The 220,662-nt window shown below is 38.4% G+C and overlaps 8 protein-coding genes and 4 non-coding genes across 23 annotated transcripts; 7 read left to right on the top strand and 5 right to left on the bottom strand.

Moving 5' to 3' along the window:
- Positions 1–24,615: 24,615 nt before the first annotated feature.
- Trnae-cuc (transfer RNA glutamic acid (anticodon CUC)) lies at positions 24,616–24,687 on the top strand. Its single transcript has one exon. It is a non-coding gene; the product is annotated as a tRNA-Glu (tRNA).
- A 1,007-nt stretch (positions 24,688–25,694) lies between these two features.
- On the top strand, positions 25,695–25,766 carry Trnae-uuc (transfer RNA glutamic acid (anticodon UUC)). Its single transcript has one exon. It is a non-coding gene; the product is annotated as a tRNA-Glu (tRNA).
- Positions 25,767–31,579: 5,813 nt separating this feature from the next.
- LOC131683403 (glycine--tRNA ligase) lies at positions 31,580–34,333 on the top strand. 6 transcript variants are annotated; one of them, XM_058965350.1, is made up of 5 exons: positions 31,580–31,725; positions 31,780–32,071; positions 32,131–33,811; positions 33,875–34,062; positions 34,133–34,333. In XM_058965350.1, exons 2-5 carry the CDS (start codon positions 32,009–32,011, stop codon positions 34,241–34,243), a joined length of 2,043 nt encoding a protein of 680 aa, XP_058821333.1. In that variant the 5' UTR covers positions 31,580–31,725; positions 31,780–32,008; the 3' UTR covers positions 34,244–34,333. The 6 variants fall into 6 exon arrangements, with proteins under 6 accessions (XP_058821333.1, XP_058821334.1, XP_058821336.1 ...); XM_058965351.1 differs by having other exon boundaries at positions 31,581–31,725; positions 31,783–32,071; XM_058965353.1 differs by having other exon boundaries at positions 31,581–31,733; positions 31,843–32,071.
- Positions 34,334–34,548: 215 nt separating this feature from the next.
- Positions 34,549–34,620, bottom strand: Trnae-cuc (transfer RNA glutamic acid (anticodon CUC)). The gene has a single exon. It is a non-coding gene; the product is annotated as a tRNA-Glu (tRNA).
- A 472-nt stretch (positions 34,621–35,092) lies between these two features.
- Positions 35,093–36,668, bottom strand: LOC131683404 (short-chain specific acyl-CoA dehydrogenase, mitochondrial-like). Its single transcript, XM_058965355.1, has 2 exons — positions 36,440–36,668; positions 35,093–36,368 (listed from the first exon to the last, which is right to left on the bottom strand). The coding sequence occupies exons 1-2, from the start codon at positions 36,465–36,467 to the stop codon at positions 35,191–35,193; spliced, it is 1,206 nt and encodes a 401-aa protein (XP_058821338.1). The 5' UTR covers positions 36,468–36,668; the 3' UTR covers positions 35,093–35,190.
- Positions 36,669–45,883: 9,215 nt separating this feature from the next.
- Positions 45,884–48,183, top strand: LOC131683402 (probable ATP-dependent RNA helicase pitchoune). The gene is made up of 5 exons (XM_058965347.1): positions 45,884–46,119; positions 46,229–46,333; positions 46,393–47,058; positions 47,121–47,422; positions 47,477–48,183. Exons 1-5 carry the CDS (start codon positions 46,050–46,052, stop codon positions 48,125–48,127), a joined length of 1,794 nt encoding a protein of 597 aa, XP_058821330.1. The 5' UTR covers positions 45,884–46,049; the 3' UTR covers positions 48,128–48,183.
- Positions 48,184–60,801: 12,618 nt separating this feature from the next.
- LOC131683399 (toll-like receptor 7) lies at positions 60,802–81,087 on the top strand. The gene is made up of 6 exons (XM_058965344.1): positions 60,802–61,153; positions 69,930–70,069; positions 70,125–70,428; positions 70,648–71,174; positions 71,461–71,573; positions 80,374–81,087. Exons 1-6 carry the CDS (start codon positions 60,846–60,848, stop codon positions 80,902–80,904), a joined length of 1,923 nt encoding a protein of 640 aa, XP_058821327.1. The 5' UTR covers positions 60,802–60,845; the 3' UTR covers positions 80,905–81,087.
- Positions 81,088–81,089: 2 nt separating this feature from the next.
- LOC131683401 (COP9 signalosome complex subunit 2) lies at positions 81,090–83,048 on the bottom strand. Of its 2 annotated transcripts, XM_058965346.1 has the most exons (5): positions 82,870–83,048; positions 82,549–82,743; positions 82,362–82,487; positions 81,490–82,304; positions 81,090–81,424 (listed from the first exon to the last, which is right to left on the bottom strand). In XM_058965346.1, the coding sequence occupies exons 1-5, from the start codon at positions 82,921–82,923 to the stop codon at positions 81,280–81,282; spliced, it is 1,335 nt and encodes a 444-aa protein (XP_058821329.1). In that variant the 5' UTR covers positions 82,924–83,048; the 3' UTR covers positions 81,090–81,279. The 2 variants fall into 2 exon arrangements, with proteins under 2 accessions (XP_058821329.1, XP_058821328.1); XM_058965345.1 differs by having other exon boundaries at positions 81,490–82,487.
- An 11,944-nt stretch (positions 83,049–94,992) lies between these two features.
- LOC131683388 (BLOC-1-related complex subunit 8 homolog) lies at positions 94,993–96,201 on the top strand. 2 transcript variants are annotated; one of them, XM_058965322.1, is made up of 4 exons: positions 94,993–95,115; positions 95,206–95,313; positions 95,373–95,550; positions 95,615–96,201. In XM_058965322.1, exons 2-4 carry the CDS (start codon positions 95,268–95,270, stop codon positions 95,925–95,927), a joined length of 537 nt encoding a protein of 178 aa, XP_058821305.1. In that variant the 5' UTR covers positions 94,993–95,115; positions 95,206–95,267; the 3' UTR covers positions 95,928–96,201. The 2 variants fall into 2 exon arrangements, with proteins under 2 accessions (XP_058821305.1, XP_058821304.1); XM_058965321.1 differs by having other exon boundaries at positions 95,001–95,313.
- A 980-nt stretch (positions 96,202–97,181) lies between these two features.
- Positions 97,182–219,735, top strand: LOC131683386 (very long-chain-fatty-acid--CoA ligase bubblegum). Of its 5 annotated transcripts, none has more exons than XM_058965318.1 (10): positions 97,182–97,319; positions 159,981–160,326; positions 177,818–177,952; positions 178,108–178,318; positions 202,877–202,978; positions 203,043–203,443; positions 203,503–203,953; positions 204,009–204,278; positions 204,340–204,460; positions 219,130–219,735. In XM_058965318.1, the coding sequence occupies exons 2-10, from the start codon at positions 160,088–160,090 to the stop codon at positions 219,201–219,203; spliced, it is 2,004 nt and encodes a 667-aa protein (XP_058821301.1). In that variant the 5' UTR covers positions 97,182–97,319; positions 159,981–160,087; the 3' UTR covers positions 219,204–219,735. The 5 variants fall into 5 exon arrangements, with proteins under 5 accessions (XP_058821301.1, XP_058821302.1, XP_058821300.1 ...); XM_058965319.1 differs by lacking the exon at positions 97,182–97,319 and adding an exon at positions 97,435–97,459; XM_058965317.1 differs by lacking the exon at positions 97,182–97,319 and adding an exon at positions 97,456–97,528.
- Positions 131,230–132,391, bottom strand: LOC131683387 (uncharacterized). Its single transcript, XM_058965320.1, has 2 exons — positions 131,909–132,391; positions 131,230–131,853 (listed from the first exon to the last, which is right to left on the bottom strand). The coding sequence occupies exons 1-2, from the start codon at positions 132,175–132,177 to the stop codon at positions 131,466–131,468; spliced, it is 657 nt and encodes a 218-aa protein (XP_058821303.1). The 5' UTR covers positions 132,178–132,391; the 3' UTR covers positions 131,230–131,465.
- On the bottom strand, positions 160,397–160,469 carry Trnaa-agc (transfer RNA alanine (anticodon AGC)). Its single transcript has one exon. It is a non-coding gene; the product is annotated as a tRNA-Ala (tRNA).
- Positions 219,736–220,662: the final 927 nt, after the last annotated feature.

Raw genomic sequence — 220,662 nt, 5'->3', positions numbered from 1 at the left:
CTTTCGTGATTTTTGTACAGGGAAGAAAAGGTGTTAGCTATTTAAAAATGTATGTATATTTGTAAACACATTTGAAAAGCTAAAAGAAAAAAAATGCTTGAAAAACTTCATAGAATGGCGGAGTTAAGGACTATTTCGTTACTGTATACTGAATTGTCGTTAAGAATGCAGTTCGTAATTCTGCTTGAAATGATTGAAACAACAAAGATTTGATTTTCCGTAACTTTTTCCGTGGTTTTCTAAAAAAATATGTACTTTTGGTATGAGTTTTAGATTTTAACGTTCTATGGCTTGTTTTTTCCCCTTTTATTAACGACTTATAGTGAGTCAGTCTTTTTTTTATATTGTAACGACATATAATTAGCAAGGGACTGGAAGGTGAAGTATTTTTCAAATATTAAGAGCCATAGTACTCAAGGAAAAGCAAGGATTTGAAGTAAGAAAGTTTAGAAAAGCGTGGAGTAGGGTCGATGAACAAGCTTAGAGTTTCCTGGCTACTTAACTCTTTGTCTTCTGCAACGCAGGAGTCAGGATCTTTTGGCATTAAATGCGAGTCACCTGAGTCTGCACCATGTCCGGACAAGCGTAAAGTCAATTTAATGACTTATGCTGTCGGAACCGACATTACGCTTGTCCGGACATGCCGCAGACTCAGGTGATTCGCATTTAATGCCAAAAGATCCTGACTCCTGCGTTGCAGAAGACAAAGAGTTAAGTAGCCAGGAAACTCTAAGCTTGTTCGTTGACCCTACTTCACGCTTTTCTAAACTTTCTTACTTCAAATCCATGCTCTTCCTTGAGTACGATGGCTCTTAATATTTGAAAAATACTTCACCTTCCAGTCCCTTGCTAATTATATGTCGTTACAATACAAAAAAGTTCTATGGCATGTATAATGGTTAAAACCGGTTTTCTGGTAATATTGTTTGTTAGAATCTTGAAAAGGCTATTTGAAAGATTGTTGTGATATATTCTTCAATTTATCTATTGTGATATAAGCAAAAAATACGAATTTTTCAATCTTGTTAGCAAGAGCGAACCAAGAAAAAAAATCGATTTCGAAATTTCGACTTTAAAATGAACATTGTACAACACGTAATAAGTAAAAACCTCATTCAATGAAAATCAGCATTGGTGGTCTAAGAAGTTCGGCCCAACAGCACCCTCCCCCTGGATCCGCCACTGCTTGAGGGTTACTCTTCAGGGTTTGTATATGTAGCGGATCTACAAAGATTAGTTCACTTTCTCTAACCCAAATTTGCAAAATTTTATTAAGGGGCTATGCAAGATGGTAATATTGAGTATTGGTTTCATACATAACCTACCTAGCAGACTTCGTCAGACAAAAGTTTTTATATTGTATGGAAAGCAAAACATTAGTACTTTCAATTGTAATCAGACAGCTGCGAATTTTTGCGATTAAGGAAGTTGCTTATGTTGCTCCAAAAATATTCGCAAATTGGCAACTTTTTTGTTTCAAGAGCTACAGGTTCACCGTCTTAACCAAAAAAGTGTACTTTATCGCTCTGAATAACTTTGTAGAAGACCCTTTTAATATTAAAAATAATCGTAAGAAGTTATATCGCAAGTAACCCTCCATATCTTACTACCCTTGCTCATTTTCTAGAACTTTGCAAAAGACAGCAAGCTTCTATCTAAATTATTTGGGGAAATACATTTTCTATCTCACTTTTAGATGAATTAATCACTTAACTCATTATGTCAAAAGATGCGTCAATTTACATTCAGAAACTTTTTCGAAGAAAAAGTCTCCAATTCCAACGTTTCAGGAGTTATTGAATTTTGATCGCGAAAACAGCGTTTTGAAACACTGTGCACTGTGGAGCACGAAAAAATGTAAAAATGAATCGAGTACCCGCGAAATAGGATTAATAATACAAGTTCTGGTGTACAATTCATAAAATTATCAATTATTTCAACACAAGATGACTGTTGGACAGTATTTTCCCGCAAGCGAGTTCTTTTGGAAAGGGTCCATGGCCGGCAATCTATCGCCCGTAACCTCTCGCCTAGAGCCAAAAACAAAAGTTTTTTGATTAGAACGATAGAAAGCAACGTACGTAGGATTTTAAAGATATTTAGATTTTCCACGAAATGACACATTTTTAATAGAAAAACGTTGAAAATAGCATATAAATCGACACAAAAAATCCTGCGCCCGTCGCTGCACAGTGGGGCAGGAACGAAAATTAGCAAAACAAAACCTCTAGTGCTGTAGGGCTGAATTTTTTTAGTAGCTAAGCAAAGAATCTTGGTTTTATCTGCACCTTATTATGATAATGTAAATTAGTTTGGATTTTCACCGCATAGGGGGTGCTGGAATGTTATCTTTTTATTTCGCATCCTAGAGATTTTGTGATTTTATAACTATCGCTATAACTTTGTTACTTGAAGACATAGAGCTTAACTATCTTCGACAACTTGTCGTAGTTTTGAACGTTTTACAACTTTGCCGAAGACGCCAAACCTCTGGGATGCGAAATGAAAAAGTTAACATTGCAGTGCCACCTGTGCGGTGAAAACCCAAACAAATTTACATTATCATAACAAGGCGCAGATAAAACCAAGACATTTTTCTGGTCACTACGACTCGTTTTTATAGTTACTATAACTATAAAAACGAGAGAAAGCAATTTTGAATACACTGTGAAAATTTCAGAACGATAGAAAATCGTTTGTTCGAGTTATATTACCGGCTACCGCAAAAAAAATGTAGCTTCGAGAAAAAAGCAGTTAAAGTATTCAGTACACTCAGTAAATGTGACGGTAAAATTCCTAAAAAATCATCTATTGAGAGCTTTAGGTTGGTTTTTTGGCATTAGGATTAGCAATAATAATCCAAATCAAAATCCTTTGTTCAATCACTAGCTGAGTCCAGCGGTATCCGAAATATGTTGCTCACTGCGAGGTCACTTTTGGAAAAAGTCAGAATCGAAATAATCGCATTGAAGTAGCATGTTATCAAGGGTTGCAATTTTAGTTCTAGTTCTCAGATCGCCATTAAAATTTTAATAAGGGCTATTAGGGATATATACTTGAAATATACGCAATGTTTTTATTTTTTATTTTTTTGCCTAGCACAACATAAAATATATTCCATTGACAATACATTAAATGAAGAAATTAAATATTTTATTCACAAAGCATTCCACCTATGTTAATTTTGGGGCTTTACTTTTGATTTTTCCCATGCTAATTTGATCGTTACAATGCCCGAAAATAGTGGAAAGAGTTATAAGAAATATCTCATCACACTGTTAGGTGGATTAAAAGCGTTTTTAATTCCATTTGGGTCCCAAATGACTGCAACTTGCGTGCTTAATTACTTTTCGGTTTTCCGCATCGAGTTCGAGATTTGTATGAAAATAAGTGTCGAGGTCCAGAATGTAGCGACCAACGGATGACGCATAATGCTTTTTGAGTCATTTGAGCCCGTTCAAATATTTCAACAAAAAAATATTATTGAATGAAAGCAAAACCCTGGGCTTTAAAACAATGGTTGAAATGATTGAACATTTTGTAACATTATTTTTGTTTGGCTTGAGCCGAGTATCCTCCAAACCATTACTTTATATCTAAAGTAACAATTTTAGTATAATTGACAGAAATCAAATTAAATTAATAGGTGAATAAATAAAAAATAAATAAATAAATAAATAAATAAATAAATAAACAAATAAATAAATAAATGAATAAATGAATGAATAAATAAATAAATATAGAAATGAATCAACAAATAAATAAATAAATAATACATGAAAACAATTACATACAAACTAATTCGCAATTCTAAAACTAATCGTAACCTTGAGATTTCAAATCACTTTGAACTCTCCTTTGAAGGATTTGGATTAGAGATAATTTTTAGAATGGGAAGTGAAGTTTGGACAGCTAGATTGTTTATGAGACTAAGAACTGCCCGTCGAATCGAAAAAAAGAAAATTTTAAATTATGTCAAGTTAGTGGCTATTCATCGTGCATATTTGAGTTCGGAATTCAATGTTGTAATGCACACAATTTAGAAACCCTCAACTTTAGATTTTTAGTATTTTCGAAGGATCTGATAAAATAATGTTAGTGATTAATCCTCCTAGAAGTAATTATGAAAAATTTACTCTTCAAATAAATTAATTTCGAGACCTGATGAGCTAGCAAAGTTTTCGAGAATACTGTTACAAACAACTTCAAGATATGAATGCTCCATGTATTCATGCTATTGAGATATAATAGGCTATTTGAGTAAGAAAACCTTCAAAACAAGCTTTTCTGATATTACTGTGTATAATAAATCTTTTCTGTTGAGTTTTTAGATCAAATAAATCAGGCACGTAGCCAGAGGGCCGGGATAATTTTTCAAAAAATATTTAAGAAAAAACATGTTGATGATTCTTAACGAATTTGTATCTTGTTTGGTTTAAACAAATCAATAATGAGGAAGTTTGCTATTTCGAGCCACCAAAGGCACCGGTCACGATACCTACTCGGTATCCTGCATGTGACAAAAATAGTTCCTTTCATATTGTGTGACTCGTCAGAAGGACAAAAGAAACTGTTACTTTAATTCTTGCTGTGATGATCAGTCGAGATGAGTGAGTCGTAGGAGTAAGAAGTGGTGTTCTAGCCAAATAAGGAGGTTATTAACATCCGGCCTTTTTGCATAAGACGCATAAGGTATTCATGATGTGAAACATTTGCTGAAGGTGAAAATAAAGGTTATGTTGACGGAAGCCGTCTTTTTCGAGTTCTACCATGTCACATGTCAGGAATTCAGTGCTGATAGCGGTCAATAAATTAGCCCCGGCAAAACCAGTCATTTCGCATAATAACTTGTAGCACGTGGTTTCTGTGACGCCGATATAATCAAGATCCTCATTTATATACACTTTCTTGCACCGGGAGCATTAAAAGATTCATATTACATTTGGAAGGAATTGGAATTCATTATTAATTTAGGAAGTAATTCCCCGTATTTCAAACGGTGTTTTAGTGGTGAGAATCTAGGTGGACCGACGCATTTCCTCCTACCTGACCCTACACGCACAAAACATAATGCGATAGTATCACCACACACATTGCATCTTTCCATATCCATAGTCTTCAATACCATTACCTGATCCATAAACAATTGCCAGCTGTTCAGGTAATATTGATGACAAAAACTGCGTCAAGTATCTCAACATTAACAGCCAGAACAATATTTAAAGAAGTCCACACTCGTGACCCGTTAGGGTACGAAACAATCATGAAATCAAACATGGCAGTATCACGATCATGACATGGAAATATACGAGGTAAACAGAAACGACCACTAAGACGCTGTTGGTATGAAAAAATATTTCCCAGCCAAGTAAACAGGTATCCACGCGCAATTGCTAGTCGCTCGCACGAGATCTGTTGGACAACCATTATCGTTTTATCATTTTTATTATTTACATCATGGAAATATACAAAAAACCCGCAGCTCCGTTTAGCTAACGCATTGGACCGAATTGAATAAACGAATTGTATAATAAATAAGTTTTAAAGAAAATTGAGCATAAAAACTAAAAGAAGCACTTTATCACAAGTGATTGCTACGTTTAACAAAACTCAGATGCTAGATATGGGCCAGAATAAAGTTAGTTAAATTATACGCAAATTGAATATCTGTGATACATTAGTGCACTGCACACTTAGTAAACACCTGACATCTCACTCAACCGTCTTTATGCTATTGTCAGTTAGAAGTCGTTTAGTGTGTTCCCAAGTAGTGTTTCCAATTTTGGACTTAGCGTCAGCCCGGTGCATGGGTCAAATGCTGTGGTTCTGAAGAGACGAAGTCGAAACACAAACACCTGGACTAATTATAGCTAGATTTTATGCCCTTCATTCATAGGGACGGTTTTAAACCAATTTTCTCCATACGGAGAAATATAGCATTTTTTTTAATGTAAAAGTAAACAGGACAAAAAGTAAGCGCGGTTATACTGAAACGTTCATAGACACGCGAATTATATACACTCGTATACTACTAACCTCGCTGATATGCAGAAAGCTACACAGTAAGCGTAGGACTAACTTTCGTGATTTTATCTTTACTTTTCATCGGATGTCATTTGATACTAAACTACATATTAGTCAATCAATCATAATAAAGTCAATGTTGCAACCAGCAGCAACATTTTAGTCGCTTTCGATGGTTTCTAATTAATGTCTATGTAAGTTTCAAGCGACGTGACAATACATCATTAGGCTATCACGGAGAGCAACATGCTGTGCCTAGTTGAATCGATAAGTCAATAAGTTGGGATTATTGTTTCGATTTCATGTTTACATAATGTAACAGTCTTTCATTTTATTTTTGTTCGCTATGGAATAAAATGAGATAGATGATCAAAAATCACGAAAAATCAAAAATCAGAGAGAAGAAAGACTCAATCAATTGAAATTGACTTAAGATCACTTTTTATATCTTTTCTTTACACTTAACGCGAGTGCTTTCGGAATTGCGCTCTGATCCTCTCATTTACGACAGACGCTTACGTTTTCGCTATCCGTAGGACTTTGATGCGTTAGGTGCAACAGCTTTAATTGAAACTGTTTCTCAAATGATGATAAAATAAACCTGTAATCAAACAGACACTACAGCTTTGTTCAAATAGTCGAACATCAGAGAGCGTCTACCCTACCATGAAATTTGTTTATTTGTTTTTGTTTAAAACACAACAGTGAAAAGACTACTATGGCACTATATATCAATCAGAATGAATTGTTGCAATTTCTATCAGTTTAATTTATAGTTGTTTTGAAAACAACATTACCAGTTCTAATGCAGCTAGGTATATCAATGCAAAAAAGTTGCAATTAGTTCGTAATCAGAACTACTTTTCGTTACAGTGATGGAAATACAGTTCAAATAACAAGCAAATAACATCCAGACCCTTAGACAGTCATGTCATATTTAATGTGTTTTAAATAATAGGTAATAAAAATTTCCAATGTTTTTCATAGTTTTATATGTGTAGTAAAACTAGTATTAAATATATGAAATGAAAATCGGAAGAAAATATTTTTTTGTAGTGAAACAGTCTACAGTTCATCCTGCAAGGGTTAGGTAGCTCACAGTATGAGATAGGGTTTGAGTTCGAACTTTAATTGCGGAAGAAGCGCTTTGAATTAATTGGCTCATTCCAATCGAAGCGTTTCAATGTTTACGCAAGGACTCATCAAGATGGCAAATAAAGGAAGCTGATGCCACGGTGACGAGACGCTGCCGGACCGGATGGCGCGGCTGATAAGACATTCAGTAGGCAGCGTCGTTGGTGTCGATTTCCGACTGTAAACATAATTCACAGTGAGAATGTGACTGCTGCCTTCAAGCGGAATTGAAACGGCACTAGCGTTAAGTGATTCTCAAGAAAAATTGAACCTGCCGTGTCGTCGAAGTGAAAAACCTATTCACGGTTAAATATAGCTAGCTTGATGCTCTGTTCTCCCCTTTCAGTCGATACCGGTTTTGACAGCTAAGAGGGAAAATTTATGAGAACCTGGAAAACTGAATGCTGGATCAGCTACTGAGGATCGTAAATTATAACATTTTTCATAAGAGTTCTCTCGAGGGAGACGAAACTTTTTATTTATGAAAACCAATTACCGCGACAGTCATTTAACCCTTCTGCGCACCATCAGCTCGTTCTGTTGAAAATTCGTGATACGAATGATGCCTGTATACTACCTGTGGAAACTTTGTTTTAAAATAAGCATGAATGATAACAATGTTTTGAATAAGTAAATTACAATAACTTATACAAAATGTTCAGTAAGATTGTAGATACTTTGTTGAAGTTACTTGCTTAAGGTTTTCAAAATTTGTGGATAATTAGGAATGCAATTAGGTATCTCTTTTTCCTGTGGCTCCAGTTCAAAAAGTATATCAAGAATATTGCGAAAGGCTTCATGTTTTTAAAGTAAACTGCAATCAAACAACAGCTTATAAACTGCCAATTCGTTACCTGTCGCAGAAACAGTGAAACCAACCATTTTCGTCAACAATTTTCCGTAAATGATTAAAATTTTATAACTTCAAATATTTACGAAACCTGCGCCATTGAGTATCACAAATCATCTTTTTTATTTCGCTGAAGCTGATTCGGGGCTATTCGACTCACTTATAATTATCACGCTTGAAATGCCATAACTCTTCGAAGCTATAAAACATCAAGCGCGGGTGGGTATCTATTTACAAAATCGTCGGGTGACTGGAATACCGTGAAAATTGTTTACACTGAACTCGGTCGCCGTTGGAAAGATGGAGAATGACCACAGTTGGAATATTTATTATCGGGTAATATACCAAGCCAGATCTATGTTTGAACATGTGCAGTCCGAGTGGAATATCATTGCGCACTGAGTTTGAAGAATAATGGCGCTGTGGGGTTGAATTTACATATTTTTGAGATTAATTGCTTACCGCGTGTCCTAGAGCTTTTGATTAATCTTTTTACAGGAATAGAATAATGCAGAAGCAGAACATACACACGCGTTAACAACAATATTTAATGTAATAAATTTAACCCGCATCTCCATCAGTGCCACCACATTGGTTCTCTTCGAATTGAGATTCCAAATATTTTGAAAATGCAAAACATTGTAGGTAATTTATGTAATTTATATTATGCATCGTTAAAAATGCTAACAAATGGGTATATACTTAGACTATACCTGAACTTCATATTAGATACTCATGTCCGATTAGGTTCTGGCTCTTCAAAATCGGGTTCAAGTCGAACCGAATCCTGAATGAATTAGCTGGGTTAGGATCGAGTTCGAAAAAATGACACAACATAAGAGTCCCATTTCGATTTTTGTCGAAAATGCGTTATCTGTTGAATTGTATTCTGTACCACCACTGAATCACAATGCACAAACAAGATTACCAGGTGCCAAACATGGTTGTCCTATCCACTAAGGCTCAATGCAAATGTAAATCTTGAACAGCGTTTTTCTCGGCTTGCTGTTTTTCAATATGTTTTTCAATATGGTACTCTTAAGCTTTAATGGACAGTAGAGAGATTGTGCGACCACTCCCTGTTTGTTACTCCATTATAGTGGATGGATAATAGACTGTTTCAATTTTCGACTTTTAGCTCCACCAGGCTCTATTGATTCCTTTTATGACCCTTAGTAATTGTGCAAATTTTTGGTACCGATCGGTTGTGTCTACGGACCCTCCAAAAATTTCAAAGTTTATATGGAAGTTTGTATGGAAAATCGGTTAATATTGAAAATAAATTCTTACAAATTCACCTCATCAATCAATTAATCAGAACACTATTTATTTCTAAAGGTATTCTTCTACTTAACACATTCGGCGAACATTTTAAGTTTATTAAAATTCACTGAAAGAAGTTAATGACTAAAGAATCAGCATGACTTTAAAACAAGTGGATTTTATTATCAATCATAGCAACCCTGTTTCAAGCATAAGTTCAAGTAATATGTTTCACTTGCGATTATTGAATATTTCATAACACATATAGTGGGATTAAAATATATTCGTCTAGCTGCATATTTTTAGAAATAGGCCAGTTTAAAGCGTGCCTTGCACAAATAAAGCAAATTAATACTACGTTCACACTACAGAGTAAAAACACGTTATAATAATTAGCAACAAGAAAAATGTCATCAAGATAGTGTTAAAACATGTTTTAACTCGTAGTGTGAACGTAGTATAAGGGATAAATCGGATAACTCGTATCTAATCATCAGCAGAAAATTATTATATCAGCATCCAATAAACCAACAACAACTCCTTCACTAAATGCAACAACCAGAAAACGAACCAAAGAGCACACGCTAGTGTACACTTAAGTGTACTCTGGAGCACGTGCCGTTGTGAATATATTAGAACTCGCCTGACGCCACACATAATTAAAAGAGCAAGAGAGCGTGGTTCTCTCACACCGAGCTACCTCATCGCCAGCGCACACTTGGAATCCGTTTGTTCAGTTCCGAAAGAAAGAGCGTTCCTGTGGTGTGTGCCTACGACGTCAGAACACAACCTGACAGATTCCAAATATTTTGCAGATTGTTATTGCTTTCACAAAATCCATAATTGCCTTAATTTTTAGTAATTGTGCATTCTACAAAATTATATATTAAATTGTTCTGCGCATTTCCAATTAGATAGCGCAAAAATATTTTTGACGTAGGACTACGTCTTTGTTTTCGATATAGAGGTGCACGTTGAAAATTCTACAAAAATGGTATGTAACGAAAAGTGGTCCAATTTTAAACGCATATAATTCAGCCATACTTAGAAATACTTCTAAGAATAGATTCCAATAGATAAACCCAAAGATTTTTGATATCATAGCATTAAAAAATTAAATAATATACAACCTTGTCAAAATATCGCGCATTAACACACAGAAGATAGCGCTTCCCAAGCCCTGTACGACAGATTGGTGTACCTAGCGCGCTATGTTTCCATGAATGACGTCATCATCGACTATTTAAAGAACGGACTTGGCCAGACACGTTCAGTTCCCTGTTGAACGGCTGGCGAAGCAGATCACTGCGCTGTGTTTTTTACAGCCAGTGTAGCTGAGTTAGAAGTCCGTTACACTGGCTGTGGAGGGACGCTACCCTGTGTCGTCCAACAGGCAACCACTCCAACTGCTTCCTAAATGCCGCTGTAATGTTGCCAGTAAATTTTTGGTTCAACTAGCACATGTATTTGCTATTTGCGCTTGAAATTAAGTAATGTAGTGGTAGTAGTAAGCTTCCCATTTTGGTTTAAACGCAAGGACAGTTTTTAAAACAGGATTTGATTAATTAGTTTAGCTCATCTAAGCAATTTTATCAATTCTGTAATTTAAAAGGAATTTTACGGAACTTGGTGAATTTGGCCCCACTTGCAACTGGTATAATCAACCTGCACAAAGTGTTGCATAACGCAGGGCTGTTTTTTGGAACAAAATGTGTTATCATTCAGCCCTTCGCTATGCAAAATCACGATATTATGACAGATGGGCTAAGCGCGGCCGTTCCTTTCAATCGGGAAAGGCCGCGTGGAATTTTGGTGAAATGCGCTAATAGTGTCGTGGTGGTACTAGTTGTCTCTTTCGCTCTACCCATCATCATCAGCGTTGACTCATTTTGCATTGTGCGCTTGGGTTCAATGTTTCAGGCGAATGTGTTAGTAGGTAGGGGACCTGGCGGTAAAATGAACACGTTAAGCAGAGTCATTATTTTCTAACTAATAAGTGAATGAGATATTACACCTTATGTTTCTTGTTAGACATGTTTTGTACATATCTGGTAAAAATACTTCGTCATAAACACATTTTTTCAAACATGATTCTTGATTTCTAAACATGTCCAAAACTGAGACATGTTTATAGCGAGTGGGTAAAATGAACATGTGGCGGTGGTAAAATGAACAGCTTCTGGTGACCTGCAAAATGTCCTGTATGTATGCAATGCGCAGCGTTGGAAAGCATTTTCCGATCAATGCAACAAATCATGAGCTTTGCATACACACAGGGCATTTTGCAGGCAAAAAAATTGTCACGGAAGAATTGAATTTTCATTACGTAATATTAACCATTTTACAATCCTGTGGCATCGAAACACATCTACAAACTTGGGGCTATCCATGGGTGTTTGAACTTTTAGGATCTGTTTGAGAGCAACTAGAAATCTTGGTCTATACATGAGATGTGATTATATTGTCTAAAACATGATTTTTCTTCACCGGTCCGGGTGTTTTTTCCCACACACTATGTACCAAGAAAATAAATATTTTACATTAAGTAGTATAGTCCTACGTCTACAGTTCGTGCAACCCCATAGGGCTGCCCCTTGTAGTTTTTTATTCTGTACAATGCATTGTAGATATTCACGTTGAAAAAATCGGCTAAAATTCCGGTCAAAAATTTTGAAACGTGGCTCCTATATTGAAATTTTTGAGCGGTAAAGAATTAACTGAACTGAAACCTTAATTTATTAGTATCCGAACTACTAGAAGGACATTCAAGTGGGTTATTCACGAAGAGATAGGAAGAATGATCAGAATTAATTTACCAATTTAGTACAAAAAGAATAGAACGTCTAAAAGATGAAGCAAATGAAGTATAGACAGTTCTGGTTTTGTCGCTTCTAACAACAAGGACAGACAGTTCTGGTTTGTCGCTTCTTACAACAAGGAAGCAGGAGAAATTAATTTGATAAAACAACAATGTACAAAAACCATAAATTGCAGAAGATGCAAGAAATACAGAAGGGACTCCTGCTTTTGTCGGTTTTAAACACAAAAAACAAACAATAATATTACTCTGCTCATGATGAAATATTGTTTACATGGCAATTAGCCGCTTTATGCCCATGTTGTTTATAAACAAAAACGTGTTTAAACAGCTATAACTTTTGGTTTAGGCAAGATTTGCTCACAAAAACAAGTAAGGTTAATAAATGTTCATTTGAGCACTAGTAGTTACAGTTATTAGCCCCATAACTGAAGTTATTGCAATCAGTCTGGCTGGATTCCGAGAGAGGCAGACTTCCAACGACAGTTTACGTTGATGACGAAAAATTAATTTTTTAATGTAGAATACATTTAAGGTTTCAATATAGGGGTCCCGTTTCAAAATATCGGCTGCGGCGCCGCGTCAGATTTTGAACGTTAATAACTTTTATCATACTTAACAGAATGATTTGATTTTTAGACCAATTTGTTGCAAATATGTTCCTCTATGCTGTATTAAAATTTGAAGTATGTATAACATGTACTAATAACAAAAAAAAATGTGTTTTGAAAAATCTTTCGAAAACGACTCGGAAAAGTGAAAATTTTCAGCCCATCCCGCACAGAGCCGTCGTTATGGTAGACCAACCGAACATAAAATAATGAAAAGTTTATATATATAGGTCCATTACATGTTTGTTCGTATGGTTATTCGCATTGGGTTGCTTGACGAGAGCACTTGGTGGGGGAAAGACGGCATATTCCTTTGGTTAGGCCATTAGAAGCCGGACGGAAAGGAAAGGCTCATGCACGGCACGAGAACGAGCGAGAAAGCGATAGTAGTGCATATTAGCGCGATTATATAAATATCTGTCGGTCGGTTTTTCTCATCATTCGTATTCGTTCAAGCACTAGCAAGCAGCCAGTCCACCGAAGAAAAGCAGTCGGCGATGACGACGGCGGAAAAAGTGCCCCAGCTACTGGTGACTCATCGCAACCCGATCAGGAACTGTCGCCCTGCAAGAATTTCGCCCCAACTAAAGGGCAACAGAGTAGGCTATCGTTCCAGCGTCTGGGTCGTGAGATTGTGCAGGACTGCAAAGTCGAGCTACGCTTACAAAGCTCAGTCGTAATGATGCCCCGAGAAGCCAACGATGCCTACTTGGTCGGTTTGTTCGAGAATGCAAAATAGTGCTTTCTAGCTCACCGTGTCCGCGGGGAGTGCGTCTGAATTATGCTCCCGCAATAAAACAATAAACGGTTCTTTACAGGACCAATTAATTGTGTTCTAATAAGAGTTAAACTGAAATTTACATTTTATGGTGTATAACAAATAATTTTCAGAAAGCAATATAAGAAATACGATGTGTGGAAAGAAAGAAAGAGAATTTAAATTATCCTCTCGCTCGTTTTCGTGCACTGCTTTTCCATTCCTTTCTGCTGCTACTACCATCATAACTAAAACGAATGTGCGTGTTCCCCCACCATCTCATGACCAGTGTTGCCACAATTGCATGTCGCTATTACAATTTGAATTATTTTATTGATCCTCTCTAGTATTGATAAAATATAGAACGTGCAAAGTACACTAGTCGCATGCTTTTATTCGAACTTTTTGGCAGCCTCCGTTGATTAACTGCATAAATCGATTTGTTTGTGCAGCTCCTTGCTAGTAGCAAACTAAATAGCCTTTATCAGCGCTAACAAATAACACGAAAGAATTTAAATTTGTGAAAATCTTTTCCTTCCTTCTTTTCAAATCTGCAACATTCTTTGAAAATATTGTTTGAATGTTGTTATTGAAAAACTGAACATACAAGTTTGCTAGCATTGGCCACTAGATTGAAGGCGATGGAAAGACAGAATATTCGTTTTGGTTATGCTAGTATTGGTAGCCGAATGGAAAGGAAAGGCGCAGGAATGGCACGAAAACGAGCGAGAGAGCGATAGTAGTGCTTTCTCGTATATGAATATTGGTCGTTCGGTTTTTCTCATCATTCGTATTCGTTCAAGCACTAGCAAGCAGCCAGTCCACCGAAGGAAAGCAGTTGGCAATAGCGACGGACGGAAAAAGTGCCCCAGCTACTGGTGACTCATCGGAACTGTCGCCCTGCAAGAATTTCGCCCCAACTAAAGGGCAACAGAGTAGGCTATCGTTCCAGCGTCTGGGTCGTGAGATTGTGCAGGACTGCAAAGTCGAGCTACGCTTACAAAGCTCAGTCGTAATGATGCCCCGAGAAGCCAACGATGCCTACTTGGTCGGTTTGTTCGAGAATGCAAAATAGTGCTTTCTAGCTCACCGTGTCCGCGGGGAGTGCGTCTGAATTATGCTCCCGCAATAAAACAATAAACGGTTCTTTACAGGACCAATTAATTGTGTTCTAATAAGAGTTAAACTGAAATTTACATTTTATGGTGTATAACAAATAATTTTCAGAAAGCAATATAAGAAATACGATGTGTGGAAAGAAAGAAAGAGAATTTAAATTATCTTCTCTCGCTCGTTTTCGTGCACTGCTTTTCCATTCCTTTCTGCTGCTACTACCATCATAACTAAAACGAATGTGCGTGTTCCCCCACCATCTCATGGCCAGTGTTGCCACAATTGCATGTCGCTATAACAATTTGAATTATTTTATTGATCCTCTCTAGTATTGATAAAATATAGAACATGCAAAGTACACTAGTCGCATGCTTTTCTTCGAACTTTTTGGCAGCCTCCGTTGATTAACTGCATAAATCGATTTGTTTGTGCAGCTCCTTGCTAGTAGCAAACTAAATAGCCTTTATCAGCGCTAACAAATAAAACAAAAGAATTTAAATTTGTGAAAATCTTCTCTTTCCTTCTTTTCAAATCTGCAACATTCTTTGAAAATATTGTTGGAATGTTGTTATTGAAAAACTGAACATGCAAGTTTGCTAGCACTGGCCACTAGATTGAAGGCGATGCAAAGACAGAATATTCGTTTTGGTTATGCTAGTATTGGTAGCCGAACGGAAAGGAAAGGCACAGGAATGGCACGAAAACGAGCGGGAGAGCGATAGTAGTGCTTTCTTGTGTTTTCATATATGAATATTGGTCGGTCGGTTTTTCTCATCATTCGTATTCGTTCAAGCACTAGCAAGCAGCCAGTCCACCGGAGGAAAGCAGTTGGCGATGATGACGGTCCGCAAAAGTGCCCCAGCTACTGGTGGCCCATCGCAACCAACTACCGATCAGGAACTGTCGCCATGCTAGTATTTCGCCCCAACTAAAGGGCAACGGAGCAACTAATCCGCTGGCTAACATTCCAGCGTCTGGTTCGTAAGGTTGTGTATTACTTCAAAGTCGAGCTACGCTTACAAAACTCAGCCGTAATGAAGCCACTGATGCCTACTTGGTCGGTTTGTGGGAGTGGGCGTAAATTACAATAAAAGCAACGGTTCTTTTCAGGACCAATCAATTGTGTTCTAGTGAGAGTTAAACTGAAACTTTTATTTTAAGGTGTGTAGCAAATTTTCAACAAGCAACATAATACGTTGGGTGGAAAGAAGTAGCTTGCACACGGAACAAAAATTTAAATTATCCTCTCGCTCGTTTCGTGCACTGCTTTTCCATTCCTTTCTACTGTTATTATCAGTATTACCAAAACGAATGTGTTGTTGCATGTGTTTAAGAGAAACGTTGAAGTCGCATGCTTCTATTCAAGCTTTTTGGCAGCCCCCGTGAACTAACTGCATTAAATGATTTTTTGTGCAGCTCCGTGCTAGTAGCAAACAAAATGGCCCTACCAGTGTCTGATTCGTGAGATTGTGCAGGATTTCAAAGTCGAGCTAAGCTTATAAAGTTCAGCCGTAATGGTACCCGAAGAAGCCAGTCTTGTCGTTTTGTTCGAGGCTACAAAACAGTTCGCCAGGCACGTAACTATCATGCCAAAAATATCCAACGATCCAGCGCATCACCATCAACACCAACGCCGATACCAAAGGTTCTTTTCAGAACCACCATTATTACCATAGAGAATTATTTGAAAATTTCCCATTCAAACGTGATTCTGTTGAATATTATTAGATTTAAATTAACGTCTCGAATTGAAATCACGACGCTCCGGTTATGTGACAGACATTACCCACCCATCTTTTAATGTAGAATACATTTAAGGTTTCAATATAGGGGTCCCGTTTCAAAATATCGGCTGCGGCGCCGCGTCAGATTTTGAACGTTAATAACTTTTATCATACTTAACAGAATGATTTGATTTTTAGACCAATTTGTTGCAAATATGTTCCTCTATGCTGTATTAAAATTTGAAGTATGTATAACATGTACTAATAACAAAAAAAAATGTGTTTTGAAAAATCTTTCGAAAACGACTCGGAAAAGTGAAAATTTTCAGCCCATCCCGCACAGAGCCGTCGTTATGGTAGACCAACCGAACATAAAATAATGAAAAGTTTATATATAGGTCCATTACATGTTTGTTCGTATGGTTATTCGCATTGGGTTGCTTGACGAGAGCACTTGGTGGGGGAAAGACGGCATATTCCTTTGGTTAGGCCATTAGAAGCCGGACGGAAAGGAAAGGCTCATGCACGGCACGAGAACGAGCGAGAAAGCGATAGTAGTGCATATTAGCGCGATTATATAAATATCTGTCGGTCGGTTTTTCTCATCATTCGTATTCGTTCAAGCACTAGCAAGCAGCCAGTCCACCGAAGAAAAGCAGTCGGCGATGACGACGGCGGAAAAAGTGCCCCAGCTACTGGTGACTCATCGCAACCCGATCAGGAACTGTCGCCCTGCAAGAATTTCGCCCCAACTAAAGGGCAACAGAGTAGGCTATCGTTCCAGCGTCTGGGTCGTGAGATTGTGCAGGACTGCAAAGTCGAGCTACGCTTACAAAGCTCAGTCGTAATGATGCCCCGAGAAGCCAACGATGCCTACTTGGTCGGTTTGTTCGAGAATGCAAAATAGTGCTTTCTAGCTCACCGTGTCCGCGGGGAGTGCGTCTGAATTATGCTCCCGCAATAAAACAATAAACGGTTCTTTACAGGACCAATTAATTGTGTTCTAATAAGAGTTAAACTGAAATTTACATTTTATGGTGTATAACAAATAATTTTCAGAAAGCAATATAAGAAATACGATGTGTGGAAAGAAAGAAAGAGAATTTAAATTATCCTCTCGCTCGTTTTCGTGCACTGCTTTTCCATTCCTTTCTGCTGCTACTACCATCATAACTAAAACGAATGTGCGTGTTCCCCCACCATCTCATGACCAGTGTTGCCACAATTGCATGTCGCTATTACAATTTGAATTATTTTATTGATCCTCTCTAGTATTGATAAAATATAGAACGTGCAAAGTACACTAGTCGCATGCTTTTATTCGAACTTTTTGGCAGCCTCCGTTGATTAACTGCATAAATCGATTTGTTTGTGCAGCTCCTTGCTAGTAGCAAACTAAATAGCCTTTATCAGCGCTAACAAATAACACGAAAGAATTTAAATTTGTGAAAATCTTTTCCTTCCTTCTTTTCAAATCTGCAACATTCTTTGAAAATATTGTTTGAATGTTGTTATTGAAAAACTGAACATACAAGTTTGCTAGCATTGGCCACTAGATTGAAGGCGATGGAAAGACAGAATATTCGTTTTGGTTATGCTAGTATTGGTAGCCGAATGGAAAGGAAAGGCGCAGGAATGGCACGAAAACGAGCGAGAGAGCGATAGTAGTGCTTTCTCGTATATGAATATTGGTCGTTCGGTTTTTCTCATCATTCGTATTCGTTCAAGCACTAGCAAGCAGCCAGTCCACCGAAGGAAAGCAGTTGGCAATAGCGACGGACGGAAAAAGTGCCCCAGCTACTGGTGACTCATCGGAACTGTCGCCCTGCAAGAATTTCGCCCCAACTAAAGGGCAACAGAGTAGGCTATCGTTCCAGCGTCTGGGTCGTGAGATTGTGCAGGACTGCAAAGTCGAGCTACGCTTACAAAGCTCAGTCGTAATGATGCCCCGAGAAGCCAACGATGCCTACTTGGTCGGTTTGTTCGAGAATGCAAAATAGTGCTTTCTAGCTCACCGTGTCCGCGGGGAGTGCGTCTGAATTATGCTCCCGCAATAAAACAATAAACGGTTCTTTACAGGACCAATTAATTGTGTTCTAATAAGAGTTAAACTGAAATTTACATTTTATGGTGTATAACAAATAATTTTCAGAAAGCAATATAAGAAATACGATGTGTGGAAAGAAAGAAAGAGAATTTAAATTATCTTCTCTCGCTCGTTTTCGTGCACTGCTTTTCCATTCCTTTCTGCTGCTACTACCATCATAACTAAAACGAATGTGCGTGTTCCCCCACCATCTCATGGCCAGTGTTGCCACAATTGCATGTCGCTATAACAATTTGAATTATTTTATTGATCCTCTCTAGTATTGATAAAATATAGAACATGCAAAGTACACTAGTCGCATGCTTTTCTTCGAACTTTTTGGCAGCCTCCGTTGATTAACTGCATAAATCGATTTGTTTGTGCAGCTCCTTGCTAGTAGCAAACTAAATAGCCTTTATCAGCGCTAACAAATAAAACAAAAGAATTTAAATTTGTGAAAATCTTCTCTTTCCTTCTTTTCAAATCTGCAACATTCTTTGAAAATATTGTTGGAATGTTGTTATTGAAAAACTGAACATGCAAGTTTGCTAGCACTGGCCACTAGATTGAAGGCGATGCAAAGACAGAATATTCGTTTTGGTTATGCTAGTATTGGTAGCCGAACGGAAAGGAAAGGCACAGGAATGGCACGAAAACGAGCGGGAGAGCGATAGTAGTGCTTTCTTGTGTTTTCATATATGAATATTGGTCGGTCGGTTTTTCTCATCATTCGTATTCGTTCAAGCACTAGCAAGCAGCCAGTCCACCGGAGGAAAGCAGTTGGCGATGATGACGGTCCGCAAAAGTGCCCCAGCTACTGGTGGCCCATCGCAACCAACTACCGATCAGGAACTGTCGCCATGCTAGTATTTCGCCCCAACTAAAGGGCAACGGAGCAACTAATCCGCTGGCTAACATTCCAGCGTCTGGTTCGTAAGGTTGTGTATTACTTCAAAGTCGAGCTACGCTTACAAAACTCAGCCGTAATGAAGCCACTGATGCCTACTTGGTCGGTTTGTGGGAGTGGGCGTAAATTACAATAAAAGCAACGGTTCTTTTCAGGACCAATCAATTGTGTTCTAGTGAGAGTTAAACTGAAACTTTTATTTTAAGGTGTGTAGCAAATTTTCAACAAGCAACATAATACGTTGGGTGGAAAGAAGTAGCTTGCACACGGAACAAAAATTTAAATTATCCTCTCGCTCGTTTCGTGCACTGCTTTTCCATTCCTTTCTACTGTTATTATCAGTATTACCAAAACGAATGTGTTGTTGCATGTGTTTAAGAGAAACGTTGAAGTCGCATGCTTCTATTCAAGCTTTTTGGCAGCCCCCGTGAACTAACTGCATTAAATGATTTTTTGTGCAGCTCCGTGCTAGTAGCAAACAAAATGGCCCTACCAGTGTCTGATTCGTGAGATTGTGCAGGATTTCAAAGTCGAGCTAAGCTTATAAAGTTCAGCCGTAATGGTACCCGAAGAAGCCAGTCTTGTCGTTTTGTTCGAGGCTACAAAACAGTTCGCCAGGCACGTAACTATCATGCCAAAAATATCCAACGATCCAGCGCATCACCATCAACACCAACGCCGATACCAAAGGTTCTTTTCAGAACCACCATTATTACCATAGAGAATTATTTGAAAATTTCCCATTCAAACGTGATTCTGTTGAATATTATTAGATTTAAATTAACGTCTCGAATTGAAATCACGACGCTCCGGTTATGTGACAGACATTACCCACCCATCTTTTTTTATTGTGACCACGACACCCCATTTCAATATTTCTGAATGAACAGAAGGTCGAGTTTGGAAAGTTTGTAACTTTCATTGTACTTAACCAAATTACACAATGTTCGCACTAATGATTCAGAAATATGATCAGGAATCTTCTGTTAGATTTGTAAGTATGTATAATTTACATGAATAAAGAAAAATTGATTTTCAGGAATCAATTATTATCTGTTCTTCCATTGGCCAGTACTACGCGACTTCCTCATGCTAACAATTAATTTCATCGTTAGCCATCTCCCTCACCAAGGCCAACAACGCCAACAAAACCGGTCCTTTTCAGGACCACCATCATTTTTGTAAAGAATAATTTGAAATATTCCTCGCCCAAATCACCTTTTGTCCGAAAATTCCAATGAGTATCAACATATTTGAAGAACGTGTTCCTTATGTATTCTACATCTCTCCGGTTATGTCGCAGACATTACCCACCCATCTTTTTTTATTGTGACCACGACACCCCATTTCAATATTTCTGAATGAACAGAAGGTCGAGTTTGGAAAGTTTGTAACTTTCATTGTACTTAACCAAATTACACAATGTTCGCACTAATGATTCAGAAATATGATCAGGAATCTTCTGTTAGATTTGTAAGTATGTATAATTTACATGAATAAAGAAAAATTGATTTTCAGGAATCAATTATTATCTGTTCTTCCATTGGCCAGTACTACGCGACTTCCTCATGCTAACAATTAATTTCATCGTTAGCCATCTCCCTCACCAAGGCCAACAACGCCAACAAAACCGGTCCTTTTCAGGACCACCATCATTTTTGTAAAGAATAATTTGAAATATTCCTCGCCCAAATCACCTTTTGTCCGAAAATTCCAATGAGTATCAACATATTTGAAGAACGTGTTCCTTATGTATTCTACATCTCTCCGGTTATGTCGCAGACATTACCCACCCATCTTTTTTTGTATATCTTCGATATTTTGCAATATTATGGAAAACTGATAAAACCTATCAACTTAGTCCGTCTTCGACTACGTTCTTCACATAAATGGAGTGCTTTTAGTTCATTAAATCGTGTTTATATTATTATATTAACCCATTCCTGCCCATGTTGTTTGTGGACAACAACGTTTTTAAACAGCTATAACTTTTGATTGAGGCATGATTGGCATGCAAAAGCAAGTAAGGCTTTTAATTTGAGTACTAGCAGTTACAAGGATCAGCTCTAGAACTAAAGTTATTGCAGTTAGTCTGATTGGATTCCAATGGAGCAGTGCTGCCAGGAACAGTTGAAGTTGACGACGGTAAATGATTTGTTGATATATCTTCGTTATGTTGCAATATTAATGAAAACTTATAAAACTTATCAATTTAGAGTACCTTTGGCTACGTTTTCCACGCATGTGGACTATTGTAAAAATTCTAGGATAATCGTATTGAGTATTAGAAGGTAAAAATTGAGCAGCTTCTAGCTCTGCGAGGGAAGCTCCTATCATTATGAAAAATGGCTTTTCATGTTTTTGGGCCCACTGCTTTCAAGAAAAAATCGTTTTGAAATTCTACACGCACTAGAAAAAAGTTGGGCATGAAAGGGTTAAGTAGTGCATGCACTATATTATTAACCCGTTCATGCTCACCTTTTTTGAAATAGTTGCTGGCAAGCGGCAGGCTATTGAAACATTATACTAGGCTACCCACCGTAACATGCCCGGTTCACCAGAAAAATAGTGTGGGGACATTTCGCTAGAAATATCGAAAACCAATTATCAATTTTTTTCAGTAATATCAGCACTATGAACAAATCTGTTGTCATGTTCAAGAATAATAATTCTTGAAATACCAATTCGGCATTCATATTTCCACTGGAGGTCGCACTCCTGAAAACATTGATCTAAAATGAAAAGAAAAAGCGCGTGAGTACTTAGCTAAATCACAATGTCTACCAAGATATATCCTGATTCATTTCCCCACCTACTAACACCAATCCTATCCTGCGACACTTGTGGATGATGCAGAAAATTCCTCGGTCATAATAGTCACAAGTGTCGAACTAACATTCCTTCCCATCCCAAAATTGACCTGCATGCGCGTGGCCATCTACGTTATTGATCTTACTATAATCTTAGTCTCTTTAGGTTGCCCGTTGAGTATGATGTACTACTCCCAAGTTCCATACAATTGATTTAATATGCAATTTCAACAGGCTTTGATCAATCGCAGGAAACTCACGGGCGCTCAATTAGACTAAGCTAGCTTTCTCCATGCATTTTTTTCAAAAAACCCATACAAACTTGGAACACGTTAGTCCGGTAGCTAGATTTGATCGATTTGGCTTAAATTTGGAGCAGAAATCAACTCAGAGGGGAGCGCCACGATTTCCAAAAAATCGTATCTTTCTGGGCAGGCTAATATGTCCCTAGCGAACACACACGTAAACTGAGGTATGTCAAATATTGTGAGTTATAATAAGTTATTTGATTTTAAAATGATATATGCGCTTTTCGTTGTATTATCGCCATAACTGAAGAACACCAGGGAGTCCGTATTTACCAGTGATCGGAATTGGCCTATTTTCAATTATTATAATAATACATAAAATCATATCGGATCTTTTTATCATGCTCCATAATCATATCTTCTGCATTTTACTCTATGTCTTTAATTAATTAATTAGTTTTCAGACAGGATCAAAAGCTTTTGCAAACCTTGACTTTATTTCTTTTTCAAGATGAGTTTCGAATCACTTTCATTTTAATGGGACTGAACGTTCCTATGGAAGCCTTTCGCCCAATTTGGTGAACTTATGATGTAAGCCTTCATTCGAAATACTGTGGTTCTGGAACAGTTGATAATTTAGTCACCATCTCCAAAGGGGACTTGTGGGCGTGGAACAACAGAATAGTTGTAGTTTTATCATGAATGTTGCTGGAAACCTACTAACAAATCGCGTATACTAAATTCATAGTATAATTTGTAAATATCAGATGACACTTGATTGAAAAGGTTTTGTTTCTACGGTAATGTTAGTAAGAATCTCGAAAATTTGCTGCCACATCCAAATGTCTCGAAGGTTGGAGACCGTTGTTGTTATGAAATTAGCATACACAGCATCCTGAAAATTTGGGAAGAGTTTCAGATAGTGAAACATAATTCATTTTCCGTGAAGCAAAATGAGACATTGTTCCAAAACAGTACATAAAATACTGATTTTATTTCTTACGGGATAAATGACATGAAGTGTGATGCAATTTTGTATAAAAAATTATTGTAAATAAAACATACGAAAATTTGAAACCAAATTGAGTTAACGTAAATAAAAAGCGCACATTAAACTTGGGTAATACACATTTTTCGACGTTTTTCAGCATTTATTATCAAATGCGCCAGTTCAATACGTTGCCTCAAAATGATTGAATGGCTCGTTTCCAATGAAACGTACAATACCATTCGAGCCGAGCCGTTGAACAAAGATCCCTCTAAGAACGGTTGGTTTCAAAATCGTCCAATGAAGGACGTTCGTTGGACCAATTTGGACAACGTCCAAATAACCGTTCAACGAACGTCCATCGTTGGACCCGTGTTGAACGATTTTGAAACAATTTTTTGGACGTCTCACTGGGATAGCAGACGCTACTCTATCCAACCGTTTCAAATGAGTGGGGTGATAATAGAACCACGGCGAAAATAGGCGCAAAACCCTAGTTTATATCATACTACAAAAATAATTGATGATGAGTTCGCAAAATATTTACATATGGTCGGTATTAAGTCAGACCGGACTAAGTCGCAAAACATCAAAAAATGAGATAATGATAGCGCTGGATAAAGAATTTCTTCAGCTACATTCGACTTTTGCCAAATATGGAATATGTAACAATAACCAAGAATTATAGCAAAAATAAATTTATAATTATAACGTAAAGGATGCTTCGGTTCAAACTTTAAATTCGTTTTTCTCGAAATCAATATATTGTCACTTAGTCCGGTCTGACTTAACACCGACCATATGTGATTGTTTAAGCCTCTACTCCGAGGAGTATTAAGGCCAAAAATCAGCAATCCCCAAATGACAAATGCTCACGGTATGCTTATTGTAGTACACCCAAGCGTCGCCGAAGAATTAGGCAATCCATTGGACGTTTGTTTGACAATTCAGCGGTGGGTTCTGTCAACAGGTCTACTCCTGCGAACAGAAAAACTCGTCCGACAAACATCTTTCGTTAGTCCGATTCGGTTGATGTTGGATCGAATCAACGATATTTTTGGACGTCGCACCCCTCGGAGTAACGTCAGAAGAAATAAACAAGAAATATTCAGCTTATTAGAAACGTCTCATGGATTGCCTAATTGTGCTGATTCAGTGTGAGATACTGGTGATTACACCCACGTCTCTAGTAATTATTTTTTTTTGTGATGGAAAAAAGTAGAACAATACATAAATAATTTCTATACGACCACTTTCTAACAGAACACCTTCCCATCGTAAGTCCCATATTGTCTAGTGGTTAGGATATCCGGCTCTCACCCGGAAGGCCCGGGTTCGATTCCCGGTATGGGAATTTTTTTCTCATATTTTGTTTATATTTTATGGAACCAAACCACAGGACTATTACCTCAGCACGAAATGACAAATATGAAATAAATCGCGTTACGCATTTATTTGTAATTATGAAGCCTATTATGGTTCATTTTTCACCTTCGCTTAACTTTTAAACCAGATTTACCGCGGTTTGTTAAACCGGACTTAAACGTTTAGCGAGGATGAAGAAATCAATCCTTAGTCGTTTAGCTCAATAGGGTCAATAATAAAACACAAATATTCGCAACATATACTCCTAGTAGTAGTTTTCAAGAAAAACCGAAACTGCGAGAGGTAGAACATAATTGCAATAAGCCAAAACGTTCTCTCATTCTAGTCTTGTCTGTACCTGCTTCCGTTTTGGGTCATTTGAAAAAATAAACGAATACTTTGCTCCAAGCAAAAATGATCTTAACAAACAGGAAAGTAAGATGAACTTTTGTAGCAAAAAGATATTCTAACTTAAAGGCCTGTTTCACACTAAGATGATGCAGAACGAAGCATGTTTGCCCTGATTTGCACATTATCGCGTAACTTATAAACCCTGGCTTGGCGACGTTGTTTACGTTAAAAACTTCTATACAATAGTACCCTTGTTCTTTTGGAGTGCATTGATCAGTGATAAGAAAAACTGGTATTGTGTATGGGGTAGCCGTATCCAGCCCCGCGCGCACATTCATTTTAATGACCTGATTATTAACGACGATTCTGTGTAATATGATTCCTTAAAGGGAGCATGTGGAGGTTTGTTTTATTACTTCATTAGAAGTAGTCATGGCGACATTTTTTCACACTATTAACAAACTGCCGTTCCCGACGGGAAGAACGATTTATGTTATACCTACCACCGCAAGCACCGGTTTTGCGGCGTCCAACGAGCACATCAATGATTTGAATTGGACCAACGGGATTGATGGTGTACGAAATTTCAACTCGAACTTTCTATTGGCAGTCTTGGACAAATCTCTACAATAAGGATACTCGTTATCCCATATGGTCTAGTGGCTAGGATATCTGGCTTTCACCCAGAAGGCCCGGGTTCGATTCCCGGTATGGGAATATTTTTTTGGGGAGAGATGCTACAGTATATATTAATGTTTAGATGTTTCACACAATTTGATTGTTAATGAAATTTGTTGGTTCTTTGGCGTTAATTAATTGTTATTTGTTCTGAAATAATTTCCAATGCGACCTAAGTAACGATGAGTTTCTTTGTGTGAAAAATATGTTAATACATTTGCACTCAGCTGAGCATTGCGGTGTATTTTATAATCTATGCCGCGTGAGAACCTACCTATCAAAACTATCAAATCATTTCGCTATCCAAATCAGTTGCAATGCAAGATTAAACAAATCAACAAACACTACAAAGTGACATGTCACATATGTATTGGAAGTGGATTAGCTGACTCTCATACAGAAAAATCAACTTCCTCCCCTGTCCAACCCTTCAGAATGTACACCAGGAAGCAAGTGTGATCGATTTAGTAAACATGCCAAAAAGTTTACTAAACAGAGTAGTAAATGTTTACCAAACAGCAATTTGAAGAATAGAAATGCAATGACAAAATCAGCGACTTCTGTATCTCGTGTCGTTATATGCTGGCGCTGGGGAAATGTCATAAAAAATTACCGAAGCAAATACCAGCAAAGAGGCTGATTCGTAGATTTGAATGTTTTCCGTTTTACATAGGGTAGACAAGCCCTTATTCATCTCATTAGTCAGAATATCACACTATTTTGATTGTAACTCGGTTTACAGTGATTGGATTGCGCTAAAATAGGAATCAGCAGCCTTGCTTCGTTTCTAAGAAACAGTCTGGTTTGAAAAATGAAAAAGTCTAGCGTTTGAGCCAAACAAAAACTCGAGTACAACGCATCCTTATGCATCTTACCATTTGACCTAATGCGTTGAATAGAGAGAGCAGACACTGCTCTAACACAGACTAGCAGGCATAACACTCGAAAATAATACTTCTTCCTCTTTAACGGTCATTTTAAATATATTTGTAGTTGGGACTGTGGCCGCTTTAGAAATTTTGGCGCCACTGACATATGAACAAGCATATGGGGGATATACCACTAGTGAAAAATTGTTCCCAAGCCTGAGGGTCAACCCACCAGCAAACAAGTGTTTGGGACCGTGAATAAAAGGTAGAGCTAGTGTTCTGGGAAAATTGCTGGATCGATATTTTTAAAGGGAATCCCCTCATAGTGTTATATCTGTTAGTCTGTGGCTCTAACTAATGCATTTAAATGGGTGGGATGAAAACAGGAGCTAAGATGAAGTAGGGGACAGTAGGGTAGAAGGGTATAATACGCCCCATCGGGGCAAAATGCCGCTCTTAAATTCCCAGGATTCCTGAATTATCTAAAAAATAAAAATGACTGATAGTAGTATCGTTTTATGAAATCAACGTACTATTGTCGTTTTCTTGACAGTGCACTACACGTGTAGCACCAGGTAAAAACGAAAACGCCATAAGTTAGTGTGGTATTTTTAATATTTTGCGAAACAACAATATACACAAAAGTTTCAAAAGAGCTACTTTGATGTAAGCTCCCACTTTTTCCAATAATATTACAACTAATTAGAAACAGTCGGATTTTATAGAACTATTTCAAGTAGGTTACTAGAATATTATAGTTACTATCTTAGTTTTTAGCTTGGCTTTAAACTATGTGTGTGTGTAGAATTATTCATGTATTCACAACAGCTCATCACCGACCAAAACGCCCCACCCATTGTTGTGGGGCACACTCACCGATTGCTGTGGGGCATGTCATCCTCTTGTTGTGGGGCATATTACACTTTAACCGGGAGCATTTTACCCTAGGTGAAAGAAGAAACTAGAATTTAGGCATCTTTGAAAAATGTTTAATAATACTTGTATCAGGATGTTTTTAATGAAAACTGAAACGGGTACTAATTTCTAACTAATATAACAATAAATTAGAGTAGTTGGTGCGGAGATCATAGTGTCGAATGGTGAAATATAGCTATTTTTGCTTAAGGGGGCGTATTAGACCTGTTTACCCTAACTCTATTGCGCGTGGCAATAAAAATTGGATTCGAACCGCACTGTGCACCCACAGTTTGTAGAGAACAGATACGCAAAGAATGTAGACACAGTTTATAGAGAACAGTTGCGCAAAGAGTGGAGTCAAAAAAAGGTCTACATATCGAGCACAATTGGAATCCATTTCTGATACCTCTGCAGCAAAGTTGGATTCTAATTTTGCTCGTGACGTACACGCAGAATTTTATTTATGCATCGATAGCATACTTTTCTATCTGCCTCTCGTTTCTTCTGCTGTACGTTTTATGTAGGGTTACCAACCGTCCTTATTTTAAAGGACATGTCCTTATTTTCGAGGTTTTTGGAAAGCGTCCTTATTTTACTTCAAATGTCCTTAATTTTAGTCGCAAATCTTGGCATATACAGGGTGGTTCAACGTGAAGTTTTTAAACAGAGCATTTTCTAGTAGTTAACGGGTACTAACTGCAAACTGTCATGCTATTGTAGTTTAGTACTGTTTGCCATTTCATAATGGAACGACTTACACTGGCTCACCATCTTCAAATTATTCAACTATATTTCGAAAATCAGCGACCTGTGGGAAATGTGTTTAGTGAACTTCAACCATAATATGGTCGACATCATCGGCCAACTGACTCAACTATTCGCCATACAACCAAAAAGTAAGCGTTGTAGTTCTTGTTATTGGATGATTAGCGTACAAATCCACCACATCCAGCACACAGTGAAGAAAACAGCGGCCAACATTACTCGAGTAATTAGCCAGATACCACTTGAAATACTCGAATCCGTCATCAAAAATTGGACCAGTCGAATGGACTACCTGAAGCGCCAACATGTTCAATATTTAAAAGAAATTGTTTTCAAACAATAAATGGCAAAAAAATGTTCTTTCGATTGACAAATAAACAACTCGCGATTTACTCCATTTTTCAATTTTTTTACCAGATTAAAAAAAAAACGTCATGACGAATCACCCTGTATTAAATTATTCAGATCTACTTTTATCCAAGAGAAATAATTTCAATTCCTTCCAGCGATTTTTTTGCTAATGCATACTTTTTGCTACTCATGGCAACCAAAATTTGTTTTACTCAGAAGTAACCAAAATTTGTTGGATAGCTCAATATGAGGTTTGGCCAAAGTGGTATGTATCTTCGTTTGGTATTGGCACTACATCATTCTAATTTGTCTCGATTGAGACATCCCAGTTCAACCGCTGGAAAATTAGTTAGAACTCAGAATTTTTTTCAGAATTCTGGCTCAAGTGACATAACTGGCATAACATTTGGCAGGGATGTCCTTAATTTGCTCTCAGTCCATTTGGTAACCCTATTTTATGCATTAGACATATTCGGTCTATCCACTCATTGAATGCTTACAAGAAGTATATGCTAGAAAATGCATAAAAATCACCCAATTTTTTTAATTTTTCCTCCACTTTTTTATTAGAAATGTGATATATGCGTGAGTAATAAAGTGTAAGTATTGCCAATATGTGATTTTTGTAACTCCATCATCTAGTGAGGGGAAAAGAGTTCGAAAGCGTAGTGTTATAAACAAGAGTATTTTATACTACAGGATTATTTTTTGATAAGTATATTTCCAATAATCCATACGCACATCATTGCAACCTTCAGTGTCATTTTATTTCATAAGAGAAGATTTGCAAGCTTCTGCTAATGAGATTCATTCACTTATAAGTGACACACACTTCTTAGTAAAACTACCTTTTCCAGATTTTGATTTTTCGGGACTCTGATCATCAACGATCTACCGGGATATACAAAAGATTATTGTCTCACTGTGATATAGTTCATCTATGACAAACCAAGCGAACACTAGACACTAGAAATTCGGTTTGATGAGATTTTGCAGAAATAGGAAAAGCTTCGATAGAATCTGATAAGAAAAATTCCAATTTTTGATTTTTAAAGAGACTTATAAGAAATAAAAACAATAAAAGTATTTCTGTGTATATCTGCGCTATAGTGTGCTAATAGTGTAATTGAAGTGTCGCAGACCCCCAGCTTTTATTTATTGGATCGCAAGTAAACACAACTATCTTAACAGCGTGTCGGTTTTACCCTAACTGAAGGGTTTTACCCCAACAGCGAACATTTTTTAAGAAAGCAATAAAAAACATTGAATTTCTCAAACTCGTCTTCAATGCACCCAGTTGATCATAGGAAAGGCCGATAATATACGAATTCATGCAAAATCGAACGGAATATAACAACTATTCTGAAGTAAGTTCCCCTCGGTTCTTCTAATAAATTCTTCTCATAGACTGGTTGGGTCGACTGGTCTATCTATGAGAATACCATCTCTATCACTTGAAATACATGTGCTTAGATCACAGTTTTCAATTCAGTAACAAGCAGCTGGATTATTCGCACTTTGAAAGTGTGGAGTCCAGGTGAATGGGAAGTGCGCAATACAGCTTTTGCATAGACTTTTCTACGGCTCATGTACGTACACGTCACATGACACAAATATCACTAGCTGGTGGAAAATAATAAATAAAGACGGCAAAAACAAATGGGATTTGTTTTCAACCATGAAACTGCAATAGTGTTCGTGAGACCGACCGAAAAGAACTCAATTATTGCTGACAATTTAGATACTGAGATCAGATACTGGTAAACAGATACATATGTCAGAGCATTCAAAAAAAATCAGAGTATTCTTTTCGCATAATTGCTCAGTTCACTAAAAAACATGACAACAGTAGCGCACCTGGATATCCCACCCAACTACCTTCGAAACCGTTAGGGATTTTTACACAAGTTGAATAATTAAGATGGACGTCTGTTCTCTGTGCTTCAACTTTATTAAGAATAATTGCTACAAAGCCGTAAGTCGAGTTATTAAAGTAAGACAGAGAAAGTTAGGGAGAATATAAAAAATAAAGTGAGTCGAAAAAGTAGTCTACAGAACGGCGACAAGATTAGGCTCGCAACCTAAAAATCGAGCATTTGGACTGCATCGTCTCAGCTACAGTTCGATGGACCCGGGTGATCCCCTTGATTTTTAGACCAAATTCATAATAAGTTCCCGTCCGTTTGCTTTGTAATTTTTCTTAGGATACCACAATAATTCTGAAAAGCAAATTCAGAAAACAAGAGATTCCACCTCAATACTGAGAAGTATTCCATCATAATATAAATCCTTCAAAATCGTAAACACATACATGAATTGACTCTATTTCGAAACACGAAAAATATTAATTGGTAATTAACACACTTCATTCCTTAGGAATCGATTTACGAGTACCAGAATCGTGAAACCTGCCATGGTATCTAACTAGAATCTGGTATTTCTCCATTTGATTTTGCGAACAAGTTGGACTATGAACAAATATGCAGTACTCCTCCGTAATGAAAAAAAAATTGGTTAAAACCTGAGACGAGACATGTAAATAGCAAAAATCGAACGTCAAATGCAGCCAGGGGGTACTGTCAAATGCAGCTAGTCCTTTTTAACTATATGAGGCAAACAGAAAGGCTATGCGAGACGAACGATAGTGCTGGGTGGGACGTGAGTGCGGATACGAAGTAAAACTTAACATCTACTGCAGCCCGGGGTAGCTGTAAAATGTAGCTATAGTCCATTTAAAATACGAAAGGCAGAAAGCGTGGCTCTGCGAGACGAAACAAAAAGAAAAAAAAAGAAAGCATCTATCCGCAGCTCCTGTCCCCGTTGCTCACAGATTGGAAATTTTATTTTTTCCGTGTATACTATCTCGTACGCTAATTTGCGCCACCTATATGCCAACTTTAAAAGCTACGATTTGCGTTTCACCATTCATACTATTTTTCATACGCACATGTGCGATCATGCGAAAATAAAATTCCAAACACGTCCGTGGTGTGTGAAATCTGTCACAAAAATTAATTCGAATCGTCGGCATCAGACGAGCGAACGGAATAAGCAAAAGTGCTGACGTGAATGTGCTGGCCAGATTTGTGAATCTAGTAAAAAGGTTGTAATTTCTGTTAAATGCAACAATCACTTTCAGCTTTTCTTAGTAGGATAGTACAGTTTCGTACCGGTTGTGCTGTGACCTTAAAGCAGGCCTCATTTTTCTGCAGCTCGACGCTATTAGGTCAGAAATTTCATCATTCTGCTCAGCCGAATCAATACTGTCTGCAGCACCGAAAGTACCTTAGTCATCAAGCCGCTGAAGCAAGCCGTAAGAACTGGGGTTCTAACAAGAAACATCGGGATTTAAAGTTGAAACAACAGCTGTTGGAGAATATGTCGCTTGATCCGAAGATTGAGGAAATATTGGCTCCGCTGCGGCAAGCCGTTAAGAAACAGGTGAGATATTCTCAGGTTGTGCTAATTAAGGAATTAACTATTTTGTGTTCATTGTGCAGGGAGACCTGGTCCGCAAACTGAAAAGCGAAAACGCTCCTGAAATCGATGTAAAGAAAGCGGTCAATGAACTGAAAGTTCAGAAGAAGATTTTGGAGGAGAAGGAACTCAGCTTGGCCCCCGCTGTTGCCACTTTTGATCGCGCTCGAATGGAAGATCTCTTAAAGCGTAGATTTTTCTACGATCAAAGTTTTGCCATTTATGGCGGAATTACCGGTCAGTATGATTTTGGACCGATGGGATGCGCACTGAAGTCCAACATGATTAACACTTGGCGGCAGTTTTTTGTTCTGGAGGAACAAATGCTGGAAGTCGATTGTTCGATTCTGACTCCGGAACCTGTACTGAAAGCTTCTGGGCACGTTGATCGATTTGCGGATTTGATGGTCAAAGACGTTAAGAACGGGGAATGTTTCCGTTTGGATCACTTGATTAAGAATCATCTGGAGAAAATCTCATCGGCGAAAGATGCGACTGCGGAGTTGAAGGACGAGTGTACAGATATCGTTATAAAGTTGGATGGCATGAACAAGGCCGAAATGGCTGCGATCTTGGAAAAGTTTTCGATGAAAAGTCCAATCACTGGTAATGATCTTACGGAACCGATTGAGTTCAATTTGATGTTCGGAACGCAGATTGGTCCGACTGGACTGGTAAAAGGATTTTTACGGCCGGAAACTGCCCAAGGGATTTTCGTTAATTTCAAGCGATTGTTAGAGTTCAACCAGGGAAAACTTCCATTCGCTGCTGCCCAAATCGGTAACTCTTTCCGTAATGAAATTTCGCCTCGATCGGGGTTGATTAGAGTTCGGGAATTCACCATGTGTGAGATTGAGCATTTCTGCGATCCGCAGCAGAAAGATCATTCGAAGTTTGAGAACGTAAAGGACGTCATGATGACTCTGTACTCGGCTTGTAACCAAATGGATGGAAAAAGTGCACAGCAAATCACGATTGGCGATGCCGTTGCCAGTGGACTTGTTGCTAACCAGACTCTGGGCTATTTCATGGCTCGCATTCAACAGTTTATGCTTAAGATTGGAATTCTGCCGGATCGATTGCGATTCCGTCAGCACATGGGCAATGAAATGGCCCACTATGCGTGCGATTGCTGGGATGCTGAATGTTTAACCAGCTACGGTTGGATTGAGTGCGTTGGCTGTGCCGATCGCTCGGCATACGATCTTACGCAGCACATGAACGCAACTGGAGTCAAGTTGGTGGCGGAGAAAAAACTTCCTGCTCCGAAAACGATTGAAGTTACAGAGGTAGTACCAAATAAAGCAGCTATTGGGAAAGCGTTCAAGAAGGAAGCTAAAAATATAACCGACTTGCTGGCGAAATTGAGCCTGTCGGATGTGGAAACAATTGGTCAAAGTTTGTCCGCTTCTGGCGAGTACAATCTGAATCTAAACGGAACCGACGTGACTCTCAAGAGTGACATGATAGCCGTCAAAACAAACACTAAAACCGTTCACGTCGAAGAGATCATTCCTAGCGTGATCGAACCGTCGTTTGGAGTTGGTAGAATTATGTACTCACTGCTGGAGCACAGCTTCCGAATGCGTGAAGGCGACGAACAACGAAGTTACTTCTCTTTGCCTCCTGTGGTAGCACCACTCAAGTGCTCAGTTCTTCCGTTGAGCAACAATGCAGAATTTGTTCCTTTCGTTAAAAAGATCTGTAAGTTTTCTGTAATGTTATACTAAATTCGTATCAATTTATTTGATAATTGTCGTTTTGCAGCATCTGCACTGACCAGCGTTGACGTCTCCCACAAGGTGGATGATTCTAGCGGATCGATTGGTCGACGATATGCCCGCACGGACGAAATTGCCATTCCATACGGAATTACGATCGATTTTGACACCTTGAATGAACCGAACAGTGTTACACTACGCGAACGAGACTCTATGAAGCAAGTTCGAATCGCGGTAAGTGTTTTAAGATTTACAAACCAATACTGGATAACTCCTAATACCTAATTTACTATCAAAATAACAGCTGGATCAGGTGGCAGAAGTCGTACGTAATCTATCGACCGGAAAACTTAGCTGGGCGGATGTGGAGAATGTGTATCCGAAGTTCGAACAACAGGAAGCAAGTTCTAAATAAAGCTTTTCGATCAGCATAGGCTACTTTTTACGAAAGATTGTTTATGACTTAATACGCATTTCTCCATAAGAAATAAAATTTATTTAACAACCTGTTCCGTTTCTTAATTGCTTGTCAACAAATGTCCGAACTACCAGCCTTATTCTGCATTACGATGGATCGCTTTTTCGAACGAATGCAATTGGCATTCTCAATAACGCTAGCAAATGCAGTCGTAATGCAGAATAAGGTTAGCGAAATATGAAGAAACTATTTTTAGGTTACAATTGGAAAAAATCAATTTACTGAAAAACAAACCAAAAAATTTCCCATACCGGGAATCGAACCCGGGCCTTCCGGGTGAGAGCCGGATATCCTAACCACTAGACAATATGGGACTTATAAGTGAAACAACAGAATGATTAATATAAATGAAGTCTCAGTAAACTTTTCTTCACTTGTGTAGAAGAAACATGTCGAACAGTACCGACCAAAAAACTAGAATCTACATATGAATGAGTTTACATTACAATCTTGAATAAGACCTGGCTAGGGGCTAAAAGTGTTATATTCTGTCTACTGTTCTGACATAGACTAAAAATATAACAAAAACTTAGTCACTAACAAAGCATGTACCCCTTTTGAAGACCTATAAAAACCGTTTATTGCTGTATATGTGTCAGCCAATTAATATTGTCACAACTTTGAAACTTTTCCAATTTGAAAGCCTGACGATATGTGCCAGATCTCAGTAAATTAAATGTCAGATATTTCAATTTTGACAGCTGGAATATCGGCCCTTTTTATAAACGACTCGAGAAATTGATTCAGAAATAGTAAAAATCGGTAAAGAAGGAATTTTCTAAACAATTATGTATAAAGTAAAATATTGTGCAAATATATTGTCTACTCATAACGTGTCCCTGAACCACAATACCAATAACTTCATCGAACAAATCAAAGTTGTGCTACTCGCCCTGCTCTCTTATCACGTTTTCCGCCACGATTGTCTTCTGTACATCAGTCACCCCGCCATAGATCTCCGTTATTCTTGCGTCTCGGTAAAACCGCTCTGCCGGCATATCCTTCACGTAGCCCATACCACCCATTATCTGCTGACAATTATGCGCGGCGTAAGTAGCCGTTTCACCTGCAATCCATTTGGCCATCGCACAAGATTTGGTAGCCTTCATGCCCTGATCGAGTTCGACGGCTGCCTTTCGAACCAACAATCGGGAACTTTCAATTCTTACCGCCATTTCGGCTATTCTGGTCTGAACAGAAGTCCGTTTCAGCAGCGATTGACCAAATGCGATCCTCTGGCCAGCGTATTGAATGGCAGCTTCAAGTGCCGCCTGTGCTATTCCCAAAGCCTGTGAGGCGATGCCTACCCGAGCACGATCAAGCTGTTCCATAGCTAGCCTAAACCCACCGTTATGCGATCCGAGCAAATTTGATTTTGGGATGCGAACATTATCCAAACACAAATCACATGTAGAAGTCGCTCGAATACCAAGCTTATCTTCATTGCGTCCAACGGTTAGTCCATTTGCCTGTTCGAAATCTATCAGAAAGGCGGCAATTCCTTTGTGCTTCAGGCTGGGATCAACAGTCGCAAAGACAATGCCACACTTTGCCTCAGCAGCTGAGGTAACCCATGCCTTAGTACCATGCAGGATCCAGCTATCGCCGTCCTCCACGGCTCTGGTACTTAAAGCCGCCACATCCGAACCTGCGTTCGATTCACTCAACGCAAATGCACCTATGGTACTATTGGAATACTTTCCGAAAAATAACTGTTTCTGCTCCGTAGTCCCCACTCGGTTGAGCAGATTCCCATACAGACAGTTGTGTATCGACACAATCGATCCGGTGCTTCCACATCCCCGGGACAATTCCTCGACGATTAGCGAAAGTGCAAGCATAGTCATTCCGGAACCTCCGTACGCCGAATCCACCGTAACACGCATGAATCCCAAATCGGCTAGCTTCGAAATCTGTTCAAAGGGGAACCGACCGTTCCGATCCAGTTCAGACGCTATGGGTTTTAATTCGCGATCGGCAAAATTGCGGCATGTTTCCTGAATCACTTGCAATTCCTGAGGTAGTTGACATATACTGAAGTGTCGGATCCACGATTTGGGCGCTTTAATTGGAAACAGATTTACAGGATGTCAAATAAGCTGAACACTATTGAAAAAAATTTAAAGCCTTTACCTAACGGCGGCAGTACTTTGAGGAACATATTGCTGGAATGACAGGATATAAGGACGTTAAATGCGCTGTCAGTCTATCATGATAAGTGATGACGACTTTGCATATGATGATATGCTAAATTGCTATCGTTGGACAGCAACATACGATAACAAGCACCAATCGGGTGATGTTCCTGGTATTATTAAACTTTTTTTTTTGATTGATATTAATCTGACGCATACGGCGGTACGAATGAAATCCTGCATTATCGACTTTATGAAGAAAACAAAAGTCCCTACGATTTTTTTCTTGCATGGGTAAAATTTGAAGAATACACAGCAAATCAAAAAATCCCAAACAGGTTTTTTTAGCTTTAACTTAGGTGACCGTACACTGAAAATAATCTTCACAATAAAACCATATAATTAAACATCACTTCCATGTTAAGAAGCAAAAGAAATGATTTACATTTGAATTTCACATGAAAATCCATTAAAAAGCATTTCATGTGGTGTTTCAAATTAAATTCATACAAATTCCACGTGGATACGGCATATTTATCCATTGAATGTTTGCCATGCTATTGAGTCGTAAAGTATGAACTTCCCGAATAGAAATGTACAGTAATAAAACCATAATTTTCACTGTGACAGTACAGTAATTTTACAATAATTTACAGTAAGTTTTAGTGTTATGTTACAATACAAAAACAATAAACTTTAACGTTTTTACAGTAAATTTTAATGTAAAATAGACTTTTACAGTAAAAAAGAGGGGTGGTTATGTATCTTAACATTAAAAAATCGATTTTTCTTCATGCATTTTTTTCTTGAAAACAGTAAAATTTAATGTGAATTTACTGTATCAGTTTTTTGCTGAACAGTAAAATTTATTGTTACATGAAATTTTATTGTGAATCTACTGTGAGAACTTTGTATCGAACAATGTTGAAACAGTAATAACTATAATATTTATTGTTTAATGATTGTTTCTAGGGTAAATGCTATTGTAAAATTCCCATTTTCAGCCTGGAAATGTACTTTAAGTAGCTGCACATTTTTGTATTGTTTCGGAAGGATAAATTTAAACAAATAACATATTGTTGCAAATTTCAGATTGTCAGAATACGCGCAAGCAACAAATAACGAATATAAACTGGGCAATTGGATTATCGCTGTCAATGATTGGAAATATTCAAATTTGTTCTTCATTGTTTGTTATAGCCATTAAAAGGGCTTTTAATTTAACAATAATAACATGCATAATGGAACAATTAGTTAGCTTCAGTGATCAAATGCAGCACTCATCGCAGCGCATTGTCAACAGTACCGATTGCTACTGCTGTTCTTTACGTTCGATGGGTGAATGAAGTCGCTCGAGGAATGATATTCTTAAAATAGTCGAGGATGACGTCATTCATAGAAGCGTAGTGTGCTGGGTGCTCAAATCTGTCGTACGAGACGCTATAGGCACGATGTTATTTGTCTGGCAAAAGAGCAACATTAATTGGGGCAACTGACAGCTGACAAAAATTACCCAAGGGAAACGCAGATTTTTTGTTTTCTTTCATAAAAACGCTTTTAATCCACCTAACAGTGTGATGAGACATTTCTTATAACTCTTATCACTCTCTTCGGATATTATATCGTTTGAGAACATTTAGAACTTGATGCTTCGCGATGTTTTTGATAACACATACTACATGGGATAGTGGCAGGACTCAGAGAATCACTCAAATCAGCATAGGACAACATCAGTGCTAGAAATCTCAAACCAAATCAATGGGAAGGCGAAAAAATGGCCCATAAAATAGACATACAAACGAATTATTGCTAATGCTCTGTTAATAAAATATCTAAATTCCTCAATCAATGCATTGTGGTGGGAAAACTGATTTTTCTAAAGGGGTTATGTATATTGTACTGAGCCAAAAAAAATCGATTTTTTTTTAATCGATTTGAAGTTTATACTTTACTCAAATTTCCAACGCGACTGAGAATCTGAGAATTAAGAAATCAACGCTTTTTCTTTAAAAAACCCACCATTCCACTATGGGTCACAAGGGCGGTTTTTCGGTACAAAAATCAATAACTTCCAAACCGTTCATTTTAGAGAAATTATGTCTGAGAGAATATTTTTGGAAATTAAATTTTCTTACTTTTAAAGCAAAATGTAGCTAGGGTGGTCCTCTCAAACATTATTTTCGAAAAATTATGTTTAGAACTAAATGGTGTAGCAAGGTACTTACTTCAGCAAAGTTGTAGAAAAATGTTTTTCAAGTAACATTTTCAAATGCATCAAAGTTATAGCATTATAGCATTATCGGTTTTCATGTTATAATTATTTTTCTTCTTTATCTTAGGGTGTCATTTTAGTGTTTCTGAAAAAGTCAGTTTTTTAACTATAACTTTTTAAATAGTTAGTCTATCTTCATACTCTCTATGAACCAATTTTAGTACTTTTCATTGCGCATATTTCTGCTGAAGAATGTGAATCGATATCATTTTTCGTTATCGAATTACGATCATTTTTTTAAATAAAAATGATAGTTTTCAATGACCTCTAACTCAGAAGGTTGCAAACACTAGCAGCTAAATTTGTACTCTTTCGAAAGTGCATCAAAAATACTGTAAAATATCTCAAAATCAACTTTTGTTTTTTTGTCATTCAGCGAAAAATGTTGACATCAACATTATGATTAAATGACATCAGCATACGGCTGTTTTTAAGGGTCTGGTCATTGCCATTTAGAACCTGCTTTACTAGATCAAAAAGTCGAGTTGTTAAATGATTTTTTGAGCTTGTCAAATATATGTACACAAATATTGAAAACGTTAGGCTCAGACAGATATTTATTTTACTATTCTACGTAACTACTTTATTATCATCGTCATCCTCATAATTATTATAATCACAATCATCAACATCATCAGCATCGTCGTCGTTATAGTTATCTGAATCGTGTCTCTTTTCTCAAAGTGCTAACTCATTTAATATTGAACTTATTTCAGTGCGTTTACTGTATCGGGATCTTCTAACTGCAAGAACCGGATTAGACGAGTCCATTGCTCTAAAGAAAACATCTTCCATGTTCGCGACTTTTGAACAATTTCTACCGTGACTCAGTCGATCGTTCCGAGCCTCAGCTCCTTGTTCGCTCATGAAACTTGTTGGTAATGGAAGTGTTGACATAATATAAAATGTAGCGCATTTTGCCTTAAAAAGCAAATGAATTAAGGATTACCTTTCATTCTGTTCTAAGTAAGCGACGAATTTCTGTGAATGCTGGTTTGGGAGGAAGTGCAGTTTGAATCTTTTGTAGGAACTGTTAACGGCTTCTCAAAATATTTCGAATTTTTATCGAGCACTTTCGTCTCAATTCGATTACTGTCTTTCCAAAATTGATCAAACCTTTTACATGTTTTAATTGTTACAGCTTTTGCATTCTGAGTGAACTTATTTTTTTCATTTTGTCCCACATCAAATTATCTCATTATTTCCTCAAACACAACTTTTATTTTATTTTTATTTTCACCTTTGGCCACTTTCCAGAGATCGAACAACTTTATTTTATCCATTTTAACAGCACTAATAATACAAAGCACTACACGCGTTGATCAAAGCAGTCGTCGGCTACTGCGATTCGATTCATGAATGAGATTGATACCAATTAAACTGTCACGACTCGTGGTGTTGTTGTTTATATTTGACATCGAAGGGCAAAAATGCTGACTTTGATTTTGAAATATTTTATAGTATTTTTGATGCACCTTCAAAAGAGTACAAATTTAGCTGCTAGTTTTTGCAACCTTCTGAGTTAGAGGACATTGAAAACTATCATTTTTATTTTAAAAAAAAATGATCGTAACTCGATAACGAAAAATGATATCGATTCACATTCTTCAGCAGAAATATGCGCAATGAAAAGTACTAAAATTGCTTCATAGAGAGTATGAAGATAGACTAACTATTTAAAAAGTTATAGTTAAAAAACTGACTTTTTCAGAAACACCCTAAGTTAAAGAATAAAAATAATTATAACATAAAAACCGATAGTGCTATAACTTTAATTCATTTGAAAATGTTAACTGAAAAACATTTTTCTACAACTTTGCTGAAGTAAGTACCTTGCTATACCATTTTGTTCGAAAAATAATTTTTCGAAAAGAATGTTTGAGAGGACCACCCTAGCTACATTTTACTTTAAAAGAAAGCGAATTTAATCCCCAAAAATATTCTCTCAGCATAATTTCTCTAAAATGAACGGTTTGGGAGTTATTGATTTTTGTACCGAAAAATCGCCCTTGTGACTCATAGTGCATTCAAAGAAAATCAACAGTGCATATTTCCAGACTTGGTTTTATTTCCAATTTAGAACTATTGTGTTTTTTACATCCTAGATTGCATGATTCAATGATCGAAACCCAAAACTTCATGAAGTATTTGAAATTATTAAATTAAAATTTGTGTTTGCTATTGAAATTGACAAAATGATTGTATATATAGTATATAGTCCCTTTGGCGATTGTTTACTTTTTCGGTCCCACCTATCAGCATTGAAGTATCGCCCTTACGTTTTTTTACAATACCAATTTTACAATTGGTGGGGGTTTGGTGAAAATCGATCTTAATGTCTAAACGGCATAATTCCGAAACCGTAATTTTTGAAGTTTTAAAATTATGCAGAATTAATTTTTCAGAAAATAGTAACAGAGCAAATAAGTACCAAAGTCCAAAAAAATCAATTTTTGTCAAGCGTTATTTTTTCGAGTTTACATCAAATCTCAATGTTTCATGCATTATAATGTCATTTGGCATCAAAAATACAAATTTGATTTTGAAAATTTTTCATTTCAGTTTATATGGGAATTTGTTGTGTGATTGCACTCTTCAACTCGTAACTCAGGAACCGGAAGTCCAATCAATAAAAAATTCAATAGCAGCCGATGGGAAGATTGTACCTTTCATTTGAGACTAACTTTGTGCAAATCGATCCAGCCATCTCTGATTAACAGAGGTCACATTTTTTTCACATACACACATACACACACATACACACATACATACAGACATACATACACACAGACATTTTCCGATCTCGACGAACTGAGTCGATTAGCATATGACACTCGATCCTCCGGTGAATGAGAAAGGCAAAAACATTTTAAGCAATTGTTGAAATTTATGCATTTTTTGTTGAGCAGTTCTATGTTTCATAGAATTAAATCAATTTTAACTTCGCTTCCTATTAAATAAAGACCCTTATTACAGTACATCTCTACAAAAACGAGATCAATTTGAAAATAAATCTGAGGATTATGATTGATTACAGAACTCTGGAATTTTCTATTGGAATGTTTTCAGACAGGAATTTGATATTGATGCTATTAGACAACTGTGAAATCAAGACCAAGAGATCAGTTACATATCAGGACCCCATTCCGACAATTTATCAAAAGTCCTCATGATGTTTACAAGAACAGGTTATCAATCTACGGATCAGATAATTGTTATTGTAATATTGAATTAAATCAGTCTGCATCAATAAATTTTCAACTTCAATCCAATTTTTTTTGGGTGTTGTGGGGGGGGGGGGGGGTTGTATGGTGTTAAACCCCAAAATCTTCTCTTGGCTACGCCGTTGCTTGGAGTTATTTATTTCGCTTCTCATTTTCCGATATGTTTCAGATCGATCCAATGGTTATAAGTTAGCAAAATTGCAGTCAGAAAGTTCGCACAAATGAACATTTTTGTACTGATAAGTTATCAAGTTCCTTCCAGATAACTTGGAAGTGTTCGGTGATTATTTCTAGCGGTTGTAGATAGTAAAATGAAATACAAAATTCGTTTTATCGAAATAATGTTTGGCTTATTTTAATGGATTATTACTATATTGAACAATAAATAAGCGACAAAGAGTAATCAACAAACAACAAGCCATAGCTTTTAAAGTATTCAAAATAGATATTTGAAGTCTTCAGTAACGTTATTCGCAAAAGTAAGAGCTACAAATTTGCTGAAGGCATCATTTCGATATAATCACTTCCAAAAAAAATTGTGAAAATATCTCACTCGTAGGGGGATTAATCAGCAAAAGCACAATACCAAAAGAAAGGGCATATTACCTCCATTAAATTCTCCGAAGATACTATTGACCTAAAATAAGCCGTTTTGGCGTTAATAATAGATTACATGTTTTTGGTCATATTTCTGGCTATGGGAAATGATAAAAATCTTTTGTCCGCATTTAATGTTAAATATCTCTTTTGATAATAGTACGATTTCAACAATCTATAGCTTGTTCGAAAGGTATTCGTTAAAGCTGTCTAAAAACATATAAATTGTTAATCTACATTGTCAATTTCGGCAGATAATTTAAAAAAACTGCAAAAAACGCCATTTTTGCGCATTCAAACATTCATATCTTGGAAACTAAACATCAGAATCAAAAACAAATTAATAGCGTTCATACTGTTTTTTAGTTCTTTCATTTAAAATTGGTTTGGATAAGATCGGTTCAGCCATTGCTGAGAAACACGAATGAGAATTTGTCCGTTACATACACACACACACAGACACACACACACACACACACACACAGACATTGTCCCAAATCGTCGAGCTGAGTCGATTGGTATATAAGACTCGGCCCTTCGGGCCTCGGAAAAAATCTTGAAAGTTTGAGCGAATTCTATACATTTCTTTTATAAGAAATGTAAAAACAAGCAAAAATATTTTACAATTCACAAAAGTTGGCTGTTTCATTCCAGTTTAAAGTTGTTTTTTTGTGACAAAGTATGTCATTAGTGTTCTTTTTGCCATCAAATATTTTTTGATAAATTCCTTCACATAAAACAGGAAATGGATACACCGTCGGGAAAAAGCCGATAAAGCACAAACATTCTACGTTGCCACTAGCTAAAAAAGATTGGATAATGTGATTGAATACATCAGAGATGACCTTCAAAAGTTACTAAACTAACGTCTCTGCGACACAAACTAATTGATGCTGAATGGACGAAGCGAAATATTTAACGCATTTATTTCACTAAAATCATTCCGAAATATTAATTCAAAAAATAAAATTCCATTGAATTTAAAAGTATGATTTTTTCTGGATCGCCACAGAAATCAACCAATGAACCCCTTGAAATCAATGACATTCAAACGTCAATCAGTTTTTGACTTTCAGTTTTGACATAAGAGTGTCTTTTAGTTGGAGCATGCCCCAACTAGCGAACACCCAACTAACGAACAGCCCAACTAGCGAACACCCAACTAACGAATTTGCGCTGTATAACCATTGCCTAGTATAATATCGAACATACCCATCGTCGTTTTTCCATACTCGATCATACAAACTGTGAGTGGTTAAGAACAGCCAACATATCAAAATATTATTTTTTTCATTTTTTTCGTATAATAACATTCAAGAACTTTATGATGACATGGATATTTTAGAGCTACACTGAGCCAAAAAATCACGTACGTTTCATGTGAAAAAACACCTAAATTTAAAAAACGATTATGCACATCAGATTCATATGCATCAAATAAAACTTATACAATCACCAATGAATTTCAAATACAAAATGAATAACTTTCAAGCGTGCCCCACATACATATTATGTGTCCATCACATACTTCTAGCGTTATGTGTAAAACACATTATTATTACGGGTACATACAATGTGAAAAAATCAGACACATTCAACATGGCGTCAACAAACAGCACGGCGGTGAATACATTGCTCCCGGACTTTTGCTTTTTCTAATTAAATGTGAAGACGTTAGAAATACATATATATCCGCTATCTCTGCTCCAGGTTGAAAATTCCAAGATGGCATGGAGTGCATTACAAATCAATTATCAACACGGACCAGCAAGTCCAGCCGGAAAATGTGCCAAAGTTCTGGCTGGCTCTAGTTAGCACCTGGCTCCAGTGATTGTTTTGTCACTGGAGTCGGTTATTAACTAGAGCCAGTCAGAATACCGGCTCAATTTCCAGCTGAGCTTTACTAGGATTATCCGCGCATTTATTAAACCAAGCTACATTACCTACCAAAGCATTTGAATACTATTATACAAGCAACTAACAATCACATGAATATCAGATACACCCACTTCACGTAACACAATTGCTATTATACATTCAGTTAATAATCATCTGAATATCATATAAAAGGTATATAAGTTTCAAATAGAAAATATGTGGCATTCCGGTGGCAAGTAACTGAACCTCACGTAAGATATATCTGTAATCAATACTGGTTTTTATAGGGCGGAAGAGAGAACAGATTATGTGTGAAAATAATAACATTCATGTGAAAAGTATTATGGAAAATATTTACATGTTTTTGCATATGAAATGTAAGTGATATTTTGGTTGAGTGTAGGGATAAATAAAATATTATGGTGGAGAAAAACAACCATACTATTGGGAATAATTTCTTCCTATTAATAGTTTCAATTCTACCGATTTATTGTCTTATTTTTTGCGCCATCTTCTTAAGAAAATTATGCTGAAGCTAGTGGATTGTCGCTTCATTCAAGTGAGCTATAGCTGAAATATTATAAAACGACAGACAAGACATTGTATGGTACCATTTCATACACGGAAGATATTGGAAATGGCAACTAAAGTGAGTATGGTTGTTAATGGTTAAATTATAATAATTTGAATATTTCAGTAGTATTTCCGATATGGTGAGTATCATATGAATGGTTTGAAAATAGTTCCAATGATATCTAGAATTGAATGTATAAAATTTGGACTACTTCATACCATTTTTCTTCTATTCAATACAAAATCGCAATTTGCGCTGTAACAATACAGTTATTTTGCAGTAATTTACAATGAATGTTAATGATACATTACAACATTGAGCAAATAAACAAATAAACAACAAAAACAAACAATAAACCTTAATGTTTCTAAATAACAGAAAGTAAAATTGACTTTTACAGTGAAAAGCTGGGGATGACACTTACATTAAAAAATTTGTTTTGTAACCATTATTTAATGTACTGTACCATTTTTTATGGACAGCAAAATAAATTGTTACATGAAATAAAATAAATAAATAAAATAAATAAATAAAATAATATCTATTGTTTGTGGCACTAAAAACTGGATTCTAACCACAATGCGCACATACTATTCTTCTATTAAATTCTTCTCATAGACTGGTTAGTTCGACTTGTCTGTCAATGAAAGTACAATCTCTATCACTTGAAATACATGTGTTTTGACAGCTCGCAGTTTTCAGTAGCAGTTTGATCACTCGCACTTTGAAAACGCGGAGTCCAGGTTGGGGGGATGTGCGCAATATTGTTCTATGATTGTTTTTATTGGTATTAATTTCTATTCGGGTATATTTCGGTTAAAAATAAACCTAAACTGGTATTTTTTATAAGCGTGTATTGAATTCTCGAATTTAAAAACCAACACCGCTGGGCACTGAACGCTGCTGTCATCACAATTTAATGTCATAAAAAAATCTTGAAATCAACGAACTGCAATTTCTTCTCGCACGTGTGCTTCAATTGTTTAACTTTTATTGGTTTTCTCAAAAATCACATACCAAAATATAAGGCATATAAGTGTTTATAGTCTAGCTCATCAGTACAATGGGCAAGAAAATTAAGTTGAAAAATAAACGGCAAATACCACCTACGGCCTCTGTTAGTAATGGCAAAGGTGAGTTGAGAGCAACGTGTTTATACATTATTCGCCTCAGTTTATATCGAGAATAATTCTATTAATTAATAATTAATGGTTTATATCTGAATTAATGTTTTATTTTCAGCGTCAGTAGAGGATTTGGAAGAAAACTTTGAATTAGAACCTGAGCAATCAAAGTCGGAGAAAAAGAAAAAGAAACGTTCCAACCATGAAGCTCAGCCGGGAGCATGTGAGTGTTTGGAATAAAATTCGTTTATCTTATTAACAAGCTTTTATTTCCGTTTTCAGTTGTTAAAAGACCTAAGTATTCTGACGACGAGGAAGATGTACAAAACGGCGAAGAAACACTGGAAAACAGCAATCAAGAAACACCGGTAGTTGGAGGAGGCAGCTCATACGAAGTGCTACTTGGAAATCAAGAGTTTGAAACCCTCAAGGGTAAAATCTCGGACAACACGCTGAAGGCAGTTGGGGAGATGGGATTCACGAAAATGACCGAGATTCAGGCGAAATCTATCCCTCCTCTGCTGGAGGGTCGAGATTTGATTGGATCGGCTAAAACTGGAAGCGGCAAAACGTTGGCTTTCCTCATTCCGGCTGTAGAGTTGATCTACAAGCTGCAGTTTAAACCCCGCAATGGTACTGGTGTAATAATTATTTCGCCTACGCGAGAGCTGGCCATGCAAATTTTTGGCGTTTTGAAGGAATTGATGGCACATCATCACCATACCTACGGATTGCTGATGGGAGGAGCCAGTCGGCATACAGAAAATGAAAAACTGGCGAAGGGATTGAACATTATAGTTGCGACTCCTGGTCGCCTGCTGGATCATCTTAAGGGGACGCCAAACTTTTTGTTCAAAAACTTACAGTGCTTGGTGATAGACGAATGCGATCGAATATTGGAAATTGGGTTTGAGGAAGATATGAAACAGATCATTGGAATTCTTCCAAGTGAGTCACGCACATGATTGGTTGATAATTTTTGGTTTTCACGTTATTTTTTGTATTTTCAGAGAAACGTCAAACAATGCTCTTTTCGGCGACGCAAACATCTCGGACGGAAGAACTTGGCAAGTTAGCTCTGAAATCGGAACCTATCTATGTTGGGGTGGACGATAACAAAACGGAAGCCACTGTTAGTGGTTTGGAACAGGGCTATATTGTGTGTCCTTCGGAGAAACGTCTACTTGTTTTATTCACGTTTTTAAAAAAGAACCGCAAGAAGAAGGTGATGGTGTTCTTTTCGTCCTGTTTGTCGGTAAAGTTTCACCACGAGCTGTTTAATTACATCGATTTGCCAGTAAATTCGATTCATGTAAGTACATATAATTACTCCAAGACTAAAAATAAAGAAAGCATTCTTGTACAGGGTAAACAAAAACAAGCGAAACGCACCTCGGTTTTCTTCCAATTCTGCAACGCCGAGTCGGGAATCCTGCTATGCACAGACGTGGCTGCTCGCGGTTTGGATATTCCAGCCGTCGATTGGATTGTGCAGTACGACCCACCCAACGACACAAAGGAGTACATTCATCGAGTCGGGCGAACGGCACGTGGTGAGAACCTTTGCGGACATGCTTTGCTTCTGTTACGTCCGGAAGAAGTTGGCTTTCTGAAGTACCTTAAGCAAGCAAAGGTCCCACTGAATGAGTTTGAATTTTCGTGGAGCAAAATAGCCGACATCCAGTTGCAGCTGGAGAATCTTCTGTCGAAGAATTACTTCTTGAATCAGTCGGGCAAATTGGCATTCAAGTCGTACGTACGCTCGTACGAAGGACACCACATGAAGGACGTTTTTAACGTGGGTAACCTGGACCTGCTGCAGGTGGCGAAAAATTTCGGCTTTACGCAGCCTCCTTACGTGGACTTTGGCAAGAGTTACAAGATCCAAAATTCGGACCGACGGGCGGGTAATCGAGGTCTTGGGCACTTCAAGACGCTTAATAAGGACAAGAAAGGGGAGACGAAGTTTAAGCACATTAAAAATCGGAAAGAGCTGAAGAAGGTTAACTACGAATGATGAATGTTGACGGTGCTTCTATTGGTAATAAAGAGGATACCGATTATGATAGTAAACTTTGTTTTATTTTATTTAAATTGAAATCTCCTTTGTTATGTCTCCACTGTTAGTCAACAGATCGTAAACAGAAATTTGAAGGCGATGATTATTCTAAATGAAAAATTTCCAGTGACAAGTTTTTATTTTAATCACAGTATCCTGCATGTATGCAATGCTCAAGTTCCGCAAAAAATGCAAATCAACACAACGTATTGCATACATACAGGACATTTTGTGGGTAAAAACAAAATTCGTCGCGGGAAAATTGAGTTTTCATGTCGTAATATTAACCGATTATCAAAATTGTAGCATGCGAACACATCTACAAACGATTAATTTTGAGGCTTGGGGTTCCGTGTAACTTTTTGGGCTGTTCAATGGGCAGCAGTATGATATTCTACGGCATTGTCTGGTTTTCTTTCGGGACGTCACATACAACGGGTCAGCTGCAAGAAACGTTAACATTTGTCTTATTTATTTGCGGTAGTGGATGCTGGCTGATATACGAATTTGGCATCCATAAAATTTTACTTGCTGTGCAATTAAAGTAGTTTTCCCAAAGTGGGTGCCGTCATTTTTGTTTTCGTAAAATGACGGCCCTGCACTGGGAATTAAGTCTACTTTACTTTGAAATGGTGCAATGATGTTTTTTGAAGCCATTTTTTTAAATTTAATACGGATTTACTATGTACTAGTTGAACTAAAATAATTATCCGAAGCTTTGTTGCATTCAAATTTAGCGAGAGAAGGAAGTTCTCGATTCCAGTGGATAAACAGCGTAGGAGTCGCCATTTTTGTGTCTTAAAATGGCGATCCTACACTAAGCAGTAAAAAATGAATTCAAATAGTTGATCCGAAAAAATGTAAAACTTTATTGGCCCTGATAGCAGAGAAGAAACTCCGTAACAACGAACTAAAACAATTATCCGAAGCTTTGTTAAATTCATGTATGCACTCGAGCGAACTAAACTCATATAAACATAGGACATATCGAGTCAATCCGCCCTTTTTTAATGTTCATATGGGGGCGGTCCTATCTCGCGCTAGCTGTACTAAAATAGTTATCCGAAGTTTTGTTGCATTCGAATTTTCTTGTGAAAATATACCCAGATACCAAATTTTCGGGCTGCTGTCATCTCTGCCAGATTTCCGTCGGGCCTTGGTTTAGCAGCCCGGCTCCGTGTGCATCCTGTTGGATCAGCTCAACTCTGTTCTGCGCACTGACACCACCTGTGTATTTATCCAAAAGAACCTGCGATTTGGTTTCGCCCATTAATTTAATCGGTTATTTTGTGGATGTGTGAGTGCGTGAACAACTAAACCCTAGAAGCATACCTTTAACTAGTCAAACGGCATTCGTGCTACATATCCAACGCACTGCAGCATGTCGTGTATTATCAGCCTTCTGAGGTCAGCGTTTTTGTAAAGTTGATACAGCTCATGCGTCTGCGCCATTTTGTACTGTGCCGTCGAGTATTGAATTGCATAGTTCTCTCAAATGAATCTAGCATTAGATAGTCTATTTCATTCAACGCACATGCCTCATGAATATGAATAATATGAGCTCGTCGATAACCTCGTGCTGCATCCTATCGATTCCCACCTTGAAACCGGGACGGTTTTTCTAATCTGACCTGTTACCGCGCACTTTGTCTAAGTTAAAAGTCAGCCCGATTCTCGTAGCCTTTTAAAAGGCAAACATGCGTCTTTCACTGCTCTGCGATGAAAACCAATGATGTCGATGACATCTGTGAAATCAAGAAGCATATGAGATCTCGTGATAAAGATTCCGTTCCTTTGCACATCGATTGTCCTTCTCGAAACTTGCTTTGGTGTACGCCGACGAAGAATTCAGCCGACGGGTACAGTTTGCTAAACAGAACACGGAAGAGTACCTTGTAGGCGGTATTGAGGATCGTTATGCCTCCTTAGTTATTATACTGAGCTTATTTCGGTAAAAAATATCGGGGGTCGGGCTACAAAATTTACATATCTATTTTTCAATATTTTACTATTGATTTATTAATTTATTGTATCGTAACCAACAGATCTCTTGATCTTAATTATATTTGAGAATGGACAATATTTTAGCCTTTATCGAATTCTTCGTCAAAAGGAAACAGCAGCAACAGCGCTGTGACGACCATAGTTGTTTCTTCTGAACAGCAATCGCAGGAGGAAGTTATTGCGTAGAGTTCGAACACGGGCTTGAAGACTCAGGCGTTCGAGGGTTATAGAGGAATTCCCCCTGACAATAAGTCCGCTTCATCATCTCATCGGGTGTGCAAAGGACACCGGAGTACGTGGTCTTCGAATGCCTAGGTTTGAAGAAATCCGAAGGGGTATGCCGGGTATGACAGTGGACAATATCGTCGAAAAGATGTGCCACGACGAGCATATCTGGGACGCAGTCAACAGAGTTGTTACGAGTGTACTCTTCGAGCTGCAGACGAAGTGGCGAAGGTACCAACAAAGTAGCATCATTGCCTAGAACGCCACCGTGGAGTTCAGCTGAGTAGTACGCGACGTAGAGCCAGGTTTGGGTCGTCGGTGCGCCAGTGAACCGGACGTGAAGCTCCACCGAAATCGCTGGATTGACCTCGACGCCATACCGGGCAGCTCGTGAGTAGGCTAGATCCATCGCCGGGATTAGACCGAGTAGACCGCGTCGAATAGTTAGCAGTGGGTCGTTGGGGCGCCAGTGAACAGAAAACTGCGCTCCATCCGGAATCTCTGGAAAGACCTCAGCACATACTGGCTGGCTCGTTGAGAAGCCATGTCCACCGCCGGGTACTGGACCGAGTGGGCGGAGCGGGGAGCTAAATGGCTTACAGAAACGAACATCGGCATCGGGAGCAATCTACCGCCAGGGAATTCACAGTAGGGTAGATTCATCGCTGTGGACTACCCGACAGAATCGTGACGAAAAGGGGAGATTATTGGCTCACGAAACAAACACCGGTACCGAGAGAAATTCCGTTGCCAGGGAACACTCAGTCGGAGTAAGTTAATATCCGAGTCAATCTCGATAAAGCTGGGAGCCAAATGGCTCAAGAAAGCGGGTGTCGGTTTCTGAGGAAATTCCTCCGTCGGAGAACTTGAGTTCACCGTTGGGAACTATCCAAGTCGATCGATGAGCTAAATGGCTCAAGGAATCAGCACCTAAACGGCTCATGGGAACGAGAGCTGAACGAAGACGTAATAGTTGGAGACAAGAAGCAAGAGAAGAGTCGAGAGTTAAATCAAAGCTGATAGGTCGAGTCATTCCATGAACCAAGTGAGGCTCCGGGATAGAGCAGAAGAAAGAAATGCGACGAAAGCACAACGAACCCCCCACCTCACCACGAAGTAATACCTTGACTTAGTTACGTGGGGAAGAAGGGCGTAAAAAGTAAGGAGTTTTTAGTGGTTAGGCACGAACGTGAGTTGTGAGTTACACACAGTGCCAATATACTACAGGCCAGGTTTTTGAAGCATTTTAAAGCATATTATAGAAAAAAAAACACAGTAAGTGCGAGACAAACAGGGCTCTCCGGATGCCTAGATTTATTCACTGACAAGTTTTGGTAGCTCGGCGGCTGAAATATGTTTCAGCAAGGAAGATGTTGGAGTGCGAAGTGTATGAACTGGCGTTGAACAGCCTCGACTCTGTCAATGTCGTTCTGATAGTACGGGTTTCAAACAGCAGAACAATATTCTAGTGTTAAGCGAACCAATAGCGATAGATAGCGGTTTTAGAAACTATGCGTCCCAAAAGTTTTTCGTTATTCAGAAGATGAAACCAAGCTGTCTTGATGCTTTACCACGATGTATGAAGATTGTGGTTTGAACGTTAGTGCCGAATCCATGATGATTCCCAGATCCTTCGAGGCTAACAAATGCTAGTTAAACTGAATCGATTGTCATTTCTGCGTGAACGTGACAATTGAACCACCAAATTTAAAATCATTATGTTTAGATCACATCACGTACTAAAGCTCTCCACTACACTGCGAAGAAACTCTGCAGCGGTTTGTCGATTTGCATTTGTGAAAAAAATTCCTGTCATCGACAAAAGAAAAGCGGGGTCCTTTTAATCTCATATTGGCACCATTAAAATAGAGCAGGAATATTGCTTGACCGAGATGGCTTCCTTGCGGAATGTAGGATGTACCACGGAATGGTGCAGATAGACAATCCCTGATGCTGATTTGCAGTTGCCTTCCATCGCGGTAGGATCGCAACCAGCGCAAAAGTTGCCCATGAATACCGAGTTTGTCCAGCTTCGCTATTATGATATCATGGTTGATTTTGTCGAAGATCGCAGATAGCATCGGTTTGCAATTCGTCAGCGAATCCATCGAGTATATATGTTGTGAACGAGAATAATTTGGTTGCCGATCGTTTAGGCACAAAACCTAGGTGGTCGACTGCAATGTAGTGCGAAAGTCAGTGGCGGATCCACGGGGAGGGTCCTAGTTAGAATCGGTTGTGTCACTGAAGCCGGAATAATAACTAGAACCAGCCAGCATACCGGTTCATTTCCGGTTGAACTCGACTGGGAGATAACTCGAAGACTCGTTGAAGGTGTGCAAGAAACCCACTGATGCAGTTTTTGACAAAATTCGAAGGAACGCCATCTGAGCCCGACCAACTAGATGCTATCAGCTTCAAAGCAATCAGTTTCTGTAAATAGACACTTGGTTTAATTTTGTGATTTCTTAATTTTGCAGAGCGTTGGTGAAGAGAGGAAGGGACGTCTGGGCACGTATTCATAGAGAAAGATTTTTCCAAACTTAGTATTTAGCCCTACAGCATTTCGGTGTACCTGAAATTAGTAAAAAAATCAATATTTTCAACTCGCTTGGAATTTGTGGATTGGAAGAGTTCGAATGTTTTTTTTGACTTGGAATAAATCGTTTAAAAAGGTATTTTTTAAAGTTGGTGCAATACACAGCAAGTCTACTATTGTCAGTTAGTTGTAGGCCAAACTTATACAAACGGTTATGTTGAACTACGTTTGTAATAATATTGCCTTATTTAATACAGTCATCATCACTAGAAAGGGATATTGCTGATTATATAATAAAAATGATTAAACACCGCTAAAATATCACCATTTGGCATCCATGCAAAAAATCTTTAACAATTTTTGACATACTCTTAAGTTTGCGACGTTGTACAGTAGGTTGTTAGGTATCTAAAAAGATGGGTGGGTAATGTCTAGGACATAACCGGAGTGTCGTGACTACTCGTTTGACTTGTAATTCAAATCGAATGATACTCAATGAAATATGTGGGAATGTTTCAAGTTATTCTTTATAATAATTATGGTGGTTCTGAAAAGAACCTTTGTTGTTGGCGTCTGCGTTGATAGGGGATGCACTAGATTCTAAGCTCGTTGAGACATTCATTCATGAAATGAACAAATTTCATTTTTTCTTACTTTGAAATATCAATGTTAAAATGACTCGAAACAACCATCGGAATCTTTTTCCTAGCGTACAGAAATGAACACGCTTAGCGAAAAACTAGGGGCGGGTAATGTCCGGGACATAACCGCAATGATATTCTTAAAATTCTGCTTGTATCTCTTTCAAATGGCTAAATTTTACGCATTAAGTTCGATTCACCGGGTTCAGCGAAATTTTCCTGGGGATCCCGTTCGTTAGTCTATTCAGTAAAACAATTTTATTACCGAGTTCTCCGCATTGCATACAGGTCAATAATTTCATATGATTTCAACAAGCAGCCAATGTACTTGTATGAAAGGTGGGAGTATTTTGAAGTGGTTTTAGTGGAGGTAACAACATAAAATCGTGTATTGGATATTTTACAATGATTCTCCTTAACCCCGCAAAACCACGGGGATGGCAGCAGACGGTTAAGTTGTTTGGATGAGATGACAGTTATTATATGATAACTAAAAATATAAAATTGTTCTATAAATTGCAAAGTTATTGCCGTGTTAACCTGAAAATTTGTCATTTCATTCATATAGGAACAATCATTGAAATTATGTCAATTTATGCTTTGCAAGATTTGAAATAACTTCAAAGTGTGGTCACGACACCCCTGTTATATCATGTACATTACCAACCCATCTTTTTCCATTATGCATTCGTCCTAATAAGGACGGTTTGTAGATAACTATGGTTGTTGCGGAGACAACGAAGCTGATCTAAATAAAACAATTTATTCCGTGGTAGAATGCAATTATAAAATTCCTGCAAAATGTAATTTCTAATTCAGTGTTCAATAATTCAACAACTTTTCTACATACTTTTAGCGATCTAGCTTCGGCTAAAATTCTCTGGCAACACTGTCTATTCCAAACGATCGTACCCTCAATGCTTACACTGACCTATGCCAATAATAGCTTTTAGTCAAATGAACGCGGTTATGATCACTACTTCACTGTTTTCGTCTAGCTTATGTTGCTATTTACTAGGTTATTCACTAAGTAGATTTAACAATAGCACTAGCAATAGTAGTAGATTTATAATTTTAACGCAGAAATTCAATTTAGGCAATAGTTTAGTTCACTTTTGATTTTTGTATAGCACTAGAATATAGTATAGAGTAGATTTACGATGGCGATTTGTTTATATTTACGTCCTTCAGGTTGCTCCCGATCCTTTCATCAGGTCGGGTGCGGCGTGCAGTGGCGCAACATTTAGTGGGGGTAACGAAGCGGTAGTTGTTGACGGGGCGTAGTCAACAATGGTGATACTGTTCGGACGTGCCTAATAGCAAAAACAAAATCTCGAAGCAGCTCTTTTTGTACTACGAGTCAGCTCGAAACTATTTTTATTTTAATTACAATTAGTTTTCGTTTCCGGATTTTCTAATGCACTCTACTTACATTTATAGTTTTTACCCTCCTAATGCTATCTCTTCTATTTCAGGTTACCTTTCGCACGCACCTTCCAAACCTACAATTTTTATAACCTTTTTTAAATATATTTATTTTGCTTCAATTCTATTTTCTTCACCTTCTACCAATCGAAAATCCTTCAGTTTTATTTCCTCCGTCGCAATACTAATCAAGTTCACTATTTCCTCCGTTGCACTATTTATTTCTATCAGCTTCCAAAAAACTTTCCCTGCAATTCCTTCAAAATCTATCTATGAATTCTATTCGATCTATACCGGTGTGATGTTTGCTCGATGTCTTGTACGTTGTCATCACACGGGGTGTGTTTGCGGTCGGTTGTACTTGGGCGGTGCGTACACAGCCCCTACCCGTAACTCTGGCGAGGTCTCCTTGTCCGAACCAGATTTACGATCCTGGACTTCGAGCACCGCAAGCTTCGTAACTGGCCGTCTGAACTCACCTCTCGACGTCTTGACCATGGCTTACCTGATTCTACCGTCCGCTCCGCTGTAGACTTCGAGGACGATACCACGAACCCAACTCTTTCGTATCATTTCGTCTGCGATGTACACCAGCTCACCACTCGCCAGTGGATATGTCTCCGTATGCCACTTTGTCCGCTGATTTATCGACGGCAAGTATTCGGAAACCCACCGAGTCCACGGTCTGTCCGACAACAATTGGGACCGCTTGTAACGGTCGCGCAAAGCTGCAGCTTCATTCGTCGGAAGCACGGCATGTTCTACGGAAATTCCGCCAACGCCACGAACGAAATGATTCGGCGTCAGTGCTTCTTCCACTTCTGGTTCCAGGGATCTGTACGTCAGACGGCGCGAATTAATTAGATCCTCAGCTTCTGCGAGTACAGTCAGCAGTATTTCGTCGTTCATTGCTCTTCCATCATCGATCACGGTCAACGCTGTCTTGAGAGAACGTACCAGCCTCTCCCAAGCCCCGCCCATGTGCGGTGCGCTGGGTGGATTAAAATTCCATCGGGTTGTTGAATCTGTGAACGCTTCTGCTCCTTCGGCTCCAATTTGTCTTACGACCTCTTTGCTGGCTGCTTGGAAATTTGTTCCGTTGTCCGAAAAAAAACTCCAGCGGTTTGCCTCTGCGGCACACGAAACGGCGTATGGCCATCAAGCACGCTTGAGTCGTCAGGCTACACCTTATGGCTCTCGTTGTCAGGCAGGTGAACAAAGAGACGTACCTCTTCTCCGATCTACGACCAACGGTTACGGTTAACGGTCCACAAAAATCTACGCCGGTATAACTGAACGGTGGCTGATTTGGCGTGATGCGTGACACTGGTAGTGGTGCCATTCTAGGGTTTAGCGGCTTGCACTTTTTTACTTTGCGTTCTCGTGGCGTGCATAAGCCTTTCCTTTCCGTCCGGCTTCTAATGGCATAACCAAAACTAATATGCCGGCTTTCCCCCACCAACTGATCTCGTCAGGCAACCCAATACGAATAATCATAGGAACAAACATGTAGTGGACCTATATATAAACTTTTCATTATTTTATTGTTCGGTTGGTGCACCATATTGACGGCTCTGTCCGGGATGGGCTGGAAATTTTCACTTTTCCGAGTCGATTTCGAAAGATTTTTCAAAACACTATTTTTCCGTTGATAATGAATGTCCTACATATTCCAAAATTTAATACAACATTGGTACAAATATTTTCGACAAAATGCCGAAGAAATTGATTAAATCCATTCAGTACAACAAAAGATATAAGCGTTCAAAATCTTACATCATTTTTCTTCCGAAATTTTGAAAAGGGGCCCCTATATTGAAAGGTAAGTCGTTAGTCACGACAAAAAATACAAGGAAATAAAAAATCGAAAACAAAATGGTTATTGTGCGACGGCCATCTGGATCTTAATGTGCGATATGTTGATGAGGTAGACCTCTGTTCGCGACGTAAAACTGGAATGGATCTGTGGACTGCATTATCTATGGGTCACTGGTTCTCGGATGGATGAAGGGAGTTTCGAATTGTATTGTCACATTTGGGATTTTCGATTGATTGACACCGGTGTAGTGGATTGCACTGGTTTTGCACTTTCTAGCAGAAGTGTCAATGGAACATACCCAGTTTTCTGCACTTATGCTAGAAAGTGCAAAAACGGTGCAGTTTCAGTGCACTCCGCTACACTGCCCATAAACGCATAAGAGTCCCATGTGGATTTTTGTCGAAAATGAGTTATCCGTTGGATTGTATTCGGTATCACTACTGAATCACACTGCACAAATAAGATTACCGGGTTTGTTCAGAAAATATTAAAAAAATACCAAAACATGGTTGTCCCATCCATTTGGCTCAATGGATGGGACAATCTTGAACAGCGTTTTTCTCGGCTTGCTGTTTTTCAACATGGGACTCTTATGCTGTTATGGGCAGTATACCGGTATCAATCAATCGAAAACCCCAATTGAAACAGCATGTTTTCGGAACACTAACACAGTTTAATTTGTCGGAACAAGCCTCGGGACGTTTTAGGGACCATCCATAAATGACGTAGCATTATATGGGGGAGGGGGGAGTTTTGTATTTTGTGATGATGTGTGACGACAGTGGGGTAGGGGGTCATGTCATACTACATAGCTTTTGTGAAGGGGAATAACTAATTTCGTTCATCATTTTTTTGAAAAAATTACCGTGACAAGGGGGGGGGGTGGAGGATAGTTATCGTCAAGCTACGTAATTACCAGGGCGTATTTAGAGGTTTGTGACGAAATGCTACGATGGGGAGGGGGATGTTACAAATCACTCAAAAAATGCTACGTCATTTATGGATGATCCCTTACACCTTATGACACAATGACGGTTCGAAATTGAAAGAGAACTAAATCTAGCAGTATTGAGCTTTTATAGAATTGAAATACACATTATTTAGTACAATTTGTCTAATATTTTTAGTACGCCCAGGTTTTTTTACGCGGGGATACGTACCGCGTAAAAAATCGTGTAAAAAACCGTATAAAAAACGCGTTAATTAGAAAATCCGCGCAAAAAACCGCGTTTAAACGCGTAAAAAACGCGTTAATTCGGAAATCCGCGTAAAAAACCCTCAGCAAAAGACTTAGAACATTTTTGGAAGTTTTTTTGCACGGATTTCGCAATTAACGCGGTTGTCCTCTTGAATGCAAAAGACTAATAAAGTATATCTTTGGAAAGATAGAAGAGACGGGTCTGGACTCCTTATGGCTCGCACCTCAACAATATGGGTATTTACGGAATGGGCTTGACGAGTAGGGACCAGAAGTTAATTTTTGACGCCATTTTGAAATCCAAGATACTCGAATTTTGGCAATGTATTTAATTTGAATCAATTCAAACCCCCAACTCACACCACATACGTCTCTTTCTTCTCTCACTTCCATTCTCACCGCACACATAAAAATATTTTGCATTTCGATGGTTTATGATTAGATCTTATATTCGAGGATGTTTTTGGATAATCGTCCAGATTTTTCATGCGGGAATTTCGGTGAACCGGAAGTCGCCATCTAGGATTTCAAAATGACGTCAAACATCGACATTTGCCTCCTACTCGTCAAAAGTATTCCGTAAATACACATATTGATTGAGTTGTAGAGAATCTCGTTAAACCGGAAGTCGCCATATTGGATTTCAAAATGGCGTCAAAAATCAATTTCTGGCACCTACTCGTCAAGACCATTCCAAAAATACCCACATTGATTGGGTTATAGCGAATTTCGCTAAACTGGATGTTGCCATCTTGGATTTCAAAATGGCGTCAAAAATCAATTTCTGGCACCTACTGTGGTGTGGGCCATAAGGAGTCTTCCAGACCCGTCTTTTCCATCTTTTCAAAAGTCTTTTGCATTCAAAAAGACTTAGAATATTTTTTTTGCAAAACCGTGTTAATTACAAAATCCGCACAAGAAAAAACTGTAAAAAAAATTGTCAATTGATGTTGTTGTACAAAATTGTAATAAATTGGCTCGGTACACTCAACTGCTTTTCGTACAACCTCTAAAGTAGCAATTCTCGCCCATCTGTCAACGAAGTTCGGCTGACATGCAAAAAGAGGCAGGTTAAACATGTTAAAATGACAATACTTGAAATTTTTATGATAATATAAATTGGAAAACTCTTTCTTACGAGAATAAAAAGCACATTGTGAAGTCTGCTGATTAAGATTAAGATAATGGTATACGAATGGTGAATAATCATTTAACCTGCCTACTACATCGTTTCTGCATTGAGGGGATCCTCTTATATAATTGTGACATAGAGTACCTAATGATTAATAATTTTTTTCGAAGCAGTAAAATGACTTAGACATGTGCTCTATTCTGCAAAATGTTGCGACCTGTAACGTGCCCGCTGATGAGATCGGTTTTCAAAACACCTTTTGCAGGAGCCGCCATTTTGGCGCCATTTTTGACGTAAACGTATTTGAAAACATTCATATATAATAAGTTTGACGATTTCGTACAACCGTTCAAATTTGTAGAAAGATCTTCGAGAAGGATTTAAACACAGATTTCCTAAAATATTATACAACTTTTCCAAACCAAATGAATCGACCCTGATTTGTAGTTTTTGACAAGTCTGGACTCTCATAACGATTATGTTAATTCTGGAATCAGGTGTGTATGTTTCATGTGTTTTTACAAATCAGCCATCCAATTTTCTCACATGTTAACAAATGTTAGACATTAGAATAGGACATTAGTCTCCATCAGTAAATTGATCTGTATATTCTATCATTGCATAAATAATTGTTCCATGCAAATAGAGAATCTAGTGGAACATGGAACTATAATTCGTATAGAAAGTCAATGCTATATATTTTTTTATAAAATAGAATTAATGTAAACATATTGGCGCTGAACAGTGTTAATATTTATATTTCCTAGTGATACAACGCGTTTGGATAAATCAAGCCATTGATATGATAGCAATAAACTTCTTCGAAGATAATTTGGCTTTTTATTACTGGGTAACAAATCCTTATAATTAACAAAATCGTTAGCTGTTACAACTGGTTGGGATATTTTTCAATAATACAATTGATTGAAACAACCATCTTGATTTTTAGTTTCAACACGCACCAATCTTGAAATCAACAATTATATTAGTTGTTACAACTGGTTGGGAATTATTCCAATATTACAATTGACTGAAACAACCATCTCGGTTTTCAGTTTCAACTCGCACCAATCTTGAAATCGACAATTATATTAGTTGTTACAGCTATTTGATGAGCTGATTCGGATGGTGTGTGTCTTTGCTAACTGACAGCATCACATTTTCAACTAGATGATTTCGTTGTTTCAGCAACTGTTTTGTTCATTCAAAAACAAAAATGAAAGTTTAGAAAAATCAACAATCGTTTAGCTGTACCAAATTTTAACCAATCGATTTCAGAAATTCGACTAATATATTAGTTGCTATGCGATCGGGAGCGTTTCCGTGTACTACTAGTCTCAAATGAAAGGATAATATCCATCCTTTCATATTATGAAGAGCAACCAATTTTTTTTCGAAAAAAGTTGTTGGAAAAAGATACCGTGGCTGCCTTTATTTTCCGTTAGTTGCAAAAAATAGAATTTATAGGCTACCACTACTTTGTGAGAGCGTTGTGTGAACAACGGTGAATACCTCTGATAAGACTACTACTGAGTGTATCTTATCTTCGTTACATTACACGGTCGCTGTTGATACAATGCAACGATTGTATTCTCGAAATCGCGAATGGGTTGAACGATGTATGATACATTAGTCTACCCCAAGTAATACGTTGGAAAGCATGAAAAGTGACCTACCTAATTAGTCTCCAAAAATGTTACGTTCAATCTGTTATTATGCGGCTGCATGCTGCATTTTACTCCTAACTCCGTGTGTAACATACGGTCGTGCGGATACGGCACAAATGGTGGAGATTTGCACGCTTTGCCGCTGTCTGGAAGATACCGAGGAATCATCAATCGTCGTAGACTGTCTAGGGAAGAGCTGGGAACATCATCAGCGACCTTCGAATTATTTCGACCTACGCAACATCGTGTGGCCGGTAGGCAAGGATGCCGCCAGCGACAGAGCGCCTAAAGTTCGCGCGTTTTTCAAAGATCTCAATTTTCCGTACCTGCCCAAGTAAGTGATGATGGAGTTGGGATAGATGGCATCTTATATCTTTTATTGTTTTATCATGTGCGTATAGTCTTATTGTTTTAAGCTTTTAATTTTAAGCTTGATCCGTTTAAGTATGCATCATTTGAACAAGTTTCTCTGGTAGTCAAGTAATTTTTCTACTGAACAGTGCATATTTCTTTTGAGTAAGTTAGTCGAAAAAATAAAGGTTTCAAATGATAATTAAATGTTATCGCTTAGAATGAAACACTGATTCCCTAGAAATATAATGATGTAGCCGTTTTGAACTTGATATTGAGGATTGCGTTCTGTGTATGGGTAAATTACTTACCTAGTCACAGGCAGGGCGTTTATCAGCAGAATCAATGATCGCAACCACGGGGGTAGATAACGAGCTGGCGATTTCGAATGAAAGTATATTCAGTAATGTTTGAAAAGCTGAACTAGAGCAACAACCAATGGTGTGTCATTTTCAGTTGGGTAATATTTAATTACCTATGATAGCGAAACTTTAGTTTGACAAGCACCATCACTTTATTTCATCGGTCGCTAGTAAAACGTCGACTGTGCATTTTTATTTTCCGTGTAATAACTATCTTAGATGCCATATAGTTTCAGATAATAGATTCAAATGATAAATGATCCAATACCAATCGCACAAGCTGTGGGGCCATCGGGATAATATGGGTGGAAGAAGAAATGACTGCAAATTGACTGGAATGGATTCATATACTCTATATACAATTCGAGTACAATAACTATTGAAGCATAACGATCCCTAATATGCCGCCTATAAGATACTCTCCCATGTTCTGTTCAGCACTTTTTTGGCGATTGCCTAAGTGTGGTTTGAAAAGGATGATTAACGATGGTCCAGATTTTTACCCATAGTGACAAATCCCGATGCGACGTACGATTCAGTGAACGAAATGAGATGTGACATACAATGCTTAAACATTGCTTACGACAAAACTGATTAATCTATTTCGTCTGACGCTGAACGGGTCATAATCAAGCTTCAAAATAGACGGAGAGCCAACCGACTCGCTTGTGACGTTAGGTAAATTGGAACGGAAAAGGGGCGGATCGAGAAAAAAATTTCGGGAGGGGTCTGACATTTCGATTGTGAAATTGTACATTTCACAATACGTAATAATCTTATTTACTGAAAATCAGCTTTGGTGGTCAGATTTAGCGTGGAATTATTTTGAGTTTGAAACTAATATAAAATTGAAACTAAATTAAAATTTCTCAACAAGTTAAAAAAAATTCGTAGGGGGTCCAGACCCCCGGAACCCTCCTCCTGCATCCGCCACTGGAACGGAACCATCATTACGAGGTCTCCCATGTTTGTTGGCTTCGCGGACTATATCGATATCATTGATGTTGATCGCAGAGCAGTGGAAGAGTAATTTATGCCTATAAAAGGACAATGAGAGAATCGGATTGACTATAAACTCTAACAAGACAGTGTACATTGCAGCTGATAGAGAGCGATACAGTTCGAATGGTAATCGTTCCTAGGTGGACGTTGATGAATTCCTATATCTTGGAATACTATTGACATGTAATAACGATGTTGGCTGGTGACAAGGTATGTTAAGGTTATGAATAGAGCTTTCTATGATCTGCGTAGTCAGCTACGTCGTAGCCTACCGAAGTACACAAAACATGTCCTAAACAATTCGCCGATACTCAGTGTTTCTCTGTACGGCTTTATGATATGGTCGTTGAAGGAAGCAGACTATTAATTGCTCGGAGTATTTAAGAGAAAAATGTCGCGCTCAATACTGGACGGCACTGTAGAAAAAATATAGAATGGAGCAGACACATGAACCACAAGCTGTACAGGTTGTACGTTATCTCCCTTAAAATAGCAAAAATCACAACCACTCCACATACATTTTATTTTGAGAAGACGTGTGTCACATGTAATTTACCGCATTCGTCGCTCGCCAACCGAGCGTGAAGTGTGTGAAAACGAAGACTTTATGGATTTTCGGCATCAATATATAAGCGGCCTTATACAAGAACAGGCATTTCGCATTTTACAATTGCCTTATCTTTGAGATACTAATTTGTTTTCGAAATCAAAAAAAAACATATTTATGAATTAAAATCCTCCAGTTGAAACTTTCGATTACAAACCACTGTGAAAACCTTCAGCGTAATAAACCCGTTTAAAATATGGGTGGGTAATGTGTGTGACATAACCGGAGTGTCGTGACTACTCTTTTGGACGTTAATTCAAATCTAATGATAGTCAACGGAATCGCGTTTGAATGGTTTTTTTTAAATAATTTAAGATAATTAATTAGCCATTTTAACCATCTTCGGATTCATTGTTTCATTCATTAAAACCAACGCCAACATCAAAGTTTCTTTTGAGAACCCTCATAATTATCTTAAAAAATAATTTGAAATGTTAAATTTAACTTTAAAAATATTTTTGATTTTGATAAAAATTTATTTAATTTGAATTAACGTCCCGATGTGTAGCCACGACACTCCATTTATGTCACAGGCATTACCCACCCATCTTTTTTAATTTGGTTTAAGGGGCCTGCTGGCTACGTCTTCGTTTCTCCCATCGAAAACAAAAAAATCCTTATTTAATCAAAATAGTAAATACATTGAATGACTAACTATACTATTTCACTATACTGACCATTATACGATAGATTTTTTCCATTGCAATAAAACTTGTCAAGTACTTAAAATGTACGTTAGTTAGAAAAGGGGAGAAAATCAAATGAACTCTTTATACGAAGAAAAATGTCGCCCAGAAAAGGGCGGGTTTTTCGTTGTATCAGTCAGAAAGGGGCTTTAGGTTGTGGAGGCCTACATCGGCAACAGCAAGGCCTGAATGTTAGGCAACACTCCACCCAGGGCAATGGTCACGCCGGAGAGCAATTTATTTAGCTCTTCGTCATTTCGAATGAGCTGCGGATAACGGGAGATGATACTGGTTTTCTTGTTATCATGGGCAGCGTTTCCTACAAGCTCCAATACTTCGGTGGTAAAATATTCCATCACTGCCACCAGATAGATGGGTGCTCCCGCACCGACACCTTTCTCGGCAAAGGATGGGTTCGGTCGACAGAAAGTTGGAAACCGGCATGAACCCAGCGGAATTTTGGCTTTCACTTCACATTTCCTTCTCTACCGCGTCCAGACATAGTGAGCGTATTTGTGCTATAGTCAGCACGACTGTAACATACGAATGATACCATAATCGCATACGACAACCAAAGAGATGGAGCTTCAAAAGGAAACTGTTCAGGATTTGTTGCTCGATGCATGAAATTATCGGATACCAATCACGAACGAGCTGCAGTTAGATGATTTAAAATCCACTAAAAACACTCATTATTCGTTACTCGCCCTTCTTTCCCACGGAACTACATCAAGGTATCACATCGAGTGGGAGACGGGGAGGGGGTGGGGTTGAATTTGGGGATTTCGTTGTGCTTTCGCCGAACCTCTTTCTTCTGTTCTATCTCGGAGCCACACTTGATCCATGAAATGACGCATCCTTTGAGCTTTGATTTAACTCTCGACTCTTCTCATGCTTTTCGTTTCCATCTGTTACGTCGCCATTTAGCTCAAATTCCAGTAAGCTGTTTAGTTGCTGATTCTATGAACCATTTAACCCCTGTTTCCGTGAGTCATTCTCTGGCGGTGAACAACCTTACTCCGATTGAGAGTTCCCTGGCAGCAGAATTTCTCATGATACCGATGCCTGTTTCGTGAGCCAATTAGCTCCAATTTTCGTCACGATATAGTCGGATTGTTTACGCCGTTGAATCTACACCACTGTGAATTCGCCTGCAGTGGATCTCTCCCAATACCGATGTTCGTTTCCGTGCGGCATTTAGCTCTCCGCTTCGTCCCGTCCCTACTCGATCTAGTCCTCGGCGAAGGACCTATCCTACACAACGGGCCAGCCAATTTGTGGTCTCTGTTGACAGCGTCCTAGAAATAGGGGTGACATGTCCCAACTGATGCAGATACTTCTAGAAGTATTCGTGCCTGGACAAAAACTGCTTCAAATGGAAGTTCACCTCGCCACGCTTCCTATGCATCTACACAATTGAGGTAAGTTGGTGGGTCCTCTTTCATCTCTCCGTGTTGTCCCACTCTTGCTGCCACGTAGCCAACGAGTTCACTTTGACCAGTCTACTTGCGTTTCGTGTATTTCTCCGCTGGTAGCATTCTACGTCCTCAGCCAGAGTGATGCAGATAGGACTCATCCCGGCAATGACGCATACCGCCTCTGACGATAGCGCTCGCGACATGAACAGCCATTAGGCGAAACGTGCTTGTCAACTTCATAAGGTCCCGCTTTGAGTTCAGTACAACAGTCCAAGCCGGTACGCCATACTTCAGTACTTTAGTTGTCCTCGTAGTCTTCTCGCATACAAAGCCGACATGGCAGTTGTAATTTAACTGATTGTAATTTAATTTTGTAATCAACCTCAGCGCAGGCCTCGATGGAATTGAGTGTTCGCCGACGCTGATCACGACACGCTGGATTTTTTTTCTGTTGTTGACCACTGCTACCTACGTCTTGTGGTGGGCCAACTGCGACTTGATATCAACAATCCTGGTTTCCACGATGCCTGTTGTCTCTGCCGTCAACATCTCCACCTCCTCAAGTGTCTCGCTGGTTATTGTTAGGACAACGTCATCTGGACAGTTGCAGTGTTAAGACTCCGTTGTGCATTATGTTCCATCAGAGTGTTGGGTCGAGTATGGAGCTCTGAGGTACTTCCGCCGTGACCCTAATCGACCTCTGCCCTATGCTCGCCTCGTAGACCAGTATTCGGTAGTTTTAAAATCTTGCACAAATAGTTCGGGACCTGCATTATGTGCAGTGCAACGGCGATAACCACCCAGCTGGCGCTGTTGAACGCGTTCTTCACGTCGATCGTAACCACGGCGCAGTAGCGATTACCCCTTCTCCTTTGCTTCAATGCTTTCTTCGTGCTCGCGATGACTGTGCGAATGACATCCACTGTCGAGATCCCTTTCCGGAATCCGAACTGTCTTTGCTATAGACCGTTCTTACTTTTAGCGTAGTTCGTCAGCCTAGTGAAGATAACTCTTTCCAGAAGTTTACCAAGAGTATCCAGCAGGCATATAGGTCGATAAGATACCGGATCTACCGGTGGCTTCCCTGGTTTTGGCAGCAACACCAGCTTCTGGATCGTCCACCTGTCCGGGAAGTAGCCATCTTCCAGGCATTTCTTTCCTGAACATGTCCGGAAATTACAGGATCGCGGTTTTCGGTGCAACGTTAGGGATATCGTCCGGACCGGGAGTTTTTTTCGCTTTCAGCCCTTTCGCCACTATTTGGAGCTCGTTGTTGGAGCCTCGATTTGACACCAGCATTTTCACCGTCTGCATATGTGCAAGGGGGCGAAATTTTTCAGAAATAAATTTAAGAAAAAACACATTTTTCGGTGACTTTCACAAATTTGTATCTTGTTTGGTTTGAACAAATTAATGAGATAATGTTGAGGAAGTTTGCCATTTCGAAAACACCGGTCATAATATCTACTCAGTATGCTGAGTGTAACAAAAACAGTTCCTTTAATCTTGTGTGACTCGTCGGAAGAACTAAAGAATCTATTACTTTTATTCTTGCTGTGGTGATATGACTGAGTCGCAGAATCAAGAGGTGGTGCTCCAGCCAAGGCGGAGGCTATTGACTTTCTGTCTTTTCGCGTGAGACGCATAGCGTATTCATGATATGAAACATTTGCTACAGGTGGAAATGGAGGTTATGCTTACGGAAGTCGCCATTGTCGAGTTCTACCATGTCAGACATTCAGTGCTGATACTGTTTAACAAATTAGCTCAGACGAGTCATTTTGAATAATAACAAATTTGTGGCTTCTGTACAGGTAACATTGACGGCAAAAGTTGCGTCAAATATATCAAAATAAACAACCAGCACCATCATTGAGGAATTGTACAAACGTGACCCGTAAGGGCAAGATACAAGAACCAAATCAGAGATTCGCGAACATGAACATGGCAGTAACCATGATGATGACATGGAAGTGTTCGAGAAAGAAATGAATGACGTTGAAGAGACACTGTTGGTTAGGCAAAATGTTTCCCAGCCTTGTAAACAGGTTTCAACGCGCATTCGCCAATCGCTCGCACAAGATCTGTCGGATAACCATTAACGTTTTATTTTTATTGTTTGCGCCATGGAAATATATGAAAGACCCGCGGTTCCCCATAGCTAACGCACTGAACCGTTTTATAAAAAACTGGGCACAAAACTCTCCTAAAATAAGACTTTATCGCTGGTGATTGCCACGTTTAACAAAACTGAAATATTATGCTAGATAATGGCTAGAATAAAGTTAGTTATTTAGACAAGTTTTTAAATTATACGTAAATTGAATGTCTGTAATAGGTTAGTGCACTGTACGTTTTGTATAAACACCAGAGATCTCACTCAAGCGTTTTTGACAAAAACATTTCAATTTGCTGATTTAAAGAAGAAAACAGTTTTTATTTTGCATTAGTCAATTTAATGCAATGGTATTTTTATATGCAATCAATTTCATTTTATGCGGGGAATGCGTTCCGCACTAAAACACTGTTATTCCGGAGAAACTTTGATATATTTAACAATCGAACAATAAACACGAGAAACGTGTATAAAGAAAACAAACCTAAAAGTGGTAAAACAGCGGTTTTACCAAGATGTTCATATAGCCTCCCAAATTTTCTGATATGAAGACAGTAGTGGTAGGACTAACTGTTGTGATTTCGTCCTTACTTTCCATTGGATGTCAAATGATGCTAAATCACATATTAGTCACCCAATCACAATGAACTTAATGTTGCTACCAGCAGAAGCATTTTTTTTTCGCTTTCTATGGTTTCCAATTAATGTCTATGTTTAAAAACAACTTGACGAATCCGTGAACAGATATAAGTAGATAATCATGGAGAGCGAGTGAAATGTTGTAACTAGTTGAGTCTATAAGTTAATAAGTTTGGATTATTGTTTCGATTTCATGTTTTCAGTGTACCTATGTCTTTCGTTTGATTTTTGTTCGTTATGGAACAAAATGAGAGAAATGGTCAAAAAACACGGAAAAAGAGAGACAAAAGGGTCAATCAATTGAACTCGACTAAAGAGCGCTTCTTATATCTTTTCTATAAACTCAATTCGAGTGCTTTCGGAATTGCACTCTGGTCCTCTCATTTCAGAAAGAGCCTTTCGTCTTCATTATCCATAGGACTTTGATGCGTTAGGTGCAACGGCTTTAATTGAAACAGTTTCATAAATTGTGATAAAATGAACCTGCAATGAAACATACACTACAGCTTCGTTCAAGTAGTCAAATACCTTGCCAGCTTTGTGGTAATTGTAAAATAAATAGAGCAAATTACTTTTATTCAAAAAACAAACCAATTACTGGACAGATTAGAGTCAATATATTTGTTTAACGAAGTGAGGATTTGATTCAGAAAGTGTAACCGAAATCGTCATAGAAAGTCTTCCGCAAAACGGAAGTAAGTGCGATGTATTCCATTTCATGTGTCGAAAGCAAGAGATGCTGAAATTATTGAGCTTATTTATATGTATAGTTTCTAGTTATTTTGGTGGTGTCATCAATGATACAGTAAGCAAATTTTACGTAAATTAGAAGATATTAGTAATCAGTCTTAAGAGATTTTCTTTCGATTTGTGGGCAATTTTCATTATTATATTAAATTCTGGGCAGTTTCCTCTAGTTGATTAAACCATAGAAATATACATTTTGATCCTATTGATCACCCAGAATCCTTCCTGGCTGGGGCTTCTGACCTGCTAGGCCCATGTCAGTCTTGAAAATAGTTTCTTTAATTAGAATATATAAAAAAATGTTGAGGCCATAGAGAAGTCGCCAGATCAAGAAAATAGAAGTTGAGCCGTTTCTACGCGTCTACAAATCGCTTGCTAAATCAGAAGATTTAGTGCAAATTTAGACATTCTCTTCGTTCCAATATTTTATGAAAATTTTTCTAGTCATTTCGCGTTTAAAACCTTGCATTATCTACCACCGTCAAGGATTGTCATATTTGGTTAGCGCATAAACACTTTGAATTCTGGAATATCCATTGTTGTAACGAGAGTAAATTGTAACTTGTAAATTGTAAATTCAACATCAATAATTTGTAGGTATAAATATGTTCTTTGTCACAAGAAAGGCTATATTTCTTGTGACAAAGAACATCTTTTTAGTTTGTATTGTCTTAGATTTGGAATTGTTTCCATTAGGAACTTTTCAACACATCGTTCAGTTTTAGCCACTATTTCAAGTCATCAGAATGAAAAGCTTCATGAAATAATTTTTTAAAGCCCTTCCCGAAACAAAATCTTGGCTGCGGGCCTGGCTATAAAGTAGCTAATCTGTAAACTGAAATGCCAATTCTATTAAATTCAGTAAATTGACAAATTTTTGCACACTATTTTCGGTCGGTGTTAAGTCAGACCGAACTAAGTCGCAAAATCTTAAAAAAATGAGATAATGATAACACTGGACAATGAATTTCTTCAGCTACTTTCGACATTTGAATTATGTTATAATAAGCAGGATTTACGGCAAAAATTAATTTAGAATCATAACGTAAACGATGCTGCGATCCAAACTTTAAGCTCGTTTTGCTCGAAATCAATACAATGTCACTTAGTTCGGTCTGACTTAACAACGCCCATTTAATCTTCAAGCGCGTTACTGATGGCAAAATTATTATTATCTTTTAGGATTCCAACCAGCGTCAACGTGGTGGAGCTGTATTTCCAAAATGATTCCATTCAATCACTCCCGACCGAACCGTTTGGAAATTTCAAGAATTTGGAAACTCTAACTATAACCAACAACAATTTAAATAGTATTGAAAAGGGTACTTACTAGATAAGTTATAAGAATAATTACGAAACTAACTATATTTTTCCCAGATTTCTTCGCCTTAAAGAACAAACTAGTCCACCTGGACTTATCGAACAATTCGCTGACGACAGTGACCGCTCTGGAGCGGGCTTGGTTTGAGTCGCTGGAAGTTATTGATCTATCTTATAACAAACTCATCACTGTTTCAGCTCAGCTGATTCGTTCGCTGCAGAACGCCAGCATCGTACGTTTGGCAGGTTGTGAAATTTACCATTGGAACAGCGAGACGGTTACACGCTGGAAGGTGCTTAATTTAAACTGGAACAAGCTGAGCTCTGTTAGTACCAGTACCTTCGCTGGTTTGGAACAGCTGTAAGTAGTCAATTTGAGTATATATAACGATCTTATATGCAATAATAACAATAATAACATTAAATCGATCACACGATGGATTGCTACCAATAACCGGTCACTCGCAGTTTATTGTTTTAACTTTCTATTGGCTGCTTGAAGCCAAAGTTAAAAAAATGTTTTCTTTGATACTGTATCCTTTATATAAATATATACAGCACTCGATCTCTTCTCTTTCAGAGAAGCCCTTTATCTGTCGCACAACAACATCCGCTCAATCGAATCGCATGCTTTCGAAGGGATGCAACAACTGGAACGATTAGATGTTTCACACAATGAAATTGTAAATCTGGAAGCCAATTTGGTCCTTCCCACGACGCTGGAGATGATCAACGTTGCCTACAATGGTATCGAACGCTGGCCGTTCGCTGAAATCCCTGACAATCTACGAATAATGAATCTACGAAACAACGGATTGTTCGAAATAAACCCGGGTCATTCGGTGAAAGTGGTGATCCTGGAAGCGAGTCACAACCGACTGGAAACATTTCTTGGCGATTCCTTCCCGGAGCTAACGGAATTGGATCTGTCGTTTAACTTGCTAACGGATGTTCCTCGCAACCTGGGTCAAACGTTATCTACATTAATTTTGGATGGTAATCCAATGGAACGAATTTTCTTTGAAAGCAAGACACCGCTGAAGATGCTGTCGTTAAATGCTATGCCAAATTTGGAAGAGCTGGCAGCGTTTGCTTTTTGGAAACTAGGTGAGCCATTTTGTATTAGGTTTTACACCGACCGACGTCACCCCACAAAATGAGCCGGATGAACTTCGTTTGACAATTCTCGGTGGTTTGTTTACATGGAAGTTACGTGAGTTCGAATGTAATAGATGAGCACCCGTTGCACTCGCACTCACGCAACTGACAAGGTAAACAAACCACCGAGAATTGTCAAACATGAACTTTATTCACCATGAGTTCATTCGTGTCGTCATCTTGTAGAACTCAATAGATTGTTGACCACATATTAATTTTCATTCTTTGGACATAGTCGGCGTGGATGATTTAAAAGAGCGGGATTGTGTAGAAGTACGAATCTCGAATTGTCCTAAGCTGCGCCGCATTGATTCAATGGCCTTCGCTGAGGAGAATAATTTGTGCAAGGTAAGTTGGATTGATTGGGCGATTTTAATTATCTAACGAGGATTCTATAATATTTTCCCGAGAATCATTCCTCAGAACATAAAATGCCGAAGTTTTATTGCCAGTAATGCATTTCCTGAAAAACATCAATTTCCATGCAATATTAATTCCCAAAAAGGTTAATTTAATTTAATTTATTAATCGAATTTTAACATTAAGGGCACAAGACCTAACATATATTAATGTAGATTTTGGTGGATTGATCTCGTCAGTAACTAGCTCCAATTTGAGGCCAAGTTAGACGATGTACCCAAACTAGCACTTGTTAGACACTATAATACAAAAAGTCACACGACGCATGTGAACGCCTAAAGCAACTGGCTTGCACCGTGAAACAAAGGCAAAAACTCTGGTTTGCTGTCGAGAAAGCGAAAACGAGCTCTTGTTTTTGGTTAGGAAACCAAACGCTTGTCATTATGAAATATTGATTACCAAAAAGCACAAAAATGATTGAAACAATTTACGCATTAAGGGCACACAGTCTTACTTAAGAGTTCGCATACGCTTTCTCGTCAACAAACTCGAGCTTCTGCTTTTGCTTTCTGGGACATCACTCGGGACAAGTCAGTTGCTTTAGGTTATCCCAGGTGTCGTTCGTGACTATTTGGATTATTATGTCTAACTAGTGCTAAATTGGGTACTGCCGGATGGGGTCCACTAGGAGATTGATAACAATATTTTATCTTTCTCCGGACAATACAAGCCTAGAGGCCGTTTGGGATCCGGAGGATTGAAGTAATTCAATCAAGACTTGATCCACTATGTTCCTGCTCCCATGTAAGAGGTGACTTGAAACAGGAGTTCTCAAGTCACGGAGTATCGTGGGTCTTACCCAGTGGCGGATCCAGGGGAAGGGTCCTGGGGGTCAGGACCCCCCCCCCCCCGAAATTTTTCATCTCATTGAGAAATTTTAAATTTTAAAATAGATTCTATTTTAAATTCGTTCTAAATTCCAAACCATTCCAAACCAGATTCGACAACCGAAGCTGATTTTAATTAAAAGGGGTATTACATATTACGTATTGTACATTGAACATTTCAAAATCGAGCTTTCAACAAAAATGGCATGACAAATCCACGTAAATGCCTCGTGCTTGTATACTTGCGAATAGCCCTATTGACGCATGTATTATATCCGATCTCTCAACTAGCGATATTTGTGCTATCACAGTCAATATGACGGTTGATAACATAAACAAGAAATACGACTGTTGTTCGGAATATTGGCCGTATAATGAACCATGCCCTTCTGATACTTCCAAAAGGGTTGTATCATACTGTGGCAAAATGGGTTTTCTTTCATACACGGCAGTGATGCAAATGCCCATCACATAACTTGGGGCAGCTCAGATATGAATTTGAGAGGCACCGAATTAATTGAATATTTAAGTAGTACAAATCTGCACATTCTGAATGCAGGAAACCGCCCAAAATTTGCAGGAGCTGCTAGAGAATAGGTGTTAGATGTAACTCTCTGCTCTGACAGTATAAGGCATGAATTGGCAAACTGGCTCGTACCAAACGAGCTCAAACCGTCGTTATCTGATCATAAGCACATCGTCTTTGATCATTTGAACGTCTCGCTAGATATCGTCACATATCGTAATCCCAAATCTACGAACTGAGACCTCTACAAAGAGGACTTGGTGGCTAGGTTTCAGGGGTATTTTCTGATGATTGAATGTTCAAGTGAGGTCGTGGATTAAACAAACTCACCTTAGTAGCAGCATTCCAAGAGGCTTTCCCACTTCGAGTTATGCGTGCTTCTAGGGGAACACCTTGGTGGAGTACAGAACTTGTTCGACTCAAAAAATTATGTAGAAGTGCTTAAAATCGCAGAAACAGGGACATGTCGGAGGGATTTAAGTTGGATCGCAAAACATACAGAAATGCTCTTCGATCCTCTGAGCGAAGTGGTTGGAAAAGCCTATGCACAAATGTCTCATGTCTCAACAACACTAGTAGATCGAATAAGTTACTTTCGAAATCGAAAGACTCATGTCAATTCGATTAGAACTGCTAATGTTGAATACTCGTCTGACGAAGATGTAGTACTCAACTGTCTTTTTGACACACACACACTTTACAGGCTGTACGGAGCCATCACTGACGATTGCCCCTGATTCATTTTCAGGTAGTTCTGATTCTTGGGCATTTGTCGTAGAATTGTAACAACCGAATCGATCAAATGGGCATTTGAAAGTCTTGCTTCGTATAAGTGTCCGGGAAATGATGGAATCATTCCAGTGCTGTTACAAAAAGGATATGAATACTTCAAGCACCTTTTCAAAAATGTTCTTACTTGTCGTCTTGCAACAGGTTACACTCCATTCGCGTGGCGGGAAATAACTGCAAAAGTCATTCCCAAAGGTGGCCGTGTCACTTATGAGGAGGCAAAGAGCTTCAGACCGGTCAGTCTGACCTTCTTCTTTTTCAAATCAGTGGAACATTTGACCGACCACTACATTCGGGATGTTAGCTTGGGAGAGCACCCGCTGCATGCAATGCAGCATGCATATCAGCGGGGGAAGGCTACTACCACCCTGTTACACAATGTTGTCAATGTTCTCGTTATTGAAGGTGTTTTTGACAATGTGTCCAGAGCTTAAAAAAATTGACATCGCTGCATGAACTTGACAGAAAACGAAATTCAATTCATGCCCACTGCGATGAATGAAATTTTTGATTCGTTTCCATCGTCATTCGTTCTCCCGACGCAGCGCTTTCAGGTACGGACATGTTCGGTTTCAGAAGCAAAGTGAATTTTATTTCTATGCTAGCTCTGAGAGGGATTATTGATCAAAAGTGCAGCAGGTATAGATTACGCAGTTCACTTATATTCGAAAATGTAGAAGATGCTAACTTCTGCCTTCAAACTGTCAACATAATAACAAATGAATGCTTTGGTTGGTGAGGGAATTTATATTTCCTCTGCACTCAAGCATTCGATTCTGCATGAAATTTCAATCAGTTGGAAAGTGAGTGAATGAGGGAGGCGTTGAATCTGAATGTCCGTTTCGGTAAATACAAGCAGAAATAGGTAACTGATTTTGAAATTTCGTAGCTCTGAATGTGTCTTTCGAATCCATTTTGGGAGCAGCACGAGGTCATGGAGTACCTTCATAAATCACGAAATGGATACACGCAATGCTTAACAACCGACATCTGTGCTCATAGTTACTGAGTGTCTGCGGATGTCCTCAAGATGGTGTTGGCTTGTTGAGGAAACTTAATAAACTTGGATTTCCGACGTATAGTTTCGCCGATCATTATCATATAATTATCACCGGGATTTGAATTAACACACTTTTTAATTTGATGCCTCAAGCCTTATATGTTGTTGTGCAATAGTGTCTTCATGTTGGACTATCAGTTAATCCAAATAAAACATCAATGGTGCTTTTCACGCAACGAAGGATTACAACCGGAGCTCGTCCATTGCAGTTTGTTGGGGCGACTTACCAGAAATTTTCCGGTTCCTTGCTCGAAGGATTTGCTTCCGTCCACAGAAGGACAGCCCAGAACGATCGTCGATGAGCAGGGAAGTTTTACTCACGAAATATCGCACAAATCACTTGTCTTTATCCGTGTCACAGTGTGTCTAAAGCCATTATTAACTAAAAAAAATGACCATAAATTGGGCATACGGCATTCGAAAGATACAGTATCCAAGCATCTTCTCAGTGAATTTCAAAATGATCCATCGAGAGATTCGAGAGAAATGGCGATTTGAAGTTTTATGACACGTTTCATAAGGCTACCAGCAAACACCCACGGGTTCGGTCCTATCATTATAAACAAAAAAATATTTGTCTACTTATTTGGTACTTGGCATTCGAAAGATATAGTGTTGAAGTATATTCGCTGTAAGTTTGAAAATATTTCAATGATGGAATCGAAAGTTATAACGATTTGAATGCGGTATGCGTTCAAAGATGGGTTTTCTACCAGATTTCAAGCATGAAGCCATGTTTGTCCATTGACTATTTAAATCGTTTATATGTGTCGCTGTTTTAAACCTATCAGAGTTAAAGCAGGCAGTTGGCGCCGATCCGCTCAGCTTTCACTCTGACATCATCCATTTGGTTTGCAGGCTTAGGTTAAGGTAATTCATTTATATTTTAATTAATAACTAATACTCCTCAATTCCGGCCACCTTGAAGTAACACGGATACTTCAAATCCACATTTTTATCACCACCATCTTTTACTTTTTATTCTTCGGCTTTTTATTATTTGTCTTCTTATTCCTCGTCTGAACTGAGATTTGATGGTGCTGGCTGCGTTTTCGGTATCGGAAGCAAGGCCAGCTTGACGACTGGACGAACAACTGAATCGGACGGCTGTTTTCATGGTGACGAAGCGAACAACTCCATCCTTGTTCGGGTGCACCTGGGTGATTTTTCCAAGTGGCCGTTGTGTTGGCGGCAGACATTCGTCCTTGATCACCACAACTCGGCCGGGTTCAATGGTGACTGTGGACTGCTGCTTCATGGCTAGTGACTGCAGTTGCTGAAGATACTCTATCCTTTAAACACGCTTCTGCCAATGCGACAGTCGGTACATCGCACAGCGACGGTTCTGGAGCGGCTTGTAGGTTGTCTCCTACCAGGAAATAGCCTGGGGTCAAGGCTTCCAGGTCTGACGGATCGAACGGTATGGCGGTGAGAGCTTAGACACGTCTCGATCTGGGCGAGTATGGTTATCATGTCCTCGTAGCTGACATTCACACTGCCGATCTCCGGCAGTAGATGGTGCTTAGCTGACTTGACGGCTGCTTCCCGCAGACCGCCGAAGTGCGGAGCGCGAGGTGGAATGAATCGCCACGTGATCTAATTCTCGGAACACCAGTCGAGGATCTGCTTTCGTCCGCCCTGATCGGACTTTAGCATCTGGTGGATTCGGTTGAGCTCGTTGGACGCTCCCTTGAATGCGGGGCCGTTGTCGCTCATTCTTCCTTAGCGGGCGTAAAACGGTGGAGGGCATACCGAAAGGCTGGCGTGGATAGGTCAGAGACCAGTGGACAGCGCGAGTGGACAACACACGAAGATTGCGATGTATGCCTTCGTCGGTGCAGGGTTGCGTATCGGTGATTTTATGTAGACAGGCCCACAATAGTCTACACCTCATACGGAAAACGGTCTGGTTGGCGGAACTCACGAGGACGGTAAGTCTGCAATGGTTTGCTGGATCAAACGGCGCTTGCTACATGCGGTGAACCAGGTCGCGTCCTCCAATCTCCCGGAACTTCTGGTGCATCGTGATTAGCGTCAGCTGTAGTCCTGCGTGCAGCAGATTGTAGTGGTAGAGGACAACAACACAGATAGCGGATGCTTCGCAAGCAGCATTGTCGGGTTCTTTCTTCTTTCGAAACTACGGTGTGCTGGAGTCTACCACCGGCTCTAATAACGCCGTCCTTGTACATCGTCGGTTTCAGCCACTTCAACAACGCTGGAAGGAGATTACGTCGGGATATTTAGGACAGCTTCTTGGAGAACATCTTACGTTGGGCAACACGGCGCAAGGCTAGAACGGCCTTGCGTAGATCGGATGTGGAGAGAGACTCAAACGGCTCTGGTTTGGTCTACTGTACGGCAGATCGTAGGGAGCGAAAGCCAGTGGTTCAGCTACCGCTACCGACATCGCGGCGACGTTGTATTTGATCCCTGGCATTGTGGATAAATCGCACGCTGGCAGCACAGTGCTTGGCCAGTGGCGTGATGAAACTCAAGGTTCACGATATCGAGGTTTACGATATCGGTCGGATTGACACCTCTAGATATAAGGTATGCAGAGTTGGATTCTCCGGGAACGTGCTGCCAAGTGCAAGATCCAGCAGTGGATTGGATTGTGGACACTCGTTTTGCCACGAACGTTTTCCAGCGCGACGGGCACAATTGCAGCCAGTTCTTTGACTCTGAAATTATTGTCGCAGATCAAGTTAAGTACGTTGGGGTAATTCTTGACTCGAAACTTAATTGAACAGCTCAAGAAAGCTTGCAGTCTTTGACCAATGTAGACGGTCTTTCGGCAAATCTTGGGGACTCAAACCCCAGTAAATTTAGTGGATCTACACAACAATTCTTAGACCAATACTGGCTTTCGGGTGCCTTGTTTGGTGGCAGAAGATAGAAGCTATGACAATCCAATCAAAGTTAAACCATCTACAGAGGATGGTCTTGATGCCGATAACTGGTGCGTTTTCGACAACAGCTACTGCTGATCTAGAGGCACTCTTGGACATAAAACCACTATATGTGTTTCTGAAACAAGAAGCACTTTCTTGTGCTTACCGTCTTAAGGTTACTGGGCTCTGGAACACTAGATAGATCGTGCGACTAGCAACACAAGACTGTGGCCCCAAATGGTTACTTGGCATAAGTATACACTTGCTACCAGTGACCTTACTTACACTCACGTGTAGTTTTCCTTTTAAAACTTTTAATGTGGAAATTCCTCCTCGCGACGAATGGATGTTGGGTTGGATGGAGCAACAACTTGAAGAATACGTAGTTTGTTTTGCTGACGGTTCTTTGTTGGAGGGCCGAGCTGGTGCTGTTGACTATTGTCGTGAAATGAGACTAAACTAATCTTATTCGCTTGGTAGATACTGTACGTATTTCAAGCTCAAATCTTCAACAGGAAATTTTCGGTAAAAGAATCTAGTTTTGCAGACAGTCAGGCTGCTCTGAAAGCACTTAATTCGGCGGATTCGAGATCGAAATTAGTAATCGCGTGTCAAACTGAAATTGAAGAACTTAGCATTTCAAATGTTTCTACGGGTTCCCGGTCATTCCGGTATTACTGGAAATGAATGGGCGGACGAATTGGCTAGAGCTGGCGCTGCGACTGACTTCGTTGGTCCAAATCCAGTTCTACCACTGTCGATAAGTTGGATAAAGCACTATATTTGCTCTTGGGCTGCATCCGAACATGCCAACCATTGGCGTAGCTTGCAAATTTGCGTTCAAACAAAGACTTTTCTGCCGGATATGAGTCCGAAAATGTCAAAGAATTTGCTGCATTTTTCGAAGCACAATTGTAGTATTCTAGTCAGGGCACTGACTGTACATTTAGGGTTACCAAATGGACTGCGAGCAAATTAAGGACATCCCTGCCAAATCTATTCGGAGTTGGAGCCTGAATCAGTTGTCACTTCATCCAGAATTCCGAAAAAGTCGGGATTCTGGCTTATTTTCCAGCACGTTAAATCTTGATCGAGACAAATTGGAATGGTGTAGTGCCAATATTGAACGAAGATAACCATTTTGGCCAAACCTCATATCGAGCTATCCAACAAATTTTGGTTACTTCGGAGTAAAAGAACTTTTGGTTGGAATGAGTCGCAGAGAGTATGCATTACCAAAAACAATCGCTAGAAGTATTTGAAATTGATTCTCTTGGAATAAAGTTGATCTGAATAATTTAATACAGGGTGATTCAGTATGACGTTTTTTCATCTCGCAAAAATTTTAAAAATGGAGTAAATCGCGAAATGTTTATTTGTCAATCGAAAGAACATTTTTGCCATTTATTGTTTGAAAACAATTTCTTTTAAATGTTGGTCATGTTGGCGCTTGAGGTAATCCATTCGACTGGTCCAATTTTTGATGACGGATTCGAGTATTCCAAGTGGTGTCTGGCCAATTAGTCGAATATGTTGGTTTCCAATGCTTGAGAACTGCAACTTTTACTCTTTGGTTGTATGGCGAATAGTGGAGTCAGTTGGCCGATTATGTCGACTATATTATAGTCGGAGTGCACGAAACACATTAATTTGAAGATGGTGAGCATACTGTGGTGGCAAACAATACTAAACAACAATAACATGACATGCCCTGTTAAAAACCATCATGTTGTACCACCCTGTATATGCCAAGGTTTGAGACTAAAAATAAGGACATTTGAAGTAAAATAAGGACGCTTTCCAAAAACCTCGAAAATAAGGACATGTCCTTTAAAATAAGGACGGTTGGTAACCCTAGTACATTGCAAACTCAATAATCACATGGATACTATTCAGCGCGCTGAGTATTATTCATGTGATCTTTGTGAATCCGATTACGGAACATCATATCATTTGATATGCAACTGCCATACAATTACGTATCCGGATTTTTGTTTCTCCATACAGAAAACTAAAACTCAAGGATATGCTATTGTTTCTAACCCAGTGTGGTAAAGAACTATAGTTTAAGCCGTATTCGAATAAGAATATCTCTTCGGGGGTGTTGTCATTCTGTTATCTCAATATCCCCTTGGGAGTTTTGATATATTCGCTCACTGTTAATAAAATAAAAATTCTAAATTCCTTCGGGGGTTGGAAGCTTGATTCCTGCTGTTGTAGCACCTGCAGATTGGTGCATCCTTCCGGGGGTTTATAACGCTTTGTTTTAATTGTTTTATGTCGTTATGTTCCTTACCCCTAACCTTACCATTTTCCCAATCCTTTCCATCAGGGAGATGATGAAAAGGTAAACTTGGCAAGGCCCAAATCTTCGAACAATATGGGGAACGTGCCATTTGAGCCACACGCTACTGATTCCTGATCAGGTGATGATAAACAACATAAACAGTTCCTTCTCTTAAACATGAGCCAGTCTTCAATGTAAAGGGGAGAAAATCTCAAACCTTACCGAAAAGTGTGATTTTAGTTCAAATTTTTGGTTCTACCTTCTGTGGATAAATCTTCGGCATTTTATTTTGTGGAATATAAGCTTCTTCTGAAAGTCATACAACCATTTAACCAGTAACATTTTCAGCTGGACCTGAGTTACAACCAGCTGACATCGATACCGCAAAATCTGACCGAATGGTATAGCTTATACGGAGGAGTGAATCTTCAAGGAAATCCACTGAACTGCAATTGCTCCGAACAGTGGTTGGTTGATGAAATCCTTCCACTACTATACGAGAAAGATGAGCTTCAGTATTTGTTAGATGATTTGCGTTGTGCCAGTCCAGTTGAACGTCGCGGTAAACGCTTGGTGAAATACCTCAACCATAGGGGTGCATTCTGTGGAGGTCCGAAAATGGAACGGTTGCAAATGGCTCCGGTAAACACTCCGAGGTTGGATAGATCGGACGAAATAGTGCAGGCAGGTTTCGGGAACATTCTCTGCTCCGTAGACGACGATCAATGCCTTCACGCTCACGATGGTTGGGGAATGATAATTGTAGCTGCCGTAGTTACTACCACAACCCTTCTTTCGATCGTAATGATTATTTTTATTGCAATTCGACGAAGGGAGGAACGAAGAAGGGCGGTCGAAAGTGTTTGGTTAATGCGTTAAAAATACTTATTAGATGTATGCTTGGTGTGTTTGCCATCGGGAAATATTATTCATTCTTTCATTGGCTGATCCTTAGCACACACGCGAAAAGTATAATAATAGTTCAAGGCCACTATTTCGATAATACTTGGATGTAAACTGTTTGTAGACTTTAGGAAGTTTCTCGATTATGAAAATAAAAACAATTTATACATAATAGATAATAACAAGCGGCTGTTTTTTCTTTCGTTTTCTTTTTTCCGACGCATTGCTCCACATAGTCTTATCCCGTGACGAAACTACATCCTGAACAAATCAGCTAACATTAGCGCTTTCAAATCGAAATGGTACCTATCCCACATACTGTCTGAGGAATCGACATTATTGCGACATGCTTTACGCCATCTTGTTGATGATGGCAGTTTGTACCGAGTTGATCTGGTTGGACCACTTTTCGATAGCACTGTCTCGAGCCCCGCAGCGTGCCTCCTTGTTCAGTTCCAGCACCTGATTGACCTGATCGATGCGACCCTGGATGGTGCTGGAATTGGAAACGATGTGATAAATTATTACCTACAATACATGAGGCAGATCCGTTTGACTTACCTATCCAGGATGCAGGACACCAGCAAGCTTTCCACTTCAACTGGTTCGATATTCAGTTCGTTCGAAATAAAAGGAATCGTAATCTTGGTATACGGGCGAATCAACTTGATCAGTACCTGGGTACGAATGTTTCGCAGCAAATCTTCAATATGTTCTCGAATGAATGGGTCTGCCATAATATTGTTTCGATTGTTCCGCAGAATTGACTCAAACTCCATGATGTCATTGTTCTGATAACTTACTACCAAATTTGTCATTGCCAGAATTTCCGGATCGTTCTTGTACGGTTTCGCTTCCTGCGAATCGAACGGATTAATGCCCGATTTCATGAGCATGTTGGCTAAAACCAGATACTTTAAGCAAGTTGTGCGCCTCGACGAACCAGATTCGTCGTAATTTTTGAATGCCTCGAAAAAGTCCGTATGAGCTTTCTCAAATTCTCCTTCTCGGAGATGCATCTTACCACCGCACTCTCGGATCACGCCCATAATCAGCGGATGAGGGATTGCGGACTTAATGTGCAGTGATTGCTCATACAAGGCTTTCAATTTTTTGTTGTTCTTTTGTACAGTATACATCTGAATTTCCAGCGCATAGATTTCTAACAACTGAGTGCCTTTTTTAAGATCATCCTCGCCATCATCAGTCTGACAGGATTGATGCAGTTGTTTCAAAATTTTCTGAAGCTTGCCAAAATCATTCCGGTCAAAGTACAACTTTCCCAGCTTGGTGTTGGTCTTGAACCAAAGGCGATCGTTTTTGGCATCCTTCAGGGCTTCGAGAGTGGTTTCGTAGAAATTTTGAAGCAGTTCCATCTGCGAGAAATGTTTATAAAACTTGTGGTACACAAAATTTAAGCAATAGAAACCTACATTCTTTGAAGTAGAGATGTAGTCCAAAATAGAGTTGATCGACTTCTCTGAATGGTTCCTGGTTACTGCACTTTTGATGTAGGTCAGCAATTGCTTATACCGGGTCATCATTTCCTGGTAGTTTTGCTGCAATGGATACAACACTAAACTGCTGTTCTTATACAATCTTGAACAGGCAGAACCTTACCAGTTTAAAGTTAATTTTGATCATCTGTTTAAGGGCCTTAAACCCCCATTCTCCCTTCTCTCCATTCTCCAAGTCAAGAACTTTCTGAAAGGATTTCAGCGCTTCCAAAGGGGCTTCCTCTTTCAATGCTTTACTGTTGTAGTACTGATTCTCCAAGTCCACATCCGGTTCCGAATTACTGTCCTCAGAATATTCCTGTAGTGTGGTAACACCAAAAAATGTAAATAATCACAAAGGTTCATAACCTAACACCCAATGCCTGTGGTGCTCCTAAGGGCCCATTAGAACCGCAACAAGAAAAACTTATTTTCGTTCACTTACCAGGCCATAATCCTCCTCATCTTCGCACATGAAATCATCATCAATGTCGGACATCGTTGATTTAGCAGCCAAATCCAAACAACAAGCTTATGATCAAATACAAAATTATGCAAATTTTTCACTACTGCCGACGAAACAAATTTTTTTGCAGACCGAAATCGCAAGCGGTTATTTACGTTTTGACAGCCGTAAAATCAGCACGGCGAGTTGGAATAAGGAAGTTTTGGGTAAATTTATTGGAGTGGTTAGAATTTGGGGCCGACGATAACTAACGTAATACTTGGATATTTCCGTCACAAAACACAAATTCGATTGCAATAGCTAACTTCCATTCGAAATATCATTAATCAATCATTTATTGATCGTTTGGCATATTGGTCATACGAAATAATGGTCGATAGATATCAATGCAAATGCAGTCTTTATTTGCTGGTCAGCTAGATTTCTGTAAGTCTTGGTTTGACAGCTCTGTCAGATTTCTGCGCGTATCCTGTCGGGTTAGTTGAGCTAGGGTGAACTCGGTTTCGTTCGCGTTTCTGGCAAATTTTGACAGGAACAGAACCAAACCCTGGCATAACTCGGACATAAACTATGCAAAGATCCTGGCAATTCCTACCTGGTAGAACTTAGCACGAATCGAGCAAAACATCTGACAAAGATGTGGCAGGAAGCGTGCAGAGATCTTGGCCGTACATTTCTGGCTCGATTCTGGATAAAAGTGAGCAGCATCGATTGGTTTAACCGCTTCTGTCAGAAACGGTTGTTGCATTTGAGCGAATTCGTTGCCAGAATTCTCGCACAAATCGCGCAAAATGCTCGCAGAAACTCTGCCAACATCAATTTCGCTTTGCTCAACTTTTGCTAATTTTCTGCTTGCTACGCTGACCGGGTTGTTGCTATATGTTTCACACATCGATCGTGAACCGACAAATGGGCCTATATAACAAATGTACACAAACGGAGATTTGAGTAATATCTTAAAGAGGAGTAAAAATACTTCATAATAAATATAAAAACTCATTAATAAATGTTTCACACTTCATGAAAATCAATAAAAAACAAAACGGAGGATACGACTTTCAACTGTAAACAAGCCGCCAGGCGGATTACGCCTCTGCATTTCTAAGGTAGTGTGTACGGGTGAAATTGACAGCAATATTGTTTACAAAGCCCGTAAACAGAGTCGCCCTAAACAAAAACCAATTGCTTGATACGCCCGGGGGAATAACAAATTTTCCCCTACGGCGAGCACGGCGAAACCCACATTTGATTTTTGTTTTCTGGCGAAACTGCAGGGCGAAATTGTGAGCGGTCAAAATAAGAGGGCGAATCAAAAATGGCCTAATTAACATTTCATAACAACACTCGGCGAAATATATTTTTTTCAATTTTATCAACGAAAACGTTATTATATAAAATATTTTAGTAATGCTTCCGAAGACTAGTATTGTTTTGTAGTGTTTCAATACATTTGAAAGCGCAGTATGCAATTACTGTTAAAATACGATTTAAGCTTCTGAAGTGAATTTTCAAAGCTATTTTTCTCGATTCGACATCATTGCGTCTTCGGCCGTTTGGTCGGTTCATGATCGACATGAATACGAACGAAACAAAAATAAACGTCAAATCGTTTTTTCGTTTGCACTAATGCAAAGTGAATAGGCGCGTGATTCGGCGCACGGCTTGGCGGCGCATGGATGATATGTCACGATGTGGATTTTAGAAAAGATTCGCAATACAGAAATCGTCGCTGATCATTATACAAAAGTTTACTTTTTCGTAGACAGCTGTGAACGGTGATGGGCTCGGATAGGTCAATACCAGTTGATCCGGAATTTATCTAATCCTTAGTTACCCGAGAAAAGCATTTTATTTTCATTGCTTGAACTCAAAGATGTGGAAGTGACACTTTCTAGGGGCAGATCACTCTAGGAATGTACAGTCGTGATTCGCTGCTAGCCCAAGTAACTATAGGCACTAATTTAAAACTCTAGATTGACTATAAACAAATACAAATTAAATACGCCAAGGTCCCATACAAAAGGGTAAACATTCCTTAGTTTTCGAAACAAACAAATTACGTTACCCAATTGCTTTGTTTCGCCTTGACAACTAATAGTTACCGAAATATATTAAAACTGGCAACGCTATTTTATGCTATTGATTTTGCAATTTTAGTTTGCTTACAAAATTAAAAATAAAATCTACAGTATAGCTTCGGTTAATACAGCGAGTTCAAAGGATTCAAGTTCCCTTCTGATGATCCGGCTAATTAATAAATGTTTAGCAGGTTCGCCATAATCACGTTTATAACTACAACGGTAAATACGAGTGATTGTGCTTCTGACTGACCTGCAGACAGAGCCAATGTGAATATTGCAGCACCTTATTATACTTGTCAATGAAGTACTTTCTACACCCGGCTCTCGTCTTGAGTTTATGCTTATAGACTTTTCTACGGCTCATGTACGTACACGTGGTATGACACAAATACTACATCACTAGCTGTTGGAAAATAATAAACAAAGACGGCAAAAGCAAATGGGATTCTTTTCAACCAGGAAGCTGTAGAAGTGTTCGTGAGACCGGGCGACAAGAACTCAATTGATGGGTTACATTCCAGGTGAGGTGCTTCCTATGCATGCGGTGAAATCCTGTGCTAATTGATTTCTATGCTAATCTTGCTAATATTGCGCAATAGACCTTTCTCGTCCGACCTAACCCCCTTTTTTCTTATTTTTATTCAAAAGACTACACATTTTTAAGAATATTGCCGTTGAAATGAGACTATTTGGAGCTATCGTGATTTTTTAATGATTTTTTTAAATTTGAAAAATGCAAGAATGTTGAGTATTTTTTTCACCTTTGCAATAATGGTGGGACTCAAAATGTGTGTTTGGGCAACACTGTTTTGTATATTTTTGCTTGAGTTCCTGGCAACGCGGCAAATGAAGTGGTGAGTCGCGGTACAAAGTTCATTGATTATGTAAACAAACTAAAGTGAACCTCTCGGTGGAGAACATTGCATGATAATGTTTAACCTCACTTTTTTGACAGTTCAGAGAGATTGTTTACATAGTCTTGGAATTTTTGTTGATTCGATCATAGTATGAGAATTTTGGTTTGGTTCGCTGCCAAATGTTAACACTTTCCAAACAAGGTCGCTCAGCTGTAATTTTGATTTTTGGTTCATTGAAGAAGTAAGGAATTTCTAGCCAAACATTTGAAAAAGGCCTACTGCCAAATGCAAACAAATCGAATTTTCATGTTCTCTATTAAAATCCTGGGACAAAACCTGTGGATAGATGTTTTCTTTTTCATTTTTTCTGTTCATTTGATCTCTTGTCTTGCATAGCCACTCTTTCTTCCTCACATATTTTAAATGGACTGGCTACATTTGACAGTTCCCCCTCACTGCATTTGACGGTTCCCTTTGGCTGCATTTGACAGCTCCCCCTGGCGGCAATTGACATTAGGTTTTTTCGTATCCACACGTCACGTCCCAGTTAAAAACTATCTATCTGACCATGTGCATAAACATAACGCAACAATGGATTATGAAGAATTTTGATAATGATTTTATAACAAATTATAAAAGGGCCCGGCTGATATAAAAGTCCTAACTAGCAATACACATATTATAAAATGATTATAAAGGATTATTGTAACTGATTCCAAAAGGATTATAAAGGTAGTGAAATACGTACACAATGAATTAAGGGGAGTGTCTGATGTAAACAATAGACCTTTCTCGTCAAAAAATTTTATATGCTAGGATGCTTCCTTTTTTATCCCCGATGCGTTACTGCATATTGCCGCGATGATTTGGTACCTCTAACTATTGAAAAAATCAAAAATTGTGCGAGCTGCTCATTTAACCCCATATTCTGAATACCTATCTTGCCTTGTTTCCCCGTATTTTTACACCATTTGGATGAATTTCCTGTGGGGAATACTAAAACGATGCCAGATCTGCATATATATTAGTAAATCTGCGGATTTTGCAGTTTCGCTGCAGATCTTTTGCAGATTACGAATATTTAGCAGAAAAAAGCCTATGCCAGCTAATTTTAGCCATCCTTCAACGTTTCTGATCATTGAAAATATCAACACACTACATTTCTATGTCAAATTTATTGAAGATTTTTGCGGAAATCTGCAGACTTTTATATTTTTACTGCAAGATATTGTTTAAATAGATCTGGCATCACTGATGCTAAAATAATTCATTCATATACCTGTCAAAAACATAGAACACTACACGAAAGTGTATAACCTAACTTTTCTGACAGTTCAGAGTTTGTTTATATGGACTTGCAAAATTTTGATTCCACTTGAGTGAATACTTTCGATGCTCTTTGAAGAAAATCAACTCAAGAAGGATAAGGATTGGAACATTGGGAACCTGGTTCATACACTGACCAATCGACGCTGGATGGAAACCCCGTTGGCATATGCTGAATCACAAGATCAAGCTTTGGTTTATAAACCGATTGCTTTCTGGATGATGTATAAGGATTTGTACACAGTTATTTGTTCGATCATGGGATAAGTCCTAACAAGATGACCCGATTGATAACTCATTTTTTAGATGAAGTTTACCTGAACTTTATAGGTAACAAGTTCAACACATTATTATTTGTGTTCAAGTTAAGTTTAACCAAAAGTTTCACCGATTATCGCATTGTCGTTGATGTAGCCGGCAAGTGCAAAACAGTGCTCAGTACTGACGATAAGGAGTTTGAAGGATTGATAAGAATGTAGAGGATTGTACATTCCGGAAGAATATTGGGGAGGAGAAATTATTTGTTATATTCCATCCCGAGTTGACATCATTTTGGCACCGCAATAAAGCTATCTGCAATTGTTGTCTTGTTCAAATTGGCAGAGAATAATTAGGCAGCGAATGATAAACTGCATAGTCAAAACGTTTGTTGCTTAGATAGAGTAGATTTTTATTTACTTTTTCGGAAGGATAAGTCATCAGTATATTGTGGATATAAATGTGTCGCCGGTGTCGTGTGTTATGGTGGTGCCGCTCGGAACTGTTGGTCATCAGACCCTCCTTGTCGTACTGGTCATAGATGCGACGATTTTTCTCATCTGATAGCACTTAATATGCTTCGGAGATCTCCTTAAACCGTCGATACGATTCTTCTGGATTTTCATCTGGGTGCCATCGTAGCGCTAGTTTTTGTGTGCCTTTTTGATTTCCGCATCGGTGGTGGTTCTGGTCACGGCCAGCATTTTGTAATAGTCTACCATTGTGAACCAATATTTGTAATAACTTAACACACTCTACTTAGTGCCAGGGTACGCGAAACCGCTACTTTCGAAAGTTAATTACTAGCTGCTGCTACCCTATCAGTCTCTCTCTCTTTCTCGACTGAGGACTTCTATTTCGGTTGACTAAATTATGCAATGAAAATTGTACTTCCTGGGGTTTAATCTAACGAGAGCAATTCATTGTGAGGATGCGTTCCGTTATTGCTTGCCTCTGTAGAGGATGTGTGTCTCTTCACTTCGGCTGTCAGCTCTTACTTTTTGGGTAATTTTGCTATCATATTCTGCGGGATAAATCTGTGTAAAACCGCTACGTTATACTATGGTCACGTTAAAAATACTCTGCTATTTAATCTTATAGCATTGCTTTTAGCTCTCGGGAAATCTTCTTCTCGACGTCGCACTTATTATTGTGATCCAACTTGGTGCGAACGGCAGTGGTTTCGTCGGAATTGCTCACTCGACAAGCTGTAGGTGCAAGGACTCTGCTACTAATGCCTGAGCGACTCGTTGAAACCTTCGCACAGGGTCAAATCGGGCTGTTCTTGTGCACAGGACCGGAACTGCGTGATCTTCCACGAGCATCGTCCTGCCGGAGCGTATTGCTGAACCAAAGCAGTCTGTGCTTCTGTGGCTGCCTCCTGCGAATCGAAACCGCTGAATATTCTGGTTAGGGGAATGTCCGACGGCAAACCGATTGCAGCAACACCACCTGGCGTACCTGATATTTTTTACTTTAATCCAAGTCCCTGGCTGGTGGCTGCCATTGACGTAGCAACAGCCGAGCGTGTCGCAGACTGGACCATCGGTTGACTCGGTGCCGGACGGGACGAAACAACTGCAACTGGAGCGAACCTAGAATGGGTTGTAATGGTCATCAATTACCAAAGATGGTCAAAATGTTTTGTGACTAACGTTGTGATTCAGCAAAAAATCAAACCAAATGAGATTAATCTCAACAACTGAACTAAATTCTATCCCTAAATTTGAAGAGGGTCTAACTACCAAATGTAAACATTGAGAAAAATTTTGGTCAAATTCATTATACAGTCGTGATGTTAAAAACTCTCCAAAGGAGATGTTGGCAGTTTAAATGCATCTATTCACATCTCTAATAATTGTCAGATTGATTGTAAATTTGACATAAGATTTTGACATTCAGATGTTTTTAGTTGGACAATGGTCCAACTAGCGGAGATCCAACTAAAAAGCGGTCCAGTTAAAAAATGTCCAACCAGCGAATCACAACTGTAATATTTAAAAATTTAATACAGTTTTATTTCGTACGATTGCGCATATTGTTTCTACTTGGACACCAAAAGCAAGCTAATTCTTTAAAGGCCTGATATTACACCAAAAGTTAGAATAAAGAAGTTAAATCCTGAGACGTGACTTGCCGATAGATGTTTTCTTTTTTCTGTTCATTCTATAGTTCGTCTCACATAACCTCTCTTTCTGCTTCACATAGTTTAAATAGACTGGCTGCATTTGACAGTACCCCCAGGCTGTATTCGACGTTCGATTTTTTGCTATTTGCATGTCTCGTCTCAGGTTAAATCTAATTTGATGACCAGACTTTAATAGGGATTTTTCACGAAACCGCATTTTTCAAATTGGCAGACGCGATAACTCAGAAACTATTCAGCTGATTGACTTCATATTTTAAAGAGAGTGCATAATATGTGAAGCCAGTCGAAGTGAATATATAAATATAAATCTTACTAAATACTAAATACTAAATACGTACACCGGGTGCGTACACGAGAACGATTCGCACAAGGCAAAAAGAGTCAACGCTAGTTTTGATGAGAGTGAGAATGAGAAATGGTGAGGTTGTACAGGCGAACAAGTGCATGTGTTTTTGTACGAAATACGCTGTTCGGGTTCGCACACAATATGTGGGTTTAATATGAGCACAGAACTAGGGGCAGATCACGCTAGGAATGTATAACAAATTCGCATCAAATTAGAAAAAAATACTTTTAATTTCCATTTTTGCATGAACTATCAACTTGCATTTTGGAGTAAGCCTTTTTCAAATGTTTGGCTAGAAATGGCTCACTTCAACGAATCATGTACAACAAAAGTCGAAATGCTAAATTTAACGGAACATTGCATGATGACGATAAATTACAACTGAGCGAGCTAGTTTACAAGGTGTTAATATTTAGCATCGAACCGAACCAAGTTTCTCATACTATGATCGAATCAACAAAAATTTCAATACCATGTAAACAAGCTCTCTGAACTGTCAAATAGGTGAGGTTAAACATTTTCATGCAATGCTCTACAGCGAAAGGTTCACTTTATTTTGTTTACCTTGCCAATGAATTTTGTACCGCGACTCACCACTTCATTTGCCGCGTTGCCAAGAACTCGAGAAAAAATATACAAACCAGTGCTGCCCAAACACACTTTTTGAGTCTCACCATTCTTGCAAAGGTGAAAAAAATATTCAACATTCTTGCATTTTTCAAACTTTAAAAAATCATTAAAAAATCACGATAGCTCTAAAAAGTCTCATTTTAACGGAAATATTCTTAATGTGTAATCTTTCGATTAAAAATAAGAAAAAAGGGGGTTAGGTCGGACGAGAAAGGTCTATTTGCGCAATCAAACTAAATAAAACAGTATTAAATTTTTAAATAGAATTATAATGAATTCGACCAAAACTTCTTTTACCTTTTTCTCAAGGTATACGTTTGGCAGTGACCCTTTTCAAATGTTTGGGTAGAATTTAGATTATTTTATCGTTGTTGCGATCAATTTCATTTGGTTTGTTTTGTTCACAATGTTAGTCGCAGAGCATTTTGGTGATCTATGGCAATTGATGACCTTTACACCCCATACTAGGTCCGCTCCTGTTGCAGTTGTTTCGCCCCGTCCGGCACCGAGTCAACCGATGTCCAGCCTGCACCGCACTCGTCTGTCGCTATGCCAATGGCAGGTACTTGGATTGAAGGCTAAAATGTCAGCTACGGCTGGTGGTGTTGCTGCAATCGGTTTGCCTTCGGCCACGTTGGACATTCGGCTAACGGGAATATTCAGCGATTCCAATTCGAAGGAAGCAGCGCCAGTAGCAGACTGCTTCGGTTCAACAATACGCTCCGGTATCGGGCGAAGCTAACACTCCGGCAGGACGAAGGTTTCAATGAGGGGCTCAGGCATAAGTAGCAGAGTCCTTGCACTTACTGCTTGTCGAGTGAACAATTCCGACGAAACCACTGCCGCTCTCGCCAAGTTTGATCACCGTGATTAGTGCGACGTCAGCGGTATAGTGCCAGGAATAGTCGAGGAGAGTGCCAGGACTGACTTGCCGAGAGCTACAAGATTAAATAGCAGAGCGTTTTTAAAGTGACCGTAGTATAACGTAGAGGCTTTAGGCAGATGATTTATTCAGCAGAATAAGATAGCAAAATTACCCAAAACATAAGACCTGGCTGCCGAAGTGAATCCACACACATCGTCACCTACAGAGGCAAGCAATATTGGAACGCAGCGAAATTCCTCACAATGAATTGATCTCGTTAGATGAAATTCCAGGAAGTACAATTTTCATAGAATAATTTAATCGACCGAAATTGTAGTCCTCAGTCGAGAGAGAGAGAGAGACTGATAGAGTAGCAGCAGCTAGGAATTTTCTTTCGAAAGCTAGCAGCTCTTTCGCGTATCCTGCGCTAAGTAGAGAGCGTTAAGACAGATCTGACCAACGGTTCCGTCCGGTACCACCATAACACACGGCACCGGCGACACATATATTCACAACATACTAATTACTTATCTTTCAGAAAAAGTAAATAAATTGACTATGAAATCTATTATTCGCTGCCTAGTTATTTCGTGCCAATTTGAACAAGACAGCAGTTGCAGATAGCTTTATTGCGGTGCCAAAATTAATGCAACTCGGGATATAATATAAATTTACATATAATTTCTCCTCCCTGATATTCTACCAGAATATATAATGCTCTGCATTATTATCACTCCAATCAAATCCTTCTTACTCCTTGTCGTCAGTGCCGAGCGCTATTTTGCATATTCCGGCTAAATCAACGACAATGCGATAATCGACGAAACTTTTACTGTAATGGAACTTGAAACCGAATAATAAATTATTGTTCCATACGCTGGTAGGCATTCTGACCAATGGAAATTGAACGATCAAAATCATTTCAACAACTTATCATCGACCGAATTCGTTACCTATAAAGTTCAGGTAAACTTCACCACCTAAAAATGAATAATCAATCGGATCATCTTGTTAGGAATTGGGTCATTAAGCTATATATAGTTTTCAGTTCCATTCGATAAATTTTAGGTCCAATATATATAATAAAACATTATTTCAAAAAAAAATTCGTTGTAATACGTAAAAACGATTTTTTTGTTTTTTAAAATAAATCTTATGTAAACTTGGCAACCATACATAGGAAAACTGCGGTTGTTTACATCTGGCCTATAAGGACAACACCCAAAATGAAAAAAAACTATATGCAATGTATGGTGTTTATGTCAAACAAAAATAACCCTCCGGGAAAATCGAGAAAACATGCCCTAATTTTTTCTGACAGGGCATCATTTGTCGTGAAATTCGATATGTCAAATCCTTCCTATAGTGTCAAATCCAGACTGTCAACATATTCCTTTATTTTAAATATTAATATTATTTTCACGTTTCCTGAGTTGGAAAAAAACATTGTTGCAATCACGAAAATCAGCTTTATCGATGTAAGTAATAAAAAACGATTTTTTTTTCTCATTTAATGACCCAATTAACCCACGAGCAAACAAACAAATGTGTACAAATAGGATAAGGATCCATCATCCAGAAAGCAATCGTTTTATAGCCCAATGCTTGATCTTTCGATTCAGCATATGCCACCGGGTTTTACATCCAGCGCCGATTGGTCAATGTATGAACCAGGTTACCATTGTTCCAATCCTCATCCCTCTTGAGTTGATATTCTTTCAAAGAGCATCGAAAGTATTCAAGTAATGTAAATTTTAAAAGTCCGTGTAAACAAATCTTAGGTAAACAAGCACACCGAACTGTCAGAAAAGTGAGGTTATACATTTTCACACAATGCTCTATATATATATTTTTGACAGGTATATGAATGAATCATTTCAGCATCAGTGATGCCAGGTCTATTTAAACAATAGCCTGCAGTAAAAATATAAAAGTCCGCAGATTGCTACAAAAATCTTCAATAAATGCGACGTAGAAATGTAGTATGTATATAATTTAAATGATCAAAAATGTTGAAGGTTGGTGTATAAATTGGCTGGCATAGGCTTTGTTCTGCTGAATATTTGTAATCTGCAAAAGATCTGCAGTGAAAACGCAAAATCTACAGATTTACTAATATATATGCAGATCTGGCATCCTTTTAGTATTCCCCACAGGAAATTCATCCAAATGGTGAAAAAATACAGGGAAACAAGGCAAGATAGGTATTCAGAATATGGGGTTAAATGAGCAGCTTGCACTATTTTTGATTTTTTCAATAGTTAGAGGTACCAAATCATCGCGGCAATAGGAAGTAACGAATTGGGGATAAAAAAGGAAGCATCCTATCATATAAAAATTTTTGACGAGAAAGGTCTATTGACAAAATTAAATATTTTTATTTGTGAAAAAAAATCTCTGGATCGATTGGGATACATCACGAAGATGAGTGATTGATCCGGCATGAACTGAATCAATGATCAGTGATCCGGAAAATGTCCGCGGGATTTACTTCAGTGGTGTAATAGATTGGAGTTTGGTGTCCTGTCTCCGACTGAATCAGGCATTAGTAAAAATCGTTGTGTTAATATCACAGACTAACAGACATAACACTCGAAACAATGCTTCGCCCGCTTTAATGGTCATTTTAAATATATTTGTAGTTGGGACTGTGGCCACATTTGAAATTATGGCGCCACTGACATATGAACAAGCATATGGGGGATAGACCACTAGTGAAAAATTGGTAACCCACCAGTAAATGAGTGTTTGGGACTGTGAATAAAAGGTGGAGCTAGTGTTCTGGGAAAATGGTCGGATCGATGTTTTTTGAGGGAATTCCCCCAGAGTGTTTTGTCTGTTAGTCTGTGCCTTTAGGTTCGAGAACTAATCGATAATGCAACTGATTGAAACGGAACTGCAAGAAACTCAGGTGATTGTGACTAAATCGGAAATTTCTTCCAATCTCGAAGTACATTGACGTCGTTCGATTCCCACACTGAAAAAAATCCAAACGTTAATTCTATTTGCTTCAAACTACTTAAAATCCATATGAAGAAGAAATGCTAATGTTATCACGCGCACACATACCTTTTATGTGTCAAGTGTATAAACTATGTTTGCACACACATAAGTTATGTGTGCGTATTGTTATAGAATTGGGTTTTATGTATCTTATAGTTATGAAATGTGAATGTAAGATTAATATGTCTTGTAAATACACACATTAGGTTTATGTGCCAGCAAATAGTGTGCCTCCGCTAATTGCAAAAATCTATGTGTAAAATAAATAGGCATAACGTTTACATTTTTTTGAGTGTCCGAGTCAATCGGACGATTTGCCTGTATTCGATTCCTGCTTTCGTCCGATACCTTTCAGCACCCCGTAGGCCTTGTAGTAATTGGCCGATATGGATAGGATAGGTGCTTCCTCTTGATGTACTCTTTGGGCGGCTTGCTTTTTTCCTAAGTAAATTTAATTTACCGTGCAGAGAACAGTGCTTAGAAAAGGTTAGAAATGATGGAACAATATCCGTAGCTCATGCTCAAGCGAACCCACCGTGATGTAAACAATTGTTGTTGGGGGTGTTGAATTGGGTGGTGAAAAGAAAAATTCAATAGTAATTCTTCAAAAGGGCTAATGAGACTTTTGTAAACAAACTTATTTCGCTCATTATTCCGCTACCGAGTTGAGTTTCATGAAAAATACACATGAATCAACATCTTTATCCTTGGTAGAATCAATTTCAAATGTTTTCTGTGTTGAAATGATAACAAATTAGGAGAAATCAGCAAAACAAAAGTTTGTTTACAAATCTTATTAGCCCTATTCAAATGTTGATATGGAATTACTGTGAAAGTAAAATAAAGTACACATTCTAGTAAGATGTCCAATGTCAATGATCCTGAACTACAAGTGAAAGTCCGAAAAAGTAAGTAAATTGAACTTTGTTGCCCATACAGTTGGCATAACATTCCTCTATTTAAAAAGCGACTGAAAAAATCTCGGAAAACATGCATATAATCGCAAACGAACCGAGTTTGGCATTCTATCGAATACAGGAACACGTCCGGAAGGTGATACCTCTTATCGTCGATCGTCGAGGGGAAGTGTATCAGCTGCAAAAAGATTTGCAGGGCAAATGCTACGATATGGAGTACGCGATTAGGTAAGTTTTGGTAGAATTGGATGGTGCTTCATTTGCAGATTCTTTTTCAACACTCATTTTTCAGTGCCATCAAAGAGATTGAGTCTGCGGACCAATCGTTGAAAAACATACAGGAATCGTTGAAAAATGCCATATTTCTCAAACAGCAGCTCAAGTACGTAGAATCGCGACGCCCTAAAAAGGATTCCAACAGTTCCGTCTACAAGCGACTGTCGGCGCACATAACACTAGACTTGCCGGACCTGCCGGATATTTCCGGAGTGGTGCGGGAAACCACGAACCGCGTGGAACACATTATGTCATCCGCGAGAAGCTCTTCCAACAGCACCGGATCGGGCCCGACGGAGCTTCAGCGATCCTACACGACATTGCATTGAACTGTTGTTTAATGAAATTGATAGTTTCTGTGTTTTTGTTTTATTTATAATGTGACTGATTATTTCTTCATTAATTAGAACACGTATGCGTTAATATGTATTGTTAGGCTGTAAACATTTTCCAATGGACAAAAAACATTACTCCAAATCACAGGAGATAGTCGAAGTGTGCGCTCCAATAAATATCAAGAATGAAGGAAATAGCACCGCTGCTTAGAATAATGAAATGTTTTTTATGTTATTACGTGTGAAATATAATCTAATTCCTAAAATACCTCTAACGATTTTTGTTATTAAATAATGTTTAGGGACCATCTACATGCAAGTACCTTTTGGGAGAAGTGACCACATTTAATGTGACATATACTGCCCATATAAGCATAAGAGTCCCATATGGATTTTTGTCGAAAATGAGATATCTGTTGGATTGTATTCTGTATCACCACTGAATCATAATGCACAAATAAGATTACCAGGTTTGTTCAGAAAATATCGAAAAAAATACCAAAACATGGTTGTCCCATCCATAAGGCTCAATGAAAAATGTAAATCTTGAACAGCGTTTTTCTCGGCTTGCTGTTTTTCAATATGGGACTCTTATGCATATATGGGCAGTATAGGGGAGCGATAGTAAGCTAAAGCGTATTGCAACAGGCTCTTATTCAAGATTTGTTTGAAAACGTGTTTGTGTTCTGCAGAGACCTGACATAAGGTATATAAATGTAAACAACAGGGTGCTAATAAATTACAATTACAAGTAGGGTGAAATGAACATTTGAGACAATTTGTAACGTGTGCGGAGGAGAGTCATTTCTTTACGTGTGTAAATTATGAATTGTAAGTACAATCAAATCGCAGAATTGTGTAAAAACCTACAAATAAGGTTGTAACTAGATTAGTTATGTACAGCATTAGGCCACTGTGCATTGGCTGCAGTGGAAACGTGATCTACCAGCAATTTCCATGCCAGTATCGAATTGCTGCAACACATTACGAATCGGCAATAGAAAGGAGAAAATTGCATACACATAGCGCCAACGACTCCATAACTCACTCAGGCCCAAACGACAGATTGATCGAAACTCCCTTTATTTTGTAGTTTATTCAGTTCTTTGAGGGGTTTTCGTTTTCTCTATTCGTATAGGTAACTATGAGACTAACATGCGTTTTCGATTTGATGATATATGTACGTTGCTCATTACACGCTTCTGTTACTCACTCGATCGCGGGCAACAAAACCATTGGCTGAGCGTAAAGTTGCTAGTAGGTCTCGCGATCACTTGCAAACAAATGAGTATAGTTGTATCGGTTGTACCTAGCGGTTTAAAATGCGTTCGGTTCTTTGCTCAAGTGTCGCGTTATGTTTTATTTCTCTTCCCGCGCTCTCATAAGGTAAGATAAAGCCGTCAATCCATCCGCTTTGTCGTGACGCGGTTTGTTGCGAGATTTCCAGTTTGTTTAGATGCATTCCTATTTAGTGTTGCAATGGTTGAATTGTTATTTTAGTGGAGAACGCCTGATTAACGTGGCTGGTGAGTGATCGTTGTTGGCTGTTTTTAAGCGAACGGAATCTCGAGAAAGCTAGGTAGCTTCGAGTCAAGGTAAAAAAGGAATTGGCAATTTTGGAGGTTTATATATTTTATGCAGGCAGTGTCATTGACCTTGATCTGTGTGAGCTAACATTTATTTTGCTGAAATAGAAAAAAGCAAGCTAGAGAAGCTATGTGAAAGTTTTACTGATATGAGCAATCATGATTCTTGTCTTGATAGGAGAAGAAAGATAATACATCTCCATGTATTTAAAAGTGGCAGTCCACCGTTGGTTTACAACTGCTGTAATGTGAAAGTTAAGCGCGGTTGGTGTGCCGCGGAAGTGACAAATTGTGTGTTTCCCATATGTCCGCGTGTTGACCTCATGTATCTGGGTGTGTTTAGTAGTGAATATTGAAAAGATGGCTAGATAATGTAAGATACGTGGTGAAGTAAAATACAATATAGACTGTTAATTCACATGTAGCAATTTTTACTGGCTTCCGAAAGTAAATACAGTAAGGGGCCGTACACAAATGACGTAGCTTTTTTCTGGCGATTTTCGACCCCTCCCTCCCCCCTCGTAGCATTTGGTCACAAAATTCAAACCTCCCCCTAGGAAATGACGTAGCATATCTCTAACCCCCCCCCCCCGCAACGTGACCGGAAGATGAAAAAATTACATATGTTTTTCAATTCTTTTAAATATATGTCCTTACAAAATGTTTGACGTCTTTTATCAACATTTTCATTATAACAGCAAATTTCCTACAAAAGAAGCCTATTTCATGACAAATATAGTGTGGATAGTTTTGTTTAGAATTTTACATGTCATAAAGCATGAAGTAAAGTTCACAATCCTGCAGCTGCCAACGATTTTAGGAAGCATAAGCTCAACTAAATTACTAAATTTTGTTTGATTGAATCCGAAAGAAAATTTAATTCAGCTACCAAAATAAGTCTACTAGTTAGCAATATTAGCTAACTAATGTGGAAATTTAAATCCGCATGAAAAATCTTTCCTTTTCTTTGCGAGCCTGCCATTCCGCGAACAGTAAAATTTACAAAATGAAAAACCGCGTGAAAATCAACTTAGGAATGGAGGAACATTAAATTGTTTTCTCTAATTAATGGATTTTGATGCCCGCCAAAAAATTTAAACTTAATGCTACGTCGCACAACTTCTGACCCTACCCTCCCCCTCGTCACACTTCGTCACAAATTTGGTGTACCCCCCTACCCCCTAAAATGCTACGTCATTTATGCATGACCCCTAAGTCTACAAACATCATATGATAAAATCCCAAACGGGTAAAATGGGATGCGACCAAATTTTTGTGCAGAATACAAGACCTAACATGGTTTTTAACGAAAATATCTTACTCCACAATCTGGGTCTTTCTAAAATCTAAAATATCGCCAATGTAACGAAACTATGCAAGGTTTGGCACGTTGACTCCGTTATTACTAGATGATTTTTTATTCACTTCGTTTATAAGGCACGATTGCGTTAGCTTAGAGGTGCTATTTTTTTCTTTGTTTTACATTTTGTATTTCTTAAATCTAGGCAGTTACACATTTAAATAGAATGTTATTTTTAATTAATGAAACTAAAGAAATTTTACAGCTAAGTTATACATATACAAGAGGGAATATTATAATATTTGTAAGATTGGGGAGGGCGGTCATTTTGTGTGTTTTTGTATAGTAATGCACTTTAGGATTTTTAGAAGGGAGATTATTCGAGCATATTAAAACTAAAAATAACTAGAGGGAGTCCATCAATTTTATTAAGATTGGGGGGGGGGGGGGGGTTAATTAGGGCTATTTTAAAGTTGTGGTTGGGCATTTCTTAACGAGTTTATATATTGAACAACTAAAATTATAAGACAGGGGGTACGTAAGTTTTGGGAAGATATTCAGGGGGAGGGGATGAAGTCATACATCTGTGCATCAGGGACAGGGGAAAGAAAGAGGTTGGACAAAGCAGACAGGGGAGGGGGTAGAGATATTAACTTTCAGTTACCGGCGTCGAGAATCACCGGTAAGGATTGCAGATTCGGACGGATGCATCATGTATTGGGACGCCGGGCGGTCTTCCTCGAGTCGGCAGGGGTTTCTCCAGACGATTTCGTATTTCGACGATGGACAACACACCGAGTTGCGCGTGTGGTGTTGTGCTGTTGGTCTTGTGTTTGTTGGGTCATTTGACTGAGATGTTTTGTGTCGTCTTGGAATCGCATCAAACCATCGTTGGAGTAAGGTAGGCGGAAGAGGGCACTTCTGAGGATGATAAGAAAATTAATAGGGGCAGTTAAATCAGAATATTGATGGTTTTTAGGAAGGTGCATACGAGGGACATATAGAGGAGACCGCGGCTTGCCAGTACATCTCGAACTGGTACATTGGGTGATCTTCCTTGGGACCGAAGAGAATCCAATAGTTGAGATCTGACAGAATAGCCCGCGAGCCCAACACGTCGGAGATGAGCGTCCAGCGTGTAGTGATTGGACATGAGCCGAAACATGACACGAATGAAATCTAGACCCTCATCCATCCCCCTGATCTAAGGTTTCGTCGATACCTTAGGGGTTATCGAATGTAGCCACCTTCTTAGTTCACCATTGCTCCATGAAGTTTGCCAACTAGGTTTTCTGATGAGTAATACTGAAAAATTCGCTGCAGCAAATTGGTCTTTCATATATGTTACCGTCTAAAGCGCCCGCCTTAGCTAAAGAGTCCGTTTCTTCATTACCTGGAATGGAGCAATGCGAGGGAACCCAAACTAAAGTAATCTTGTACGATCTTAAAGACAAAACACACAGGCGCTCCCAGATTTCCCTAGAAAGTATGGAATGTGCTTTCTAGGTTTTATTGAACAGAGAGCTTCGATTGAGCCGAGGCAATCCGAGACAATAAAGTAATGATCGGTGGACAACAGCACTTTGAATTGAAACATATGAGAGAAGTCCTAAAAGACTTCGGAAAATGGGTGTTTATATTTGTTGTGATATGTGAAATCGAATTTAAATTTTTGAAGTCATTGTTATATATATCGAGGTCGTACATAAATTGCTATTGTATAACGACTATTCCTACAAATAGAAACAACTGTGAGAAGCTATAAATCCTACACAGTTCGATGTACAATACGAGTGAATGTGAACGAAAATACGATTTTGGTGAATTTGAATGTTTTTAGCTGTATGAATGTAAGTTGTCGGTGCCTTACGACCATTTCCGATCAAACACTGGAACTATTACCACAGACTAACAGACATAACACTATGAGGGAATCCCCTTAAAACATCTATCCGGCATTTTTCCCAGAACACTAGCTCCACCTTTTATTCACGGTCCCAAACACTTATTTGCTGGTGGGTTGGCTTGGGAACAATTTTTCACTAGTGGTCTATCCCCCATATGCTTGCTCATATGTCAGTGACACCATTATTTCAAAAGCGGCCACAGTCCCAACTACAAATATATTTAAAATGACCGTTAAAGTGGTCGAAGCATTATTTTCGGGTGCTATGTCTGTTAGTCTGTGCTATTACCATTCATTTCAGCACTAACAGTTACAAGTATCAGCTCTAGAACCGATGTTATGGCAATTAGTCTGAATGGATTCCGATGGAGCAGTGCTGTCAGGGACAGTTTACGTTGACGACGAATTTGGACTGTCTTCGACTACGTTTTTCATGCAATTGGTCTATTGTAAATATTCTAGGATAATTGTTTTCAGCATTGGGAGGTAAAAATTGGGCAGCTTCTAGCACTGCGAGTAAAGCACCAAGCATTATGAAAAGATTTTTTTATTCATTGATCCCAACTTTTTCAACAAAAACAAGTTTTGGAACCCTGCGTTAGAAAAAAAAAAAAGGGTAGCATAAAAGGGTTTATTTGTTTGTTTATTTGTTGTACCGTCACCAACAGACCCCTTGGCCCCAATGGTGGTTACTTAAACTAATTACATTTCAGAATACGAATTATTTTAGTTTTTATCGAATTCCTTGTCAGGTTGAAGTCAAACGCCGTCGCCACACTGTTAAACACACGCTGGAGTCCGGTAACAGCGCCCTGGCGCCCATAGTTAGTTCTCCTGAATGGGACTCGCAGAAGAGAGTTATTGCGCAGAGCTCGAACGCGAGCTTGAAGATCGAGGCGTCCGAGGATTGTAGGGCAATCCACCCTGGCAGACAGTAAGTCCGAGACGAACAGGGCTCGAGAGCAGTCCCTCCGGATGCTTAGAGTATCGAGCTGTATTAACTGACAACGGTTTTCGTAGCTCGGCAGCTGAAATCTGTTTTGCCAAGGAAGATGTCGGAGTGCAAAGCGTATGAACCGGCGTTGGACGGCCTCGATTCTGTCGACACCGTTCTGGTAGTAAGGGTTCCAAACAGCAGAACAATATTCCAGTGTTGAGCGAACCAGCGCACAATAGAGAGATTTTAAACAGTATACGTCCTTAAAGTTTTTCGCTATTCGGAAGATGAACCCAAGCTGTCTTGAAGCCTTATCCACAATGGATGATGTATGTGGTTTGAACGTTAGTGCCGAATCCATGATGACTCCGAGATCCTTGACGTTAGAGTGTCTTGGAATACTCGAGTCGAAGAGATGGTAGTTAAACTGAATCGGATGGCGTTTCCGCGTGAACGTAACGATTGAGCATTTGCTCGGGTTTAAAACCATTCTGTTTAGATCACACCACGTACTAAAGCTGTCCAATTCCCTCTGAAGAAGCTCGGCATCGGTTTTATCCCGTATTTGTTGAAAAATTTTCATGTCGGCAAAAGAAAGGCGGGGTCCTTGTAATTTGATGTTGACGTCATTAAAGTAGAGGAGGAATATCACTGGACCGAGATGGCTTCCTTGTGGGATGCCGGATGTAGCGAAGAATGGTGTAGATAGACAGTCCTTAATGCTGATTTGAAGTTGCCTTCCATCGAGGTAGGAACGAAACCAGCGCAGAAGTTGTCCATGAATACCGAGTTTGTCCAGCTTCGCTATTGCGATATCATGATTGATTTTGTCGAAGGCCGCAGATAGATCCATGTAAATAGCATCGGTTTGCAATCCGTCAGCGAATCCATCCATTGCATATGTTGTGAACGAGAGCAGGTTAGTCGTTGTCGATCGTTTAGGCATAAATCCGTGTTGATCGTCTGCAATGTAGTGTTTGCAGTGAAAGAAAAGAGGGTCTAAGACAACCAGCTCGAATAGTTTTGATACTGCACTTAAACACGAGATTCCTCGATAATTGTCAATGTTCGATTTGTTTCCTTTTTTGTGAACTGGAAACATGTGCGCTGCTTTCCAGCAGGAAGGGAATGTTCCAGTATTGAGTGATAGCACAAAGACTCGCCGAAGTGGTTCAAGAAGCCCGCTGATGCACTTTTTGACAAAAATCGAAGGAACGCCATCTGGACCCGGGGAACTAGATGCTTTCAGCTTGGAATTTGCTGCAAGAATGGCAGCATTATCGACACAAATTCGGTTGATGGTTCGTCCTAGAGAAGGAGTTAGATTTGAAGCGGCAGCGACTTGTTGTGGGGAAAGGTTCTCGTCGGAAAAAACGCTTGAAAATTTGTCGGAAAACAATTGGCAAATTTCCTTAGTGTCGGTGCCTAAAACTCCATTTAATGACATACAAGATGGTAACCCGGATTCTTTTCGCTGCTCGTTCACATATTTCCAAAACGACTTGGGCTTGGATTTCAGTTGACGTTCGACGTTTCGCTGATATCTAAAAAAGGCACGTCTGCTTTGCTGTTTGTATTCGTGGTTGAGGTGAAAGTAGTGGTTTCGTAATGCAAGTGTCTTATGCTTCGAGAACTTTTTAAATGCGGCTCGTTTGGCAGTTTTTAATCGTCTAAGCACTGTTGATTGCCAGGGAGGGTGTTGATTTGTGCTGACTGTTCGTTTTGGCACATGACGGTCGATTAGGTAGTTAAGAATATTAGAAAACGTCATCGCTGCTTCGTTCGCGTCATCATTGTTAAGATTTTCGTCCCAGTTTATATCCAACAGCGTGCTAACGATGCTGTCGTAGTCAGCGTTTTTAAAATCGTAGACGATAGAGCTTGAGACGTCTTCAAAACTCACTCTTAGGTTACCAGCGAGTACAAGATGTAGTGGGGGATGATGGCGCACATGCTGAACTAAAGGTGTCGGAGCGGCGCAGCAGTACGGAGCGTAGTCCCGGGCACTTACAAAGCAGAGGTCCAATGTACGTCCGTTCTCGTTGATGATATTATTAATTTGCCGAAGAGTTGCGCTACTGTAGTTGTCCAAGATACAACTGGCATTGTTGATAAGCACAGATTTTTCGATATCCAATCGTAGAAATCCATTACTTGCTGGGCACCAGGTCAAGCCAGGTAAGTTAAAGTCGCCCAGTATAACAATATCATCAGATGGGGCAGCGATCGAGGTGATGAAAGAAACGGAGGAAAGATGTACATCGATCAGGCTGTAATAACGAATTCGGTCAGGTGGAAAATACACGACACACAGGAAGAGATTGCGATCGGCAAGTTTCACTGATATCCACACTTGCTCGGAGCTCTCCCACCGCTCATCGTTGATCACTCGGGCTTTTATACCATGGCGAACGGCGATGAGTACACCACCACCTGATGTCTTGCGGCTGTTGAGGGCATTGCGATCACAGCGGAAGACATCAAATGTTGAACCAAACACCTGCTGAGACAGAGTACGGTTGTTGAGCCACGTCTCGGTTAAGGCGATGACGTCATAACAGCAGCCCGTGGTCGCGAGCAAATAGCTGTCCGTTGATGAATTTAAGCCACCAACATTCTGGTAGTAAATCTCGATGTTATTGGATGACGGATCAGGTTCTGCAGAGGGCGAATCAACTGCATCGCGCTCCAGAATGCAGCGATCATCATCGGCGACAGAAATAGTTGACATCTCGTCACAAGATGTTAGAGCAAAAGGCAAATTACTGGAAGCGAAGAATACATCAGCGCTTGAAGTGTTCGGATCAGATGTATACTTGCCATTTGTGGCGGGTTGGAAGACCCTTTCACCCATCCCACACACAGGACCGGGACGACTGATGATCGCTGGCTGCAATTGCTCGACTGTGGCGGGGGGCTCGAGGGCTTCCATAGTGCCAACTGCGGTGCGTCCCAGTATGCGTTGAACCCCGATGGAGCGATGCGGAGAGCAGGAACGGGACGGTAGTAGCTTACGGCGAGTGTTGGACGATGAACTAGAAGCGTGAATCGGTTTAACCGTTGTATCGTTACAATTTGTATAATACTTGCCGAGAAAGGCGGCTTGGAAGACCCCTTCTCCACCCACACATACAGGACCGGGACGACTGCTGAACGCTGGCTGCAAGGGCTCGACTGTAGCGGGGGGATCGAGGGCTTCCATTGTACCAACTGCATTGCGTCCCAGTATGCGATCAGCGTCGACACTCCTTCACAATGGCGGTGTAGCTTGGTATAGTGGCATTGCCAATCGTTGCGGAGTCCTCTGTAGGGTTGATGGGCCGGGTTGACTTAGCGGAATACATGCGGCTTCCGAAGGCGTAGGAAAATCAGTCGGTGGGCACCAAATGTTCTGGGTACGGCTATCCTCAAATTCCCTGAACAATATGCCTTGCGGCCATGTGTCAGGGTTAAGAGCTGCTTCACGGTACTTTGGGTGAACTCCAACTTTGAAGTTCAGAGTACTGACGTCTATGCCTTTTTTAACAAGCGGAATGACCTTTATTTCCTCGTTGCAGTTTAGCCCTTCTTTGGACATTTTTTCGACTGTCTCCTTGCTAACGCTGGGATGAAAGCGGGAAAGATACATCCAGAGCAACGGAGTGGGAGGAGGAACCGTGAGAATGTTGCTATTATCGACTAGCTTTCGACCGCCGACAAGAATACTGCTCGGATCAGGACCATCCTCGCGACGACGTTTCTGAGGTGGTCGAGATGTACCGGAATTTGGCCGGACTGGAGTGGCTGTTGAATCCTTTCTGGCGAGGTGCGAAATTTGCTGGTTATTTTTTGATAACTCTGCCTTTAGTTCAGCACAGACGTCATCCGTTTTCCCAGCGATAGCAGCGATAACACATCCAAGCGAGGAAACGGTGTCGCGAAAGCGAGCAAACTTCATCAACTTGACACGTTCATTGCACATCCAAAATAAATTTGGATTTTCGGCAAGTTTTTTCAAGAACGGCTTGTTGAGTTGTTTACCGCACTGCATATGCACCACATTTTTGCAAAATTCCATGCACTCGATAAAGTCATCGTCCGATTTGACGGTTTTCGCGCAGTGATCGCATGCACTTGTCATAATGCCGATTTTCTACCCGCCCTAGATCCGACTTTTCGTTTTCGTCTCACTGTGCGCCAAGTTATGGTGGGAAATACTTTCCTCTACTCGCGTGCAGATGGCGAAATGAGCGCGTGAATTTTTTGTGGGTAATTACACACAGGTCCGGTGATGTAAACAATCTCGATTTTCACTGGACTTTTTCACGACACAAAACAAAATTTGTAGAAAACACTTTAAAACTTCACAATACCAAGGGCGCAAACAAAATTTAAGATCGACTGATACGATAAACGACGATTAAATGGCACAAATCACGTCAAATATTAAAAAAATAACTGGAGCGATTAACACAAACAACTAATCGGTGAAAATACACTGAACCAAAAAAAAAAAGTTAAAATTGAATAAATGTTCGAAAACTTTTTTAACGATCAAAACCGCATAATTTTGAAATCATCAACTTTGAAGGTTTAACAACTTCGAAGAAGTTGTTCAAACTGTAAATAGCGCATTTTTGGTATAATAATTTTAGTGATTAAGCTTCAGAGACTCATACTCTGAATACAATTTGAATTTTATTGTATATTGCACAGTTCCCACCAAATCGAACTGCACAGTATGAAAGTGTGATGAATCAAAAGTGTGATCAAAAGTGCAACTTCTTCGACCTGACAAATTATTGACATAGAAAAGTGTCAAAAACAAACTTCTTCTTACTTTTAGTAGCTGGAAGGTTAGCATGGCTGCCAGTATCCCGGTTTTTACAATAAATTTGAAGGAAAAAGTTAATTTTTTGTCGATTTCATATCATTTCATTTGGCAACCGTGAAAAAAGTGTGATAGCGAAGTGCATCAAAAATCCAACTTTCAAAGCAACAAGCAATAAAGAGTATCCCACATCATTGCATCACGGAAAAAAATTCTATAGAAAATAAACCATTGGATATTTTCTTATGAAAATTTGGGCAGGAGTAGTTTAGAGTGTATTGTTACCACTGTATTTTTATCGCTGTCAGTTTTTCGAAAATTGGAAAAATCACATCACCGAAAAGCAACGTCGGGAATTCGTTTTGCGCAAGCACCTGGCAAATCCTCAACTTTCTCGTCAAGATATCGGAAAACAACTCGAAATCGTGCAGTCAACGGTGAGTCATGAGATTAAACTTTACTACCACACTATGAGAGTCGAACGGAAGGCGACATGCGGTCAGCATGGATGTTCTATTAGTGATCAGGATCACAAGGGTATGGTGAAAGCGTTTAAACGGAATCCCAATGCAGGGATGTAGCCAAAACGTTGAATTTGTCCAAGTCTTTCGTTCAGAGAATCAAGGGCTGGGAGGGGCTGCCTACGTACAAAGTGCAGAAGGGTCCAAATCGCGACGAAAGGTAAAATACGGTGGAAAGTCATGGGCCCGTAAACTGTACACCCACATGCAGACGAACTCCCATTGTCTTATCATGGACGATGAGATGCCGAGACGGACTTCCGGCATCTTCCGGAGGAAGTAAGGATGCAGAAATTTTCAAAGTTTACCAATGAATGCATGATTTGGCAAAGGAAGTGCGCTGTTCGTGACTACCGGGACTGCAAACGGGGAGATCTACATCAATGAGTGTCTACAGAAGCGTCCGCTTCCTCTGTCGAAGCAACACGAGGGCTCTACACGATCTTCTGACCGGATCTAGCTTCGTGCCACTATTCAAATGTTGTCCTGGAGTGATACGAAACCAACGGGGTCACTTTTGTACCCAAGGACATGAACCCACTCAAAGCACCAGAACGAAGACTGGACAATTATGAAGCAGGCACTACGGAAGTATCCCAAGGAGGTCAAATCTGAGGAAGACATGAAGAAAAAGTGGGTTTCAGTACATAAGACGCTGCAGCCAGATGTTGCACAAAACCTAAGCGGAGTTGAGCGTAAGGTGCGAGTGTATTGTTATGGTTTTTGAGTTGAATGAAATAAATATGCCAAAAGCTTACTGCTGAATTATATTTTATTGACTGAAAGTTTGAAAAGAATCGTTACACCAGGTATTTTTTACCGCGTTTTGATGCAATTTGATGTGGGACACCCTTTATAAGCCGCAGAATAAATTTATCATCAGAATAACTTGTTTTAAAGATTTTCGTGTACATATAGTCTAGTATATTTCCATACTCTGAATATATGAAGTCATGTCTTCAACAATGTCTTCAAAATAGCATTTTCGAAAACTTTGCTGAAGACAATATGTCTCGAGCTGAATTTGCTTGAAGAGTTAATTCTCTATTATTATTTCCTGAAGGATATTCCGTCTAAATTATATTATCAGAAGACGTGCTGTTTTACGAAAATTCTTCAAGCATCGAAATTTGATAGTTTGAATGAATGTGACGTTATCGAGCATTTATTTTACTTTTCTTCAATATTCAAGCTCGCAACTGGACAACGAGTCCTAGTACCTAGTGTACGAAATTTTATTTCGCCATTCAATTCAGCACTCGTATATTTTATTAATTTATTTTATTTTTATTAATTCCAATCCTGCTTAGAGGCTATTCATAAAATTGTTAATACAACAAAAATCTTTCATAAAAACCTATCTGCTAGAGGCAAAGAGCTATGGGATGAATTAATAATACATAAGGTTAGAGATTCATCCAAAAAGGATTTCTCTAAACCGAAACGAAGCGAACGACTCAAAGGTTAAAACCGCTTTAATCAAAAATAAAAACCTATTTTAATCCATCTAGTGGTGCAATTGTGCCTTTCTCATTTCTTCAAACTATGACTCTATGGCTTGTTTGTTCAATATAAATGCACAGTGTTTCAAAACGCCGTTTCCACGATAAAAATTCAATAACTCCTGAGCCGTTGGATTTGGAGATAAGACTTCTTCGAAGAAGTTTCTTGGTATAAATAGACGCATCTTTTGATATAATGAGTTAAGTGATTAATTCACCTAAAAATGAAATAGAAAATTTATTTCCCCAAATAATTTAGCTAGAAGCTTACTGTCTTCAGCAAACTTCTAGAAAATATTGTTGCGAATAACTTTGAAGATAATAAAGCTCTATATCACAAGGGTAGCGAGATATGGAGGGTTACTTGCGATAGATCCCTTAAAACAGTTTGTCTACCATAACTTCTTACGATTATTTTTTATATTATTTTTATTCTACAAAGCTGTTCAGGACGATAAAATACACATTTTAGGTGAAGACGATGAATCTGTAGCTCTTGACACAAAAAAGTTATTGTCAATTTTCGATTATTTTTAGGTCAACTAACACCTTAAGCAATTTCCTCAATCGCAAAAATTCGCAGATGGCTTTGAATACAATTGAAAGTTCTAACGTTTTGCTTTCCATTCAATATAAAAACCTTTGTCTGGCGGAGTTTGCTAGGTAGGGTATGTATGAAACCAATACTCAATATTGCCAATATATCAGTTTATATAGGGATTTACTGTATGACCGCATTTTTCAACCAGTAAATTTAATAGCAACCTATGCCTTTCATTTGAGATAAAGTTTGACAAAATCGGTTGGGTGATCTCCGAGTATCCAGTATGCCATTGTTGGGCACATTTGTCGAACTCGACGAAGTGAATCGAATGGTGTAAGAGTTTCGGACCTCTGATAAGCAGTCGATTTTCAACGTGATTGCGTTACCTTTCAATAGGAGAAAGACAAAACGGTTTATAAGGAAAAATTCACCTGAGATCGGATTCTTTTACTCAACTCCGGAGCCAATACTTCGTTCGAATGAAAATCGGTAGCAATCAATGTGAATACTATGCTCTTCTTGAAGGACTAAGATTGTGAGAATCGAATCAGCAATATATGAGAAACAGGTGTGAATCTAATTTCGGAATCTGGCCATTTTCTTGAATTTCCGGAATCCTCAACAGTTCTCAATGTGTCCAAAGAGACTTTGATTTGCAATTCGTGATCTGATCCAACAATTTTAGGCAATTTCGAACTCTTTTCAATTAGTTTAGAATTATTTAGATATAATCATTATTCCGATTTATATGGGAATTTCTCATGTGACCGCGTGCTTCAACCCGTTACACAGAAACCAGAGCTCCGATTCCAATGGAATTTAATAGCAGTCAATTTGGATGCTGTAGCTTTCATTTTGGAACTATATTTGATAAAATCGTGCTTAGCTTACCGAGACATCACTCGGTACCAGCCAGTTGCTTTAGGCGTTTACACATGTTGTGTGAACTGTTTCGATTTAATGTCTAACTGACGCCAATTAGGTGTTACTTTGGATATATCGTCTAACTGATAGCAAGTTGGTGTCAGTTACTGATGAGTGAAACACGAAACATTCACATGCAACTTTTTTAAGTTAGGTTTTGTGACCTTAAGCGCAAATTGGCACATCTATTTTTTTTCTTTCGAAAAAATAATGGTTGTAAACAGATTTTTCGTGTTGCCTGGCCACATAGTCTATAGTTATAATCTTCTATAAAGCTTCTTCTTCAATGTTTTCTCATTAATTTGTTCAAACCTTTTCTCGCGACAGTATACCGTCGTGTCGCATGCTTTCGTTCTATCGAATGTAGATGATCCAGAACTTGGATTTGAAGTCTTGGTGACATATTCAAAGGCTACTTGTCTATCTATATTCGAAAACCTTATTTAAAAATCGAGATAACTTCACTAAATCTGTAAAATTATGGGTGCCATTCCAACTGGTCTAGAGATATGAATAGTGTTGTTGTCAAAGAAACTATATTATCCAATAAAAATTGTCAAATTGAAAATATGTATGTTTGTACTACTAAACCTACCCCCATTCGTCAAAACCACGCGCGAAACTCAGGGCTTCTATTTTAGAAACAGATGATGAGGAACGATCATACGATTTCTGCGTTGTCTCTCCCCTGTAAATAATTTTAAAGCCACAACGCTGGTAAAAGCTAGTAAAATATATCTCATTTGCCTTTTTCATGCGCGCACTCTTTCTCCGGTTCGGTTGGGTGAAGCATTCAAATAATGTGTATAGGGTAATGTGCTTATTGTGATCCTATTTCGCACATCTTGGTTTCGTCTCAAGCATATGGTATAATGACAATATCTTTTTGTCTGAAACAGGTATGCAAAAATAAGCTCAAGTTATAAACTTTATTCGTTGTGTACATATTTATATAGAACTGTTCTCTAAATCCCACTTTTAATTGAAATAAAATCACCTACTTGAAATATCTTTTAATTCGCCTCATTCACAGGACACAACGGTAATTACCGCCTCATATCTCGTTATTCCGTCTGAAATATGGTAAACATTGCACTAAACTAACTCAAAATCGAGTAAATACCTACTCAATCCAACTGACACTGTGCATTTTTCGTAGATGGGGCTCAAAAATACAATGACTGGCGTATGATATTAGTGCCTTATACGCTGCATTGCCAAACTAGAGTGTAAAATCTAGCGGATTTTGCGTTTCGACTTCATAATCCGGCGCTAGCTTACTCCTGTCGCTAAGTTAGTGTCAGATTCTGATGAGACGAGCTCAAATTCGCAATTTCCTTAACTAATTCAGTTGTGTTTTGTACCTTTGCAAAGATGGTTTTAAGCACTTTTCTCCTTAGCGGAGCACAAACCAAAAAAAAAAAAAATATCTAAATTTTTCTCCCCTGAGGAGACATACTATAGGGCATATTGTATTAGCTTTTGCTAAGCCAAGCCATGTTTCCATTTCAGTAATTCTCATCAGCTTAATCAGAACACCTTTTCTTGCGGGACATCACGCAGGACTCAGAAACACCAATAGTGTTTTCGTTTTTTTTTGGAACAAGCGTTAATCCGGCGCTAGCTTAGTCCTGTCACTAAGATAGTGTCAGATTCTGATGAGACGAAGTCGAAACGTAAATTCCATAATCAATTGCGGATATTAATTTGAACATTATTTTCCTCCGACTGTCCAGTATTCTTCACCGCGAAGTTTCCTCTGTCCCACTGTGTGCCAGGTATCGTTTTGCGTCTAACGTTTTGCACACGCATTTCATCCGAAACAAATACATAACTCTCACTCTCGGAATTCGACCGACACAGAGGCTCGTTCGATGTTTCCCTTTTCTTTGAGTTCCTCCTTCGTGATTTTCTTTCAAAAGAAAAAAATCTCGCGTGTTTTCTGCCAACTATGATTCAGTTGAATCGCGCGATATATAATTAATATTTGTGTGCAGCGGCGATGAACAACTGGGGGCTTTCCGATGGTCCAGTGGTTCAACACGTGGTTGTTGAAGATATCGGGTTCAACCTAATTGCGGCCAACGAAGAACAGTAATTTTCCAACGAACGTTGCGATGATTGTTGAGTTCCAGTTTGGAAAAGAGAAGCGCGAAGGAGGAGTAAATAAAAAACTACTACCATTAAGTACTATACACGTTTGCCGTTCGTCATCTTGCGAGATCTCGTGTTTTGCATCGTGCTGTTACAACTGCTTTCGCTAGTTAAAAAGGGGTTTTCCTTAAACGACGCGCGTTTTGCCGAATTTGACAAAGGGGAGAGGTGTTGAAGAGTACGACGGCACTTTTGAGAAGAGTAGAAATGCAACCTTTAAACCGAGTTTGAAATTGCGAGAGAATGTAATTTTTAACGTAACGTAATATGTGGCTGAGTACCATTGTAATGGGCAACGTGCATATTTGCATCAGCAGTCTCGCTGATAGTCACCGAGCAGAAGACAACAACAGTAGCGTAGAAGTTTTCTTGTGAGGTATTCCATTTTCGTGTGATCTGAGTTCCAACGTATAAACAAAGTCGTAGTCGGTTTGGTGCAGGTTGTTTTCATTCATATCACTGTGCGTAAAGATACAAATATATGAATGAACGTGGATTTCGTTCAGAAGTTGAATATTATTTTTAATGCGTAGTGATTTCTCTGTGTGTGCAGTAAATAATTGTGTAGCCAGCTAGTAGCAAACGAAGGTTGGTATCGGCATATCTAGCAGGCATAATTACTGACTAATATTTTTATCTGCGGAACTTGAATATGATTTGTTCGTTTTCGTATAATGATTGTCATTTTGTGTCACTCTTGCAAAAATTCTGCTGTATCCGCTTCAGTCCTTCACAAAGTCAGTTCTTAACAATGGGTTTTTAATATGACTCAACCATTTTTTGGTGGCAACTTAAAATACTTTATAATCACGAAATTGTATATTATTCGTTTTCTGTGATGATAGCGATCAACATCCTGTATAATACTAAAATAATCAGATAGTGTGGTATAGCTTGGAGCAGTAAACCGGAACGTTGTTGCGGACTTACCCAATCCGTATTTGCTGGAAAACCACGAGCTTCATGCAGGGTAGATGTACACTAATTCATCTCATTCTTTTTTGACCATTTGAAACAAGGAATACAAGAACACGAATTCGTCGAATCAACCGTTTTATTGGTAACAAAAAGATTGATTTTTGATTATTTATCATAAAATTAAATTTATTGTTTACTTATATAAAGGCTCGCACAGAATGAAGCCAAATCTACCAATCGAACATGTCACCGGCTACCTATCGTGCAAAGTAAACAAACATACTTCTTCAGCAATGCCCTCATGCGTGCTCGCAAGGGGAGTATTGTTATTGGCAGGAAAAATATTACAATAATAGGAGTGAAAAACTATTTGTTTATATATTTACCTTTTCTCATTTCTTATATTGCTTACAAAAATCAGCAAATTAACAAGAACGTGATGAATGCATATTTTAATTGATTCACCGAACCTCTACAGTGCCATTGAACGACTATCAGGCTTATTTTCCCTTTTTTGTATAGTTGATAAATTCACAAACGGAACGTTACAAAACACTCTATTATCTAATTGCGAATATTATGACATTCTTCTTCAAAGATATTTATGGTAAGTGATTTCATGAGTGTTGCCAGGTTTGATGAAACGTTTTCATTACAAGTGACGAGACTCGTGACGTCTCGAAATATTCTCTCCAGCGCGATAAAAAACAAATACGGCTTTGCGCCGCTTCGGTTCCTAGGCCTCGGTTATGCGTCTAAGCCGCATCGAAATGGTACCCCTTAAACAGAGGTTCCTGAAGGGTATCGGATGGTTACCGGAACCCAGGAAAGTTCAACCGTAAAGGAGCCGGAAATCTAGCTGGTTCTAATTCGTTTTCAGGCACCAGTAACAAAAGCGATTCTAACTAGTCGCTCCAGCACCCCGTTGAATTCTAACGATTTCACCACCTAGGCGCCAGTTTGACGATATAAAATGAACTTGGTTTACTTTCGACAAGTTTTGATTCGAGCCAACAACATCCAGCCCTCTTAAGAATCGTCAAAAATCTTCAGAATACTCCAACTCCACAAGATCCACCTGAAAAAAGGAAGACATTTTAGACCAAGACTATGGTACCAAACATAGTCTAAGTGGTCTAACCTGGTTTACTTTTTCTTCCATCTCTTTTTGATCTGATCTGATTTGATATGTTTGATTTACGGGTGCCTTCGGTTAAGTTCATTAACCATTTTGTATCGTCCAACTTATAAGATGAAGAAGGAATTTCAAATATGAACTAAAGCAACTTCAAGTTATCTTTAAATTGAAGAGCAGTTGGACGTTATTCAGGCAGTGTTCTTGCAATAAATTTACACTAAAATTTCAAGTAATAATTTAATTTTCTAATAAACAATGATTCAGTAAATTAGCATTAAATATGAATTGCGTGGAATAAAATGATTTGTTAAATAACATTAAAAAAATAAAAATCAACACATAGCCAACCCTAGTTACTGTAAAATTCTTGTTTTGGTACTATAGTATAACATTGGACTTCACTGCAAATGGTTATTATTGTTCTGTCACAGTGACATGATTTCCGCTTAAAATAACTTGAAAAATCCGCTTAAAATAACCTGAGTCCTGCGTTGATTCAAATTCTTTGAATAAATTTAAACACGTTATTCATTGATTAAATAGCATTCAATAAATCAAATGAAATAATGTTTGGGATGGTTTTCGCTGGGATGTTCCGTTTGCCACGATAAAGTTGCTTAATTTTTCATTCAGTATGAATTTATTTTGTGATTTGATCAAAGTCATTCAAAGTTACAGCAAATATTTCGGTTGCTAGAAAAAAATAAATGGTCTGTACTCCACGCAGTGTTGCGCATTCCTCTGTACGGGACTCTATATTGTATACAGACTCTAGATCAGAACTACACTTTTCACCAGACTACAATATCGTTCTCTATAGGGTAATGCCGCGCCAGGAGAGATGCCCCACTCTCTATATCTCGTATATGGGGTCATTTATATACGGTAATATGATATTGTGAGATTGATTTTCGGAGTATGTATTACACTTTGTAACGGGTGTTACGATCAAAAGTTGCTCAACTTCATCTTGACGCGTTTTTTCAACGTGCAAACATGTACACTAGACTGCCCAGAAAAATAATGAATTTTTGAAAACTCAATCGGCCCACCCCTGAGTCGATTCCTAGTTCCACCAGGAGTGCTTGCTCCAAATTTGAAGCAAATCGGACAAGTCTAGCTACCGGACCAACGTGCTTGAAGTTTGTATGGGATTTTTCGACAATTTACATGGAGAAAACCCCCTTGCACACATTTTCACCGCTAGGTGGCACTGTATACATCAGATTATCACCAAAAGTGAAACTTAAGAAGATAATTTTATTATCTACAACTTTGTTGAAGACTGCAAAGCGATCCGACTCCAAAAGGAAAAGTTATTAAACTTTTAACGAAGTGATGTCTGAGTCAGTTTTGCATGGGGCCTAGCAGTGCATGATAGTGTATTAGTACTAGGTTCTAACAAACTAAACATTTTTGTGGATTAATGGTTAAATTTAGCTGAATAGTATGTTCGGAAGAATTGCAGTACATAATACGAGTTATGTTTTGGTTAGAAAATTTTAGTTCAATCTGTGACCGCATAGATGGCGCCAACACTAATCTCTCTTCGTTGAAAAGTTAGTGTTGGCGCCATCTATGCGGTCAGATGTGGAACTACAATTTTCTAACCAAAACATAACTCGTATTATGTACTACAATTCTTCCGAACATACTATTAAGCTAAATCTAACCATTATTCAATAAAAATGTTTAGTTTGTTAGAACCTAGTACTAATACACTACCATGCACTGCTAGGCCCCATGCAAAACTGACTCAGACATCACTTCGTTAAAAGTTTAATAACTTTTCCTATTGGAGTCGGAGCGCTTTGCAGTCTTCAACAAAGTTGTAGATAATAAAATTATCTTCTTAAGTTTCACTTTTGGTGATAATCTGATGTATACAGTGCCACCTAGCGGTGAAAATGTGAGCAAGTGGGTTTTCTCCATGTAAATTGTCGAAAAATCCCATACAAACTTCAAGCACGTTGGTCCGGTAGCTAGACTTGTTCGATTTGGCTCAAATTTGGAGCAGACACTCCTGGTGGGACTAGGAATCGGCTCAGGGGTGGGCCGATGGGGGTCATTTTTTTTCTGTCACTCTAATGTACACCCCTCATTTTAAAAATGTATGTGTGTAGCATCATACTGTTTGACTTTGGCATTTGCTTTTCAGTTGTGAAAACGACATCGAAGTAAGAGGAGCAACGGAGCAAAATTTTGCTCGGGCATCGCGAAAATCTGCATACTCGAACGTATAGTTGGCGACATCAGGAATAAGCACCCCTTCCCGGCCATCTATGGAAGTTATCCTTCAATGTCAGCTTCTTTCTCCGAACAGCCTAGATAAGTCGTGTAGTGTCGGTAGTGGTTGTTTCAATCGGCTAAGAATTACACTACGGACTACCTGTTCCAGTGGTAAAAATCCACCAAACAGGGAACCCCAATTCCATAGTGTCATGCGACTCGTGCTATGGGTAAAATTGTTTAGGGGGTTTAAAATATTGTCAATAGCGAACGGAGCCTGGGAACAGTTGGGCGAACTCCCCAGTATGCTGAATTACGCAGATCCCCTTAATTTTGCCGAATTTTTGTTGGCTGGGGGTTTGTTGAGACTCTCGGCTGATGGTAGTTCGGTGAAGTTTTGCTGAGTTTCGATTATCAAATTTCGATGTGTACAGATGAATCTACTCAGAGGCTCCCATGTCGTAGGAGGTGACTGAAAGTAGGAGACCCTAAGTCAAGGTCTAGTTCCGTGCCGAGGACTTGATACGTGGAGGGTCTAAAATATGCCAGTCGCGCAGGGAGCATTTTGGGTTTAGCCCTTACTGTGTTATGCGAATCTCTGACACAGTGGACCATTATTTTCTTCGCAAATCGTGGGAATCAAATGATCGTGTCCCATTTAAACCTGATATGGCTCGCTATATGCGTTAACATCCCAACTCGCTTGGTGTCTTCTAGTTGTTGTGCAATTTATGTTGGAAATGAAATGTACAGTTCTCTAATCAACAATGGTTAGAATAGCACAAATCAATCTCCAGCATAAACGTACAGCATGAATTTATCTCGACTCATGCAGGAAGGTAAAGGTTCCATAGCATTGCTTCAAGAACCGTATTACCATAAAGGAAACTTCTATTTTGGAAAGTTACTTTACACTGCTTTCATTGCTTACAAAAAAGACAGGCATGACTAACCCACGTGAAATGCCTCGTGCTTGCATTCTTGCAAATAAGGCTATTGACGCGTGTCTCATATCGGAGCTCACAACTCGCGATATCTGTGTTGTCACAGTTACACTGACTGCCGGAAACGTAGACAAAAAATAGATATATTGTTCAGCATATCTCCCGCATAACGAGTCATCTCCTTCTGATGATTTCATAAGCGTTGTATCATATTGTAGCAGAACTGGGCTTCCGCTCATTTTCGGCAGTGATCACATCATTTGGGGCAGCTCAGACATCAATCTGAGCGGCTCTGGACTGATGGAGTACATAAGTAGTACAAATCTCCATATTCTGAATGTGGGAAACAGACCAACTTTTGCGAGGTCTGAGAGGGAGAAGGTGTTATGCATAACACTTTGCTCTGATAGAATTTTGCATGAGCTGGGAAATTGGCAGGTTCCAAATGAAACTGAACCGTCTCTATCCGATCATAAATATGTATTTTTCGATCATTTTGATGTCTCCTTCAATGTGGTGACATATCGTAATCCTAAATCTACAAACTGGGACCTCTTTTTGGAAAACTTGGCGACTATATTTCATGGATATTTTCCAACAATTAGTCAACTAGACGACTTAGATGACGTCGTGGATACGACAAACTCATTCGTATTAGCATCCTACGAAGAAGCTTGTCCACTTCGTACTGTTAAATCGACTAGGGGAACCCCTTGATGGAGGGTTGAGCTTGAAAGAATGAAGAAAGTTATGAGAAGAGGTTGGAACCGGCGTCAGCGTGATGACTCCAGAGCTTTCAGGTCAGCTCGTAGTGCATATAAGAAATGTATTAGATCTTCAGAACGGGCTGGCTGGCAAAACCTATGCATTAATGTCTCTAGTCTGAACGAGGCTAGCAGGTTAAATAAAATTTTCTCCAGATCGAATGATTTTCAGATGAACTCCTTAAATATCAGAGATGGTGTTTATGTGATGGACGAAAAAGATGTTCTTAATAGTCTCTTCGATACACACTTTCCAGGTTGTATCGATCCGGAGCTGAACAATGTTCACAGATCTTATTCTGTTGATTCGGACTAGTGGGCGTTAGCACGCACATTGGTTTCCACTGAATCGGTCAAGTGGGCAGTTGACAGCGTTGCTCCATACAAATCACCCAGAAAAGATGGAATACTTCCCGTGCTACTGCAAAAGGGATTTGATATTCTTAAACATGTCTTGAAAAAGATTATGCTTCCCAGTCTTGCTACCGGGTATATCCCGAAAGCATGACGAGAATAAATGTTAGATTTATTCACAAAGGGGGCGCTCAAGCTATGAAGAAGCCAAGAGTTTTGGGCCTATCAGCTTAAGTTCTTTTCTTCTGAAAGCTTTGGAACAGATAATCGATCATCACATCAGGAACGTTAGTTTAGTTGAATATCCACTGCACAAATTGCAACATGCATATCAGTGTGAGAAATCCACGATCACTCTGCTTCACGATGTTGTTTACAACATTGAGAAAGCCTTCTCGCTCAAGCAATCTAGCTTAGGTGTATTCCTAGATATTGAGGGTGCTTTTGACAATGTGTCCTTCCAGTCTATTCTGGAAGCGACGCGCGGTCATGAGATACCTGCATGTATCTTGGGTTGGATAAACGCAATGCTTAGTAATCGCATACTTTGCTCGTCACTGCGACAGGCTGAGATACGGATGTTGAGTATTTGCGGTTGTCCTCAGGGCGGCGTTCTGTCACCTTTGTTATGGAACTTGGTAGCCGACGGCTTGTTGAAGAAACTCAATGAGCTTGGATTTCCAACCTACGGGTTTGCTGACGATTACCAAATACTAACTACTGGATTTTGCATCGGAACAATCTTTGACTTAATGCAACAGGCATTAAGAGTTGTCGAACAGTGGTGTCGACAAGTTAAAGTATCAGTTAACCCAAGCAAAACTTCAATGGTTCTTTTCACGAAGAAGCGAATAACAACCGGGGTTCGTCCCCTGCAGTTCTTTGATTCTGAGCTACTGTGTGCGGATCAAGTCAAATACGTTGGAGTTATATTGGATTCCAAACTGAATTGGTCTGCTCACATTGAATTGAGAGTCAAGAAAGCGTGCATGGCGTTCGGGCAGTGTAGACGAACTTTTGGAAAGACCTGGGGTCTCAAACCTAAATACATCTATTGAATTTACACGACAATTGTACGTCCAATACTGTCATATGGATGTCTTGTGTGGTGGCAGAAGGGAGAGGTGGTGACAGTCCAATCAAAGCTAAACCATCTGCAAAGAATGGCGCTCATGGCGTTGACTGGTGCTTTCACCACGACTCCGACTGCTGCTCTTGAGGCACTTCTAAATATTAAACCATTACACATACACCTCAAACAAGAAGCACTATCATGTGCATACAGACTGCAGGTTACTGGGTTTTGGAACAGTAACCATGTTGATCTTGCTACCGGTCATACACGATTGTGGTCACAAATGGTTACATGGGGTGAAGATATTCTTGCTCCCAGCGATATTACACTCACATGTAGTTTTCCTTACAGGACATTCCATGTGAAGATTCCCTCTTGAGAGGAATGGTTGTCTGGCTATATGGAAAGACAACAACAAACGCAAGTTGTCTGTTACACTGACGGTTCTCTGATGGAGGGACGTGCTGGTGCTGGTGTCTACTGTCGTGAAATGAGATTGGAACAATCTCACTCACTAGGTAGATACTGTACTGTATTCCAAGCAGAAATTTTTGCGATTATGTGCGGGGTACAATCGGCCCTTCAACTTCAACTTCTGCTCCGATAGTCAGGCTGCAATCAAGACCCTTAGCTCAGACAAATCACGGTCCAAACTAGTGATCGCGTGCCGAACCCAAATCGAAGAACTAAGCATTGTCAATACTATCTACCTTGTCTGGGTGCCCGGACATTGCGGTATTACTGGAAATGAATGGGTTGACGAATTGGCCAGGGTAGGTTTAGTGATTGACTTCGTTGGTCCTGAGCCCGCGCTGCCAATTTCGACAAGTTGGATAAGGGGAAAAATACGGTCGTGTGCTTCGTCCGAGCACCGAAATTGTTGGAGAAATCTACAAACGTGTCGCCAAACAAAGGCGTTTCTAGAACAACCGTGCCCAGTGATTTCGAAAAATCTCCTACATTTTTCGAAGCTCCACTGCGGCATGCTGACCAGGGCTTTAATCGGCCACTGCAAACTCAATTGTCACATGGCAACTATTCAGCGCGCTGTGTCTTTTTCATGTGATCTTTGTGAATCCGACTACGGAACCTCATATCATCTGATATGCAACTGTACAGCGGTAGCGCAATTGCGATTTTGAGTTATCGGCCGTTCTTATATAGACGAACGTTTGGACGACTGAAACTCAGAGACATACTAAAGTTTCTTATCCAATGTGGTAAAGAGCTTTAGGCTTATTCGCAGGCAAGTTGAACTACTTGTGAGTTTAACTTACCTGTTGTTTATTTTTATTTTTGTGTTGTTATTTTCCCACCCTTCCAATTCTACTTCCCCACACCTCCTTGTCCTTTCCTCACGCTCAGGAAATGATGAAAACACACGGCAAGGCCCAAATCCCCGACTGCATACAGGAAACGTGCCATTTTAGCCAATATATTCTGATTCTGATTCCCTCCCCTACATACGCCAGTGCTCAGTACTAGTGATGTATTATTTTTCACGCGATAAACGCAAATCATCGATTAATCTCAAAAATAATCGATTATAAGCTCTCGGCAAAATCGAGTAAATCGATTAGCTGATAGCTATGAATCGACGACATAATTCATGAAGGGGTTGCTAACGAAAAATATGAAAATCGCTTAACAAAATGACCTAGACGATCTTTTTTTGGTTGACAAACTAATATTTTCCACCTACTCGAACATCATTAATCAGTGCCCCTGTTTGAATATATCAAACCAAACATATCACTGTTGCAATTTTATAAGTGGTAAGTAAAATAAATACTTGAGGTTGATCAAATCATGTACAAACATTTTGGGTTACATATAATCGGGAGATGGCGAAAAACCGATCAAAGCTGCAACTGCATATAAAACCGATGCGTGTGACGAATAAAGAATACAGTGATGACCCGATTTTATCAGCCTCCGATTTTGTCTACCCCCTATTTTGTCAGCTTCGTATGAAAATATGTTTAATGGTATCTAGCAGACTAATCAAATCAAATTCGAACAAATTCATTTTTGAGTATATTTTTCTTAACTTTTAGAGTATATTTTTCTTAACTTAAACGGGTCTGCACTGTATCACACAATCGCCGATAATAGAATTTGAAAATCACTCTCCATAGAAATCAGCTGTCAGCCACGTGTCTCGGTAGCAACGCAATAAATGCATTTGCGTCACTTTTCAACTTCGACGTACACCTATTTGGCGGAGGTATTAAGTTGGGTAGGTGATTTGATTGATTGGACCCAAATCGGGCTAAACAGCCATTCGAGCAGGCGTTTGGTATCAGATTGCACATTTTTCCCATTCAGGATTGAACTCAGCAAATGGGTGTGTTTCAGGGAGAATGAATGAAAATTGGTGCTACTTGTACTTGAACTGCTCGTGTTTTTTTTTCTGGTGGATATCCTAAGTTAATATCAAGTTATTATTCATAAAAAAGTTAAATATCCCTGTACCAACCATAGTTTTACCATCAACGATTGGAGCAGAGCTTAATTAGCAAACTTCTGTACTACACATCGAAAATGGTGAAATTTGAATGAGATGTAAACCAATATATGAAATTTGATTGAATGTTAAATTAAAATCAATGCGCATAATAAGAGTATCAAAAAGCACGTGATTTTACACTTCATTCATATAGTAACATATAATTTTCAATCAAGTTGTTAACGGATAGATTAATTTTGTGTATTTAAACTATTTAATTGGTTGTTCGACCCAATCGATGGGCTATACTTTCCTCGGCGTCAATATTCTTCCTTCGAGCCTAAAAACAGAAGATGCTTCTTGACAGATAAGTTTACTCAATTCCCGTGAGAGACAAACCAAAACTGGTTTTTAATAGAATTTTTGTGATCACGACATGACTAAATTAGTTATGGAATTTGCGTTTCGACTTCGTCTCATCAGAATCCGACACTAACTTAGTGACAGGACTAAGCTAGCGCCGAATTGACGTTAGCTCCAAAAACGGAGACCCTAATTGTGTTGCTCATAAACACAATTAATGGCTTTGGTTTGGAGCTAGCGTCAAACCGGCACTAAGTTAGTGTCAGATTCTGATTAGAAGTCGAAATTCGAATTCCATAACTAATGTAGTTATAGATATTGTATATTTAACGCGCAAATGTGGATTTAAACAATTTTCTCCTTAGTGGCGAAAAATTTGTTTTTTTTTTCATTTTTTTCCCTACACCCAGAAATATAGCACAGTACGACATTATTGTAGAACGATTAATTCATCAGAAAACAGCTTAATCTATGCTCTATATGCTATATTCAATTCATTAAGTTCAAAAACCAATTCGAATATGTTCAAGCTGATAAAAATGCAATAGCTGTGAATGGGTTAGAGAGAAGGGAGAAGTAACTCTAATTTTCTTAAATGCGCGCGATGAAAAAAACTTCATGTATCGTTTGAATTTAGAAATCATATTTAGATTAAATGTTCTATCTATCTATTAATTTTAATAGATTCCTAAATTATGTCCAGTAAAGAGTTAATTTATTATTTATAGAAGGGTCTGTAGGAACAATCCGGTTCAATGTGTATTGAATTCGCACGTTTTAAGAGTACACATATTGAGTTGTACCGTCAATAATAGCTGATAACGAGTATCAGGCGATATTCCTATTTATCTTCTCTTTGAGACAACAATGTGCTATAGCTTGTTTGTGTCCAAGAAAAATTGGGTTTTGTTATATTCAATAGACCATCATTAATGTTATAATAGTGTGCGTAGGGGCACCTGGGTGGAGATAAGTTGGTGTAATCCTTTTTTCTCCGTTTGTATTAGACATATTGCGATGTCTCTCGTTATGTGTTGAATACTATGTTCACACTACAGAGTTATAACACGTTATAATAATTAGCATAAAGAAAGATGTCATGAAGATAGCGTTAAAACACGTTTTAACTCGTAGTGTGAACGTAGTATAAAGTTATGTGAAATACAATCTTCTATGCGTTTATGCTGATTTACATTTTTTTCAGTGGCGTAGCCAGAAATTCGGTTTAGTGCGGGTTTTGGCGAAAACCGATGATTTTTCGAAAATGCTAGAATTTTATGTAGCTTTGATAAAATATTCTGTACCATAAAAAGAATCGATATAGAACCGCTTTTTTATGATTCATTGTAAAAGTTAAAGAATATACACTTCGAAAGTGAAATAAATGGTCAAAAACTTTTTTACGGTTAAAATGACATAATTCCGATACCGTCCTCTTTGGTGGTTTGAAAACTTCGAAGAAGTTTTCCAACATAAAACAGTGCGAATACTGATATAATAATTTTGGTAATTAATTTTCCTAGAAGTACTTATGCAGAGAAAAATTTCGTGTCTTTAGCAAAGTTGTTAAGAATGTCTCAGGCTTTGAACACACTGTGAATTTTATTATTTATCAAAAACAGAAAAGATTTTTCATACACAGAAATATCAGTATTCATGTCTTCAAGAAAGTTGTTTGTAATTGCACTCTAGAAAGGTTTAGTCAAGACATTAATTCACAAACTATCTCTTTTGGTCATTTTCCATCGACCTCTGTGTGCACTTAGTATCAATAACTAGAGACGTGACTACTGACTCCACCATCTGGACGCTAGATATCGGCCCATCAACACATTAACCGGGGCCAAGAGAATGATCGTAGTAGCCATGCGTATAGGACGCAAAAAATCGCTGCTGTCATTTTTTAGTTTTGTGATTTTTCGTCGTTTTTCGTTCTATGGATTTTATATACGCCCTGCTGCTGGTAATTGAAAAGCTGGTTCTCATTGTTCGTGGAAACAACGTGGAAACAGCAAGTGTGTCGTAAATGTGAAAAAAAATCTGTGATCCCGGCTGTAGGCCTGTACTCATCATCACACGTTAAGGACGTCTGGAGCAGAGGACTCGAATAGTACGGAATACTCAGATAGAGCAGGACTAAAAGGCTTTTAGTCGGCACAGATTTTATGTCTGTGAAGAAATCTCTATCCAACTACCTGGAATGGCTAACACCGAATTAATATTTACATTTGAGTACTGTTCTTGAGGCATGAACTAATGGCGTTTTCGTTTTTTCTTGGTGCTACACCGGTGTAGTGCAAAGAAAGAGATAGACTGATTACACCCAAGTTTGAATGAGTGTAGCACCGACTACACCGGTGTAGTGCACTGTCAAAAACGAATATGCCATAAAATAACAGATCTGCGTTCGACGTTTACAGCGCATAACCTTGAAAATAATGGTTGAAGCACCAGCAGAATACACAGAGAATGTGGTAGCACGGTGGTGCCCGAAGCCTGTTTCCTTTGCAGGGTATTCAAGAAAATTTAGTGAGATCAATCCAATTTATTGTTATTCTATAGTTCATACCGTACCATAATTATTATATCCACATATCTCCTTCCAATTTTCCTCCCTTACTAACAAACTCTTCCATCCGTAATACCTATGATGATTGAGTGGGTTCCCCGCATCTTCTAAAGTAGGTATTCAACTAACATTTTTTTTCACTTTAGCAATCGTAAGGATATTGCCAGGTGTGCATCCTGACCTGCTAGAGACAAACGGACAACGCCATTTGCCATAATTGTCCTACTTTTGTTATTTTGTTATTATGCATACTAATTTTTCGTCTCGTCTCACCTTCGTGTCAACTTTACAAAAAACATTTTCAGCAAATATTGAAATTTATGCAGGTGAAGGTGGGCAGTTGTAAAATTTGTCTCTAATCCGCATTTAGGTACATCCCTTCAAAGTGAGCTCTTGAAAGATTGGAAATATCAGGGTTATGATTATTATTTTCTAAACTCCGTGATTAGTTGCTATTATCATGCAGGTATCTTGAATGATTTTGGGATGATTCGACAACTATGAAACTACGACTACGAGATCAGTTAGAAAATCCCATTCTCACAATCGTTCAAAAGTCCCAATAATATTTAAAGCAATCAATACGTCGAGAATTGATCAGAAAATTATTATTGTGATATTCATTTTATTTAGAAGGCAGCAATATTTTTTTCTTCAATCCAAATAATTTTGTTTGGAGGGGGGTTTAACCCCAAAACGGTTAAATTTTCACGGTTAATGTGGTGGTCGAGAGCAAACTGTTCATAATTTTTTTTTGGTTAGGATCATATGTGATATGAGTACTCATATGACATATCACATAATGGTATACCTTTGAATATTCCATTTAAGTGATAGGGCCAAATCAAGTTTTACTTTCAACAGTTCTGGATCCTGAATTGGTGTTAAAATAATTAGTACTGCTTTAAAATCAAGAGTATCGTTGTTAGTAACAGTTATTTTTGATGCTGCCTAACTCAAACAATCTCTTTCTCTCTCTCCCTTTCTCTCTCTTCCTCTCTCGAGATGATAGTGCTGGTAATAACCTAATCAGCGCCTACCTACTGATTACCCGGTCCAGCCGGTACAAAGTTCAACGGCAGCAGCAAACCACGAAACGGAAATGGAAAGTGTGATAGTTTGCCCAAAATCAGTAATTTTCCTCGCTCACCACCGCGCCGGGTACAATCAGTGCGTCTTAATTTTCACTTGACGGTAGGGTAGCTCTCAGAGCTTGCCTGCTCGTTATAGTTAGCTTATCAAGTGTTATCAACAATTGCAGTGAGTTATTTACGGTCGCCTTTCGTGCCGTGATCACTCCCGATGTGTTCTGTTCATCTATTCCTCCAGCCAATCGTCGTTACCGCGAGATCTCGAGCTCGAATCGGTACCCTCGGCCCGCCTGCTTCTGTAGATGGTTGTCTGCGTGTTCTGCCCGACGACTCTCTGGATGGCCATAGGAAACTTTGAACTCTTCCGACTGATATTAGGTGCTATCAGGGGCGATATTTCATCTAAAAAAATAGCTTACACGCACACTCCGGCACAATGTTTCTGATATGTATTTACTCTATAATGAGACTAAAATATATAAAACAACTGGCTGATATCTCTAATAAATTGAGTAATACAGAGTGTGATTTTTTTCAATTCCCAAGCATGTGCGAGAAGGAACTCGGGACGTGCGCGCGGGCTTTAGCGTTCCTATACGAATTGGTAATAGTTAATGATTAGATTATTGTTTTTTGGCGCTAATTGTATTGGTGACTTTGGGAAGTGCCTGGAGGAAACTCGAAGCAACGGCGAGTTCTCTTGGATCAGATTGGGTGTTTCAGTGTCAATTGGTGCATCGAATCGTGTGGTACTCTGCGTACCCTGCAAACACCGGCTGAACCAAGGTCTATTCGGCCGGCACAGTTTCAATTCTAAAGTGTTGATCAGTGTGTGGTTAAGTGTAAATTGGGCGCAGTTTGGCGGAATAAGAATGTGAGTTATTGGCTTTGATAGATCGTTTTAATTTGGTTTAAAATTTGGCACAAAGAAGGATGTTCATGTTTCTCATCACAATAGAATAGGTTATAGGCAAAGGCTTTGACAAAAGCCAGTGAAAACTTCATCGAGTACCATGTCATTCGATCGAACAATATACGGTGAAAGGGTTCCAACGTGGTCACGATGTCACTGATTATTATAGTAACGATGCTTCTACACAATTCAGGGCTATTTATTTTTCCGAATTATTAGTTATGTATTTTATTCTAATTCATTTCCACCTTGGACAACAAGCGTAATAATGATTTTTTTTTCAAATTCTTAAAAGTTTAGAATGATATGTGGAAAAATTCCCAACACTCAGATTATTTCATACATATGCATGTTCTAGTGCTGGTGCTTGGTAGTTGCTCAATATCAACGTTCACCTACAAAAGAGAAATGACAATTTAGTTGATATACATCAAAAAGGATATGTATTCACTTAAAAAGCCATCATTCAAAATAATTCAAAATTTTATCTTACTATAGAATATTCCTTGGTCGCATCCTACGATTCTTGAAATTCTGAAGGAAATGGCAGCGGATCAGAATAAATAAAATCCAAATCAAAAAATTGGTTATCAAAAATCTGTATCATTGGTTACATAAGTGAACAGACATCACTACCGATAAAGGTGTCCAAATGTTGGAATTGCGTATACAGATTAACGGTGGTCGCACCTTGGCCATTTCGGTTAAATAAGCAATCAAATGGAGATACCAGTACATGAGGGGTTATTATGAATCGTGCTGAATGTGTTTTCGAGAAAACTGTACATTAACCGACATTTGCCAATATATTTCAGTCTCTAGACCCCGGCATTTTGACTTCGACGCGTACTCCATATTCAAAAGCAAATTTTCGAAATTCTTCTGTAAATGTTCTCTGAATTGACGAGATATACAAGAAAAAGATTTTCTTACTTTGGAGTGAATTCTAGAAATAAAAATATGCCAATTTTTGCATTTTTGTGGATAAGCTTAATATCTATATGGATACTGAAACCCCTTTTCACGCATTATCGAAAAATATAATCATTCGGGGAATAGATTGAAAATCACGTTAAATGGCACAAAGTGATTAGAATTAAGATAATCTACTTGGCATACTTGAAAACACAATATCGCGCATAACTTCTACAAAACAAAATGTTTTGCAGTAATAACACATTGGATAATAAGTTTCACTTAACTTGAGGTACACAACGAGAGGCATCGCTATATGTCTAATAGAAGCGGAGAAAAGGGGATTCCGCCAATTTACCCCAACCGCCAACTAGCCCCGTATAATTATTGTATCGTTTGTTGAACAAAACAACACGGAAGCTGGCGACAAATTTACTAAAACATTTGATGCTACAAAATACAACAATTGAGTTATGAGAATTGGAAGAATGCGATCTTGGTTGTTTTCTGAATTTTGCTGGATTTTCCATTTTTGGGCTTAGGTAGCTTCTGAAATGTTTTTAGCAGATTGTATTGTACTTCTTTGAGAAAGTTCTTTAATTTTTCTAAAGATAGAATTACCAATTTTGAAAATATTTTAAGAACCTAGAATTAGAAGGGTTTTTTTTTTTTTTAATTCAGTTTGTTTATTTACTAGTCACAAATGCGTTAGCTTGGCGGTGCCAAATATTTTTTTTAAATTTTGAATATCTTAAAACTAAGAGGTTGTATAAATATTTTTTAATATTGAGAAGAACGTTTTTTTCCACTATCTTAACCTAAAAATAGGTTTCGATTTACAAGATTGAACAATAGTTTTTTCACAAAGCATTTTTACAGCTATCTTAAGACTAGGAATGTAAATTAATATACAAGAAGGGGATCAAGTTTTAATGAGAATTTTCACAGTTTTTTCTTAAAACTAGGAATACAATAAGATATTGTGTTTATTGTGTTGTGTTTAAAAATTTGTGTTCAACTAACAGTAAGTCTTAATGAACTAAACTAAAAATAATTAACTTAACAGCAAACGGTGACGAAATTGTGATGAATTGTTATCGAAGTCAAAGAACTCGGCAAACTCGTTGAAGTGACGAACCATCGCTATAATCAGACTATTGGCAGCATAATTAGTGTTACGCATTTCGATGTGTAGCAATGTCCGAGGGCGAACAACTTGGGTTGGAGCATATAAGTTGATTCGTCCAAGAAGATCGGGTACATTGTACTCAGCCAACATAAGTTTTAAAATGAAAATGGCCTGCGAAGCGTGTCTACGTTCTTGCAAAGTATGTAGTCCTAATAGCCTGCAACGATTCCCATATGGTGGTAGGTTCAGCGGGTCATTCCAAGGCAATTGACGTAAAGCATGTCGTATAAATTTGCGCTGGATAGCTTCAATCCTTTCACTCCACGTTGTATGATAAAGGGACCAGCCAATATTTGCAAATTCCAACTGCGAGCACACCAGTGAGCAATATAAAGCCTTAAAACACAAAGGATCTTGGAATTCGCTGGAAATTTTAAACATAAAACCCAGCAATCGATTCGCTTTGTCAATAATCGCTGATAAGTGATTGGTATAAGTAAGCCTTTCATCAAGAATAACGGCTAGGTCTTTTACGTGGTCAACGCGTTGCAGCTGAGTTCCAGCAATATTATAGTTGAAATTAAGCATTTCTCTTGTGCGATGAAAACTGATGACAAAACATTTCGGAACACTGAGAATCAACATATTTCTTTGAGACCACTTGTAAAATGTATTGTTGAGACACTGTAACTCATGGCAATCGACTTCATTCCTTATGACAAGAAATATCATCATCATCAGCGAAAAACAGTTTCCCTCCATGCTTTATAACGAAAACCGCATCCTTTACGAATAATGATAATAGTAACGGACCTAATGTACTACTTTGAGAAACTCCGGAATTATTAGAAAAGGTTTCAGAAACGTCACCAATTTGCACGACGTCCTCGCGGTGCACAAGGTAAGATCGTAGCCAGCGGCAGAATCTCGTGGTACATCCTATTTTATCAAGCTTTGCTAGCAGAATCTCGTGGTTAACTGTGTCGAAAGCGGCCTTAAGATCTGTGTAGACCGTGTCCACCTGAAGTTTCTTGGATATTTTTCTATGCAAAACTATTGCTGATTTCGGTTTTAGACCAGAGTCGCCCTAGGTTCGCTCTAATATTTACAAAATCCATACAAAAGTGACAGCTCAGAGCGAACCTAGAGCGACTCGGTTCTAAAAACAAAATCAGCATATGTAAAGCTAACTAGATTCGTCTCAACCGATCGACCAGGGAAGGATCCGTGCTCAAGTGCTTATGTAATGTTTACTAGCAGGAATCAGCACCTCGTTGATTAGCGATTCGAAAATTTTTTGACTCGACTAGCGAAGTGATTCCCCGGTAGTTCTCGATGTTGCTTTTGTCACCTTTCTTGTGTACCGGAAACATGACTGAACACTTCCAATCATCGGGAATTTTTTGCTGCTGAAGTGACACATTGAAAAGATGCGTCAGTGGGATCGCTAAAATATCGGAACATTTTTTCAGAACAGCTGAAGGCATAGCACTTAGTCCTGGAGCATAAGACGATTTCGTTTTTTGTAGTGCAGAGAGATTCTGAAATGGTAAATATATTCATATCCACCGCACCAACGGGAACATCATGGGACGCGTTGTCGAGCTCGATGGCAGATGGCGCATCAGTCGTGAAGACACTCAAGAAGTAGGTGGCAAATAGGGAGCACTTAGTCGCCGTCGTAGTCGCTACTTCGACATTGTAGACCATCCTAGACTGAAGACTCGTTTCCTTTCCTTTCGTATTAAAAAAGTCCAGAACCCCTTCGGATTTCGTCGTCAGTTTTGTTGGATGCGGTGCACATATCCTTTGTGCAGTAAATTATTGTAACAGCGGTACTCATTACTAGCTATGCCGAAAAAGCACTTGAGAGTAGGGCATCGTCGGTTTGTGTACGCACGTAGAGCTTTGGCACGGATGCGTTTCAGATTCCGAAGCATTGCGTTCCACCGCGAGGCTTCCTGGGAGGTCGATAATTTGTAACGGATTTTTCTACACAGTCAAGGAGTAATCGATTAAAGAGATCAACTATAGCATCTACATCCACTTGATCAAGTAGTACACTCCAGTCGATCAGCGATAGTCAGCGGCGTAGAGCTACTAGATCAGTTTTGTGAAAATTACGATGATTCGCAGCTAAAGCTTCTTCATATAGTGGTGAACTAATGATGGAAATAGATATTTCTAATCCGGGATGATAGTTATCCAAAGGAACGATCACACTTACAGAACACTCAGCCAATGCAAACTCTTTGACGAAGACGAGATCAAGAAAACGAGATTAATGGTTGAAAATCTAGCTTACCGGACTTAGTCCGTGAAAATTCATCCCGTCCAGACGTAAGTGGCCCGCATGGATTTATTGTCGAGGATAATGGGTTAGGGTAAGCGTACCCACTTCCAGGAGAAACCCACATGAGTCCTGGTTAGTTGAAATCGCCAAGGACTATCATCACATCGTTTGCATCTGCCTGAGAAGAAGCGCACTCTATGGAATCTAGATGGAGCTGCGTAATAGAGCAATCAAGTCGTTTTTCTGGAGGGATGTAAACAGCTCCAATAAAGTAATTCTTCGTCTGCGTAGTAATCTTCGTCCAAACTGCTTCAATGCTTGATGAACTATCCACATCAAATTCACAGGAGGCAAGTGAGCACCTCGATCCGAATGATAAACCGGGTAAGAATTCCCGAAGAGCTGCATCGATGTAATACGATCATCAATCCAAGTTTCCGTCAGAACGTAAATATCGTAGTCGCCGTCAAGAGCAGCCAAGTACAAGTTTTCGATTTTAGTCCTTAACCCTCTGACGTTTTGGTAGTACACCCGCAAACCATTGGTGCCACGTGCCAAGCGTCCCGAAATATTGCAGGGACCCGATGGCATGCTAGAAACCAGAAGGTTTTCAGGAAGTGGATCATCATTTAAAGCAAAATACTTACCTGAGAAGGGAGTTCGGAAGACCCCTTCTCGAACTCCGAACGCAGGGCCGGGACGCTGACTGGTAGCACGACTGCGTCGGAGTGCTCGGGGGCTTCCGTAGTGCGGCATTACAGGCGTCCCGGTGATGGCAGCGCAGCGTGAATTTGTTTGTGCGGTCTCGGCGATGGCAGCGAAATAATGCTTCGTTCAAACAACTGCAGGTTGTTCGGCCGAGTTGTACCAGATGGCACGCTAGAAACCAGAAGGTTTGCGGGAAACGGATCGTCATTTAAAGCAAAGATATACAAAATGGGAAATGATAGTTTGGAGCCTCAGGCTACCAAGATGTCAAGGATCGGGTTGACGAGTGGAATTCTTTGGACCCTCGGGGAATCTTTCAAGAGTGATCAGACCATCGAGCAGCTCTCGCTTTGAATTCCTTTTATGCAGGTGTGGTAAGGGTGACGGCACATAGTAGCACTCTGGTGCTGGTCGGCTCCAAAAGGCAGGACAGGGAACTTCGACTAAAAACGAGAAGTAAAAGATATGGGCTAGATTTTATAAAAATGTTAATAAGGGACATCTAAATTAGAAGGGATAGAATTTCAAAAAGAGGATGTAATGAAGACTTGTGGTTTATAGTAATTAAGTGAACAAATATTTTATTTTTACGACCGAACTCCATGTAATTATCGTCATAGGTGACTCTAGCGACAGACAGACACTTTTACAAAATCACCTTCTGACTGAATAGGGTGTGAAGGGGGTGCCCCTCTGTATCTCTGCCCGGAGCCGCCAGTGGTTATCTTGTGGATAATTTGCTAGAGTATTCGAAACCAGTGAAAATTTCTAGAAAAAAAATCAGCATAAATAGTACCTTTTAGAAGTTTCATATTCCAACAAAATGAACAACAAGACACCTTGGGTTTCTTTGACCTTTTATTATTATTGTACTGGAAAGTTGGTGTTTTCTTATTTCTCGATAAACTGGATAAAAAACATAATCATTTTCAAAATTATTATTGTTCGTTTGAATGTTATTTCACCCAATATTTCTATTTCTTCTTATTCCCCTGCCTTGGTAGGTTTTGGTTTGTATTTGTCTTTTGTTAGCTTCAATTCGAAAACCATCGAAAAGATTAGAACATTAGAAAAATGTCATAACAGGTCCCTGTGCAAGGGGAGGGTTTTGGGGATTCAAACCCATCCCATAAGGGGTTTTGAATTCCTTTTTATAATTTTTTGAACTTCCTGTTCAGGGAATGAAGCTGTTTCGACACATAAATTGTCAGTTGAGTTCACTCACCCTAGAAACAAGTCGTTGAAGAAACCTTACGAGTCTGACTGGAGAGGGATGTAGTCTCTAGATCGGTTCGTGTTTCGACAACCTTCGATATTAGCAACAGTTGTGAGTAGACCAGTTACACAGCAAAGGTCGGTCAGCGGGCTAGTAACGAGAGCTAAATAGGAAATACACGAAGTCGGACAAAATTGGGATATCGTTGTCTGGAGAAATTTCATCACCGATGATCTCTCCCTCGAAGAGGCTCGTGAAAAACGGCAGCATATCGGGAGAAATACCGCCGCTGATAAACTCTCAGCACCAGCTAGCAGATAAGAAACCATGCAAAAGTGATTGCAAAGAAATGTAAAGCATTACGATCGACACCTCTGGATCGGTTCGTGGCTCAACTGACAAAGAACCTGAGCAGGTTCGATATATCGCGAAGGTTCAACAGCAAGCAAGGAAAAGCAGCAATGGGAAAAACATGAACAATTAAAAGAGCTTTTTTCCTTTTTTATTTCGACTATGTTAGTCACATTTTCTTTTTTACATTTTAACGACATTCAATTAGCTAGAGATTACTGGGTAAGGAAAGTTATGAAACTTAGAGCCATAGTACTCAAGTGAGAGCAAGGATGTGAAGTAAACAGATCGGAAAACTAGAAGTGGCAGGGTCATTAGAACAGGCCTAATATCGTACGGGCTTAATCTTTGTCTTCTGTTAATGAGGGTCGAGCTTCCCGAGCAAAGTCGAACATCAAAATTACAACAAGTAGAAATCATATTTTGATAATCGCATCAAATTGAAATCTTATTTTGCTATCAGTTTTAGATTTATTAAATATGACTACAGATTTTGATCTCATTTTGCTATCCTTCTTTCATAGAAGAATTTTCTATGTTTATATTTCTTTGGTGAAACATCAAAGGGAATTCATATTCTGTTATCCAAAAAAATTTCAACATCTCAATGAGCTTTTAATTTACTCTCACTGATAGCAGAATTAGTTTTCTGTTTGATGTCATAGGACAATTTTGCTGCTCTCCATTTTGATCTTTTAACCGTTAAAACGACCAAAACGACAACAACCTGAGTAATCATTTGCCGAACATCACAACATCAAGTTTAGTTTTCAATTTGTTGTCAGACTCTGCTCGGGTTAGCACATCCTTGCTCTCACTTGAGTACTATGGCTCTAAGTTTCATAACATTCCCTACCCAGTAATCTCTAGCTAATTGAATGTCGTTAAAATGTATAAACAAATAATTAAAAAGAGCAATATACTCGCTACACTTTCGGGCCACGATAGATCATATGAGCTTTTCTCATTTTCGACTATCATTGTACTTTGAACATTTCAAATCAGTCGTTATTTAGTGCATTAGTGAAACCCAGGGAAAAATTCCCTACGCAACCAAAATTAATATATAGCATACACCAAAAAGATACGCATGAAAAAATCCTCATCACACACCGCAAAGTCGGATGGCGACTTTTTAACCAAAAACGACAGACCGTAGTAAGTGATAACTTTATTTCACAATGTAAACTACAGAATATGCATCTATGTCATAGCTAACGTAACCATTTTCCAATATATCTAGTTTCCCTTGCTAAAGGTCAACATCAAAGGCCGAAACGTCGGGCAGTAACCAACATTCGTTTTGATTATAATTGTCTGAGACAGCCGTTTATCGTTATTTAAATTATGAACTGTACATTGGTGGAAATTATTCCAATAAAACCTTCGAGTGTAACGGAATGTATTTTTTGGCGAGAATTAGTTTTCTAGAAATATAATATTTTCAGGAATGCATGGTTAATTATTCTTGCTTCAAGAGTTTACACTATTTTCGTAAACGGTTCATCTTACGAAATCGTGATATTCGTAACTACTGAAATCGTGATATTCGGAACGTGTACTGACGAATGTTCAGCTATGGCGTGTGTAAGTGAAAATTAAAATTACCTGATAACATCTGGTGGTTTTTTGGACACACCGTTTGTTAACAGGGCTGTATGTCTGACGGCTCAGCGAAAATGTGTTGAATACAGATACTACAAACGTGTAACTACCAATTAGTCCATTCTTTTAAATTTCGTTGCATTAATTTTCCGTTCCCTGCTATAAAACCTTCCTTTCGCGGGTACTGAAGCCCGCATGATAGTGTTGACTAATGGGAAGGTAGTGGAGGTCGTTTTGAATATTTTTCCGATAGCAAAAATAATGCCGTTAAGTTTCATTTTCGATGCTAATTATATCTAATACAACCGTCCCATGGATGGTCTACTTCCGGCCCAAAGACAAGCAACATCATCGATATATCGCGTGGTCTAACTAAACAACACTCGACCGTGTACGAAAAAGTATTTTGTCTACGTACCCGCCCGGGAAGTAGAGATTGATGGTGTAGTCTCTGAGAAGTGCCCTAATTGCGAAATAGGGAGTGCTCTTTCCAGATCCCTATGCTTCAGTCAGTGAAAATTCTGGTATGCAAGCAATTGCGTTCAGCGAAAATCAAGGAGTAAAAGAAAACTTAATTAACTTTTGAGCGGAGCTCGTCTATTTTTGTTCGCCTTTTTGTACTGCGGGGCATGGACTGCCGTTGTTGCAAACAACGGGCCCATTGTAGAAATAAAGCACGGTGTGGAAAATGCGGTGTGGAAAATGTCGCTTGTTAAATCCGAATCATAGACAAAGATTTATTGATATTGTTTCCATATACATCGCACCCCAGCTGGTTCTAGAAGACTTCAACTCCCACGCTTTGTCATGGGATTGTCTTCATTCTGATAACCGATCTATCTTACTGCGTGATATTCGCGCAATTTCAATATGACCATCTTGAATGTAGTGGAATTGAAACGAAGGCCTACCAGCGCTGCCAAACACGTTAGGTTTATCATTGTACTCTACCTCATTGGTGTGCTCATTGATCGAAAGAGCAACGCGTCCACTATATCCGAAATAATCGAATCAAAATAAGAAATTCCTCTGGTGTAAGTGTCCAATGTTTTAACTGGCTGGTTTCTCTACACTGCGATTAAAGGTCAGACGAAACGAATATCCTGCGCTAACAACCGTATTGTCAGAGAGTGCTCAGAATTGTATGCGAAAAGGTCTTATGAGGACTTTTTGAACGTCGGATCGCCCAAATTTTTTTCGAACACTCGCGATGTTAAAAACGCAAATATAAAATTTGATGAAATCTGAAAAAACGTGGTTATTGGCACCGGTTCGTCAACGGATTAACGAGAGAAACAATATTTCGTCTGGCAGCTGGGTCCTACGCTGTGTACTCGATTCGGCCTTTGATCGGAATACGTGGAACTAAGAATCCTTTATCGGCGACAACAGCATTCCACGTAGATTCACATTCAAATGATAGACGTTTCGCGATCAAAATATAATAATGTAAGTAAATAATAGTCCTTTTTTCCTGGAGAAAATATGGGCGTTCCTAGATTCTTTATGCTAAAACCGTTCCTGATTGCCTGATACAAATATTAGTTTGAGTTCTTTCGCATTGTTCTATTCCGGGTAATGAGAAAAGTGGCACTAAATTAGAACGGTAATGGGAAGGCGGACACTTAGGCATTAGAAGATAATATTTGTGAAAGATCGCACAGCTTTAACGAATTTTTTAGTATTTCTTGTCAGAGGACGCACGAAAATTGGCAAATTTCGCGGGATAATGGAAGTTTAGAAATCCCAAAGGCATCAACCAACCTTGGTTAAAAAGGAAGGATGAAGGTCGTGACTTCCTTCGGGTGGCAATCATTATACGTTGAATGCGCATCGCCGGCGTATTGGGGTGGTGGAGAGTGCTATCTGCGCTTGCGACGACATCTATCGCGACATTAAACATGTTGTCGGGTCGTGCGCCTAGTGTTCCACACACTAAAAAAATCTGAATTTTTCCGTTGAGGTAATTCCAAACTTGCCGCAATCTAACAAATCGTAATTGCCGAAATATAACCGTGTTCTGTTTAATTTTACAAGAGAGTGCACAGTGCCATAAAATTACACTCCTCCACATTTTAAACAAACGTCATATGTGGAGTAAAATTACGTGACTCGCAAAATTCAACGACACGTAAAATTAAAATCAAATGTAAAGCTGTGTAATTTTTGATACTCGGTCAGGAGACGTAAATTTACACGATTTTTTCTAGTCTGGTTCTAGTTCAAGATGTGCTGGCTATCCTCCAACTTTCTTTATATCCTCTCTTTTGCTTGCTAAACAGCAACCTGAAAATGTGAAGCCAAGAGTTCCCAGTGGATCCAAGGAGGCCAGTCGGCGATCCGGTTCATGATGTCCTGATAGTGATCTTCCGTTTGCTACAAAGTTACAAGTTTAATTTCTTTTTATCTATGTTATTTTTGTCCTCCCTCTCCTCGCTTTCTCTGCTACTGATGTTGGAATCAACAATTTTTTGCTTTCCTTATAAAAAGTCTACTGATTGTCTAGTTATTTTTTTGTCCTTGTTCCATTTTTGCCTTTCTCATATAGAAAGGTTATGCAATCACTCTGAAAAACGTCAACCTAATCCCGGCCCGGAGGGCCGAGTGTCATATCCCGTTCAACTCAGTTCGTCGAGATTGGAAAAAGTCTCTATGTGTGTCTGTATGTGTGTATGTATGTGTGTGTGTGTGTATGTGTGTGTATGTGTGTGTATGTGTGTGTGTATGTATGTGCGTATGTGTCAAATAATGTCACTCATTTTTCTCAGAGATGGCTGGACCGATTTGACCAAACTTAGTCTCAAATGAAAGGTGCAACCTTCCCATCGGCTGCTATTGAATTTTGAATCGATCGGAATTCTGGTTCCGGAATTACGGGTTTCAGAGTGCGGCCACGCAGAAATTTCTCAAATAAACTATAGGAAAAATTAAAAATAGAATTTTTATTTTTGATGCTAAATGTGTTCAAGGTGCATGAAACGTCGAGATTTGATGCAAACTCGAAAAATAATTTGACGACGATTCACTTTTTTGGATTTTGGCACATTTTTGCCTTTCTTGTTGCCTTTCTTATATAGAAAGGTTATGCAATCACTCTGAAAAACGTCTACCTAATCCCGGCCAAATTTTTTTTTCGACTCGCTTAAGGTTTCTGGATTTTAATAGGGGTATAGTTGATGGTTTACGGAGAGGGGTTACACCCACCCCCTCTACTGTTCACTCCCCTCCTTTAAAAATCGCTTTAAATCACCCCTCAGACCACCACCCCTTCCAGCCCTCATACCCCTCCCTTTCATCCCCATCATCTTTAAACCACCACTATATCACAAAGCATACCAATTTAAGCTGGGGAGTCGTTCGTTCATGGGACTTTCGCCCTCCTCACATACCCACCCCCGCATGACAAAATGAGTTTGCAAGCAGATAACATTGAACTAATGCTGATTAGGCCAATGGAGTATGATATTTTTTTGTTTCAAGTGTTCCACCGTCGACACGTAGCTCATCAAGTTCGTGGCTGGCATGCCATTGTGTATAAGTGCAAAGTGTACTAAGAATGTAATGGACATTTCCACAATTATGTTGAACATAAAAAGCTTCCGTGCTATAGTTTAGAGAAATGAGAAAGGCACAATTGCACCGCTAGGTGGATTAAAACAGGTTTTTTTCAAATGATTGTTCATGTTAAATCATTACAAATTGTATATATTGTCCTGAAAAATATTTCTAACAATTTCTAAAATTGCATTAATATTATTTTTATTAATATTAAATATAAAAAATAATTCCAAATTTCAAACAAATCCTAATTATTATCCCATATTTACAAAAAAACATTGTAAAACAAAAGAAATTTGTATCTGAATAAAAATATGCAATTGTTTTACATCGAGGATTTCCAATGCAAGAATTTTGTGCGCAAGACACATACGTGATTATTCTTAGGTTTTGGTTTGTTCCAAACTTTCGAGTGAGGAATTCCCCCTTGGTAATTTTCGAGTGAGTAGTACTACCCATATTACCCACGCATTCTTCCGGCCCTGATAATGAATGATATTTCATAACAAAGGCAATGAATGATTTTTTGAGATATGCTCAATCAGACACATAAATTTCACCAAAAATCCGATCATTATGATAAAACGTAGATTCATAAAGAAGTATTGTTCTAACGTATGTGCTAGCTTTTCGAAAAAATGCCAAAAACATAAATTAATCTTTTTCAGATCTATTTTATATCTTTTTGTAACAATAGCATTATTATACGAATAGTTAGGTATTATGGGCTCGGAGAAAATTTGAAAATTAACTTGCACTTAGAACAGACGGTAACAGAAGTTTCACAGCGAAAGTCAAATATCAGAAATGAAGGCTGGTTAAAATGATGGACTTATCGCGAGTTGTTATGGCAACGGCGTAACGTGTGCGGCGGTTGAATGACAAAAAAATTAATATTTTTTCACAAATCACCGGCGCACCAAAATCTCCGGTACTGCCGTACAATGCCACCACCGCCGATGAAACCAATCATCACCAATGGGTAATCAAATTGGCTTATCAGTGGCTTGCACGGTTGCACAACCGTTTGCATCGCCAACAACTATGTACGTAGGTCCTACAAATACCCCGTTGTACGTTTGACCGTTCGATGTCCGCGTGCAATCTTGACCTTTACCTTGTGATGGCGCAATGTACGCGGAGCATTTGGTTGGTCGTTTGTACTGCGCTCCGGAGTAATCAATCTATGCCGTCTAGATGGTGGGTATGTGGCATTTAGTGTTGGTATATAGGATTGTTTTAGGTTTTATCTTTGTGGTTTTCCCCCTGAAGGTGAAGGAGGGTAAATTGCACAACGCATTTTCGGTAAATTAAGAGTCATTTCAGCCAAAGTAATCGGCTGCTAACTGATCGGATGTTATCGGTGCGCGTGATTTCGTGATAACGCACATCCCGGAACCGGTTTCATCGGAACATATTTCAAGTTCAGTTGATGTTCTATTTTTTCAGTGAGGCGTTTTTCTGTTTGCATTGTGTTCATTTGTTGCGATTATTACGAAGTGAAAGTTATCAGTGTTAGATGAAAAATATAATCAATACGTTTTCTGTTCCGTTCTGGATTGGTTCTCATAAAAGTAGTTGCGAATTGCTTGTTCTCGGGTCTTCAACGATTATTTACAGAGGACAGAAGCTCCAAGTTGAATCCGTTTAATAAGTTCGACAGTCACTGGAACGTAAAAGTTATGTTGCAAGAAACAATTTGTTCTGAAATATTCGCACTTTCGAATACAAATAATTTCCGACATCCTAAATTTTCGATTCTACAAAAGGCAATTATTCGACCTGTGATCCGCTGAGAAAAATGGATCTTTCATGAATGAGATAAATGTGTGAATTTCATACAGTGTAGTTGCGAGAAGGGAGTAAGACGCTTGTTAGTTCCGTTCGTACGTGAAAAGCATGCCAAGTGTTTTTCACCACTCGCACTCACAAAGAAATAATCTCGTCGCGACGGGGGATGTGCGCGGGAAAGTGTCGTTCGCTTATTTAAGTAATGGGAAAACGATGCGTAATTCAGTCAGAACTTTTACACCAGATTTTTTTCTTTCAGGAAAAATTGCTTTTGCCGATCGTTCATATTTTTAACACCACGTTAAAAACTATATTTTGCTTACGTTTAGTAGTTTAGCACATGCGAAAAACTTCACAGCTACGAACATCATGCAACACGAAGTTAAATGAAATAATGTGAGAACCAAGATCAGGGTACGTTTGCATTGCGAGAATGCGTGTGACTAAACCTATTCCTACTTATTTGCCTATTGAATGCAAATCACCGAGGAATTGGGTAACTTATAAGCAAACTACACTGATCACATATCCCGAGCAAACCCCTACATGCAAATTCTGTTACCAGACAGACCACTACGGAAAAACATGCGCCGAAGCCACTACTCAACATTCATTTACCACAGATAACTCTAACATTATCATTATCTCCTAATATTTACTAACTCGGAATTGGTTCCCTTATGATTGAATGGGTAATGTCACAATAGTTAAAAAGAAGTCAACTTCCTACGTTCAAACATCAATCTTTCCAATAGTCACTAGTACATTAGTGGTGTTATCTCTCATATCTGAAATGAACTCATTTACCCCATTCATCGGCAAGTACATATAAGTTGGCGCGAACATATAACAAAACCACTTAATAAATAACAGCAAGGTTGTCTGTCGAATCAATCATAATAAATTTTTAAGACTCGCTATGTATCCGGTGTTGTGTTTAATGACGTGTATCGCACACAATGCACTTTCGTGAAAAAGTTAGCATAAAACAAAAACATACACATCTGAAATAATAAAACGTGTCAATTAAACTCTGTACTAGACTACCTACCAAAATATGTCCAAACATCTTGCCGGTTCCCATCGAAAACTCAACCGTGACGATAATCGCCTTCACTGCTGAACGCTCGGCTGATAAAATTGACAATCAGCCAAACCATGGGAGGGAGTCAAGCGCACCAATAATTAAATTTAATCGCTCGTTGGGCAAAGCATGTGTACCTACGTCGAACAGCGATGCAATTCGTGTATGTATCAATGAATACGCTGCCAGGTACAAGCAGTGATAGTGGACCGATCATACGGTAATACGATTGGATTGTACTAATTTAATTACAGACGATAAGGATAATGGTAAGCGGACCGATTGGCACGACGTGTTCAAAAAGTTGTTTAAAAAAACAATCAAACGAAATGTTACGTAACCTATGCCCGTAGTGGGCATTATACTTTATTGAGGAGCTAAAAATCACAGTGTCATCTAGGCACAATTTTTGACGAGCAAACCACTGCTCATTTTTTAAATATTTGGAAACATTAAACTGATAATTACTCTAATAATCTAAGATTGATGAATTCGTCGCTGTTGTGCTATCTTATGACAAGCGCCATTTAGCACATTTCGAGAAAAACGATTTTTAAAGTTTGAGATTGAATATCTTGAAACTTAAAAATGGTATAAACAATCCAAAGAAGACAATTGATGCTTCTATCTGTTCTGCATTAATCTCTCAAATATTACGAAGATCGGTTGACTATGTTGCGAGTTTTTACTATGAATGTAAACAAAAGCGCACTCACACGTGTCATAGGCGTGTATTGATGACAAAATTTGTATGACGTGTCATAATCGTGCATGGAAAATTTTCCATAGAAAAAAATCATCACTTTTTAACTTTTATTCATATCTTTGGGTTCATATGGTCTATAAACATTCGGTGAAATGCATTTTAAAGGAAATGAGTCAGGGAATCTAGAAAAAATGGTTATTCTCGATTACAGTGTTGCCAAATATATTTTATTTCCAGTTCAAAAGTAAAATTGTGTTTTTCTCACAACTCGTATAATTTTCTTTCGAAAATGTTTATGCCATTGTGTTCCTCAGACATTTTCACACATAAAACCGTCTAAAACTTCAATATAACTTGAGCCAATCCCTAGATATAGTGATTTGAAGCAAAAAACTCACAATTTCTTATCATGTTTCTAGCTATATCTAAGTAACCAAGCAGAATTTCAAAATTCTGAAAACGCCACTTTGTAGAGATTTTTCAAACAAGTAATGTGGCATATCTAACTCAGTTTACCCCAAAATGGCGTTTGTCATAAGATAGCACAACAGCGACGAATTGCGCATCAGTCGGTATCAATCTTGTCGCTGCTATACTAGAAATAGTACCTACCAACACATAGCTGTTGTGTCACCAGGAGTTCATCAGAGATAGCTAGCGTTCTTCCAACTTACAGGCTCAAGGGTTGGAACCAGCTGGAATGGCTAAAATGTGCTCAAAACCCAATCAGTACAAGTTTCGGTTTGTAACAACAAACTTAGGTGGTCATTAATCAGCTGCGTGTTGCGATTTAGAAATAAACAATTTGTCAAAAACAATTGCGCTGATAGGCAGTAATCTCTAAGAATGTTTGGTGATTAGCTTATTTTCATGCTACCGGATAATGGTACGTATCATTTCTGAACAACTAGCAACTGCAGCTAAAATATTGAAGACCTGGCACAGAAAAGAATGTCAGTGTAGGTTTTAATGCAAAAACTGTCAGTCACTTATTGCACCAAATTACATATAAGCCGTGATTACAGTCCATATTCTATCAATATAGTAAGATGGACCTTTCTTCGTTTTTAATCAGACCTACATATCTGCTTACTTAGGGGCCGTACACAAACTACGTAGCCTTTTTTCGGCGATTTTTGACCCCTTCCTCCCTCCTCGTAGCATTTGGTCGCAAAATTCTAACCGCCCCCTTGTAAATAACGTAGCATTTAACTACCACAACCCCCCCCCCCCAGTTCTACACAACGCAGCCGGGGATGAAAAAAAAAAATACATGTGTTTTTCATTTCTTTTAATTCCATGTCCTTACAAAACGTTCAACGATTTTTATCAACATTTTCAATATAACAGCAAATTGCGTACAGATAAGCCAATTTCATGACAAATATAGTGTTGATTGCTTTATTTTGAATTTTATAAGTCAAAGAACGCTAGAACAGAAGTTCTCTTAGTTCAGAATACTGCAGGTGCCGATGATTCTAAGAAGCATACGTTCATCTAAATTATTAAATTTTGTTTGGTTGAATCTGAAGAAAAAATTTAATTCAGCAAAACTAAGTCTACTAGTTAGCAACATTAGCTAACTAATGTAGCAAGTTAAATAAGCATAAAAAATCTTTTCGTTTTTTTTGCGAGCTTGTAATTTAGCGAATCGCAAAATTTACCACTTGAAAAACCGAATGAACAGTGTAAATTTAAATTTATTTCTCTTGGGAACGGAGAAACATTAATTTTTTCTCTAATCAATGGGTTTTGATGCCCATCAAAAAAGTTTAAACTTAATGCTACGTCGCACAACTTTTGACCCTACCCTCCACCTCGTCACACTTCGTCACGAATTTGGTATACCCCCCATGCCACGTCATTTATGCATGGATCTTATTGAGTTATTGGGCCCCGCGTCGCACTCAACATAATCACTTGAATGTGCAAGTGTTTCGCTGAAAATTTTCTTCTTGCTTATTTTTTAGCAAAATATTGCTCAAAAGTCCATAAAAACACTTCACACCGTTTCTGTTTCTCTTATTTTCATTAATTTATGCGATAGATCCATGAAAAATATTTTTCCGCTGATAAAGCTGTTGAACGAATTGACCGAGGCACGTGTAATCGATCTTTACAGATTTGAACCAATTTTGACAGAATTGTTCATCTAGGGCCAATATGTAATAATCCATAATTTTTGTATCGATTAAACTACATCTCAGACCATGGGAATATTTGCTCTAGAATTATTTAGCAAATTTCTTAAGCAATCTAGAAATAAAACACTAGCGGCTGTGTTGCCACATTTTCCAGTCGAGAGTGCTTTTTTCACGCAATTAACATATTTTAACTTTGAGAATTCTAATGGCATTGTCTTAGACATTGTTAAACAAAACACACTTATTACCTGAATATAATTTGATCCGATCCTGAAATGTTGGTAATTGGAGATTTTTTATGGTGTTTGCGGTGGTCACGATGAAAGTCCATTAGGTTAACTAAAATCCTAAAACCCAGAAAATCAAACGATAATTTAAATAAATATTTTTTTCTGCAATTTGAATTATAAAAATTCTTCCCTCTCGCAGGTTGATGGGATTGACGGTATTGTAAACATCATCAAGCCACAATATATTCAATAGAGTTATCTAAATATAAGGACCTTCGCTCTTTTTAGTTTTTATTTGCACCAAGTTCTACTACTAGAGGTTAATTAGTTCTCATGTTAATATTCCACCAAACATTATGACTACTGAGGATTTGATTTATATAAGAAGCCCGCTTCAAGATGTTGATTACAATACGCCTCGATAGTGGTGTGTCGGGGAGGCCGGGAGGGCTGATATGAGCCTTTTGTCTGTTCTATACCTTTCCTCTATTCACCAGCTCATAACCAACAATCAACCAGTAACAAATAGATAATTGAGAAAGGATGTCTCTCATATATTGTCTTTTATTTCTTCTTTTCGAGTCCTATACTGCCATTCTACACCCGCCTTCAGCTGGGTCAACAAAGATGGTGATAGTGAACGTCTTGACACTCACACATTCTCAAACGCGGTCTCAGCGGGAACCTACAAAAATGCCATCGTGCACGCGATTACGAATCGGTCATGTCCGAAAGTCTATCCTTGATCCTAGAAGCCTAGGTCCATGCCTTCAGCTGGACCATTTAAGAAAATACGCCCATACCTATTAGACAACACGTCTCATGGCGACATGACCGGGAACCCTATCGATATAAACGATCCCACTCTCTGCCAGAATTCAAACCGCGCACTGAAAATTTAATATCAGACTCACGGTTCGCGCAACCATTCAAGAACATACGTTACAAAATCACGTCAGCGCACAAACGTTAGAGCCCCTCGCGATTTTCCAAGCAACATACGAACTCGCAATCGCAAACATGATTACACCCCGGTGATAAGGTGAAAATCTCAGCACTCATGAACTTACCAACACGATCTCAAGTGTCAACCTACAAACTCCCGCGCTCGCGCCATCATGAATCGGGATCGTTCGGAAGTATCTATCCTCGGTACAAACAATCTAGGTCCTTGTTAATTTTAAAAAAAAATAATAAAATTGAAAAATAACTACCATATCCACTAGACAAAACGTTCCATGGCGACATGACCGGAAACTCTAGTGATATGGGGTAACTCTCTCCCTGTCAGAATGTGATCCGTACACCGAAAACTAAAGATCAGAATGACGGTCCGCGAATATATGAATCGCCGCAGGGTTTCAAAATCGAATTTATACATGCGAAGTCACATACACGCGACAAACACGTCAACATACGAACGCTTAAGCCCTTCGCGATCATCTACGCACACCTATGCCCGCGATCGCGTAAACTTGATAACACTGCGGCAATTGTGTGAACGTTTTAGTACTTACGAAGTTACAAACGCGATCTCAAACGCCAACCCGGAAATGCGCGATCATGAATCGGTCACGTCCGGAAATCTTTAACCTTCATTCTAGCAATTTAGGTCTATACATTCAGTTGGACCAATCAAAAAAAAAAAATAAAGCTCATATCCACTAGACCACGCGTTCTACGACGACATGATTGGGAACTCTAATGATATGGAAGAACCCACTTCCTTCTGGAATCTGAACCGTACACAAAAAATTAAGTATCAGATTCACGGTCCGCGCGCGATTATTCTAGAACACACGCGAATATGCGAAAGGCACACGGTTATGAAATAGAATTTATGCACGCGAAGTTACACGTTAGCACACGCGACATACAAACACACACGCGATCGAGCACATTAACGTACAAATGTTCGAGCCCTTCGCGATGATACACGCGATTCCCTACGCCCGCACATGCCTGGACCGTACAATGAATATCACATTCAGAATCACGGCCCGCTACAATTGGCCTATTGCAGTGTTTTATTGGGCGACATTGCCTGTCTCGTCTGCAAATTGTAGTATGTGATTCTGACGGGGAGCCCTTCCGAGAACCTAGCTCTACAGCTCCAGTAGGACAACTCTCGAAAAAAAAAAAAAAAAAAAAATTGAATTATAAAAATTCTTATTTGAAAAATACAATAGTATCCATTTAAAAATTCTCGTAAAAGTACTGCTACTTCGGTAATCATGATCACGGTAAAGGCACTTTTAGAAAACTCGTGCCTATCTACTAAAACCTTCGTTTTGCCTCTTCCGGCAGCGCTTCACCTAACTTTTTAACGAGACATTATAGACGGATAGTGTATTCGGAGATGTTTTAAATGATAGTATTCTGAGCAACTCTCCCGAAGGTACTAAATATGCAGGTGGTAAAAGTTTTGAGATACTGCGATATTACCCATAACTTACTTCAGTCCAATAGTATAGCGTTGTTCTATATTTTTACATTTCTTATAAAAGAAATGTATAGAATTCGCTCAAACTTTCAAGATTTTTTCCGAGGCCCGGAGGGCCGAGTCTTATATACCAATCGACTCAGCTCGACGATTTGGGACAATGTCTGTGTGTGTGTCTGTGTATGTAACGGACAAATTCTCATTCGTGTTTCACAGCAATGGCTGAACCGATCTTATCCAAACCAATTTTAAATGAAAGAACTAAAAAATAGTATGAACGCTATTAATTTGTTTTTGATTCTGATGTTTAGTTTCCAAGATATGAATGCTTGAATGCGTAAAAATGGCGTTTTTTGCAGTTTTTTTTTAAATTATCTGCCGAAATTGACAATATAGATTAACAATTTAAATGTTTTTAGACAGCTTTAACGAATTCCTTTCGAACAAGCTATAGATTGTTGAAGTCGGACTATTATCAAAAGAGATATTTAACATTAAATGCGGACGAAAGATTTTTATCATTTCCCGTTGCCAGAAATATGACCAAAAACATGTAATCTATTATTAACGCCAAAACGGCTTATTTTAGGTCAATAGTATCTTCGGAGAATTTAATGGAGGTAATATGCCCTTTCTTTTGGTATTGTGCTTTTGCTGATTAATCCCCCTATGAGTGAGATATTTTGACAAATTTTCTTGGAAGTGATTATATCGAAATGATGTCTTCAGCAAATTTGTAGCTCTTACTTTTGCGAATAACTTTACTAAAGACTTTAAATATCTATTTTGAATACTACTTTAAAAATTATGGCTTGTTGTTTGTTGATTACTCTTTGTCGCCTATTTATTGTTCAATATAGTAATAATCCATTGAAATAAGCCAAACATTATTTCGATAAAACGAATTTTGTATTTCATTTTACTATCTACAACCGCTAGAAATAATCACCGAACACTTCCAAGTTGTCTGGAAGGAACTTGATAACTTATCAGTACAAAAATGTTCATTTGTACGAACCTTCTGACTGCAATTTTTCTAACTTATAACCATCGGATCGATCTGAAACATATCGGAAAATGAAATCGAAAAAATAACTCCAAGCAACGGCGTAGCCAAGAGAAGGTTTCGGGTTTTAACACCATACAACCCCCACCACACCACATCCCAAAAAAAATATTGGATTGAAGTTGAAAATTTATTGATGCAGACTGATTTAATTCAATATTACAATAACAATTATCTGATCTGTAGATTGATAACCTGTTGTTGTAAACATCATGAGGACTTTTGATAAATTGTCGGAATGGGGTCCTGATATGTAACTGATCTATTGGTCTTGATTTCACAGTTGTCTAATAGCATCAATATCAAATTCCTGCCTGAAAACATTCCAATAGAAAACTCCAGAGTTCTGTAATCAATCATAATCCTCAGATTTCTTTTCAAATTGAGCTCGCTTTTGTAGAGATGTACTGTAAGAAGGGTCTTTATTTAATAGGAAGCGAAGTTAAAATTGATTTAATGTCTATGAAACATAGAACTGCTCACCAAAAATGCATAACTTTCAACATTTGCTAAAAATGTTTTTGCCTTTCTCATTCACTCTAAAATTCGTCAATCTAATCCCGACCCGGAGAGCCGTGTGTCATATGCCAATCGACTCAGTTCGTCGAGATCGGAAAATGTCTGTGTGTGTATGTATGTGTGTGTATGTGGAAAAAAATGTGACCTCTGTTAATCAGAGATGGCTTAATCGATTTGCACAAAGTTAGTCTCAAATGAAAGGTACAACCTTGCCATCGGCTGCTATTGGATTTTTTATTGATTGGACTTCCGGTTCCGGAGTTACGAGTTGAAGAGTGCTATCACACAGCAAATTCCCATATAAACCGAAATGAAAAATTTGCAAAATCAAATTTGTATTTTTGATGCCAAATGACTTTAAAATGCATGAAACATTGAGATTTGATGTAAACTCGAAAGAAATAATGTTTGACAATTAAAACAAGTTTTTGTTTGGGAATGCGTCGAGTTGAGTCGAAAACGTAATATGATTAATAACGAGGATAACACTTTCCGAATGTAGAGAGAAATTTATGAAAAATAACGATTTTCATTCGACTCTAGCAGGTCGTGATCGATTTTGATGAGCATTTGATTTTTGTTGTATGACCAATTATATGTATAGGTCAAATGTTTAAAAACAGTAATTTAAGGTCAAGATAGCATCATTTTGAAACCGCCAATTTCGGAGGTTTAGTATCTTCGATGAGTTTTACAAACGTTAAACAGCGCATCATTTATAATTATAAAATAATTTTGACGGTATATCGTCCAAGAAGTATTTATGATGAATTTTCTCAGGTTAATATTCATGACTACAATAAAGTCTCAACAAATTCGCTAAAGACACGAACTCTGTTACTATTTTCTGAAAAATTAATTCTGGATAATTTTAAAACTTCAAAAATTACGGTTTTGTAATTATGCCGTTTGGACTGTATGATCGATTTTCACCAAACCCCCACCAAACCGAATTTCTGGCTACGCCGCTGACTTCAAGTAAGTAGAAACAAAGTCGTTCTACACTCGTTCACAAGAAACTTCTTCGAATGCTGAATATCTATTATAATACATTGAAACCCCGATTTTATCAGCCAAATATGAACATATGTTTGATGGGCTCTAGCAGACGAACAAGACTGAATTCGAGTAAATCCTTTCTTGAGCATGTTTTCCTTATCATGAAGATGGATATACGAAAAAATAAAAAGTTCATCATAATCAGAAATAGTTATCAGACTACATCAAGGGACGGGAAGAATATTTTAACAGCTTCAGTTTATTATAAAGAAAAAAAATGCCCGATTTAGTCAATGTCCCCATTTTGTCAGCCTAAAATACATCATGAGATTGATAAAAATGGGTCTTTATTGTATGTATTATTCACTGTGTTTCACATTAATAGGTACATTTCATTTTTGGGGATTTTTTTATTGCATCGAACTACAACAATTTTTAGATAGCTTTCAAGGGGTTATTTTATAGACTTCTTCCAGAATTTGGCGAACCTATTCCACTTCGTATACCAATTAATTGATATACTTAAGTGTTTATATGTTGCAGATGGAGAAAATATTGAAATTTTCAGCCTTTTTCCTACACAATATTACGAAAGCTTATTAAACAATTTTTCCTAATAAGTTTGTGAAAATTATAAACTATTTGAAAATTTTTAATAGTTTCATTTTTTATTTAACCGTGATTTTTCAATAAATAGTGACCATCGCTTCACAACGTAGTCTATTTTTCATGGCTTGCGGTGAGCACGATCTTTCGAATTGCTGAACTGAAAATTATGGAATAGAAATTAATTTTTAGTATTCTTTACAGATTAAACTCGCCGCGCAGATAGCTCTGAATTAGACCCGCTGGTGCCCTAAGACGATTTCGCTAGATTTTCAGAGCACTGTGCACCCAGTGCATTTACGCAAGTGACGGAAGGTTATCGAAAAGTTTCGTGAAAATGAAAATTCCAGTAATGATGATGATTTTCCCAAACAGTTCGTTTTCGAGAGGGTTTTATTTGTTCTTTGGCGTTAGGATTAGCGATAATAATTCAAATCAAGGATACTACTGGGAAGTCACCTTTAGAAAAAGTCGATGTCGAAGTAAAATTTGGAACTATGCACGCATGCACTTCAGAGATAGCGTGATATCAGAGGCTGCGATTTCATTTCAACGCTTTTTTGTGAAAAGGGCGATACTTTCAAATGTAAACATTTTTTCATACATGCGAATGAGGGCTTTGAAACGCTACAAAATAACCTAAAAAATTTGATTCTACGATATTGCTTTCTTAAACTACAGCAAAAAATACAACGGGCGAAACTGTATTTTGTTTGTTTATTTAAAGTTTCGCCCTCCACGCCCCATGCAAACAAACAGGGCGATAATTTTTTTTGCTAGCAGTTTAGAGGCGAAACTGTTATTTTCGTATTTTTTTAGGATTATCAAGCTGATACCAGCTGTAAATAGTAACAATGATCGCTATTGAAAAAACACGGACGAAATCGGTGGTGTAGAACGGTAGTTATTGTAAAAAAAAACCTGTTTTAATCCACCTAGAGGTGCAATTGTGCCTTTCTCATTTCTCCAAACTATGATTTAATAGCTGGTTCGTACAATATAACTTTATGGAAATGTCTCATTCTTATTACACTTGGTAAGTATATATAAGAGCACCTTTTTGCATTCATCGCGGTATCGGTTTGAATCGGAGTTTTCTATGTGATCGACCTCCACAACCCGTAACTCCGGTGCTGGAAGTCGGATGGAGATGGAATTTAATATCAGTTTCTGGGGACGCAACACCTTTCATTTGAGACTAAGTTGAGCAAATCTAGCCATTTTCGAGAAACCAATATAATTCTGACTTTGGATGCTTCCGGATCCGTCGATGGTGGCCAGTGTGGCCAAAGAGACTTTGAATGACTGTTGGGGACCTAGATCTACAAATTCAACAGTTGTGTTTACATTTTGGAAAAAAAATCACCTTTTTACATTCATCGCAGAATTCGTTAGAATCGGGATTTGCTGCGTGATCGTACGTATCACCCTGTAATTCAGGAACCAGAACTCGGATCCACACAAAATTGAACAGCAGCTGATGGACCTTTCATTTAAAATTAAGTTTGTCAAAATCGGTTCAGAAAATTCCGAGAAACCGATTTGGAAAAATCAACAAATTTTGTTTTGTAACCATACTCTTCAACTCGTAATTCGGAACAAGATGTCGGTTGAAAATGAAATTCAATAGCAACCTATGGGAATATTATACCTTTCATTTGAATCTTAGTTTGTAAAAATCGGTTCAGCCATCTCCGAGTAACCGATGTGGACATTTTGTTAACAAATCCGCACATACACACATACATACACACATACACATACACACATACATACATACACACATACATACACACAGATATTTTGCGATCTCGGCGAACTGAGTCGAATGTTATATTAGACTCGGCCCTCCGGGCCTCGGTTAGAAAGTCGGTTTTTGGAGCAATTGCATAACCTTTCTATATAAGAAAGGCAAAAGAATAATATTTAATTAGCTTAATAAGCATGAGTTCAATGTTATCTTCATGTGATTATAATTTGCAAAGGTTGGTGGAATGCGTTTGAACGTGTAGGGAATGGGGTGAGTAGTAGAGTGGGTGTGGAGGATGCGTCAGAAATCCTTCATCTTATTTCGGTATACGGGGTGGATGAAGGAAATCTGGGAGTGAGGGTGATCCAAGAAGAGGGGAGTGATGAAGGAGGGAGGTGTAAGGGCAAGGTGGGGAGGGGGGGGGGGGAAGGGGCGGCTACGCAATACTCAACTGCATATTTTGCCTTCCATTTGAGACTTGGTTTGAGAAAATCGGTTCAGTCATCACCGATGTGACTTTAATTGTGGAATATGCCCGGAATTCTGGACTTCCGGAATCGTCGATAGTGGACAATATATTCAAAGAATGTTTGATTGGCAATCAGTGATCTAGATCTACGATTAGAAGTAATTTGGTGACCATTTCAATAGTTTTTAGCCTCTGAGGTATTACGATTGTACCGATTTATATGGTAAATTCCAGTGTATCCTTACTAACACCCCTGTAACTCCGGAAGCAAGAGTCAGAACCGAATGAAATTCAGCAGCAGTCAATGGCATTACTGTATCTTTCATTTGAAATTAAGTTCGTAAAAATCGGTAGAGAATTCGTTGTGGAATGGGTGTGATATTAGCTTAGGGGCCGTACACAAATGACGTAGCTTTTTTTCGGCGATTTTTGACCCCTCCCTCCCCCCACGTAGCATTTGGTCACAAAATTCTAACCTCCCCCTCGTAAATAACGTAGCATTTACCTACCCCCTCTCCCTCGTCCCATGCAAAGCGCCCGGGAGATGAAAAGAAATTGCATGTTTTTCAATTATTTTAAATACATGTCCTTTCAAAATGTTTGACGACTTTTATCAACATTTTCATTATAACAGCAAATTGCGTGCAAAATAAGCCCATTTCATGACAAATATAGTGTTGATAGTTTTGTATTGAATTTTATAAGTCAAAGGGAGCATGAAGAGAAGTTCTCTCAGTTCACAATCGTGCAGCCGCCAATGATTGTAAGAAGCATACGTTCATCTAAATTACTAAATTTTGTTTGGGTGAATCCGAAGTGAAAATTTAATTCAGCTTTCAAACTAAGTCTACTAATTAGCAACATTAGCTAACTAATGTAGCAAGTTAAATCCGCATACAAAATCTTTTTGTATTTTCGCGAACTTGCAATTCCGAGAATCGTAAAATTTACCTCATAAAAAAACCGCATCAAAAGTAACTTGTTTGAATTTAAATTTATTTCTCTTGGGAATGGATGATCATTAAATTGTTTTCTCTAAACAATGGGTTTTAAACTTAATGCTACGTCGCACAACTTCTGACCCTACCCTCCCCCTCGTCACACTTCGTCACAAATTTGGTATACCCTCCCTACCCCCCAAAATGCTACGTCATTTATGCATGGCCCCTTAGGAACTTGGCGGGTTCCCCGAGGGCGTCATGAACCGTCATAGGTGGCCAATGTGGTCAAAGCTGCTTTGATTGATCATTAGTGATCCAGACCCGCAAACTAGAGTAATGTTACATCAATTTTAATATGTTTTACATCATTTGAACATTATGGTGGTACCAGTTTATATGGGAATTTGCTGTGTGACCGCACTTTTCAACCCGTAACTCCGGAACCGGAAGTCGGATCAACTAAAAATTCAATAGCAGCTTATGGGAGCGTTATACCTTTCAGATGAAACTAAGTTTGTGAAAATCGGTTCAGCCCTCTCTGAGAAAATTGTGTGAGTTTAAATGACACACACACACATACACACACACATACACACACACATACATACACACACAGACATTTGCCGATCTCGACGAACTGAATCGAATGGTGTATGATACTCGGCCCTCCGGGCCTCGGTTAAAAAGTCGATTTTTACAGTGATTGCATAGCCTTTCTTTATATGAGAAAGGCAAAACGTAAGGGCGATACTTCAATGCTGATAGGTGGGACCGAAAAAGTAAACAATCGCCAAAGGGGCGATACTATCATTTTGTCAATTTCAATAGCAAAAACAAAGTGTAATTTAATAATTTCAAATACTTTATGAAGTTTTGGGTTTCGATCACTGAATCATGCAATCTAGGATGTAAAACACAATAGTTCTTAAATATGAAATAAAACCAAGTCTGGAAATATTCACTGTTGATTTTCTTTGAATGGTATCACTGCTAGTATCGCTCTTTTCAAGAAAAAGCGTTGATTTCTTAGTTCTCAGTCGCGTTGGAAAGTTGAGTAAAGTATAAACTTCAAATCGATTAAAAAACGATTTTTTTGGCTCAGTACAATATATAACCCCTTTAGGAAAATTCAGTTTTCCCACCACAATTTAGATATTTTATTAACACAGCATTAACAATAATTCGTTTGTATGCTTATTTTATGGGCCATTTCTTCGCTTTCCCATTGATTTGGTTTGAGATTTCTAGCACTGATGTTGTCCTATGCTGATTTGAGCGATTCTCTGAGTCCTGCCACTATCGCATGTAGTATGTGTTATCAAAAACATCGCGAAGCATCAAGTTCTAAATGTTCTCAAACTATATAATATCCGAAGAGTGATAAGAGTTATAAGAAATGTCTCATCACACTGTTAGGTGGATTAAAAGCGTTTTTGAATATATTTTCCATTTCGAGTGTTGTACAAGAGATACCGAAAGTTGCCGCAAGCAAATATGTCTTAGTTTCTAACAAGCCCAAAGATGCTACTAAAAAAATTGAGTGGGATGAAGCTGTAGTAAAAATTATGCGGGTATCTTCTTCTTTGTTTTATATTCATTCAGAATATAGGGTTTGTTTTAACATGTTTTGGGTGTAAGTGGAATAAATGGCCCAGTAATTTGTTTTATAGGATATGCGGATAAAAAATATAGAACAAAGCTATACTATTGGACTGAAGCTAAGTAAGTTATGGGTGAAATCAATTATTGTAATTATTTTTCAAAAAAGACACATTAACTAAAAAACTTTAAGGCCTGCGTGGTTAGTATCTTCGGAAGGGTTGCGCAGAATACCGTTGTCTAAAATTTCTCCGAAGACACCATCATTTTATCATTCCTCGTGAAAAAATAGGTGAAGCGTCATCCAGCGGCAGAGCTCCGAACTACTCTGATGCAAACACATGAAGGTTTAGGCCTGCTCTAACTATTGTGTTCAAATGCACATAAACAAGCCTCACAATTTACTTGATTCTCTGGCCAAAAGATGACTCGTATATACTAAAATACTTCCAAACATACTGTTAAGCTGAATCCAATCATTATTTTCGTGGCAATCGATTGTTGTTATACGCTGTTATGCCCCATACTAAACTGATTCAGACATCATTTCGTTAAAAGTGAGTCGTGGGTATATTTCATAGTCACAAAATGTAAGAGATTTTTCCCGACCTATAGCCGCGTTATCTTTTTCGCTGGCTATGTTGTCTGTCGATTTTGAGGTACTGGGAGCAGTCATGATTATTGACTTCTGATTCGCATTGGTTTAGTCACCGTTTGTGGTTTAGCGTAAAATAGTTGTGTGCTTGTATCTGTTGTAGTAGATAAACTTTCCCTTACCGCTGCGTACAGCTTTCCGTTGTGCAATGTCTGGCTACAAAGCATACATGTAGGGGTCTCCCCGGGAGTGCATCCATTGTTTTTGAGTATATGTAGCACCATAGATTTTGATTCGAAGGATCAGGTAGAAGGGAACAGGTTTTTTTACGGACGTATTCTCACCACTCGGACACCGTTGGCCATACCTGTCAAGAAGTTCCTACATGTAATTTGACATCATCATTGACATCATGACCGAATGTAGGCTCCTTGAACGTCCGCCGTACACGCATCTTTTTCGATTACACACAGCCAGTGACTGCGGCCCCGTAGTCGACGATCTCTTCCAGGTTTTCTGTTGAGCATAACTTCAGCTGGTCTGTTTTCCGAGATTCGCACTACATGCCCAGTCCATTGTCGTCAGCCGTGTTTTCAGCTTTTCAATGTCAGAATTTTTCTATACTTGGTACACCTCGTGGTTTATGGGCCTGCGCCATCGTGCATTCTCTAGTGTGCCGCCGAGCGCTGAATGCAGAATTCTTGTCTATAACACACCAAGCACTTGATAGTTTGCTTCCTTCTACTCCCATATCTTATGATCATATAGAGCAACAAGGAGTATCAGCGATTTGTTTTGTGCGCGTCTGTAAACTACAGCGTAGTTAGCTACGTAAACCATAGAAAGTCCTATTCGCAGCCGCAATACGTCTTATTACATCGCGCCATTATCACCCGATCAGAATGAAATAATAAGATTATAACAGAATGCAATTTCCGTAACATATTGTGTTATATATTAGGTTTCATTAGTAGTTAAAATAACAAAAAATTGTAACATGTAATAACTTGAGATATAGTTTTGAAATCTATATCGTACCCCATCGATTTCCACCTCGGAATCATTACCATTCGGACTGCCTCGTTGTTCACCAGGTATCATGTACTTCGTCTTAGAAAGAGTTTGTAGTCAGATCTATTCTCACAGCTTCCCTTTTAAAAGGCAAAAATCCTCTTCCACTGCTCTGCAATCAACGCTAATGAAATCGGTGTCGTTTGCAAAGTTAAGAAGCATATTGGATTTCGTGGTAATGTTTCTGTTCCTTTGTACATCAACTCTTCGTATCGCAACTTCGAGCGCTATGTTGAACAATAGATTAGAGAGTGCATTACCCTGCTTCAATCCATACAAATAAGGTTACGAACGAGTCGGATATTTCTCCGGCTATTGTGACACTTGATATTGACCCAATCTGTGTCGCACGAATCGGTTTCGTCGGAAAACCATATTTAAACAGTTTCAGCCACTGTTCGTTTCATTCCATCGAATCGTACGCCGCCTTCAAATCCACACAGATGGTGAGTCTGTAAGTATTATTCCCTGAATTATCCGAAAGTTATTGAAGGGGAAACATTTGGTTCGTCATTGATCGTCCTTATCCATACCTGCTTTTATATTCGTCAGCGAAAGATTCAGCTAACGGGCGTAGTCTGCAGAACAAAACACTAGGGGATACCTTGTAGGCGGCACTGAGGACAGTTATGGCTTCGTAATTCTACATGAGTAATTTAATCGTCTTATCGAAGGTTCGTGGCGCCAGATGATGTTGTCGTACCTAAATTGAAGCGTCATCCATATATAGGGAATGCTGACTTTAATGTTTTCGTATTCAATGATGTGCTCCATGTTGTTTCGTGAAACGGACAACTCTGCTTGGGTAATGGTCCTGAATATAATCTGATCGAATTGCAGAGTGTGAACATCTACCACATTAAGCTCCGAGATCACTTTCAACATCTGCCCCACTTCTCGAATGGGTGGTCCTGCTAGGCATGTCTAAGAATCCACTTGTTACTCATTTCATGTGTTGTTTTTGCAAATAGATAAATCGCGCTTAATGTTAGATTTGATTGCTTGTCTTACTTTAGCAGCGGAGCGGGAAGTCAGTCTGATTAGCAGTTTTCGATAAAGTTGTAGGTAAAAAATCTATCTAATTTTCGCTTGTAGTGATAAACCGGTACATAGATTCGTTCGATTTGGTTTAAATTTCGAGTGGACACTCCTGATGGGACTAGAAATCGTTTCGATCGGATCGAATGAGTATTCAATAATTCATTTTTGGACAGTTTATTGTATATTTTCATGGTGATTTATTGGCAATCGCAGCTAGCGGCTAAAATGTTGCGGCTAGTTGTAACATCAAGTTTTTCGAGTGAACAGTCAACAGTGAACTCTTTTGATCACTTTTTCCTGGATTGTTTTTTTCCTCCAGAGGGGTGGAAACTTTAGCTCCCTACCTCTTCACCCTCTGTCTACGTGCTTGAAGCTTACATACCTTACCGTATCAAATTAACAGAATGAATAATAATGCTTCATGAACACCGAATTCAACAGGTTGTAAAAATCGTGGGAAAATTGTCAAGTTTACAGGTGTTGTACGATTTTTGCATGGAGGGGTAGCACGCTTCAATAATCTTCGCGATACTTTAATTGTTCTGGAATTGAACCAATTTATTGTGTGTGTGTTCTTTTGAAATAACTCGTTTATTTGAAAAAAACTTAAAAACGGCTGAAAGTCAATTGTTTACAACTAAAAGGCGAAAAATTAAATGATTGGACTCTGCGGAAGACAGATCAGAATCATTAGTCGAATCTGCAGCGAACATTATCCGCTTGAGCGAGACTTGTTCCCAGCTGCATCTGTATAAATATTTTTAGAATATCCGGAAATCCAGAAGTATGTATACCCCCGCCATCGGTAATTCCCCTTATCGGGGCCTAATGGCTTCGTACGTAATGAATGAAATGGGCGCAACACCATTGCGGTCGATCGGGGATTTGCCCCGTTTGGATATTGCTATCGGAATCGTTTGGAATTCTTCTGATTGATTGTGAACAGTGTGATATGGGGAATTATTTGCTGATAACACACAGCCATCAGCGCTGCCTATGACGTTTGTGCTTGTTTTGTGGAAAACAGTTCTGTTATTGTCAACTGCTTCAACGGTTATATTGAACCGATTTGAATTTATTGCTGATAAAAAAACGTATTTTTAGTTATTTGGGATGTTCAACATCGCTTTGATTTTCGAATAGCGTTTTATGGCTGCCTTTGACGTAAATAGACTAGGCATTTTATTTTTTACTTCTAGAGGAAAGCTTGATAAGAAAGTATTCCCAAAAATAGATGGGTTTCCGTTTAATTCTATCATCACTTCATTGTGTTTATTTTTGTAACTAGATAGAAATCAAGTTCGTTTTTAGAAATATGATTAAAATCTTTTTATTTTGTCTAGGTTTGTTTTTAGTGGCTTATTTTCAAACTGAATTGAGGTGAGTGAATGAATGAAATGTGAGAACACTGAACCGTTATTACAGATGATGTACAAATATCTATATGCTACATACCCGGATTTCGATAACAAAATTTTACTTCGAAGGCTATCCCGAAACAGTATTTCACTGTAGCGTACCAAAACCTGTCGATACTAAATAATAAACCGATTACATTATCGTTTAACTGCGGTCACACCCGCCTCCACTTTGCCTTTAGTTTGGACGAGTGACGCGCGACGTGACGCGACAGACCGTCTAGTCATCGTGCGTATCTTTGTTGCATTAAAAGCGTGATCTGACTAGCGGAACAGCTTTGCAGTCAGTCAGTCAGTCAGTGAGCCAACCGGGAGCGAGAACGTCAACAGGTTGTCATTAAACCCGGTGCTCTGTAAACAAGCATTTGAGGTTGTAAATAAATCAATCATTCATGTAGGGATCAGTCGCTTGGCTTATACGGAATTGGTAAAGTGATTCGACTCGTGGGCTTTTACCATTTTTTTCTGCACATTGCCACGAAAGTGTATTTGCTTTTTAGGTACTCGATTGACCGCGCAGTTTGGGAAATACTACGCGGTTAAGTTGGCCTTGAGCGAAATGACAACCACCTTGCACCCTGTAATTAAAACAGTCGTGATGATAGTTCATGTTACAATGAAGTTCATTCGTGTATCCGTTAATTAGCAATGGACAAAGTTGAAACAATTGGATACGTTTGTTACTGTTTCTAAATAATTATACATTATCGAAAATTGCTTTAAAATAATGGATAGTTTCATATTACTAGTCATCTCCTAAACACTCCCTTAATACTAATTATGAACCCTCTGAATCTCGATCATTCCAGATCTCATCACCCTAGCAACCGTAGCGGTAAGCAGTAGTTGAGGAACTGCAGTACATTCGAGCAACAGGTTGCTTTCAGTGTCAAGTGTTTTGTGTTCTTTTGCAAAAATGTCTGGCCTAATCAAGGAAGAAAAGTTCGAACGGATTGGACGAGTCCTGCCGGCGGAAAATTATACCACAATCGATCCTGCACAGCCGGTGAAGTTGCGCATTGCCAAGGAAGGTATCGCATCGATGGATCCACTGTCGGTGCCAGATCTGATGAATCGTACCGTGCGGGACTATCCCGATCATACGGCGATGATGTATAAGAATGAACAGAAGGTGTGGCAGCGTATTACCTACAGGTAGGTAGCCTTTAAAAAATGTGATTAACGGTTCTAAATTTCGAGTTATTAATAAATAAAAAATCACTACTGGAGATGCGGGGCATCGATCCCCGTACCTCTCACATGCTAAGCGAGCGCTCTACCATCTGAGCTACATCCCCGGTTGATATCCGATATAGTTTGGACACCAATCTAAAACTCAACAGACCGCGTCGAATGGTTTAGTAATTGGTATGTAAGCATACCTGAGCAGGGTATGGTAGTAATAAACTGGTTTACAGCAAAAAAATGTCTTATGGTGGGGTACAGGCGGTGCAAGCAAATCAAAACAGACGACAAGTAGGTACACACCGGTCTCTCGTAGCGAATTGGATTTTTTTTTCTTTTGAATTGGTTTGCAACATGCGTGTAGTTTAATCTACGGGGTGATTAACGGACTTGGTTCGCTGAAAATCAAATCGATAGATATAAAAACCTGTTTTAATCCACCTAGAGGTGCAATTGTGCCTTTCTCATTTCTCCAAACTATGATTTAATAGCTGGTTCGTACAATATAACATTATGGAAATGTCTTTCATTCTTATTACACTTGGTAAGTATATATAAGAGCACCTTTTTGCATTCATCGCGGTATCGGTTTGAATCGGAGTTTTCTATGTGATCGCACTCCACAACCCGTAACTCCGGAGCTGGAAGTCGGATGGAGATGGAATTTAATATCAGTTTCCGGGGACGCAACACCTTTCATTTGAGACTAAGTTGATCAAATCGGTCTAGCCATTTTCGAGAAACTAACCGTTATTCTGAATTTGGATGCTTTCGGATCCGTCGATGGTGGCCAGTGTGGCCAAAGTGACTTTGAATGACTGTTGGTGACCTAGATCTACAAATTCAACAGTTGTGTTTACATTTTGGAAAATAATTCACCTTTTTACATTCATCGCAGAATTCGTTAGAATCGGGATTTGCTGCGTGATCGTGCGTATCACCCTGTAATTCAGGAACCAGAACTCGGATCCACACAAAATTCAACAGCAGCTGAAGGACCTTTCATTTAAAATTAAGTTTGTCAAAATCGGTTCAGAAAATTCCGAGAAACCGATGTAGACAAATCAACAAATTTTATTTGGTAACCATACTCTTCAACTCGTAATCCGAAACAAGATGTCGGTTGAAAATGAAATTTAATAGCAACCTATGGGAATATTATACCTTTCATTTGAATCTTAGTTTGTAAAAATCGGTTCAGCCATCTCCGAGAAACCGATGTGGACATTTTGTTAACAAATCCGCACATGCACACACATACATACATACATGCATACATACATACATACATACATACATACATACATACATACATACATACTTACATACACACAGATATTTTGCGATCTCGGCGAACTGAGTCGAATGTTATATGAGACTCGGCCCTCCGGGCCTCGGTTAGAGAGTCGGTTTTTGGAGCAATTGCATAACCTTTCTATATGAGAAAGGCAAAAGAATAATATTTAATTAGCTTAATCAGCATGATTTCAATGTTATCTTCATGTGATTATAATTTGAAATGTTGGTGGAATAGGTTTGAAAGTGGAGGAAATGGGGGTTAGTAGAGTGAGAGTGGAGGATGCGTCAGAAGTCATTCCTCTTATTTCGGTATACGGGGTGGATGAAGGAAATGCGGGCGTGAGGGTGGTCTAAGGGGAGAGAAGTGATGAAGGAGGGAGGTGTAAGGGCAAGGCGGGGGGGGGGGGGGGGGAGGGGCGGCGACGCAATACTCAACTGCATATTTTGCCTTCCATTTGAGACTTGGTTTGAGAAAATCGGTTCAGTGATCACCGAAGAACCGATGTGACATTAATTGTGGAATATGCCCGGAATTCCGGACTTCCGGAATCGTCGATAGTGGACAATATATTCAAAGAATGTTTGATTGGCAATCAGTGATCTAGATCTGCGATTAGAAGTAATTTGGTGACCATTTCAATAGTTTTTAGCCTCTGAGGTATTACGATTGTACCGATTTATATGGGAAATTCCAGTGTATCCTTACTAACACCCCTGTAACTCCGGAAGCAAGAGTCAGAACCGAATGAAATTCAGCAGCAGTCAATGGCATTACTGTATCTTTCATTTGAAATCAAGTTTGTAAAAATCGGTAGAGAATTCGTTGTGGAATGGGTGTGATATTAGCTTAGGAACTTGGCGGGTTCCCCGGGGGCGTCATGAACCGTCATAGGTGGCCAATGTGGTCAAAGCTACTTTGATAGATCATTAGTGATCTAGACCCGCAAACTAGAGTAATGTTACATCAATTTTAATATGTTTTACAGCATTTGAACATCATGGTGGTACCAGTTTATATGGGAATTTGCTGTGTGACCGCACTCTTCAACCCGTAACTCCGGAACCGGAAGTCGGATCAACTAAAAATTCAATAGCAGCTTATGGGAGCGTTATACCTTTCATATGAAACTAAGTTTGCGAAAATCGGTTCAGCCATCTCTGAGAAAATTGTGTGAGTTTAAATGACACACACACACATACACACACACACATACACACACACATACATACACACACACACAGACATTTGCCGATCTCGACGAACTGAATCGAATGGTGTATGACACTCGGCCCTCCGGGCCTCGGTTAAAAAGTCGATTTTTACAGTGATTGCATAGCCTTTCTTTATATGAGAAAGGCAAAAAGTTGTCTAGTTTTATAATTATAGATTGCGTTTAATATCTAGACCTCGTATTGCTGAACTGGTCTGATTGCGGTTGTAGATATATCGCAGAACATTGCACAGTGGTCGCAATGGTACCAAAACGTGTGTTTAATTAATTGTGCTCTAGGAGTTGATTTTAGTGATTTGGTGTGTTACGAATACTTTTTTGGAATGTAAGCCCCCTTCTGTTGATGTATACTAAATTGTGATTAATCTACCTAAAAGTGAGATAGAAAATTTATTTCTGCTAACTTTAGAGATAGTCATAATGTCAATGACAAAGTTGTAGAAAATTTTACTACGAGAAAATTTGCTAAACATCGAAACTCTCCAAAATGTGACGGTGTTGAGATAAAGCGCGTTTTTCGTGGAAGGCACCCAAAAATCATGTTTTCATTATAACTTTTTATGAGATTTTCTCAATACTTTAAATGTTCTAAGAAGTTGTTGGAAACGAGAAAGTACAGATATTTGTCGAAGATGTCAACATTTTTGCCTTTCTCATATAAAGAAAGGCTATGCAATCACTGTAAAAATCGACTTTTTAACCGAGGCCCGGAGGGCCGAGTGTCATACACCATTCGATTCAGTTCGTCGAGATCGGCAAATGTCTATGTGTGTATGTATGTGTGTGTGTATGTGTGTGTGTCATTTAAACTCACACAATTTTCTCAGAGATGGCTGAACCGATTTTCGCAAACTTAGTTGCATCTGAAAGGTATAACGCTCCCATAAACTGCTATTGAATTTTTAGTTGATCCGACTTCCGGTTCCGGAGTTACGGGTTGAAGAGTGCGATCACACAGCAAATTCCCATATAAACTGGTACCACCATGATGTTGAAATGATGTAAAACATTTTAAAATTGATGTAACATTACTCTAGTTTGCGGGTCTGGATCACTAATGATCAATTAAAGCAGCTTTGACCACATTGGCCACCGATGACGGTTCATGACGCCCCCGGGGAACTCGCCAAGTTCCTAAGCTAATATCACACCCATTCCCCAACGAATTCTCTACCGATTTTTACAAACTTGATTTCAAATGAAAGATACAGTAATACCATTGACTGCTGCTGAATTTCATTCTGTTCTGACTCTTGCTTCCGGAGTTACAGGGGTGTTAGTAAGGATACACTGGAATTTCCCATATAAATCGGTACAATCGTAATACCTCAGAGGCTAAAAACTATTGAAATGGTCACCAAATTACTTCTAATCGCAGATCTAGATCACTGATTGCCAATCAAACATTCTTTGAATATATTGTCCACTATCGACGATTCCGGAAGTCCGGAATTCTGGGCATATTCCACAATTAATGTCACATCGGTTCTTCGGTGATGACTGAACCGATTTTCTCAAACCAAGTCTCAAATGGAAGGCAAAATATGCAGTTGAGCATTGCGTCGCTTCCCCTCCCCCGGCCTTGCCCTTACAGCTCCCTCCTTCATCACTCCCCTCCCCTTGGACCACCCTCACGCCCGCATTTCCTTCATCCACCCCGTATACCGAAATAAGATGAAGGATTTCTTACGCATCCTCCACTCCCACTCTACTAACCCCCCATTCCCTCCACTTTCAAACCCCTTCCACCAACATTTCAAAATATAATCACATGAAGATAACATTGAACTCATGCTGATTAAGCTAATTAAATATTATTCTTTTACCTTTCTCATATAGAAAACTTATGCAATTGCTCCAAAAACCGACTTTCTAACCGAGGCCCGGAGGGACGAGTCTCATATAACATTCGACTCAGTTCGCCGAGATCGCAAAATATCTGTGTGTATGTATGTGTGTATGTATGTATGTATGTATGTATGTATGTATGTATGTATGTATGTATGTATGTATGTATGTATGTATGTATGTATGTATGTATGTATGTATGTATGTATGTATGTATGTATGTATGTATGTATGTATGTATGTATGTATGTATGTGTGTGTATGTGCGGATTTGTTAACAAAATGTCCACATCGGTTACTCGGAGATGGCTGAACCGATTTTTACAAACTAAGATTCAAATGAAAGGTATACTATTCTCATAGGTTGCTATTGAATTTCATTTTCAACCGACATCTTGTTCCGGATTACGAGTTGAAGAGTACGGTTACAAAACAAAATTTGCTGATCTGTCCACATCGGTTTCTCGGAATTTTCTGAACCGATTTTGACAAACTTGATTTTAAATGAAAGGTCCATCAGCTGCTGTTGAATTTTGTGTGGATCCGAGTTCTGGTTCCTGAATTACAGGGTGATACGTACGATCACGCAGCAAATCCCGATTCTAACGACTTCTGCGATGAATGTAAAAAAGGTGATTTTTTTCCAAAATGTAAACACAACTGTTGAATTTGTAGATCTAGGTCATCAACAGTCATTCAAAGTCTTTTTGGCCACACTGGCCACCATCGACGGATCCGGAAGCATCCAAATTCAGAATAACGGTTATATTGGTTTCTTGAAAATAGCTAGACCGATTTGATCAACTTAGTCTCAAATGAAAGGTGTTGCGTCCCCGGAAACTGATATTAAATTCCATCTCCATCCGACTTCCAGCTCCGGAGTTACGGGTTGTGGAGTGCGATCACATAGAAAACTCCGATTCAAACCGATACCGCGATGAATGCAAAAAGGTGCTCTTATATATACTTACCAAGTGTAATAAGAATGAAAGACATTTCCATAATGTTATATTGTACGAACCAGCTATTAAATCATAGTTTGGAGAAATGAGAAAGGCACAATTGCACCTCTAGGTGGATTAAAACAGGTTTTTATTTGAAGTTTTAAAATACCGCCATTTTGAACGTCAATTACTAAGAGATGTGGAAATATGTGGAAGACAATTCGATTCTATGAGAAAGACAGTAAAAATCTTAGTCATAACGGGCATCAACTGGCCTGTATGTAAAAATTACTTTTCAACAATGCATGTTTTGTATTTTGCGACAAAATAACTAGGACTTTTCACGTAACTTTTTTTTTGGTTTATTCGTCAAATATTCTAAAAAATCATTGAAAGTATCATCAAAGTACACATATGAATCCAGAACTCTTTGATTCTGTAATTTCAAACTTACGAATTATTCAAAAATTAACATGATTTCGAATGTTAATACTAAAAGACGTGCACAAATTTTGACAGTATTTGCAGGAGTAAGAACAATAACCAAAAGTATTAGATGACGTTTTCACGTAACGATTACGTAATTAGAGTTGCATTTTAGGACCAGACATGCCAGAAAAAATTTAGAACAAAATTTTCACGTATACATTACAACTCAGTCAAAGCTTAACAGACATAACACTATGAGGGAATTCCTTAAAAAAATATCGACTCGGCAATTTTTCCAGAACACTAGTTCCACCTTTTATTCACGGCCCCAGCTACTCATTTGCTGGTGGGTTATCCCACAGGCTTGGGAAGAATTTTTCACTAGTGGTCTATCCCCCATATGCTTGTTCATATACCAGTGGCGCCATAATTGCAAATGTGGCCACAGTCCCAACTACAAATACATATAAAATGACTGTTAAAGCGGACGAAGCATTGTTTTCGAGTGTTATGTCTGTTAGTTTGTAGCTTAATTTCAAATATTTAATCATTCAATGTGTGCCTAAATATGCATTTTGAAGAATTTAACGCAATTTGAAAAATAAAAGAATTAATGAAAATACTGACCACGTAATCGTTGCACGAAAACGGCTTACACCTTTTTGTAATGGTTTTTACTACAGCCAAAAAAAATTGCGCATCTTTTAGTATACAGTCATGATTCGCTGATTGGTCACTTTTTTCCTGGACCGCTTTTTAGTTAGACCACCGCTAGTTGGAGCATTGTCCAACTAAAAAGCTTCTGATCGCCAAAATCACATGTCAAATTTGCTTCGACAATCTACCTGACAGTAATTATAGATGTGAACAGACACTATTAACGTCGGAGAGTTTTTGACATTTGTCAGTCGGTCTTCCTAGCGAATCAAACTCATTAATTGGACAGAGGCTGCGGCCCAACCTACGAATCACGACTATACTCACATTTGTTATAGTGTCAATTTATGAATTATTCGTAAGTTTGAGATTTCAGAAACTAAGAGTTCTGGATTCATATGTGTACTTTGATATTTACAATGATATTTTAGAATATTTCCTACTTATTTTGTTACAAAATACAAAACATGCATTTCTGGAAAGTAATTTTTATATACAGGCCAGTTGATGGCCGTTGTGACTAGGGTTTTTTATTGTAGTACTTTTCACTGTCTTTCTTATAGAATTGAAAAGTCTTCCACATATTTCCACATCTCTTGGTAATTTACGTTCAAAATGGCGGCATTTTTAAACTACTTTATTCAATAAATCTTAAGTTTTCAAATAAAAAATGTTAATGTCTTCGATAAATATCTTTACTTTCTTGTTTCCAACAACTTCTTAGAACATTTAAAGAATTGAGAAAATCTCATAAAAAAGTTACAATGAAAAAATGATTTTTTGGGTGCCTTCCACGAACAACGCGATTTATCTCAACACTGTTACTTTTTGGAGAGTTTGCATGTTTAGAAAGTTTTCTCGTAGTAAAATTTTCTACAACTTTGTCATTGACGTAATGACTCTATCTTGAAAGTTAGTAGAAATACATTTTATATCTCACTTTTAGGTGGATTAATCACAATTCAGTATACATCAAAAGAAGGGAGCTTACATTCCAAAAAAGTATTCCTAACACACCAAATCACTATACTCAACTCCTAGAGCACAATTAATTAAACGCACGTTTTGCTACCATTGCGACCACTGTGCATTGGTGTAGTTGACAGCGGTGACTGCAGTGCCTTAAGAGTCAACGATGTATTTGCAGGAGGATTGGTTAGAAACGTGGTGAGCTCAGGGTCATTCCGCTGCTGTTTGGCCATCGTTTCGAAATCGATGGGTTCGTTGGCATTAGTGATGGAGTCGATTCGGCGCAGCATGGCAGCGACTTTTTTTTTTCTTCGCCGGGCACATGCCGAATATCCGTCGTATATTCGCTGATAAAGCTGAGATGCCGCTGTTCTGTTGGATTAGCTCGTTCGGGTCGCTGCTTGAATGCTGTGGTAAGAGGTTTGTGATCCGTATAGATGCAAAACTCACGGCCGGTTAGATGATCCTTGAAATGTTTCATACATTGCATACAACTCCCGCTCGTAGGTGCTAGCTTTTGCTTGCTGGCATTTAACTTGCAAGAAAAGTACGCGAGGGGTTGACGGCCTTTCTCGGTGATTTGGTGCAATATGGCGCCGATTGCGGTACCTGATGCATCGACTTCGAGTGCTAACTTGGCATCAGTACAAGGGTGAGCGAGAAGAGCTACATTAGCCAGGTCCTGCTTGCATTGCTGAAAGGCGGCTATCGTAGTCTTATCCCAATTCAACGGTGTTTTGTCGTTCCGGGCATTTCCTTGAATCATGGCTTGAAGGAGTTGTTGGCTTTCTGCAGCATGTGGAATGAAACGGCGATAGAAGTTTATTGTACCCAGGAACCGCTTCATCTGCTTCGCCACGACTGGCCGTGGGAAATTTAAGATAGCTTCAATCTTGTTTGGCGTAGGCTGGATGCCATCTTTGGTGATTAGGTTTGCAAGAAATACCACCTGGGGTTGACCTATCTGGCACTTGCCGGCGTTGATGGTTAGACCATTTGCTTTGAGCCGTTTAAACGCCAGTCGAAGGTGCTCCTTGTGTTGTTCGATGCGATACAAAGGTCATCGACATATGGAAAAACAAAATCGAGGTCGCCCAGGATGTCGTGAAGGTAGGCTTTTGTAGCGTCTGTCCTGCATTGCGGAGTCCAAAGGTCATGTACTTGAACTCGAACAAACCAAAAGGAGTTGTATTCGCTGTTTTCGGAATGTCTTCGGGTGCAACGGGGATCTGGTGGTAAGCCCGTTGCAAATCGATGCACGAAAATACTTCCATGTTATGTAGAATGTTGGAAAAGTCCTGAATATGCGGTATAGGGTAGCGATCAGAAACAGTAATTGCATTTAGGTTCCTGTAATCCCCGCAGGGGCGCCATTTCCCATTTGACCTTTCACCATATGCATAAACTCTTGGAAGGTTGGCAGATACCTTGCTCCATCAAAAATCTGAACTCTGCTTTCGCTTCGTTCAGCTTATCGATTGGTAGTCGTCGAGGTCGAGAAAAGACTGGTTGCCCTGTGGTGATAATTTGATGTACCGTGTTGGTTTTTGTGGGACGGTGGTTCATGTTCATGATGGTGATATCGTGATATTCCTTGAAGATGTCGGCAAAGGGCAAGTTCACGTCAAAAGTGGTGATAGTTGGTTCAGAGACGGCGGTGATGTTGTTTATTTCCAGGTTAGTTTGATTGTCGATCAGTTTGCTGCGTTTCAGGTCCACCAGCAGATTATAGTGTATCAAAAAATCTGCTCCGATTACACTAGTTTACAAAATAAAAATAAAAATCTGAACTTTAATATTCACCATCTGATGTAAAATTTCATGCTGAATCCGAAAATGAGGTCCATAAAATTTACAGTAGAACAGTTTTCGAGTTACAGTAATAAAATGAATTTCACCTTTAAAATTAAAAGTGCGTTCAGTAAAATCCAAATACCTTCGGTTATAGTGCATCGACATGAAATATTATTATGTTGAATTAAAGGTAATTGAATGCACTTTCGATCGATTGTTAGAACATTTTGTTTTAGTGTGACTACTGGTTCTGGCGTTATTTACGAATCCTTTTTCTTGATTTTCCGTCATTTTTTGAAGAAAAATATGCGTTTGGTCAATATTTTGGGCAAGATAATGCAATCCTAAAAATATATTTTTATGGGAAATTAAAGCCTACTTATAACTAATGAAAATAAGCACTTATTAGTTCAAATCGGATGGAAATTGTGAAAGTTATTCAATTTTTGTAGAATGGAGATATTTGAGTTTCTCTGGGTCAACTTATTCAACCGTCTCGATTCCAATTTTTTCTAGGCTTTGTTTCATAATATATGAGGGACTCTCTGTCAGAATTCTGTTAAACAAGCAAGTTGAAGAATATTGAATGATTTTAATGTGGGGTAAAATTCGAATTCGTTTATCCAAATGATTCAAGACTTCTGATAATAATAATTTTAGGCTCAATGAAATTATAAGTCATCGAATGATTGGTATTGGTAATATAAAATAACACTTTTATAATACAAAATTCGTTATAAAATAAATCCTCACACGTCATAAAATTCGTTTTTTGAAACGCTAGCTGCTCAACTGGATTTTGTACAATGTAAATACAAACTATACGAATCCGTATAAATATGTGATACTACATACGTCAAGTATTATAAAATTAATAATTTGTAAAACTTTTAATTTGTTATCCTTCACAGAACATCTAGCAGTTTGTGTTTTGAAATTATGTAGCACATCGAATAAGACTTATTTTAGGTTTGAAATCTCAAAATCTGAACTTCAGAATGATCTGAAGAACGTAGAATATTTTGTTAATGCACTTAGATGTTTTACGCAATATATTGTAGTATGTTGAAATTTTGTGAACCTGTACAGTAAAATTGGTACATCGTAGATGTTATTATATGACATTATATGAATCCCATATAATTTCAAATTATAAACTTCAAGACGTTTTAATAACATGAAATAAATTGTTAGTACAACAAAACGTGACGAAATAGGTGGATAAGTCATTATTCGTGAAACTAGTTTCCGAATTTAACATTTTGCACCGTCATAAGCTTCCGATGTGTGTATCCAGGCGTTGTGGAGCGTGAGGTTTATAACGTTTCTTGAACATAAAATAAAATAATAATAACATAAAATTGGAATCGAGACGGTTCAATAAGTTGACCCAGAGAAACTCAAAAATCTCCATTCTACAAAAATTGAATAACTTTCACAATTTCCATCCGATTTAAACTAATAAGTGCTTATTTTCATTGGATATTAGTAGGTTTTAATTTCCCATAAAAATATATGTTTTAGGATTGTATTATCTTGCCCAAAATATTGACCAAACGCTCATTTTTCTTCAAAAAATGATGAAAAATCAAGAAAAAGTTCAATAGATTCGTAAATAACGCCAGAACCAGTAGTCGCACTAAAACAAAATATTCTAACGATCGAAATTGCATTCAATTATCTTTAATTCAACATAATAATATTTCATGTCGATTCACTACAACCGGAGATATTTGGATTTTACTGAAGGCATTTTTAAATTTATAGGTGAAATTATTTTTTTTGCTGTAACTCCAAAACTGTTGTACTGTGAATTTTTTGGACTTCATTTTCGGATTCAGCACACGATTTTACATTGAAAATGACCACCAGCTTACTTAGTTCAGAAATGCTGTAAACTAGTGTTATAGGTGACTTAACATCGGCGATGGTAAAAACCCATACACAAGGACGGCGGAGGCCAATGTCGATAATGAGTCGTTTAGTGCCGTATGGTTGAATTGTGCTCCCATTAGCGGCAAAAAGTTGGTTGGATTTCACAGGGTGGAAAAGCTCGCGCGGTGACGGGGGAACTAAAAAATTTGTCAGCACCAGTGTCGATGAAATATTGTTGGGAGGTTTGCTGATCGTGGACGTGTATTCTCTGGATATTTGGTTTTTGATTCAATTCGAGACTGTTTATTTTAAGTATATTTATTGGTTCGGGCAAGGGCTCGGACATTAGTTTTTTTTAGGGTGTGTGTACACGTTAAACCTGTTGTCGTAAAAAATGCAAGGAATGTTAGGATTGTCGGTCTTCTGTTTCTCGCACATCTTTGCTAGCGCTCCATGGCGGTAATGGAACCAGCAAATCCAGCGGCGGGGTGCTCTTGATCGCGATGATTCACGTCGTCCTCCTGGTGAACGTTGTCGGTGGCAACTTGCTGAACGTCCTCGGTTTCGGGAATTTCCGGAGAAGACTTCTTCAAGTCGGCGGGATAGGGCTTCGATGTGTTGCTCCAAACTTGAAATGTAGGTTGCCTCAGAAGATTTTATCGCTGCAACTTCGTTTTGTGGGGCCTCCATTATTTTATCGGCGACTTTCGCTTGCTCATCAAGCGGAGCGGATGGCATCGAAGCGATGATCGATCGAACGGTACTGGATAAAGCGCGTAGCCACAGGTTCGAAAGTACTGTATCTGTACAACCATTTCCTCCTAGACGTGGCATTTCTGAGAGCAGAACACTCGGTTTTTGGTCACTCAGTGTCATTCCGGATAACAAACTAGAAAAACGTTCTATGATGGCTGCCTTGAGCGATTATTAGCGGTCGTTGTTCACTGATTCGTTGCATTTAGCAATGGCGGAGTGGACGAATTTTGCACGAGGTCCAAGTGCAACGATAACTTTATTAGGTTTACACTGAACCCAGCTTCCTGGCAGATAAACCAAGTGTCCACGTCGTCCGGATCGAAATCAGTGTAATTAATTTTCGCGATCACTGTTTGCGATGCCATCGACGTGCCACTAGTTGAGCCGATTTTGTTGTCTTCGGCATCAGTCACATTGCTGCCATTGTCAATCTTGATTTCTTCTTCGGTCATGGCTGATTCACTCGCGTGGTTTTTTGTATAGGTTTTTTTTCGCTTTCGCGGATAACAGTTTAACGAAACTCGCCACTTCGATTGTTAGAAGCAAAACTATTGCTACATCACGTAGGGGTCACCAGATTTTGGGGGATCTTTTCGGATTACGCTTGTGTCTTATCTTCTGCGGTCAATTTATTACTAATCTAGTATGTACAAATTATCTACAGATAAGTGCCTGGAGGTTTCACTATAACTTGGTGTGAGTGTTTGTCTGGCTGGCTGGTACCTATCGATCGGATGATCGGTTAATTGTAGCTTTGTGAGGGTTTCCGAGATTGGGTAGTTAGGAAAGTGATATGATGCTAGGAGTGAGATTGAGAGTGAATTACCAGAGCGATGATGATTACGGTGATGTTGCTTAGGGTTGCCATGGTGGATCGCCACAAGAGTTTTTATTAGCAGATTCGGATCAAGTTGCAGCCCGCGCATGCTTGCTTCCATCGACTGACAGTACTTTGTTCATTATTTATACTTTTTATTTTTGACCGAAGAAAGACTACGTAATTGCATCTAAAGTTCATAATTCTATTATTATAGGTACACCCAAAATCGAAATAGGTTGTATTTCTTGCAAGGGTCTTTGTCTTTTTCACGAGCTATAACACTTTACGTCTTTTTACGCGGTTTTTATACTCGGTTTTCATGCGGATTTTTGAATTTGCGCGTTTTTCTAAAACCGCGTAAAAATCACGTTTATTAAAAAATCCGCGTAAAAGAACTGCGTTAATTAAAAAATCCGCGTGTAAAAGTGAGTTAATTAAAAAAACCGCATAAAACAATTTTTTTTAAAAACCGCATAAAAACATTTTTCATATCGATTTGGTTTCCGCAAAGTTTTAGTACCATTCAAACCACGAATCTTTGAAGAGTTTTCTATTGAACCCCGTTTCGAATTCCATTTTAACCACTTTAGTTTCAGCTGCATGTAATGATTAAGACAAATACGAGATCAGTACAATGGCACAGTTTTACCACAGATACCATTTGTCTATAATGCTTTACTGTGAAGTTTTGTCTCATTCCTGACGTTCACCGTAATTTTTCGGGAAGAGGATTCAGTTATTATTAATTGTTTAATAATAACTGAATCTAATTATTTATTACAAAACTAAGAATTTTATTTCCTGTGCAAAAAAAAAACTAAAACCGTCGTCTTTGTCGCTTTTTGACTAATTAAAAATCATTTTAAAGATAGCTATTTTGTATTCTTTGAGTTTAATCTTGATTTTCAATTGTGGTGTGGGGCCCTATTCTCACCATCACATCACTCACGAGTTACGAAAAGGTATTCCGAGAGATATTTTAGATGAGGTAACTATTGGGTGATCGTCGTCCGAAAAAGACGGTCAGGATTTACTAATTCTCGATGATGTTTTCGTGCTTAGACGACTCTAGCAAAGTATCATTAAACTGATAAAGTATCTGATTCGGTTAGCATCTTAATTTTTTTTAAGGGGTAGTCCCATTTTGGGAACTTGGCAGACTTTGTAGAAGAGTTGGTTTGAAGTAACTTTGCTCACAATAAAGAATATTGAACATAACAATACCTATGATCCAAATGTCAAGTTTCAAAACGATCCATAATTTATTCTTCAACATGGGTTCTAGGTCATTTAGCCGAATGCTGTTTGGCGAACGCCGCACAGTGATCACCTTTTATACAAAAGTCGTACAAAACCTCAAAACATTTTGGTAATTTTGTGACGCCAATGTGGTTTTCATATTTGATAATTTTTTATTTTTTGTTCACCTCACAATTTCGGCACTTAGGGTGGTTTAAAAATTCAAAATTTGCGAATATAAAATGCACTGTATCTAAAAATTTATTTTCAAAGAATTTGATTTAGTGAATTTTTAGTAGAATACGCATTTTTTTCAATTGTTGATAATGCTGAGAAATATTTATAAATTTTATTACGAACCCTGGGTAATCAAACACTACCGTGCGTCTCCTTCAGACATATCATGAAAAATCAGCATTTTTCATACCTCGGGGTAGAAAGGGGCAAAACAAGACATTCATTTTCGGAAAGTGCACTAATTTTCAAGTGTCATTAACTACAAGCGATCTTTCCGAACTGTTTCAAAAAAAACTACAGCCATTTTGAACATAAGAATTTTAATTTAATGCGCGATTTATCCTACATGTCTGAGCGAGAGGAAAGGCTTGTATCGACGAAATTGAATGGCAAGTATAAGTCCAGCGAATAACTTTCCAAATGAAACTAGCTAGACCCTAATCGGAATCCTAACTAAAAAGATATATTAATTTGAATAACACAAGTTTCAATGCAGTTTTTTTTCCAGAATAGATCATCAATTTTGCCTTTGAAGTTCTGTAAAAAATCCAACTTTCGTCCTAAAGACCAAATGTTTTGAGAAGACTCTATTCAACCTGTTTATAAATCGACAAAAATGTTAAACAATGAAAAATTTAAAATAAAACTTTGAGGTTTTTTTCGGCTAGACGACACTGCGCGCCGTTTTGCCGAAATACATTTGTCCGAAAGGGCCATCCGGTAGAATACTGTCATTCGGCCGAATGGGTCATTTGGCCGAATGGGTCATTCTAATTTAGCCGAATGAGTCATTTGGCCGAATGGGTCACTTGGCCGAATGGGCTATTTGACCGAATGGGTCATATGGCTGAATGAGTCATTTGGCCGAATGGGTCATTTGGTCGAATGGGCCATTTGGCCGAATTGGCTATTTGGCCGGAAGGGCCATTCAGCCGAAAACTGTTTGGCCGAGTGTCATTTAGCAGAATATACCGTTTGATTAACCAATTATTGGTTGTGTGGAATTAAGATAAGTAACTAAAGTTGTGGTAGCGAAATTTCAGCCATATTAAATATTTTATAATATTGAGTCGTAGAGAAAAAGTTTGAAATATTTAGCGGAATCGTTTATTTCTAAAATAAAAGATTAATTTCAAATTCAATATAAATACTTTTTTATTAATCCACATTTAATACAATATAAATCAATCCTTAAGCAGATTTCAGGCGATGGTTTTCATATAGTCTTCGATGGTATACTTTTCATAATTATTTACTATCGTTAGAAGTTTGGCATCCCTGCGCTGATATTCCTGCTTTTTACTAGTTCCCCCTCCTGCCAAATAAACATCTACTCGAGCTGCTGAATAGCTATGTTCTAATTGTAATTCTGCCATCATTCTGATAGGATTTACATGTTTTTCTCCTATTATCTTTGACCATTGGCTATGCCAACCTTCGATTTTGTTGGTAGTCCTGGGACTATTACATTTTCGAAGACCGACCATGAAGATGGAGGACACAGCGGCTGGCAGCGTTCGGTTTTATTGCTCGCTTTTAATCGGCAAAGAACGTAAACTTCTTGAAAATAATCCATCACCGGACGCGTAGTCTCCGGAATGCGACTAGATACTATTTCCAAACCTCGGGGTGTATCACGAGCAGGAAGGAACTAGTCTATATGGATTTATATGCTAGATAGAACTCGCTGTCAGATGACCTAAATAGTTGCACTAATAGTTTTTGTTTTTGTGCACATTTCCATAAGTGAAAGAAGCTTGTTTGGCATCTGGGAATACATGGTGAAACGCATTAATGATCGATTTTTCGAAATCGGTTAGAATGAGAACAGGAGCCAGATCCGTTTCAAGGTTGTTCACTGTGTTCAACATTTCTTCGAGAACCCGTCGATATAAATTTCCGTTTTGTGGTCCTTAAAGCGTAAAACATTGGATCCTCAGCTCTTTGTTTAAAGTTGGATCAGGCTCATGGGGATGACCAATTTGGCCTTGAGTTACAACAATGTGATCTTCACGGGTGTGCTTGGTTATTATTCTTGCTGGGCAGTTTTTGGTGGGATTTGAAGTGTGATTTCTTCGCCCACATTCCCAATAGTGCAGATCATCCACCTGAAGTTTTATATTTTTTTAGTATTCGGAGTTGCATGAGAAATTGAACAATTAATACTTAGGCGTTTGTTCCTAACATACAATATTAATTTATTAACTAATAGAACGTCCTCATCCCGGGAGCTCTTCAATAGTTCACAAGCACGATTTTCGTTCTCCATCGCCTAGAAATGATCTTCCGTTCGCTATTCAGACTGAACAAATAATTCTTACATCTTGGCAAACATTGTTTCATTATTCCATGGTACCCTTAAATGGTTGCTAAGTAACGTGGTATTTTTTCCATAAAACAAACAATGTTTGAAGATTTAATTATAGCAATCATTGACAAAATATTTCAAGCACTTATAACACGTTTGTTTTCTGTTAGTACAGTAATTAAATTGTCTACTGTTGTTCTACGAAACCTGTGTTGACATTCATTAAAGAATCATGGAAAACCAATTAGAAAAAATATCACGTATTTACAGAAAATATATTTATGTATATTTATGGCCACCATACAAACGAAAAATTGTCATGTCGAGGTCGCTAAACTACAGTAAAAGGTTAAAAATAACGACATTTATTTGGATTAACCTTCCGGAAGTCGCGCTAGTGCACTGAGTGCACGCTGCTCTGAAAATCTAGCGAAATCGTCTTGGCATATCAGCGGCTGCTCGCTCAGTGGGCCATTTGCGCGACTTCCGGAGGGTTAATGGATTCAAGAATAGTGAAAGCTGGTTTGCCTTCTTTGTAAGAACTAAGCGTACTTTTTCTACATTGCAGTAAGTTCATGTGGATGAAAATTTTAAAAAGGTTTAGCAAGAACAGCTCCTGTTAAAAAGAAGAAAGATAACACGATTTTTTTAGATGAACTTTCACAAAGAATACAAGACAAATAAATCGAGTACGATCTCAATTAGTGTGATTTTGGCGTTCGGCCGAATTGCATTCGGACAAAAGGTATTCAGCCGATCGACATTCGACCGATCGACATTCCGCCGGAATTCCATTACCGGACAGCCTAAGACTGATTTGTTAATATGTACAGACTGGTCTTATTAGTTAGATACATTATGTTTCCTATGTGGAAATCGAAAAGAGGATTAAACATAACGTGCTTAATGATATACCATGGGACATATTTACTGATGATCACGCTCGTCGATCCTAGATAGTAGACATTATTCCCGGTCTCATCCATCGTATGTTTTGTAGCCATTTGATTACTAAGTGAATAGTACAAAAAGTATTTTTTCTTGCCTTTTCCAGGGAATACCGAGAGCGAGTACACAAGATGGCCAAAGTGTTTATCAAACTTGGACTGGACTCGTACCACACCGTCAGCGTGTTGGCATTCAACAGTCCCGAGTGGTTCATCTCTGAGCTAGCTGCCATTCATGCTGGGTAAGTGTAATCGGTTCAGCCTGTCGCCATCGTCCCTTATCGAAAGACAAACCATCCGGAAGGGCGGTATGACTGGTGCTAAATAATACCTAATCAAACTTCTCACCCATTATCGCCCCTTTTTTCACACGTTTATGTCTTTTTTCTTCTCCCAGTGGTATTATCACCGGTGTGTACACGACAAATTCAGCCGAATCGACCCGGCACGTGCTGGAAAGTTCCCGGACACAAATCGTGATTGTAGACGATGCTAAGCAGATGGAGAAAATCCATTCAATCAAAGACAGTCTGCCACATCTGAAGGTCGTCATCCAAACGCTGGGCCCGTATGCGCCGTACGTGAAGAAGGAGGACGGATACTACCGGGTGAGTGTTATCCACTAAGGGTCCATTTAAAACAACGTAAAGCAAAAATTGCCCAAAATTTAGTTCCTCCTACCGCCATGTCACAAATTGTCTCAAATTTGTTTATCCTCCCCTAGTACGTACAGAATGTGAAAAAAAATCTTCAGTAGAAACATTTTACGTAAAGTTCTAGATTACTCCCTCTCCTTCATACACCAGCACATGTCATATTTTGTCATACGCCCTCCTACTCACCTTCAAGTGGTACGTAATTTATGAATGGTCCATAACCCGTGTTTGGGGAGAAAATTGATCCTTTTTTCTTAAAGTGTGCCCCGATGGATTCTCACGAGTCGCGACCGAAAAACAAGACAAGTGTTTTGAGAATTTCGAGATCCATAGATAAGTTATCGTTCGAGAACGTAGAAGTTTGGTGGATTTTGATAATAAGTTGTAACGAAACTGACAGCCACGGTCTGGTCTAACTTTTAATTTGGTCTGTGTTAGGTCAGACATTTTATTGATATTGACAAAAAGTGTCTTTTATGTTTAATTATATTTTTCAAATCTGGCAAAAGTGATAGTAACTGAAGAAATTCTCTATAGAATCGAATCATTATCTCACTTCTTGAGATTTTGCTACTTAGTCTGCTCTGACTTAACACTGACCATTTATAGTGGGGAAAGTTTATTGAATTATTTTTAGGGACAACTTTTTAACCAAGCACGCTGGTAGGTGAATTGATGCAGTTTTCTTATATCAGTTCAGCATCGGTTTTTCCCACGAGCATGCTACCGAGGTGTGAATATGGTTGTGAATGGTAACTTGTGCTCCTGCTTCTGCTTTCTCAACTATAGAGCTGTGGAAATGTGATGCAGTCAACAGACATTCATTTCCGCATCATTCATCTTTTATCATCCGATCTAGGTGGCGTAGACGATATTTCGTTCATGCTGATGGAATGCGAAAGTATGTCCCAGAAGTATGAACAATATACGTACTTCTGTCAACCTAGACGAAAATTGAAAGGGTTTACTTTCGACTTGCTCTGAACCGGGGTATTTGTTCTACTTGGCAGAAATAAAAATGTGCGGGTTTCGGTACCGGAGCAAATTGGAACTGAGTGTTCCGTAGCACCATTCCTTCAGGAGCGATTGAGCTGTGCTATTTGTTTCGGATTAGATGTCGGACTGGTACACCATTGAGAGTTTCTATATGTGCACAAAACGAAATATCGTGCCGTAATTGGTTGTACGTTGTGCAATATATTTGAGTAACTCAGTCAATATTGATGTACCTCGTATGTGATTATTTATTAGGTTTTAAAGTGGAAGTTTTAAACAAAACTTCGCGAACTATCTTATACGCATTGTTGATTGAATTCAACATATATCCAACAGAACAATAGATTGAATTAGTATGACTAATACAGGGCCGTAAAGAGAAAATCTTAGTGCGGGGGGTAGGGTCCAATATAAGGGCTTCCTCCACTGCAGATTATTCGACCATCAAAATGTTCATTGGAAAAATAGTTCTCTGTTATGTATAGTGCATAGAATCTTTATAGTTATGCTCCAGTTTTTTTACTGCTTTTGTATATAATATAGTTGATTAATGAAAGATCCAGATTTGAATAAACTTAGGGTTGTTAATTTATTGAAGTTTTTCTCAATGCATCTTCATGAGCATGTAGTTGATTTGCCATAATAAGCGAAATTGCACAGAGAATCATCGAATGAAACTTCAATTTTTTCAATACGGTTTCAAAAACGAAAATACAATTAAGTGTTTGACCAACCAATGAATGGAAATAAAATAAATTTTAGAAAATATAAAGAATAAAAGTTGGAAAAATTATGAATAAAAAAAATACTTGAATGAAAATGAAATAAAAAAAATTAAGTGCTTATCGCTCTGTAGCCCAACTCCAACTTTTAGTGAGTTATGGGAAATTCGTTGTAGAATTTCAAATCACGATTGAATGTTGTCACTACTACGAAAGTCGTTTCGTAACATTTCCATTTCTTATAGGACGTTGAAATGCGTAACTTTCGTGAAGTGGCAATAAGTTTTTCGGTTTTCTCATAACAAAAGCAATTTCCAACAGCTTCTTTAACGAAATTTTAGAGAGCAGTGAGTTAAAAATGAGGAGGTAAAAAAGAAAAAAAAATAAAGCGCAAAAAGGGGAAGAAATTAGTCAATAACGTAGCAATATCAAAAATAGAAAGCCTTATGTAAGCTTAGAACAATGGAAATCGGAAACATTAAAATTATGGAATAAATGGAAATTTCAAAAATGAACGAAATAAAAAATAACAAAACCAGTAAAAGATGAAAACATGATCAATAAAATATGAGAAATAAAGAAAAAAACCACCAAAAAGCAAAAAAAATATGAAAAATGAAACATAAAACTAGAAAAACTATGTGCAAAAAAAATAAGAAACTGAATATTATTATTTTTACCGAGAGTTGTCCTACTGCAGCTTTAGAACAAGGGATCGGCAGGGCTCTCCGTCAGAATCACTCACTACAATTGCAGACGAGACGGGCTAATTCATCCACTAAAACACTGCTTAACGTCAATTTCAGCCGGCCGTGACTCTGAATGAGATATTCATTTTACGGTTCAGATATGTGCGGGCCTAGGTACTTCACGTTCGCGTGTATTATCGCGAAGAGCTCGAGGGTTTGTGCGTTAACGGTCGTGGGCTAACGTGCACTTCGCGTGTATGAATTCGATTTTATGACCGTGTATCCTTTCGCATATTCGCGTGTGTTCTTGGATGATCGCGCGCGGGCCGTGAATCTGATGCTGACTTTTTGGTATACGGTTCAGATGCTAGAAAAAAGTGATTTTTGCCATATCACTATAGTGTTCACGGCCATATCGCCATGGAACGTGTTGTCTAGTGGATATGAGCGTTATTTTTTGATTGGTCCATTTGTTCGCGTTTGTAATTTCGTGCTAAAACGTTTACTTTATTACCGGGGTGTTTGGGTTTAAACGTTTGTATGTTAACGTGTTTGTCTCATGTGTATGTATGCGACATCACAGGTATAAATTCGATTTTATAATCGTGAGGATATTGACACATTCAGATGATCACGCGGACCGTCATTCTGATATTTAGTTTTCGGTGTACGGTACGGTTCATATTCTGACAGGGTGTGAGTTACCCCACATTACTAGAGTTCCCGGTCATGTCGTCATGAACGTATTGTCTAGTGGATATGAGAGCTTTATTTTCTAATTGGTTCAATTGATGGCATGGACCTAGACTTCTGGGAGAGACCGATCGATGATCGTGCGAGTGCGAGAGTTTGTACATGGAGGTTCACGCTTGAAACCGCGTTTAAAAATTTATAAAAATGTGCTATGCTGAGACGCTCATTTTATCACAATAATGTTATCACATTTGCGAGAACGCGGGTGTAAGATACGTGGATGATCGCGAAGGGCTATAGCATTTGTATGTTAACGTGTTTGTTGCATGTATGTGACTTCGCGTGTATAGATTAGATTTTTGTCGCCATGGTACGTATTGTTTAGTGGATATGAGCGCCATTTTTTTACTTTACACCTGAAGGCATTGGACTTATGCTATGTTTGCAGGATCCCGGGCGTAGGTATGCGTGGAAGATCGCGAAGGTCTCGAGTGTTTGATGTTAACGTTTTTGTCGCGTGTGCTAGCGTGTATGTAACTTCGCGTGTATACATTATTTTTTAGAACCATGTGGCCATTCGCATGTTCTAGAATGATCGCGCGCAGACTATAAATCTTATAGTTAATTTTTAGTGTATGGTTCAGATGCTAGAAGAATTCTTTTATTTCACTAAAGTTCCCGGTCATGTCGTCATGGAACGTGTTGTCTAATGAACACGTCATTTTTAATTGCTCTAACTAAAGGCATGAGTTTAGGATGCTAGGTCCGAGGGTAGAGACTTCCGGACGTGACTGTTTCATGATCGTGCGAGCGATGGGTTGTTGCCTGAGACCGCGTTTGTGGATTTATAAATGCTAAAACGTTAACTTAATTACCGGGGTGTTTAAATGTTGATGAGATCGCAGGCGTAAGTATATATGGATAATTGCTATGAGAGTAAGCAATTTATTGTTTTAGTGAGTGTTAGTATGAATCTAATTTAAAATATAGTATTAAAAGGAAAAATAACATGCCGAAAAAAGGAAATAAATTAAGTGGAAGTAGAACTACTAGAAGCACAACAAAAACAGACCAATGAAGTAGAATAAAAGAGCACATGTAACATGTAATCAAACTACTTGAAATAGTCTAAATGTCAGCAGATGATACTTGTTTACCACTAACGACAATTGCATTCTGTTTGATTTTTTTTTCATACTATGCTGACCGGGAATGAATGATTCACGTGCGTCGGTAAATTAATCGTACCTTAATTTATCCAATCCGATCTTCCCGAATGAATCAAATCGAAAGCACAAATTGAATACCGGTAAAAAGTGACCAGCAAATCCTAGGAAGGATTACCCACTATTCTTTCATATATGTCAGTTCTGCATCCGTTCCCCAACCCAGCTGTCACAAATGCACAGACGAACACATACACAGGTACATATTCTTTTTGCGGTATCTTGTCGTATCTAAATATGGTTTTCCTTATGATCTTTATCCCAATGAACGTGAAACTATGGATTTTCTGTTTCTTTTTATTTGCGGAATTATTTAAGATTTAAGAAGCCTTCGTCTTTTTGTCTCCCTCCCCTAGGTTGCAGGGTTTGACGATATTGCAAACATCATCAAGCATATCGCGTGCATTAGTGCTAAAGAACTTCTGACAGACAATTGCTTTAAAATGGTTATTGCATTACGCCTCGAAAGTGGGGTGTCAAGGAGACCGATAAGGCTTATGGACCTTTTTATGTATGGTGTTTTTGTCACACTCTGCACAAACCCTAGCTAACGCTCAACTATTAGTCTGAGCGCGCTGGCCTGGCCGACTGGTGGGTCGGCGCGGATTGACTTTTGCTGTGGGCCGTGTTTGCAGACATTGTTTCACAGTTTAATGGCAGTGCACAGTGGTCGGAAACGCCAAAAACGTGAACTTAATTCACTGGAGGCCAAATCATCGAATATATTTACAAGGTGTCTTTGGAAGAATTGTTTGTATGAATATTCCCCACAATCTGATAACAATTGAAATTAGGCATGGCTTACTATGATCGAACTAAAAAAATTAACTTTTTATACTGACGACGTAGAAAGTTGGTGTCTTCGTCAAAGTTTTAGAAATGCTCATAGTGAAGAATATTGTTGAATAACTTAAGCTTGTAGGACTAAAAGTTATCGAGTTATAAGGCGTTTCCTATGGCAACCCCCTTAAATCAATTTTTTTTAATATAACTTTTTTTATTGCGACTTTTCGTACAAACTATGTTCAAGACAAATGTGTAGGTATCAAAACTACATAATATTGTCGAAGACTGTATGTAAAAATACTCATTCGTGTCAAAGTTATTGAAGATTTTTACATTTTTTTGCGCCAACTTAACCAAAATGCACAAACATGCACTTTTTTAACTGTTTAAACTATGCACAATAAAGCTAAGAAGGTTCTAGAACCCTATGAATAGGGTAAGTTAACTTTATTATGTTTTTTGACTTTTTCCATACAAAAATCAGCAAAAAAAAAATATTTTTTTTTTATTTTTTTACCCCAATTTTTTAAATTTTTGATTTGATACTCAATTTCAAGTATTATTTCAACTTATTCCTGAATAATTCAGATTTTTTAAACGAGGGAGCAAAAATATGATGTTTTTAATGTCATTGGAGATCCCAAACTAATATATACTCAAATAGACATGTCATAATGAATTTAATGCTCACAAAAGGATGGAAAAAATAAAAAACATGATAAAGTAAGCTTACCCTATTCATAGGGTTCTAGAGTGCCACGCACCAAATCTTCTTAGCTTGATTGTGCATAGTTTAGACAGTGAAAAAAGTGCGTGTTCGTGCATTTTGGTTTGCACCTTTCTTTCTGTATAAGAATGAAAGGTGCAAACCAAAATTATACAAATACTTATTACGTATAGTAGTTGAAGTTGGCGTAAAAAAATGTAAAAATCTTCAATAACTTTGAAACGAATGAGTATTTTTACATACAGTCTTCGACAATATTATGTAGTTTTGATACCTACATATTTGTCTTGAACATAGTTTGCACGAAAAGTCACAATGCAAAGAGGTATATTAAAAAATTAGATTTGAGGGGGTTGCCATAGAAAACGACCACCAGACCAACTTTCCACGTCGACCAACTTTCCACGTCGTCACTAAAAAGTTAATTTTTTTAGTTTAATCATAGTAAACCATGCCTAATTTCAATTGTTATCAGATTGTGGGGAATATTCATACGAACAATTCTTCCAAAGACACCCTGTAAATATATTCGATTGTTTGGCCTCTAGTGAATTAAGTTCACGTTTTTGGCGTTTCCGACCACTGCACAGTGGTTTAAAACGCGAAAAACGTGATCGTTTTGAATAACTCCGAAATGGTTTGTTATAGCGATATACTACCTTCGGATGAATTTATGATAATGAGATGCCCCATCTTTTTAAGTCAAAAGTTTGATGATTAATCCTCCTATAAGTGAGATTCAAAATTTATTTCTCGTATAATTAGAGATAACGAGTTGATGTATTCGGCAAAGTTGTAGTAAATTCTTCTACAAGAAATTTCACTGACAGTAGTCTATCTTTAATAATCTTTGAGATATAGAGCATTATTAGATAAAATACCAAAAAATCAATATTTCCATTATAACTTCTTTCCAAGATTTTTTGGAAGTTCAAAATGTTCTACAAAAATGTCACAATTAATGGAATACAAAATTTCGTTCAAGGAAGCAACTTAATATGTTGAGCAGTTTCTGAAATATTTACGATTTTTGTTCGAAAAATGGCCTACTTTGCCAACAAATAACTCATGAACGGGCAAAAACGGGCAGACCACTCAGTATGCATTTGAAAGTAGAAGAAAGATGCTAGAAGGTTCTGTATGAATCACTTGTATCCGGTTGTATCCATGGCTCTGGTAGCAGGATTTAAAGAATATCATTTAGCTGTCTAAAATATGTATACGAAATATATTCGGTAAAGCTGTTAAGATAAAGTGGTGGTACCTTCGGCAAAGTGCTGGGGAATATTCTTCTTAGAAACATTGCCGAAGACACCGGTTTTATATCTTTACTAGTTTCTTAGATACGGTGCATTATTTATGGAAAACCTACTAAAGCGATTCATTTGGTAATCGAGCATGCTTTGATTACTTGTTTAGCACTGTTACTGTTGCATAGTGTTACGTCAGACTTATTAAGCAACAAAACTAGTTTGTTAGTTCAAATGATTTGTATTTGCAGTAATCGCGGTGGTGGCCAATAAACAAATTTTTATAAGGCTATTGCTTTTTCTTTCATATAACAATGTAAATTCAACCGCCAAGTCATTCATAGCAAACGTAAACGGTTTGCTAATACTGATGATCCAAACCCTGGTACTACATTTTATTGTGAAACTTGACCTTCAGTGTTGACAAACTTTGCAGCCGATTGCAGGGCTATCGTACCGCCTACTTATACTTAAAATCGTTCCTGGTTAAGATTCGACTATATGGCTCATAAGACAGCGCATTACTCTTTGTACCACCGAACAATGCACTGTGTCTAAAAAACCAGTTAAGATAGAAGGTTGCTGTCTTCGACAATGTTTCTTGTGAGAACATTTCCCAAAACTTTGCCGAAGATAGTTTCACACTATCTGTTCAGTTCACCGAATATGTTTCGTAAAAATATTTTAGACTACTAAATGATGTTCTTTAAATCCTGCTACCAGATACCATGGATACAACCGGATACAAGGGATTCATACAGAACCTTGTAGCATCTTTCTTCTACTTTCAAATGCATACTGAATGGTCTGCCCGTTTTTGCCCGTTCATGAATTATTTGAGTGCGAAGTAGGCCCTTTTTTGAACAAAAATCGTAATCCTCAACACATTAAGTTTCTTCCTTGAACGAAATTTTGTATTCCATTAATTGTGACAGTTTTGTAAAACATTTTGAGCTTCCAAAAAATCTAGGAAAGAAGTTATAATGAAAAAAATGATTTTTTAGGTATTTTCTCCAATAATGCTCTATATCGCAAATATTATTAAAGATAGACTATTGGAACCTTCAGATAAGTTTCTTATAGAAGAATGTACTACAACTTTTCCGAATACACCAACTCGCTATCTCTAACTATACGAGAAATAAATTTTGAATCTCACTTATAGGAAGATTAATCATCAAAGTTTTGACTTAAAAAGATGGGGCATATCATTGTCATAAATTCATCCGAAGGTAGTATATCGCTAAAACAAATTATTTCGGAGTTATTCAAAACGATCACGTTTTTCGCGTTTTAAACCACTGTGCACTGTGCAGTGCTGGTGGACAAGGCTCACAGTGGTGGTCATTGTGTGTCGATTTATCGATTGACTTCGTCGTGCACAAGCTAATTACAGAAATGTTCAAGTAGAAACCTATTAGTGGTCGTTTTTGTAATAATTGTAGTCGTTAGTACTAGTGTACAATTGTCATATGTCTCTCTGTGTATGTGTTCGTCTGACTGTTCATGACAGATGGGTCAGGGAATGGATGCAGAACTGGCGTATATTATAGAATAATGGGTAATTTCGATGTTCAATTTGTGTATTCTATTCGATTCATTCGGGAAGATCAAATTTGATTTTTTAAGGTGCAATTGGCCACTTCATGCCTAAACATAAATAACAACATTTTTACACGTTTATATCTTTTGATGTAGGCAAGATATGCTCACATGAACAAGTAAGACAAATAACTGTGAATATTCTTTTTCATTTGAGCACTAACAGTTGTAAGCATTATCCGTAGAACTGAAGTTATTGCAATTATTGTGATTGGATTCCTATGGAACAGTGCTGCCAAAAGCAGTTTAAGTTAACGGTCAAAATGAAATTTTGATATATCTTCGTTGTCTTGAAAGATAATTAAAAACTCATAAGACCAGGCACGTAGCCAGAGGGGGGGCTAGGGGGCTAAAGCCCCCCCCGAAACTTTTCAAAAATAAATTTAAGAAGCAATATGTTTTTCGGTAACTCGTAAAAAAATTGTATCTTGTTTGGTTTCAACAAATTAATGGGAGAATGGTGAGGAAGATTGCTATTTCGAGCCACCGAAGACATCGGTCACGATATCTACTCAGTATGCCGAGTCTGATAACACACTTCCTTTCATATTGTGTGACTCGTCGGAAGAACAAAAGAAACTGTTACTTTAATTCTTTTTTTTTTATAATTGATAAATTTATTTAGGCCCAAATGCGGTAGCTCGACGAGGCCGATTGTTTGTTTTTTTACAATGAATAAAAAAAAACAGCTACATTAAATTTTTGGTCTCGTTCAGGCGCAGCTTTCTGCTGCGTGTTGAGATCCTTTTTCTAGGTGGCGAAATATTGCCAATGTTGTCCACTGCAAGTTGAGGTTTATTTCGTTTGTCTTCTTTCGCGTTATCGTTCACGTCCATGTCCTCATCCGTACTACTTTCCTGCTGCTCGCAATCGGATGTTCCAGTTTGCGTTTTACTCTTAAGGGTCGTTTTATTATGTTCGTTATCGGCATTCGTTTCGTTGTTGTTGTTGCTGGTTGTTGGTTTTGCAGCTGTTAGTGGTTTAGCGTAAGATGGTTCTGGGCTGATTTCAGTTGGATTGGTTAAGTTTTCCTTAACAGTTTCTACGCAAGGTTTTCCGAGGTGCAGCTTCTTCGTGCAGAACTGGCACGTAGGAATTTGCCCTGGGTACGTGACTAGCGATGTTTGATGAATGAGAACATCGTCACTTCCTAACGCTGTGACGGTTATGTATGAGGGAATTGGCTTGGTCACACGCATTCTCACCACACGAACACCGTTAGGGATGCCCGGGAAAAAATTCTTCCAAGTCTCATGTGTAACGGAGTCTACTTCTCCGTATTTTTGCAAGCATTTTTTAATCGCGCCGTCAGGGGTACGCGTAGCCAAATCATGGACACGAACTTCTACAGCGCCGTTCTCGATGTATACGGGAATGCTATATTTAACATTGCCGCATTCGGCGGTGTGCTGCATGTTGTTTCGCGAGGCGAATGACTCAGCTTGGTTAATGTTATTGAACGAAATCAGCACGCAATGTTTAATATGATGCATTTGTAGGGTTTTCACTTCAGCCAGATTGAGTTTCATCTGCACTTTTAATAACTGTTCCACTTCCCGAATGGCTGGTCTTACGGGGCATTTCGAAAAATCGACAGCAACACAGTTCGGCCGTATCTGGGTTGCTTTTTGCTGGGCACCGTCACTCATCACTAAATCGCACAGTAGGTATAGGCTATTGTTATATGGACTGCTTGTGTGATAGGCACCGATTGATTTGATTGACCGTTTCACTTGCGCGGGACGATTTTTTGCTCCTGCTCAGGGCGAGATGTGAAGACAAACTGATGACTTTAATTCATGCTGGGGTAATCCGTCGGATGATTGAATCGTAAAAGCAAGAAGTGGTGCTCCAGCCAAACGTGGAGGCTATTGACTTCTGGAATTTTTGCATAACCGAATTTCATGATGGGAAATATTTGCTGAAGGTGAAAATAGAGGTTATGCTTACGAACATCGCCTTTAACGAGTTCTACCTTGTCAGGCATTCAGTACTTATGTTACTCAACAAATTAGCCTAGGCGAAACCAGTCATTTTGCAACTTGTAACACGTGGTTGATTCTCATATATATGGATGATGAGAAAATCAATGTTCGGCTACAAGATCTGATACCTCTAACTTGAACCGCGGGCGAGCGACCAGGAGGTTAAAGCCCCAATAAACAAGCTTAACTTCTTTGAACCGTGGCCATTAAAAGATTCCTGTCACATTTGGAAAAAATGTAATTTATTATAAAGGACACATCTAGGAATTAGACGGGTAGGGTCAGCTAGGATTTCGTCCTAGCTGACCCTGCACGCACAAAACACAATGCGATAATATAATCATACACGTTACATCTTTGCACATCCATAGTCTCCAATACGATTACCTGAAAAACAAACAATTGCCAAATTTGTGGCTGCTGTTCATATAATATTGACGGCAAAAACTGCCTCTAGTATCTCAAAATTAACAGTCAGCATCATCATTGAGGAAGTCGACACTTGTGGCCCGTAAGGGGACAAAACAAAAATGAAATCAGATATTCGCGAACTGCCATGTCCATGGCAGTTACCACGATAATAATACGGAAGTGTACAAGATAGATATGAACGACCACCAAGACGCGGTTGGTTATGAAAAATATTTCTCAATCAGTAAACAGGTCAATCGCACGAGATCTGTTGGACAACCATTAGCGTTTTATCATTTTCATTGTTTACATCGTGGAAATATATTAAAGACTCAAGGCTTCATTTAGCTAATGCATTGAACCGACTCAAGTAAACGAATTGTATAATAAAAAAATAGAAGTTTCATAGAAAACTGAGTACAAAAACTGTCCCAAAATTAACATTTATCGCTAGTAATGGTATCTAACAATACTCATTTTATGCTAGATATAATAGATTAGAGCAATGTGCGCTTAATATAAACGTCAAGCATCTTCCAAACTGTTTTCTTACATTCTTTAGCTAAAAATAATTGACATGTATTTTTTGGTTTGGCTAAATATTATATTTTTTTCAAGTTATTCGCTTTTGAACTTTTGAAGTCTATAAAATTGAACATTTTTCAATCACTGATAACTCGGAAACGACTCGATATATGGAAAAAAATATTAAATAAAAAAGTTGCGTTTTCAAATAAGCTTACCAAAAAAAAATCACAATTTTTTTGTTATATAACTTATGAAATTTGCAATTACTTGAAACAAATTGAATTTTTTTAAGGCTGGACCAAATTTTTTATTTATTATTTTCTTTAAGTATTAAAATCGTGTTAAAAAGATTGTGTAAAAATTTGGCAGTGGAATTCTTTGCGAGATATTACAATTATAAACATAAAACATGGCAATTTTACACTAAACGCCCAGCGAAAGGCCTGTTATAACTGAAATGTCTCGTAACACTTCGAGTTCCATTCTGAATTTTTCACATAATCTTCTTAATATAGTTATGTAATCAAAATAAATTTGATTTCGGGGGACTTTAGAAAATATTTGCTTTTAACATGAGAATACCCCCAAAAGTCTTAAATTTGCAGAATGCGAGTCATTCCACGATTTACAACTATAATTTTAGTTCCCTTCAATTTTTTTGCACTCTTTAGCTGAAAATTATAGACACGATTTTTTTACTTTGGCTGAATTTGATTTTTTTTTTTTCAAGTTATGAGTTTTTGAACTTTATAAAGTACTAGCTAATACCCATCGCACGTTGATGCGACTTTCAACGAAATAGGAGGAAACCATAATTTGTTCCGAAGCGCCTTCTTGTAGGCAGATAATCCCCACCAATAGCACACAAACACGCTCCATAACAAATTCCTACTATACATAAATTTTTACGGCAATTGTTTAAGCCGTTTGGGAGTCCATAAATCACATACATACAAATATCGACTTTTAATAATATAGTGATTTTTTAAAGTTTTATAAATTTAATAGAATTGGACATTTTTCATTCCCTCATAACTGAGAAACTATTAGATTTCTGGAAAAAAGCATTAAATAATAAAAGCTGCGTTTTCGGAAGATCTCGGCGGATTTTTTTTGTAATATTTGTTTTTGTTAAATAATTTATGTATTATGCAAATATTAGTAACAAATTTTTTTTCAGGGTGGAGCCAAAAAAATCTTTTTAGCTTTTTCAAATAATTTATAATTATATCGAGAAGATTGTGTACAAATTTCAGAAAGAAATTCGAAGTATTTTACGAGATATTTCAATTACAATAGGCCTATCACTAGGCGTTTGGTGTAAAATTGCCTTGTTTTAAGTTTATAATTGTAATATCTCGCAAAGTATTTTGATATCCACTCCCAAATTTTTGCACAATTATTTTAACATGATTTTTAATATTTAAAGAAAATAATAAGTAAAAAATTGGTCCAACTTTAAAAAATTCAATTTGTTTCAAACAATTGCAAATTTCATAAGTTATATAACAAAAAGAAATTGCTATTTTTTTCAGTGAGCTCATTGAGTACACAACTTTTTTATTTAATATTTTTTTCCATATATCGAATCGTTTCCGAGCTAGGGGCAGATCACTCGAAGAATGTATAACAAATTTGCATCAAATTAGAAAAAATGCATTTAATTTCCATTTTTGCATCAGCTTTGCACTCCCTCGCAGAAAAGTTTGTTTAACAAACGTACTACGCGATCCACTTTGTCCGACGTTTTGTTAAATGTGGGGCTAGTTTTTCTGTAGGGTTTTGACGTCTTACACGCAACGCAAACAACATTGCACGCAACGCAAAAACATTGCACGCGACGAAAAATACATTATGAATTTCTATTTTGATGGAAATAAATGCATTTAATTTCGCTGATTTTTAAAAATGCATCACAAGTGATCTGCCCCTAGTTTCCGAGTTATAAGTGATTGAAAAATGTTCAATGTTATAAACTTCAAAAGTTCAAAAACTAATAACTTGAAAAAAAATCATATTCAGCCAAAATAAAAAATACGTGTCAATTACTTTAACTAATGAATGCAAGAAAAATAATTGGAAGGAATTCAAATTTTGATTGTAAATCAGACGTGGAATGACCCATATATTTTGATCCTATTGATCACCAAAGATCCTCCTTCCTAACTGGGGTATGCCAAAAAATTATGTTAGCATGATGCATTAGAACTGGTAATAGTTACAGGACGCCAGATCAAGAAAATAGAAGTTGAACCATCTACAATTCGTTTGCTAAATCAGAAGATTTTGTGCAAATTTCGACATTCTCTTCGATCGAACATTTTATGGATATTTTTCTACTCATTTCGATTTAGCGTCATCTACACCTTTTAAACGTGTAGCTTAGAACACCTTGCGTTTTCCAGCACCGTCAAGGATTGTCATATTCGGTTAGCGCATAAATACTGAGAACTCTAGAATATCCATTGTTGCATAAAAATCAAATTAAACATCAATAATTCGTTGATGTACTATAGCCTTTCTTGTGACAAAGAACATGGATTGTCTTAGATTTGGCTTTGTTTTCATTAAGAACTTTTCAAAATTTCGTTTAGTTTCTAGTGACAATATGAAGTAATTAGAACTAAAAGCTTTATGCAGGGGCGGGTAAAGCGTAGTTGGTAAATTGATTACCTTTTACGCAGCTCATCACGGTTCGTTCATCAATCCCGCACATGTAGGGTTAGAAATTTTTCTAAAGAAATTTTCTAACCCAAAAAGAGGCGAATAACCATAAGGTTAAAACATGTATAATCGAAATAAAAAAGCTTTATACAATAATTTTTTAAGCCCCTCCCGAAATAAACTCCTGGCTACGGGCCTGCATAAGACCCATCAATTTCGATTGCTTACGATTACATTTTTCAAATAATTGGACTATTGTGAAACTGCACGAATACACCTATCTTGATCAAAGCAAGTTTTACGTTTTTCTTGACCCCAACAGATTTAAGAAAAAATAGTTTTTGAGAGCTATATACTCTAGAGAAAAGTTGGGCATGAAAGGGTTAATTTACCGATGCACGCGAATGATCCATTTCCGGTTAGTATAGCTTGATGAAATCCTAGCAGAATGCAATAGTCATTAATGGTAAACAAACATAATTTGCTGGCATTTAGTTGAGTTAAAGTAGTTTGATTGCATGTTACATGTCTTCTTTTCTTCTACTCCATTAGTCCGTTTTTATTGTGTTTCTATTAGTTTTGTTTCCCGCTACTCATGTATACCAAAAATAATATAGGTCAATTTACACACTTCTAATTAATCTCTTTGAATCTTTTTTTCTTTATTCGGCATGTTTTGATTACTTTTATTACTCTATCCTAAATTAGATTCATTCTAATGCTTATAAACACAATTTGCATATTCTCTCGCTACATCAACAATCTCTCCCACTCCAAACGTACAAACGCTCGTGGCCTTCGCGATAGCATAAACTTGGTTACAATTGCGAACATGAAATTTCAATCATCTACTCATCGATTTCGTCTAAATTAAAACACCTCGGTAATTAAACCTCCGGAAGTCGCACAAATAGCCTACTGAACGAGCAGCCACAGCTGCTCTAAGACGATTTCGCTAGATTTGCAGAGCAGCGTGCGCTAAGTGCACTAGCGCGACTGCCTGAAGGTTAAGAGAGCATTGTAGCGGTCTCGAACATTAACCCACCGCTCGTGCGATCATGAATCGGCCACGTCCGGAAGTGTCTACCCTCGGTTATAACAGCCTAGAATCATGCCTTCAGTTGGACCATACAAAAATGACACTCATATTCACTAGACAACATGGCGACATGATCTCTAGTGATATAGGGAAACTGACTCTCTTCTAGCATCTACCTTACACTAAAAATTAAGCATCAGATTTACGGTCCGCGCGCGATTATTCAAGAATACACGCGAATAGCGAATGGCCGTACACGCTAGCCCAAGCGAAGAATACGTTAACATACAAACGTTCGAGCAATTCACGATCACACTATAGCGCAATTAGTGAACACCCACGCCAACTCAGACAGATATCATTTCAATGATGGTCTTGGATCTGCATGCGATTGAAAAAATGTTTAATTCATGTATTTTAAATACTATAAGTTCAAAAATCCAATTGAAATATCACATTGAAAACCCAAACAAATATCACATTAGCAAACGTTTATGTTTCGATTATTTTTCACTTATTGCCGAGCACATTTTTCGAAGAAATTTTACTTTGCTGCAATATAAAGTTTCAGAGCGATATTGAAGTTTTAATTTCAATGTTATTTTATAATAATTTTTTGCGAAATAACATTTATCGGAATTACTATTTCTGTTCAAAATCCAGATCCTCTCTAGAACTCCGAGCCCGGTGGGAAATACTCCGCTCTTCTGTCAGCAGGCCAGCTAATACGAAAAGGAAATTAGTCGTGTTCTTACTTACAGATCGAAATATATGGATCAACTAGGGAATGTGCCGGATAACTTAACTGAAATCCGAAACCGCTTAGTTTTTAATGAATATTAGATATTTACTGGACCCGTTCAACCAAATATAACTTTATATTTTAACACTTTCTAAATATTCGAGTGATTTTGTAAAAAAAACTTCCAAGGGTCTGGGAAACTATAGGAAAAATAAATAAGCGCTTTTCTTAAAATACCAGGAAGAATTTTTGACCTGGGAATGTTCACTCGTCACCACATCACCGATTTCAAACAGTAACAGACAGAAACAGAAACACCAAATCATTTCCCCATAAAGATTATCTCAGTGAAACCCTAATGATATGAATTAACCTCCGGCACAGACATTATCTTTTCCCGCGTTTGTTTTCGGAAGTGCGAAGAAGAATGCAATAATAATGTACTGTCTGTCCGGAGTGCCAGGTGTAGGTTAGGGATTCTAGTTGGTGTGAATCATACGTGTATTTACGAAATACGGGAATATCTCAGCGAAACCCTGTTTCCCCTTTGCCGCATACCTGAATCTTCATCATCCAACCATAATTACCGGCATCAGTGTGTTACATTTAAACATTGACTCTTACTTCACGAATATTTATGGTTCCTAATACTGAAACCCGGGGCCATCACCTACCATTTTCGCCGACACGCGTTGTTTTTAAACTCCCGTCGCGGAGAAAAGTTGAACCTAAATCGAAATATGTAATAAAAACTGGGATTTTTCGCTAGAGCGGGCGAAGTTGTGCTGGGAGGTGTTTCTGATAGCCTGAGGCGGGGGTGGGGAACAATCTTTATTTAACTTCTGCTTCATCTCTCTTTTTTTGTGCTTGCCTGCTCAGACCGTGGCGCTGGAAGTTGGCAATGCCGGTATTTTTTTCAGGAGAGGGTCGGTGCTCGTTGAGTTTGGGGGATGCTGGCTGACACTATGAGGATATGAACAACTGGAGAAATGGAAATGAAAAGCACTGGAAATTACTGCAGAGGTTGCAAAGAAATGAGCAGCAGCTACGGAAGGAATAATTACTTCAATTTTCTCTGTACATTTACTTTCATATTTACGGTAAATTCTGGTATTTACGATATTACAGCCAAATTATTCAGATTCTTTTTGTCGGAAGCGAACTTTTATCGAATAAAAATAAAAGTTGTTGTAAGCGTTGATTCGAGGGTAGTGCCTCACCCTAAAGATCTCAAAAGCTCCTTTCGAGAATCATCAGCGTCAGATGTTTTACCGTTCGTCCTGTTGATACAGAAACCTATAAACGCACTGCAGTATCCAGTTGCGTATTTTTTTCCTTTTGCCTTTTTGTATCCTAAACTGACTGCGGGACTTTTTCCGCTACATCAGCGGTGGCATCTTTCTTTCAATAACGTCCTCTCCCCCGCATTGCCGTGGAAAGCTTATTGCTTGATTGCTTGAAACGTTGCTGTTATTTTTGGTGATGATGGTGATGATGATCACTAGCATACGCAATAATGTTAGTTTTTTGTTGTTGGAAATCTGATACAGATATCTAGAGATACAACCGAATTCGAATATCGATTGTGTTAACTTGACTTTGGAAAAATTTTCGTAGGTCACGTTTTGTTAATTACTGCATGCTTAGTCCTGTTGGAGGCTAGAAGGCATCTCGCAACTCGGGTCGTAAGGAGAGAAGGAAGTAGTCAGCAGTTATGCTTCCGATGGCCAATGTATCATCGATAATAGGAGCAGAATGGAGATTAAGAGTCAGTTTTTCACTATTTTTTCGGCTAGGTTGGCGATTTTCAGAGTGGTTGCATAACGTTTCTATATGAGAAAGATAAAAGTCCAAAAAGGTCAATTTTCGTCAAAATTTTTTTCGATATTACATCAAACCTCGACGTTTCATGCATTTTTCAGTTCCTGCTTATACACGGAAAACAAATCGTTCCCAAAATCCTGAATAAAGTGGCATGAATTTTGGAACAATCATTATATATTTATACGTTACGGAAACAGGACCATGCTCAATTTACTTTTTTTTTTATTAGTGGAAAAATTGGTTTTTGTGTTGTGAACTTCAGTCACGGTTCCGCCCTGTCAGTACCAAATCGATTTTCTGTACGTGAACTAGTTCACAACTTTATGAACATTATTCATAAAACCAAAGTCGGTTCCGACAGCATGAAGTAACAAGTTACTTTACGCTTGTCCGGACATGCCGTAGACTCAGGTGATTCGCATTTCTAATGCCAAAAGACCCTGACTCCTACGGTAGCAGACAAAAAGTTAAGTCGCCGGTGAGCTCTAAGCTTGCATATATGATCCTTCCACGCTTTTCTAAACTTTCTCCCTTCAACACCTTGCTCTCCCTTGAGTACTATGGCTCTAAATATTGAAAAATATACTTCACCTTCCAGTCCCTTGCTAATTAAATGCCGTAAAAACTGTTGACAAATTGACTCAATAGGTCGTTAACAAAATGGTTAACAAAAAAATGGTAAAAATAAACCAAAGGTTGACTCATGATGTTATTCATATATTTAGGAACGTTAATTCACAAACTCAAAACATTCTGGATATTTTCGCGTAAACTATTTCACAAAACTCGGAATTTTTTTTTATGAATCATGATTCCTGATATATTAGCGACGATCCGATATCCGTGCTCGAGAAAAAGTTCACAAATTCATGAAATATTACTCATGAATTCGTGAACTGGTGCATGATTCCTAGAACAATGGTCACGACAATGATTGCCCGTCAAATAAATCACAAAATTATAAAATGTTAATCATGTATATTAGATTTAGTACAGGAATTCAAGTATAATAGACACGACTTACCATTCGTGCTCGTGAAGTAGTTCACAAAATCATCAAATACTATTCATGTATTCGTGAACTGGTTCATGATTCATAAAATATTTTTCTCGATTCAATATATGTGCTCTCGAAATAGTTCACAAAATCATGAAATATTTTCATTTATTTGTGAATTGGTTCATGATACCTGGTATAATAGTCACGACTTATTATTCGTGCTCGTCAAAGAGTTCATAAATTCATGAGTTCACGATTCCTAGCAAATGATTTACGATCTATTTTGTGTGCTTGTAATATTTAGTATATATTTCTAATTATTTTCAATTTCGTGCAACATGGTAATGAAATTTTCACATGAACTATTTCACAAAATTTGGAGTATTATTCGTGAAATCTTTTTTTTTGTTTTATACACTTTTTCATGAAATGTCCAGCTGCTAGGTAACTAATAAAACCAGTAATAGGTATGAGCAATAGATATGAGAAAACTATTAGGATCTTAAAAATCGTTATTCATTTGATAAGGTTCAGTGTGATGTCTGGACAGAATACGAAAACTACGTTGAGCGCCACAAATCGTGTTCATGATATATTTCACAGAATAAAACTGCGGATATCATAAACGTGGGTCACATTACTCAGCGTATCAAATTTGAAAACAAGCTCTAGAATAAAGTACCATGATAACGTGAACAGAAATTAAGAAAATCGTGACTAAGATCCTGACTTCATGAACACGAATTGCAAAAAATGTCAGCAATCGTGACTATGACTAAAATCCTGAAATTATTAACATGAATCTTCTACTCGTGACTAAAATATGACGATAACGTGAATAGAAATTACGAAAATCATGATACAGTTCCTGAAATCATGAACATAAATCACATTACGCGTGTTTAAATTGTCAAATATCCCGACTAAGATCCTGAAATCATAAACATGATTCATAACTCATGAATTAAAATATGACGATAACGTGAACAGAAACCACAAAATGCGCGACTAAAATCTTGAAATCATGATCATAAATCCCGCCAGTTTGACAGAAAAATCCGATAGTAAACTCATGAATAAAATAGCAATATAACGTGATGAGAAATCAGAAAAATCGCGAAAAAAAGGTCCTGAAATCATGAACATCATGTGACTGGCGGCTGTGAATTCTATCATAACAAAAAAAACTATTCATGTCCAGGGAACAACAACAGTAACCCAACCAAACATTCGAATGTAACGCCATGTATATATTCGGGGCGCACTAGTTTTTTTTGGAAACACAAATAGTTTCATGAATGCGAGGTTTATTAGTCACAATTTCAGGAAATTGATCACGATTTCCGGAAATCGTTCAATTTACGAAATCGTGATGTTTTGTTCATAAATTTATGGACGGATTTTTTCCGTGTATGTAATCAAGAACCGTCGTAGGTGGCCAATGTGGTCAAAGCGACTTTGGTTAGTCATTATTGATCTAGACTGGCAAATCAATATAATTTTGCGCCCATTTTAATAAGTTTTGCAGCATTTCGATATCATGGTGGTTATATGGAAATTTGCTGTGTGGCCGCACTCTTTAATCCGTAAATCCGGAACCGGAAGTCCAATCAATAAAAATAATGGGAATGTTGCACCTTTCATTTGAGATTAAGTATGTGCAAAACGGTCCAGCCATCTCTGAGAAACAGAGGTGACTTTAAAAAAAAAATGAATGAAATAAATAAAATGAATAAAATGAATAATATGAATAAAATGACTAGAATGACTAAAATGAATAAAATGAATAAAATGAATAAAATGAATAAAATGAATAAAATGAATAAAATGAATAAAATGAATAAAATGAATAAAATGAATAAAATGAATAAAATGAATAAAATGAATAAAATGAATAAAATGAATAAAATGAATAAAATGAATAAAATGAATAAAAGAATAAAATGAATAAAATGAATAAAATGAATAAAATGAATAAAATGAATAAAATGAATAAACTGAATAAACTGAATAAAATGAATAAAATGAATAAAATAAATAAAATGAATAAAATGAATAAAATGAATAAAATGAAGAAAATGAAGAAAATGAAGAAAATGAAGAAAATGAAGAAAATGAAGAAAATGAAGAAAACGAAGAAAATGAAGAAAATGAAGAAAATGAAGAAAATGAAGAAAATGAAGAAAATGAAGAAAATGAAGAAAATGAAGAAAATGAAGAAAATGAAGAAAATGAAGAAAATGAAGAAAATGAAGAAAATGAAGAAAATGAAGAAAATGAAGAAAATGAAGAAAATGAAGAAAATGAAGAAAATGAAGAAAATGAAGAAAATGAAGAAAATGAAGAAAATGAAGAAAATGAAGAAAATGAAGAAAATGAAGAAAATGAAGAAAATGAAGAAAATGAAGAAAATGAAGAAAATGAAGAAAATGAAGAAAATGAAGAAAATGAAGAAAATGAAGAAAATGAAGAAAATGAAGAAAATGAAGAAAATGAAGAAAATGAAGAAAATGAAGAAAATGAAGAAAATGAAGAAAATGAAGAAAATGAAGAAAATGAAGAAAATGAAGAAAATGAAGAAAATGAAGAAAATGAAGAAAATGAAGAAAATGAAGAAAATAAAGAAAATGAAGAAAATGAAGAAAATGAAGAAAATGAAGAAAATGAAGAAAATGAAGAAAATGAAGAAGATGAAGAAGATGAAGAAAATGAAGAAAATGAAGAAAATGAAGAAAATGAAGAAAATGAAGAAAATGAAGAAAATGAAGAAAATGAAGAAAATGAAAAAACTGAAGAAAATGAAGAAAATTAAGAAAATGAAGAAAATGAAGAAAATGAAGAAAATGAAGAAAATGAAGAAAATGAAGAAAATGAAGAAAATGAAGAAAATGAAGAAAATGAAGAAAATGAAGAAAATGAAGAAAATGAAAAAATGAATAAAATGAATGAAATTAATAAAATGAATAAAATGAAAAAAAAATGAATAAAATTAATAAAATGAAGAAAATGAATAAATAAGGTGGAATTTAAGAAATTAATTAAATGAACAAAATATATAAAAAAAATTAATCAAAAGAGTAAAATGAGGAAATTTAGTAAAATATGTGAAATGAGTAAAATGGGAAAAATGAGCAAACTTAGTTAAATGACTGAAATTAGTTCAATGAACAAGATAACTAAAACGAATAAAATGAATAAAAGGGAAAAGATGAATAAAATGATGAAAATGAGTAAAATTAATAAATTTTATAAAATTAATAGAGGAACCCGGGGCTATTCGGACCTACCTAATCAAATCGGCCGTTTAGATGTGAAAGAACTTATTTGGCAAAGGTCCTAATTGTTAGTTTGAAACCTCAGTTACATTTTGGTGCCATAAAAGCTTATTTGCATCATTCCATGGTAGTACTAGGCGACGATTTGCAAAACTCTACATTTTTCATCGTTTTGCAATGTAAGGGCAATTCAGACCGTCCATTTTTTTTACGATGGTATTATGTTTACCTATGAAATATTTATTGGAGAAGCTCCTTAAGAAGTAAAAATTGAGTATTTTCTTTGCTGTGGCATGTGCAATGACGTGTCTAGTCGCAATCCGCTGAACGGTGGTTGATGGAATAGACGGTCCGAATAGCCCCGTACGCTTATTTCGCACAAAAGTGGTGAACGCCTTGAAAATATCTGCGTTTTTACCCAAGCAAAAATCATTCCACAATATAGGAACCTAGATTTCTGAGAAATCTAGAGAGTCCGAATAGCACCCACATTCTTAAAAGCCCCCGGTCCCCCTAATTTTTTTAAATTAATAAAATTAATAAATCTAGTGAAATCTTGGGGTGGGCGTAGCGTAGTTGATAAATCGATTGCCTTGTACGCAGCGCACCTGGGTTCGACTCCCGACCCCGCACATACGGTTAGAAATTTTTCATAAGAGATTTTTCTAACCTGAAGATGCGAATGACCTTAAGGTTAAAACCTCTATAATCGACATAAAAAAACTAGTCAAATCAATAAAACTAATAAAATAATTAGATTGAAAAAATGAATAACGTGAATAAATAAAATGAATAACAATGATGTATCTGGTTATTACAACGTAGGTTTTCTTAATCGATTTTTTATCTTGAATGTAACGTTACACGGATTTCCCTGCGAACGGCGTATTTATTTTTAACCGCTTTTTGTTTAATTATTTCGTCAAATAGATGTAAACCACAGAAATTATTTCACAATGTTCATGCTATTCACTATTTCTACGATTTAGAGATACTTTTCACTCATTTTCAGACACAGTAAAGTCAAATTCTTTATAGATTTGGTTATAATGGCGCATTATTCGATTGGCCGGGTGGTTCTTTGAAACATTTGATTTATAACATGTTTCGGAAAATGATTTGCGAGTCCTTAAATTACGACTCGGTCCGTAAACTTTTATTTGTGAAATTAATAATTTGCAGCTTGTTCGTGATGAGAAATCATGTCGTTAATAAAATAAATCATTGCAAATTTGTTGGTTTCTTTAACTGTATGTATGTTAATGAGCATGCAGCGTGCCTCATATGATGAAAGAGGAAATGCGGTTCAATTGAGCTTGTGAAGTGCATGCAAGAGGAACTGTTTCTGGACAGATTCAATGCGTTCTTCATGGAGAATAATGTATGGACTCCACACTTCACTGCTATATTGCAGAATGGTCTGACATATAGTGATTTAACTGTGAAAGGTCTTTAAAATAATAGCTGAAGCGTCTAATAAAGACCAGCATAGCTTTATTTATTATTGTAATGTTCCACATTACTGTATTGTACTGTTCCAAAAATGTGAGGCTCCAAAATTACACCTAAATCTAGTGTAATTTTACGTTTTTCTAAATAAATGTCTTGGTTCTTTAAATAAATGTCTTTTGATTGGGAATAACATTTTCCGCTTTCTTTTCATCAACGAAAACAAATAGAAACCGGCTGAACAGATAGTAACATTCCAGTAACGTCAATTAATTCAAAATCCAACGAAAAGAACATTCTAGGATGCCTAAAAAATAAGTAGCTTTGTCTCAGCGTGCAACTTTTTTATTCTTGAGAGAACTGAATGACCATTTAAAGTCTGAGACGCTCTTTATATATAAAAAATCCACTTGCAAGAAAAGAACAAAAAGAACCGAATCGTGCCAAAATCACTGACTAACAATAATATACCATCAAACCATCGAAACTCGATTGGCATTTTCTTGTTCCATCGGAGAAGTGGCGCGCTACCGGTTCTCAGTTTTCAATCAATGTTGCCTTTCGCTGTGTTGTACAGTTCCTTTCCCCCATAATTGCGGTTGGGAGTCCATTTTCGGAAGATGATTTTTTCGATTGTGCCCAATCGATGACTACTGCCGTCATCGAGACCGTAAATAACAGAAGACTATTGGGTTCGAGCTTCCACGGCACGGGTTTGTTTTGTCTGCGCCAAAAAAATGTTTTTAGGCTAGATACCTTGTGGGCGGTAATCGGACCGAATTGATCGCTATTCAGGGCGGCATAAACTCGGGTGCCAATTGTCGATTGTCATGTTTGTTGGAAAAACTTTTCGGCGGCTCTAAGAATAATTGGACATTTTTCTTTTTGGCATTGTTTTGCAGTGGTCCGAAGTGGAAGAGATGAACACCGACGATGTGGAAGAGGAATTCAAGACTCGTCTGGAAAATCTGGCAATCAACCGCTGCTGTTGTCTGGTGTACACCGTAAGTACACAGCACTTCATCACCGTTGAGGAAATCTAAAAATAATTTGTTGCTTTATTGACAGTCTGGAACTGTTGGAAATCCAAAGGGAGTGATGCTTTCCCACGATAGCTTGACCTGGGATTCATACACTATTGGAAAACGTCTAGACCAGATCCAGTGCGGACAGGAAGTGTTGGTGTCTTTCCTCCCATTGAGCCACATTGCCGCCCAGATCGTGGATATTTTCCTGGTGTTACAGTTTGCCTGCACGGTGTACTTTGCTGACCGGGACGCCATGAAGGGTACTTTAATCAGCACACTACAGGAGGCAAAACCCACGAGAATGCTGGGTGTGCCACGGGTGTATGAGAAGATCTACGAAAAAATGATGGCCGTTGGTTCGCAGAGTGGTGCTGTCAAGAAGATGATTTCCGGATGGGCCAAGAGTGTCACGTTGCAGCACTATTTGGATATGATTGAGGGGTAAAGGCGTGTTGATTTATTAAGAATAATGTTTTAACTGTCAAACATGTATTTTCCAGTAAACCAACAAACTCGCTGCAATATCGATTCGTACGCAACTATCTACTGTCGAAGGTGAAGGATGCTTTAGGCTTCGGCCGCATCATGACTCTCGTTACCGGTGCCGCTCCGATGGATCCCGAGATTAAGAAGTATTTTATGAGCCTGGATCTGCCGGTCATGGATGCGTTCGGGATGTCGGAAACATCCGGTGCCCATACGTTAACTGCTCCGGATAGTTACAATTTTTCGACTATCGGCAAAACGCTCGGTGGTTGCGAGACCCGGATCGATAAACCGGATGAGAATGGACATGGCGAGTTGTGTTTCCGGGGGCGAAACGTTCTAATGGGATACGTGGGCGAGGAAGAAAAGACCAGGGCCGCTATGGACGAGGATGGATGGTTGCACTCGGGCGATATCGGTTACATCGACGATCAAGGTTTCGTTTACATAACCGGAAGAATTAAGGTATTAGAATAAGTTTAATATTTTTCTTCGGATATTCAACTTTTTTTTCTCTCAGGAACTTATCATCACAGCTGGTGGCGAGAACGTTCCTCCGGTGCACGTGGAAAACTTGGTAAAAAATGAGCTGTTGCAGGTTAGCAATGCCTTGCTGGTTGGTGACAAGCGCAAATTCCTAACGATGCTGATTACGCTAAAAACGGTTGTAGACCTAGACTCAGGGGAGCCAAAGGACGACCTCACACCGGAAACGATCGCTTGGTGTAAAGGACTGGGTGTGGAGTATTCTAAACTGAGTCAAATAATTGCCGCTGGGCCATGTCCGAAGGTACACATTATGGAATGTTTTGATAGTGCAAGTTTAAAATATTTCTGGCTCATTGTCACAGGTGATGCAAGCAATCCAGGAAGGAATTGACCGAGCCAACAAAAAGGCTATTTCCAATGCTCAAAAAATCCAGAAGTTTGCCCTGCTTTCGGTTGATTTTTCGGTACCTGGTGGAGAGTTTGGTGAGTACTGCAATAATGAAATCCCTAAAGTATGGTCGATTGTGACGTTAGTTTCGGAGTATTTTCATTGATGGAAATCAGTAATATAGGTTTATAGGTTTGGTTGATTCTGTATAAGTTCACCGAGTTTTTTTTAACCAATATTTACCTTAAATTATATATTAGTTTTATAAAAATTAACGAGCACAGTAATAGTAGAGTTATCCATTTACACGAAGTCACCGATTTTTTATTCAAATCCATTCCATTATTAGAAAAACAATAGTTTTCTTTATTATAGACCAAATCATTTCTAATTGACCACACATTATATCGGATTTTATTAAAATTTTCTTACGGGAACCTAAGTAAAATTTCCACCACAAAGCGATAGCCCGCGTAAAAAACAAATATGCAACGTAATCGAAAATTTTATCTTATTAGTTTTCAATATACGTGAGTGGTTGGCATTCAATTACACGTATAAAATCTGACTATTATACAGGTTGTATACATCGTATGTGTTACGATACAAAGTAAACTAAATCTTCCAAACAAGGTGACCAACGCTTTATGCAAAACTAAACAAACTTTTGGAACTAAATGGGGACTGAGGCCAAAAATTATCCACTGGATATACATGGCTATCGTGAGACCTAGAGTTACTTATGCAGCTTTGGTGTGGTGGCCAAATACTAAGCAAAAAATCGCTCAAAATAAACTTGGAAAACTACAGCGTATTGCAATTACTGCTATAACTGGTGCAAGGCATAGAGCTCCAACCAAGGCCTCAGATCCATTGCTTAACCTACTTCCATTACACCAAGTAGTGCAATTGGAAGACGAAAAGGCTGCACTGAGGTTAAATTGGACTAAAAATTTCTTGAAAGGAAATCTTACAGAACATTTGAGTATCATAGTAAACTTTGCAGTGATTCTCATTGTATTAACTAATGAAGAATGGATGGAGAAATAATACATATTTTAAAAATCATTCAATATATTCGAAACAGAACGTATTGAATGGGAATCAGGGGGTCTTCAAGTTCCTTCAGGATCCATTATTTATTACACCGATGGTTCAAAAATTGGAAATAGAGATGGAGTCACGGGCCCCGGGATAAACACCACAATGTCAATGGGAGCCTGGCCAACCGTATTTCAAGCTGAAATTCAGGCAATTATAGAATGTGTCGCAACTTACCTAAAAGAAATTACAAACATACACAAATTTGTATTTGCTCAAATAGTCAAAAATAATGCACTAAAACCCTTTACATGTGCATCCAACTGGTTTGGGAATGCATTCAATCACTTCAATAACTTGCCATGCAAAACAAAGTGAATCCATTCTGGGTGCCTGGCGGCAGGGGAGTTGAAGAAAATGAGAAGGTGCATCAATTCGCAAGGTTAAGTCTTTGAGCCAATTTATTGGATCAGAACCATTCTGTGGTATATCTGGGTGTTCTCTGAAAGAAGAACCAAAAAAATGGCAGAAAAATATGGTGGAACTGGCAAAAAACACCTCAGCAGCTGAACAGAGTAAACGATTCATAACACCAGATAATAAAGTAACTCAAAAACTTCTCAGCTTATCTAAGAAGGATTTCAGTACTTATACTGGATTAATCACTGAACACTGTGGTAGCAATCATCACATGAAGATAATTGGGAGGCTTCAAGATGACACTTATCGTTTTTGCAAGAGTGATAGAGAATCTTCGGAACATTTATTGTGCAATTGTCCTACATTATTCACAAAAAGAAACAAATTCTTCGGATTGGGACTAACTGTACCTTTGAGAATCTGGTCAATCTCTCCTAAAAGGGTAGTCAATTTTTTTTTCATTTCGTTTATTTGATAGGCACAAATGCGTTAGCTTGGCGGTGCCAAATGCTCATGTTTTTACATTTTGGATATCTTAAAACTAGGAGGTTACAATGTTGAAATATTTTTTTTACAAAGGAAAAAAAAAAGTTTACAGCTATCTTAAGACTAGAAATAAGATTCAATATACAAGAGAGGGCCAAAAGATTTTTTTATGAAAAAATTTAAAACAAGGGATTCACTTTGATATACAAGAGGGGGAGTAATAGTATTTTACGAAATATTTTACGGTTATCTTAAAACTAACACTATATTTTAGTACACAAAAGGGGGAACAAATATTTATGAGAAACTTCACAGAAATCTTAAAACTAGGGATTCAATTCTATTTACAAGATGGAGGACAAGAGTTTCAATAAAGAGTAAAAATTATAGCTATCTTAAAACTAGAAATACAGAATACTAATTTGAATTTTTTAACTAAAACTTATGCTTGGTCAAGATATTCAGAGGGTGGCTTATTTCCGCATCAGTGTAGCAGCAGTTGTATCAAGGACAGGGGAGAGACAGGGAAAGAAGAGCAAAACTTGCAACTTTCGCTCGAACGGGGGGGGGGGGGGGGGAGGGGGATCAGCGAAACAAATTTGCGCCTCAGTCTAGTAAGTCGTCGAGTACCGGATTGGCGGATGGTATTCTTCGGACCCGCGGGGAATCCTTCAAAAGTCATCGGACCTCGAGTCGCTCTCGCTTCAGTTTCCTTCTATGCAGGCGTAGTGGTGAGGGCGACGGCGGTTACATAGTGGCACTCTGGAGCTGATCGGTTCCACAAGGCAGGAGGAAACTCTAAAAACGAGAAATAAAAGAGTGGGGCTAAATTGGGATATTTATCGTTTTTATGAGGGTATAAATAAGGGACATATAGGGGAAATCACGAGTTGCCAGCATATGGGTGGTCTACCTCGGGCCCGAAGGGATTCCTTTAACTGAGACCTGGCGTCACAATACCCGGCGCATACCCAGACAACGTGTTCGATGTCGTGATAGCCCTCGTCACAAGCGCACAGACTACTCTCCGCAAGCCCAATACGCCGCAAATGCGCATCCATGGTGTAGTGATTGGACATAAGTCGGGACATTACGCGAATAAAATCCCGACCCTCATCCATCCCCCCGAACCAAGGCTTCGTTGATACCTTTGGGATAATCGAATGTAGCCATCGTCCAAGTTCCCCATTGCTCCACGAGGTTTGCCAACTGTTGAGCGTCCTCTGACGACAAATACTAAAAAATTCGTTGAAGCAGATTGGTCTTTCGTATATGTCACCATTTAATGCGCCCACCTTTGCTAATGAGTCGGCCTTTTCATTGCCCGGGATAGAACAATGAGAGGGGACCCAAACAAAGGTAATCTGATAAGATTTTTCAGATAACGTACACAAGGACTCCTGTATCATCCCCAGAAAATACGGGAGTTGCTTTTTTGGCTTCACCGCACGAAGAGCCTCGATAGAGCTGAGACTGTCCGAAACGATGAAGTAGTGATCTGTGGGCAGAGTGTCGATGATCCCAAGGGTGTACTGAATTGCAGCTAACTCTGCGACGTAAACTGAAGCGGGATCATTGAGCTTGAATGAAGCGGTGATAGTATTGTTGAAGATACCGAAGAGATTTGATCCGTCAGTGTAAAACATTTTGTCGCAGTCGACTTCTCGGAATTTATTATAAAATATATTGGGGATCACCTGCGGGCGTATATGGTCCGGGATTCCACGAATCTCTTCCTTCATGGATGTGTCGAAGAATACAGTAGAATCAGAAGTATCTAGGAAACGGACACGGTTGGGATTGTACGAAGAAGGATTGATGCTCTGTGCCATGTAGTCGAAGTACAAGGACATAAAACGGGTTTGAGAATTAAGCTCGACGAGCCTCTCGAAATTTTGAATCACCAACGGGTTCAGAATGTCGCATCGGATGAGCAATCGATATGAGAGTTCCCAAAATCGATTTTTTAGCGGAAGAACGCCCGCCAGCACTTCGAGACTCATCGTATGGGTCGAGTGCATGCAACCCAAGGCAATGTATGTTCGCAGCGGAGCGGAAACAGAAACACCCGTACTCCATCACCGACAATATCGTTGTTTGGTACAACCTGATCAGGTCTCCTGGGTGAGCACCCCACCATGTTCCAGTTATTGTTCGGAGAAAATTGATCCTTTGTTGGCATTTCTGTTTCAGATACCTAATGTGACATCCCCAGGTACTTTTAGAGTCGAACCAGACCCCGAGATATTTAAATGTGAAAACCTGGTTGATCGTTGCACCCATTAATAAAAGCTGGAGTTGTGCCGGCTCACGCTTCCTAGAAAAAACAACCAGCTCAGTTTTCTCCGTGGAGAACTCAATACCCAGCTGAAGAGCCCAAGCAGACAAATTGTCCAAGGTATTTTGTAATGGTCCTTGCAAGTCGGCAGCTTTGGGCCCTGTAACAGAGACCACCCCGTCGTCTGCAAGTTGCCTTAGCGTGCATGAATTGGCAAGACAATCGTCAATGACGTAAACATTGTAGAGCAGGGGACTTAGACATGAGCCCTGGGGAAGACCCATGTAGCTAAATCGCGATGTTGTTAAATCGCCATGCGAAAAGTGCATGTGCTTTTCAGACAACAGGTTTAGCAAAAAGTTATTTAAAATTGGTGAAAGACTATGCTGGTGCAGCTTCTCTGACAGAATGTTGATAGAAACTGAGTCAAAAGCCCCCTTAATATCCAAGAAGACTGATGCCATCTGCTCTTTGTTAGCATAGGCCATTTGGATTTCTGTAGAGAGCAACGCAAGGCAATCGTTCGTCCCTTTGCCTTTGCGGAAGCCAAATTGTGTATCTGACAGTAAGCCATTTGCTTCAACCCAATTGTGGAGGCGAAACAAGATCATTTTCTCGAACAACTTCCGAGTACAGGACAGCATTGCAATCGGCCGATACGAGTTGTGGTCGGAGGCTGGTTTTCCTGGTTTTTGGATGGCGATGACCTTCACTTGCCTCCATTCATAAGGGACAATGTTACCCTCAAGAAACTTGTTAAATAAATTCAACAAGCGCCTTTTTGCAGTGTCAGGCAGATTCTTCAGCAAGTTGGATTTGATTCTGTCTAACCCTGGGGCGTTATTGTTGCACGATAAGAGAGCAAGTGAGAACTCCACCATCGAAAACGGTGTTTCGTTCGCGGTATCGTGAGGAGACGCGGCGCGGTACGTTTTCTGTACCGGGACAGAGTCCGGACAGATCTTCTTGGCGAAAGTGAATATCCAACGGTTTGAATATTCCACGTTCTCGTTGGTACTATTACGGTTACGCATACGTCGAGCCGTACCCCAAAGAGTGCTCATCGCTGTTTCTCTCGTTAACCCGTCGACGAACCGGCGCCAATAACTGCGTTTTTTGGCTTTCATTAGACTCTTCATTCGCCTTTCTAACGACGCGTACTGTTGATAGCTAGCGGGTAACCCGTCTTCCCGGAAGGCCTTATATACAGTGAACTTTTCCGCGTACAGCTCTGAGCACTCTTTATCCCACCACAGGGTGGGAGACCGTCCATGGGTATTCGCGCTGGGTACTGGTTTAGTCTGAGCTTGATTCGCACTGTCGAGAATCAAGCCAGCCAAAAACCTGTACTCTTCCTCCGGAGGAAGCTCTTGGGTGGATTCGATTTTAACGGATATCGCGGTCGCGTAACTCTTCCAATCAATGTTCCGTGTGAGGTCATACGAGACATTGATTGTTTCCGATGGTCTTGAACCGTTAGCAATTGAAATTACGATAGGCAAATGATCGCTACCGTGGGGATCAGGGATCACCTTCCACATGCAATCTAACTGTAGCGATGTCGAGCATAGTGATAAATCCAACGCGCTCGCGCGTGCTGGTGGTGTAGGAATCCGCGTCATTTCTCCCGTGTTTAAGATGGTCATGTTGAAATTGTCGCAAAGATCTTGAATTAATGTTGATCTATTATCATCGTGAAGACAACCCCATACCGTACCGTGCGAGTTAAAGTCTCCTAGAACTAGCCGCGGTGCCGGTAAGGATTCCGTGATATTACAAAGCGTTCGGTGCCCTACCGAGGCTCTAGGAGGAATGTAGATGGAAGCAATGCAAAGGTCTTTGCCTTTGATTAGAACTTGACAAGCGACAATTTCAATGCCTGGTGTCGAAGGGAGGTTAATTCGGTTGAAAGAATAGCACTTTTTGATCCCCAAAAGTACTCATCCATAGGGGTTTTCTCGATCCAGACGAATTATATTAAACTCGTGGAAGTTGAGATTTATATCGGAAGTTAACCAAGTTTCACATAATGCGAAAGCATCACATTTTAAACTATTTAGTAAAAATTTAAAGGAATCGATTTTCGGGAGGATACTTCTGCTGTTCCACTGTAGAACAGTGATCGAATCGGTGACCTCGTTCGATGACTTAGCCATCGAAGGATACGATCGCTGCAAGGAGGGGCCATTTAGTAGTCAACTGCTTCAAAAATGTTTGCACTATAGGGAGAAAACGTATCAGAAGGCTTTTAAGAGGATCAGTAACATTGAAAGCTGTGAAAATTAAGTCCACTATGTCAGAAAATTTCATTAGTCCGCTACTGGACTGAGTATTTGTTTGAAAAAAGGGGACACTTGGGGTTTTTGGTGTCCCTGGAAGTGGTGGGTACTCCTTGTTAGAATTAATATTTCCAAGTCCTGGAGCACATTGCTTCGGCTTTTGTGCATCACTTCCGTTGGATTTAATGATTGTAGCTGGCGCACTCTGAGTGGACGACACCTTGGCACCCTTACGAGGCAATGTAGGGGAGGCTGGATTTCTCCTCTTCCTGGATTCCCCTGGGTTAACCAAAGATGTTCCCTCTCGTGGGTCGTCAGATTCTTGCTCAACGTTAGCCAAACCAGCATAGGGATTTTCGGACAGGACAGATGGCGAAGCATTTTTTAGCATTTCTGCATAAGAACGCCTTGAGCGTTCCTTAAGGGAGCGCCTAATTTTATCCCCGCGCTGCTTGTACGCAGGACATGATTTAAGAGCATGTGAAGGGCCCCCGCAGCAAATACACTTTTCAGTTTCTTTGTCGCAAGAGTCATCCTCATGCTCTCCTTCGCATTTGCCGCATCGTTTCTTATTTCCACAATATGTGGCTGTGTGGTCCAACTGCTTGCAATTGCTGCAGCTCATGACCCGCGGTACAAACAGGCGAACTGGTAGGCGAACCTTGTCAAGGAGGATGTAGTTGGGAAGAGAGGACCCGGCGAATGTCACCCGAAGCGAGCCTGATAGAGAGTAGGTAGTCTTACCTCCCTCGGTGTTTGCGGTATACAATTGTTTGCATTCTAAGATCTTAATCTGTTCAAGAGAGGGGTCCTTAAAGCAGCCAACCCCGTGCTCCAACAGTTCTTCGCATTTCAGGCCCGGTTCGGACACTACCCCATCGATTTCACAGGCCACACAAGGCACGTACGCTTTAAATTCCCGCGTAAAGCGCTCACAGCAAGCAATCGCGTTTGCCTGGCCGAGATCATCCACTAGAACACGTATCTTGTTTGCCCGAACACGTGTTATCTGAGTTACGGCCGGGTAATTAGCAGTCAGATCTCGAGAAAGTTTTAATATATTAACCGGTTTCTCTCCGGTCCGAAAATATACCACCCATGGCCCAGAGGAACCTTCTGGGTACTGCTTTATACGGGGAACAATGCGAGTATTAGGGGGATCAGGGACTTCCATGATTACATCAGATGGTATTTCGCCCTCGGCCATTTAAGCACGAGGGCAGAGCGTTATATAAATGGGAATGTGTCTTATTATTTGATTACAAGGTAGAGTAAAAGTAGGGAAAAGGAAAGAAAGCAAACGAGGAAAAAAAAATAAAGCAAAACTTATCTGCAAACAACAACAACAACAAAGGATGACCTTCACTCACTAAAATTTACACACCGAGCACCACTGTGAAATATAACGATCCGTTCCGTTCAAAGGTTCCCGATCAGAAACACATAACAAAAATATTTCAAAACTATATCTCGTTCTGTAACTTGTTACAATTTTCTGTTATTTTAACTACTAACGAGACCAAATTTATAACACAGTATGTTACGACAATTGCATTCTGTTATAATCTTGTTATTTCATTCTGATCGGGTTGGGAGACGTATGGTAGTCAATTTCATACGATATATAATAACTGATTGGGAAAATGCTAAAAATCCAGTAACAGCTGATTCTCAAATAAATAGTAACTAGCTGAGCTGGTAAGCAAATATTAAACAAAACTGGTCGCAGTGGTTAATGTACTCAACAAAGGAAAAAAATCCTCCAAAACTGACGGACAGCCAGTAATTCTAAGTTGTCCTCTGCAATTTGGGGGTAAGTCCGTTTGCCTTCTCTCGCGTTGTGGGTCATCTCTCCCCCAAACCAACACGTTGTATAATGGATTTAAAGTAGCGTTCTTAATTTTTTTGATATTGTTGGTATTGGTAAACAGTAACGAAAAATCTATCGTAAAAATGGGAGCATAGTCATAAGAAAGGTTTAATGACACTGTCATGGAAAAATAAATCTAATATTTTATGACTTTTAACATCAAAAATGAGCTCAGAACCTCAAAATTAACTTAACTTGGGATTTTCAGACAATTTAGGCAACATTTTAGGTTTTGTCCGACTTTTGTTCGAAGATCCGCCACTGGGCGCCGTTGCGGAGACCTGAGAAGAAGTTCCTCCAAGTACCTTCGTTAACGTTAACCACTTCTCCGTATTTTGACATGTGTTGGTCGATATCGTTAGCAGTAGTATGCGGTGCAAAGTCATGTAGTTTTACTTCAATAGTGTCATTTTCTATACGTGCTAGGATGCTGTATATAATGTCATTGCACTCAACGATTCTACTTGGATAATAGTTTTGAGCATAATTAGTACCACATCACGTAGATGGTGGAATTGCACTGCATTTACTTCTGCTATGTTGAGATACATGTTCACCTTCAACAAATGATCGAATTGCTGATAGAGGGAGGTTATAATATTTATTTGGTTTCTTGAACAGTAGTAATATTTTTAGATTGGACAGTAAATAAACCTGCTCAAAAATGGCTGCTTCCCGCCTACCAGCGGGCTTAAAATGTCTAGTACACCTTTTGGTGTATAGCTACCTTGCCGCTGGTAAAAATACGATTCAATCGGTTTTGAGCGTTTCGTGGGAGGTAAGGGTGCCAGTTATCTACCATTAGTCTACGCGCACTAAATAAGTCGACTGATAAGACTCGGTTTAATACGAAGAAACCTAATGTCAAAGGCCGCCATGTTTGGCTGGAGCTCCACATTTTGCTTATGGTATTTACTCATCTCGATAGATAACCACGGCAAGAATAAATGTAACTGTTCTTTTGACAACGTACACAATACTTTAATTACTTCGCCCTTGCTCTGACAGTAGTACAGATAGATATACAGAGAATATCGGGACCGCTGGCTTCGGTAGTTGGAAACGGAATCGCTTCTTCCAGGTTGTGCTTTGCAGCGTATTTCTGCAAGTCTTAACTCGTTCCGCGCAAGTTTTTCGATATTGTGCAGTATGTTTACAGAATAATCAAAATTTCTTAAACGGGTCACCCAAATTAGATGAAATTGCAATTCCGATGGAAGATCCAATTTTTTGATAGTATTTGGCATTGCAAAATCAAATACAGATGGGTTGCCATTTGAAGTTTTCATCATGAAAAAATACTACGGCTGACCTAATTGACCGATTTTAAGGAATGTAATGAAATTGTCGTAAGACACAGATCGTTCGTGATTTTTTTCCGATCCGAATGGTTACTATTTTGTTCAATTTTAAGCAATTGTTTATATCAAAATGAAGTAAAAATGTGTTCTGGACCTCTTTTTTGGTCGAAATAAAACCAACATATATCACTAACTTGCAACTAAATAATTCGACTCCGAACGTCGCTGCACATGGATTTCGAACAGCGGATTCAAGGCTTAAACAGCTTGCGTTGCCGCGACCCCTCATGGACCAATATGGCTGTTGCAACTTTTTTCGTATTATCAAAACGATAATAAATGAAAGCGAGGTAAACATTTATTCAGTCAATAACTTTGAATTCTAAGCGACGCCATATCTATTTATATATCAATCGATTGCAATTAAAGCAGGTTTCAACTTATGGAAGAAAGTTTTTTCAAATTTATCGAAAATATTCCAAATTATAGAAATACGAAGAAATTGGAAATTTTTACTTATTCAGCCAATATCTTTGAAATCAACGCAATGCATTTCAGAAAACTAACTTCCATAAATTGTAGCCTGCATTAATTGTCGGTTGGTGTATAAATATGTATAGGTTATCGCTATGAATTCAAAGCCATAAGCTGGATGAATGTAAACCACTCTTGCTCGCCGCGCTTTCTTTTTATTATCATTTGATAGCACGAAAAAGCTACAATAGCCTTGTTGGTCCTTGCGGAGTCGCGGTAACGCAAGATGTTTTCTCCTTCAATCTATTGTTCGAAATCCGTGCGCGGCGTCGGTCGGCGTGGAATTTTCTCGGAAGTATGTTGTTAGGCGCTAAAAGCAGTATATGTGATTTTTTCAACCAAGGCGCGGAACATCTTTTTAGCTCATTTTCTTATAAAAAATTTCTTAACATATTTGCACAATAGTAACTTTTTGGAACGGAAAAAAACGAACAATCTGTGTCTTACGATAATTTCATTGCGGGTGAGTTCGTTAAAACCGGTCAAATAGGTCACCTGCAGTGGTTCTTTAAAAATAATTAGGCTAAAATTTTCAAAAGTCAATTTATGTTCATTTTTTTCCCAGAACCCATCTGGATTTGAGTTCGCAATATAAAAATATTACCAAAAAATTTGATCCTTCATCAAAATTGTAATTTCTCCTAATTTGGTTGACCCGTTTGAAAAATTGTGACTCAGAACTGAGAGGTGGTAGTGGAATTGTCAACGAAACTCAGAGTGACTTGAGTATAGTGATTGCCATGAGAGTTTCCACATTTATAGTTTTATTTTACAATCTTTGGTCAGATGCCAAATTTTTGCAATTTTTTAAAATTTCAGAAAGTTCTATTTTATTATTCCTAATTTTTTTAATACACCTATATTTCACATATTTTTTGGAATTTTCACCTCTATTTCAGACGCCTGTTATCGATAAAAATATATATTTGCGGCAGGATATGTGAATTACAGTATTTCGTGGAATTAGATCGCATAGTCGTACATTGACTACACTATCGTCCATATACATACAAGAAGATCTGTGTTGTCACTCCCTCTAATAGTATTATGATCCATAAAGTGATCCCCTTTAACTTTATTGTGATGTTATAGCAGTATCGCGTTCTTTATATGTTGAAACTGAATAGGGACTTTGCAATTGACAGCATACACTTGATTTTTTTCAGTAGTGCTCCACTTCTCGCATAGACGGGCAAATTCTACACGTTTTAATATCGATCACAGTTGTATAATAACGCATCAAGCGAACACATCATATTCTGCCGTTCTTATTTAAACAATTATCATTCAACGAATAATTAACGGTTTCTATGGCTCAGTTCATAAGAAATACGCCGGCAATTTGTAATTGTTCATTTTTCTCTTCGTTTGATTTGAAAGCTTATCATGACCGTTGTCGTTGGTAGCCGTTAAGAATGCATTAGTCTGTGTTAAGGGTGCGAACCAACTCGAAGTGAATCGTCAATAAATGTTAAGCTTGGCTTCCCTAATGGCTGGTGAAGTGCTGATTCCTTCGAAGAGCGAGTTAAAAATGATTTGCCGTTGCCTTCAAGGCACACTGGGAACGTTAGAAGGATCACCGATAACCAGACCGATTTTTTCCCGAAAGCTCTACTACAACCCTGAAATGTTCTTGTCATTCGTGAAATCGCATACATCCGTCGGGTTGTTGCCAGGGTGAAAAATCAATCCTTGGATCTGCCGGGAAAGAGATAATCTATAAATAGGGGACGGAACGTTTATTTCGGCATCAATCGCTTTACCTACGTCGAATTGAAAGCTCTCTTCTCTTATGGGTTTCGAAAATGAATATACAAGCATCAGTCTTGCTGATATCTGGTATGGTTCTAACTGTATCAAACTTAACTGGCAGCATGATAAACGGTGTTTGGTAAATGGAAAATTGTGTTCCCAAAATCGCGAATATGAATTCTAGAACAATCATGTTTTACGTTACGAAAATAATAATTCACGAAATCGAAAAATGTTATACATGTATACGTGAACCAATTCAGAACTGACCACTCGTGCTCATGAAATAGTTCACAAAATCGTAAACATTATTCATGTATTCGTGAACTAATCATGATTCGTGGTACATGATTCACGATCTATCTTGAGCGCGTATGATATTTAGAAGATATTCCTAATCATTTTCAATTGCATGCAACCCTGCACATGATTAAAAAAATTTCACTATAACATATTCACAAAATTTGGATTTTTCATGAAATAGCTTATAATTATGTCCAACTGCAAGCGTATTGTAATAGGTGCGATCAGTAGATATAAGCAGACCTCTGCGCAAGGAGAGTATTTTGGGGGGTTCAAATCCCTCCCATGAAGGTTTTGAATAACTTTCAAAAATTTATTAACTTTCTGTTCAGGAAAACAAAAAAAAATACTGCGAGCCGTTTTGACACATAACATACCATTTGAGTTCGGACACCCTACAAACAAATCGTTGATGTATGTCAAGTTGGTCGACTTTGCTGGATCAGATCACGTTTCCACAAGTGTCGATATAAGCAACAGTCGCGAGTAGACCAGTTACACAGCAGAAGTCAGTCAGCGGGCTTGCAACTTAAGCAAAAGAGGAAAAACACGATGTCGGAGAAAATTGGGATTTTGTTGTTTGGAGAAATATAATCGCCAATTATCTCTCCGTCGCACAGTAATCACCAGGGTGGGACAAAAATTAGAGCAACTTTTTGGATTACATTTGGGTCATAAAACAATCGTGCAAATTCTTAGCTCGATTGGTGAAACTATATTTTACACCAGTGGTTTAAAGTTTACATGGGAATTTTACGCTTCTTATAAAAAGAAAGGTATAGACTTTTTATAAGAAACGTAAAAATGTCAAAGCCCCTTGGAAATTTTCTGCGCATGTAAGAAAACTATTAGGACCTCGAACTTCGTTGTTCATTTGTTAAGGTTCAATGTGATGTCTAAACAGAAAACAAAAATTGTGCTGAGCACCAAAAATACATTATAAAGCCAAAAATTGTGTTCGTGGTATAGTTCACAAGATACACTTGTATGATGCAGTTAATATTATCACGTTACTCCTAGCAAAAAAATCCGATAATTAAAAATAGCATTTCACGATAAACCGAGGAGAAGTTACGAATGTTGCGATAAAACTGTTTATATCATGAACATATATGTAACATTACTCAAAGTGTGAAATTCGAAAGGGACCTTATGAATAAAATCCTTCGATAACGTGCATATAAATTACGGGAATCATGACTAAGATGCTGGAATCATACACACAAATCCCTCTACTTGAGGATAAAATATTACGATAACATGAATATAATTTGCGAAGATCTTGGCTAAGGTCCTGAAATCATGAATATAAATCGCGCCACTATGCCAGAAAAATCCGATAGTAAACTCATGAATCTAATATCACGGTAACGTGATAAGAAATTACGAAAATGCGACAAAGCTCCAGAAATCATGAACATCTTTTTAATGTCGATTTTTTTTTAGTTTGTATACATAATTTAAACCAGTGTGTCCCAAAATTTGGAACAAAAACTAAACATAGAAATACACAAGCAAACCAAACATTGGAATGTAACGCCAGGTATGTTTTTGGCGTGAACTAGTTTTTTTTAAAAACAACAATAACTGTGAAGCTGTAAACAGCATTCATTTTGATTATACTGAATAGAACTCTATTTGATTCTATATTTCATATGAACGTATTGTTAATTTTGAATGACGTGAAGTTATTAAGATTCCAATTTTGCAAATTTGAAAGCCTTATGATGTATGTCTCCTATCTTTCAATTCTCACTGGCTGGTCTTCCAAAATATGATTTATGTACTTTTTTTCTCACATTAGTTTTGAATTTTGTTTTGCAGGAAATCGTTAACTCGTTCCGCCCACAAATTCGCCATAAATTATGTTTTCAAAAAGCACGGACTTCGACAAAAAATTTATTATCCTAGGGTAGATTAGAAGTAACGTTTTGACATCGTCTCTTCAGTATGGCGTTTTATTTATGATAAGATTATAGTGGGGTCGAAATATGCCTCGGCTAGCAAGTCAATGCATTACTGGTTGAAACCTCTAGCTTATACTACCCAGGCTGCAAAGGCGAATTCTTGGATTTGAATATCTCAACGATAATAGAGTTTACAGCAAATTCTCAAAGGATAAAGCTCTGTTCCTATGCTTGCACTATACTGCCCATGTAAGCGTAAGAGTCCCATATGGATTTTTGTCGAAAATGAGATATCTCTTGGATTGTATTCTGTAACACCACTGAATCATAATGCACAAAAAAGATTACCAGGTATGTTCAGAAAATATCGACAAAAATACCACAACATGGTTGTCCGATCCATAAGGCTCAATGGAAAATGTAAATCTTGAACAGCGTTTTTCTCGGCTTGCTGTTTTTCAATATGGGACTCTTATGCATATATGGGCAGTATACTGTTGTCCCATATTGATGAGATGAATGGTTCAACATAGAATAATTTCTTCTCTCAATATTCATCCATTCACTCACTCTTTCATCTTCTTTCTTTCCAGGTCCAACCCTGAAGGTGAAACGCAACGTTGTGCTGGAAAAGTACAAGAACATCATCGAAAAGTTCTATGCCTAAATGAAGGCAGCCCATTCCGCACTTGTTGAATGTCTGTATTCGAACGCATAGATGCTATTATTGTTAGTGACAATTACTATTTTGTTATTTTTTTTTGTTTTTCGTTAGAGGTCGTTATATTTTTGTTTGTTTATTTACTAGTTGAAACTTTAGCTCAACTATTGGCAAATGCAAACGACACGCAATCAACCGATAGCGATATGAGACTTAAAGACACTCGTTTTGCGTACCAAAATCATTAGATTAAGCTGGAAGGCGATATTATTTAGGCTCAACGAGTTCGTGCCAAAGCGGTTGCCTGTTGATGTTAGATTGATTGTTAGCTAATCTGTTATCGAGCTTAGAGAGGACGTCCTGTACATAAGATTCCAGCTTAGAATGTAATAATTATACCCATTAGGGCTTTACTCCTGTTGAATGAGACCGATCAAGCATCGTAAGTGATAAGACAAAAGAAAGGACATGCCGCATATGGAAATGTCGGAGAAAGAGTAGAGTAGCTGTTAATTGAATAAAATCAATTTTCTTACAAGTCATTCAAGTTTTATGGAAGAAATAATGAGAACGTCTCAATGGTCTGCGGCAGAAACTGATTTAGCAGAGCTCTTTTGCGGAAGTTTGGGGCTAGTTTGTCTGGGCGTGAGGGCGAAGCTATCCGAGAAGAACTTTTGCCACCACCCAAGTGGAACGTGAGTGGAAACTTACACTTCTGCTTCCTGGTGCGACATTGCAACTGGAAATCAGCTTTCTCTCATGGTAAAGGAAAATATTATTTTGCAGATATTAAAATTCTTAATTCATATGACGTATGTATATCGGAAAAGATTCCAATCAGAATGGGACTCGATCCCATCACCTTTTTTGACATGTGAAAGCACTAACAAAATGTTCCACCAGTAGCAACTGAACAAGAAATAGTGCATTTAAAATTCATCACATCTTGTTCTTGCTTCCAAATTTCCTTCATCTTGGTTGGTAGCAGCTTGCCGAAAGGCTCTCTGTATATTTGCAGGGAAAAACTATTGGGTCGTGCTTCACGCGTACAACGTATCGAATAACTTTTCGACCCTGCTAGCTATTAGTGAAATTTTCAACTTTGCTTTTGCGAAAAGCCTTCGAAACTGTTGAACCAGAAAGTAAGACTGCTACACTTCCGGCACATGCTTCGAAAGGACGCAACTTTTCAGCTTGCATTTAATTTTTGGTTTTGGAAGTAATGTTTGGCGGGATCTGTGCAGCAATTTAGATATATAGTTCACATTAGTTGGGATGTGAGTTATATATGAATAGGTTTTGCGGTGGATTCAGTTCAACTTTGGCTTTATGAAAGAGAAAGTAGTCAATAACTAGAAGAGATGAGTCCTTTTCACCAAGAATATATTTTAATAACGCTTAAACTTGATAGCTTTTGTACTTCTTTCCAGTTTCGCTTCTTTTCATAGTTTCTAGAAGATTAGTT

This window comes from Topomyia yanbarensis, chromosome 2 (assembly GCF_030247195.1).
Source record: "Topomyia yanbarensis strain Yona2022 chromosome 2, ASM3024719v1, whole genome shotgun sequence".
NCBI classification, from domain to species: Eukaryota; Metazoa; Arthropoda; class Insecta; order Diptera; family Culicidae; genus Topomyia; species Topomyia yanbarensis.
The sequence above is the reverse complement of the archived record's forward strand: the minus strand, read 5'-3'. Positions and strand labels throughout refer to the sequence as shown.

Excerpts from the sequence above, each read along its gene's own strand:
- LOC131683401 (XM_058965345.1), bottom strand. The coding sequence starts at position 82,923 with ATGTCCGACATTGATGATGATTTCATGTGCGAAGATGAGGAGGATTAT. Across the intron at positions 82,488-82,548 it reads TCAAAATTAACTTTAAACTG|CAAAACTACCAGGAAATGAT; the intron begins GTAAGGTTCTGC and ends TATCCATTGCAG. Across the intron at positions 81,425-81,489 it reads GTGTCCTGCATCCTGGATAG|CACCATCCAGGGTCGCATCG; the intron begins GTAAGTCAAACG and ends TTCCAATTCCAG.
- LOC131683403 (XM_058965348.1), top strand. The coding sequence starts at position 31,751 with ATGCAACAATCACTTTCAGCTTTTCTTAGTAGGATAGTACAGTTTCGT. Across the intron at positions 32,072-32,130 it reads GGCAAGCCGTTAAGAAACAG|GGAGACCTGGTCCGCAAACT; the intron begins GTGAGATATTCT and ends TTCATTGTGCAG. Across the intron at positions 33,812-33,874 it reads TCCTTTCGTTAAAAAGATCT|CATCTGCACTGACCAGCGTT; the intron begins GTAAGTTTTCTG and ends GTCGTTTTGCAG.
- LOC131683387 (XM_058965320.1), bottom strand. The coding sequence starts at position 132,177 with ATGACGATCCGTTTCCCGCAAACCTTCTGGTTTCTAGCGTGCCATCTG. Across the intron at positions 131,854-131,908 it reads CTTCCGAACTCCCTTCTCAG|CATGCCATCGGGTCCCTGCA; the intron begins GTAAGTATTTTG and ends TCTGGTTTCTAG.
- LOC131683402 (XM_058965347.1), top strand. The coding sequence starts at position 46,050 with ATGGGCAAGAAAATTAAGTTGAAAAATAAACGGCAAATACCACCTACG. Across the intron at positions 46,120-46,228 it reads CTCTGTTAGTAATGGCAAAG|CGTCAGTAGAGGATTTGGAA; the intron begins GTGAGTTGAGAG and ends TTTTATTTTCAG. Across the intron at positions 46,334-46,392 it reads TGAAGCTCAGCCGGGAGCAT|TTGTTAAAAGACCTAAGTAT; the intron begins GTGAGTGTTTGG and ends TTCCGTTTTCAG.
- LOC131683399 (XM_058965344.1), top strand. The coding sequence starts at position 60,846 with ATGTTACGTTCAATCTGTTATTATGCGGCTGCATGCTGCATTTTACTC. Across the intron at positions 71,175-71,460 it reads GTTTGCTTTTTGGAAACTAG|TCGGCGTGGATGATTTAAAA; the intron begins GTGAGCCATTTT and ends CTTTGGACATAG. Across the intron at positions 71,574-80,373 it reads AGGAGAATAATTTGTGCAAG|CTGGACCTGAGTTACAACCA; the intron begins GTAAGTTGGATT and ends TAACATTTTCAG.
- LOC131683386 (XM_058965318.1), top strand. The coding sequence starts at position 160,088 with ATGTCTGGCCTAATCAAGGAAGAAAAGTTCGAACGGATTGGACGAGTC. Across the intron at positions 178,319-202,876 it reads AGGAGGACGGATACTACCGG|TGGTCCGAAGTGGAAGAGAT; the intron begins GTGAGTGTTATC and ends ATTGTTTTGCAG. Across the intron at positions 204,279-204,339 it reads CCGCTGGGCCATGTCCGAAG|GTGATGCAAGCAATCCAGGA; the intron begins GTACACATTATG and ends TCATTGTCACAG.
- LOC131683404 (XM_058965355.1), bottom strand. The coding sequence starts at position 36,467 with ATGTTCCTCAAAGTACTGCCGCCGTTAG. Across the intron at positions 36,369-36,439 it reads CAAAGTACTGCCGCCGTTAG|CGCCCAAATCGTGGATCCGA; the intron begins GTAAAGGCTTTA and ends TTCCAATTAAAG.
- LOC131683388 (XM_058965322.1), top strand. The coding sequence starts at position 95,268 with ATGTCCAATGTCAATGATCCTGAACTACAAGTGAAAGTCCGAAAAA. Across the intron at positions 95,314-95,372 it reads ACAAGTGAAAGTCCGAAAAA|CGACTGAAAAAATCTCGGAA; the intron begins GTAAGTAAATTG and ends CTATTTAAAAAG. Across the intron at positions 95,551-95,614 it reads GATATGGAGTACGCGATTAG|TGCCATCAAAGAGATTGAGT; the intron begins GTAAGTTTTGGT and ends CTCATTTTTCAG.